The sequence below is a fragment of the Natrix helvetica genome (genome assembly GCF_964273705.1).
Source record: "Natrix helvetica genome assembly, chromosome: 3".
Taxonomy (NCBI): Eukaryota; Metazoa; Chordata; class Lepidosauria; order Squamata; family Natricidae; genus Natrix; species Natrix helvetica.
Window position 1 is genome coordinate 108606471 of NC_138549.1, and position 288358 is coordinate 108894828.

Here is a 288358-nt window from a genome sequence, read left to right on the forward strand (position 1 = left end):
CACGAGGGAAGGCCTTCGGGCCTTCCCTCACTGAAGCAGTGGGCTGGCCAGTGCGGCACGGGCGGCAGGCGGCTGGCTTCCGTGAGGGAAGGCCGAAAGCCCCCCCCTCTGCAGCCTCACCTGGCTGGCTAAGCCTGCCAGGCGACCTGCTTAGTGACAACCCTGGCCTTGTCACTCCAGTCCAGTGTCTTACCTGTCCTGCTGCCTCTCTGCCTGTCTGCTCCCTGTTGCATCCATCCATTGCATCGGAGTCGGATCCATCGCATTGGAGTGCTGCTGATTTTGCCTGCTGGTAAGTAACCTGTTTTTTTTTTTCTTTTATTTTTTAATGTATTTTAAAATAATATTTTATTTATTGTGCATAGAATTTTTAAAAATAATTTTACTTAAAAGTATAGAATATTTTAAAATGGTTTACTTCAATTTATAGTGTGTGGATTCTTTTTTTAAATTGTCTTAGACTATTTAAAAAAAGATTATATCCAAAATAAATTAAAATAAACCATTTTAAAAAATTCTATACTCAATACTTTAAAATGTATTGTGCATAGAATTGTTTTAAATCGTTTTATTATAATTTATTGTGTATGGAATATTTTTAATGGTTTCATTTTAAATTATTGTCTGTGGAATAGTTTGAAATGGTTACAGAATAAATTATTGCTGGTGGAATAATGGTTACAGTATATTATTGCTGGTACAATACCTTAAAATGGTTACAGTATAAATTATTGCTGGCGGAATACTTAACAATGGTTTTTAAGGATTTTTTTATTTATAGAATATCTTTTTAAAAAATTATTTTTAGAGCATTTTTATTTTTTAATTGTTTATAAAATATATTTACTACAAGAAATGTTATTTCTTTTTGCAAATGTTTTCTTTGTGATGCAATATGTTGCTTTTAAGTGTTCAGGCCAGGTTTATGTGTCTCAAAGTGGCTGCTTTTCTATGGGCTTTGCCAGATTTTGTGTGCTTCACCCTCGTTTAGCTAATTCTGAGGTGGTTGCTGGTTCTGTGAGCTTCCTGGCACTGTCCTTTATAATTTCCCACAATGCTTTGATGGTTTTTATTCCAGTGGCATTGTCTTTCCTGTCCTTAGGTTTAGGATGAAAAAACTGGTTTCATTTGCAGTCTTTTTTTGGCGGGGGGATTCTTATTTTTTGGTGTTTTCCTGGCACTGTCATAGTTTGTGTGGGTGTGGGTGTGTAATTTCCCATAGTTATCTGTGCATTAATAATGATCTAGTAATATTTCCTTATACATTTTAGTGACCTTTCCTTGCATAATTGGTGTTTTCTTTCATACTTTTGGATTTCTAATTTCTGTTTCTTTTAGTTAGCAATTGCTAAAACAAATCCCACGTGAAAAAGTATTCAAAATCTTCTTGATTTTAATTGTCAATTTATTTATTCCTGCACATTGTAATATTTATTCATTTTCATATCTCTGTTTTTCCACTGTTGTGCAAACACAATTTCAGCCAAGATGTTAGTCATAATGTCCCTTATATTTTCCCCATCTACTTCTATAACATTTTGAAATCTAAGATAAAAGGACATTCTCTCAAACTCTGTTTTCATTTGCTGGATATCAAGTTCCTTGTTTCCCCTCTGCACCGCTTCAAACCCCCCCCCCTCACCTCCGCCACCCCACCCTCCACAAGGTCCAGTCTCTGTGAGTTCTTGTAAATTTGGACTTGATTCTCTTTAATTTCTTCCTTCATTTCCTTTAATTCTTTCTTGATTTCTTCCTGGCCCTGTATAAGTTGCTGGAGCATTTGTTGCAAATCCATCTCTGTGCTCTTAGGTTGCATCAGTTCTGTGATCTTTGATTGTGTGGCAGGACTGGATGTTGCAGATGTCGGGGCAGAAGTAGCAAAGCCAGGTTTTCCAGGGGGTGGTCTTTTAGGAGACATAGTTTATAAAATAAAGAGATCAGTCAGTATGGAGAATGGACAGCTGGAGAAGCAGAGAAGCCAGATGAGTCCAGGAGGCAGAAGAACCAGGCAGAGGAGAGTTTCTCTAGTCAGTCTGGCAATTGAGAAAGATTTTTCCCCCAGAGAGCTCAAAAAATAACAATCCACAGGAGATTCTTCTGGGTGGCACGGAGACAAAGACCGGAAGCCTGAATTTTAAAGGTGGAGTCAGGTTTCAGAGTTCATGAAGACAACGGAAGTGTACCATCTTGCCCTGCCAGCTTTGGGCTCAGAGGCATAACAAAGTTTTAAAAAGTTCCCAAAGTTCTCAGATCATCCATAAGTTATGGAGCTAAGTTCAGTGAAAAATCACTTTTGCAAGGGTGAGGCATCATTGGTTGGCTCTCCCCCCTCCTCCTTCCCCTGGGGCTGAGAGCAGAATTGTTTCAAGCCACTTGTCCAAGGGGGGGGGGGAAATCCCCCTCCCTCCAGCCGCGCCTCCAAGGAAATCCGAAAGTTAAAGTTATAAGGTGCTGAAAAGTCCTTTAAATCCAAAAAGGGAATGAAGGGGGGAAGCGCCTCACCACACCGCCGCTGCTTCCTTCTATTGTTTCATCGTCCGATCAGCCTGTTGCGAAGACGCGAAGCGCCCTCCGAGACTGCTCACTGATGCCTAGAGCGAAGCGGGGGGCCCCCCACCAGCCGCCGCCGATGCCAGGATCCCCCGCGAAGCCGCTCCTTCGGCAGGATGCCTCTCCGGGGCGTCCTGTGCCCCCCCAAGAGTGGGGAAGCCCAACGGGGAGCCGGAGCGGGCAAAGGACTTGCCCGTCGCCGTCAGCCACCGGAACCGGAAGGTGAAGTATTCAAAATCTTCTTGATTTTAATTGTCAATTTATTTATTCCTGCACATTGTAATATTTATTCATTTTCATATCTCTGTTTTTCCACTGTTGTGCAAACACAATTCCAGTAGCTGCTAACATGTGTAAAATTAAATATATATTGTACTCCCTTTCAAATAGCCAGCAAAATATTTCTGGTTTTAATTCCATATCTTGCTTTACCATTGCTTTATAGCTACTTGGACCGACCTAAGTAGTGAACCTAATTCATATATTCCTGTATTTTGGAACTGAGAACTAAATTTCAGAAAAAGGAAATAAGGTGGTGTGCAGAATTCCGTCAAGCCAGTGAGATCCTTCCTCTGTAAGTAACTGTCTTTATTGCTGGGTGTGATCTGTGCTGGGTTCATCCTTGAGATAGTAAAAGTCTTGCTTTCTGTATTTCTCCTTTGTGCAGGTTATTGGAGCAAGGTGGTGAGGTGGTGGTGCAAAAGACGCAAAAAAGCACAGTAATTCTCCTTTTCTATTATTTTTTGTGCTTGCTTCATCCTAATGCAGTGCATGCAATTAAAGTCTTGCTTTCTGTGTCTCTCCTTTGTGCAGGTTATTGGAGCAAGGTGATGAGGTGGTGATGCAGAAGACCAGCAAGGCAGTAATCTTCCCTCTGTAAGTAGCTGTCTTTATTGTTTTGTGTGCTGGTTTCGATGCAGTGCATGCAATGAAAGAGTTCATTTCTGTGTCTCTTCTTTGTGCAGCCCATTCATTGAAGTCAGTTATACTGAAGACTGGCAAGAACAGTCATCTTCCTTCTGTAAGTAGCTCTTTTATTGTTTTTGTACTTATTTTAATCTTATTGTAGTTCATCCATTGGGGCAAAGAATTCAGTGACATCATCTTGGCCACTCCCACCCAGTCACATGGCTGGCAAGCCACTCCCACCTGGTCACATGGTCGGCAAGCCACTCCCACAAAGCAGGCCACACCCACAGAGTAGGTTCCAAAAAAATTTGAAACTCACCACTGCAGAACACCCAAAGGTAAACGGATGCATACAAAAAGATTATTCAGATGATCCTTTGGCAACATCCAGTGAGCGATTTTCAAACATGAAACAGAGAAAGATATTAAGTAAAATTGATGTTACCCCCAGGCCTTCAGGGATACAGCAAGATGAAGAGGATTCGCCTAGACAGTCACAGAGGTGGGCTTCACATGATTTAACAATCGGTTCACCTAGTGCACAACCGAAAATGTGAGCCACGCATGCGCCTTCTGTGCTTGCTTGCGGCTTCAAACGCATGGCAATTTCATGCACGCAGCTTCCAGCACACTTTCTTGGGCAGCCGCGGTGAGTAGAACAATTGAGGTGCAGAAATCAGCTGGGCTGCATGGGTGGGGTGAGCAAGCCAGAGAGTGAGATGTATAGGACGGGATAGCACCAGGGCGGATTGGCGAGCCCAGCCGGTGGTCAGAACTACCGGTACAGGCGAACCGGTTCAAACCGGGAGCAGCCCACCTCTGGACAGTCAGAATGGTTCAGGGGTGGGTTCCGGCAGGCACTACTGCCGGTTCGCTTGTGCGCACGCCACATGTGTCCATGCCATGCATCCATGCATGCTTCATGCGTGCTAAGCATGCATGCACAGTGCTATTAAAATTGTTCTATGCATGTGCAGAACTGAAAAACAAGATAGCTGCACCTATGGCGCCACCAGTGGAACCAGTTCAGGGGCATGGCAGGCCTGGGTCACTGCCAGTGACCCAGACCGCCAAACCACTACAGGTTCAGCTGAACCGGTCAGAACTGGTAGGAACCCACCATTGGAATGGTCATATATGTCTTTATAGGGAAAGGACTGAACTCAAATGTGCCACCACTATGAACAGCTTTCAGACTAAGTTTAATTTAAGGGACTATAAGAGAGAGCAGGAGGGGTCTTGAAGATGCAAATCAAGGCTAGTCCCACAGGAAGAGGCGCCACAGTGACTTAGCTATGATCTGCTCAAAATCTGCTTTTATTTCTAATGCAGAGCTGGGCTGGTATTTTTTCCAATCCCATTTGAAGCTTTTATTCTACATGTGTAGATATTTAGCACAGTAGTCATAATAATTTTTGTAACACAATAGCTATTTGTCACAATGTATACAAATACAGTAATACATTTTATACAAATACAAAACAACCATTTGTTTCAAATGGTATAGGGTCCCTGCCTGAGCAGAAGGTCTGACTAGAAGACCTCCAATGTCCTTTCCAACTGTGTTATTCTGTTAAGTACACACTTGGGATGGATCCTTAACTTTGTCAATTTATCTATGAAAAATGTATACAAATACAGTAAATATATTTTGTCACCCCAAATAATTCAAGCAATTAAAAGAATTTATGCAGTTGGGAAGAAATTATTGACCTAATTCCCTGATTTCCTAAATTATGGGGTATGTGAGAGGGAGGGGGATAAATTTTCTGAACTTTTGCAGCATAATGTTGGCAGTCTTTGATGCCAAACTATTTTTGGCTTTAAAGAATAAAACCATCAGCATTTAAATTGCTCAGAGTTCAGTCACTGTTGTTAAACTATGTATGGTTCTAGCCATTTAAGCTGATATAGCCTCATAAGACTTACATTTATTTATTTAGACAGGATCTGTCTTATCTTAAAGCAGATGATTAGAAAGTGCTCAGTATGGACTTTTACCAGGAATCAAAATTGGTGTTTGTATTGTGTTTCTTTACAATACAAAAACTCCTAAGACAACACATACTGAATTCCAGCTCTTTATCCTTGGCTGGTATTGATTACTGTAGACCTTTTGGAACAAAACAAGCTATTTGTTTGTTTATGTTACTAAGGATTCATGTTTATTTATTTTTCTTAAAAGAGCAGAACTCGCTCCATGCTTGTCTTTTGTATCCAAGAAATATCAGGAAAATTTGTATCAAGAAAAAAAAAATCACTTCCGTATTTCCTAGAGACATAAATAATCTCACATTGTAGACTCACTTGGAGACTGAGTTAATTCAGCCTCTTCTAATTGAAGTAGTGGAGTTTATGCAAGAGAAAACAATATTACTGTTTTTCAATATGTTTCTACTTAAAAGAAATGCTTTTTTTTACAATAGAGAAAGAAGAAGGGCTGCTTATATTCTATAACTGTTACACTATTGATACCTTTACAACAATATATGTAATTCAATCCTTTTAACTAGGGACTTGTCTACATTACAGGTTTAGCATTGGTCGCTGCTGTGATGAAAATAATTTGGGAACAGCTGGATTTCAGATTGGCTATTTAAAACATCTGGAGAGCAGCCACTGGAAGTTATGTTTGAGCAGTTCTACCTTTATATTTTGATGCAGAATTGTAGGCTAATATAATTCTGTGACCAGTTACCATGACTAAGATCAGATGGACATATTTCTACAGTAAAAGTAGAGAAAAAGTATTAGATTACGGGCAATCCTTCCCCAAATTTGTGAAAAACCTGTTAGGAAAAAACACTTAAAGGTAACATATTTTCTCTCCAATATTCCCAGAAAAAGCAACTACGCAAATAACATTTTCCCCAATATAAGTCAGTCCTTGAGACTTCTCAGTTTCTAGTATTCATCTCTACTAAAATGTTTTTAGAAGTATAGTAATAGAAAACCAAGTTTACTATTAAAGTTGTTTGTGAAACGCACTTCAGATAATTATTTATAGTTAATTTTATTGTGCACTGTTCTGGTATTTATACCGATGTTCAATTAACATTCTCAATAAAATATTGAGTATTATTTTCTTTTAATATATTACATTGTAAAATGAATGTATTTATTAAATTCTATTGGCCCCAAAGGTTAAGAACTGTATTTTTCCCTATTCATACTTCTGGCATACAGACGACAGGGATCAGGGGTCTTATTTGCTTCTATGCTCCTACACCACAAAATCTCTAATGCTAGGCGACCTGAGGTCAATGAGATCTAAACAGATCTTTCTTCATATCCATGTGCATGGAATTTCTGTTGAAATACACTCTACCATTCTGGAAATGTAAGACATAATGGTTTATTTTCTTTAAGCATTTAAATTAGAGACAGAAGACTGACTGACACAAATGGATCCTGTTCCATGACAATTCTTTGTAAAGAGTTTAAAACTAATTCAATCATGCAACCTATTCACACTAAGCAATATTGTAACACATATGTATATGTCTGTGTGTGTGTGTGTGTATGTGTGTGTGCTGGTATTCGAGTCTTTTCCCGGGTAAGATTGGGATTGTCTTGGCAATGTTTCGGCGAGGTCTCACTCGCCATCCTCTGGCTGGTGTTTTCGGCTTAAAGCGTGGTCAAAGCTGCCGTCTTTCTATAAATCTTGGGGGGGGGATGGAGACCCGAATACAATAAGACCAGCATACCTACACCCATGAAAATCTACGAAAACATATATATGTATATGTATACATAAACATATATATATATATATATATATATATATATATATATATATATATATATATGTGTGTGTGTGTGTGTTTTCTTAGATTTTCACGGGTATAGGTATGTTGGTCTTGTTATATTCGGTTTTTTTCCCATGTAAGATTGAGTTTGTCTTGGCAATGTTTCGGCGAGGTCCCACTCACCATCTTCAGACTGGTGTTTTCGGCTTCATGCTTGTGCAATTAAAGTGTGGTCGGAGCTGCTGTCTCTATATAAATCTTGGTGGAGGGTTGTGGAGTGCTGGCTTTGTTGTTGTAAGTGGGTTGATTGGCTGCGTAGTTGCATCCTGATAGGTAGATGGAGTTGATATTTGTAGATTGGTCGGCTGTTTCATATCATCCTGTGTGGCTGAGGTGCTGGCTGTGTGTTGGTTGTTCTTTTGTGTTGTAATGACCTGGGTGGTGCGTGGGGCTCATTTGTTGACTAGGGCTAGTTTCCAAATGTCTGGTAGGCTGAAGGTATCATCACATTTATTCATGTGGTGGGGGTGTTTTTCTATTTCGATGGCTTCCATAATTATTCTCTTGTTGAAGTGTTCTGTTTTGAAGATTAATTTGGTTCCTTCGAAATCAATTTCATGTCCTGTTGCTTTAAAGTGCTAGAAAAGGGAGGAAGTTTTTTCTCTTTTTTTCTTACTGTGTTCTTTTGTTCTGTTTTGCATGCATTTATTCTCCTGTTCATTTGTCCTATGTATATTGCAGGGCAGATTTTGCACGGTATTTCATAAACTCCTTGGTTTTCTAGCTGGATTTTGTCTTTGCGGTTTCTTAAGATGTTGACTATTTTTTGGTCAGTGTTGAAGGCTGTCTTGATATTGTGTTTGGGAGAATTTTGCTGATTTTATCTGTGGTGCCTTTGTGTAAGGGAGGAGGGCGATGCCGTTGTCCTGTTCCGTGTCTCGGTTCTTGGGGGGAGTCTCCCTTTGGATTAGGTTGGTAATTGTTTTTCTTTGGAATCCGTTGGAGATTAATATGTTTGTGAGAGTGTGCAATTCAGTTTTCGGAGGGTCTTTGTCAGCTAGGCATTTGGTTCCGTGCAGGGTGGTGATGGGATTGTGCATTTAAGTAGCGGTTGGTGTGGTTTTTTTCCAGTAGATGGTGTGTCTTAGGGAGCCACAAGTCCATCCTCCACCATGAAAGCCCACTACATGACTACTGAGCCGCTCTCTCTAATCCCAAGCGATTTCACAAGATTATTGTTGAGGGGGGAATTACTATGTATATTATCTTCAGCTGATGGAAAGGCAGGCTATAAACCCAGCAATGTAATGAACTAGTAAGGGAAATTCTTTTAATTTGCATCTCCCTTTCTTCCCCAAAGCTCTCAAGGTCTTAACAGTCAAATGTAATATAAAAACACAGAGTAGCCTCATTGTTTGAAGCCTAAGAGACACAACCTTACTACATGCTGGATAAACACATCTTTGAATATTTAGACATTGTTAAAGAAGTCATCCCTGTCCTTTTCTGGTTGAATAAGAAAAGCTTAGTGGAGAGAAAAAATAAAAGAGTTCTTTGAAGTTACGCAAACAGTTGGAACGATGACCAAAATCTGCCTAGGTGGTTTTATATATTGGATTTTTTTTCTTTGCAGGACCTCAAAGCAAAAACCAGAAAGCAATGGTTCATTTATCTCGAGATGTTAAAATGAACCCCAAGCTGATACCTCCTAGAGCTCACTTTTTTACTTCGAGCCTCCAATTTACAATATCCATCATTCCTAGCCGTCATGACTGCATCGAATAAAAACAAAAGAATTTGTCTTTGTCATTTGATTGCTAATATTAGTAGGGTATCATAGGAAGGACAAGAGAATTTTCAGGTTTGGACTGTAGCCTGCATTTTTGATCCAGGAAAATTATCCATTGTTTGAAAATACATAGCAAGCAGCCTAAAACTAAAACAGGTGTCACTCCATTGGATGCCAAAACAAGCTTGGCATACACATACGCTTGTAAACTGATGGCTTTGCAACATCAAACAATGCTGTATTTTGTTGGCTGCTCCTCCAGTCCCGGAGAAAAGCAATTTTCTTGTAGTTTCTAAATTTGTATTTATAATTATATGTGATCAGGCTGACTAGCACTGTGAACAAATGGTTGTGAAGAAAAGGTCATGAAAAATAATAAATTATAACTGAGAAAGCTCAGGCTTCTTCATATTACAGCACAATAAGATATGAACGGTTCTTTCAATGTTACCGAAAAGGGAGGGCTATTTGGAAAGTCAGGTCTATGCAGCAAACATCAATTGTTATAAGAGTTTGAAACAAGACTATAATCTTAGAAGAGGGCCAAGCAATCTTTACATCCCCAAATTACCAATATTATCTGACAAAGGCAGGCATACTTCCTCATTTCACACAAACCTTTGCAGCAAATAAATAACTTTATTAAAATACATGGAGAGGATCCATTAAGGTTAATCAAATGCTGTAATAGAAAAAAAACTATCACCATTTAAAAATTAGCAAGGAGTTTGTCTCAATTGTACTGTATCCTACGAAGTAAAGCCTCAAATAACTTTATTTAGAAATTTTCACTTATACCTTGCATTTCTTCAAGCCATACCTTATCTCTTTAAGGTACAACCACTACCTTTTTCAGAACTGTATCTGATTCTGAACAGCCCATTGCATGCCAAATGTGGATTAGTGTTAACCAGGTACATCATTAACTAATGTCAGATGACTTGAAAAACTATGGCCAACCATAGTTTGCCAGCTCACCTTCTTTGTGATCATGGGACCAAGAGAATGAGTTTCCACAGCTGAAATTGGAGGTCATTCTGGGTCTTCTTGGTTATAGACTGCTGTATTTCACCAGCCAGCAATTTGTTATGTTCGGATGATATGGCAAAGTGTGGTTAAGGTAAACTAACCTACCCAAAATCTTTACATTTCAGAGGCTTCTGAGTTCAGGCAGCATGGTAAGTCTCAGTACATCTTAGGAAGGAAAGAAGGAAGGAAGGAAGGAAGGAAGGAAGGAAGGAAGGAAGGAAGGAAGGAAGGAAGGCCTTCCATTCAAGAACTTAATGTACAATGAATAACCATAAGACAGAATTGTTGACTGTCAAAATAGATATAAACATGAGTACATTTTAATTAAGAAATAAGAAATATATCCTGACAAGTTTTCTATGCAACCATTAGGTAAAAGGTAAAGGTTCCCCTGAACACGCCTGCTAGTCATTTCCAGCTCTAGGGGACGGTGCTTATCTCCGTTTCTAATCCGCAAAGCCAGCGCTGTCCAAAGATGTCTCTGGGGTCATGGAGCCAGCATGAGTAAATGCTGACGTGCTGAGCACTGTTACCTTCCCACCAAAGGTGGTCCCTATTTTTCTACTTGCATTTTTGGGTGCTTTCGAGCTGCTAGGTTGGCAGAAGCTGGGACAAGTAACAGGAGCTCACTCTGTTACATGACTCTAGGAATTCGAACCACTGAACTGCTGACCTTCTGATCGACAAGCTCAGCGTCTTAGCCACTGAGCCATCGCGTCCCTTCATACAACCATTACCCAGCCTCAAATGCAGACCTTTGCAAGAAATCTCAGTGATATTTTCTTTCATTTTCTCCTAGGTGTGCCTACCTATTTTACCTCCTTCCTTGGGTTTCCTTCTATCAAAACATCTACAAAGAAAAATGGAATAAGGTACATGCAGAATGCTTTTTGATAGATAACCTTGGGATTTTAAATTTCCTTTATCATTGCAGGGATTTAGTGTAGCTCATACCTTCTTTAAGCACTTAAAAATCAGAAAATCAGAGGAGGTACTTGAGAGATCTATCTACAATTAAATAAAGCTTCAGACAAATAAACACGGTTCAGGCTTACATTTTCTCAGTTATTTAAATTCCTCCTGATTTTCAAATGCAAAATAAACCAAGGAACCATACATCAGTTGTGCTACCTTGAATTTCACAATAACAAGTATCCTTGCTTGTACTCCTGCAAGTGATTATTTCTTGCCATTCCTGTCTTGCTTATTAAGCAAGGATTTGGCAATATCTTTCCCCTAAAATTGTTGGCCATCCCTCCCCTACTTCTTTTAAATATCAACCAACCATTAAAATGTCAACTGCAGAGCTGAGAAATATCATGTGCTCTTATGGCTTGCATTTGCCTGGATCTGCTTGCCATTTTAGAGGGGAGAGCCAGGAGGGGCCGCACAAGACTGAAACATGCTGAACAATGTGTGTGGGCCAGTAGCCAAGTGAGTCACAAATCCTGCCACCTCTCAGTTTGGAACGTTTAGAGGAGGGGGGATTAAAACATGCACTTTACATTAAGTAATATTTCTCGGTCAGTCAATATTACTCTTTGTTTTGCTTTAATTCAAAACAGTTTTTCCCCCTTCGATTTTCAGCAGACTTCCTGGGTTGAGTTAGTTGGATCAAAGGAAAAAAAAACTTTTCCATGCAAAATAATTCATGAGAAGTTTCATGGAGCTTCGTTGTGCACCCTGGCAGGCGCTCTAGACATGGACATGTTCAACGGGCATATGCTGGTTATAGAGAGGGAGTAAGAGAGGTCTGTTCTTTATACTGGTGGATAGATTCATAACAGATCCACCCCTCCCATTCGCATTCTACTCCTCCCCTCCCCATCTTTAAACATTAAGGTTGATTGTGTGGGTTTTTATAGTATTGCATCAATATTATTAGGTTTTGTGCAGGCTTCTCTTTTAATATTGTAAGCCGCTCAGAGTTGCAAATAAATTGCAAATTATTTTACAAATAAATAAATATTGAATACACAACCCACTCCTCTCCTGAATTACCTTGTTGGATCATATAGACTGTATTCTATATGGTTCTTCTCCTCTTCCCCTTACTATTGGGCTCAAGAAAGCATCTGAAAAAAATAATGCACAATATAGTTAACCTAGAAAAGTTAGGTGTTTCCCCATTTCCCCTGTAACGGTATGTGAGAAAGACCAAGGCGAACAGAGCGAAGAGATGCTGCCTACAGTGCCAGGCCTGGAAACCATCTTTTACATTGCGCCTTCAGGCCTGCCACATTTTCTAATGTGGGAAAATGGGAGAGGGGATTGTATGGAGTATGGGAGATATATAGTCTAAATAAAATTCCTTTCTCAGAGAGTCAAGGTCATCTTGCCCTGCACCTGGACTGGTGTCACTGGGAGTCATCTCTAGTTGGAACGGTGCCTGATTGGATCATGTGATGGACATATGTGTGCTGGGTAGGGACTTGAATTTTCACCTGAGTGGGAGAAACCTGGAAACTTTCAGATTCGGGTTTTCCCATAGAGGTGCCAATATGAATATATTCTAACAAAATGGAACTTTGAGGAAACTCAAGCCTCAGAGTCTTCTTTCGTTGGGGGTGTTACTTGGGACCCTGACATACAGAACAGTCAGATAAGAGGGGACATATTCCATAGCTACATAATGGGTGAAGAAAAAGACTCAGAAGGGACCTTTCACATACATTGCATCTGTTAGCAGACAAGTATGTAGCAGACAAGTATGTATGCGCTATCAACACAGAACATGATCCCTGTCACAGGGAGTGTATTTTGTGCAAAGGAGGCAAGGGAAGTGATGGAACTGTCTTATCTGTACCCAAGCCCCCTCTTCACATTACATGCCAGCCTAAGTCTCCAATGACAGATCACGTATACTGTCTGGACACTAAATAGGTAGATACATACAGGTAGTCCTTGACTTATAACCATGTATTTAGTGCAGTGGTGGGTTGCTGCCGGTTTTACTACTGGTTTGCTTCTTGTGCGCTTTGTGCGCGTGCATGCACAATTCAATGTAAATTGTTCTTCACCCATGCGCAGAACAATTTACAGTGAACTGCGCATGCGCAGTCACTACAAAACAACATGGTGACGGCATCAGCAGCGGCGAGGGAACTGGTTCGGGGGCGTGGCAAGCCTAGGTCGCTGCCGGTTCTGTGACCCAGGGAAAAAAAGAGGGACTTTTGTGGGTGTCAGAAGAGAGAACACAACCCAGAAATTTTCAAAGAGATGTTTACTTTTATCATTTTCAAGATTATGGTTCCAGCCCTGACTAGCATTAAAAATGCCTTTTTGAATTCCATGTGATTCTGACATCTTAGGTTTTGCTAGATAGGGAAAGCTTGACTACTGTTCTAAGCTGCCTAATAAATGTAGATTAATATATTGGTCATCTGTCTGGTTTTGAATGCTATAGAAAATGTAGTTCTATCTTCCTAGTCTAGGTCTTCTGGCTCACTGCAACTCCTTCTTACACACACACACACACACACACACACACACACACACACACACACACACACTTTCCTGACATTATAGCTTCTACTCTTCCGTCATTGTTGCAAGAAACAGAAGCTCATTCCTTGTATAAACATATTGCTTAACACCAGCTGAAATAAACACATGCTTTCAAAGCCATGTATCTTGAATAAGAAGTTCCATAGTAGACTACTACTATTCTAGTTGTCCAAAATACCTGATGAGCTCCTGGATTGTTTGCCTTCAGAAAAACTTTGCTAAGAGAATACCTGAAGCGTTAAAAGGGGACTCTGAATCGGGATTTTAAAGTCTACTTCTCAGTATGAAATGATTACATTCTTCATAAACTGAAGCTGCATTTCTTCCCCTTTGAATGACTGGCATGCCATTTGAAACCAAATAAATTAGCCAGAACCTATCATCTGGCTGAATAAAGATGCATTTTGACATTTCATATATCCTTCCATAGTCTAACTAAATTAAAACCGAAAGCACTAATGTGCTGAGAGAAACACTGTTGCTTTCAAGAACTGGGAGAATAACTGATGCATGAGCTCACTGCATTAGGTGTGTTAATTAGTTCTGAGCACCAGCAAAGCCAGAAGCCAGTTTTATAATGCCAGCCTTGTCCTGCTTCATGTGACCCCCTCCCCCAAATTTTAAATTTCATATGGCAGACCTCCCTCCACTTCTTAATTAAGGCTAAGGCAGAGGGTCAAGAATTTGGCTAACCCCCAAGAGCAGCCTTCTTTACTAATTGACATACATGTAGGCCGGTTCATGTGGTTACCGTTTCACAGTTTGATCCAGGGCAACCCTTTTTAAAACTTTTTTAGTGTCTTTCTCTCTTTCCTACTCCATCTCTCAATGATTTGCATATATTGATTTGAACTTTAAAATGTTACATGATCAAAACTGTCATGGGCGATTTGCCGGCAGGAGAGGAGACCTAGGGTCTGATCAGCTTGAGTGTCCAAACCAATTATGCATCCTAAAGTGGTTCCAGTTAATAAGCACTCCACTAAGAGGCCACTTTCTTAAGGATGTTGATTCCCTCTGACAGTGTTTTTATACTGTTTGCTAGGAATCCACAAGCCAAGCTTTTCTGGTTAGCATTTTAGTAAATGCCTTAGTGCTTTTCAAAAATAAAATCCGCACATAGGTGAAATCGTGCTGGAAATGAAAATTGTTGAGCTTGGTTCTTCTGTCAAGTCCTTCCCCCCATCCTCAAAATATGTTTCTTAAACATGCCATAATATAAACTCTTGACTTATTCCAAACTTTGTTTTGATATGGGAGGTGCCTTATGATTGAATCAAGAGGAAAGGAGATATGAAATCCATATACCCATTTTTAAACACATAGATAAGATTCTTTTCAATGGTGCACTATGTTCAATTATGGTTCTAGCAAATATATCCCTAAATAATGCATGGTATTGGAGAGGGGAGTTCCCCTGGGAAAATTATTTGAACGTGAAATGAGATCTGATCTTGAAAATACAAAGGCTTAGAAACCTGAGTTATTCATATCATTTATTTTTTAAACAGTGACTGGTGATGGGGACATCTGTTGTAGTCAAGACTCTGCTGGAAGGACTCAAAAGCACACCTGCAGGCTCTTGAGGAAGAACATTCATTTCTTTTGAATATTTAAATCAGTTCTTACCCTGCTTATAAGCAACTTCTTATTGGCTTCATATGTAAGATATCTGGATTGCATACACCCATGAAAGCACATTCTAAAACCAAAACATCCCCCCCCCCATTGAAGCATTTTTTTTTTGTTGTTAGTTGCATGTCCAACCCATGGACAACGTTCCTCCAGGCCTTTCTGTCCTCCACCATCCCCTGGAGTCCATTTAAGATCGCATCTCCTGCTTCAGTGACTCCATCCAGCCACCTCATTCTCTGTTGTCCCCTTCTTCTTTTGCCCTCAATCTTTCCCAGCACTAGGCTCTTCTCCAGTGAGTCCTTCCTTCTCATTAGGTGGTCAAAGTATTTGAGTTTCTTATTTAATTCAAATGTAACGCCAAATGTTACTTCATGTATAAATTATCAAAAAAAAAATTTCCAAGCCAAATGGCCTTTATTATTAATTACAAAATGGGGTTGTGATGAACACTTCTGCTTGTTTCTTTTCCCTCAAAGTATAATGATTTTTTGAAAAAGAGAGCCAAGTGAAATCCTGGAAAACTGAGATACTCTTTAGGTTTCTTTTTCCAGTTTTGTTTCTAATCTTGCCTTCCAAATCAGCTGATACTTTGGTGCCTTGAGTGTGTTCCTCCATTCTATGTTCTAAATAGTTTTTGTGGTTACCCTGTGATCAGCTGTGGAGCGTGGGATTCCATCATGCTTATAGTTACTGGCGTCACCTATATCGATTTTACATTTTAATGGCTCATCTTTCGATTTCTTTAGCCCTTATTTTTTCCCCTTTGGTTTTACTTAAAGATTAATAACTCTCAAACTGGCAAGTTTTATTGAGATCACTAGGATTTCAATAAAAAAATTCCATCCATCCTTCAAACAAAAAACCCCAAAAGTACGGTATAAGTTTAAGGATTTGAATTTTTTTTAACATACAGCAAGATAATGGTTATTGTTGGCTTTAGAAAGTTGCATACAGATTAAAAACTCAGATGGACTTGATTTAAGATTTTGAAGGTCATTGAAAGGATCCTCTCTCATGAGAAAATCCTCTGTTTATATTCTGAGTTGATTTAAAAAAAAACATTGAAGATTACACACTAGAGGGCACTAGATGACTATTTTAAAAGAAATGTTTGACTTATGGGGAGAGTTGAACTATTTAACTTTTTACCCAGCATCATTTGGTGTAGCTGCAGGAATTGCTCTGTTTGAAATACAAAGGGACTTGATAAAGATGGGAAAGGATTTTGAGAGGAGAGAAAAAGAGAGTAGTAAGAAGGCAGAAAGAAGGAACTTTCTTTGAGGATTTTAAGGACTGTTTGGAGAAAGAAAAAAGAATACGAAATTGGTTTATTTGATCAAGATTAAAATAATGGTGTGTGTATGGGTGTACATGTAGATGTTAATGAGCATAATTAAAAGAATGCACAATAACATACAAGGAAGGACTGAATCTTTCTGAATACTTTTACCTCAATATCACATGTTAGGTTAACTCTCTCTACCTGATACCTTTACACTGTATAACGTTTTGGCTTCTGCAGAATTATCCATGCCTATGGGTATATTTACCTCTGCAGATCTTCATATAGGACTTAGGCAGGTAGATAAACCATAATGCCATAATATATAAATATATTGAGGAAAAATGTCTAGTTCTTGCTCATTTGTAGACAATAGTAGGCTATTAATGCTAGGCAAGATTTATTGGATAAGATTACTGTAGTGTATCAAGAGGTGGCTTTCAGTTTAATGTAATATCTGAACCCTGTTATTGGGTTGCAATCTGTATTTCATGCTTAGCTTTTTGTAAGAACCAAACTATGTCAGCTTGCTCAAAAAATCATGATTAAGACAAATTTAGTGTAAATTCAGCCATTTTTAAAAAAAATAAAAGCACAGGAGACCAAAACTTTTACTCAGTGCCACCAAGCAACAGAAGAATGCAAAGGACATAATTTAATCCATCTGAGAAGATGTTATAAGGAGAAAATTGATACAGGTAGTTCTCTGTTAATGAAGGTAATTGGAACAGGAATTTCTGTCACTAAGGGATGCAGTTGTAAAGCATGACATCACATGACTGCAACACTTAGCAAGGGCAATCCAGGCACTCCCCACTGCAGTTTCTAAGCAAGGATGGTGGGTCATTAAGCAACTCCCAGATAGCTTGCAAGCACACCAGCAGGCAGGTAACACACATCACATTGCACAAACATGGCAGAGCCAAGGGTGGCTGTTGCAAGGTAGGGGAGGTGCAAGCAACATAGTGAAGAAATAGCAATAGCTCTTAGAGTTATATACCGCTTTGCAGCCATCTCTAAGTGGTTTACAAAGTCAGCATATTGGCCCCCAACAATTTGAGTCCTCATTTTACTCACATTGGAAGAATAGAAGGCTGAGTCAACCTTGAGCCTGGTGAGATTTGAACTGCCAAATTGCATGCAGCCGGCAGGCAGCAGAAGTAGCCTGCAGTACTGCACTCTAACCACTGTCCCATCCTGCGACCTTCCCTGCCATCTTCTCTATTGACTTTGTTCTAGGAAACCAACAGGGAAGATTACAAATGGGGATCACCGACCACAGAGCACTACAACTGTCATAATTGTGAGCCAGTTACTAAACACCCAGATGATGATCACACAACCATAGTGGATGCTGGGACAGCCAAACTTTGAGGATCGGTTGCAAGTCTCCTTTTTCAACACAGTTGTGCCTTTGAATGGTTGTTGAGCAAATGAAGAAATGTAAGTAACTCTGATGGCTGTTGAACTTACTGATGAATGGTCAGTAAGCCAAACTATCTGCAGATGCAGAGCTGCTTTTTCTCCTGCTGTCCAAATCTCTACAATCTTTAATGATGAAATGATAGAATGATGCTAATGTTGCAAGAAAATGTTTTCCACACACTGCAACCTCGGCTCCAGGTTCCTGTGACTGTAGGAGAGACAGAGAGAATTCTATACAAACTCAACCAACAGGTACCAAGAAAAATTTAATAAAAGCCTAAGAGACAACGCTATAGTTGCCTTGAATCAACATGGTGAGGTGAAGGGAAAGTTCTGGTTAAACTAGTCTGGTAAACACAATCTCCAAAGATTTGATAAAGCCACAGAGTTGCAACAAGAACACCAGCTTTGCTTTGTTTTCAGCTGTAGGGGGGAAAAATAACTCCACTCTTGAAGGCAGCTAACTTGGTGTAATTGCTCAATACCAGAGCTCATTTCAAACTGGTGCAAAGCTTTTATATGGAGTATGCCCTTTGACTCCTATTACTAGCCTGCAGAAACTTTGGCCAAGATTTCAAGACCTACTTGATTAACTGCAAATAATACAAATGTTTTGCAGAAATAGCTCTGATTTGGACAGAAGAGGGAGACTTGTAAAACCTGACTAATCTGTGTTTTCAGTAACAGGAATCCCTAAATTGGAATAAGCTTGTCTTGTATTTCACAATATGTACAACTAGAGTAGGATTGCTTAGAATAGCTTGATCAGGAATTTGAGTAAGGTTTCTGGATTTTGTGTGTGTATGTATGAACATTGCAAAATAAAAGAAATGCTAGTGCTAAGTTAGGACTCTAAAACATGCTTAGGATTTAGTTATTCACTAGACAACCCATGCCCCATTGGATCATCATTTCAGAGATGTTTCCTTACCTAAATAGAAAAACAGATTAACCATGGGTGGAAAAAAAAACAGCGGGAGGAAGAGTGACTTACAAATTCCTGTGGACTTCTCCACTGAGTTTCCTTCTGGGAAGCTGTCAGGGAGCATCAGAAATCCTCCCTCCCTCCTTCCCAATTCTATGGTGTGCTTGGGGATGCATGAAGTAAATTTGAATATATATGGCTTGCTGGTTGGGGTCTGACATAAAAATATCTGCTACAATGATGTTGAATAATCACAGAAGGATTCTATCTATTCCTTATTGGACGTCATTGGAAAAAGTAATTGTATTGTCTGATGTTCTTCCTGAACTATTTGCCATAGGTTCATCAGTGCTGTATAAATTGAGAAGTTCATTAGGTAGAGGTTGCAGATTGCTTATCCTGACCTTTTCCTTCATACAGCAGAAATTGGCGGCTTCTCCAGGGAATAGGAATGAATGAAGATGAGGGCAGACTTGGGCCATTGCATCAACATCAGCAGAAATGAAAATGATGCATTTGGTTTCACTCTTTCTCTATTGAGGTCTTGTGGAAGGTGGGCATTGTGTTTAGAAACTCTCACAGCAATTAGTGTTTGCCACATATTCTCCAGTTGACTTTCCCTTTCCTCCGCCTTTTTATCTCTTCATTCTATACTTTTCCAGGTGACTGTAGAGACATGCAGTCCTTGTATCCTCCATTTTTTTCATATTTCCACATCCTTGCCATATCCCAACAAACTTAGGTATCATCTCGAGCGTAATGCCCCCTGAGCATGTTTGTGTGCCAGAAAAGTGGGATATAAATCAATAAAAATACCCAGGCCTTTTCTTCCTGTACCTTAAATTTGTTGCTTCTTTAAGAGCATAAGGGAGGGAACAAGGGATTGCGAGACTGACAGGGAAACTGTCATGGAATGTCCCAAATGACCATCACATGACTATAGCAGCAGCCTCTGCCAAGAAATGAAACTCATTTACTTGGTTCATTGAGAGTGATCCTATACAGGTGGTCCTTGACTTATAACCACAATTTAACTCAAAATTTCTGTTGCTGAGTGAGACAATTGCTAAGTCAGTTTTGCCCCATTTTATGAGCTTTCTTGCCACAGCTGTTAAGTGAATCACTGCAGTTGTTAAGTTAGTAACATGGATGTTAAGTGAATCTGGCTTCCCCATTGACTTTGCTTGTCAGAAGGTTGCAAAAGGGGATCACATGACCCCGGGACACTGCAACCGTCATAAATATGAGTCAATTGCCCAGCATCTGAATTTTGATCCCATGATGATGAGAATGCTGCAATGGTCGTAAGCATGGAAAATGGTCATAAATCTTTTTTTTTTCATTGGCGTTGTAACTTTGAACAATAAATGAACGGTTTTAAGTCAAGGATCCCCCTGTACTTATTTAATCTGGAATAAGCGAGCCTGTGTTACCTTGAGCTTATTTTCTGGTGTGACTGTATTCTAGGAAGATAAAGAATTTATCTTCAGTTGAACAGAAACATTGAATGTGCCCCCTCCCTTACCAGTTTCTATCCTGCCTCTGTTTCAATTTATTGGAATTTGCCTGTCTTTCTTTCTGAGTGACAGGCGACAAAGGCTAAAGGTATCTTTAAAGGTATAGTCAAAAAGAGGGCTTTTTGTATAGATATAGCTAAAGATACAGTCAAAAAGAAGGCTGTGAAAATATCTACAGAGTACAGACCCCTCACATCCTGGACATAAATTGCTTCAACTTCAGCCCTCAAAACGATGCACACCAGAACAACTAGACACAAGGACAGTTTTTCCCGAAGGCCATCATTCTACTTAACAACTAATTCTCACAACACTGTCAATTTACTAAGACTGTATTACTATTATTCTTCTCTTCCTTCCTAGTATCTATCTCTTCCCACTTATGACTATAACCAAGTTGCTTGTATCTTTCCATTTATATTGTTTTATTTGTTTACTAGTGCTATTTGATAGTTTCTTAGTAACCTATGACTATCACTAAGTGGTGTATCTTATGATTCTTGATGAATGTATATATTTTTTTCTTTTTACGTACACTAAGAGAACATGCAAAGACAAACTCCTTGTGCATCCAATTACACTTGGCCAATAAAAAATTCTATTCTATTCTGTTCTGTTCTATCTTATCCTGCCCTTGGAATGAAGATGAAATGCTACTTGAACATCAGAACACGTAAGGACGGCCTAAATCTCTCTAACCTGTAAGCCACAGATGAGATGAAGCTGTGTTCTGGGGAAAAGACATTGCTAGGGCATATTTGAGCCACACTTAGATGCATGGAGAGAAAGCCCTAAGTCTTAGTTTAAATGCAAACCTTCTCCTCACAAATGATCTTTCAAAGAGCTTCAGCGAGAGATCTTTGAAATGCCCAGGGGCGATGTGCAACATAGAAATCAGGTGCCACCCAGTGGAAGTAAAAAATGAAGCCAGTATAACCTTGGGTGATATATAAAGGGAAATCATCAGCATTCTACTCAATGGCAGCAGGTTTATCATAGTGAGGAATATCAAGGACATTAAATCTTTTTAAGCCAAAAGAGGAGGAGATAGTTTGTTATAAAGCAACAACCCAGGAGACATTTGTCTTAATTTTCTGTTAGAAACTTTTTTGTACGTTATCCATTAATGCCATCTGGTGGAAAGAGGAAACATTGCCAGATAAATTAGCAGTTTTCAGAGGGCAAAAATACGGAGCAGTGATATACTTGTATTAAATATTAACAAATGTATGATAGCATTCATTAGGGACCCTATGCACTTAGTGAATGCATGAAATATTATCCGCAGAAAGAAAGATATGTACACAACAGTGGTGGGGAGAAAATTATTAAAGGCATGTCCACATTTCCTGCTTAAGATACTCCTTTCTGGTTAATTGTTGATATACTAGAAAGTGACAAAGAACGAGATGATTGAACACATGATTGATATAATGTAAGAATTCTGTTTATGCTTATCTTTTATACGTTGTTTTCAAAAATTTTGAGATTTGGAGGGATTTCTACCACTAGCACGGGAGCTGCCAAAATTTTCTATGTACCTTTGTACCCTTTCCCCATAAATGTTTTAAAAAAACCAATAAAATCTTTAATGAAAAAAAGATACTCCTTGCTGGCTTGACTTTAATCTTGTTTAAGAAAATCCTTTATGAATTGACATTGGCTTGCAAGAGAGTCTGGCTTGCAGGCTACCATGATCTCCTCTTGGACAACTCTTCTGCTTCTCTCTCAATTTTCTGAATGAAGAAAGCAATGATCTTTTTTTAAAAAAACACTTGTAGGTAAATAGGTCTTCTTGCACATACATACTTTTATATGTGTGTGTATCTTCTCAAATGTATACAGAGGCATAAAGGGAAAGGTTCCCCTTGCACATATGTGCTAGTCGTTCCCGACTCTAGGGGGCGGTGCTCATCTCCATTTCAAAGCCGAAGAACCAGCACTGTCTGAAGACATCTCCATCATCATGTGGCTGGCATGACTAAATGCCGAAGGTGCATGGAACACTGTTACCTTCCCACCAAAGGTGGTTCCTATTTTTCTACTTGCATTTTTACAGGCTTTCGAACTGCTAGGTTGGCAGAAGCTGGGACAAGTAACAGGAACTCCGTTACGCTGAGTACACCTGTAGCATGTTAGGCGGTGCTAGGGATTCAAACTGCCAAACTGCCGACCATTCTGATCAACAAGCTCAGCGTCTTAGCCACTGAGCCACCGTGTCCCTTTAAATACACATACATACATGTAGTTAATAAAATTTATATTTTCAAGTTTAAAGCATCAAAGACTAGAAAACTTTCACTCCAGTTTTGCCCCCACCCCACCCCCAAAAAAGCAGCCCATAGGTTATTTGGGCAATTTGAAAGCTGAAGGTGGAAGGCTTTTACCTCAGATGACTGCAAAACCACAGATGTTGAGACTGCATTAATATAATAATGAAGACAACCAAAGACCGGGAAGCTTGGAAGGAAAAGCAGTAATTACCGTAACCAAAAAAAAAATGTGGAATTTATTTGTGATAAAGTGGAGGTTTTCTGGATAAGGTGGAGGTTTAGAAGATACTAGAGCTACAAGAATGGAAAGGTAATGCTAAGCATTGGCTTGGTTGAAGAGATAGTCCTCCCTCTGCAAAGGGAACTTGCCTGAGGTTAGGCTGCAGCAAAGTGCCCTACTTCAAATGGATAAGAGCACCCTAGCCAACATATGACGGGAAAATGTATCTTGAAACATGGAAATTGCTTTCAGAAAGATTGCAGGATCAATAGAGGATAATGTCTATTCCTGACCACAAGGTAAAATAGAAGTCTGGATTTACCACAAACACAGACTGTAAACAGTGATAATTATTTAAAAATAGTGAGCATTCACAAAATTTTTGTTAGAATCTAAAAATAAAAACCTTGCAATTTTAGGCTGATTAACAGCAGGATATTTATTAAATTGAGTCAGATAAATAGTCAAGTAAGTATAGCAGCGTTTAATGAATCCTTTACTGGATTAATCCAGTATAATATAATATAACTGCATAATCCATATGTAGTTACCTGCTAACATTATTGTTTAGTCATAATCCACACGGAGCTTTGGTTTAACCAGACGAGGGTTTCAAAACCTACATATTCTGTGGCCGTGGCCTATTTTGTGGGCATGGCTTGGCGGTCCTGTGACCAGGTGGGTATGGCCAGCTTGTAAAATGTGGTGAAACTCACTTAACAATGCTCTTGCTTAGCAACCAAAATGTTGGCTCAGGAACTCTAGCATTTTGCACCTGGGCGAAATCGGAACAAGGTACACCAGCCACACACCACCTCCATTGACTTTGAAGTCTTTCTCTCGCGCTGCCAAAACCCCTCGCTGCTCTTCACCTGTGGTCACCCCTTCAACCTCCCACCCATGGAGGATGCGCAGTGGTCCTCCGAGAGGAGCAGCTGAGGGGCACTTTCCCCCACCCCCAGAATAGTGCGTAGGCTGAGGAAAGGGAGAGGGGAGCTGCTGTTTTTTCCGTGGGGCAGGAGGCGAGGAGGCCTCAGGTGTCATCCAGGAACAGCCCCTCAGAGGTGTCGCTTCTCGGCCCGAAACAAAGTGGCAGCGAGGAAGGAATCTCTGGTGGCTGCAGCAGCAACAGAAGTGGCGGTGGTGGCTGAAGCACAATCCTGGGCAGTCAGTTCTGGCTCTCCCTTCCCTGAGCATGTCCCTTTGCTGCTGGTGCCACTTTTGGTGAATCCGGCTCGGTGTGGGGCTCTTGCCATCACTGAGAGCATCACTGGCAGCCACTTTTTGCCATCGCCACGAAGCCAGATTCACCAAAAGCGGTGCCAGCAGCAACGGGACATGCTTGGGAAAGGGAGAGGTGTAACTGACTACCTGGGATTGTGCTTCAGCCGCCACCACTTCTGCTGCTGCTGCAGCCACCAGAGACTCCTTAGTTGCTGCCACTTTGTTTTGGGCCGAGAAGCGACGCTGTCCCTGGATAGCATCTAAGGCTGCCTCACCTCCTTCTGCCCCATGGAAAAAACAACAGCTCCACTCTTGCCCTCCTCCCACTGACGCTACTCGGCCTGAAACATGAGGATCATGCAGGAAAACATTTTCAGGCCGAGCAGCAGCAGCGGACAGAGTGCAGACCTTTTGATCTGTGAGAAGTGGCTGCCAGCGATACTCTCAGGGTGAAGAATGTTGTGAGAGGGCTTGGCCCCCTCAGGAGCCGTGGGTATATTCTATGAACTAAAACCGATGTCCAACAAATCCTATGATCATGGCCATCCATGTCCTACAAACCAACTCACAGAGCCCCCAATTCAGCCTCTTCCCACACTGAGGGTTAACCGAATATGGTTAGTTGTCATGTTATATCCTGGCCACGGTTCCCGCCTTTATAGCAGAGCAGCAGAAGGCTCATTTCAAACAGTTTTTTTCCTTTTGCCGAAGCCCGATTTCTCTGCCGCTCGGCAGGTGACCTGGTGGGTGTCGGAAGGTGTTGGGCAAGCCACGGAAGGCACGCATGAGCAGGCATGGCCGTTCTTAGTGTTGTGGCCAATGAATGAGGCTCTTTAATCTGATTTCAACGGACTTGCCTCTGACGGTATATGAACAGCGCAGCCATTTTAAAATTGATTTTGACCGCTTTGTTGCATGGAGAGGCTTTAGCAATTGGCGGGCAGCGCAAGCTAGTTGCCGAGCCTGAGGCACGCGCGAGCAGACACGGCCGTTCCCAGCCTCAGTGGCAGGATATTCTTTCTTTCACCAGTATGGGGGCATGGCCAGGCCACTATTGCCATCAGTCCGGTCTGGTATGCCAGATTTTCACTACCTCTTCTGGCGTATGCACCGTACTGGGAGGAACCCACCTCTAGGTTTAACATATGTATGGATATTTGTTATTACTATTTTGAATATTGCTATGAAAGAAGGTCTTAGTTGAGGACATGATTATGGTGAGGCAATTATATGTACCAGGTAGTCCTCCACGTATGACTGTAATTGAGTTGATAACTCCAGTTATAAGTCAGGACAATCATAAAACAAGTCATCACATTTTCCCTGTTCCTATTTGTTATCCTAATCATTAGACCAGTATTTCTTAAGCTTGGCAACTGTAAGATATGTGGACTTCATCTCCCAGAATTCCTTAGTTCAGCATATCTCTCACTCGTCTCCTATTTGTTTCCTTATTATATATTTCTATAACTCTTCTCCTTAGTGGATAAGCATTTGCTAAATGGAAAAATAAAAACAAAAGCTGCATAAGGTTTTTTTTAATGTGTGTTTGTTTATTTTTTCTTTTTTGCAAAAAAGCATTAGGCATCCTTTGTCTGGTAACTCCTTGAATTTCATGACAATCCAAGTGGTTTGTCAAGATTCAGAAGAGGGCAGCAATGTTCCTAAGAAGAAAGCATAACTCTTCCATGACTCTCTGTTAGAAACAGAGGAAGTATTTCCTTCCTTCTTAGACAAACTGCAGCTTCACTTTTTACTCTTGTCTTTTACATCTTATGGATGGGTAGCATGGAAACAACATTTGTTGCAATGTGTAGTAATTATTGAAAAGGCAAAAAAACTAAGCACCTTACTTCAGCAATCATTTCCATAAGCCAGGACAGGTCAATTTTCTAGATGGGAAGATAGATGAAATAGACAGGTATAGATGGGGGGAAAAGGATATTTCCTGATTCAGTTCAGTCCCTTTCTGGAGAGATCTAATTTTGCCTTATTCATGAAGAGAATGAAGTCCAAGCAGGATTATTGAAATACATTGGATTGCTTTTACAGAATGTAATTGCCCCAGACCTTCAAGTATTAGGCAGTTGGCATTTGGGAGATGCAGTGGTTGCCAATCCATCTCCAAGTCCAATTAGGAGTGCTGGTTTCCATCATTAAGGCCTTACAGGTTTTGAATTCAAGTTTCTTAACAATGTCTACATATTTATCAGTTTCCCTGCACCTTGCATTTCGCACGAAAGTCCTTTCCTGTGATGCAGTGAAATGTTTTTTTTAAAAAAATATTTTTATTGTACCTTTTCCTTTATTCTACATTACGGTTTCAATTTTGCAACAGCCATATACTGGCTGTATCAAATCCTTTTTAAATATACATGACGTTGTACACCCTAATCACGGCCAATTTTCTCTTAGTCATATAGTATAGTCTCTTTTTAAATACCTAATATTGTACAACACATTGTTTCCATGGTTATAAGGTAACACTCTATATATTTATCACTCTATACATTTTAATTTACAGTTGTGTACAGTCCAATAATGATATATTCTTCTATATAGCTTTGTACACCTGTATTTGGTTCTAGTTTGTTAATCTTCTTTCATTATTAACTTTCTAACCTCTGCATCTATTATCTAGCCAGTTATACCATAAGTTCCATATTGAGTAGTATTCTGTTTTTCCTTTATCTTTAAGTTCCATCGTTAACCTGTCCACTTCGGCACACTCTAATAGTCCCTTTGGGGAGAGGGGGCGGTATAAAAGTCTAAATAAAAGTAAAGTAAAGTAAAAAGTTTCTTTATTACCATTTCATCTGCAGTTATACTTCCATTTTTCCAATTTTGTGCATATGTAATTCTAGCCGCTGTTATTACATGTAACATTAAATATATAATTCTTTTATTGTATTTCCCCGGTAGTATGCCTAATAAGAATAATTCTGGTTTTAGGTCTATTTGTTGTGATGCAGTGAAATATTGACATGATGATGCAAGTACCATTTCCAAAATTCTGGAAGCCAGGATGACCTTCTGAATTATCTGGAAAGTTCAACCAGGTCAAATGATGGCTACAGTTCTAATGTTAAGGAACTGCACATTAGGCTGACAAGGGTATATCAAAGCACATAATTGGAATTATATTCTATCCTTTGAAGAATTAGAGAGGTTCTGAATGGGATTATGCTCCCTTGAAAGAGGAGGAAAGTATACACACCATCAAAATCATCAATTTTTTTTAAAAAAAATCAGTTAAAAGGTTGAAAAATGTTTTCAAGGACCACTTTTTGTCTCATCTTGAGAATTTAATTTTCAATATTTTAAATAATTATACAGCTTACCAAAATGACACAGCTACACTTGTAATTAAGATGACTACTTCATCCTAATATAAGAATATTAGATATATAAGATAAGAATAAGCATCATTAATAGCAATTGCAATAATACCAGTCTCACTGTTAATCTTACACACCCTTATTATAGTTCGCTATTATAGCATATTTCTCCAAAGCAGCTTGGTTTGCATTTATAATAAAGTCTTGCCAATTATAGTATTTCTATTATGCTTGTTTGAAGTATGTTTCAAACCCTTGCCCAATTAGTTACTTTGCTTATGTTTTAAAATATGTACCATCCTTTATTGATGCCAGACCTGCTCAAATACAGAACCAAAAGTAAAATACACACAGTTAAAAATTTAAATTAGGCAAAACTCTGGCACATACTCATAAACAATACCAGTGCAGATAGCTGTGTTGCTTGAGAGGTGCAAATAATATCCCATCCAACTGCCAAAGATGACCATATCCTTGTCAAAGAAAGACAAGGATCTAACATTTTCCTCTCTATGTATTCTTTCTTGTACATTGTTTCCCTGATGGCACTACCATAAATAGCATTCATCTTCTAGTCCATTAATTAGAGACAGCTGCCCAGTAGGCATCACTTAGAGGGGATTCAGTACTGATCTCAGACCATTGTTAGCACTGATGGTGTTACTTAGTTTGGTAATGAAACCTCGGCAAGAACATCATCAAGCCTCAAGGACCTCACAGTGAAGCCATGCCATAATATATCTCTGTGTTGATTGTCCCTGATCCCAGAATGAGATGCATAAGGTAGCCAGTGAGGACGGCTCTCTGCTCTAGAGAGCTGTGTGTCTAAGCAAAATGACAGATTGGAAGTAGGCTCCATTTTCCAACCCATTTTGGACTGCTGCTCAAAGTGGTTGCTTTATTGTGCTGAATGGTGAGCTGGCTTTGCCCACTTTGAAACTGTTGGGATGCGGTTTACTAATACTGATGAATTAGATATTAGAATTATTATTTAGAATTAGAATGTATTTATTTATTTAGTTTGAATATATTTACTTTACTTAATTAGAATTTATTTACTTTATTTAATTTATTTAGATAGAGTTAGACTTGAGGTCGCTAAAACAAATAAGATAAAAACAAAAAAGATGATTAGGGGACTGGAGACTAAAACATATGAAGAACGGCTGCAGGAACTGGGTATGTCTAGTTTAATTAAAAGAAGGACTAGGGGAGACATGATAGCAGTGTTCCAATATCTCAGGGGTTGCCACAAAGAAGAGGGAGTCAAACTATTCTTCAAGGCACCTGAGGGTAGAACAAGAAGCAATGGGTAGAAACTAATCAAGGAGAGAAGCAACTTAGAACTGAGGACAAACTTCCTGACAGTTAAAACAATTAATCAGTGGAACAGCTTGCCTCCAGAAGTTGTGAATGCCCCAACACTGGAAGTCTTTAAGAAGATGTTGGATAGCCATTTGTCTGAAATGGTATAGGGTTTCCTGCCTAGGCAGGGGGTTGGACTAGAAGACCTCCAAGGTCCTTTCCAACTCTGCTATTGTATTGTATTGTATTGTATTGTATTGTATTGTAAATCTGAGATCATCAACTTTTAGAAAGTGTAGATAGACTGTACATAACAAATATCACAGTACAAATAGGTTGCAATTAGTGTGAATTCAAATAGCGTGATATTTGATTTTGGGCATATTACAACTTGATACCCAGGTCACATTCAAAGTGAGCCAAAATTCACTTAATGTGAGGTTAGTGCACGAGCAGTTAAGGTTAGTGCCTGCACAGCTGGTGGGTTATAGATATTACTCATTGTGTATGCAGAATGAAGAAAAGGAAAAATCCATTTGAATAAAACTCGAAGCAGAAGACCCTCATTTTGAAGAACTACAGCGGAATACAAGAAAATTAGGTGTGCTTTGGATATGGTTTTATTCTCCAGCTTGTCTTCTGTTCACTTGATTTATTTATTTTAAATATTTATGAACTCTATCTGTCTAGAAGATGGATAGGAATGGTATTTAGAAATATTTTGTTTTATTTTGCTTTCTAGAACTATGCTTGACATTGTTAAAAAAATTAAGTTGTAAGTGTATTCTTTTAATCTGTTATATTTCATTAATAAACATTTAAACATATTTTAAAATGTTTATTTCTTACTTTCATCAATTACAAAATTTCCCCTATATTTCATAGAAAGATAATTTTGAATAATGTGAATTCAAATTTCATGGGATTCATTATCATCATTTCATGGGATTCATTATCAGCACTAATCTAGACATGCCTGTACCTGTAACAGCAATACCTAAATGACATGTCAATCATATCAAGGTGCAAATAGCACAAGTATGTTATTATGACATGACCTCTAGCATAAGCATGTAAGTTGTGTCATTTGCGCCATAATATCGTCATCTCACCAGTGCCCATGTAAAAATAAGTCTTCATTTTCTGCTGGGTAAAAGGAAGCAAATGGTACATCTGATGTACATTCCATAATTCATGCATTTTGTGTGAGGACATAATGATGCACAGGGCATCATTGCAGCTTGTATGAGACAATTATGTAAATTATATTCATTTCATATGCTTTCAAGGCACCAAAGTCAACTGCATAATAGTTGCTTTACTCTTGTATAACAGTAGAGGTATAAGAAAGTTGAATAACCTTTTGAGCTATAAGAAAATTGAAAGATTGTTTAAAATGACCTTGTTCTGAGGCTGTGCATAGTTCAGCAGTTCTTGGAAGAATGCTTTTGGGAAATATTAGGTCTAATGACAACCAATAAACTGTGAGCTGGAGCTTAGAGAATATACTTCAGTTAAAAATGGAGTAAAAATCTGACTTTCTAACAACGTGCATTCAGTACTGCATTACACTTGAAGTGTAATAAATGCTACTTCTTCTTCATCACAAAACCTGACTGAATTCTTCTAGCTATTCTGAGATAAAAAGCTGGGAAGGTCTTATTATTTTTGAGGTGCGGCGAGCATGGTCACCTCATGGCTGCTGCTGTGTTGCAATATTTTCGAGGGCGGCTTATTTTCAGCGGGAGGGCTTATTTTAGCACATGCGCTCAAAAGCCCAATTGGGCTTATTATCAGGAGAGGTCTTATTTTCAGGGAAACAGGGTAGTTAGATTTCCACCATGATGGCTCTTTATATTTAGGTCTATATTAGACTTCCCAACCTAGCCTGCAGAACTGGTGTTTTCTATCCTCTGAACTAAGCAACCCCTTTTAAGAGGTTGGCTTGGTGTGACCACCTAACTGGATTGAATAAGATTATATATTTCAGCCATACTAGAATATTAAAACAGATCAATGAGCAAATACACAAAGTTTTGCAAAGGCTCCTAAACAATCACTGCTGGACATACTTCCACTATACATTCGCCCATATTTTGAAAATGACTACTATAAATTACAAATATGACCCTTTTAGAAAAAGATACACAGTTACCATGTAATAAAACCAAACATCTTCCACCAGTTGAGTTCCCTACCTGTCCATGTAGGACAGCAATCCAGCAACAAAACAGATTGCCACTGTCTTCTTCTGATGTATTTTCTAGATTTTTCAATCTTCTATGCCCCGTGGATTTTGAGATTCAAATACAGACTGCCAGGGGTGAAATCAACTTACCTTCGCTACCAGTTCACAAATGTGAGCAAGCAAGCAAACTAGCTTCACTCATACATGCCACAGGACCTCCCGTGCATGCGCAGAGCATCAAAAATGGGACATGATGGCGTCTGGGTGGGTGGGCGGAGCCTCCTGCTGCCACTTCTACCTGTTCACCCGAACTGGATAAAACTGGCTGAATTTAACCACTGCAGAATTGCCCTGTCATTTGGCTGTAGGCCTGGCATATTGTTTTAAACATCAAATTCTGGTTATTTCAGCATCACACTGTTGTCATAGTTTTTTTCAAATCACTTTAAACTTGAACTTTCTGGTTGTCTTCTCTCTTGCTGATTTTGAAGTGCTGAAAACTGAAATTCAGTCAATACCACACCCAGGTTATTCGCAAGCCTTGACACTACGAAGCGTCTAATCCCCTTGATTTCTTTTCTGCAGAAGAAGAGAAATAAAATAAATCCTAACACTAACATGCTTCCTGTAAGGATGTGCTAAACATTTTATGATCAAAATATTGCAATCCCAGTCTAGATTATTTCAACTTTATAGAATGTGTTTCAATGTTAGAATACCCTATTTGATTTTAACAGAAATTTTCTAATCTCAAAATTGCTAAAAAAAAAATGGGTTCAGGTCATTTCAACAGGTCAATTTCCCTAACCTCTGATTTTCAGTACATGTTGTGTGCGTTCACTTGATCATTAAGTAACAACAGCATTATCAACAATAGTAAACATAGTAATGGAGTTTTTATAACAGGATGAAGCTGCATAGTTACCAAATAATAATTCCTCTTATATTAAGAATCCCTTTGAGAACTGCCAAGGTGAGTGAAATTACATCATTCATTTTGCAAAAGCATGCTTTCTCCGATGCTTCTCATAGATGTAAACAACCACCGTGACTAAAATAAGAAAGAGGAGATGATTAATTCTAAACAAATTCTAAACCTCTAAGCCATAAAGACTGGAATTACCTAATTGTAATGGCATTTCCATATACTACTGTTTGCACTCCAGTAGTATAACTATAACTTATCCTCTTCACATTACACTTCAAAAGTAAATAAAATAAAACCAAGCACTCTCGTGCTTTGAGTATATTGGTACCTGTTGTGGCCCAGCAGGTGCCGTTGCCGCTGCCACCAGACTCCGAGAGTGAGGGTCCCTACGAGTCAGCTCCAGAGGAGATGGGGGACCCTGGACAGGGTTCGGACGCTGAGCAGGGATCCGAGAGTCTGGTCGGCCACCAGGAGGCGCCTGAGGCATGGAGCAGCGGTGAGAGCCAGAGGAGGGGGGCTCCCGATGCCATGCCTTGGAGCAGCGGGGAGGAGTCACGAGACAGTGAGTCAGAACTCAGCAGGGAGTTTCTGGACGTTCGTTACCACTGCGCCCATAGACGCAAGGAGCGTGGGCGTAATTATCGGCGGTAAGAGCTCTCAGCTGCTGTTTGGGAGGCTCCTTTCCAGGTTATAAAAAGGGTTGACTGTGCATACGCCCTTTGCAGCAGTCAACAGAAGACTTATGCCAGAAGTTCTAGTCTGGAATTCTAGCAAGCTGGATAGCTGCTTTTGTGTTCTGTTCTTGTGAGTTTTGTCTTGGTGGCTTGCTGCCACGGAACCTTCTGTTTGTTTGTGCAATAAACCTTGTTCCTTGTACTGTTGCGGAGTGTGTTCTGTGTGGGCAACGGAGGAAGGGGGGTCAGAACAGGTACCCAAGGAAGTAATTAGCATAATTCTTGTTAATTTCATCCCAGTAAGTCAAGGCAACATTCCTTTAAAAGATCTTCTAGATTGGCTAAAGAATTTGGTTCAATGGGATTGATGGGATCAATACTCCCGTGTAGTGCAGTGCTTCAATAATAAAAAGGAAAAACAGGCATTATTTTGTGCAATTTTGATAATATCTGGCCTGGCTGCTAGGTAATCAGACAATATACCAAATTAAGATGAGCTTGTAGCAGCACAGAATTTGAGAGTACCTCTTTGAACTGTAGCTATGTCTTTCCAGCTTTCTGTTTCTGTAACATTTATACACCCAAAGGACTTTTGTGGGAAATATTCTCAGCATCCCAAGGATAGTATAATTTGGACTCATTCAGTTGGAAACAGATGAACAAAAATGACTGAGTTAATAGCTGGTAATATTATCCAGGATGACTTTGATCTGGTTATTTCTAAGGCACTAAAACAAAACCATCTCAAAATCATCCTTGGTAACATCACTACTTGTAGTCTAAACCCTTGCATATCTTTTTGATGAAAGCCTCCTGGGAGGTGAGAAGTGGTTAGGCTAAGGCAGTGGGGTGAATATACACTTGAGCAAGTGGATACTGTCATCTGCCTTAAAGGAGGCAATGATGGCTTCCTTTCTCAAGGAACTATTGCTTGACCCCAAAACACTGGATAATTGACAACCTTCAAACTTCCATTTGAATTGTAAGGGGGGTGGGGTGGCAGATTGCTTAATATTAATGTGAAACCAATGGGGATGTATATTTATCAACATAGGACTAGAGCTCATAGTGCATAATTATAGAGCTCTTGAGTTCACTATTGTCCTTTTAGATCCAAATGTTTTTTGTCAGAATTACCATCTTTGGGCTCCAAACTTTGGATTGCCACTGGATGCAGCAGAAAGTTGTACTGTTATGCTGCTAGCTAGTTGTCATCCAGATTTTTGCATTCCCAGTGAGGTAGCCTTAAACTGTGTGGGAACTACTACCATGTGTGCTTTTCACAGATAGTGATATCCTTATTCACTCTTTCTCAACCTATGGGGATGGAGTTCTTAGAATTGCAATCAACTTGCAGTCAATACAGACTCCACTAATTTGGAGGAAAACTGGTTAGAAAAGGGTCTAAAAATTTAAGTTCATATTCATCATTAACGTATTTAATCTGGCACATCTTTTACATGGGAATACTTTGATCTGAAAGTTGCAACTGATGCAGCAATCAAGATATTTGATAGCGTGCCTGGTTCTTCACATATTACACACAGCTGAGGAAATGCTACCCGTGCTGAAATATATTGGTAACTACTGCTACTCAGATATATTCCTAAGCACACATAAAGCAAACGATAATACCTCTTTTTTAATCAGGATTTATAGCAATGTTTACAACCATGTTCAAGAATATGCATATTGTTTTGAGATAAAAATCCTGATCCAGGAAGCAGTACTAAAAATGCTTAAATAAATACAACTTTGTTATCTCTAAAGCGGGAGTTAGGAATAATATTCTAGTGGAGAACAGAAATCAGCATTATTTTTTCTTATTTTTGTGGTGTAAACTGCCCAGAATCATCAGGGAGTTAAGTGCCCTTAAATTTAGTAAGCAGAATAGAATAGAATTATTTATTCGCCAAGTGTGATTGGACACACAAGGAATTTGTCTTGGTGCATATGTTCTCAGTGTACATAAAAGATAAATTCATCAAGAATCATAAGGTACAACACTTAATGATAGTCATGGGGTACAAATGTGTAATCAAATCATATTAGGGAACAATCAATATAAATCGTAAGGATACAAGCACAAAGTTACAGTCATAAGTGGGAGGAAATGGGTGATAGGAACAACGAGAAGATTAATAGTAGTTCAGACTTAGTAAATACTTTGACAATGTTGAGGGAAATATTTGTTTAGTAGAGTGAAGGCATTTGGAGAAAAACTGTTCCCGCGTCTAGCATGCAGTGCTCTAGAGCATTTTGAGGATGGGAGTTTTAACAGTTTATGTCCAGGATGCGAGGGGTCTGTAAATATTTTCACATCCCTCTTTCTGACTCGTGCAGTATACAGGTCCTCAATGGAAGGCAGGTTGGCAGTAATTGTTTTTTCTGCAACTCTGAAGTCTGTGTCTGCCTTGTTCGGTTGCAGAACCAAAACAGACAGTTATAAGAGGTGCAGATGACAGATTCAATAATTCCCCTGTAGAACTGTATAAAATAAAATTGAACAGCTCATTCCAATCTTTTCAACACATCCTTCTGATTTCAGTTCCAAATTTTATTTTAATTATTTATTCTTTCATTCGATTTGTCACCACCCAACTCTGAACCGACCCCAGCTCTTCAATCTTGCTAATACTCTCCGCTCAAAATACTGGGCCCGTCGGATTTATTCCCAACTAAGTTTGGTGTAGCAGTTCAATTGTATTATTATTATTGTTGTTGTTGTTGTTGTTGTTGTTATTGTTATTGTTATTGTTATTATACGATTGTATCACAGCGGCCAGTTGATTCGCCGGATTTGGCATTGATTACTAGTCGGGCCCCACCCAGGGGCCTAGGACGTCGTAACGTATTTTCGTAATATACGTGCAGATCCAAGCAGTGCAGCTTTTTGCATTTGACTGATGGTGATTTTGTCAAGTTTTAACTGTTTTAAATGTAATTCCAGTGCTTTTGGAATAGCACCCAGTGTGCCGATTACCACTGGAATTACCACTGCTGGTTTGTGCCATAATCGTTGGATTTCAATTTTTAAGTCCTGGTATTTCGCGACTTTTTCATGTTCCTTCTCCTCAACCCTGCTATCACCTGGTATTGCGATGTCTATGATTGTAACCTTCTTTTTCTCAACCAGTGTGATGTCTGGTGTGTTATGCGCTAGTACTTTGTCTGTTTGTATACGAAAATCCCACAGGATCTTGACCATCTGATTTTCGGTGACTTTTTCAGGCTTATGTTCCCACCAGTTTGTTGTTGTTTTAATATTATAATTTTTGCACAAATTCCAGTGGATCATTTGTGCTACTGAATTGTGCCGCAATTTATAATCAGTCTGCGCGATTTTTTTTACAGCAGCTGAGTATGTGGTCAACAGTTTCATCAACTTCTTTGCAGAGTCTGCATTTGGCATCATCAAAGGATTTTTCGATTTTGGCCTTAATGGCATTTGTTCGGATAGCTTGTTCTTGCGCAGCCAGGATTAGTGACTCTGTTTCTTTCTTTAATGTACCTGTTGTTAACCATAACCAAGTTTTTTCACTGTCCACTTTATCTTTTATTTTTTCCAGAAATTGACCATGTAAGGCTTTAATTATTTTTTTTTATTATTATTATTATTATTATTATTATTATTATTATTATTATTATTATTATTATTATTATTATTATTATTATTATTATTATTATTATTATTATTATTATTATTATTATTATTATTATATTCGCCGATTCAAAGGACTTTCCCTAGGAACGCTGCATCATCGAAACGCTAATATTTAAGGGAAAGGGGGAGGAAAAAACACCAGTAAATATGAATCGCTTCTCCGGTATATTAACGGTATGCGTGCAGCCATCCTCTCTTGTTAATAAAAGGCTTTTTTATTCTCTCTTTAAACCTCTCGTAGTGCAAGAATCTTAAATCTACCTAAATCCCGATTTGTAACATTCCATCCCGGGCCGCCTCGGCGGTTTCCATGGCAACGAAATTCCTTTCCCACCCCTCTCGCTACGTTCCATTCAAATCCAGGCCGCAGCTCAGCCTCCCTCCTCACGTGACCAGCCTCCCGGCTTCAGTTGCCGCTTCCGGGTGGGTGTGGGCCTTACTCTCGTCCGGCCCCGAGGCGTTGAAAGCGAAGCGGGGGGGGGAGAGGAGGGGGGAGGAAAGAAGGAGGTTCCCCTCAACATGGCGGCGCGCAGAGCGGGTGGCGGCAACGGTAACGCGACCGGGAGTAGCGCTTGAACCCGAGCTGAAAGAGACGCCATGGAAAGCGAGGAAGAGCAGCACATGACTACGCTGCTTTGCATGGGGTTCTCGGATGCAGCCGCCATCCGAAGGGCCCTCCGCTTGGCCAAGAACGACATCAACGAGGCCGTGGCGCTGCTCACCAACGAGCGGCCCGGTCTGCACTATGAGCCCATGGAGGGCGGCGGAGGCGAGATCAGCGGACCGGGAGGCCCTCAGCAAAGCGGCGGTTCGCGCGGCGGAGGGGACGGCGACAGCAGCGGCGGCGGCGGTGGTGGTGGGGACGGCGGGGGCGGCACCACCGGCTTCGACCCACCCCCAGCCTACCATGAGGTGGTGGAAAACGAAGTAAGGAAGGGTCGCTGGGGTTGGGGGGCAAACGGGGAGCGAGCGGGGGACCCGGTCGGATCTATTCTGGAACAATTCGGTGACAGGCGTCCAGGCATGGCCCTTCCGCCGTGGTTCCTTGTGCGAGATAGCGGCCGCTCAGCTTTTTCCGTTTTCTCTCTCGCAGGGCTGGAAGGCTGGCAACGAGGCCTATATATCTATATATCTATATGGCATTGCTTATATATATAAGGCATTGCTCAGGAATCCCTGCTTGAGCGCCCTCAGTTTTTCAATTAGAATAGAGCCGGAAGGGACCTTGGAGGTCTTCAACTTAACAACTTAACAGTAACAGAGTTGGAAGGGACCCTGGAGGTCATCTAGTCCAACCCCCTGCTCAAGCAGGAGACCCTATAACCCATTTCAGGCACTCTTTTCTTAAAAACCTCTTTTTCTCCTTGGGGACTCCCCACTGGTCCCCCTGCCCCTGGCCATTCCTGGGATTTAAAAAGATTCCAATTTTCCAATTCCAAGGGTGGGGGGGGAAGCTCCTTTTCCCAATTCCTGCCGTCAGGATTCCCTCAATCGCAACTAAGCGCTCTGTCAAGAGGACTAAAGGGAGTATTAAACCGTTTGCTTGATTGCTCGTCTTGTTCATGTTGTCCTTGTTTGGCACGGAAGCCTTTGTAGCCTCAAGCCTAGGAAAAGAGGCTTCCGTGCAAAGTCCTGTTTGGGCTGTAATAGTGAAAGTTGATGAGTTGTGAGTTCTCTTTGTCACCCGGTCAGTGCAGACTGAAATGTAGTTTTGTGTGTGTGTTTTTTTTTTAAAAAAAGATGCTGATATTGTATGTTGTTTTTCTTTGCTGTTGTTTAACAAAGGCACTTTCCTCCAACCCTACACCTGTTAGTAATTTCAATGGCTTTGTTTTGATGTTGTAGTAATAACTTTTATTACACTGTCCTGTTTTTTTTTAAGTTGCTGGATTTTTGTTTTATAATTGGGACATAAAGGCAGAGGAATTGCGGACGCACATGGTACTGGGCTCATAAAAAAACCAAACTGAATTATTCTGGTCTGTGAGAAAAATATTATGACACCTGTAAATGTAGGTCTATATTAATACCAGCAAAACTGCCAAAAATGAGTTTGAGATATCTCATATTTCTGTCTGAAAGAATCTCGGGTGGTACAAAAATATGGATATGAGGAAGAAACCTGAAGGCGCTCATATTAAGTTAGATGTGACCAAGAAACATATTTGGATGAGATAATAAATTTGTGAATTTAATAAATGCTATAAATACCTAGAATCTTAGAACAGCAAAACAAAAATGTACTATTTGGCCTGAAGTCATATTTCTCTTTTCATTCTTTTTTGCCCAACTATAATTATTGGGATTTTGTTTAGAAAAAGCCAGATTTATCTCATGTTTTCAGAAATATATGGTCAGTTGTTACTGCTTTGTCCTAAGGGTAGTATATATCAGGATATATATTTATATATAAATGTCTTCAGGATTTACTAGCCTACTGTTTCATTTAGTTTACAATCTCCATCTTTTCAATGACTCATCATCCAAAAAATACCACTTGGTTGTCTTGGGCATTATTTTATCCTAAAACGTTCTAATGGATTTTTACATTACAGTTGCAAATCATTAAGTGAGGTGACCATAAGATTGTCTCACTTAATAGCCTCCACCTCTGCTCTCCCCAGTATGGCAAAGCAGAGGATGCCCAAGTCCTGCACAACTGATGGGGGGAGATGGGGGGCTCTGCAATGTAATTGTAATCAGTTGTAATGGCAAATTATTGTGGGGTGCTGCTGTGACTGTAAATTTGAAGCCAAGTTGCAAGTAGCTTTTGGGATTGTTCCATTGTAATTTTGGCCACTAAGCAACTGGTCGTAAGTCAAGGACTACCTTTAGTCTTCCCCCACAAACGGTGGAATGTAAAATAGCGTGTTTTTTTAATCAGGGCAGCTTGGTCTATTCAAATATGGGACAGAGCATACTGCTTCTGCTTTCACCTTTCATCCTCAATCCAGAAGCCTTCGCAGACAATTGCTTTCGCGTCAAACTATTCTTGTGTTAAATTTTATTTTTACCAACAAAGAATCTATACTAGTCTTCCTTTATTTCTTTGTCGGTAAACATAAAATTTAACATAAAATAGTAAGGTGCCATCAATTTGGACTAAACCATGGGCTACTATGGACAGTTCTCACCATTTCCCCAACAATAATCTGAAGTTCTTCCAGAGATATTCCAGATCCCATCTATCCCTTTTCTTTGTGATTTTCTCTGCCTCTTTCATGTCTTTCTAAGCATACTAATTTCCTTCATAATTTATTCTAGAGTACATGCATAAAATATGTGAGTTTTTCTTCACCTCAAGGAAGGACCCAGCCTGTTTCATTTAGAACATTTCATGGCTGTTCTTTTAGTTCATGATGCTCTAAGGAACTGTCCAAATCCATAGTTTAAAGTTATCTTCTTTTTTCTCACTTTAACTGAGTGACTGGCTTTCATGAGCATTCATTACTGCTTTCCATATGTACTTTATTTGTCATCATGATTTGGTATTATTTATAAATGTGATTTATAAATAAGTTGCCAATGGAAAAATAATTGCTGAACTGCTTTGTTCTCTGTTGTCATAGTAGTATCCTTAAGCTTGATGATCTTGTTTAAGGTTATAATTACCTTACTCTAAAATTTGTTCCCTGTTGCTCATCTATCACATTGTTTGCCTTTAGCTGCTCTTGAAGAAAACAGAACTGTCTGCCACTTTCATCTCTGTAGTCAACTGTGAGCTGTTAGTTAACATTTGTTTCAGTTGCGACAACCTCCTGCAACCCTCTGCCAGCAAAAACAGATTTTGCAAGGGCCGTACCTGGCTATTTTCACTAGCAGAGGCACCATAGACCAGTCCTTCGCTGTTTCTAGGGCAGCCCTATGGCCAGATCTAAGCATCCCTTGGGCCAGATCCAGCCCAAAGGCCTTCAGTTTGACACCCCTGTTCTATATTCTTCATGACAAAAGGCATTGTTCTAGTCCATGGGTGTCAAACTCAAGGCCTGTGGGCCGGATGCGTCAGGGACTGGCCACGCTTACCCCTGGTTTTGCGAAAGGGAAAAAAGTCATGATATGTCACTTGCCAATGACATAACGATGCGAATTTGACACCCCTGTAAAAGCAGGGTAAATATCTTTCTTACATGTTTTTGCTGCTTCCATCATCTATTGTATAACTCCCCCCTCAATATAAGTATATATGCTTATCTTTTTTCCCATTTCCAGGCCATGCTGTCTTGTTCCTTTTTGTTGAGACAAAGTTGTTAGCCCTTTGACTATTTTTTTTATGTTACTTTAAGCAGATCAATGAGGATTGCCCATGTGTCTTATCCTTTCCAATGTTTCAGATGGTCTATTGTCTGTCATATCTTACATTCCAGTGAGTTTCTAAATATACAATGTTGCGAGAAATTTTGTGAACTCTAGAATTTTGTATAACTTGCAACTGAGTGTGATCTGAGCTTTTTACTAACAGACAAGGAGATACTGGTTAAATAAACAACACACAAAACTATGTCATGTGTTTATTGACCACATTGAGTCAACATTATCTACTGCCTTTATTAGAAAAGTAAGGGAGAGAGAGAGAGAGATTAAAGCAGGTGTAAGTAATAAAAGAATTTTCTTTGCAAAATTCTGTTACCTAATCCTGTATGATTTGGTTTGCCTAGTGTAATTTTTCCAGAAATTTTAATTCCTCCATTCTAATCACCTATTTATTACATGTTACAAATATTACATGTATATCTCTTCTTGTAATTTGTCATAGAATATTTAAGTATCTCCATCATTGCAGATATTTAGCAAGGTTAGTTTTGAATGCCATTGCTAATCCATTTCTTCATATGGTCAGACCCTGAGTAGTGTCATGTAATCATCTGACCTTACCAAAGTTTATTTGTTCCTAAAATATCAACTTTAAATTGCTTAATTTCTATTTGTTGGGTTCAAGTCTTGAGTATGAGAAGCATTCGTCAATGCTTCCTACATTTCACCTTGCAATTGTTAGGGGCCTTGTAAAATGAGGCCTCTCTTGTCTGTACTGACACCATCAATGAGATTCTTGCTTGTGATTTTGGTCTGACCATATTGTCACTTCTAATTAATACTTTCACTCATTACTTCACTTTCATTCACCACATCACTCTTGCAGTAATTTTCACTACTGTCACTACTTTTACAAGTAAAACAAGCAAGAATTTAGATTTTTGCTGCATCCTAAGATGTTCTGTCCTTATCTGTGCTTCTCACATTGCCCTGTGGGTGCTTTTGGAGGCAATTCTCTAATTGCAATGTGTTCTTCCTTGCTACCGAAGTGCAATATGAATATTGTATTACTTAATACTCACTCTGTCATTTCCTTGTTATGTTTTCCTAGTTTCCTGCTCTATACTTCTTGATGTTTAGAAACAGGAACTATTAGCAAAAAGTGCAAAGGCTATATATGATATGATGACCTGGCACTGGGAAAGGAAACCTATGACTAGCAGTCACAGGTTTTGAAACTTGTCCGAGTACACAGTGATTTAAAATAGCCTGTTCAGTAAGTAGCCAGTGTGCATTTTGTTATGTCTTTTTCAGATACTTGAGGTTTTGTTGGAGCTTTATTGCTCTATTGTTAAACCCATATTTGGCACTACTTTGTACAGTCCTCAACTTAAAACCACATCTGGGACTAGAATTTCTGTTGCTGAGCAAGGCAGTTGTAAAGTGAGTTGCACCCAATTGTATAACCTTTTTTGCCATGGTTAAGTATATCATTGGAGTTGTTAAGTGAATCACATGGTTCTTAAGTGAATCTGGCCTCCCCATTGACTTTACTTGCTTGAAAACAACTGGGAAAGTAGCAAATATTGTCAAATTCATCATTGGCAACAACAACAGCAACAACAACAATAATAATAATAATAATAATAATTTCCCTTTGTGACTTCTAACAAGAAGTTTGAATGTCCAGTTCTGTTCTTTTATTGAGCAGAAGTAAAAATAAATAAAGGAATTGTATTTTGGAGAAGCAGATCTATTGAATTCCAGTAGAAAAAAAGTTTGTTATTTAAATATTTTGAAAATAATTTGGTAGTGAAACTATAGATGTAGTCCTCAACTTACAATCACAACTGAGCCCAACATTTCTGTTGTTAAGTGAGACATTTGTTAAGTGAATTTTGCCCATTTTGCGACCTTTTTTGCCACAATTGTCAAGTGAATCACCGTGATTGTTAAGTTAGTAACATGGTTGTTAAATGAGTCTGGCTTCCCTATTGACTTTGCTTGTCAGAAGGTGGCAAAAAGCGATCATATGACCTTGGAACACTGCAATTGTCATAAATATGAGTCAGTTACAAAGAATCTGAATTTTGGTCATGTTACCATGGGGATGCTGCAAAAGTTTCTCCAAAAGTGGGAGAAACACCCTAAATCGCTTTTTTCAGTGGCCATTGTAATTTTAAACAGTCACTAAATAAGTCGTGGACTATCTCTAATGAATTAGTTGGACAGCAGAAAAAAGAAGTGGAAAAAATATGCAATTTTCATAGGCTACATTAGTTGAAAACAAATTTAGGAAGTTTTCTTTTTGTAACAAATTGTTGCTTATCCTTGATGTCTACAATTCCTATGGCTGCACCAGGGGTGGGTTCCGGCAGGCACTACTGCCGGTTCACTTGTGTGCACGCTATGCACATAGGCGTGCTTGATGCGCACTGTGCATGCATGTGCAGTGCTATTAAAATTGTTCTGTGCATGTGCAGAACTGAAAAACAAGATGTCGGCGCCTATGGCACTGCCCGGAGAACCAATTCAGAAGCATGGCAGGCCTGGGTCGCTGCCGGTTCCAGTGACTCAGGCCACCAAATCACTACCGGTTTGGCTGAATAGGTCCGAACCGGTAGGAACCCACCACTGGGCTGCACCTGATACAGAAATAGACATCCTTTAGGTTATCAGAATGGACAGTCTGCCTTTACTTTTCCAGTGTGGAATGTAAGGATCAATTTTATATTTGTAGCAGTTCCTAATTATAAATGCCTTTGATATCTTTTGAGACTAGTAATATAAGACTTGTGACTAGAAAACCCAGCCTGATGGTTTGGATTCCTCTGCTTCTTTACCCATACATTGCTTTATATATACCTTATGCCAAGAAGTTTTAACTTGAACTTCCAGCATGGATCAAGAGAGAGATATAGCCCAATGTGCATGGAAGAGCATTCTATTAAACTGGAAGAAGGGAAAGGGGGTTTTGAGTTAGTGAAAATTTTCTCCACTTTTAACTTTGTGTTTTACATGAATGATTTATATATTAATTGATGTGCTGTGGCAGCAACTTTTTTACTACAGAGCTTTAAATGCTTGCTAAAGGTTACATAATAGATGAAGTCAACCCTTCTTTCAAGTCATTCTTTATTGAAAAAATTACACCAATTATTTACAATATATTTTAATTATAGATAACCTATGTACTTAATTTTCCAGCAAATTAAATTCGAGTCTGATAGATATTATTGTATACTAAGTTTACTTAGACTGGATTTGTTTATATCATTTGTGTCAACATGCAGCTACATTAAAGACACTTGCTTCTGGGCAGAAATAATATATCTTGCTTTTTTCTACTTTAGTGTTGCTTTCCTTTTATGCTTGCTTTTTCTCCCAGCTTGAATAGTTTACTTGTACTTTTAGTAAAGAGTATCTATCAAAAGTGTGTGTGAATGAATGGCTTATAACATAATGGCATATATAGTATATATTATAGAAAGATACAGTTGAACTCGCAGAAACCTCTAGGATATATTATTTCAATAAGTTCATTTATTTCAGTAATGCAACATAAAAGGTGAAACTAATATATGAGATAAGACTCGTTACATGCAAATCAAGATAGTTCAAGCCGTGATTTGTCATAATTGTGATGATTATGGCGTACAGCTCATGAAAACCACAACTCCACCATGTCAGAAAATTAGAATATTACATGCAATCAATAAAACACAGATTGTACATAGAACAATATCCTTGGTCCAAAGTCCTCTTTTCTGATGAGAGCAACTTTTGCCAAAAGCACCAAAAACTGGTTCAATGTCCACGGGATTACTGTTTCTTGATTGGCCTCTCCATTCTTCCTCCATACTCTGGGTCCTTGCTTTCCAAATGAGATGCAAAAGTTGCTCTCATCAGAAAAGAGGACTTTGGATCACTGAGCAACAGGACTTTGGACCCTTAAGACCAGGGTCAACGCAGCCGTCTACCAGGAAAGTTTGGAGCACTTCATGCTTCCTTCTGCAGACGACATTTATGGGGATGCTGACTTCATTTTCCAGATGCCCACACTACCAAAAAGACCAAAACCTGGTTCAATGACCGTGGGATTACTGTGCTTGATTGGCCAGCAAACTTGCCTGACCTGAACCCCATAGAGAATCTATGGGGCATTGCCAAGAGAAAGATGAGACACATGAAACCGAACAATGCAGAAGAGCTGAAGGCCGCTATTGAAGCATCCTGGTCTTCCATAACACCTCAGCAGTGCCACAGGCTGATAACTTCCATGCCACGCCGCATTGAGGCAGTAATTGCTGCAAAAGGGGCCCAAACCAAGTACTGAGTACATATGCATTCTTATATTTTTCAGAGGTCCGATATTGTTCTATGTACAATCCTTGTTTTATTGATTGCATGTAACATTCTAATTTTCTGAGATGGTGGATTTGGGATTTTCATGAGCTGTACGCCATAATCATCACAATTATGACAAATCACGGCTTGAACTATCTTGCTTTGCATGTAATGACTCTTATCTCTTATATTAGTTTCACCTTCTAAGTTGCATTACTGAAATAAATGAACTTTAGCACGATATTCTGATTTTTCGAGTTTCACCTGTATTTTAACATAAACCTTCATATGCCTTCCTTTTACTTTAGCCACAGTAACATCATTTTTTTTGAGATTTAGACAACTGACTCAGTATGATGTTGCAGCATTCTGTGGTCACATGATTGCCATTTATGATTTTCATTGCTGGCTTCCCACAGAGTCAACCTGGAAGCTGCCAAGAGGTTAAAACTGCAACCATGTGATGTCACGCTTGATGACATTGCAAGATTCACTTAATGATGGAGCTGTCGCCACTAAGCAGCACATCACACAACAGTATATTTTATGACCGTGTCACTAAGCAATGGAAATTCCAGTCCCAATTGCCCTTATTAACCAAGAGCAATTTATATCCCTTACAAGGCCATTATGATAACTGCCTGATTATCTATCCTTACTTACAAGCAAAACTGGGATACAGTAAGAGAAATTGCATGATAGGGAAGGTGTTTGTGACTTCATGAAAAGAGTATCTCTGAAAAATCCTTTTTGCTTTTTATTTATTTATTGGCAAAACGGTTTGACTGTACATTGGCTCCTGGTTTGTTAAGCATGATCATCTGGTTTTATAAATTATCAGTGTAACAATTATACATTACTTTTATATGTATTCTTTTTAAGTATTTTGTATTAATTGAATTAATGTTCCCCATATTCTCTTTAAGGTTTGGGTTTTTTTGCCTTTATAATTTTGAGGAAAAAATATGTATAGAAATTATGTATAATTTCTAACATATACAGATATAATTGTTTTTTGAAAAAAATATGGTTCAATTATACTACAGTATGCACATATTAGATTCAATGACAGTTGTCCCAATTTGGGGTGCATTTTCATTTTCTTGCTAGGTATAGAAATAGCAAGTAGACAGAGCAAGTGAATTCAGGTTACTGCTTATAAAGAAAGTTTTGTATTAATTAGTATATCAATTTTTTCAGTACAGAGTTGGCAGGTTGCCTTTTATATCTCCTGTTAGCTAGAACTCACGTATAGCTTTTTTTCTCAGCAGAAGAATGATGAAAATGGGAACTGCTCTGGAGAAGGTGTAGAGTTTCCTACAACAAATCTTTATGAATTGGAGAGCAGAGTATTAACAGATCACTGGTCCATACCATATAAGCGGGAAGAGTCTCTTGGCAAATGTTTAATTGCATCAACATATCTAGTAAGGCTAGGTAAGTCACCATCTTCTTTTTTAAAAAAAATCTTTAAAATGTTTCATTTTCTACTAACACTAATAAAAATAATATTCAATTGCTGTATTGCTGGTAAAAAAATACAACTTTAGTATTTTAAAATCATGGTTAATTTTCTTTCCTTTTTCCCTTTTCTTTTTTCTACTTTAGGATAGTTTACTTCTTGTTAAAATCTCTCTTTTTTCCCCTTTTACTAACATTTCTCTAACACACAATTACCGTGTGTGTGTGTGTGTGTGTAAAATGCATACATACACATGTATACTGACTAATACAAAAGAGACTAACAATAAGTAATCATGTTAAGATTAAAGCTCTTTATGTAACATAATTTGATGTGTGTGATAATGGGTTTTTTTAAATGTTATACTCAATTTTGGATGAAAATGCCAAATTTATGCTCTCAGTATTGTCATACTAAATTATAGTTAATATGGTAGGATACTTTCCCTTTTCCCAATAATCTAAGATATTTAAATAATAGAATGTTAATAATATTTAATCACATTATATAAACATCTCTATTGAAACAATGCAATCTATCAAGATTTATAACAACATAATAAAAAGGAAAAAAACCCACAAAAATCACTGTTGACGTCTTGTGTTCCATCTATGTATTAATATTTTTTTAAAAATACTTTTTGTGTGAATAGAAACAAGCATGATATTTTATATAGTGCTAGCCAGTTTAATTTTTTTTTTTTTACTTTTAACATAGCAACTTTTTAATTAAATGCTTTTTATGCTTTTTATTATTAACTAATTTAGTCTGCGAGACAGCTAGATTTTCTTTTTTAATAGTAATATTTGACATAAACATGCTTGAAATATGATTGCAGACTACAATGCAGTCTACAATGTGTGACATAAACACTGGCTAGCAACAATATTTTGCACTCTTTTGTATTTATCCAGAGGTAATAATTTTGTGCTGGTTGGGAAAATAAAGAGTGTGGCATTGGTTATCAATGGACTTTGCTGTTGTTGGTTTTTTTATTATGAAAGACCAATTCTCAAATTATGAAGTAGTTAAACTATTTCCTAGTTATTTGAGAATGATATATAGAAAGGGAGTCAAACAGATGCAGTGGGCCAATTCATATATGTTCATACATAAACTTAATAAAGTTGGGGTGATGATAAACATACTTACAAGATGTAGTTGATGAAATGTACATATCTTGGGTAGTCAAACATAATATGAAGTATGGAAACATAATTCTGCCTTTTTTGCTTAGAATTAATCAGAGAATGAACTCATATCGTAGGCAGAAGTTAGAATCCTGTTGTGCTAAAATTGTCAAACCAACCACCTGTTATGCTTTAGTAGCTCCACCTGCTAATGGATAGACCTAGCAGGTATGAAGCAGCATATTTGCCATTTAGCCCAACCTTCTGGCATAGACTGTGACATGCTACATGCAAATAAGTATTCACATCCAACACAGCTTTATCTATCTGTTATTGACTATGTTCACATAACAAACCTGAAATTTTGAGAATTTGCTCATTCAGATTCAAAGTAAGCATAGAGTTCATGATGAGGCTTCTGTTTGGCTTCTTCTGCCATCAGGAGCGGCTAAATCAAGTATGGTTCTATGGTTTGTTTAGCAGTATGAATCAACTAGTATTCTTTGTTGGTTCCTCTTCCGAATTATTAAATCAAGAACAAAACCTAGTTTTTAAAACTGACAGCCACACCATTTCTTTATGAAATACGATGCAACAATTTCTCATTTGGCTAGTATTTGTCCCCCATGGGAAACTGAACAAAATGTCAGCATATATCATCATACAGCAATCAAAATTGCTATTACAGGTAGAAGACTATACAGGTGGGATCTGATTTTACAAGTCGTGGAAATCATTGAACCTGGAGATGTGTGCTGAGTTGCCACTTAAGAATACATTAGTTCTTATGGATGCTGAGTGACCATATTTTGTTTAAAAATAGTACTACAGTAGTTGCATTCAACTGCTAAACCCAAGTTCTGTGAACATAAATTCTGTACCCCTGAAACTTAACATGTACCAATATATAGTAACTACTGGATGATATTATGACACTGCAGAACTCAAATTTCAAAGAACAGTTTTACTTATTTGTATGTATTTGACAGCATGGTGAATACTGAATACTGTATGTAGTTTGTTCAGAAATACTATAATATTTATCTGAATTGAAGGGCTGGGGGAAGTAATGTCAATAGGCAACGGTGCAACTGGATGTAAAAAAGGTAATGGATATGGGATACATTTTAAAGTTATTCCAAAGATGAACCTTTAACCCTTTTTTCAACAGCATTTTCTTCTTTATCTCTTTTCCCTTTCTTTGTCCAATTACTTTGTCCTCTTGGTTCATTAATCAATCAATCAGAATAGAGCTGGAAGGGACCTTGGAGGTCTTCTAGTCCAATCCCCTGCTCAAGCAGGAGACCCTATACCATTTCAGATAGGTGGCTGTCCACTCTGTTTTTTAAAACCTCCAATGGTGAATCACCTGAAGGCAAGCTGTTCCACTGGTTAGGACTTTTCCATTGACCTCACTGTTAGGAAGATTCCCCTTAATTCCAGGTTGCTTCTCTCCTTGATTAGTTTCCATCCATTGTTTCTTGTCTTGCCTTCTGGGGCTTTGGAAAATAAGTTGACCCCCTCTTCTTTGTGGCAGCTCCTCAAATACTTGAATACTGCTATCATGTCACCCCAGTCTTTTTGTCTAGACCAGTGGTCGGCAAGCCGCGGCTCGCGAGCCACATGTGGCTCTACACATTTTAATGTGTGCCGGGTGCCCGCTCCCCTCCCTCCTCTCGGGCACTTCAAAACAAGCGCCCCTTTCCCTTTTTTCTTTTCGACCCACAATGATTAGGGAGGATCCTGAAGTCGGGTGGGGACGAGAAGCTGCGTGCGTGATCGGCTAATTTGCTACTGCCCGCCCGGCTCCCCAGTTAGATTTTTGCTGGGAGGGGGCAGGGGAGAAGCTCCTTGGCCTCCGTCTCTTTTTCTCCCTCCTCGCTTCTTGGGGCTCCACCAATGGGGGAGCAAGGCCCGCCCAGCGCCAGGCTTTGGGCTAACACAGAGGTCTGCAAAGTTGGCTGTTTTAAGACTGGTGGACTTCAATTCTCAGAATTCTGGGAGTTGAAGTCCACAAGTCTTCAAGCTGTCAGGTTTGAAGACCCTGGGTTTTTTTTTCTAAAGGGTTAGGGGTGCAAGGGTCTTGCAACTTGACAGCTTTAAGACTTGCGTGCTTCAAATGCCAGAGTTTATTGAAACTAAAAACCGTGTACCATCCTATGTATTTTCGGTTTTAAAAATGTGGCTCTCAAAATAAATTTCAATCGTGGTTTTGGCGAGATTTGGCTCAGTTGAAAAAAAAGGTTGCCCACCGCTGGTCTAGACTGACCATACCTAGTTCTTGCAACCATTCTTCATATGATTTGTCTCCAGGCCTTTAATCATTTTAGTTGCTCTTCTTAGCACTTTTTCCAAACTCTCAACCTCTCCATTTCTCTTTTTACTTTCTCTCTCTCTCTCCCTCCCCCTCTCCCTCCCTCTCTCTCTCTCCCTCCCTCCTTCACTCCCTCCCTCCCCCCTCTCTCATGAGACAAATATTTGTACGTCTGAATAATATCTATTTCTGAGTGGTGTGTATATGAGAGAGATATAATTTTTTTGTAAATGAGATAGGGACTTATTTATAAGTGGGCAGTTTATTTTGCAAACATAACTAATTTACTTATTTTTGTCATGTTGATAGGCAGATGTACACATGTAATGATATATGCATGCATATATTGGTAGGGGCAGAACTGTGCAGAAGAAACTGGGCATGTACTGGGTTCTGGGTGTTGTTTTGTTGTTGTTTTTCTATCTACTCTTCCTCAAGTGGCTCATCTTAAATTTAGGTAAATATAATCATTGTCTTATGGTATATCATCATCTAAACTTTTCTCTCTTTTAGTAAATATTGTATATCATTATCCTGGGGTTTAACCATAAAATAAAATACCAATAAAATACATAAATTAACTCAGTGATTCAAAATTTTAGAAGTTTTGATCTGGGTTCTCTTTTAAATTGCTTTGTTATACCACCTTATTTTCTATTTCAGTTCTTTGAAATTGAAATGAATGAACTGAGCAACAATTTACATTCATTCAGATTTGGAATATGTCTGCAACAACTCAACTAGCACCAAATATATTAATATTTAAAATGCATCATTAGCACTCTGCTATGTTCTAGAAATATACCATATTTATTTCATCCATATTTCTTTATTAAATTTTAACTTTTTAGTTATTTTTCATTCTTATATTGCTTAGTCATAGAATAATTTGAATTCTAACTTCTTTTCTTTCTTTTTAAAATAAGGACTTTCGGATTCTGATGAAAACTGCAGGAGATTTATGGAGAGATGCATGCCTGAAGCTTTTAAAAAGGTAAGTGCGAAAATAAAAATCAGATTTGAATTGCTATAGCTATAATTGGAGATAGTCAAAACTGAATTGCTTTCATTCTGGCAACAGTGTTGGATGAAAAAACACCCATGTCTTTTCTAGTTTGAGGATTTATTTCTGATTTAATTTTCATTTAACTTGCGATGAATAAAAATGATGTTTTTAAGACCAGAAAAATGCAATTTAAATGTCAAAGGTAGTAAAATCACTTACAATTTCTCTTCTAGTAGTACGGTTGCTCAGTTGCTGACAATTACATGAAAGTAGCCCTGTTGCTCTATTGATTACTGGACAGCCAATGACGCATTGGGTCATTGTTTTAGAGATATATCCTTATCTAAACAGAGAAACAGACCACGATTGACAGTGGGTGAAGAGAAATCGGGAATGGGAACTGCTTCTGACTTCCTGTCAGCTTCCCCATAAAATTTCCTTGTGGGGAACTGGCAGTGACCACTGGAAATCTTCCTTCCTTCCGTCCTTTCTTCCTTCCTCCCCTCCCTCGACTCCCTGTCCCTGTCCCTGTCCCTGCCACCTTGTCTTCTTTATTTAATTTATTAAATTTGTTTGCTGTCTGTCCCTCTCTACCTTTTCCACCCTCCCTTCCCTTCCCAGCATGCAGCTGCTAGGTGGGAGAGGAAGGGGGGGATTATACAAATAGCTGGGAAGTATCAGGGAACATTGCTAACGATTACATGAGCACGGCAGTAGTACTGAAGCAGCTACGGCTTCCCAATTTCATTTCCCCTGGAGTCATGGATCATAGATTTTGAATATATTCTGTAATGTAGCCCATTTGAGATACCTTGGTTGAAAATTTTTTGAACTATGATGCATGGTTTCACCCAGTTAAAGGTCACGGCAGCGAGGGTATTGGTAGTATACAGAAAGATGTTGTGTTAACATAGACACTGCTTCTTTACAGCTGCTGACGTCAAGTGCAGTTCATAAATGGGGTACTGAAATCCACGAGGGAATCTACAATATGTTGATGTTATTAGTAGATCTGGCTGCCGAGAGAGTGAAACAAGATCCTATTCCTGTTGGACTTCTATCTGTACTTACAATGGTATTGTAACCACTACATCTCTCTGGGGCTGCTCAGACTGCAAATATTAGTGATTTACATTAAGGGCCCAAGTGAGATATCATATGAAATTGTGGTAAAGTTAACTTTTAACTGTGGTTTAATGTGATTTCTAAATTAACAGATTTGATCAACCCAAATGATACAATCAGAAATAATGGCTTCAAGTGGCTAATCCTATTACTTTGACTTATAGTAACTGGTACGCCATGATCTCTAAATTGACACCCACTTCCAAGTGTCTTGCCCACTTCCAAGACTGCACATTGGCTTTCTAAACAGTAGTCAGGATAAGTGATTGCTTGGAATCAATCAGTGCACTGACATTTGTCCTAATATATATAGCTGAATATGAATGTTTAGTTTGTTATTTAAATAAATTAGCATAGTATTTTGCCAACAGTGTTGCAGCACATGCTTAGTGCCATACAGCCCCATGTTTAGCCTAACCGGTCCAATTTTTTTTTTAAAGTTAGATTATGAAAAAAAACCTTTGTGTAGAACTGCTGTCTAACAGTACTTATATTGACACATAATGTATGCTGGTATAAAATATTTTCCTATATGCTTTTCTATGTGCAATATATTCAAGATTTTACTATTAAAAAGTTAAACATAAAAATTATACAAATAGTATGATAAAATGATCTTAAATTGTTGTAAAATGCATTAAAACTTTGGGATCTTAAAACACATATTCTGTTTATCCACTTTAATATTAATTCATTATGTTGACTGGGTTTTTGTTTTTCATCATATTCTTTTATTTTATTAAGGCTTTTAATCCTGACAATGAGTATCATTTTAAAAACCGAATGAAGATGTGCCAAAGGAACTGGACAGAGATATTTGGGGAAGGGAATCTATATGCTGTTTCTCCTATTACGGCTTTCCAAAAGGTAAATATAAAATGTATGATTATTTAATAGATAGCATTATAGGCATGAGATATGCATAACAACATTTTTATATATTTTAACAATGCAACAGGTTTTTGACAATAGATTTGCCATCTAAAAATAACAATAATTCAACATGAAGCACAGTTTTAAAAACTATTACTTTGTGTAGTATTTTTCAACAAAATAAACAATATTCATGAACTATTCCTTAAGTTATATTTAATACAGGTAGTCCTTGACTTATAGCAGTTTGTTTAGTGACCATTCAAAGTTACAATGGCAGTGAAAAAAGTGATTTATGACCATTTTTCACATGACCTTTGCAGCATTCCCATGGTTATGTGATCAAAATCAAGACATTTGGCAACTGACTTCTATTTACTGTATTTTTCAGAGTATAGGATGAACCAGAGTATAAGACGCACCAGAGTATAAGACACATCAAGGTTTTGAAGAGGCAAATTTTAAAAAAATGTAGGTAGGTAGATGGAGAGAGAAATACAGTAGGTAGATAGGGAGAGAGAGAGTAGGTAGGTAGGTAGAGAAAGGGATAGAGAGAGAGAAATACAGTAGGTAGGGAGCGAGAGTATGTGTAGTTAGGGAGAGGGATAGAGAGAGAGAAAAGAGATAGCGAGAAATACAGTATATAGGTAGGGAGAAAGAGAGTAGGTTGGTAGGTAGAGGGAGAGAGAGAGAGAAAGAGAGAGAGAGAAATACAGTAGATAGGTAGGGAGAGAGAGAGAGAGTAGGTAGGTACGTAGGTAGATAGAGGGGGAGAGAGAAATACAGTAGATAGGTAGGGAGAGAGAGAGAGAGTAGGTAGGTACGTAGGTAGATAGAGGGGGGAGAGAGAAATACAGTATATAGGTAGGGAGAAAGAGAGTAGGTTGGTAGGTAGAGGGAGAGAGAGAGAGAAAGAGAGAGAGAGAAATACAGTAGATAGGTAGGGAGAGAGAGAGAGAGTAGGTAGGTACGTAGGTAGATAGAGGGGGGAGAGAGAAATACAGTAGATAGGGAGAGAGAGTGAGTAGGTAGGTAGGTAGGTAGGTAGGGGGAGAGAGAGAGAAAAAGATAGTAGGTAGGTAGGGAGAGAGAGAGAGAGTAGGTAGATAGGTAGATGTTTCCAGGTGTATTTATCCATGTGCTGGAGAAGGAAATCGCTGACAAACTGCAGCACCTAAGACTTTGTTTCTGCTGGCACAACACTTGATCAATCTAATTCTCACCAATCACTAACTAAAGAGCTTTCCGAAAGGGGAAAAAATAGGTTTTTGCACTCTGCCATCCTCCCCAAAACAGCCGTTGTTTTTTTTTAAGGCATGAATAGCCTTGGGGGGCTTGCAGAGTGCTTCTGGGGGTGGGGGTGGGGTATAAACAAGGAAACAACAGCCCGTTTTTTGTCAAAAGAATAGCATGCACAGCCTTATGGATGCTTATAGAGTGCTGCTGGGGGCTGGAGGGGCAAAAAATGGTGCATTTTTCGCTCATTTCTGCCCTCCCCAGCCCCCAGCTCTCTAAAAGCCTCCATAATGGTATGCACTGCCATTTTGGTGAAGAGGGCGTGGCTTCGGGAGGCAAAAAATGCTGTATTCAGTGTATAAGACACCCCCAGATTTTCAGCCTCTTTTTTGAGGAAAAAAGGTGCGTCTTACACTCTGAAAAATACGGTGTGACATGATGCAGTGTCCTTGGATCATGTGATCACTTTTTGTGATCTTCTGACAAGCAAAGTCAATGGAAAATCCACATTACAACCATGTTACTAACTTAACAACTGCAGTGATTCACTTAACAATTGTGACAAGAAAGGTCATAAAATGTGTCAAAATTCACTTAGCAAAAGAAATTTTGGTCTCAATTGTGATCATAAGTTGAAGAGTACCTGTAATGACAATCATACTGCACCAATGCAATCTGTTATTATTATTTTTTTAATATGGCTGAAAAAAAATACTGTATTTTTAATATCATTAAATCAGGCTTCCAGAATGGAACTTTTTGATATATTTATAGCTTTGGATTTGTTTATATTAAATAGTATTTCCAGATTTAAAAGTAACAGTTGGTGCTTCATAGTGAGTTATTGTTATTTTTGAGATGGCAAATCCACCGTCAAATGTTGCTCTAGCCAATGATTTATTTTGAGAAAAATAAATGGTTCTAATGACAGTATTTAGCTCTTTAGGTGCCTTTTTCAGATGATTCTTGCTAAGAATCATGTTTTGCGTTTGCAGTGATTGTTAATATAAGAAGTAATTTATATTCAGAAAACAAAAATAATTAAATGGCACGGGACCTAGTTACTTGCAGGATCGCATCCTCCCACATACATCCCTGCGGCCAATACGCTCACACAGGGAGGGACTTCTCCTGGTGCCGTCCACTAGGCAATGCCAGCGGGCGACACCGAGGAGTAGGGCCTTCTCTGTGATGGGCCCAACCCTCTGGAATGACCTCCCCCCCGACATTAGAACCACTTCTGACCTCCGCTCCTTCCGGCAAAAACTGAAGACCCACCTGTTCCGATTAGCAGGCCTGGCATGATTCAACTGTCCCTCCTGGCAAATGTATTATATCTGGTTATTTTAGGGGTTTTTTAATTTACTGTATTAGTTTTTAGGGGTTTGAATTTATTTTATATCTGCTTTGTACAGTTCTTTTAACTACATTTTAACCTCCTCCATGTCAATTGTCAACTGTACATATTTAATTTTATTGTATCTTGTTATATTTTGTATGAACTGTACACCGCCCCAAGTCCCTTTCGGGAGAGGGGGCGGTCTAGAAGCATTAATTATTATTATTATTATTATTATTATTATTATTATTATTATTATTATTATTATTATTATTATTATTATTATTATTATTAAAATTCCAACATTTAAAATGTATTCTCAATTATACAGGAACCACACGGATGGCTAGTGGACTTAGTGAATAGGGTAAGTAAATAAAAATACTGTTCACTATGTATCATGTGTACCTATATAGAAGTTTAATAGCTTTAAAAAAAAGAAACAAATTCTCACTGTAGAGAGCATATAAATCAGAGTAGAAAAAAGTTATTCTAACTTTTATCCAGGATATATGGAAAGAAATTTGTAGTTATATGCCAAAAACAATCTTATACAATGAATTTATTATCTGAGATAACTTAATATGATATTCAAGTGAGATAATAGAGTTTTCAGGAAGAAAGACATTTACGGAAGCAGCACTAATATTAGTTTTCATTATTTATGAAATATATGAGTTATCTTAGTTCTACCCTCTCTTGTTGAACTGATCCAGGAAGCCCTACTGTTTTCTTACAGGGAATAGCATGTAATAAATGTTACAGTATTCTACCTTTTTGACGGTAGACTGAGATTTATTTGTACTTATTTCATGATTATTTATTTGGTGATTGAAAGTTTATTTAAATTAGTATATATATTTGGGCATGTCTATGTACTTAAGTTTTTTTTCTACTTTCTGCCAATTTGGATTTTGCTTAGTTTGCAGAATTAGGAGGATTTTCTGCAATTCAGTCTAAACTTCATTCAGAAGACATTGAACTTGGGGTAAGTTAAATGTTATTTGGTTATACTAATTGTAGTTTATTGTAGCTAATGCCTCTGAGCTTTCTGGTGTTGTAGAAATAAAGGAATACCAGTTTTGGAAAAGGCAAATATAATTGTTGTGGTATCTTTACTATATGTTCAACTCTAAGTTGCTGGTGTAAAATTCTATGGTGCATTACCAGTGAATTGTATTTGTTATTTTATCAGATATGACTATATTGGTTATTAATTAGTTTATTTTAGACATGTTTAGATGTGTTTAACATGTTTACCACGTGTCTATTTGTGAAGCATTTATGTAGGGAGTATTCTCTGTTTGTTTTTAAATATTTCTTCTTCTAGGCAGTCTCTTCATTGGTTCAGCCTTTGGGAGTTTGTGCCGAGTATCTAAATTCTTCAGTGGTACAGGTAATTAATTTTTAATAATGATGCAGCAAATAGAGTTTGGATTTTCTTTCTTCTTAATAGTAATAGGATTATTACAGTTGTGTGGGGATAAATTCAGAACTGTGTAGAGATGATTTCAGTACTTTGTCCAATATTGACATAGGTACATTTATAATGAGTGATAGCCAAAACGAGCATAAGAGGAATGGGCTGTCTCTTATATGAATGGGAAGCATTTATACACACAGATTAGGATTATAATTTACTGATTTGCTGCAGTTTGCACTATGCTGACTCCCAGCCAATTTTTCCATCTAAAAGGATGGAAATATTATAGTATGAAGACTTACAAATATATAATTTCTATCTAAGATGCTAAGTTAATATTCCTTCATTTTACAGCCCATGTTGGATCCAGTCATTCATAATATGATTAAATACGTTCAAAACATTGAAGAGAAAGACCTGAAAGACAAGGTAGTCCTGGATTTCCTAAGTATAATTCAAAATTGTCATTGTAATTGTTAACTGAATAACTTTTATGCCTGTGTTATTTGAGCTTATTCTGAAACTTCTCTGGTGATTTTTGCCTTAGTGATGTCAGTTGCTCTGTATCTGGAACATTATTATATCTTCTTTGTATTTTTTTAATCAACGTTTCTTGGTGTTGCAAATTTCCACTCTTTACCAAATTCAATGATATAATCTCTGTTGGCAAAATGTGTTCCTGTGAAATGTATGGGCTGCTCATAATTTTTCTCTTTTCACAGAAGCTAGTCAGTATTCCTGAACTCTTGTCTGCCATCAAGCTCCTCTGTATGCGATTTCAGCCTGATTTAGTAACCGTAGTAGATGATCTACGGCTAGATATCCTGTTGCGTATGTTAAAATCACCTCATTTCAGTGCAAAAATGAATTCTCTGAAAGAAGTAAGTTTATTAAGCTAAAATCTTAAAATTGACCATAACTGGGTTACTATAGAGTGCTGGGATATTAGAGTAGTCTAGTTCTAGAGAACTAGAGATTTTTAGTTCACTCAGTAGTTAAAGAAAAGCAACAGCAGTTGGACACAGCTAACTAAATTTGGCTGATTTTTTTTTTTAAAGATAAGCTGAATTAGATTTAGTTAGTATTTCAGTGGGGGATTACCAGGACTGGGAAGATGAAACAATAAGATAATGGAAAATAGCTTCCATAATTATTGGCAAAAAAAATATGTATTAACATCTCAAGTCATAGAAAGTAGAGCTCAACTCAAGGGACCAGCTGTGTTTTTGTAGGTTATAAAGGCGTAATTTGGTTATTGGTTTTAGTTACAGAGTTTTCAGATAGTAAATTGATTCCTGTGTTGAGAAAAAAATTAACTCTGTTCTTTAACCCTCTGTATTACTCTGTTTGAGGCCCAGTGATAGGACATGTGACGGTTAAATATTATTATAAAAAGTAGAATGTCCTCAAATTGAGTTTTATTCCTGATGATTCTCTGTACATGTCTGCCTACTTTTATTATTGACTATCTGAAAGTGGTTTGTTCCTTTTTCTGGAATGTTTTTCGGCTTTCCAATATAGGTCTATAGCCCTGGTATTCTCCAATAGCATTCAATCCAAATGCTGTATTAACCAGTATTCATTTAAAAAACAACCTTCAAGCACATCCCTCTTTTTCCTCTGTTTGTCTTTCTTAAAGCAGATATACAAACATTTCATTACCCAGTGAAAAACTGAATAAGAAATTTGAGCAGCCACAATTTCTTGCCCTTTCCTCTGAATGTAAAAGGAAACTCCTCATTCCAGAAGAAAGCTCGTCCTTGCAGATTGCAAAAGACATATTCAAGTCCACTTCTGTTGAAACCTGAACCCCCCAGGAACAAGTACTTTGGGCGGCTGTGGCTTCATCGACACTTTAAATCAAGTGGAGATTTTTTTTGCAGACAGCATAAGTTGCCGTCTGTCATCCTACCTGTTTCCCTGCCAGAGATTGTAGCCTTAAGCTTCTTCCTTTTATAACATTGAAGGGCCAGTGGTCTTTTCTATTTAGGGCATAAAAGGATTGTAATTTATGGAGTTATTCTATCATTGTGCAGTTTAGATATTTGTTTAAAGTTAAAAGTCTGCTGCTTTTAGGTGAAAAAGTATTTGGATGTTTCAAGACCCGGTGTGTTATCTGGAAATCAGCTTTTCAATTAGCTAAGTGTTCCTCTCCATATATTTATCTATTCTGTCCTCTGAAAAGGGTGATTGAGTTTAGAATCTGCCCTGTACATGATAGGGTACCTGCAGTGAAAAAAGCAAAACCCATTTGGGAATCTTTATGATAGGAAGTTAAAATAAAGCTACGTTATAATGCCTTGATACAGATTTGTCGTGTGATTGCACTTTAAAGTTTAAATATTGCATAGTTTTATCTGTCCTTATTTTTAGGTAACAAAACTTATTGAAGATAGCACTTTATCCAAATCGGTAAAAAATGCAATAGATACAGATCGTTTACTAAACTGGCTGGTAGAAAACTCTGTCCTGTCCATTGCATTAGAAGGTATGTATACAAATGTCTCCTGACATTCTGACTGTTCAGTTAGAAGGTTTAATCATGTTTGGGATAATTGAAAAATAACTTCTGAGAGCATAAGGTTCAGGTGCTTTTCATTTCTCCCTCTTTTAGGGTAATCATACAAATGGTAGTCCCAAAAGTGCTTTTCCAAAAGGCAACATTTTGCTTCTTACCCAAGAAGCCTGAAGAAGCTGAAATCGGAACTGAAGAAGCTTCTTGGATGAGAAGTGGTGAAATGTTTTCAAGGAAAAAAACCAAGAAAAGCCACTTGCCTTTTGGAAAAGCACTTTTGGGACATCCATGACCTGGATGATTGAGAATTTCTATAGACATGCAAATAGTATTTACATTTTTTTGCTCAGATTTACTACAATTTATTGAATTATATGAACTATGGTTAATCTTAAACTTAACCATAGTTAATTCAAGCAAGCTAATATATTAAAGTTGCATTGTTTCCTTTATTCACAGTAAAGATTAATCATTGTTTACTTGGCTCTGAGTTACATAAAAGAGAGAGACAAATCTCAAATGAAAGAGAATAATTTCCGATTATTATTTTTATTTCATTTTCCAAGGACCTCAGGGCATGTGATAGTCAGATAGTGATGCCACCAGTGAGGGACAGAGCTGAATGTTGTCCTTTTATGTAAAAGAATTGATAGGAAATAAGTGTGTGAAACCCCACAGAGGCATGTTATATATATACTTTCAATGTTTTCTATTACAAGACAAATAAACAAACATGGGACAATTGAAGATGACAGCTCTGTATCCCCAAATATGAGTTTAACAGAATTTGTACAAAATGTTCATTTACTATGCTGGTTATGCATTGAGTAAGATAGGAAAAAATGCTAGGAAGCTAATGGTCTGTTTTATTGCATCTGTTGTCTAAATTGTCTATATTTCTGTGTCTAGGTAACATAGATCAAGCACAATATTGTGATCGTATCAAGGGAATTATTGAGCTATTGGGCAGCAAGCTGTCTCTAGACGAATTGACCAAAATTTGGCGAATACAGGTGAGGACTTTTAGCTGTTATTTTAAAGTTATATCCTGTTCTTGAAAAGCTTAGAAAGAATCTTCACATCTGTGTTTTCAGGAATAGTTGCACATCAGGAAATAAGGTTTGTTTTTTAAAAAATTATGTGAGAAAAAGAATTTTAGAAAACTAGGTATTTTACAACACAAATCTACAGTACATTAGGGAAACTACAATGATATTGCATTTACCAGTAAATATACGTTTTTCTTTATTTCTGGTACTCAAATCTTTTTTGTTTAATATAGAATTTAAAAGATTTGACTACTTGTCTTATATTACCATATTCAATGTCTGTCAGTGGCAATATATAAAAACCTCAGAAATTCACTAAGCCGTCAGCTAGAAATCCTGATTCAGTTATCATTATCCATGGAGTTTAAGGATTTTATTTCTGCAGTTGACATGAAGTGATATGGCGAGAGAGATGAGTACATAGAACTGGTATATATTATGTAAACATTAGGGATGGAAATTGCCCTTTATATATTTCAGATCAAGCTGCATCAGAGAGCAAGGAGTTATTGCATGATTGCATGCAATACCCTCACAAAGCTTGGAAACAGGAGGAAACTGATTGCAAATCCAATGCATAGAATTAGCACAAAAACAATTTAGGATTGCTGGCAGTGTATCAAATGTCAAGCAGCTTGTCAGCAAACATTAATGAACTCTTAGACACCATTTCGTGGCTGATGTTGGAATTTCCAAGGGTTTTAGTGCTGAATGGCTACAATTTTCATACCTTGGAAGGAGATAGAAATTGTCCGATATAGCTAAATCTAGAGACAAACTCTTTATCAGAGACTTATGGAGCGCCTTCTTCTGGGCAAGTGGATAATATATTCTACCAAAAAAAGAATGTTACCTCCTTTGTAAATCCAGCTGCTCATATTCTTCCTGGCCCCCAAGGGAACCTACAGTGGTTATAAAAAGTCTATACGTCCTGTCCATTGAGAGGAGGATGTCTTCTGTTTTGCAGTAGCCAGGTCTCTTTAACGTGATGTGTCCTTTTTCTCCCTTCTTCCCCTAATCCCAATTCCTTTGAAGTCAGGACAACCATCAACTGTGATAGAGAACATCCACACTATTATTGCAGCAGCTGCTGTGAAGTTCAGCTCAGATCAGCTAAGTCATCTTTTTATCCTTATTCAGAAGGTAAGGTTTGTTTTGGTTTAACTCTGTTATTACAGTTTAAAACATGAAACCTCACAATCTTGGAGCATAGAACAGACCAGATGAGATGTCAAATCAGGCCTAGCCTAGTTTTACTTTTTAGCAGTCCCAATAGATTTACAAAGTTACTTATATGTCTGACAAGTTTTTCTTAAATTGAATTCGTTAGAAGAAAACTATAGCATAATTAATTACTTAATTATAAATAGGCTTTTGAATGCAATTTTCAATGTAAATAAAAACCCTTCTTCTAAATTTCCAATTCAAAGTAGGCTACTCCTTTTAGTAGTTCATATTGTGCTCTTACTTAGGTCAAATACATTTTGCTGTTAAGTGTGCTCAGCTACAGACCTCGTAAAATTTTCGATGTGTTTTTAAAAATGAGATTTGTATGAGTGGAATTAAATTAAGCATACATTTCATTTCCAGTGTCTTTATATACTCTCAGATTTGTATTTGGTTAAATTAAGTGTTGGAAAAATGTGTTGGAATATGTTTTAGTTGGTTTTGTGTTTATCTATTTCCGCCCCTCCCTGTTGTTTTTTTTTTTTTTAGAGTTGGGAATGTGAGAGTGATAGAGTACGACAGAAACTCTTAAGCTTGATAGGACGTATTGGACGGGAAGCACGTGTAGAGGCAACCACTGGAAAGGCATGTAGAACAATTTTTTAAGGGAATGCACGTGGTTATAAGCTGCTTAAAGTCACCTCTAGGCAAGATGGGTGGCATATAAATTTAAGAAATATTTCTGCAACAGGCAGTGATAACTATGTGTATTGTTCTAGGTTCTTGAAGTTCTCTGGGACTTGGCTCATCTTCCAACACTACCTAGCAGCTTGATTCAGCAGGCTTTGGAGGAGCATTTGACAATCCTTAGTGATGCATATGCAGTAAAGGAGGCAATCAAAAGAAGCTATATCATCAAATGTATAGAAGATATTAAGAAGGTTGGTTTGTCTTTAGAATTGGCTTCAGAAATTTTTAAGATACATTTTCTTATTATCATACGTTCTAGCATTTTTTAAATTAATGTGATACAAACTACAAGAATTAGTTATCCTGTTACTTACCGTATTTATTCGAATATAACGCGCAAAATTTTCTACCAAAAAAAGAAATCAAAGTGTGGGTGCGCGTTATAAACGAGGGCTGGGGTGGGGTGGCAGTGGCGGCCGGTCCATTGAGGGCGCAGGCGAATTGTAAATTGTAAATTTCCGGACTGCAGCCTCGATCCCGGCCTCAGGCGGCGGCGCGCCGTGCTCAATAGTCGCAACTCAGCTGCCTGCCGCCTTTCCCCTCCTTTGTCTCCCAGCCGGGGCGGCCCGCCGCCAAGTTGCGACTATTGCCGCCGCTGCTGCCGCCGTTCACAGGACCCGCCTCTCACCCTCTTCCTCCAGTCGGCAGGAGGAAGAGGGTGAGAGGCGGGTCCTGTGAACGGCGGCAGCAGCGGCGGCAATAGTCATGGCCGCACGTGTTCAACAACGTTTTTTTGTCAATTACAATGCTTGGTGTGAAACAAAATTTTATACCGATTTATAATCGAAAATTAGGGGGTGCGCGTTATACACGTGTGCGCGTTATACTCGAATAAATACGGTATTTAGTACATTTTGAAGGCAGTAGAGAATAAAGGCTGATTAGGTGAGGTAAATCTCATGCCTTTGTTTCAAATTTATGTTTTTTATTTGTCAAAGTTTCAATTATTGGATTATAGCAAAGAAATTTTCAGCTAAATCCAAAACTTAAGCAAATTTAAACTTTTGGTATTTAAATAATTTCGATTTTAATAGTGAAAGACTTTTAAAGATCAAGTTTAGACAATTTTGGAAGTTTGTTTATAAGTTCAAAGCGTGTTAGGTTTTTTTTTCCTGATATAAATTAATTTTAATTATTTTGAGTGTGTTTTCTGTAGAAAAAAAGAAAGAAAATTGTGTTATACATTAAATATAAACTAATAAGAATTCAAAAGAGAAATATGCTTGGCGAACTATTAGTCGAAAATATTCTATTTTAATTATTTATATAATGTAATCTATCTGATGTCTGTTGTTGCTGTAGTTTTTAGTGGGAGTATAATTATGATTATTTTATACATTTATATCTCAGCTTTCCTTTGGGAGCTCAAGGTGTGTCACACAGAGGTTTTTCTTTATTCCATCCTCAATATTTCTCAACCTGAGTGAAAAGATAGTGCTTAGCTAAAAGTCACCTTGTGAGTTTCCATTAGAGTTAGGATTGGGATTTGATCTTAGGTGTCCCAGGTCATATTCCAGCATCTTTAGTTTCTTTGCCATTCCGGCTGGTTTCTCCACTGATGCAGTAATGTTTATAATAACCGTAAGATTTAGTATAATCTAGAAATATTTCACTAAATAAAAAACATAGTTTGAGTTTAGCCAACGCATAGCCAGCTTTGAAACACTATCATAAAAGTATCATCTCTACAGAAGCGATGCAAATGATTTCAGGTACAAGGCGCTGCAAGTACTAATTCGCACTTTGTTGCTGTTACTTTTTGTTTGTTTCAACTCAGTCTCAGGAAAAATTGACTTGCTTTCACAGTGTCAGCACTTCCTATAATTTATTTTAATCTTTAAGGGTATGTCATAATATCCTCTTTTAAACTGCTTTCCTTTCTGATGACTGTAACCTTGATTTTTTTTTTCAAGCCAGGGATTGCAACCCTTTGTCTGAATATGATATAAATCCTGATTGGCACCTCATACTATACACACAAACACACACACACACACATATCCTCTGCTCTTATCAGTATCTTGCTGTTCTTTGTCATTCCCCAAATTCCCAATGAAATTTAGCATTTGCAGTTATCACCATGAGCTCTTTCATTATTCTTGCATTGTCTGATCAGTGCACAAAAGGCCCATGGTTTTGCTGGGCACACAAGAAAAAATTATTGGGATAGTGACTTTATTTATTTATAAACTGTAATTGAGTCATACAGATTACAGCCATAAGTCATGCCAGTCATTAAGTGGATCATCATGTGACTGACCTCATTTTGCATTTTTGTGGCATTCATAAAGTGAACCCCATTAAACTAGCCCATTGACTGCAATGGCTACTTTTTGTCAGAAACCAGAAATAAATATTGGGTTCTGTCAAAAAAAAACTTCATAAATTGTCACATGACTGGAGCACTGCAAACGGCCATATCGGGAGGAAGGGCCATCAGAACTTTGAATCAGGGTTACAAGTACCTTTGGGGGATCCATTGTAATTTTGAATGATCACCAAATGACTGGCTATAATTCAAGTACTATTTATAATCTGATTATAAAAATAACTTGGATAACCTCTATTGATCCCTGAATCCTGTTGTTCTCTTCTGTCATCCTACCACTGTGTTTTATTTTTGGTACAGTAACTGGATTGCTAGCTGTAGTATACTAGAACAGCAGACCAGGATCAGAACTTTGCAGGGGGTTTCAAACTGGGGCAAAGTATGTTAAGGATATCCACTTGGGTATATTTATTCTGAATCCACTTCAGTTTCAACCAGGTCCACAACTCAGTTTCAGTATCTATGACTATCTCATCAGTGTTATATACAGATTTCTAGAAGATAAGTTGAAAAAAAATTCTTTTAAATCTAGGAAAAGTAAGTATAAATTGCAAAAGTAGCCTAAGATAGGAAACAGCTATGCTATGTATCCATAAATTTTGAGTATCTAACTTGTTGATATCTTTTATTAGTCATCCCAGCACAATAATCCACAGTTTGTGTGGGTGGTACCAGCTTTACGGCAACTTCATGAGATCACACGATCATTTATTAAACAAACTTACCAAAAGCAAGATAAGGTGAGTACTGTATATTTTTCATGCGCAAATGCACAGAAAGGTAGTTAAGGTGGAAAAATAAAAATGGGAAGCCTTAAACAGTTACTATACATGTTTATCAAGTTACATATTGTCACCTTGATAAATGTTCATTGGACCTTGACAACAAAATCAGGATTAGAAATAATTTGTATGTAATATTTGAATGTACATATTATCTTTCTGGAGAGACATTATGCAACCTACTTAGCAATGACAAAACAAGCAATTAAAAGCTAAAAATCTAAAAGAGTAAAGAAAAAATTAAATCATCTATGGGCTTTTGTTTATGGAAATATCATGTAACATCCAGTGTAAAACCAGATTAAACATTTAAAAAAAATAAACCAAGAAAAGTTCATCTAGTAGTGAAACAGTATGATAAGAACAAAGATTGCTTTACTAATTATGTTATAAATAAATACAAAACTTGTGACTATGTTTTTATGAATAATTTGTGCTAGTGTCACAATAAATTGAATTATTACATTAAGCAAGATTCACTTTACATTACTGAAATTTAATGAATAAATTATGTTTATTTTAGAAATGAAGTATTTTGTTCACAGTTAAGAAAAATGAAACTGTTCAACATATATTGGAAATACTTGATAGTTTATTCCAGGAGAATGTAGGGGATAAAAACTGTATAATCTTATACCTCTATAGCATTTGTGGTCAGAGATGCATACATTCCACTTATTTAAAACCTTATTGTATATACTATGACACCTTATTTAACAGAAGGTTTTTTAAAATATTTTTGTCAAGAGCATTATTCAAGACTTGAAGAAAAACTTTGAGATAGTGAAACTGGTAACAGGAAGCTTAATAGCTTGCCACAGATTGGCTGCCTCGGTAGCAGGTGCTGGAGGCCTGTCAGGAGCAACATTGGTGGATGGCCGGTACACCTATCGGGAGGTAAGCAAACAATGGTTTATTAAACCTGAAACCATTGAGAAAAGACTTAAATACAACTGAGATCCTTAAAAAGGAAAAATATATGCACCTAAATAATGTAAAAGAGTCTCTTTAAAAAATATTCAATGTAACTCAAGTATATTATTTTTCTCTTTCTAGTACTTAGAAGCACACCTCAAATTTCTGGCATTTTTTCTTCAAGAAGCCACCCTTTATTTAGGATGGAATCGGGCTCGGGAAATCTGGGAATGCCTTGTAACGGGCCAAGATGTTTGTGAGCTAGATCGAGAGGTAAGATCCTGCAAATGGTAGGCAAGCAATTCATGTAAAAATGCAAGGTTGTTCAGAATAGTCCCTGTACTCTTGATTACCTATATTACGGCATCCAATTTTTATTCATTTGTAAGCTCAACTATGTAGCTACCCTGCTGAACTGATTCAAGTTACGAAAATAGAAACAGTTGTTTTTTTTAAAGGAAATATAAAATAAACATAAAGCTAAGCAGAATAAATATCAATAAATAAACCTTACTGGGTCTTTATGCATACACAAAACCTACTTTGAATAATAGGCATTTACTGACTAAATTCTGGCTCATGAAATAAGCAACAATGTATTTTCCTATTAAAGTAAGGAAAGTTATGAAATTATGTGTTTCTTTCACAGATGTGCTTTGAATGGTTTACAAAAGGACAGCATGACCTTGAAGGTGACGTGCAGCAGCAGCTTTTTAAAGAAAAAATTCTTAAATTGGAGTCCTATGAAATCACTATGAATGGTATGGAAGTATTTTTGCCTTTTGGGATTTCAGAATAATCCTGAACGTTTGTCAGGCACTTTGGGATAAAACTAGTGAATTTTCTGATACTGTAAATTGTGTTAGGTTCAGAGAAATCCTTAGGGAGTCGAGTAGGTAGGAAGTACTTTCCCGTTACTCCTCTATCTGCCAATCACTCTTTAAATAATACTTTTGCATTCCGGGCATGGATAATGTCATATGCAGCCCTGGAGGCTGAGAAAAGGAGATATCCAAATTGGCCAGAGATACCTACTCTAGTGGAATGCACTTACATTTCATTTCCAGGCCCTGTAACTCTCCTCATTGACCAGGGCCCCCCAAGTCTTAAAAGAGGTGTTTCAGGAGAAGAGGTGGGAAACTGATCTCCATTTCCTAGCCCTTTTTATCTTTTGTAGTTCTCTGGATTCAATCTAGTGAATGATTTTTTTAGGGGTGCGTGGAGGGGGGGGATTAAATCTAAACAATATTGACCAATTGTCAGTTTGCCTGAAAGCAGCTGTTTCATATAGCCAATATTTGTGCTGTGTACTTAAATAAAAATAGTGGGATTCCTTTACACCGTTCATTTTTAAAAACAGGTTTTGGTTTGTTTAAGACCTTTTTTGAAAATGTGAATCTTTGTGATCATCGATTAAAACGACAAGGAACTCAATTGGTAAGCACCTTTCTATAATCATATACTGTATACCATTCACATTTCACAGGCAAAATAGTATAAATGGGGGGGAAATGATGGTTAGATGCTGGTTCTTTTAGGATTAGGAGTATAGATTTGCCCTAAATTTAAATCTAAAACTAAACAATAGGGCAGATCTAAACCTTTAATCCATTATTGGTTTACTTTTATGTCAATTCACTTGAATTTTATCAATTCTGTTAACTCAACTTGGTATTTAATTTGTATATGTTGCCAGAATGCAATTGACTTATACTCAGAAACTATTTTAAAATAATAAAAATAGCTTTGCTATGTTAATATATCATATTAAACTATAATGTAGTCTGGTTTTCTCTTGGAATAAACTCAACATAAGTATCATAGAATAAATTGCAGTTTGTACCATTTACTTTCATAAAACTGTGTGCTAAGCCATTGTTGTAATTTGGCTTATAAAGATAACTGTGGTTTTGCATGATATATTACAGGAATGCATGGTGGATTTGTGGTTTCTTTGGTTTTCTAGTTAGGTTTTTATCTCCTTCCAAAGCCTTTAACTTGGTCCTTGGAAATACAAGGGAAGAGTAGCTAAGAAAGAAATTAAAAGAAAAAGAGATTGGTCAAACAAACATGGGTTGCAGTATATTAATGTTTGCTCATTTATGAGATTGAGTTTGTTATTTTTAATTTGTTCAGTGTGACCCATGACCCACAGCATATTTAAGGTGTCAGTAACACTGTTTACAAGTTTTGTAAATTTGATTATTTCAATGTTATCTGTAACATATTATCTGCTCCAAGTACTGACTTTTGTTTCTGCAGCAAGTAGAAAAACTGGAATTAATAGGAATGGATTTTATTTGGAAAATTGCAATGGAGTCACCAGATGAAGAAATAGCTAATGAAGCTATCCAGTTAATAATAAACTATAGTTACATTAATTTAAATCCACGATTGAAAAAGGTAATTTCTGAATTTATTTCATGTACAATGGGTAAAGCTGTATGATAGCAATAGAACTTAGACTTATATACCACTTTACAGTGCTTTACAGCCCTCTCTAAGCAGTTTACAGAGTTAGCATCTTGCCGCCAACAATGTGGATCCTCATTTTACCCACCTCGGAAGGGTGGAGGGATGAGTCAGCCTTGACCTTGGTGAGATTTGAACTGCCAAATTGCAGGCAGCAGAAGTAGCCTGCAGTACTGCACTCTAGTCACAGTGCCACCTTGATTCATGGTACATATATGAGGCCAGGGTTTGGGGTTTTTTTCTGTTTTCTTTACTGTTTGTTTTGTGAGAGGGAGATAAGAGGCGAAAAGATAAGGCTATATTCTGTAGCTTATTTCTGTTTCTAGCCTCAGGATGGCAGCAGTGGTTAGAATACATAATTGTAGGCTATCTCTGCCCACAGTCTGGAGTCTGAGCGTGACGGGCTCAAGGTTGACTCAACCTTCCATTTTTTTGAGGTTGGTGAAATGAGGACCCAGGTTGTTGGGGGCAATATGCTCACATTGCAAACATACTGAGAGAGTGCTATAAGGTACCAGGGGCGGTATCTAAGTGGTATTGCTAGTTTTAATCATGTAATCAGGGGATTTCATATACTTTAAGGTGTTCAGGGTATAAGTGGGCAGCACATTGCCCACCACTTCTCTAATGTTTTGGAATAAACAAATTTAAAGGAGATTTGGTCTTCCTTGATTGTCTCAATAAAAGGAAAGTTGCAAGAGAAAAGAGTTCTTAATTAGCACTCTATTAATTCTAGTGTTTATTTAAGCTTCTTGGCCTTATAAAAGGTTTCCTCTTGCAAAGTTTGTTGTTTGAAGAAAGAAGGCATTGATTAGGTATGCATTTGTCAGATACATCATTGGTAAATTTCTGAGAGTTTGGCTTGGGAGGAAGTGTTTGCTGATCCATGCTGCTTTGATCATTTTCACTAGCTCTTCCTGTGAGCTGACAAACTCCAGATGGTTTTGTCTTCTTTAGCATTTCACCCAAATCATTCCTTGGAAAATATGCTAAACTTATTGTTGATGGAGTCATTCATAGCATGTTTGCTGAATTCATAGAAAGAATTAGCAGGAATAAGCAGAGAAATATGTGCTATTTTTATATTGTTGCGTTGTGTAAATATGCCCAAAAATAACATTTAACCAGTAACATTTACAATTTTTTGATTCTTATAAATTTACTTTGGATGCCATTTTTGGAACAAAATAGAAAATTTGACCCAAGATTTCAAGTAAACTATAAACAATATATATACTGTATATTAACAGGCATTTAGCAATCTGATATGCTCCGTAACACAATGAATACAATGAACTATTAGTTGTCACATCCTAGAAGTGGGACACAAAGAAAGAAAAAAGAATGGAAATTGTTGCTCATTGTTATGCTAGCAAATTATTAGGTTAGGATGGTCTGAATTACACCAAATATAAAAATGCAAGTTTATTAAGCAATTATTTTTCTTTTTCTCAATCTTACTCATGTTTACATTTAGCAATTCATGTTTTAAAGAATGCTGTGTTCTCTATATATATTTAACTGCTTGTTCTTTATTATTTTCAGGATTCTGTGTCACTCCATAAGAAATTTATTGCTGATTGTTATTCAAGATTAGAAGTAAGGATTCACTTTCTAAAATAAATATCTCTTCTTTATTTCCTGTTTTATTTTATTCTTGTATGATTCTAAAGTCATAATCAAATGCTCCATAAAGTTCTTGAATTTTCAATAAATTGATGAGTTGTAAAAGTGGTTTCCAGACAAAATTGCTCTACCTGTTAACTACAGTGTCAATAAATATTGACACCAAAATTTAAGTATCGACTTATATCTCCTTGTTTTACCAATGTGGCCTCAGTGGTTGCCGTCATCTAACTAGCCTTGACTTTAGTTCAGCAATAATGTTTTTCATTGTAGGCAGCCAGTTCAGCTCTTGGTGGTCCAACGCTGACCCATGCTGTTACCAGAGCTACCAAAATGCTGACAGCAACTGCAATGCCAACTGTGGCAACATCAGTACAATCTCCATACAGGTAAGCTTATGCTTCCACAATACCACGTCATATGAACATGTTATCCATGTTCCTTTTCAATTCTCAGGACTTACATACAAAAGATTTAGAAATGACTTGTGGGTGTGCAAAAGATGCTTGAAGCTCAAAATGGCAATTTCATGTAAAATCAACAAAACAAAGTGTATTTTGGAGTTCTGTGCCAAACTTAGAATGAAAAGTTTTCCTGAACTAGGGACCAAACAGAGCTGTTACAATTTGTGCTATTTTTGGAGTTGCTCACCTTATGTCAGAGGTCCCCAACCTCTGATCTGTGGACCGATGCTGGCAGCAGCTGGTCTGCACAAAAAAGCAAATTTGAGGGATGCAGGCATGTGAAACCGTGTCCCCTTTGGTCTGGGGAAAAACCTTCTCTCCACAGAACTGGTCCTTGGTGCCCAAAAGTTTGGGGCTGCTGCTTTACGTGAATGGTGAGTTTTGTTTTCTAAAGAATTCCAGGAAGTAGATACTTAGCAATCCATAGAAGGCACAGATTCCAGTCATGTTTCTAGAGTTAGTTGAGGGATGAGGTGCCCTTGGAGGGGACAGTTACATACATAATCAAAGTTTAAGAACATTGTGGGGCAGAGAAAATGGACACTCTGTTCTTTGTTACAGAAATATAACAATTACAGATAATGTAATCATTTGTCTCTGTGGTTTTTTTTGCAGTCAGGTAGTGAAATGCCAGAATGATAACTATATACGTGCAGAACTGTGACTAATAGCATTGTGTGCTGCTTAATGACCGCAATAATGTTAAGGAAGGAATAACGATTAATTTTCGCATCACATAAACTCAAAGATCTGTTTAAACTATTGCTATTTGCATCTCTGGCAAACAGATTCTGTGAATAAAATAACTCTTAACAATAGCAGAAATATACTTTAACGGCTTTTGGCTTGAAGTTTCTTCCTAATGTTCAAACATCTGCATGTTTGAGCATTAGGGAAAAAAACTTCAAGCCAAAAGCCGTTAAAGTATATTTCTGCTATTGCTAATGTTATTTTATTCACAGAGTAAAATAAAATGAATTGTTTAGATTGTGCTTCATTGCTATATTCTGTTCTGTGGCAGTTTTTGAAGGCAGAAGCTACAAAAGAATCCTTAGCAGATGTTTTCATTGTTTGCTGTGTAACTTTTAAAAATAGTTAAAATGGCTAAATTGGGCACATGGCTAAATTCAGAGTTTTTCTTAATGCACTGTCCTATTAATTTTGTTGAAACGGACAAACACATATTTATTTATTTGCCATCTGCAAATAAATTAACACGTTCTCAAGCTTATGAACATGTTCCTTCTTGATACGTATTTTTATTCTATTAAAGTGGATGTCCTGCAACATATTTCTAACTTACTAATGTAATATATTTGTTACCAATATTATTCTGAAATAAAACTCATCCCAAATACAAAAAATATGGAAAACTTGTACTCTTTTCTTTTTTTTCTTCTTTTGCTATGAATCATTGGACAGACTACATACAGGAAGAGATAAATATTGTAATTGAATCTTCATGTGTGATACATTTCATTAATTGAAATTGTCTAATATATTAAAATAATTGCTTCATGTTTTCTGTATATCACTTGAGATGGGAGGGCTTTTCTACTCAATTGTAGCCCTTCTTTTCTTTTAAAATATAGTTACACTACTGTTTTTTTAGAAATAGTAATAATCAGCTCCTTATTTAATTGCTACCTTGGACCTGAACACACCTGCATGTATACCTGTATGTACTTAATACTATTTCATGGTAAGACATGTACTTATATCATATACCAGAAAACAACTTCTCTGAAAATGAAAATGTTCTGCAGAAGCTCATTCAAATCTCTGCTATTTATTCAAAGGTCATCCAAATATACATTTTTGATAATGATTACCCAATTCAAAATCAGTTCAAATATTGTTTAAAGTTATCTAAATCTCTGCTTATCTAAATCTAGGTCAACAAAACTTGTAATAATTGAGAGGCTGCTACTTCTGGCAGAACGCTATGTTATCACAATAGAGGTAAAAGAAACATACTTTTGCACAGATATTTGATTTACTGAATGCTTAGTTTGTATCTGGGAATCTATTATTTAATATCTGTTTCTATAATTGGATTCATTCTGCAGCTTAATTCAAATAAGTATGCCTTAGTCCAACTTTAAGAAATCTTGCATTGAGAATATGGGGATGGGGGTGGGGGAACAGCAAGGACAAGTGTGATTAGAAAACGGTTTTAATAGCTGCAGATTCTATACATAAAGTCAGTTGCCTGTCAAGAAAATTAAGGCAACTGACTCCTGGAATTATCAAGAATAGCTTTCAATTATCCTTTGTCATAGTTGTAAGAGTGTCATATTGGTTGCTTGTAGACCATTTTATTTAAGAGATAAATTTTCATGAGCTGAAGCTGACTTCATCAAATACATGGAATGACTTGACTAATGTGGTGTTTAAATATGTTGGGATGATGAAAGGAAGGGAGCGGGGGAGACGGTGGTTATGCTGATAGACATTTCTTAGGAAGCAGAATACAAGTACCTATCAGTAATGGGAATGTATTAAGAACCTATTGTGTATGTTGTTCTAAACTAGCTTAAAATCTCTTAATGTATACATGTATGTTCCTATGTTTTCAACTCAGTTGTTCTAACAAAGTTTCTTTGTTCCAAATTCCACTTTGAGCTATGGTGGAATGCCTTGGAAGTTTAAAATATTGCTGTCAGCTTGAGTTTATTTTGAGTCTGGATGACAGGCTAATGTCCACTAATTCTTTTGTGCAAGGTCTGGCCTGTTTTAGTTGTATGTAGAATCCAGAGAGCATTGCTGGCAGATGACTGCACATAGAAGAAGTCATGTGAAAGCAATTCTAACTTTGTGTTTAAAGCTTTGTATGAAAGGGAAATGTCTGTGTAGATGTGGGGTAAAATAGACAGTTGGGCTTGCTTGTTCCCATGTTTTTTGTCCCGGTGCTTGTAAGAATCTTCTTCAGATTGGGTATGCGAATATGGGCTTGCCACCAAAACCTATAAAAATCCAGTACGGGTTGCTGATTATTATTGGTGTGTTTGAGTAGTTGTGAATAACAACCCAGCATATTCTGTTGTTTTGCCTTTGTAGCTAGTAATTTAGTAGGATCTCCCCTGGGAATTGGTATGTTTCGATCTGCACACTGAGCTCACTGTGTGGATAGTTCAGCCTGGTTTATTTTTGAGGCAGTTGAGTATCGCTGCCTATCGTGTCAATATTAATATTAATGCAATTATAATGGAGAGCCTGGTTATAGAGAATTGATCTGTTGGTGTGTTCTGGATTGAAGTAGGATGTTTCCTTTGTAACTGAAGGTTATCGTAAATGAGGCCAGTTGGTTGTGGATCCTGCATGCTGCTGAAGTGATTTGAATAATATACAGTGGTGTGTGTGTGTGTGTGTGTACACACATATGCATACATACATACACACACACACATATATATATATACATACAGCAAATCACGCGATCATCGAACCAGTTGTTTAACCAGAAGGATCCCACCACTGATATAAATATATATTTTTCCTTCCCTCTATAGGATCTTTACTCTGTTCCTCGTACTATTCTACCTCATGGTGCCTCCTTTCACGGACATCTTCTAACTCTCAATGTCACATATGAGTCTACCAAAGATACATTTACAGTAGAGGTATGTAATTTTATACTGTGGTAATATTTGGAGGATTGCAGAATTTCCTAGTAAAAAAAAAAGAAGAAATTGATATAAAGGATAATATGTAACATGCTAAAAAACATGAGAACTTGAGAGACAGCATGGAGCATATTAATATGTACTTACACTTTTCATATGGTGATGACATATGGTTGTCAATTGAGAGTCTGAATGACAAAATTGTCTTTATTTTTACAGGCTCATAGCAATGAAACAATCGGAAGTGTCAGATGGAAAATAGCAAAATTATTGAATGCCCCTGTGGACAATATTCAGATCTTTGCCAATGAAAATTTGGTATGTTAGTTGCTTGTAAGTATATTTCGAGTTGTAATGTCTGCTAAATCTAAGGATTTTTTTTAATTATTTCAGTTAACAGTGAATAAAGATCAGAAGCTCCTTCATCAGCTAGGCTTCTCTGATGAACAATCACTTACTGTAAAAACATTGGGAAGTGGAACTCCATCAGCAAGTTCTGCCGATTCATCCAGCAGCAGTAGCAATGTCTTCAGTTCATCATACGCAATGGAACAGGTAAAGCACGAAAGACTGAAATGTGGATTTCATATTTTTCATTAAGTTGTCGTGGTACTGTCCGTCAGAGTTAGGTGTATGTCTATAGAGGTTATCAGTCATCCAAGTCATGGCTGTCTAAAGATGCTTTGAAAAAGGTAACTGTACTTTCCTGATTTTTCTTGAAGACTTCTCACTTCTCATCCAATGAGTTTCTTCAGTCCTAACTAACTGGGGAATCCATGAAGAAGTGAAGTGTCTTCAGGAAAAGTCAAGGAAATCCAGTTTCCTTTTTGAAAGCACCTTTGGGATAGGGTTATGTTGTAAGTGAAGAGATTGCATCTTCTATCTCTCCTTTTCTAGCATTGGGTTTTTTTGTGGGTTTTTTTTTTTGCAGATACCCAATGTTTATTAAATTGGTTTTCTAAAATGAATTCTGCTCACCCATGATTTGCTCTCTAATATTGTTCCCTTTACCCAGATACAAAGTATATTGATTAAATGATTACAATAATACTTTTATAGTACATGCATTTGGGCATCTTAGTCATTTGTTTCCTAGAAAATCCCAAGTTGCTCATGAAGCTTAAAAATTATCTAGAAATGTGGTGAGAGCTGATGTTCTGAAAGTGAGATGAACTTAAAGTGGAAAACCTCTTTAAGACTTAAACAAAATCTTACTAGAATTTCAGAAACGAGCGCATCCAAATTGTTTGAAATAATGTCATCTGTAAATAACAAGGAAAAATGCTAAAGTAGGAGTTGTCCCTAAAATAGTTCAAAGAGAAATATTTCATCCCAGAACTCGGATAATTCAGAACTCAGAAATGTAATGTTCTGCTAATTCTGTTGTTTTTACACACACACACAAAAAGAACAGCGATAGTTGTCCTGATTTCTTTGCAGTTCATATTAAGTGTTTACCTTGAGGAGATAACTGGAAGTTGGTGTAAAAAGTCTTATGCTAGAAAAGGAAGGAAAACTTACGTCTTTAGGCCAAGTTTTAAATTTATGCTGCTGTGCTTACAAATAAGATTGTTTAAAAGAGATGAAAGAACTCATAATATATTCTTTAATCCTTAGGAAAAATCCCTTCCTGGTGTAGTAATGGCCCTTGTATACAATGTATTTGATATGCTTTACCAGCTTGCTAACCTGGAAGAGCCGAGGTAAGTTAAGCATTGTTAATGTAGTATGGAAATATTATGGCTGCAGAGTTTAAAGAGCCAGATTCTTTAAAAGCGTGTGCAAATACACACAGACTGTCCTCCAGCAGAAACCTAAGCACATCATGTATTTTTTTAAATTCTTCAGGATTACTTTGAGAGTTCGGAGGCTTCTTTTATTGATTCCTACTGATCCAGCTATTCAGGAAGCTCTTGATCAATTAGATTCACTTGGACGAAAGGTACCAATTGCCAACCAGAATGATAAAAACTAATAATAATCAAGTTTTATTTGCTTTTTAACTTTTCATATCGAAATGAGTGAAAGGAGAACTAGAGTGCTATTAATTGTAATGATTAGCTGAAATAAGTTGAAGCCATGCAACCTATTAGTTCTTATGGAATAAAATGTAAATTGTCACTGGCTACATTAAAATGGTTTCTGATAGTTTGGATAAAATGGAATATCGATTTTGTAAAGTGGCTATTCCCTACTTGCTCAATATGAATACTTCATTTCTAGAGATTCATACAGTTTGTCTAATGTGTTTGCTGCCACTGGGACTGGAAAATAGTGCAGTGTTGGCATAGCTGTGCATTAGCTGGCAGGACTCCCCTAAAAATACAGCAGAATTTATTATCTTTAATGTACGTCTCTTTAAGTTACATGCTCATTTAATATAATCTTAATACTCCTGGATGAACTGCCTCCATAAAGCAGCAGCCAACAGGCACTGAATCCTAACTATATTCCATATACAGTTTAATTTCATGAAACTTAAGCAAAGCTTACTTTTGGGGGGTGGGAAAGCAGATTACAGGATAATCTATTTATAGACAATTAGTTTGGAGGCTCTAAAAATGCAATATATTTTGCTTAAAATGTAATGAATGTTTTTGAAACTTTGTTAGGGCTTATAAGTGCTCTATGTAAGATTGTTTTATACACAGAGAGTTATTTATAATAATTTCACAAACTATGTAAGAATACCCTTTATTTTTTCTGTGCTCCTTTTTCTCTTAGAAAACACTGCTTTCTGAAACAAATGCTCAGTCTTCAAAATCTCCTTCTCTATCTGCAAAGCACCAACACCAACCTAGTGCGGCTTCCATACTTGAAAGTCTTTTCAGGTCCTTTGCTCCAGGAATGTCTACCTTTAGGGTGCTTTATAATCTTGAGGTAAGAATGAAGCTGTGGCTAGAGATAGGTCAAAGTCACACTTATAACACATGTTTTGCCTATCTGTACAGTTCCCATTATCTTCATGTAAGGCTAGAACAGTTTCCTGTCTTAAAAGAAAAACAATGGGAAACTGTCAAGTCAATACAAAAGGTACTGAGTTAACTAGAGCAATGCTTATTTGCTAGGAGACTTCTTAATACCATAAAATAATACATTTATTCAATGGTTGCTATGATCACTAGAGCAAATTTTGCTAGATTTGCAATTATTCTTATTATTTATAGTAATTAAGGTATTTATAGTAAGTCTGGTTACTATAATGCAGTATAGATCAATTAATTTTTTAAAATGAAACTTTTCATAAACCAGGAGTAAACAATATAATGTAACAGTCGAATGCTTTGAAGTATAATTTTTCTGATCCGGCTGCCTAAAATGAATAAGAATTTAAGTCCAGCATTTCAAAAAGGCACCAATTTGCCTATTTTATATTAGTGCCATGTTTTTAGTTTAGATTATCTTTTTTACAGAGATTCAGCAAGCAAACAACTCTTTATTGTTTGCCTTGCATTGATGATACATATCACTCATCATTTTATAATTCTGTTTTTAAATTATATTTATATACTATAAGCATTAAAGTGCCTCTTAATTGTTCCTTGAAATGAGTGTTTGGTACTGAATTAAACTTAACATATTAAAAAGCTTTGTTAATATTCAAGAAGCTTTATTATTACTTGTATTGATTCACTTCCCACTCACCATTATAACCAGTGAGTGGGAAGTGAATCAAAAGGACCCTTTGAATTCAGATGATTTTTTTTAAATTGCATAATATTCTGAATAGTATTCAACAGTAGATATTGCTGCCTATTGCCAAGTAGGAAATCATGCAAAGTATTTGATGAAATAGGTTTAATTGCATGTTTCTGAAAATATGAATATTTTTAGGTATTGAGTTCCAAGCTAATGCCTACAGCAGATGATGAAATGGCAAGAAATTGTGCCAAATCGTTTTGTGAAAACTTCCTTAGAGCGGGAGGCTTGAGGTTGGTTTTTAAATATTTCAATCAGCTGAAGGGTTACCTAAGGTCAAACTGTTGAATGTTTAGTCAGTTAAATTAAATGTAACTTAATTTTGAGGCAACTGTTCCAAATATTATAGGAAGATGTGTAACTTTGTCTTACTAATTCATTTATTCATATACAATTCATACTTTCTAAATAGCTTCAAATTTACATACATGGTAGTGGTCAATTTTACTGAAAGTATTTGTCGTCTCCTTTCACTTATAGGTCTTCTGTAAATAAGCTGTCTATAGGGCTACCACCTACAACTGACTCTCAGTTTTTAATTTGGTTTTAACCTCTGCATAACTGTTATGAGGCTGATTTCAGAAAACAAATCCTATTACAAGAAAGAAAATAAAGTTGTTATTTAAAGAATTGTGTGATAATGGAACTTGTTTTCCAAAAAATGGTTTCCTGAAATTTGAAACTTTCACAGGTATCAAGGTCACTAAGGAAACCATACTAACATTGAACATATTCCTGGATATTTGGCAGTTGACCAGTATTCTGGCTTTTAAAACTATAAGGATTAGACAGAGAAGATGATGAAGATTTTCAATTATCCAGGTAGAATTATCTGGAAATTGAATCCTGCAACTAACTGGACTTCTTTTCTTCTTGATTTGAAGCATTTCACTGCCTATCTAATTAGGCTGAAGAAGCTACTTGAATAAACAGCAAAACATTTCAAACCAAAAAGAAAAGAAGTCCAGTTGCCATGACTCAACTTTCAGACATTAGACAGGGATGTTCCAAAAATGTTAACTACTGCATCTCATACACAGCTTAGCAACTGAAGTACCAGTATATCAGCCATTGTTCAGGGAAAGGAGAGGGAGGAAGGAGTATAACTTTGTGTATACAAAAAAGTAGAATTTTCAATCATTGGAAGTAGAACATTTGGGACAGTAACATAAACTTAATTCTGCCATAGTAGTATAGTGAACACATAAATCAGGAGTGTCAAAATCAAGGCCCGCGGGCCACATCCAGCCCATGGGGTGCTTAGATGTGGCCCACAGGACTGTCCTGGAAACAGTGAAGGACCGGCCCTTGGTGCCTCTGCCAGTGAAAATAGAACTCAGGAGGGCTGCCCTCCTGAGCTCCATTTTCACTTGGCACAGTTCTCAGGCCAACACAGGTTCCCCTGACATAAGTGACATCGAGCTAGCCATGTCCACCCTGACCACGTGCCCCCCCCGAGATGAAACCCAACCCTGATGCAGCCCTCAATGAAATCGAGTTTGACACCCCTGACGTAAATCATTTAGCAGACTTCTGTTTGTAAGAATTGGTGTAATTTTTCATGCAGTTAAGCAATGTTCAGTTTTCATACTATATTGCGAAAAAAATCTGTCTCATTGCTAGTTTTCTACACATTTAATTTTATTATTTAAAGAAATCAAATGGTTTTGTTTTCTAGTTTGGTAGTGAATGTCATGCAGAGAGATTCCATCCCCTCAGAAGTAGACTATGAAACCAGACAGGGAGTATATTCCATCTGTTTGCAGCTAGCAAGGTATGTGCTTGATTTGCTGAGAAATTTGTAATATACTGAATAGTTTGGTCTTAATGTTGTCAATGCTCTTCACAGTTAAAACGGCACATTTTTATGTTTAGGTTTTTGCTTGTTGGGCAAACAATGCCAACTTTATTAGATGAAGATGTAGCTAAATGTGGAGTGGAAACACTTTCATCACGCCCTTTCCGTAACGTGAGTCGGCAAACTACCAGGCAGATGTCCATTTGTGGAACTCCAGAGAAATCTTCGTATCGGCAACTGTCTGTTTCAGACAGGTCCTCCATTAGAGTAGAGGAGATCATTCCTGCCGCACGAGTCGCAATACAAGTAAGTAATACTAAAGCTCTACTAAAATAAAAGGTTCCATATTTTTTTGCGTAGAATGTTAATAGACTGATCACAACAGTGTTCTGATTTGTGATTACTTGAAGTGTCACCTTGTCTTTTTATTTCAAGCAAAAAAGAATTTCCTTTTTCTTTACAGACCATGGATGCAAGTGACTTCACATCAACAGTTGCTTGTTTCATGCGACTCTCATGGGCGGCGGCCGCAGGACGCCTTGATCTGGTGGGGAGCAGCCAGCCAATAAAAGAAAGCAGCACCTTGTTTCCTGTTGGGATTCGTAATCGGCTTAGCAGCTCAGGTACTGCCTTAGCTCAATTTAATTGAAAAAGCAGAGAGTTTGTTCTGTGTAAGTCATTTGATTCTACCAATAGCTGATTCAGTCCAAACCTGAGAGAAATGTAAGACTGAAAAGGAAGATGCTTTTATATGATCTCTCTTTTCAATCTATCGCAGGGAGCAATTGCAGTTCAGGAAGTGAAGGGGAACCAACCACTCTACATGCTGGAATCTGTGTGAGGCAGCATTCAGTATCCACCAAAGATGCACTGATTGCTGGAGAGGCTTTGTCCCTCTTGGTTACATGTCTACAACTTCGTAGCCAACAACTAGGTAAGCTTGTGGGAACCTGTTACACTTTTATATTTAATATCACTTCCATTAATAATTGTGCTACATAAAGCGGGTTCTAATACATTGTGAAGATTCAATCCAACCTTCCCAAATTTTGGTTTCGTCTTTTCCTTATTTCTATTAATGCTTACATTTTGCTGTAAGAACATGTACCCTTTTCAAAGTCTTGGGAGTTGATCAGTACATAATGTATATGATATAAATGCTATATACAGATAAATCCTCAACTTACGACCACAATTGAGCCCCAAATTTCTGTTGCTAAGATAGACGGTTTTTTCAGTGAGCTTTGTCCCATTTTACAACTTTCTTGCCAAGTTGTTAAGGGAATCACTGAAGTTGTTAAGTTAGTATAACACAACTGTTAAGTGAATCTGGCTTCTCCATTGACTTTGTTTGTCAGAAGGTTGCAAAAGATAAACACGACATTGGGACACAGCAACTGTCATAAATACATGCCAGTTGGCAAGTATCCAAATTTTGATCATGTGACCAAGGGGATGCTGCAGCAGTCATATGTGTGAAAAACAGTCATAAGTCACTTTTTTTCAGTGTCGTTATAACTTCAAATGGTCACTAAACAAATGGTTGTAAGTTAAGGACCATATTTTCTGAAATGACATATTAATGCTAATAATATAAAATTATGCAACATATTTTTAAAAAACACCTTGAAAACACAGGATATTTTTTACCTTAGGATCTTTCTACAATCTCCCTTGTGTTGCTGATTTTATCATAGACATACTACTTGGTTCACCAAGTGCTGAGGTAAGTAGCTTGCATTTCTATTTCAAAGTTTTTTCCCCCCCGGAACATTAGCAACATAAACATCTTTGACATGGACATATGTATAAGGGACAAGTGATAAATATTTGTTACTGACATAAACTACTTTTACATGATTGATACATGCTGCATATAATTCCTAGGATTAGAGAGTTGTACTTGGGCAAAGACACATATACATTACATAATTTTAAATGTTATTAATGCATGTACACAAGTTTAAAATCAAAATTATATTTGCTTCATGCAGAATGTCACTTGTCAGCATAGAGAAAATTATCCAGTGAGAAATGTATTTAATTTTAGTTCTATTTAATTTTACGGTTAGCATGGTACTATAGTGTTTTTTTTTAAAGATATCAACTGATTTCTAGTTTGCAGACCATAAGCAAGGAAGACTGTAATGATTGGGTAGTAGAACTGTCAATCAGAATTTCGAAACCAAAAAAAGGAGCTTAGTGGGGGTAGCATAACAAAAAAAAAAGTACAGTAAAAGAAAAGAGCCATAAAAGGCATTTCAGATGAATCCATGTTAAAAAGCTTAGTTTAATGTGCAGTGAGCAAAATGTGAAGCTGGTTTTGCAGATTCTAAAGCACTTCTGTTTTGAAAGGCTTGTGATCAGAATTTGCGTTTCTTTTTTCCAGATTCGTCGTGTTGCCTGTGATCAATTATATACCCTTAGTCAGACAGATACATTGGCTCATCCTGAGGTTCAGAAACCCAACCAATTTCTTTTGAGTGTCATTCTTACAGCCCAGCTGCCCCTTTGGTCACCTACCAGCATCATGAGAGGAATCAACCAGAGGTAAGCTGGAGATATGAGTTAAACAGAGTTAAACATAAGCATTTGTCTAAAATGTATACCTAAATAAAAATAACTCGGCCAGAGTTAGCAAAATACCTAAGTGCTAGAAGTGAACTGAATGTGTTCTACGCCTGTGGAAACGATGCCATTATATAGAAATTGTTGGGCCCTAATATACCCATTTCTTCATGTAAGATCTTTTTAAATGGGCAGTTGAAGAAAGTAATTTGTGATAGCCTTTTGCCAAGTTAATGTATTCTTAACTATGTGACTATATAATATGCGCAAACAAAATAGGTCAAGCTAATAATTCTGAATTTGATCCCTTCCCTTTATTCATTGTTCATTGTTGTTCATTGCCATAACACAGTTTCCTAAATAGCTTCCATTTAGTGTGGCAAAATAATTTAAATACAAAATAAAATATTAAATCTTGAAGTCAAAACAATATCAGCAAAAAATAACTGCCATGGAAAACAGACAAAAGACAGACTTTAAACTTGTTTCCCATTTAAGGAATATTATCTGTACCCATTTCAGCACACGGTGACAAAAAGGTTAGCCATCACTGGTTTAGTATATTAATATTATTGTAAATCGATTCTTGTCTTTTGCTGCTCTGTGACCATAATAAATTTCATATTCTATATTCTTAGTATAGAAGAAATTAAAAACAGGAGTGCTATTATGCCCCCCCCCCCTTTCCCCACCGAGGTCATGGAGAAAAGATGGGGTTGTATGGGGATAAGTGGATTTCAATCCTTTGACTGTTCAGAATCCTCCTCTACTGTTGAAAGAATCAAATTTAACATTTCCTGTATGGGACTGCTGATATGTTGAATAATTTAGTATTTATCAACATAATTATAGTTGGTGAATGATTTTATTGAAAATCCCAGGACATTTTTCCCCAAGGAAGACTTTTGAGAGTCTTCAATGCCAAGCCTGAGATCACTTAATTATTTCAAGGGGGAGTTGATAAGATGTAGTAACACATAAGCAGCATCTCCAGTTGTCCTAAATTAGAAGATTGCTTTATAAGCCAATCTCTACATTTCAATCTTTTTCAAATTATGATTACGTTTTTGGTTTAAAAGTGGCATTCTGTTGGACATGCAGGAATATCTGTATAAGGCATTAAAAGGAGTAGCAAATCCTAGTAGCAAATTTGTTTTTAATTAAGATTTTAAGCTATTGTGTTTTTGTAAACATAATATAGGTCAATTTTAAGTTCCCAGCTACACAAATTACAAGAAAAATGCAATTTTATTTTTTAATACAAAATGTGCATGTTTGGATCCATTAGCTCAAAGTAAAATGTGTATGAGAAAACAATGTATGTATAAAGATTTCTACAAATTATGTCATATGCTTAATTGCTTGAATTCCTTTTTTAGACACTTGTCCCAATGTACAGAGTACTTTGATCTTAGATGCCAATTATTGGACGATCTTACATGTAAGTAGTAGGAACTAAAACTGCTTTAAATAGCAAAAGAAAATGTTCTTTATCAAAAAAAAAATATAGAATTCTAGGTATACAACAACCAAAACCTTTTATTCTGAAAAAGCCAACTGAAACTATTTTATTTTTACAATTTTTTTTTGGTGAACTTTGTCTTAAACTTTCTATCATTTAGTTCAAAATCCAGTTTATATTTATCCTGAACAAGCAAAAGAATAGCAGTATCTGCTAATCCCACTTTTAAGGCTAAGGAAATAAATTATTCTGTCTTGTTGATAGAAATAATATCTTTATAGAGCTTTAATAATTAGCCAGAATAATTCTGATATTTTTTAAACTAACTATACATAAGATATACATACATACATACATACATACATACATACATACATACATACATACATACAGTTATATAAACTATATGAGTAAATACTGTATACCTTTTCAATAACTATTTATAAAATGATTTTTAAGATGTGAAATTAATGTAATAATGTAAATTGTCATATTTGATTCTGATAACAGAACCACATTTGAAGTTATATATGTATTTGCAGGTTGTACTATCTGAAAGATCTCAGTCATGTTATTTTTAAGGAGTGGAACTACATTAATTTTTAAAGTAAATGCTTACTTTATGTCACGTGCCTTAAATTAGCATTAGTGTTGATTTTAATTATGTTTCTCTTTGGACTATTTGATTATAGTGGTGTGCTTACTATTTTCCTTCTCCCCTTCCTTTATTTGGTTTTTATCTCTTAGCTTCAGAAATGGAACAATTAAAAATTAGTCCAGCTGTCATGTTGGAGGATGAAATCACTTGGTTGGATAATTTTGAACCTACTCGTGCAGCTGAGTGTGAAACCAGTGAAGCTGACAATGTATTATTAGCAGGACATTTAAGACTTATTAAAACTCTTCTCTCACTTTGTGGAGCAGAAAAGGAAATGTTAGGTAACTATTTATGTTTTAATTGTAACACAATTATTTACTCTTTTACAAAGTTGAACGTAAATACAACTTTGGTTAAAAATTATGACATTCTTCTCTCAGTATCATCTTTGTCTTTTGGAAAATACTCTTATTTCATGGAAGCTTGCAGGTAAATCTATTTTCAAAACCAGGGAGTGCTGCTGTATGGGAATTTTATTTTTTCAACACGGTGTGTAAGATGCTACAATTGTACAGTGCACTAAATCGAATACAAAGAAGTTTATTTCTATTCGGTTATTGTATCTGTGTTTGTGTCTGTGTGTATTATATTATTTAGATACATAAAGATATAAACACAATAAATGTTTTATATGAAATCTGTGCAAATGAAATTAAAATATTATTTCCAGGATAAGATACCTAGAGAACAAAGGAATGGTTTTTAGAATAGCATTCCAAGTCCCACTAGAAAAATATCAAAGTTCCTCTGTCAAAGTCAGTGGACGATTTCTGACAGAGGCTTCCCCTGCATACTTCCCCTGCCTCTGAACATTGGTAACACCCCCACCCCCACCAAGGTAGATAAGGAATCTGTGTATTCCTCTGCTATACTTAAAATGCTGACAAAAGTTTTATATTTGATCAAGAGCTAGTATTTCCTCCTATATATTCCTTCCTATTGTGCCTCTTTGGATGGATGGGTGGTTGGACTGAAATTCAAACATTGCTAATACTCAACAGTTTTTCTAACTTTAATGGAACATTTTAATATGATATAGCATATATACAGGTAGTCCTCGAATTACAACGGTTTGTTTACTGGCCATTTGAAGTTAAGACGTCACTGAAAAAAGTGACGTATGGCCGTTTTTCACACTTGCAGCATCCCTCTGGTTATGTGATCAAAATTCAGATACTTGGCAACGGACTCATATTTATGGCAGTTGCGGTATCCTGAAATCATGTGGTCCTCTTTTGTGATTTTCTGGCAAGCGAAGTTAATGGGGAAGCCAGATTTGAACCTGGAAAACTCTGACAAATACATGTTTTTTGATCACCTGTTGGTCTAGCAATATACCAATCTGTTCTATAAATGCTTTCTGCAAATACGTTAATGCTTAGCTGATAATAATAGTTTTGCTTTTTTTTACATAGGTTCATCTTTGATCAAACCATTATTAGATGACTTCCTCTTCCGAGCATCTAGGATTATCCTGAATAGTCATTCTCCTGTTGGCAGCATTGCTGTTACTCAACAAGATTTTCACCCAAAGTAAAGCATATATTAGTGTATTGGTGATAGTAAAGAATAGTGCATAGGGGATGGGGTGTATTATGTTACTTATTCAATCAGCTCTGTCCATGTGTAAATCAAAATAGGGTCTTTTCAATTTTAAATAAATATCTGCATTTCCTATCATTCACTCAGTTATCTTCATTTTGAAATTAAATAACTAAAATGAATGTCCCCAAAAAGCTTATTAAGGAGTTTCATGATATTGTCATTATAAATCAGTCCCAAGTCATTTATTAATATTTACCTACCTTAATAAATACCTTTGCTGAATGAAGTTAAGTTGGTTGTCAGTTGGTTGTCAGAAGAGAGAGCTCTCTTAGCTATGATTGCCTGCTTGCGCCTCTGCTATTCTTTGGGAACCAAGCAAAAATATTCTATGGTTTATGTAGAGAGAATGTGGAATGGATATTAAATTTCCTTGTGCTTTTGCTTTTTTAATTCTCTTGTTCTTATAATGTAATCCACCTAAAATATTTAGAATTCAATAAATTTAAAAAATGCTAAATAAATAGTATTTTCTGGATGTGTAGAGAAATAACATTTAAAGTTTTGTTTTATTCCACTTTCTCAATTTTATATCACTTTATCTGTCCAAATCTATTGCTATTTCTAAATAGTAATTTATTTTATTCCAATTTGATGATTTGCAATTATCATATATATTTCTAGATTTTGACATCTTGATCATTTCCATCAAATTTGATTTAGACAAATCACTCAAGCCCTTCATACTGAAAAAGGGCTACCAAGTCATCAATTAATGTTACCGTATTAATATTGCTATGGAATTCAATTCCTCCCCATTTCTGAGATCAAATGTGCAGAATCAAATGGTAACTGTGGCCCATGACCCAATAAAAGTTGTCCACCCTTAATTACATCTTCCACCAGATGTTACTTTATAAAGTAGAATCAAACATAACTATCTCCTTGGTCTGCATGTACAGTATAACAGCTTTAACTCATCCAGGAAATTAAATTTTAGAATTGCTTTGAACAAAAAGGCACTAAACCTCAGTTGATTCTCTTTGGAAACAGATTATGATATTTTACAAGTATTAACAGCTGAATATTGACTATGAATAATTGATTCCGGTGTTTTAGATGCAGTACGGTGAATAGTCGCTTGGCAGCATATGAGGTTCTGGTAATGTTGGCTGATAGTTCACCCTCAAATCTTCAGCTTATTACGAAAGAATTGCTTTCGATGCATCACCAACTTGATCCAGCTCTTTCCAAGGAATTTGATGTAAGTAAACTGGCTTTTTTTAGTGCAAATAGTAATAGAGGTTTACATAAATATATATTGAATAAAATCATATGGGTAAGTTCCATACTTAAAGCAAATATTTCAATCAGCAACATTAGTTCTTCGTAAATTACATCTATTTTTCTATGTTACATTTTTTTCTTCTTTCTTGCCTCTACCCTCAGTATCTCCCACCTGTAGATGGTCGATCCATTTTTGGATTTGTGGGGCTAAAAAATGGTGGAGCTACCTGTTACATGAATGCAGTTTTCCAACAACTGTATATGCAACCAGGTCTGCCTGAGGTAATATTTATTCACAGTCTTGTGAAAAATGCTTTTAGCAAGCCTGTTAACTATATACATAGAAGTTTCTCAGGAAGGAAAGAGGGTTGACATATAAAAGTTTGAGGATAAGCAGCAACTTGAAATTGGCCCATTTTAACAACTGGTTAACAAACTAGGTCTGGGATAGTCAAACATGATTTAATGCTGAGGTAAGGAAGAAAAATTAAATTTGATTCTCCAGTTGTTCAATATGAATACAGTGCAAACAGTTATCTTTTTATTTTATTTTGAGTTTTATAGGACTATAACATGAATTTGGTAAGGAATCTGTTCTGACCCCCCTCTCCACCCCTGTGAATAAACCAGAACACAGGCTTGGCTGTTTACCACTGTTTAATTACTGAGATAACAAATCCTTTGGCTGAGAGCCCAGACACTCATGTTCAATAGAGAAACCCACATAATTCAAATGAAGCAATGCAGATAGTCCAAACGAACAGACACGGCTAGAATACATAGATTTTCTTAACTACTAATTCGAACGGTTGTTTCCTGCAAATGTCCCCTCCCAACGCCTCACCTATAATCTCTTGGGAGGGACCAATCCACAACCACCTGTGCTTAATCATCTTCTGTGAGTTGCTGCTTCCGTTTCTCAGCCCTTCTCTATCTAGCATCAGGGACAAACTGCCTTTGATCCTCCCCACTGCTCCATGCCTCAGGCGCCTCCTGGTGGCCAACCAGCATCTCTGGTCCCTGCTCTGAGTCTGAACCCTGCACAGGGTCCCCCACATCGTCCAGGGCAGACTCATATGGTTCCTCGCTATCCAAGTCCATAAGCAGCTCAACCGGATCCTGCTGGGCCACAACAGGAATCTATGCAGGGTTGAAATAAGAATAGAGAGTTTTTAAGTAGGCTCTTCTAAACATTTCATTTTTAAATGCCTGTTGGATTTAGTGACCTACAATGGAAAATAAATGCCAAATTGAGAGAATTTTGAGGAAAAATAAGGGGCATTCATAAAGAATGACGATGTTCCTCCCTGAGCTGATTATGAAGGATTGCAGTAGAGATGTGAGGCATGGATTTAGTTATTGCACTTTCAATAAACACTATTCAAAATTGTTTATAAAGGCATTGCTTTCAATTGATGACAACATGGACAATCCTGATGACAATGTATTCTATCAAGTTCAATCCCTCTTTGGTCATTTAATGGAAAGCAAGCTGCAATATTACATACCGGAAAACTTCTGGAAGGTATCACTTTATGTTTTTTAAGTAGGAATCCTTTTTTCCCCTTTTTTTGTCATTATGATTTCAAATGATAATTCAGATCATAGCATTGTGAAAAAACAGTAATGTTGTGAAGGATTCATATTTTATTTTACTTAGCCCTACTTATAATCGCTCAGTGATACAGAATCTTAATGTTTGTTTTTGTTTGTCTAAATGTATTAGCTTCCCAATTGCAATAGACTCGAGTAGTATTCTTTTCTTTAGTAATATTCTCACAAGGAGAATCCAAAGTAATATTCTCAGGAGAAGATATATTTTCTTATAAAAAGAGTTGGGTAAGGATAAGAAGGCACCTTTCTCTTCCTGTTTAGATTGGCTTATTACTTAGTGCATTCTAGTGACATTTACAGATCTTGAAGCATTTAACTAAGTGGATTACATCTATATTTTATAGATCTTTAAGATGTGGAACAAGGAGCTTTATGTACGTGAACAGCAAGATGCTTATGAATTCTTCACCAGCCTCATAGATCAAATGGATGAATACCTTAAGGTGAATTACAGTTTTGGTACATCTGCATAGTAATTCACTGTCATTGTTTCAATGAATGTTCACTTAATCTGCTATTGGCCTTTCAATCTCTTACAGAAAATAGGAAGAGACCAGATCTTTAAAAACACCTTTCAGGGCATATATTCTGATCAGAAAATCTGTAAGGATTGTCCTCATAGGTAAGTGAAGATCAGATAGAGCAGATCTCTCTCTCTCTCCGCCTACTGAAAATCTATAGTTGAAGAAAGAGATCCGCTATTGTAAGCTTATGCATGGCAAACACAAAAATCACTGTTTTTATCACTCTGCCATTGGTACCAAATCTTTGGATACACTGTTTCAAAGCTGCGCTCCCAGATGACGAAGCCACGAAAGCGACTGGGGGAAGGTTCTCGTCGTTCCCCAGATGCTTTTGTGGCTTCGTCATCCGGGAGCGCCAACAACATTTCTGCCTCCGCAGCTCCCGGGCGCGGCCGGACGGATGTAGCCAGAGCGACGCCGAGGCGGTCCGGGCAGACGAAAGAGCTGCGGAGGCAGAAATGTTGTCGGCGCTCCCGAATGACGAAGCCACTAAAGCGACTGGGGAACGACGAGAACCTTCCTGCCTCTGCTGGACTTTAGTCCTGCAGAGGCAGGAAGGTTCTCGTCGTTCCCCAGTCGCTTTTGAGGACTGCGGAGCGCGAGCCGGCAGAGCACACTCAGGAAGGCGGGGAATGGGATCACGTGTGCTGGAGACTGAGGCAGCCTCAGCCTCCAGCACACGTGGTCCCATTCCCCGCCTTCCTGATGACGTCACCAGCCTCACTAGCCATAAACCTCACTGCACGTCACTGGGGGGGGATATGTATACAGAGCCTGGATCTGCATATTTCTTTTTTGGGTATGTTAATATGGAAAAAGAAAAACTAGAGAAAAAGAAAAGACCTGCCATACACAAGTGATACAATTCAGTGGTTTGCCATGCTTTTAATAAATAATAAAGGTGATTACTGAAATAGATAAAATATTTCAGCATTGGCGACATATAGGGTACAATTGTGAATTCTTAGTTTTTGTTTAAATGTCTTAATATTCTTTTTTTTATGTAGGTATGAACGAGAGGAAGCCTTTGTAGCTCTCAATTTAGGGGTCACTTCATGTCAAAGTTTAGAAATTTCACTGGATCAGTTTGTTAGAGGAGAGATCCTGGAAGGAAGTAATGCATACTACTGTGAAAAATGTAAAGAAAAGGTAATACTTCTACCTTATCTAAGAATTAAAGTCCTTTGATTTTTCGGTGGGAAGAGATACCTCTGGATTCATTAGTGCTCTGAGAAATTTTGAGTCTATCATTAGGTTTGTATGCTTCATATGTACTTGTTTTTTTTAATTCTTTATTCAACTTTTCTTCAGGGTTAAGATGACATGTATAGAGAGGTCCCTTATTTTTTTTTCCTTACAATTATCTTGAATAGTAGTGAATCATTAAGATTTCCCTCTGATTTTCAGGCTGAAAAAGAATATGAAACATTGTCATAGGACCATTTTCAACCTATAACTTCCTGTTTTCTTTGCAATCCTATATTTATATATGTATTTCTAATCACTGGAAATTCATGGAAATCAATACTTTCAATTTTTAACGAACTATTCTTTGTTGCCATGATTACTAAAAATCTTTGATTTTTCATTTCATTTTTACATTTGGTAATTAATTTTGGTTTCCTGCCAGTTGAAAATAATTATTTTATTTATACATTTTCAGTAGACATGTTAAAGACCTCAATGGATTCAATGAATTTAAGAACTGTTTCTTTAAAAATGCTGCAAAGAGAAAAGGAAATTAACACAAATATGGAACAAATTTAAAATCTATAGGGATAAAATAATAAAATTCCTATAGACAAACAGTGGACCAAAATAAGTATTTCACGGAAATTTTGGTTTATTTTTTAAGAGAACTACTGTGAAACGTACCTGCATTAAAGCTCTACCCAGTGTATTGGTGATACACCTTATGAGATTTGGATTTGATTGGGAAAGTGGACGTTCCATAAAATATGACGAACAGATCAAGGTAAGCTCATCTTGTTTATATTTGTCTAATTACGTATTTAGGGATATGTTCTTTATTTTTATGATCTTTTCTATATGGAATATATCAAATATACACATAGCCTGTCCATATTAGAATAGGTGCATGGACTAGTAATATCAAAATTTTGAAAACCCTTCTGCCGAAAGATATATGGTGGTGGTGGTGGTGTTTTTTTTTTTTTTTTTTTGAAAAAAAGTTTTATTGGTTTTTTTAAAACATTTATAGGGAAAAGGGTAAATGGAATGGTTACAGATTTTGGCAGTAGCAAGTGTGACAGAGGCCCCCTCCCTCCAATCTCATAGGTTACATCCATATATCAAGCATTAATCCATAGTCATAAAAGATCAGCATATTAATTCTAGAAAAAAAAAAATTTTCAGTCAGCTTATATTGTTATAATATATAATCTAGATATAATTTCATTATTACTTTCGGTTTGTTTATAACATTGTGGCTTTCTTATTCATTTTTGTGATCTGAGCTTTCTTGGTATTGCCCCTTCTCCCCCTGCTGGCAGAGCTCCGGCCCCTCCCGTGTCCTGTGTGACCATTGTGGTATCTTCTGTTTTTTCTAGGTTCGCTTTGTTTTTTTCCATAAAGGCCTGTGCCTCTATGGGTGTGTTAATTCTAATTCTTTTCTCCTCCCAGAATATCAGCATACCTTCAGGCATCAACCATCTAAACCACACCCCCTTCTGGTATAATTTATTCGCCAATTGCGAATAATTTTTCCTTTTCTCCCTAATTTTTTTGGGAATCTGTTTTAGAATGGTTATCTCCCTATCATGGTATGTGAGTGTTTGCCCCCTTTGCACACCCAGAATTTCATCTCTTGTGCTTTTCCTAAGGAATCTAATATGAACCTCCCTGGGCACATTGTGTGTTCTGGCATATACTGAGTTCACTCTATAAGCCAGATCTATCTCCCATTCCATCTGTTGTTTATCTTTGTGTATGTATTCAGCTAAAATATTGGTCATTATGTCCCTTATATTTTCCCCATCTGTTTCTATTACATTTTGGAATCTAAGATAGAAGGACATTCTCTCAAAATCTGTTTTCATTTGTTGGGTATCAAGTTCTTTGTTTCCCCTCTGCAAGGCCTCAACCCCCCCTCTCGCCTCCGCCACCCCACCCTCCACAACGTCCAGTCTCTGTGAGTTCTTATAGATTTGCACTTGATTTTCTTTGATTTCATCTTTCATTTCCCTTAGCTGTTTCTTAATTTCCTCTTGGCCCTGTAAAATTTGTTGGAGCATTTGTTGAAAGTCTATCTCTGTAGTCTTGGGTTGCATCAATTCTGTTATCTTTGACTGTGTGGCTGGGCTAGATGTTGCAGATGTTGGAGCAGAAGTAGCAAAACCAGGTTTTCCAGGAGGTGGTCTTTTTGGAGACATGGTTTGGAAAGCAAAGGAATCAATCACTGTAGAGACTGGGCAGCTGGAGAAGAAGAGCAGGCAGACGAGTCCAGGAGACAGAGAATCCAGACAGATGGGAATTTCTTTAGTAACTCTAGCAATAGGTGAAAGTTTTTTTTCTCCAAAGGGTTCAAGGAATCACAATCCACAAGAGATTCCTCTGGGTGGCTCGGAGACAAAGACCGGAAGCCTGAATTTTGAAGGTGGAGTCAAATTTCACAGTTCACAAAGACAACGGAAGTGTGCCATCTTGCCCTGCCAGTTTTGGGCTCAGAGGCATAGCAAACTTTTAAAAGTTCAGAAAATTCTCAGTTCACCCATAAGTTCTGGATCTAAGTCCAAGGAAAGTCACTTTTATAGGGGTGAGGCATCATTAGTTGGCTCTCCCCCTCCCTCCTTCCCCTGGGGGCGAGAGCAAAATCTTTTCAAGCCGCTTGTCCAAGGGGGGGGGAAAATCCCCCTCCCTCTAGCCGCACCTCCAGCAAAAGTCCGAAAGAAACTTTGTTTAAAAAAAGGCTGAAAAGTCCATTAATTCAAAAGAGAGGGAATGGAGAAGGGAAGCCTCTCACCACACCGCCGCTGCTTCATTCAGAAGTGTATTCTCCGATCGGCATGGGGCGAGACGCGCGCACACGGGCGCCCTCCGATACTGCTCCCCGGTGCCTAGAACGAAGCGGAGAAGCCCCCGCCAGCCGACGCCGACGCCAGGACCCTCCGCAAGCCGTTCCCTCGGCAGGACGCCTCTCCGGGGCGTCCTGTGCCCCCCCAGAAGCGGGGGAAGCCCACCGGGAGAGCGGGAGCAGGCAAAGGCTTGCCTGTCGCCGTAGCCGCCGGAACCGGAAGTCCCGGTGGTGGTGGTGTTGATGATTTAAAAATGCAATAACTGTTTTTCTATAGATACAAAATAATTGATTGTGGCTTTATTTTTAAGTTAAAATTCTTAGTTTGTCTCAAAGGGTCATTTTGAAAAAGCTAGGCAGAGTTTGGAGAAACTGAAAATGCTATGATTTTGTCCAACCAATAAAGTAATTTATTTTATCCTATCTTCATCTTGGTTTTATACATTTTGCATAATTGAAGAATATTTATTAACATGCAAACTACTTCAGGTTCAAATTTAATCTGTTTCATTTTAAACAGTTCCCGTGGATGCTGAATATGGAACCCTATACAGTTTCAGGAATGGCTCGCCAAGATTCTTCTTCAGAAGTTGGTGATAATGGACGAAATCTAGATCAGGGATGTAAAGGGTCTCCACAGAAGAAAGTGGCTCCTTCAGAAAACTACGAACTGGTTGGCGTAATTGTGCACAGCGGTCAAGCCCATGCAGGACACTACTATTCTTTTATAAAAGATAGGAGGTAGTTCGAAATAACTCTATTCACATGCATAGTAGTCAGTTGGTCATTTGCTAGATTAAAAGCAGCAAGGTCATCAGGTGTTGAATTATAATTTTTTTGGGCAAACATTTTATGTAGCACACCAAGTTTTAGAAACTTACATCCTCACTGAACTAATGCCACCAGATTGGATTAATATTTTCCTATTAACTGGTTGCCTAGGGCTGTTCATGAAGCTATAGATGTAAAGACAGGTGTGAAATACAGTGTATGTTGGTAAACTAGAATATTTGTATGTTGATGAACATTTATATTTTGCAAACTTGGCTTGACAGGAGACAGAAATATTATACAAACTCTTTTTTAGAGTGCCATTGTTATGTATGCAAAGTAACACAGCTTTAAAAAGAGTTAGTTACAGCCTTGAAGATATCACTAGATTTCTAGAAACCCCAGAAATGCAACAAACAATAAAAGTAATCTTCAGAATCCCCAGAGACTTAATAAATCTGATGAATGTTGATTGGGGATAAAGGAGTGAATGGTACTGAAAACCAGAAAAATAGCATTTAAAATATAAGTTGTGGTAAAGTTTTATTTTAATGTATTATCTGAAACATTTAAAGCACCATGTTCAAAAATGAATGTAGTCTTTTTTTTTTTCTGTAACCATAGGGGAAGTGGGAAAGGAAAATGGTATAAATTCAATGACACTGTTGTTGAAGAATTTGAACTTAACGATGAAACTTTGGAGTATGAATGTTTTGGAGGAGAGTATAGACCAAAAGTTTATGATCAATGTACGTATAAACCTACATTTTAATTATCTCTTACAAATATATTTAGCACATTTTAATCTCCTTATTAGGAACAGTCATTTGAAAAAAAAATTTAATCAAGTCTTGAAACTGACAAATGTGACTATTATATATACTTTAATTTGGTTACTGTTGTGGCCCAACAGCGACCGGCTGAGCTGTTGGTGGAATCTGACAGCGATGAACACTATGGGACTGCCTGGAGGCTGAGGAAGACTCTGGGGGGTGTTCGGAGTCAAAGCAGGGACTAGAGAGGCCTGGTGGCCACCAGGTGGTTTCTGAGTCAGGGAGCAGTGAGAAAGAACAGGGAGGCTGTCCCTGATGTATGTATGCGTAGGGCTGCGAGGAGGAGGGAGCAGCTTTGGAAAAAGGGTCACAGAAGGAAATAGGAACAGGTGGCTACTGATTCATCCCTCCCAGAGAGCTTATAGGTGGGGCGACGGGAGGGGAATTTTGCAGGAAACAACAATTTACTGATCCAGCCGTAGAGAAAGATTAGGAGACTTTCGTGAGTTCAAGCCTTGTTTCATAGAGATAGCTTTCTGGGCTCCCAGCCAAGGGGTTGCTTATCTCCCTCCTTAGTTGTGGCAGACAGCCAAGTCTGCGTCCATACATATTGTAGAGGCTTGGGACAGAACAGTTACTAATTCATTTTATCGAATAAATAAGATAAAAATAAGCACAAAAAATAGCAGATGGTTCGGGGGTTAAAAATGGAATAAACTGTATAGCCAGCTGAGCAATGTAACCTGCTATGGTTCTGCCCCCACCCCAAAAAATCTTAATAAGTATGATATGTTCATTGTGCCAAAATAATGGAACTTCAGGAATAAATTGGGGAAGGTAGATCTCTGTTTAGTCCTCTCTAGATGGGACACATAGCTATTAGAGTGTTTTTACTACAGCCACCATTATAATTACCATGAGAAACTACTTTATGAAAATGTACTTAATGTGTAGTCTTACTAAGGAAATCAGATCTCCCAGTCTGAATATTTCCTTCCTTCCCTCTTTCATTTCTTCTTCAGCAAACCCATATCCTGATGTTCGCCGTCGCTACTGGAATGCTTACATGCTCTTCTATCAACGAGTCTCTGAACAGAACTCCCCAGTCTTGCCAAAGAAAAGTCGAGTCAGTGTTGTACGTCAAGAAGCTGAGGATCTCACCTTGTAAGCTTCCATATCCTTAAATTCCAGCATTTGAGTCACGTACAGAATTTCAGTACGTCTGACTCCATAATTGAGGTTATCCTTTCCATATAGGACAAAACCTATTTAGAAGGGTATCCTTAGTCTGTGTCTTACTACACATAATCCCAGGACAAGTTGCAACATGTTTAGAGTGTGGGAAAAGCCAAGAGAAGTTTGAAAATAGATACTGAAGAATAGAAAAGGTTTCCTAATTTATAATGCTCAAACTTCTCCTTAACTATATAGCTTTTTTTCCTTAGTGAGGAAGCAAGCAAATTTTGAGTGCTATCTGAACCCATGGGTCTAACCATCAGAACCCTCAGCCAATCACAGCACTATTTTAATTTGACAGATGGCTTCCTGCCAGCTAGTGATTCCTATCATGACACGTGGTTATGTTAACTAAACTGTAACTAAGCCACAGGTGTAAATGTGGTTGACCATGTTAGTGAAGCAGTATTTTTATCCATTGCTTTAAATTTCTATCCTTTTAAAATATGTATTTCTTGTCCTATACTAACCTCAAGTAAATCATCAGTTTTATTTATGGAGTGATAAATCTTACAAAAATGTGCAGAGGTGTATTTAATATGTGAACAACGATAGGACTGAGTTCATATTTATTTACCTACACAAGCTGTACAATCAAATGTACAATGCAGGCTGAACAGTAAATTTGAAGTATGGAAACTGATAGACAATTATGTTTGTAATATTATTTTCTTCAGGTCTGCTCCATCTTCTCCAGATATTTCACCACAATCATCTCCACGGCCCCACAGACCTAGTAGTGACCGTCTGTCTATTTTGACTAAATTGGTCAAAAAAGGAGAGAAAAAAGGCTTATTTGTGGAGAAGATGCCAGTTCGAATATATCAGGTAAGCCATAATTACAGCAGCTGGATACTTAGTTTAAAAGTTAGATTTTCATGTTCATGTGCTGAAGTATAAATATATAGTAGTGTCAGTTCTGAAACAAACCACTAATAATATTTGAAATTTACATTTTGCTCATTATAAAAAATTGACCTTATTAGCTTGCTTCAATTAATTTAAAGCACATGCTTTAAGCTGCTATTTGAAGAATCCATGCCTGTTTATAGATGACATTGCTACAATTCTTTAGCAGTCCAAAGCATTTACCATTTGACAAAAGCAAGAATCTTGTGTTAATAACAAAGGAAAAGATGTAGAAGACAAGGATGGAGATAGATAGATAGATGATAGATGATAGATGGATGGATAGATGATAGATAGATAGATGATAGATAGATAGATAGATAGATAGATAGATAGATAGATAGATAGATGATAGATAGATAGATAGATAGATAGATAGATAGATAGATAGATAGATGATAGATAGATTGATTGATTGATAGATTGATAGATGATAGGTAGATGATAGATAGATAGATAGATAGATAGATAGATAGATAGATAGATAGATAGATAGATAGATAGATAGATGATAGATAGATAGATACTCATAAAGAATATCTGAAGCAAAATTGAAAGAATAATTAAGATCGGAAGCTTTATTTAGTGTAAACAAAATCTTGTTTACACCAACAGCATTTACCATAGCTTTCCATAATTTTCTGCCCTTGTGAAACATCTTATGGAGTGAAACCAATGAAGTACAGGCAGGAAAATGAAGGTCTAGTTTAATTAAGACTGAGAAGGCCAAAATATGTGTCAGAAATATGAACGTATAAAACAAAGGTTAGTGTGGGTGCATATGATGAAAGAAGGCATAGATTTATTTACATTCCTTTTTAGCATCTTGCATAATCCAATTTATTGTGAAAGAAAATGGTATGCTTATTAGGCATGTATGAAGCACTATAAAAAAGTTTTTGTAGTGAGATTTCTAATATGCTGTATATGTGTGTGTGTATATGTATGTATGTATGTATGTGTGTGTGTATCTATCTATCTATCTATATGTATGTATATGCATATGCATATATGCTGGTCTTGTTGTATTCGGGTCTTTTTCCGTGTAAGATTGAGATTGTCTTGGCAACGTTTCAGCAAGGTCTCACTCGCCATCTTCAGGCTGGGTTTTGGGCTTAAAGTATGATCGGAGCTGCCGTCTTTCTATAAATCTTGGTTGGGGGTGGGGGGTATGGAGTGCTGACTTTGTTTCAGTAAGTGGAATGATTGGTTGTTTGGTTGTATCATGATTGGTAGATTGGTGCTGATTGGTGCTGGCTGTGTGTCTATTGTTGTTTCATGTTGTAAGGCCTGGGTGGTGGGTGGGGCTTGTTTGTTGACTAGGGCTGGTTTCCAGATGTCTGGTAGGCGGGAGGTATCATCACATTTATTCATATTGTGGGGGTGTTTCTCTATTTCGATAGTTTCCATAATTATTCTCTTGTTGAAGTGTTCTGTTTTGGAGATTAACCTGGTTCCTTCAAAATTAATTTCATGTCCTGTAGCTTTAAGGTGCTGGAAAAGGGAGGAAGTTTTTTCTTTTTTTCTTACTGCATTCTTGTGTTCTGCGATGCATGCATTTATTCTCCTGTTCGTTTGTCCTATGTATGTTGCCAGACATCTGGAAACCAGCTCTAGTCAACAAACGAGCCCCACCCACCACCCAGGCCATTACAACACAAAACAACAATGCACACACAGCTAGCACCAATCAGCACCAATGTACCAATCATAATGCAACCACACAACCAATCATTCCACTTATTGAAACAAAGCCAACACTTCACACACCCCACCAAGATTTATAGAAAGACGGCAGCTCCGATCACACTTTAAGCCCAAAACCCAGCCTGAAGATGGCGAGTGAGACCTCGCTGAAACGTTGCCAAGACAATCTCAATCTTACACGGGAAAAGACCCGAATACAACAAGACTAGCATACCTACACCCATGAAAATCTACAAAAACACACACACACAAACACACACACACATATATATATATATCATCTGAATAACCTGTACTACGATAATATTTTTATTGCTCATACAGTATCATCTTTTTAAATAATTCCTTGATGCTGATTTATTACATATTGCTTTTCAGATGGTGAGAGATGAAAACCTGAAATTTATGAAGAACAGGGATGTCTACAGCAGTGACTATTTTAGTTTTGTTCTGTCATTAGCTTCATTAAATGCTGTGAGTAGTGAATTTAATATTTCAGTTATTAAGTCCATGCAATATCGGATATGCTAGCCTGTGAACTCAGTCAAGGTGGACAGGCTAGTCCCTAGAATTATGTCAGCAGGCTTTTCCAAGGTCCTTCAGAGATCTGGAGAGCTATGGTCACCTGATCTCATAGGTTATCAATATTTTGGAAAGATTGTGCCAACAGGCTTGAAAGAGGTGATTCTAGTTATTCTGGATAATTATTGTCCAATCCTAAATACTTCCTTTTGTAGGGATGATTGGTGAGACAATGGAGGGGATCAACTGTTGAGCACATTAGAAGAAATGTATTATCTAGATATTTATTTAATCGGTAGTCAAGTCCCGCCATATTGGTCATCTTTTATTAGGACCTGAACAAATAGATTTTGCCACTCCTGGACCTGCTGGATTCCCTAATAGTTTTTGAAACTATTGACTATAATATTTTTGTTAACCAATGCAAGAATTATAGAGTTCAAGTACTGTTTATTAGTGAACAGTTTCAGTCACTGGTTATGGGGAGAAAGAGGTTGGCTTGATAGCCATTTATTTCGTTGAATGGTAGCTTTGAAAGAAACTTTTATTTTTCAGTTTCTTGTTAAAAGTGGTTTTTACAATTTATAGTTCTAAACTAAAATGCAGTCTTATATAATCTAATCACTTTCTGTCTAGACAAAGTTGAAGCATATGCATTACCCATCTATGGCAAGAGTGAGTTTACAACTAGCAGTCCAATTTCTCTTCCAAACTTATCTACGAACAAAGAAAAAACTCAGGTGACATTTTATTTAAAAGTTCTTTTTCTGAAGCATACACATATACTCATTCTTTTCTGGTCATACCAATATTTGTCTGTTTGCTTCCTTTAAGGACTGATACAGAAGAATGGATTGCAACCATTGATGCTTTAGTTTCTAAAAGTTTTGATGCTTGTCAGTGGTTAGTTGAATATTTAGTTGAAGCAGAAGGACGAGAAGTTATTAAGTAAGTACTAACATAGTTGGTCAATCTGTTTGATAGATTCCATGATATTGAATTCTTCTTTCCAGTTCATGTCTTCCCCTACCTATATAGCTCCTGTTTATGTAGTTGTGAAAAAACAATGTGCAGAGATATCCCACAATAACCCTATGGTTTGTACATAACACTAGAGGCAATTATCTAGTCTCTCTACACCAGTGTTTCTCAAACTTGGCGACTTTAAGTCCTGTGGACTTCAACTCCCAGAATCCCCCAGCCAGCATAGCTGGCTGGGGAATTCTGGGAGTTGAAGTCCACAGGACTTAAAGTCGCCAAGTTTGAGAAACACTGCTCTACACCTATGAATATTAGGTTTCCCAGTAGGGGAAAAAAGCAAATATAATTTAAATTAGAGCATGAAAAATTCAGTTTGGCTTCACTTCTCAACAATGGGGTATTTTTCAGAACATTTTTGCTGGAATGCAGTGTAAGAGAAGTAAGAGTTGCTGTAGCCACAATTCTTGAAAAAACCTTAGACAGTGCCTTGTTTCATCAAGAAAAGGTCAGTAATGTGAAAAGCCACACTGCTTTTATTCATTGCATATTAGTAATTTCTATAATTTGTTAATTAGTTAACAAGAATCATATGGATTCTAATAGTTATGAATGTAATGTTTAAAGTCAGTAGATATTTTTTATGAAAACATCTGCTGTGATTCTTTTTGAAAAGCTTGTTTCGGGTCTGTCTGACTTTTAAGACTTTAAGAAAATGTCAGCTTTATTCCAAGCTTTGGAAAATACTTTTTGCTTTTATATTCATTGTAAGCTTGAATTATTAAATTGATCATTTCAAATAAGACCCTTCTTACTTCTACTTTTTTGACAGCTAAAAAGCTTGCATCAGCTAATAGAAGTGTTGTTGAGTCTATTGGACAAAGATGTCCCCGAGAACTGTAAAAATTGTGCCCAGTACTTCTTCTTGTTCAACAATTTTGTACAAAAGGTAAAAAAAAACCAAAATGATTCTACTTTTCAGGTTGCTATAATTAGATAAAAGAAGCTATATTGCAAAAAGTTTCCAGTACCGCATAGAAAAAAAAATATCTGTCCTTTGCCCAGGATGCTTTGTCTCTATAGCATACAAAGTGATAGTTTCAACTTGCTGTTCCATAAGAAAAGTAAACTGAAGTTCAAAGGTTTTTGAGAAAGTACCAGAAGGCTCTGGAAGAAGTGGATTATCATGAATACTCACTTGTGGGGTGCCACAGGGGTCGGTCCTCTCACCTCTCCTGTTTAACACATATGTGAAGCCGCTGGGCGAGATCATCCATGGTTTTGGGGTTGAGTACCACCTGTACGCTGATGATACTCAGCTGTACATTTCAACCCCAAACCACCCCAACGAGGCTGTCGAAGTGATGTCCCGGTGTTTGGAAGCCGTCGGGGTCTGGATGGGGGACAACAGACTCAAACTCAACCCCTCCAAGACTGAGTGGCTGTGGCTACCGGCACCTCGGTTCAGCCAGCTTATTCCATCGCTGGCCATAGGGGGCGAACAATTGCCCCCTGTGGAACGGGCGCGGAATTTGGGCGTCCTCCTTGATGCCCGGCTGTCAATGGATGACCATGTGGCAGCCGTGGCAAAGGGGGCATTCCACCAGGTTCGCCTGGTGCGCCAATTGCGCCCCCTACTGGACCGGGATGCCCTACGCACGGTCACTCATGCGCTGGTGACGTCCCGCCTGGACTACTGCAACGCTCTCTACATGGGGCTGCCCTTGGGACGCGCCCGGAGACTGCAGTTAGTTCAGAATGCAGCCGCGCGGGCTGTGATGGGGAGTACTAGGTACTCCCACGTAACACCTCTCCTGCGCGAGCTGCACTGGCTACCTGTGGTTTTTCGGGCGCGTTTCAAGGTCTTGATTACCATCTTTAAAGCGCTCCATGGCACAGGACCTAGTTACTTGCGGGATCTCATCCTCCCACATACATCCCTGCGGCCAATTCGCTCACACAGGGAGGGGCTTCTCCTGGTGCCGTCCACTAGGCAATGCCAGCGGGCGACACCAAGGAGTAGGGCCTTCTCTGTGATGGGCCCAACCCTCTGGAATGACCTCCCCCCCGACATCAGAACCACCACTGACCTCCGCTCCTTCCGGCAAAAATTGAAGACTCACCTGTTCCGATTAGCGGGCCTGGCATAATTACAACTGTTCCTCCTGGTAAACGTACTATTAACTGGTTATTTTAGGGGTATTGTTTTTAATTTAATTTGTTGTGTGTCTTAGGGGTTTTAAAATTATATTTATATATACTGGCTAACTGTACAGTTCTTTTAATTCTATTTTAACTCCTCCATATTTTACTGTACATATTTAATTCTTCTATTTATTGTATTTTGATATATTCTTTGCATGGACTGTATACCGCCCCGAGTCCCTTTTGGGAGAGGGGGCGGTCTAGAAGCACAGTAAATAAATAAATAAATAAATAAATAAATAAATAAATGAAGGGAAATATACGTGTCTCCAGATACTGTTGAAGGCTCCAATCTGGGTCGGTCACCGGGACCAAAGATTTAGTCTTACAAGCTTTTGGACTCATGCTGGAACCCATTCTCAGGGAACTTCTCTCTAGCAATGTGTTTGCTTTGAGCTATTCTGTGTGTGGTATTTATATGGTGGCAGTTGTGTGTGACTTTTTAGATATTAATTGGAGTGTTGATGGCTGGCTATTAAGTTGTTGGCTGTTGTTTCCTTGTGCTACCAAGCCCTCCCTCTTAATTACTTGATAAGCTGGTGGTAAATCAGCACTCCTGTTGACTGACAAGGGGCCCATTTTTCAGACTTCAAGTTTCCCGAGGATGGGCTCCAGCACAAGTCCGATTGCTCAGAAGAGTAAACCTCTGGTCCACTGATTGAACCAGATTGGAGCCTGCAGAAGTGAATTATCTTGAGTCTTTTCAATCAGGATTCAGGCCTAATTATAGTTCTGAGACAACATTGGCCGTGCTTGTTGATGACTTCTGGTGGGGTAGGGGTAGTGCATTCATCCTGGCCCTCCTTGATTTTTATGAGGCTTTCTATACTATAAACCATGATATCCTTTTGGGATGGCTCAGGGGTTGAGTGGGAGGTACCATGTTACAATGGTTCTCCTTTCTGCAGGGCCTGTTCCAGTTGGTGTTGAAAAGGAAGCAATTTATTTCTAAGCCTAAGAATTTAAAATATGTACAGTCATTAACCTCATCTTGTACTGTTGATGCTGCTTCAAATGCCACCCTTTGCTATTCTTTGCATAGTACTGTATTTTTCGGAGTATAAGACGCACCAGAGTATAAGACGCACCAAGGTTTTGAAGAGGCAATTTTTTTAAAAAAAAGGTAGATAGAGGGAGAGAGAGGGAGAGAGAGAGAGAAATACAATAGGTAGGTAGGTAGAGAGAGAGAGAGAGAGAGAGAGAGAGAGGATAGGTAGGTAGATGTTTCCAGGTGTATTTATCCATGTGCTGGAGAAGGAAACCACTAACAACCTAAGATTTGTTTCTGCTGGCACAGCACTTGATCAATGTAATTCTCATCAATCACTCTAACTAAAAAGCTTTCCTTAAGGGGGGGAAGTTTTTGCACTCTGCAAACCTCCCCAAAACGTTTTTGCAAAAACGGGCCCTTTTTTTTACAAATAAAAGGCTTGAATAGCTTTAGGGGGGCTTGCAAAGTGCTGGGGGGGGGGGCAAAAAAGAGCAAAACCCGGCCCGTTTTTCACGAAAATGGGGCCATTTTCAGTCCAAAAAATTGCATGCATAGCCTTATGGAGGCTTATAGAGTGCTGTTGGGGGCTGGGGGGAAAAACAACGGCCCATATTTTGCTCATTTCTGCCCTCCCCAGCCCCCAGGAGCTCTCTGAAAGCCTTCAGAAGGCTATGCACGGCCATTTTGGTGAAGGGGGCAGGGCTTCGGGAGACAAAAAAATGCTGTATTCAATGTATAAGACGCACCCAGATTTTCAGCCTCTTTTTTGAGGAAAAAAGGTGCGTCTTATACTCTGAAAAAATATGGTAGTTCACAGAACAATATAAGAAGTAGATTTTAGTTACAGGTGTTATGCTATAATTACCTCTTAATTGTTATGTTATAGTTTTGGCAGATCAATCATGTCTTATTATTGAGCTAATGGGGGGAAAAACCCAAAGGAAAAAAGCAGAGTAAAAATGCCCAGGTAGTTTGATGCAAAAGAGCCATTTGAAGTCTGTAGATCAATATACCGGTAGTTGAATGTAATCAAATAAGTTTTTAGAAGCATTTCAGAGTAAATGCTTAATCAATTATTAAATATTTAAAATATTTAACCTCTTTTTTGCGATCTCTCCATGTTTTCTAGTACATAACCATATGTTTTTCCTGTCTTCTACAGCAGGGTATAAGAGCCTGTGACCTCCTCCTCAGGCATGGTGCCTTGAGTCATATGATCAATTTCCTTCTTGGTCCCAACCGGCAGAATAACCAGGTATGAGCGTAGGGATAATATTTCAGTCTCTGAGCAGAGTATGTGCTTTAGTCTAGTTCAGAAGCTTAGTAGTAAACTTAATTGTTGGGACTTTGAGAAGACCCCTTCACCCTGCAGGCTTTGCCACAGTCACTGCTGCTTTTGAATGCAGGAAGACTTCAAGAAATGCAATCATATTATTTTTCCCCAAGGGCGCCCTGCAATTACAGCTTCTGGTCATTTGGAAATAGCCCCTATGTAGAAAAGTATGAGAACTGTTTGGCCTAAATTACCTATAACTGCCAATTATGGGACCGTCAGATAAATGTGATTGAGCATAGTTAAACTTGAATAACTCTGAATTTCTACTTCTTGAAGTACCCTATATGCCTATGAATGGGATTTTCAATTGGGTGTTGACAGTTTAAGGGAATACATAGCTTAGATGCTGTTTGTGCTAGAAAGTATAATCTGTCTGCCCTCCAACCTGCCCATTCTTTTGGAGCTACTTGGAGGTTCAGGATGGTGTAGCTTATGTTCTTATTGAATAGATAACAACATCTTCTTATTTTGGCTGTGGTAACTTTTTCATCAAATCACTCTGAAAGCATGCTGTTTCCATTCAGCCTGGCTGAATCAGTCTTCATGCCTTTATGCATGAAAAGATACATTAAATGAACTATGAGGGCTTATACGATGTTTGGTATGTACTTAACAAAACAGAATCGCAGATGGAGTTCCGCACAAGCCCGGGAATTTGGCTTCCTCCATAATACTGTGGCATTGCTTGTCTTGAATTCAGATGTCTCCTCACAGAGGAATGTAGGTAAGTCTTCCCAGTTTTTCCTCGATGACGCTGGCTAGATGACCCTGTGTTGCTGCAGTATGATCATTTTAAATTTATTATTTATTATCAGTTGATTTTCAGGACCAAGTGTAGTTTTATATTTGTACTTCCTTTACAGCTCCTGGTTTGTTTGCCCTGCATTCACCCCTTAGCATTACTACTTCAGGGCCACTTTTGGCCCTTCATGAAGAAGTAGAAGGTTTGATATTCCTATCTGAGGGGAAGCCTTATTTAATGGAGGTAAGCGGCTATTTTACATCTATTTTATGATGAGTTAAATATAATACAAAACTAAGACTTTAATCAAGGTGGTCTAGAATCCAATCCCACCACTGTTTAGAAATGATGTTACTGCAACTACAACCCAAATAGTGAAGAGATACCAAATAAATATGTAATGAAATGCATACCAAATTATACAGTCAACTGCTTTTTTATATAATAATGATAATCCGCTCCTCTTCTCCCAAAGGTGATGCACGCTTTAAGGGAGCTAACTGGATCACTCTCAGTCCTTATCGAGATGGTGGTCTACTGCTGCTTTTGCAATGAGCACTTTTCCCTTACCATGTTGCATTTCATCAAGGTAAATTTTCGTTATACATTTTCAAGACATGAATTGTTCTGGAACTGATATCCAGCGCCTGTAGCACCGATTTAAGAATATGCACCCTGCTATAGAAATTTTGCTTTCCATTGTGTGATCTCTTGACAACTGATTCCTTCTGCATCTAAGGACTGATTCACACTTTAGTTTTCAATGCTATTACTTTAAGGAATTACAATATGTCTATGATTCCTTATTCTTATTACCCTTATATTCCACTAGTATACAGTATATCTCCATAGCTTGTGTGCTTGAAAATGTTTTTTTCCTCAAAATTTCCATTTTTACATAAACCACTCTTGCTAGCTATTATTCAGTATCCCACACAAGTGTTTTTCAGGAAAAAAATCCATTAAAAAACCCTGTCAAAATGAGTTGCAATGTCTTATTGAAAAGTACAGCATTGCTTTCTAAATATTTTCTAAAATATTCACAAAAATATTTATAAACCTTTTACAGTATACAGTCTTACAATGAATGTTTCTAAAATACAAATAAATACTGGTGTACCTTATGCTTGCCTGAATGTATACTTTTGGCTTGCAGAATCAACTGGAGACAGCTCCACCTCATGAGCTGAAGAATATTTTCCATCTCTTACATGAGCTATTGGTAAGTAATAAGATAAAAAGTAAAATCTCCCTCATGTTAAGCTTGTCTCTGTTCTTTTGACTTTATTCTCAGCACTTTAAAATATACATAAAAATGGCCCCGCCCCCAATATATCTACATATTAGCACCTTATTTGTAAGCGCCATATGTTTTAGTGACTTAAATTATACTTTGGTACATACAGTATGTAGCTGTGAATAATGTCAAAATTTTGCCTATTTTTATTATCTGGCTTCACATAGCATTCTGCTTAAGTCAAAAAGTTTCTATTCTATTCTAATTGCTTTCAATAGAAGCTGTGCACCACAAGCCTCAGTACAACTGATTAAAAGTGATTTTAAAAAGTTATTTTATCATGCCTCTTGTTTAAGTAGACTTGAAATGTTGGATTTAGATTCAGCGTAGCTTAGCCTAACCATCTCTGTTGTTTCACAGATTATTGAAGATCCTTTACAAATAGAGCGGGTCAAATTTGCATTTGAGACTGAAAATGGATTGCTGGGTTAGTACCGCTGTATAGAATTAGTAACTGAGTTTCAGAGAAACGTGCAATGAATCTCAAAAAGATAACAGTATTTTTAAATACTACGAAACTTTAGTTATGCAGGGGCTTCTGTTGTAGACATTGTAAGAGGAAAGCCATGTTATTCTTCGAGATGGATAAAATCAGGAGACTGGCAACAGCTTTTCTAATTCTTTTATAAATTTCTAATAACATTTGTTAGTTGGAAAAAGTGCAGCAGACTCCTGATACTTGGATTTAACTTGACTTTAATTACTTGGGAAAATAATTTGAAATGAAGAAAAGTTTTACAAGTTTCTGTATGCCTAGAAGAATTGTTTTGAAGGTATTCAGAAAAAGAATTTAGAAATAAAATATATAATTCAAGAATATTCTGTGAGATGAAGCCATATAAGTATGACTTATGCATAAAGTAAATAAACTCCTTAAGAGCCATTTCTCTCCTTATGATAGCAACTTGATTCGTATGCAGTATTTTGGGGCATTTGAGCAACTTAAATAGATGATATTGGCGAAATAAAAGATTATAAATTCAGGCTATGTTGCAGATTTAAAATATCCGCAACTTGCTTGCTAAAGCTTATTTTGCTGTATATTAATCTGTAAAGAGAGTTCCTTTGTGAGTAAAAGATAATGAGCCATAGCCTAAATTCAGACATTGCCAAGCTGATTAAAAAGCAGTTTAGTTTGGCATGATATCTAAATGTAAAATCATATCAAATGGCAGGATCTGCAGCAGTTAATGCACCATGAAATGGAGTTTAACTGTGAACATACAAAGATAAGTTGAAGTAAAATGGAAGGTGTAAAAGAGCTGTAAACTGTGCTTGACACATTAGCATTGAGACTGTGTTTATAATCTGTTTGCTCAAGATAGTGACTACTTTTATAAGTTGTTATTGTTTTCATACCCTCTCTTAACAGCTCTGATGCATCACAGTAACCACGTGGACAGTAGTCGTTGCTATCAGTGTGTCAAATTCTTAGTCACACTTGCTCAAAAGTAAGTATGGAGTAAAAGTGAAGAACGGTGCTATTCATGCCAGGTTATTCGTTCTTAATATACTAGGATGTGGATGACGTTTTAAATATCTTTTGTATCAAACTCAAAGCCAGATTCCAAAGTTGGAGAGTTCTGGCCATAGAACACAATGGGACTTCACCCCCATTCCTCTGTAGTCTAGACAGTGGAAATATTAGCATTGCCAAAGTAACTGCTACTGACTAGCCAACATATAGATATATTGGTGAAAGAGACAATGTTAACAAACCATTAAAAATAGTTGGTGAGAAAATATTCTCATAGGAATGCCTTGGGATGAGAAAAAAAAACATGAAGAAACACTGTAAATCTCAACAGAAAAAGGCTCACAGAGAGGACAAATAGGGTTGTACATAGTCATATGTTTATGTGAAGATACAACTACTGCTAATATTCTTTTGAAATATTGTATCCTCCCTGCTTTGTATTGGCTACAAAGTCAATGTCGAGAATTATTTCGATATGACCAGAAAGAGAACCTCTTGTAAATTGGAATAATTTAAAGAGAAGAGGGAACATAATCCGTTAATATCTCAGATACATAATTTTCATAATTTCTCTTTCTTAAAGATGCCCTGTTGCTAAAGATTACTTTAAGGAGAATTCTCATCATTGGAGTTGGGCTGTTCAGTGGCTTCAAATGAAGGTAATACTTCTTATACATGTATGTATGTATGTATGTATAATGTAAATCAATAAGTGCTATTCACCATGGTTAGAAGTTTCTTCAATGGGTCAGTGGTAAGGAAGAGGGAGCAGGAAATTTTTGTTCTTGGAACTGAATTCCTTTTGAAATCCAATCCAGTAATAATTTGCTGTATGGTTTGCACTCATTGTTGCTTTCACGTTTTCACATTTTTCTAGATGTCTGAACACTACTGGGCTCCACAAAGTAATATATCCAATGAAACCTCAACTGCCAAAACCTTTCAGCGCACTATTTCTGCACAGGTAAGTAAAGTTTATTGCATTTTTGTTTCTTTTACTTTAAAAGTGGCAGTTGCTTTTTTTAAATACCCAGATGAAACAAAAGGATTTTGCTATGTAAGAGCTTTCTTGTTCTTTATAGAAGTTGGCATACTAATTACTGTATATTTTGGGGGATATGTATACATAGAAAATAATTCAGAGGAGCTATTTCAGAAGGCAGGAAGACACCAAATACTTTAAAGTAGTTTTAAAGTTTAGAGTATTTTAAAGCAGCTGTATCTTTAATGAGAATCATTAAAGCATCCACCTCTTTCGAGATGGGGGGGACGACGACTCAGAGAAGACTGAAAAAAGGCACTGGGCTTTTTCTTATTTTTGCAATTGAAGCATATATTCTAAACCATTGTCTGAAACATGTATAGTGATAAATAGATATTAAGGCTATTATGTGGTAATATTATAAGTCCGTCCCCCCCCCCCCCCGACTTCCAAAATTGCATCTAAACACACCACCTTAGCTTTTAATTTTCACTCTCTTCCTTTAGGACACACTAGCATATGCCACAGCCTTGCTGAATGAAAAAGATCAATCAGGAAGCAGTAATGGATCTGAGACCAGTCCAGGCAATGAGAATGGAGGCAGACATCTACAACAGGTACGTAGTAGGATGGTTTTTGTTTAATCTATGACATATTGACAAAACCAAGCAGCCTGTCAAACATCTAGCAAAGAACCTGTATAGAGACATGGGAAATATCTTACTCCAACTTTTAAAAATCAGTCTGTTGTAGGAATTATGTATTACGTGATGAGACTGAGAAGTGTGTATGTGATTACTAACTCATCCCATAATATCCTATAATACAAAGAAAGAGTTTTCATATATACAACAGTCATAATACTAAGTATACTTCTATAGATCTACTCACCCACTTCATAAAAAAAGACTTAAATTACCTCAACCAACATAAGACAGGGACAGTCTCTGGCCAGAAACAGTGGAGGGAGAAATGGAAAGATTGAAAACCTGAAGAACCATAAATACATCAGACACAAACTGGAATAATAGGATAAAACTCCATGAATTTAGGAAAACAAAAGAGGACTGTGCAAGAACAAAAAGAAGAAACACAACAAATTTCAGTTTCCCTCCCTCCAAATGAACTAAACAGATATCAATAGAATACAAGATGTCAATCAGAACATTTAACGATTCTGATAATTGTTCTGTAGCCATTCCAAGGATCTTGGTTGAGTGTAATACCTTCAATTAATGCTAAGATTCTATTTGAAGGGATGATCGAAATCAAACTCTTTGAATTAATTCATTCATCTGAAGCTTCACATAGTCCTAATAATAGCTTACGTGATGTGCTTTGTTTTTAAGGCCCTATTGCCTTCAGTGGCAGGCCAGCGCTAAAGGAAATGGTGAACATGGGCAATATTCAAACATTATGTAGCAGGTAAAATGTCACAATATAGTCATAGCAAGATTATATTATACATTGCACTGTATTTATACTCCATCTGTCCTCTGATAGTTCATGGTAGTGCTGATCTAATTTATATTGCATTTATTTCTAAACTAACCTTTGATGTAGTCAAAGTTTTGAAAGTATTTCCTTAGATGAAATTAACACTTCAAACCTTGAAATATTCAAATGAAAGCTCTATCAATAGCAACTTCATTTGTTTGTTGAACAACATATGACAATATAGATTTGGCAACAGGAAGACTTGTGTACATCTGCGTTCTCCTCATTTTCACCACCAACCGATATTAAAAGAGAGTTATCTCTGATTCTGGATATATTCTAACATCATCATGACATGGAGCCATTGATAGCTTTGTCTTCCATGAATTTGTTTTAAGTGCCATATGTTGAGGGATGTTGCTTTTTAATACAGCAAATTCCATACATGCATCCGTTTTAGTGCTTCTAATCATGGTGTGTTATCCTAGCCTAATACAGGTAGTCCTCGTTTAACAACTGCAATTGGAACCGGCAACCCTGTTGCTATGTGTCAAGATCATTCAGTGAAACTTCATGCGACCACCCCTGACTTACAATATCAGTTCCACTTTGGTCATTAAGCATATCACCCATGGTTGTTAAGCACATGACTGAAGCTTCATGCCTGCCTTTTTCTCCATGAACTTTTGTCGGTCTGAAGTTGGCTGTGAAAGTCGCAAACGATGATCACGTGACTGCAGAACGCTCTGACCATTGTAAATGCACGCCAGTGGCCAGGCACCCAAATCGCTATCCCATGAACACAGGGACGCTGCAAGCTTTGTGCTATTGTAAGGTTGAACAATTGCTTAACAGGGCAGTTATTAACCGAGGACTATCTCTATTTCACATTCAGTTCATCTGCTCCTTTTGTGAAAAATATAGGGTTAATTTCTGGTTTCCAAAAGGCAGTTGCTAAATGATGCACAGGGCATCATATTTGACACCTTCCTACAATAACTATTCGTTCAGTTTAAACAACCGCATAACCTTTCTAATTCTTTTGTATTTTTTAAAAGGGATCAGTATCTCCCATGATGATTGGTGAACCTAAAAGTGACCTTGAAGATGTGGATACTTAATTGATGGCTGCAAGCTGAAGGAGAAAAAGCTCCTCTGAAGTGGGGAATACCCAGTACTTTCATGATATGGCTGGAATCCTTTTGTTTTCACTTTTAGAGGAATCTGAAGTAAATGCTTTCAAAAGATCAATAGGTACTTTGTAATGAGTTAAAAGTATTCTTCAGTTGAGAAGTTCCAGCATTAGGCTATGAAAGTCTCCCTGCATCTGCTATGGTTCTTATAGATGCTAGTTTAGGTATGAGTAAAACACAACAAAACAAAAACCCTGTCAAGATTCCACCCATTTAAGAACAGTTATCAAGTAATTGAAACTTTTATGTGAACATTTAATGAGTGAATGTAAAACTTTTGCTTTTCTGTGATGCTGCAAAAAAAAAGAAAAAAAAAGACTTGGGTTTTTATACAGAAGAAAAAATCAGATTGCCTTTACATATAAATGGCAAATTTTTAATCTTTTTTTTTATTGAATAGGAATATTCAAAATTATGTAAAAAATGTGTGATTTACACTTGGCATTGTAAAATATTAGTTAAGAATAAATTTACACAAGGACTTTTGTATTTAATATGTCTCTAGGTAATTTGTATAGTGCTTTACATAAAGGGTTGTTTTTAAGAGAGCCCTTTTATTGTAAGGATGATTATTCCTTATGGAATGGTTTTGGTACAAGTTAGTCTGGAATCGGTAATCTTTTTTCCTGATGCTGTGTGCTTAAAGGGTAAGAGCAATAAAAGAGCTTTGTTTATTCCAAGAATACAATTATGGCATCAGTAGAACTTTTTAGAAAATGATGAGTACATTTAACAAAAAAGCACTTTAAGACAGAATTTTATTGCTGTTTGCCTCCTGAAATCATCCTTCTACTTGGAGACATATTGAATAAACCGTTGTGTTAATAATGTGATCTGCAATCATTTGCTTATATTTCTAAACTGAAAAAGTAGAAATTGGCTTTACATGATTACTTGAGTAAAGTAGGGACATTTCAATTTTTTAAAAAAATTAACACAGGCAAAGGATTGCAAGCTGTTTTGCTTAGCTAGGCAGCACTTGAAATACAACAAGTGTAATTCTTTCATAACTGGAAACAAAAACTGAATATGAGTATGCTTTTGTTCACCACGTGAAATGCAGTTAAATAATCTCTTAAACTACTCTCAACACTTTTTCCCACACCAATGTTGAATCCCAGGGGGTTTTTTTTCAGCTTTTTCTTCATTTGCTTTTCCTTTTGCTTTTGTTCAAGGATTTCTGCCTTAATTTATACAAAATATACCATGCACATGAACTGGGGGGAAATGCTCAGAGTGCCTGGACAATTTGCCAAGTCAAAGGCACAAGCAGCCAAAAAGTGCCTCTTTTTTTTCCTTTTATTACTGTTACAAAAACTGAACTGGCACATAAATTACTTCACTGTTGTGCGCTAGTTGTGAATATAACAGGTCATTTCACTGTTGCTGGAAAAAGGCCGCACATCTTCCAGTTGAAATTCTCTGCCATACGGGTGAGTCAGAGAAGTACTGTTAAAAATGACTCTTCAGCTGAATGAATGTCTTCTCTGAAGGTGGTACTTTCAGTGAAGTTAGCAGAAACTCAGATATTTTATTAAGCCTTCAAACATTTTAATACAATGTTTAAAATTTAGAATAAATAATGTTCCTATTCCATCCTGACTCTGTCCCCCTATCTTCCATTTAATTTAAATGAAAGTGAGTTAGAGAGCTGATCTGAATGGGAAAGCATCGGTCCAAAATCATTTAAATTTGCATAGTTTCCTATGGAAAAGGGGGTCTTATCCCAAGTTGAAGCAGGGCATTTATTTTCAGAATCACAGGGTGATCTGCTTCACCACTATACTTTCTAAAACCACAGCAAACTCTTTTCTGCTTTACTCCCAGCTTGTAGAGAGTTAATGGCTATGGTTTCAAATATAATATTTGGTCAATTATTTGGCTTCCAGCTTTATCACTTCAATCGGCTGAAGACTTTGTTTTAAAGGAACTAATTTGCCGTGCAAATTGTCACACGTTTTATGTTGCGATCTCTTTTACTGCTATCTTTTTGGATGAAAAATGCATTTTATACATAATGTTCTATAGGATTGGGGCAATTACAATTCTGTTGCATCTTCTCATTGTGTACAATTGTGTTTAATTAGTTCCCAAGGCAGTGAAAAATGGAAGGGAGAGGCAGTTTCCCTGAGAGAAAAAAAATCCTGTTCAATGGAATAAAGGTTATCTATACCTCTCACCAAAAAGAAAAGGATGCCTGATTATTAAGTTAAAGAACAGAGCCTAGAGGTGAGGTCTGTGAGTTTGATCCTAGGTAGCAGATTTTCCTCTCTGGGCACAAAGAGAAACTATCTGGTGCAAACTCCACATAGGTGTCAGTGTTTTACAGCACTTTCTGAGCAGTTTACCAATGTCAGCATATTGCCCCCAACAGTCTGGATCCTCATTTTACCAACCTCAGAAGGATAGAAGGCTGAATCAACCTTGAGCCCATCAGAATCGAACTCCTGGCTGTGGGCTGAATTAGCATGGAATACTGCCTTCTAATCACTGTACCACCAGAACCGTATCAGTATGCTATTTTACACTGAAAGACGTGAGGGTATTTAAGGATATTTTTCATACCTATCTTTACATAATCTGGTAATTTATATATCTCATATTTTGTTCTGCCATATGTTTGACAATGGGTATCACGTATGAGTTTGAATCTCTAATGAAAAAAACCAAGATATGATACAAATTAGATTTCTTTTTTCCTTTCCCCTTTCCTTAAATATATAATTGTAGAAAAATGCAGAGGAGGGGTTTAGTACAGTTTCATAAATGCAACCACATTAAAACTGTATGAAACTTTATTTCAAAAAGAAATTGCTTTATAAAATGTTATATAAAACATAATAAATAGAGTCCAGATAAAAATGTAAAATCCACAGCACAAAACATCTTCTCAAGCAATTACTTTGTAGATGATACATTTGAGTAATAACTCCAAAACAACATATAAAGAGTCACATGCAGTTTACTCTATTCATGATTTGGTGTTCTTTTTGTCTTTCTAAAGCAGAAATGCAACAGGCTCCACTACACATTTACTTTGAACTAAACTTGCATTTAAGTTTACATTTAAAGAAACATGTATATGGCCCCTTAGTTAAAAATATTTTTCCCCTTAATTGAACATACACGTGGTTAAAGACTCAATTATATAGGCAATGAAACATTTGATAAGAGGGGAAAAGATTTACATGACACTAATAGCCTACTTTGAAAAGCCAATTTCAAATACCAAATACTTTGTTAGGAAACTACACTGTTTGGTGAAAGTTACCCAGCGTTTACTTGGTTTCATGGTTGGCTTAAGGCAGGGGTGTCCAAACTTGAGAACTTTAAGACTTGTGGACTTCAACTCCCAGAATTCCCCAGCCAGCCATGCTGGCTGGGGAATTCTGGGAATTGAAGTCCACAAGTCTTAAAGTTCCCAAGTTTGGACACCCCTGGCTTAAGGCCTCTCATGCAGGAGTCCTAAGTCTTCAGTGCTTTGAAAAGCTTCAGGTTTGCTTGTATAAAACTATTCTAACATTGATCCAGTAACCTTCCTGGAGCCCACTTATTATTTTTTTCAGCTACAGTTTCCAATATTTTTCAGAATAATAATCATAAGAGGATGGAGCTGAAAATTATGCTTCAGTGATATCTAGGAGACTAATAATTCTCTACATTGATCCAGTCTCCTTGGAGAAAACTGCTCTCATTTTTGCAGAGCTTCCTCTGTATTTGTAGATACAGAAGCTAACACAGTTCATTTACAATAATTTTAATATGTTAAGTATTACAATTAAGGTAATTGTTTTCTGTGTGAAATAAAAGAAGAGAAACGTCTGCTTTTCAAAAGTTAGTATAAGGATACAATAGGATAAAATCCTACTTCAGACCAACTACAACTCATTAAGCGGTTTTATATAATGGCACTGGAGAATGACGGAAAACAGTAATGTGTACAATCTAGATCAGATCTCCCCTGCCAGGTGTCAAACTTGTGATGGACGTCACGTGACAAATTGCAAGTTTTTCCCCTCTTCGCTAAACCGTTGCTGGGCATGGCCAGCACACGATGCACCCAGGCCACGGGCCAAAAGTTTGACCCCTCTGATCTAGATCCTAGGCTGTTTCAGGTTGAGAGTACAACAACCATAGAAGAAGAAGTGAGCAGAATCAGGAGAAACACTTCCCAACTCAAATTGTATTTGAACGCTAGCATACCTTACTTTATTGTATTTTGCTTTATTCAACTTTGCATATACTGAATTTTTTTAGTAAATTGAAGGCTTATGACAACCCTGCGTCAAACAAATCCACTGGCACCATTTTTCCAAGAGCATTTGCTCATTAGTAATAAAGAACCTTAATTAAGGTATGTACATAGTTTTTTTAGACATATTACTATTTTACCCAGAGTGCAAACCTAACTTTTATATGCAGTCAGAAACCCCCTCCCTCCCCCTTCCCAATAAAAAATGTGTGACTCAACTTCATTGTAATATTTGCTGATCTGAAACCCAACCTGCAATGTCTGGCAGATATGCTTGTTTCTTTTTAAAGCATTAAATAGTTAAATGGTTACGTAACAGTTTAACTACAAAGGATCTTCTATTAATTGCATGGGGCCTTTAGAAGGAAGGGTTAATACAGCCCATGGTTTGCCTATGTTTGCCGCAAAATATTACCATACAACTTGTTATATAAAAATATTTTAAAAAGCAGGATATAATGTTAATTGGTATGCTTTGCAATTAATCTGCTATCCTGGGCTGATCCATAATGTTAATACTTTCACCTTTTACAATTTTAAGCACCACTCATATATACACTTACGTTTCTGGTTATAATTCAACCAATGAAAGGTTGGGGCCAAGCTAAAGAATTACACAGAAACTGTTACCTTCTTCATCCTTCTGCCTGCTCCTCCCCTAGTCATCTACGCAACTATAAGCAAAATGCTAACGGATAGTTGACAAAATAGATATTCTAAAAAACCTGGAAATCACCAATTGCAACTAAAAAGGTGTTGAAAAATCATGTATAATGATTGGTGAAAGACATTTTACAAATGCAGTTTAACTGATATTACCGAGACATCAAAGACACCCATCTCTTGAAAACAACAATGGGAATGTTGCTAGAGGGACAATATTTTGCACAATTGCAGCATCTGAAATTGTTGTGCTAAGGCTATCACAAGCAATCCCAAACTGTATTGGAGTCCTGCTCTACAAACTACCGTGTTTGCTAGTGTGACCATATATGGCAATTGTCAAAATTTGTGGGTCCTTGGATAGGTGGAGGCTGGAAAAGGTAGAATTGTCACTTGTTACTGGAACTTTGCTTCTCATCCTCTAAGAGCCTTTTTCTACAACAGATGGCAACTGCAGTTGCTCCTTTGCTTTCTGGACGGCTGATTACAATGCAGGTGTTGTCCATTGAATATGCCCCAAGAGTGTTGGAGCTATGTGACTGGGCATTACATCCTGTTAGAGTCCAACCATCGTCACAGGTCTCCATCACCTAAGAAAAAGGAATTAGAGGGTTTTTTAATCAATATATGGTTGTACGCTCTGGGAGTACGCTCTGCCGGCAACCAGCCCACAACCATACAGTGTATGCCCAGAGTGGCCACTGACGGAAGACTTTGTTTGGAAGCCACTGAAAAAGCCAAGCTAGGATGGCGGCAGCGGAGGTGCCCTGGCTCTGCAGGGAGAGCTGGCCCAGGGCATTGTGAGGCTGGGAGGCGTGCGAGCGGGAGTGGAACAGCTGCTTACACAACCCATCCTCTCCAGCCATGCAGAGCGCCATTCACTGGCATTTTGAAAGCGCCAAGCTGCAGGAGCTGGGCGGCGGCGATCAGGTGCTCACACAGCTTGGCAATACCCCTAGGTCAGTGAATGGCACTGTGTCCGGCTGGAAAGGGGGTTTGCCAGGTGGCTGCTCGTGAGCGTGGTCGCTTCATGGCTGCTGTGTTGCGCTGCAGCAACAGCGCAACCCAGCCGTTTGCCCCAGAGGCTGTGCCCGGTTCTTTGGGAGCCCACTTGCAAGAGAGCAGCTGCCCGGCAACCCCCCTTTCCAGCTGGGCATAGCGCGGCTCACCAACTAATGGTATCCCGAAGACACCAAGCAACACGATCACCTTTGACACACACACACTGGTTCCCACAGCTTGGCACCTTCGGGATACCACTAGGTTGGTGAGCGGCGCTCTGCCTGGCCAGAGAGGGGGTTGCCCAGGGGGCTTATTTGCGGGGGAGGGCTTATAATTTTGCCCACCAGAAAAATGTGGCATGGCCTTATTATCAGGACGTGTCATATTTTCGGGGAAACACTGTATTAGATAACCTCCTACAGTATTGAACATGAATGAGGCACTAGTTCTCTTGTTCCTTCTCTAGAAGCTCCTTTTATAGCAGATCTTTATAGCAAATTATTACTGGACTATCTGTGACAGAATCCACAAAACTCATAAACCAGGTCAGGTAAAGAACAAGAAAATCCATGTACACACGTGTTAACTTTAATTAATGCTAATGTTGATTAGTTTTGATTTTGGCTGCTGGAAGTTAACATTTTGCAGAAGCCCAGCCCGTTTGATTAATTTATGGGACAATCTGTAGCAGCCTTTCCCCACCTACTCAATGGCCGTGCAAGGGATTGCACAGAATCATTTTCATCTTCAATTCATAAGCACTTGCACTTCTTAGGAACAAGTTACCATAGTTAGACTGAGAGATGCCATCAAGAATGATATATGCATACCTTTGTTGAGTATTCCAGGGGAGGATGTCCCTGAACTCTGCACTCAAGGCTGGGTGCATGGCAGCAGGAAGCATGCACCATTGCTTCTCCTTGTCCTACACAGTGGGCCTGGCTACTGTCTGCCTGGTGTACAGCATTGATGCCGCCACTGAGATCTCCAGTCAGAGAATGGGTGCTGCAGCCTGCCAATGTAGATCATATTAGGGCATTTTGTAAAAGATTCACCTGAAGTATATACATGGCTATCAATATTAGCTAACAGTGCTGGAGGGTTTTTTTTGTGCACAAGATTAGAAAATAAATGGCAGTACATCTCTCAGTCTTTGTATTCTCACATGCAAAAAGCAAAAAACCTTAGGAAAGGGAAAATAGAGCTACCAACTTTGGTTTTTAATTTTTGCAAAATGCTCAAATAATTTTCTAACATTTTCACATTGGATCAGATGGGAAATGCCAGGCATTATAGCACAAGAACAAAGTAGAACCCGGAAAATCTGTATCAAAGAGTTTTAGGTGGTCATTTAAGGTGGCAAATGTTAGAAGATAGTGAGAAGCAGGAATTGTATCTATCTCCAGCTGATGGCGCAGGAGGGTCTATGAGTGGGTTGTTCAATCCTTATTTGCCCAAGAGACTGAGTCAGAATTTAAGCCACACCTCCAGCTTCCTCTGCTGATACCCAATTCCGACTCAGTCTTGCCCGAAAAGAGATGTAAAAAACCTTTGCTGTTAGTGAAAATTGGTTTTCTTTCCTAGAATAGTTTGAAATTTTTTTTCTTTTAATTAATTTGATGTCTATACTGGATGGAAGGTGTTTGAACTTGGCTCACAAGTTCTTTCTTCCACCTGCTTGTGCTAGAGTAGCTAATTGTATGGGCTAGATCCTGCTGGATGTCCCAGGTTCCTCGCAGGCAAGCTCCAGCTCGGCCGGCCATCGGAGTCCATTGCGGCTCCGTTTAAATTGCTTCCGATTACTGACTCATGAGTGGGCCAGGGAGGTTACCCTGCGTTGTCGCTGGCTCTCAGGGGCTGCAGCGGGCGGACATCGAGCCTGCAAGTACGAGGAGCGTGTGTGCAGCACGCCAACGTTCCCACATAGCTGCAAATGGTCCAGAACGACAGGAGGGCGCAATCGGTGCTGGCTGTGAATTGCAGAGGGCTGCGCGGCCAACCGGATGATCTCGGGGCCGTTTGCTCACCCGCACCATTGGTTTTGTCTGGAGGCTTCTCCCTCGTGAGTATGGGGCCTTGGGGGTGGCCATTTTTGGGAGAGCTTCTTGGGCGGTGGCCATCTTGGAAAGGTCCTTGTGGCGGTGGCTATTTTGTTAGTGGCCATTTTGTTGAACCTCCAGGGGGGGGTCACATGGTCGGTAGCCATTTTGTTTCCCTTTTTCTCTGCCACGAGGCTCATTGCGACTGCAGGTTACAGTGAGGTCAGTCGCAGATTAACAACAGGAGTTTTTTGCTATGTTGGTTGCTGAACTGGTCAGGTGCGGCTTTGGGCAGAGCGTTTGCTACAAGACCATGGCTGATTCCCGCGGTGAAAGTAGCTCTGGGGCGACTTCTGCAGCTCCTTCAAAGAGCTCCAAGAAAAGAAAGGGTTCCCCACAGGATCCTCCTCCACTGGTGAAGCAAGCTCCCTCCAGGCAAGGGGGTGCAGGGGATGGGGAGAAGACCAAGCAGGGAGGCGGAGATAAGGCCCCTTTGCCCTTGGTAAGGTCCACACACACCCATCTGAGGCGGCTCCACTTTCTCCATCCCCTTCCCCTTCAGGGATCTCTGGTTTCCCAAGGGCCAGTTTGATCTCACCCCCACTCTCGGAGGTGGAGGATGAGGAAGGCGAGTACCATCCGCCTACATGCATTATGCCTGTTCCTGACCCAAGGCATAGGAATCAGCTGGCACCCAGGCCTGGGCCTAGTCATGACATTGGTGATTTTGAGGACTTACCTGATAACATTCAATCTCTTATTCATTGAGTCATTGCACATGGCGTAGCCCTCCAGGGTCGCCCTTCTGACCAGGCGGCCGCAGAGCTAATGGAGGTCATCCAGGATCCAGTAGCTCGATCAGATAGGATGCAGAGAGAGGTCTTACCCTGACCACAAACGCAAGCCTTTATGGCTGGGGGGCATTGTTGGGGACACAGTGTCCTCTTCTACTATTGGACACTGGTTGCGAGCTTGTATTGCCAGAGCTTATGAGGCGAAGGGAAAGCCAGTGTCCCATGGGATAACTGCTCATTCAACTAGGAGTGCGGCCACCACAGCCACGTGGAACACTCAGGCTCCGATCGGAGACGTTTGTAGAGTTGCAACGTGGGTTTCCCCCTCACCTTTCATTAAGCACTATAGATTGGATGCGTTCGCATCTGCTGAGGCATCATTTGGGCGTAGGGTGCTGCAAGGAGTACATTGCGCCCTCGGGTACCACGAACCAGTGAGTTCCCGCCCTAGGGACTGCCGCTTTGGTATGTCCCACTCCTGGACCCTCCTGCGCCATCAGCTGGAGAAGGAACGTTGGTCCTACCTGAACGTTCTTCTCAGCGTGGCGCAGGACGGTCCAGGTCCCACCCTAGTTATTGTTTTTGGTTAGGCCTGGGTCCCTGGGGGCTACTAGTGCTGTGGGCAGGGCCTGTTCTTTCGTTTCTCTAGTTGGAGCTGCGCCTCGTCGGAATTGGATATCAGCAGAGGAAGCTGGAGGCGTGACTTAAATTCTGACTCAGTCTCTTGAGCAAATAAGGATTGAACAACCCACTCTGCCCTGCGCCACGCTGAGAAGAATGTTCAGGTAGGACCAACGTTCCTTTCCTTCTGTTGTGTTGCTAAAAGCTGGTCTCTTCAAGTAACATACCATTAGTCACCCGATCTTATAAGTCTTTAGTATCTTATGCATAGAAGACCTATTTTAGCCCAAATCCTATTTGCTTCAACTTATACATAATATCTCTATATCAAAAATGTTGCTTCTTTAGTTACTATCAAGAGAGCTGTCATTGCATACCTGTCAAAACATGGCTATCTTGGATGCAGCTAACACTTTTCATAGCTGTGCCCTCTGTGGTCTGTGAATGGCTATTAACCTGGCAGTCAGCCTTGGGCCAAATGCAACACCTGGCTATAGCATAGACACCTTGGCCTCGAAATCTGTTATGAGCCACACACTCCTTCTTGCCTCCAATATCCTAGTATTTGGGAGAGGGAAAAAAGTGAGAATAAGATACCAAGAATGGCATCAAATTTGATTTCCATATCTGGCTCAGATACAGATCTGCGTATACAACTAATTAAAATTAAATAACAAACGACACCATCTTACCTCAATGTGCTCCCCCCTCCGCTTGCCATTCTTTGATAAACTTGAGCAGCTGAACATGTCTTCATTGCTGTTGCATCGGGCAACAGCTGTTGCTGCACTGGTTGAGTCAGACAAGGAAGACCACACAGAGCGACAGTACAGTTGTTCCTCTGAAAGAGAGTGGCTAGTGGTCACCACTAAGGACTAGCAGAATCCCCATTTGTTTAGGACTATCTCCAGGCTGTAGTTCAACCACTTGGAAAGATCCTATCTTTGGAAAACACATTGCGCTAACACATATAGTTAACTGAATAAGCCATAATTGGCCATAAACCAGAGGTGCTGAAGTTTGAAATATGTCTTGTTTGTGCTTGCATTATTTTAACCTTGAAAACCCCAAAATAAAGACAGGAATTAAGAGGGCTAAGACCCCCTCCCCAATATTTTCCTGAGAGTTCCCCAACCCACTGCCATTCTCATGAAGATAAAAAAGGGAGGGAGGAGGGCACACATTCAGATTTGCAAGGTTCTGTTGCTAAAGCTCTTCTAATAAAACTAGCTTAGAACTGCCCGGTGTCTGTTTCATAGTTTAGTGTACCTGGTGACATTACTATACCACAGACATGTCCTCTGTGATCTCCAAGGAGGGACTGATGGCAAAAGTTGAAAAGATTAGTCATTCTTGCCATAAAACAAGAATTATAAATTGCAAAAGTTGGATTCACATGACACTTAAAGCCAATATTAAACAAATCACATTAAAGTTGAGTGCAGTTCATGAATAAAACAAAATTGGCTATTTGGAGGAATTGGATTGGATTAGATTAGATTAGATATCTGCCTATCAGCAAATATGCTTACATTTTGGTTATTAATTTGCTTAAGTTACAAATGTTGATTCAATTTAAGAGTAAAATAGATTTTAAAAGATTAATAGTTTAAAAAACTAGCGAAAGATATGTCACTTAATATACTGATTTTTAAGAGAGAGTAGGGCCAAATATATAGTGCAACACAATTTGGACTTAATAAATATACGATCATTGCAGTAAAGAAAGTAAATTAATTAATTCACAAGATACTCAACTTTTAAGTAAAAAAGCATCAAAGGTCTAGCACCTAAGTGAGTTTATAAATATCTGGGAATTTTGGAAACATCAGATAGTTTGTACAACAAAGAGAAAAATATTATAAGCTCAAATTAGTACAAATGATTAAAGAAAATCCTAAAATCTCACCTAATTGGTGGAATCAAACAATTCATGTGCAATATCAATAATTAGATTTATTACAGGAATTTTGAACCTTGTTCATCTTGACCAGCAAATCAGAAAATTGATGCCTATAAATAATGCTTTATATCCTCATATTGCTATTGACAGATTGTTTTTTCTCCAAGAAAGACTTGGAGGGCTAACACCGATTAAAGGTAAAATAAAGAATGAAAATAAAGCTTAATGATTACATGAAGACAATAACAAAGCTTTATTGAATTAATCTCACAAAGAAAGGCTATTTGGGGAAATGGAATCTCAGTGACTATAAAAAGCAACAGCTTGAAATGAAGTTAGAAAATTGGAAAAGCAAAGCAATATCTTCCTTGAAAGATATTGAAGGAAAATTAGACAACAGTAAAACATGAAAATGGCTTAAGAATAAAGTATTTTAAAAAGGAAGTGTTGTAAGAGGAATGCTTTTTATTGCTCAAGAACAAGCATTAAGTACAAATGTTATCAAAACAAAAGTAGAAAAGATCAGTTTAGATAGTAAATGCTGGTTGTGCCAAGGAAGAAACCACTGACCATATAATAACTGGATACTGAAAGCTAATTACAAAAAAGGCATAGTGGAATTGGGAAGATATCACTGGCATTTTGGTTGAGAGTACAAATTCACCTTCAATTAAGAATTGCTGGAAACATAAAATTGCAAATAACATCACTGAAAGTCACAGGGCAAAAAAATTATGGTATTTAAAATTCAGACTGATCAACTCTTTGAACATAATGCACACCCTATTACTATCTTTGTAAGGAATCATTTTTGGTTTATTAAATGTAATCATTCCGCTGTAACTCTGAAGACAAGAAATTAGAAAAAATGCTGAGATTTGCAAATGTAGATTGCAAAAATTTGGAGCAAATTAACAATAGTATCATTTATTGGAGTAGCAGGTGAAATATCATAAGCACTTGGAAATATTTTGGATTATCTAAATTTAGAACAATTTAGAACAGACCGATCACAACCAATAGTACGGTTGGGCTCCTTCTCATACACAGACGTTATCTTTACCATATCCAAGTCCATGGGCAGACTTCAAATCATGAAGAAGGTGCTATGACACATGATTAGTGGAATAAGAATAACGAGCTGTCACTAAAGTCTCACCTGCAACAATTTTGGAGGGAAGCCCAGCCACTCTGTTTGGTGTTAACAGCCTCTGGTCTTCTGGAAACCAAGCCTCGTTCATAAGGTTTTTGACAGAAAAGTGGATCAGTTTCTGCCTCAGCTCGGAGATGGACAGGGCAGGATTGGCATTTAAGATCATGGCTGCAATTCCTAGGACAACAAACAAGCCCTGTATTTATCCGTCAAAAACACACATGAAGATGGATTAGGTTATGTATTTAACAGAACAGAATAGCAGAGTCAGAAGGGACCTTGGAGGCTTTCTAGTTCAACCCCCTTCCAGTGTTGGAGGATTCACAACTTCTGGAGGCAAGTTGTTCCACTGATTAATTGTTCTATCAGGAAATTTATCCTTAATTCTAGGTTGCTGCTCTCTTTAATTAGTTTCCATCCATTGCTTCTTGTCTTGCCTTCAGGAGCTTTGGAGAAGTTCTACATTTTATATTTGTATAATTGCCTCAAAATGCTTTATGCTTGTATGGTTTTTTTTTACAGGAAGTCCAATTGATACTAATTATTTGCTTGGCAAAATCTGAGGCCACTTAATACAAATGCAGACTTTCTCTCGCACTTTCCCTTCAAGAAAATTATTCTCCAGTCCTCCTGCCTGAATCAGGGAAGATTTCTATATGTGTGTGCAAATGAATAATATAAGCATGAACCAACTATGCTCTTCAAATTCTAATCTGAATTAATGCCCCAGTAACATTTACATGTACTTATTTATTTATTTATTTATTTATTTAGATTTCTAAACCGCCCCCTCTCCCAAAAAGGGACTCAAAGTTATACCAATCTTAATGGCTTGAAAGGTTACACATGATGCCTTTGGTTTTCAAGGTTTTGGTCCATTTCACCCCTGCATTTCTGCTTCGTGGTTAAAGCAAATGAATGGAAAAATAAATGTCCGTTTTGATTTAAAACACCAGGAACTTTCAGTCAAATAATTTTCTCTCCTGTTTCTGAATGTGATTGAAAACGTGAATATGGTATTAGAGAGAGACAGACAGACAGACAGACAGACACATATCAACAAAAAGTACCTGTTCCATATTCAATTAAAAGTTACTTTAAATCCTAAATATCAATTCAGTTTCCCATAAGTCAGCTTCATCAGAAACGTAAACATTTCTTCTGGAAACCAATGGAATCTAAAAAGAACTAAACTTGCTTATCTTGATAATGGAATGCATACAAAATTATTTAGCTGCCTCTTCTAGAACAAGACAAGGGTAAATGCAGTCAAAAATCTACCACTTCTTTAAGCAATCCACTGATGGCATAAAACATAGATGCAATGAAAATGTCCAAATTGTGCCAGTTTAATTTGTACCACTGGTGAGTGTTGCAAAGGTAGGAATACTGGTTGCTTTGTTTTTGTAGCCCCTGGAGCTGATACAAACCACTGTGTCATCCTTTGCTCACTTTAAATACTAAAAATAGTGTCTTTTAAGACCTGATAGGCTTAATACTTCAATTTTCCCTTCCCTAACCCCACATGCAAATAAACAAATTCTGCTCTTTTTTTCCCACTGATATCAATGCATTTCCACCATGCACTGTTCTATAGATTTGAATTTTACAAACCTGAGAGTATATTTGGAATGGGGGAAAAATTTAAGGCTTTTTTCCCCATTATTGAAAATCTTGTCATGCTTGCCTCAAAGTCACTTAACAGGACATGCATTATTGATAGTTCACCTTGAAAAAACCTCATTATAATAAACAAGATGTCAGCCTTGCAGGACATCTTTTTCTCTGGATCTTCAGGGCTGCCCCACTTAGTGCTGTGGGAAACTGGGAGGGAGAATTGCATGGAGTTGCAGGGATATCTAGCCATAATAACATTCCTGTCTCCGAAGTGAGGCGTGGGAGGAGTCACATATGGGTATTAACACAGCCCTTTTGCCCTGGAGGCTGAGGTAAATCTTGAGGCCACACCTCCGTACCTCCTCTGACCTCCCAGATTAACCTCAGCCTTCGGCCCAGAAGGAGTGTTTTTCCTGACTCTCCCTCACTTCGAAGACTTCAAGGTTTTTTCCCACAGGAATTTTTTCCTTTTTTCCTTTTTTATTCCTTTTTACCTTCGGATCTGCTCCTCTCTCCACCCGTGCTCAGCGCTGCTGGCAGGCAAGCCTCGCCGCATACCAACGCGGCCCCCAAGCGGCCGGACGGCCACGTAAAGGGGGAAGTAGCCGCTGCGCCACGAGGTCCGCGGGGACGTCTGCAGGACCTCCAGGAGACCTCCGCAAGGGCGCCAGCGATCGAGGAACCGGCCAGGGCCTTCCTCCAACGTTCCCGAGCCTCTGAGGAGATTGATTGGACCATGTGATGGACATGTGGGTGCAGGGGAAGGGACTTGGGCTTTCTTTTGGGTGGAGAAAACCTGGAAGCTTTCCGATTTGGGTTTTCCCAGATGTGCCAATATGACACCTCTAATAAAATGGAACTTTGAGGAACTTCTACCCTTGGAGTCTTCTTGCGTTGGGGTGTTACTTGGAACCCTGACACAAGAACTAAACAACTTGCTGAACTCTTCATATTTCTGTCATACAATATTACCTGCGACATGGGCAGCTGCTTGGGATGTCCCACTCTGCGATGTGAAGCAGGTGCTGCAGTCACTAGAGGCACTAATGATATCATCTCCAGGAGCAAACACATCTACACAACGTCCAAAGTTGGTTCCCAAAGTCCCCATAGATGCAGGCTGGTCTTGGGCATTGGTTGCTCCAACTGTAATAACCTATGGTAAGAACAGCATCTTGTCAGAGCCAACTGGAGAAACAGAATTTGGAAAAAGCTCCTGACTGAAATTCTGTAGTCAAATATTGAGCATGGGATCTTCTGCGGGAAAAGTATGTTGACATCATGAAATTAAAACGCCTCCCTTAAAAAAAAAATCACAGAGTCAAACTCCCACGTGAGTACTATCTAAGCCTGATCTTACTGGTTCTTCATTGCCTTGATACTAAGCTTGGACAACTTCACACAATGCAAATATTTGTATTACACAATGGCTATTTTTGTTTATGGCAGGGCTCACAGGCCAGATCTGGCCCACGGGGTGCTTAGATCTGGCCACAGGGTCGCCATGGAAACAGCAAAAGACCAGTCCACAGTACCTCTGCCAGCGAAAGTGGAGCTTGAGGGGGCTGCTGTCAGAGGAATGCAGGAGGCCATTGCAGCTGATAATGGGGCCCAGGAAAGCTGCATGCAGCCCCCTCGAGCTCAGTTTTCACTGGCAGAGGACTGCTAGAGGCCATTACACTGAAAATGGAGCTTAGGCGCCTGTTTTTGCTGGCAGAGTGCTCGGGCCCCCACAGGGACCATCAACATGAGTGACATCTAGCTTGCCATGCCCACCCTGGCCATGGCCACCCCAGCCCCCAAACACAATGGGCGTGGGTGAAGCTTCACAATCTTCCTCAACTTTCCATTTGCTAAATGAGTTGGGACATCATTGTGACAACTGAAGAACACTGCGTTTAAAGCAGTGAGGTAACTGGTGGGTCTTGATGAGCCGAACTGGAGATTTATTAGTGCAGAGATGAGCAACTATGGCAACTTTATAACCTGGGGACTTCAACTTCCAGATGTCCTGGCTCAGGAATTCTGAGAATTGAAGTCCACAGTCGTAAAGTTGTCATAGTTGCTCACCCCTGTGTTAGAAGGATTACAAACCATTTCTGGATCATTTTTCCATACGTTTGGGGTTGAAAGGAAAACCTTGTTGTCTACTTACTTCTGGTTCTGATGCTGGGGAGTATAGGCAAGCATCATCTTTGTAGTTGCCTGCTGCAGCTATCATAACTACTCCCATCTGCACCATTTGACGACAAGCAGCATTCAGGATGGGGCTATAGGTGCCAGCCAAGGGTAGCAAAACAACCAGGGGGCTGTAGGGCTGGACAGCCAGGGTCTTTGCAATGAATTCCAGCCCTGTAGGGCAAAGGTAAAGGGCAAAGGATTAGCACCATTGCATTTCTTTTATCTAATGCAGGAGTGTCCAAGTCTTAAAGTTCCCAAGTTTGGGCACGCCTGATCTAATGGAAGCTCCAAATTTTAAAGACACAAACAGGAAGAACATTCTGGCTTTTTTTTAAAAAAAATACTTTTTAGGATTGAGATGCAGGGGGAAAACAGAAAAACCACCTAAAACTGAAAAATAATTAATTTTCCCACCTTTTAAATTAGTAAAAATAAATAGAATTCTGTATCTTAAACCTTAACCAGATATATGCATGCATTTATGAAAAGATAAAGAATAAGCACAATTTAATTTTTGAAATTTTGAACTTAATTGTGTTCAGAGTTTAATAATTTTAATATCAGTCTACAGTATTTTCCCCTTTCCTCTGACCTTTAACCACAATGCCAAGCAAAGAATTTTGATAAACTCAAAATCTTACAATTATTTTAAAAGCTTGCTTGACTCAACGAAAGTATTAAAGGCATTAACCCTATCTAACTGAACAGGATTCCTAGTGACCACATGGATAAATGCATGCAGTTTTTGGAGGGATACAAATACAGAAGTTGTTAGATCAGGTAATGGAAAGGCACACACAGGCTAACGGTAACACCAGTTCTTTATTAAGTCAGTAGCAACTATGTACAATCCAGAGAAGGTTGAGTCTGATAGCAGCCCTTTTATAGGGAGCTGTCAGACCCTTCGACCAATGAGATTAAACCTCTGTTCCCGCCAGAACAGAGGACCTTGGTGGAAACCATTATAGCTGATGCTAGTATCTAACACCCTTTCCCTCATAGATGGAGTAATCCGACTGGTTACGTAGTCACGCAGGTAGGCGGGTTTTTGGGTAGCTATGCCTGACCTGCGCAGTTCAGTCGGAGGGTATTCTTTGGACAGGTCGGACGGACCTGTTTGCTCCACAGCTCCGCTTGGTGGAAGCTCCTGGAACCTTTCAAAGGCTGGGGCTGGAGCTTCTAGAGCCGGTTCGCTTGGAGCTTGCTGCGGGCCTGCAACACAACCAGATAAGTTCCCCGGTACCCTCGAGCTTGAGCTGCCTGTGGATGGAGTGAGTTCTTGCTCCGTTTGGCTAACTCATGCAGGAGTTACCTCTGGTTGTCTTAAGAGTGGAGTTGGAGAGGTGGCCCCAGAGTTGGTCAACGTGCCTTCTCCAATTCCAACCGTCCTCAAGCTCTAGGCGGTAAGAACGAGGGCCAGTGATGCCTATCACTGTGGCAGGAACCCACAGAGTTCCCCCGGCATAGTTGTGGGCATAAACTGAATCCCCTACGCTAAAATTCCTAATTTTGCTTGTGGAGTCTGGAGGCGATGCGGCAGAATAGTTTGGGTGTAGCCGATCTAAGTGGGACCTTAACCGGCGACCCAAGAGAAGCTCGGAGGGGCTTCTCCCTGTAGTGGCCCTGGGTGTAATGTGCTGAATTAGCAAATAGTGGTCAACCCGTGTTTGCCAATCTCCCGGGCCCATCCTAGAGATCTTTTGCAGCTCTCACCATTCTCTCCGCCTGACCATTGGAGGCCAGATGGAATGGCGCGACCAGGGCATGCCTGATTCCCTGTGCTGCTAAGAAGGTCTCGAATTGCATGGCCGTGAATTGGGGCCCGTTGTCAGAGACCAAGACGTCGGGCAGGCCGTGCGTGGAGAAAAGTCTCCGTAGTACCTTTGTGACCACTTCTGCCATAGTGGAGGTCATCAGGACTACCTCTAGCCATTTCGAGTAGGCGTCCACAACTACGAGGAAAGTCTGGCCATGAACTGGGCCAGCAAAATCAATGTGCACCCTAGACCACGGTGCTTGAGGTCGCTCCCACTCCTTAGCGGGCGCCTCTGGGGGAGCTGGTCTGGACTCCTGGCACGGTGTGCAGGTAGCCACCCATTCTTCGATCTCCGTGTCCATGTTAGGCCACCACACGTAACTCCTGGCCAAAGACTTCATCCTGACAATTCCAGGATGCCCTACGTGTAAAGCCTCTAATACTGCAATGTGCAGTTTGGGTGGAACAACAACCCAGTCCCCCCACAGCAAACAGCCATTTACAACAGATAATTCATCACGCTTGCAAAAGTACATTTTGAAATCAGACCCAACAGGCCCCTTGGGCCACCCCCTCCACACCCAGTTCAAAATTTATTTGATGGTGGAGTCCTTTGCAGAGTGGCGGGCAACGTCACTGGACGAGGCAGGACCAGTCACAAGGCAGTCAATGAGGAGGACTGGCGTCTCGGGGGTAGTGTCGGCAAGAAGTTCTGGTAGCAGGCAGCGGCTCAAAGCGTCGGCGTGCCCCAAAGTGGCACCTGGTCGATGGACGAGGCGGTAGGAGTAGGTCATCCGCGGTGATAATGACACAGGAGTAGGTCGGTCCCCAGCCAGCAAGCCCAGCAGCAGTTTATGGTCCGTAATTAGTTTGAAATCACGGCCGTATAGGTACTCATGGAAGCTCTTTACTCTGGCCACTGCAGTCAAAGCCTCACGGTCCAGCTGGCTGTAGTTTCGCTCGGCAGCAGAAAAGGTCCTAGAGTAAAAGGCTATGGGAGCCTCGGTTCCGTTGGGCATGCAATGGCTGAGGACAGCTCCGACACAAAACGTGGAAGCATCGCTGGTCAGCACCAATGGCAGGGTCTGGCTGTACTGCACCAGGAATGTGTCTGCTGAGAGGTCTTTTTACCGCGGCAAGTGCAGCAATCTCGGCTCTGCCCCAGGACCACTTCGCGTTCTTTGCCAGGAGACGATGTAAGAGCTCAGCAACGGTGGCTTTCTGTTTAAGAAAGACGCTGTAGAAATTAAGGAGCCCGAGGAACACCTGCAGTTTGGTTTGATTGCGAGGTGTAGGGGCGTCCTGAATCGCTTTAATTTTTTTCGTGATCAGGTGAATCCCAGAGCCGTCGATTAGGTACCCTAAGAATTCAACCCTTGGCACGTTAATTTGGCATTTTTTTTTGAGACAGAGGCCCTTGTCTCTAATTCTAGCCAAAACAGTTCGTAAACGTTTGAAAAGTTGCGCCTCATTTGCAGCCGATACCAAGATGTCGTCAAAATAGGGGACGACTCCTGGAATCCCCTGCAAAAGCCATTCCGTGATGCTTTGGAACAGTCCAGGGGCGATACTAACTCCAAATTGCAGACAGTGACATTTGAATGCACCCCTGTGCATCACAGTGGTTTGGGTCTCCGCCGTAGCACCATCTGCAGACAATTGTTGGTATGCCTGCACCATGTCCAATTTAGCGAATACTTTGCCGGGGCCTAGAGAATGTAGTAGGTGCTGTACAATGGGTACAGGGTAAGCGCTTTGTTGTAGCGCTTTATTGATTGTGCATTTATAGTCCGTGCAGATGCAGACAGACCCGTCAGATTTGACAGGTGTCACTATAGAGGTCTCCCAGCGTGCATGATCAGCCAGCTCTAGGATTCCCTGGCCTACGAGCTTGTCAATTTCCAGATCAATTGTGGGGCGAAGAGCGAAAGGTACTCTCCTTGGTTTTAGCCTTATTGGGGCTATGTTGGGGTCCAAATTAAAAGAGATTGGAGTCCCCACATATTTACCCAGACCGGTGCCGAAGACGTCCTCGAACTCCTTAAACAGCTTGGGAGCGTAGTGAGTCCTCAGTGTCTGCTGGAGCACGGACCAAGCGACCGATTGTAGCGGTGTTGGTTCTGACAGGTCTTTGGCAGTTTCGAATACTTCCCGTCCACAGTAACCGAGGAACATGTTCTTCTTGTGGCCTTCAGAAAGGCCCATGAGGTCGTTGACTTTGAGGAAGCAGTCGAACCTCAGCATATACAAATCCCAGTGCTCGGTGACTGGGTCATACAGAGTCGGTGGGGCATGCATAGCCATTTTGTGTTCTGAGGACGTTTTGAGTTTGCTGCTGAAAAATGGCTGCTCAAAGTCGCGCTGAGCTCCGGGCTGGATTTACTTGCTGGATTGCTCCGCTCTTTTTGGTTCGCCTAGTTGCCTTCCAATCCCATCCTCTTCGCCAGTGTTAGATCGAGTAATGAAAAGGCGCACACAGGCTAACAGTAACAACAGCTCTTAATTAAGTCTGTAGCAACTATGTACAAACCAGCGAAGGTTGAGTCTGACAGCAGCCCTTTTATAGGGAGCTGTCAGACCCTTCGACCAATGAGATTAAACCTCTGTTCCTGCTGGAACACAGGACCTTGGTGGAAACCATTATAGCTGATGCTAGTATCTAAGAGAAGTAGATTGAATTGCTTTCTTTTTGGGGTCTTTTTCCAAAAACCATCAAATTATTTATAATGTTTGCAATAAACATACCAAGTCTTTCACATAATATTTTGGCCTGTAATTTCACCTCTTAAAAAATGCAATACTGGCCCCCTCTGGATAACCATAGGTTTTTTCATTTGTGTAGGCCAGAGCTATAAACTATGATGTGGAGTGAGGAAATGTCAGCCTAAATTTGAATCAGACCTGAGTCTTCTGAATTTTGTACTACTGTTTGCAACTCATGGATGGATGGATGGATAGATATAGATTAGATTTAGATTTATAGATATATAGATTTAGATTTAGATATAGATTTAGATTTAGACAAAACGGATATTAAAAAAAAATATAGAAATGTATTATCTAACATTCTTTCCAAAAATACATAGCAAATAAAATTGAGAGAAATGCTAATAACAACCTATGACAAATTTGCAGAGTCTTATAAAAATGAGAGAATGAATTTAATTTTAGAAATGATTGAACCCCCACTTGTTACTCACCAATCAGTGTGCCGCTTAAAGTGCCTTTTCCTTGGCAGTTGAGCACCCGCAGACTGCGGACATTGGCCCCTTTGGCAACTCCAGCATCCCGTCCATTCACCACACCTGCCATGTGGGTCCCATGGCTATCACATTTACTGGCCTTCCATGAAGCATAACAACAAAGTTTTGCATTTATTGCAAGTCCAAACACACGTAGTAGTAATAATAAGATGTAGGCATCAAATAGCTCTCAAGGCAACGCGCAACTTGAAACATTAAAAGCGAATTGGCGCTTTAATTATAGGTAGTCATGAAAAAGATTTTAAGGCTCATCAATTGGGCATTCTCACCCAATGTGTCAATCTCCAAGTGGAACAAGCTCTTCTGCATTCTCAATGGAGAACGAGATGGCAAACAACAGATGGTTTCAAAGTCTTGGGTAGGAAAGGAGACAGCTACAGGTAGTCCTCAACCTACAATCACAATTGAGTCCAAGGTTTTTGTAAGTGAAACATTTCCAAAGTGAATTGTGTCCCATTTTACGATGTTTCTTTACACCGTTGTTAAGTGAATCACTCCAGTTATTAAGTTAGTGACACAGTTCTTAATTGAATCTGACTTCCCCATTGACTTTGCTTGTGATCAAAGGTGATCACGTAACCCCTGGACACTGCAACCCTCATAAATATGAATTGTTGCCATGCACCTGAATTTTCATCATGTGACCATGGGGATGTGCAATGGCCATAAGTGTGAAAAATGGTCTTAAGCCAGCTTTTTCAGTGCTGTTGTAATTTTGAATGGTCACTAAATGAATTGTTGTAAGTCAAGGACTACCTATATAGCCAACTCTAGCCATCACCCATTTCCCAAATGATTCGCTTGTACCAGCATATTCTAATGAAGGGATAACACTCATCATAGATGCAATTAGAAGCACTGGATCCAGGGAGGCCCCATCATAGATACTTGATCCAACATCTTTCCATTACATTTCTTACTGCTGGTTGGGTTTTAACTCTATAACTATAAAAGTAGAACCTAGCCAAACCTTATGAACCAGATGTTCCAGAATGTGATGGAATATAGTGAGGAGAAGGATCTCCAGGAGGGAGGGGGACATTCCAGGTAAGAAGTAACTCAGTCCAGATGTTATGTGTGAGAGAAAGAGGCCCTTCCCTAATAGTTCACAGACTATTCTGAAGAAACAAGATAGTACAATCCTCAGTCTAGCAAGGTTTTGTTTATAGGTGTGAAGCAATATAGAACTCAGCCTGGAGAGAGGACAGCTGACATCGCGACGGCACAACGTGCGATCTTGGTGCTCCGAGATCGCAGTCGAATTTCTTCCGCTGAACAGTCCATTTGGACCTAAACCGTCCCGCAGAGAGGGTGATTGAGAAGGGGACCTCCTGCTGATCTCAGGGACACCGCAAAGTCCCTGAAAGATCCAGGAATAGCCCTTTTTTTCTGGCGACAGAAACACAGCTAATGAAGCTGCTGAAGTTGGGACAGCTTCAGAACGGGAAGAAAGCGGAAAGAGAAAGTGTGTCGAATTAGTAAGGAAATTTAATTATTAGATAAAGAGACTACCCAAGAAAAAAAATTAAGTTAAATTAAGATTGAAGACAGAAGACTGTAGGCGTCGAAATTGATCTGCATTGAACTTAGTGCGTTATCCAGTTTCTATTTTTTTTTTCACGGATGGAACTTTTGCAGGGGTTCCCTATTTTTTAAACTGAATGGATTAATTCTTCTTATTTTTTCACTTTTGCTTATACCTATGGATTAAAATTCTCATTTTTTTTATAATGCTTGATTGGATTGTTTTTGATCTCCATTTAAGGGTTTTTTTCTTTCTTAAGCTTAGAATATAAAGAAGATAATAAGGATTATAAAGAGGGTTGTAACAACAGGAGGAAAAGCAGTTAAGCTGCCACTTAGAGGCTGGAGGCTGGATACATTGTTTTTTCTTCTTTCTCTTTGATCACTTGAGATTCAAGATTCTTTCAGTTTGTTTATTGACAGTGATAGTAGGAAGAGCAGAAGTTGTTTATACATATGCCTTTTGGAAGTTCTATCACCAGCTATTGGAGGGAAGACAACATTTTGACTTGAAAGATAATAAATGAACCTGTTTGAAGTTTATTAAAATAGCCTTGAACCCTATAGTGGCAGTGTCTGCAAAATTGAAAGAATGGCCCAGCAGGAAAAAGAAACTGTAAAATTGCAAATGATTGTGTTTGGAATTCAAAATCTATTAGTTGTGACAGAGAGAATTGAAAAGAGATTGGAGAATATGGAATACAAAACAGAAAAATCTAATGGAGAAACTGAGGATGTTTACCAAATGAAGAAAGTGGAGGACAGAGTTCAAAAGATGGAAGAAAAAAATGAGCAAAGAGATAAGAAAACTGTGGATACTGACAACAAAGTGAGCGTGGTTGGTAATGGCAAGAGCGGAATATGGAAAGGGGAGATAGATGGATTGGAACTCTACCCCAGACTTCAAAGCACAAAAGAGAGAAAAATTGACGGAGATAAGGAGAGAAATCTTGACAGAAGCACTAGCAATAACCAAAGATAAGCTAATGGAAAGAACAGATGTTGGGTTTCAAGCTTTTATGAGATACAAAAGGAATAATATGTTGTCAAGAGAAGTTTATACAAGATTTATTAAGAAAGTAACTAGAACATTAATGCTACAAATGGCAAGCGATATAAGACCGTACTACTACTGGAAAGATACAGATTGATGCAATGAAAATGTATAATAAAAAATTAAGCTAAATTAGTTTACTAGTAGTATGTATAAAATGAAGCAACAATAGCTATAGTTAAATAATGATTAATAATGATAACAATACATATAGATATATTAGTTTGATAATATGAAATGTTATATAAACAACACATGGAGATTATGAGAGGAGGTTTAAAAGTTTTATCTAGAATATGTTATAAAGATGTATTGTGATTGGATGATCTTAGGATGACTTAATGAAATGTTATCATATAATCCTATTCTAGATTTTGAATATTATATATAAAAGGATGTAAAAACAATTATAGCCAAGTTAAGGTTGAGAAATAATAATTGTTATATACATGAATATAGGTGAATTTAAAATATGCGATTTGATATGAAAAGCAGATGGTGACTATGGAAGAGATGCATGGAAATACTGTAACCAACTGACACACAATTTCTACAATTTATAATGGAATGTATTTTTTATTTTTATGTTTGTTTGTCCTTGTTCAAAAACAAATAAAAATTGTTTTTTTTTTAAAAAAAAGAACTCAACCTGGAAGAATTGCCACGTGTTATTCTTGGTTTTGGGCTGAAATTACCATTTCCAGAATCTCTTGCCAACAGAAAGGAAAGTATCTACCTGGCGGTGAAAGCGAGTGCCATCTTCTTCAGGGACATTCTCAAACTCAGTCACAAATATTTTGCCTTCTATTTCCCGATGGCTGGTCTGGACACCAGTATCTAGCAGATAAACCTCAACCAGTTCACCAGCATCTATAGAGAGAATCAATGATACCAGAAGGATGTGTCCAAGATACTTATTGAGGTAGTTAAATACATTTCTTATTTTGTTTGTCAATATTCAGGAAGATCAATCCTGATTGTGGCAAATTCCATAATCAAATTATTCAGCCAAATATTGCAACATTGCAAGGGTAGTCTTCATTTGAATTTCTTTTGTGCTTTAGCAATGGAAGGAAAATAGTTAAATAGTGTGATTCTATGTCAGAAAGTCAGACTTTAAAATCTGGGTACTAGAAGGTGAACTGTGGACTGCTGTGAATATATGGACATAGTAACTGCATCATAGTTTGTCATTCTGAAGTTAGTTTGTTTTTTAAATAGCTGGGAATGAGAAGGTGTTGCTGGGACTACAGCATGAACTATTTTGACTCTGTCTTCAGCATACTTCTACTGGCAATTGGTGTAAGATCCCCATTGACATCAACATGAGCTTGTCTCCAACCATGAATATCAGGAACAGGGAAGGAAAATGCAATCCTAATAAAAACTATATCCATAGTAACAGATGAGTCTTCCTGCTTTCCTCTCATAATATATTCCCAATCCAACCCAACCCAACTTCTAAGAACTCTTTTAAGATATCCAAAATAGAGCCAAAAGGTCTCCAATCTCATGTAGGTGCTAATCTTTTTAAGCTGAAATACTCTCACTCCAAATAAGGTTTTTGTTTACTTTTTAAAAGATGTTTCATATCTATCTATCTATCATCTATCATCTATCTATCTATCTATCTATCTATCTATCTATCTATCTATCTATCTATCTATCTCCTGGAAGAGATTACAATGGATCAACGATTCTGGACTGGGAGAACATCAGAAATTGCCTCTGAACAGAAACAACTGTCCATTCACTCTGATGGAAACAAGTGGATTACTGTAGTTCTGTAATCCCTAATGAAGAATAAACTCAACTTGACCCATGTTCCATGGCAGAATTTGTATCCCATTCATACAATTCTTGTTGGAATAAATGTCCATTGCTTTTGACAGAGGGTCCCTGCCTGCTTCTGAAAAAAAAATGAGGAAAAGATGGAAGTGGTAGCTTACTGGGGGGATTATACTCATTCAGAGTGTCCTGTTCTGGGACAATCCGGCCAAGATTCCAAGGAATGCTTTGAGCAAACACGTAAGAGTCTTCTTCTATGTAATCCACATGTGGGAGTTTCAAAGCCTGTACAAAAAGAACCAGAGGAAAGTATTGCAGCACACGCAACAGGACCACCGTATATTTTTTTTTGCAAAAAATTATATAAATTATGCAAAAGAAGCATCTTAGGCATCTGTTTCACCACACTATAACACAACTTGTCTCAGATAGGTTGATTCTTGGAGAGCCATCTCACATACAGTACCAGTAAATGGTAAATAATTCTGCTATACATTTTGCAATACGTGTTTCAATCCAGCAGGTAAAGCTGTTTGACATTGCAAGAACCACACAAGAATGTAAAGGACGAATCTGAGAATTGAGCCTTCATTCACCCAATCCATGCTGGCTCAGGAATTCTGGAGTTGAAGTACATAAGTGATAAAGGAGCCACCGTTGCCCAGCCCTGATCCAATCTATATAATATATACCTATAAATATGCTCTATGTTCTATACTCTATACTGGAGGTTTACAATGCAGGTCATATGCCTCCCGGCCCCTCTGGAGGGCCAAATACCTTACTTACTTACACACACATGCACACGCACACATACACACAGAGAGACAGACAGAGATGACATGCAGATAGATATCTGGCCACAAGCATAGTGCACCATAAGAACAATATATTTTCAATGTTCTGGCTTTAGAATGCAGAAGCAAAAAAATGTAAGGATTAAGGGTAGAATGCTAAATTGAATAGAATGGGTAGTTAGAAAAAAGTAAAATATTTCCAGTAATTCCTGGGAATAAAACAAACAACACCAAATACTTTGTATTATAGAAAAATCTTTATTTTGAAGTACTTTTTTGTAGTCAAATTGTTTTGGCCAGGTTCTCTTCTGGTTTTACATATAATCTCCCCCAAAAGGATTCACAAAACTCTCTGAGGGTCACTTAATTATTATTTTATATATTGATCAGTTTAAAGGTATTGGCCACACACCTCCAATGGCTTTTCACTTTCCTTTTCTGATTAATCTTAACTTTCAACATCCCTTTTCCCCTTTACCTTCCTTTCCACGTGGAATTAAATGCCTTGTAGGTCTTAAAAATCTAATGAAATGAGAAAATGTCTGTTTCGAGTGATGGGAGTTGTAATCCAGAAGTTTAAGGTTTGGCTCTATATACCATTGTCTCCACATGGAGAAAGTTGCTTCGCGGAGGCTTCCATCCAAGAATAGAAAATCTCAGCAAAAATTGCCTTCCCCAATGAATCATTTATTTCACTTAAAAAGTTTTCCCCAAGAAGGTGCCTCTGAGTGGGCTGGATTTCAATTCTCAAAATTGCCAGCCAATCAGACCAAGTTAGGGAAGGCCATTCTCAAATGTGGTACATGAGTGCATCGACTTCAGGCCACTGTGTTATTGCACAAGCCTTCTGATCACGTTTGTGTACGAAGCAACCTGGCACCCAGGGAAGCATTAACCAAACATCCCTCCTCACCCTGCTTGCTGGGTCTTGCACCATTATCGGAAACTTTTGAAATGTTTGCACAGAGTCAGCTATTGCTTTAAAAGTTCCCTGATTTTCAAGCTGCAAACCAAAGAGCAAAGGTCTTGCAAAACGCCTCTCCTACCCATTTCTGTGGGAATAAATGGGAACAGGAAAGATTCACCACCGAGATTGCGAAGTGGCTACATAGGACATGGATGCTGGCAGGAATTATGTGGCCTAAGTGGAACTGTGTCTATCATTAGGCAAGTAAGTCACTCCTAAAAACAAGTCCCCTCAACAAATCTGTTCTGACCTAAGCTTCCCAAAAAAGCCAGAGGCAGAATCCTGGTCCCAAGAAAACCCCTTTTATTAAACAAATGCGAATTTCTCTCATTCACATTCAGCAAGGCCTGGCAAAATCTTTCCAGGAATATTTATAACTACAGATCTTATCTAACTTGGAAAGCTGCCATGTAAATGTTTTCCAAATGAGGTGCTATGCAAGGAAAGACTGGGCATAGTCTCTGAGATTCACGGACAGATCTACACACTCCTGAAACAAATCTAACAACCGAACGAACAAATGGTTTCCTGCAAAAGCCCAACCCCCTTTCGCTCCTCTTTTATTTCCTATGGGAAGGGCCAATCATCTTCCACCTGCGACTTTACTCCCAAGTCTACCCTGATTCCTGAGTTGTTCTTCTGAAAGCTCTGCGCATGTGCACACTGGGAACAGGCTCTAGCTGTTCCTCTGCCTCACTGAATCTAGCTCTGTAGGCACCTGATCACAGCCAGACAGCCTTGGCCCCATCTCTGTCGCCAAGGCAGAGCCCTCATCTGAGCCTTCCCCAGCCTCCAGGACTGGCCCATGTTTCTCCCCAACCTCCTCACTGTCCGACTCTGCTACCAGCTTCGCTGGCAGGCCACAACAGATACAGCCTCATGGTAGAATAATCCAGCAAGATTTGTCTCAACCAAACATAGGTCCACTATGCATGTTACCTGTCCTTAACCTTTATATCAGGGGTGTCCAAACTTGGGAACTTTAAGACTTGTGGACTTCAACTCCCAGAATTCCCCAGCCAGCCGCTGGGGAATTCTGGGAGTTGAAGTCCACAAGTCTTAAAGTTCCCAAGTTTGGACACCCCTGCTTTATATAAACGCATAAGTTACATATACACTTCCATTTTTGCAAACATGGCTTCAGGCTACAAAGATATGGTAACTATTGACATCTTTCCTTTATCCATCATGGGTCTGTGAACATTCAGAAAATGAGAGGCATTATCACTATACAAAACAATTTATCAAAACATACTGGTGCACAACCTGAAAAATAACTACTTTGCAATGTTTTTCTATAGAAAAAAAACCCTTTTGAGAAATGCAAAGGAAATAATCAGAAATCAATGACTACATAATATAAAGAAACAAAGACTGGACACTATACCATTCAAAATGGTGAGATGAAAATTTGTAGCTGACGTTCTCAGTGAACTATCTGTGTAAAGTATGTGTTTACATGCCCTGGGTGTGATCGTAGATAAGAATAATCTCACGGCAGCCTTTGAGAATTCTAAAACTAGTATGTCAACAATGCCAACTCAGAGTGGGCTCTGGTTCTTAAGGCAAAGTAAGTATGCATTATGATCATAGCTTAAGCAAATTGCCAAAATACAACTCACTTCCAAGTAAGATTTTAAATAGGCTGGAATGCTATTATATTGAATAACTGCATGTATGTTGATTTTTTGCTGAACAAAATACTGAGTTTTGTCACTGCTGAAAATAAAAATAATTCAGAGAAGGTTACCTCCCACGGCAAGTAGCAACACCTAGCCAACCTTTACTAACCTACGGTTCAGTACTTGAATGGGAGACTCCTAAGAAATACCATGATTGGGAAGAAGGTAACAATTATTATTGCCAAGGAAATGATGTGGGCTTGTCTACACAGTCACTCAAAGTCACTTCAAGAGAATCTTTGGTTAAGATTAGCACAGGTTGCTTGTTTCTATTGATGAGGATGGGTTGGTTAAATATAAATAAAGCCTGTGTTTATGACATGCTTCCCCTTAGTGTGATGCCTTCCACATGTATTCAACATTATCTCAAGCCAGCAATCATCAGCAAGTCCACCAAAAAAAAGATGATTGATTGATTGATTGATAGATAGACAGACAGACAGACAGACAGACAGACAGACAGACAGACAGACAGACCTGGAAGTCTTCTGTAAATATAGTAAAATTAATTCTTCGCAATGAAGACTTGCATTAGACCTCCACAAATGAACAAATTCTGATTTAGAATCTGGTGGAACAAAGCATCTAATTACTAATATAAAGATATTCCTCCCATGTAGAAAAATATTATTTTGATTAAATAACATAGATAACATATTTTTAATTTATTGCAAACACTCCCAGTAAATGGATTAAATCACAATATTGCCAGGTTCCTTTTTTATAGATTCAGTTGCTATTGAGAAAGTTCTGTTAATAACTAAGAAGACATAGTTGATAGCAGGAGTCTCTGCAGGGTATGGTCACAAAAGTCAAGATGGCTGCCATGATAGCTTGCTCAAAGCCCTGCCCACTGTATATAGGTAGTCCTCAACACGTGTCTGTAATTGAGCCTGGAGTTAGTCATAAATCATGCCAGTTATTGACCAGGCGAACACATTTGTGCACAATCCTAAAAATGAACACCACTGTCGCTAAGCAAATCTATTGTCTGCAAGGGGAGATTTTTCCCAGAGTCTGCAGAGGAAAGTGTAGAGCCAAATATCGGTCAGGATGGGGGCTCTGAGAATGCTAGCCTGACGGAGCAGCCTCGGCTGGGTCCATCGGACCAGCGATAAGGCCGAGGCTGTGGGAGGTGAGCTGCAGCGAGTTGGCCAGGAGGCTCCACATGAGGATCGGAAGCAGCTGCAGCCCCTTAGCAAAGAGGAGGAGGTGCAATCCACACCTCCTCCTGGTCCAGGGACACGTAGAAGAAAGAGGAGACAGGCATTAACATGGTCAGCTAGACTATTTCTCATGAAAGGGGCTGCACCAGTGTTGCCTACTTAACACCGCCCTGCGGACTTGAGTGTTGCTGGAGCAACATGTCCAGTTCTGTGCCTCATGTGCCCGTGCCTTGTCTCCTGGCTTATTTGACTCCTGGCCTGCTTTCCTGGACTTTGGAAATTGGCCCATTGGAATTGGTTGCTTTTCAAGGACCTGTTTTAGAGGTTTGAATAAACACCTATAGAACTCTTACCATATCAGTTTCCAGCAAACAAAATCCTAAATCACATTGCAAATAGCCATAAATGTTGTTTTGGGTTGCTCAGCACCCAAAATACAATCACATGACTGGGTTTCCTTTGGAACTTCAAATCTGGGTCATAAATAACTTATGATGACCAGTCATTAAGGGAGGATTGTGTGTATGTACACCACCCATTTTTTATGTATAGACTCCCACGTTTCAATGGCATATTAGCACATGGACAATCAAGTTAGATCTGAACTTACCATATGCAACACATCGCTGCTCATCTTGACAACAAAGCCCTGGATTAGCTCCTCAAAGATATGCAGGATTTTGGTCATGTAGCCATGCTTGGCTGCTCTGGCCTGCAAACGCTTGGCAGTTTGTAGGGCTTGGGATTTAAGGGATTCCTCCTTGAGCACCACAATATAATGTCCAGATAAGCGCCATGACTCCTGGGTTTAGACAAGAAGAAGAGAACGGGTCAGAGGGCAACCAAAGCTTGGGTGAAACAAAAATCTCTGTTGGTAAAATGCAGTAATCAAGTGGGGTGCATTGATTTAAAAATACTCTTCCAAAAAGGTTGAATTTCAAGTCCCATAATCCATTGGTTGGTCATTTTAGGGGAAGGATTCTGGAAGTTGAAGTACACTTCAGTTGTACCAGTTATAACTAGAGATTTATAAAGAAAAGTGACAGTTTACTCCCTCTGTGAACAAAATCACTGGTAAATTACATGGACTGGGTCAGTTCCACTCCTGAATGAATGAAATAGCCAGAAAAGTCATTCTAGAGCAGGGGTCCCCAACCCCTGATCTGTGGGCCAGCACCAGTCCGTGGCATGCCAGAAACCAGGCCACACAAACAAGGGAAGCCCCATCTGTGGGATAAAGGCAGCACATGACCCCCCCCCCACACACACACACTGGGGACCACTGTTCTAGAGAAATTGTTTCTTTTCCTGAATTTCTATGCAATGTAATCTCACTAAGCAACACTATTACACTCCATACGCATTTTTATCAAACGATGGTAAAGAAGAAACCCGGGATTTCATATTCATATCCATATCCATGAATCAAGATTAGTATTTCAAATCCCACTCTATCCCTAATTATGCCCTAGATATTGTATATTTGCTTATCTGCTGATTCATTGGAGGAATGCCTCAATTTCTTATTGCCTTCAAATAACACATTCGACAACTGCTATCCTGGTTTAACATTCCTTCTGTCTAATTATGGACTCCTTTAATTGGTTTTGTTTATGAAAATAGAGTTGTTACAAACTTCGAAGAAACTCAAGGGAGAAAAATCAAATAATACTGCTTTGGCACTGCTGATGGGAGAAGAAACAAGTATTTGGCAATTTACAAATCACTCCACCCATGTCAACTGAAGAGACAAGTCTTGGATGAGGCTGGGGTAGAGATGGGTTTTTGCTTTGACTAGACTGGCTTGACTAGACTATAGCCATCAGTCAAAACTCATTCTGCTTTTGTACAAGTGTTTTTCATGTGGATTTGCCCATCAGCTGATAATTGGGAAGGTTTTAGATCCAGTGTAGTGCTCTTGCAAAAGATCACTAAACCTCTGTTCAAAAGGAGCAGAACAGGAGTTTCATGCTATTCCAGAAGAGCTCTAAAGTGATGCTTAAAAGCAGTTCAAGCAACAACTAACAAATAGCAACTGTGCCAGGGAGCATCAAAGAGACAGCACCCTCTTCCACCCCACCTCACAACTCCACCCTAACACGGTTGATTAGATGCTGTTCAAACTGGTTCTGGTCTCAAAGGTAGGACTCAGCTCAAGAAACCTGGCAGATACAGAAAGGGAGCCCGCTTAAAAATATAACTCTCCTACAGTCCAAAAAAAAAAGGCCCTCCAATCCCCTGATTTCCCTTTGAAATAATGTTTGTTTAACCTGGCAGATTTTGCACAATTTATGGTTCCTTTAGGGTTGGAATAAGGGGATAATACTTTTATACCCTATCACAAAGGACCACTTAACCCCCATGGGTCAGAGGCAAGATGAAGACCAAAAAAAAGTCACTGTCAGGTGTATTTGTGCCATTGTTTGGTGTAAAAGAGAAAATGCCCTCCGTCTCAAAGAGATAAAATACCTGTGAATCTAGAAACCCCATTGTGACTTGCTTGCCTGCCCTTTTCAGTTAATATCCCTGATCCAATATTGAACTAGAACTCTAGGATCCTGTAAAGCATCCGCTAAAAAGTTTTGTGTGTGTCTTACAGCAATTAAGCAACTTAGTCTCCATCACGCATCATTATTTTACCATCCTTCTCTGCTGGCTGGTGCAACCAGTGCATAGGAATCAAATACTCAGAATAAATACATTCCAAACAAACAAAGAAGGTTCAGAGGTGCCTTAAGACAAATCAAGTGAACATAATGCTGTGTGGTTGATACATGTTCCTCTGCTCAAATGACTGCACCTCCTAGATCCAGCAGCTTAACTTACATGCATGAGTTCCTTTTTAATTAAGAATTGCCCATCAATTCTTAAGAAAACACAAGGACTTTTTCAGGAATTTGGGGTTTTTGAAGCAGGATGCTACAGGCATGCACTTGTTGGAAAACAACGAGGAAGTAATAGTTACTCACTCTCCAACCCTTGCCCACAATTCTTGGCAAGGAAAGTTTATGGGAGTGTTACTGCATCACATCAACTGGGGAGAGCTGCCTTAGGTCACACACAGTCAAAATGATTGATGACTGGCCAATTTTCTAAAATGAAAGTTTTTCTTGCTGCACAGAACATCACATTACAGTACTGTTGTGCTTTATTCTAAAAACCATCCAAGGGAGCTTTATTGTTTCATAAAGCATAATGGCAAAGTAGTTTATATTATTTCTTCACCTGCAACTTATTAGTATGATCATCCAACCTTTTCTATGTCAGAATAGAGTTGAACAGGGTTAAGAAGATGCTATGCTGTAAATCACTGGTGAGTCACCAATTATAGTTACAACATATCCAAGCAATTTTTTAATAGAAAAAAATAAAACGATCTGGTGTCACTCTCCCCCCGCATTGCTAGTTTTAGGCATAAGTTACACTTGGGATGGGGAAGGCTGAAGGAGCCTATCAAAATTTCAGATTTTTTAAATTTAGTTTATTATAATTTTATATCTGAGAGTCTCCAAATTAAACTTCCTGTATGGCATTCATGATCCTCATGGATTAATTAATTAAGATAGTTTTTGTTTATGTATTCCTACGTTTCTATGCAGACAGCGCCTTTCTCCATCCCATCATAGCTTTGTAATGCATCTTCATAGCATTTCTGCCATATTGCACAGCCTTATTCCGTTACTTCTACATTTTCCCATAACTGTCTTAGGGCCTCTAGACTTGATTTTAGACTTGTCCAAATCAAGCCCTGCCTGTCATTTTCTCACAGTGTGAGCCTTTCACGGCAGATGAGACAAGGACGACAGATTATGAATGGTAATGCTACTTTATTACAAGATTATGGTAATGAATCTTGTAAGTTTGAATGTGCTTCTCTCCCTCTTCCTTTATCTTCATGAGAACTAAGGTCATGCCTGAGATGTTTACTTAGATTACATTTCTGCTCTGGACTCAGATGTTTTTCTCTGAGCATAGCCTGGATTGTGCTTCTCCTCCTCCTGTTTCTCAAGGTTATTCCTGTAAGGGATTACTAAAAGCACAAGGGAAAGTGTGTGCCATCCGACTCATCAACCCCATCATTTCAATTCTCATCATGCCTTCCATCAGACGTCCAAATATGCCACAGAATGCCCCAGGTAAGGGAGAACCCCAAGTCCACATGGAGTAACCCAAGGTTCAAACGGAAGGAAAAATAAACAAGAGGGCACCAGCCATGGCACTCTTGTTAGTCTTGTCCTAGTGACCCCTTCCTGGGAGGCTGTTTAAAATACCAGGTCCTTGTTCTGGAGCAAGCTAAGCAGACTGCAGTGAAAGATTGTCCAGAGTCATATGCTTTGTGACTAGATGAATCCAGGCTCACCTTGCGTGGCATTTATAGTGGGGCAGTTTCAAGGCAAAGAAACAGAGCTTCCAATACTTCTCTTTTGGAACTGACAGCTGTACATAAAGAAATCCCAAATCAGCAGAATCAGGAGATTTCAGAAGGATTGCAGTATTAACAACTGCCCCACATCTCCCTTCTCCCTTCCCTTTTTATTTTCTTTTTGACATTTAAGGAGGGCAAATTCATACAATTCCACAATCGTAACCCACTTCACCTACACTACAGTAGCCTAACCTCCCTAGAAGATCCTGTACCTCCACTGGGCGTATTCCGAGGGAAGCGATCGTAACGGGACAGCTTGAGATCATCAGATCGTTGCCCCAGGCAGGTGCATTTCCTCATTAAGCAGCGTCCCCTCCTGTGGCATCAGTGTTTGGACCCGACGGTATAAACCGCGGAGGGTCCCAAACCAACCCGGCGAGATTCTTCGCGTCCGCACGAAGCGGCGCTTAAGCTGCCTTGCCCGGGCGAGCGATGCGATCGCTACACCAATCGCAACCGGTAGCAGCGCCGCTTCTTTCCAAACCGTCACCAGGACTTTACCGGGAACGTGCATCCTGCCAGTCGCGGGGACAAAGGGGGAAAAGCCCTAACTCCGAGGTGGGGAGCTCCACCCGCGTCTCGGTCCCCCTTCCTTTTCGCCTCCCCTCCCGCCTCACCTTATTGCTCCGGTAGAAAGCTGCGGGGGAGCTTCGGTGCCGGGCGAATTCGGACAGGTTCTCCTCCTCGAAAGCAAAGGAGCGCATCAGGTCTTCGCCTTCGTCCGCCTCGTAGTGAGCGGCAGCCGCCGGCGCTGACCAAGCGAGCGCGCCGACGAGCAGCAGCAACCGCGAAGCGCGCCAAAAGCCGCGGCTGCCCATCGCGGCGCGCTTTGCAAAGCGAGCCTTGGAGAGCGCGGGAAACCCGCAACGTCGGCCTAGAGCCAAGTCGAAGGAGAATTCCCACGCCGAGAAGAGCCAAGAAAAGGGCGCCAGCAGAGCCAGCAGGACGGAAAGCGAGCCTGGTTTTGGACCTGGACCGCGCGACCGACTTGGGTTTATAAACTGCCCTTCGCTTTGCGAGTCACTGAGGAATAGTAAACGCTAACTGACCATCCCAGCGAGTGCGCACACTCACAGGCGCAGCAACTCCGCTTGCTTTTGCTTTCCCTCCCCCTGGGCCAGATGTTCGCGTGCTCCTCTAAACCTTTGGGGCGGGGATGTGCCGGATCACGCCACCGTTTTCCCATCGGACCATCCTATCTTGTTAAACATTAATTGGAGTTTTTTCTCATCCATTGAGATTAAGTTTCTGCCCCTTTTTTGTTTGTTTTCCTGGCGTCATATTACAAGGATCTTTATATTTAAAAAAAAAAAATCCCAACGAGACAAATGCCCGTATTTCTATGCCTGAACACGATGAGAAAATTATGCCTGGAAGCAAAGGAGGAAAAAAAAAACCGCCTCTTCTGCAGAAAGTACTTGAGAACATTTTGTTTGCTTCCAACAGGCATCGCGGTTTTGGTGAACCTTACAACTTGTTGTTAAACTCGCGCCGAGGCTAAAAGTCACCGTTGCGTTCAGTAAATATTTGACCCACAGTCAAAGTTGAGGTCCGTCAGTTTTACCGATGACCAGCAGCAAATGATTCCATATTCTGGACCAGAATTCTTTTTTTTTTTTTTTTTGCCTTGCCGAACTGGGCTGAGACCTTTCTGCAGGTAACAAAAAGCTTTATTCCTCAGCTCTGTGGGTCTTTTGCAGGACACTATTTTAACTTGTGTAATTCATCATCGAAATATACTTCCCTTTGAATTCTTATCTTAAACAAGGAGATAAACTCAGTGACCTAAATGTTCCCATCTAAATTTGCAGATAGCTCAAATCTTCACAGCTTTAAATGGAATCCTTTAAAGGCATCTATAAAAAAAATAAACTAATGAGTGACTTCCTAAGGTACACAAAATATCCCCATAACACTGCTAGGCAGGTTTTTAAGAATAGAGTGGACAGTCATTTGCCTGAAATGGTATAGGGTCAACAGGGGGCTGGACTAGAAGACCTCCCTTTCAGATCTATTCTGACTGATTGACTTAAAAGTGGTTTTTAATATTTTTTTAAACCATCTGTTGGAAGAAACGTCCATCTGGGTTCAGTTCCAATTGGGGAAAAAGACACTGGATTCATGGAAGTTGCTTGGAAAGAAGGTTTATTGATGAACAGTATGGCTTGAGATGCTGGGCAAAAAAGGGCAGAGAGAGATAAGTGCCTGAGTTTTATGCCCTCTTTGGGCTTTTGAGTTAAGGTCTATTCAATTTAAAGTTACTTGAATTAACATTTTCAGAAAGTAGGCTGGTTGCTCCCCTCTGTGGCATTGCATTGCACATCACTCCGTCTTATCTCCTATGCTCCTTAATAAGTACATCAACCCACTCAGATGTGGTCATTTGGGTATTTGGAAGGTTTTGTCACCAATACACAGATACTGCATTGTTCTTATTTCTCTAACATCCCTGATGTTCAGTTGATGCTGGGCTTGGATTGTCTTTGAAAACAAATTTAGGTTTAATCCAGATTACCTGCAATCACTCTACTGGTTGGCTCTAACCTCAGAGCAGATGGTGTGTGTGTAAACGGAACCTTTTCTGAAGAGTTTTTCACTTCACCAGAAATGTTAGGTAAATAATTTGAGCACGGAACTATTATTGTTGTGATTTGGCAAAACAGTCCAAATTCAAGTTTGTCCCCAATATCTGAAGCCTTCTTAATGGGGTCCGTAAAAATCAAGGTTTTATTGAACCAAAAGATGGCTGCAATTATTGCTCTAGCAATCTGTCAGATTAGCATGAGTCCTAAAATGGTGCAGGAATTTTAACTAAGAAACTGGGATTTACAATTTGCATAGACTCCATAAGATATATGGATTTATATATTTTTTTCTCAAACTATATCCAAATATGATGAAGTAAATATTTTTATGTAGAGAGGCAGATTAGTCTAGTGGTTAGGGCATTAGACCAGGGATGTCCAAACTTGGGAACTTTAAGCATAGCTGGCTGGGGAATTCTGGGAGTTGAAGTCCACAAGTCTTAAAGTTCCCAAGTTTGGACACCCCTGCATTAGACTAAGAACAGAAAACCTAAGCTCAAGTCCTACCTTATTTTGGGCTAATTACTTCCTCAGCCCTAGGAAGAAGGCAATGGCAAATCACTTCTAAAGATGTTGACTAGGAAACTGATGGACATATCCATTAGTAGGAGTCAAGACTGATGTAAGACATGCAAAAAAAATGCAGCTAACTGATTTCAGTAGCTATAAATCAGTGGCTTTAACACCTGGCTCATTGAGAATTTGGGCTAAGATTAATGTACCCAAAATGAAGCCCATTAAAACCAATTTATACTTTTAAGAGGGATTTAAATTTAATTCATATTAGACACTTTACACACTAAAATGAATTACTGAGGGTTTTTTATGACAAATCAGGTTACCTTTAAATTAAAGGCATCCTGGTTTATTATATAAAAAAAATCTCGAGTCATTTGATTCTAACCAAATGTTATAATCATATTTTAGCGTTCTTATCCAGCTGGTCTTTCAGATAATTTCTGGGCCCAGTTTTGAGTCCTGAAAAGTTATGAAAGAAGCCTCAGGGCTTAATGAGTTGCACCACTTGAGCTCTAACACTATCAATGGAAGCACTTTTGGGAATTTCGAATCTCGGAGCATGCAGAAGCAAGGTCAGCAAAGAAAGATCAATGCCTATTAATTAAATACTAGCAAGAGAGTGACCATAAACAATAAACATATATTTTTCCCCTTATGCTGTTTCATTATATCCAGGACAGCAGTGAAATTCTGGACAAGTATTTTATAGTGCTAGAGAAAATTGGCAGGAAATAAAGTCCAATGGCAGGAACTAAGTGGAAAGCTTTGGTTGGAAAATCTGTTCTGTGGTCTTCTTAGAATGTTTGAAGCCCACTTTAAAAAAAAACACCCACATGTTCTGTAGCCTTTAATTTTATGATTTTAGGTTTTATGAGTGACTGCTTTGGTGTTGGATACCAAGAGCTTCTTAAAGCTGATCCTGTGTGATTTGTTCCAAGCAGTTATGCTCTGCAGGAAGAATAAGGCAACATATCTTCGCATAATCCCTGACCTCCGGTCCTTCCGACGCGCCCTAAAAAGTTGGCTTTTCCAGCAAGCCGGCCTAGCCTGTTAATTTTATCTCATTTTTTAAATGTATTGTCCTATAAATTGAGTTTGATTTTTTGGATATGTATTTAATTTTTTTAACTTTCGGGATGTGTGTTTTTTAATGTTGTACGCCGCCCTGAGTCCTTTGGGAGAAGGGCGGCATATAAATCCAATAAAACAAGCAAACAAACAAACAAAGAAAAGAGAAGAAGGAAAGGAAAAATAAGAGATTTGTTAAATGTTCACAGCACGGAGGGAAAGGATGACCACTAGAACTGTGACAATCATGTAATACAGTACTTTATGAAACAGCCAAAATACTTCCAAATTCCTGTCCAGATGTTGAAATAATGAATCTTGTTGAAGAACCATGGTTTTGAGGGTCATACAGAATGAAACAAAATACCTTAACTCTGGACATATTGAAGGATATTTTTGAATAGTGGACCCAGAAGTTAATTTTAAGAGGGTCTGCCTCCATAGATCAGTATTTAAAAGTGTTGTGGAAGAAGAACAAGTTTTACTGGACAAAACTAGAATTCATCTGAACTTGGATTTTAAAATGACAAGCTACAAGAATAACATGGAAAAAGATAATACATTGGATATACAAACAAAACCAGCATACCCTAATAATTAATATACATATATAAATAATAAACTAAAAGAGTGCCCTTAATTAACTTTCCTGTATTGTATTTACAAAACAAGCTTGTTAAAAGTGTTAAATAATTTGTGAAAAGGGACAAAGAAAAAATGAAAACAAGTTCTAGGACATTGTTTGGAAGAATTAAAAGTTCAATATTGTTAAAGATAAAAAGAATATAAAGTTGGCTTATTTGATCAAGATTAAAATAGATTCATTGCTGAGTCCTTAATGGACTTTTGTTGACCAAGATTGAATGACAAGACATTAGGGATTTGTTTATAGATAACATGGGATATGGGGATCATATCACATCTCTTATCCATAGAAGGTAAAAAGAACTACTAAAATTGTGTATATTTGTGATGTAGGTAGGAAGTAACTTCTTCAATTACATCTTTTCCTTACTACATTCTTATTTTCCCATTTCTCTTTCTCTTTTTTAGTTTTTATTAGTTTTTAACTTTTACTTATAATCTTTAATAAAATTACTATTAAAAAGGAAATTGCAAAACTGGATGGGAGATTGCATAGAACAGAACCAGGTAGGATGCATAATGGTTTTTCCTGTCATGATTCTTCTAGAGCTCAAACAACCTGCTTACTTTTTTTAATTTGTTTGTTTGTGTGTGTTTGTTTAGCATACGGATACTACAATTCTAAAACAGAGTAGTAATTTGGCTGCTTAAGACTGCTAGCCCTGTTCAATTCATGCCCATGTGCTTTCCAAGAAGTGTCACAAGAGTTGATTTAGCTATGCACCAGAAATAAGGATGAACACCATCCTTCAGCATCATCTGGAATACTTCCTTCCACCGAAGTTGCCTCCCAAACAGGCATCTCAACCAGGAAGGTCCAACACTGGCAGGATTCTAACCATCCACATGAAGCACCAGCTCGTTTCCCCACCAAAATGGTACCTATTTATCTACTCACATATAAATAACAGACTAAGTGGGCAGAAGCTGAGGCAAGTGACAGAAGCTCACCCCATCATGAAGTGCTAAGACTTGTACCGCTGGATCAAAGACCATCTCGAGGATTATTATGCCATTGAGCCAAAGCACCTCATGACATGGTGAATAGTAAGGATACAATTGGCATACATATAAGGAGAATTTGGATCTTCTCTTTCTTTTCATTTGAAATCATTATTTCAAAGTAAAATGGGGGAGGGAGCAAGTAACAGTTGCCTTCCAATTTTGCCACTCATGGTCAATTTCACTCAGTCCTTCTTTGGCTTGGTGCCCCCTAAAACATTGGCACTTACTCTGTACTAAAGGCACATACTGAAGCCAGGATGTTGGCAGAATCCTGGATTCTCGTGAGCTGTTCCAGATTTCCATGCTCTTCACCATGGAGAAGAGCGCCTGCATAGCATAAAGTGTAGCAGAATGCAGGATCTTGTGAGAAAAAGGTGAAAAACTCCTTGACTGCAGTCTGCGTATATCTATTGCTTATTCTGGGTCACCAATATTGGCGGAGCCAGAAGAGTTAATGGACTGGCAAGTCCAATCTCATTTCCTGAGCAGAAGGCAGTGTTGTGCTGGGCTCCACATAGCAATAGGTCTCCTTGCCAGAAGAGAAAAGCAAGTAATTGGGGACAAAGTGAAATTCTACAACCTGACTTTTGCTTCCAAAAAGACGAATGCCGGTTGCTTCTACTCCTAAAGAAAGAAAATAGGATGCTTTCATATCGTAACAGAAATAAACTACTATAGGATGCTTTAAAAAAAAAAACCAACTAGATGGGCACAATATGCTACCCATCAGTGCTTGAGCCATCAAGAAAGCATGCTGGCATTCTCTGCCTTTATAATCAAGCCCTACTCTGCTATTACAGGAAGGCCATCAATTGGTGCTATCTTCACTGTTTTAGTTTAAGGATGATGTGATGGTCAATTCCTTCCATTCATTTGTCTTCTCCTTGAATGTCCCATTCTACTATGAAAATGACCACCATCCTCTAAGGTGGGGTGGATGGAATTGAGCAAATGTGTGCAGCAGGGCGGAACAGCAGGTTAAACCATCTATTGAGTTCCCAAGTAACAGGTTGCCTGTTGACCCCACAGTTGGATACTTCTGAACTTGGTTCTAACCCTTTTCAGAAAAAGTGCTAAACCTGTGTCCCAAAATAGCGTTTTTGACAAGTCAAAGTGTTGGACCAATAATGATATGATTACCATACTGCCTGGATCAATGGATAATGTACCTCCACATATCAGTATGACACCATATTGGAGAAAACTGCCTTTTGGACATAAGGAAGAAAAGAATTTTCTTCTCAGATTTCTCAAGGAAAAAAAATAGCATTTATGAGATAAGATCAATTTGTTGCAGTTTGGCTAAAGGAGCAATAAGCAGCAGGAGAATAAATAAAGGAAAATACACAATCAAGTTGTCCAACATTGTTATTGCTATTAAAAGGCTGCTGCTACTTAATGTCTGTATATGATCCGGTGTCCGGGTTAAGACTATCAAATGTGGGGTAAAATAATCTGAAAAACTGTTAGATTGCAGCCAATATTCCATTTATTGTGCCTCTTTTGTGCCCTCTAGTGTTTTATGGATTTTTTTTTCCAAATATGATAGCTCTAGTTCTAATTTGAGATCATTTATGAACATATGTGTGTTAATACCACTTTATAATGCCTTGGTAAGACCACACTTGGAATACTGCATTCAGTTCTGGTCACCACGATGTAAAAAAGATGTGGAGACTCTAGAAAGAGTGCAGAGAAGAGCAACAAAGATGATTAGGGGACTGGAGACTAAAACATATGAAGAACGGTTACAGGAACTGGGTATGTCTAGCTTAAGAGAAAGAAGGACTAGGGGAGACATGATAGCAGTGTTCCAATATCTCAGGGGTTGCCACAAAGAAGAGGGAGTCAAGCTATTCTCCAAGGCACCTGAGGACAGAACAAGAAGCAATGGGTGGAAACTAATCAAGGAGAGAAGCAACTTAGAACTGAGGAGAAACTTCCTGACAGTTAGAACAATTAATCAGTGCAACAGCTTGCCTCCTGAAGTTGTGAATGCCCCAACACTGGAAGTCTTTAAGAAGACGTTGGATAGTCATTTGTCTGAAACGGTATAGGGTTTCCTGCCTAGGCAGGGGGTTGGACTAGAAGACCTCCAAGGTCCCTTCCAACTCTACTATTGTATTATTGTATATCAATAATAGCCAGATTTCCACACAGTGCAAAGTTACAAAGAATGGTGTCATCTAAAGTTAACCATGAATGGTCCAGAATGGTGCAGACTAGTTCTGGATGAAGAGACGAGAACCGTGTTTCTCAACTCAGCAACTTGAAGATGTGTGGACCAGAGGTGGGTTGCTACCGGTTCACACCAGTTCAGGTGAACAGGTAGTGGAAATTGTGACTGGGTCACCAAACCGGTAGGAACAGCAGGCTCGCCATGCCCCCAAACCGGTTCCTCATTCGCCACGCAAAGTTTTTTTTGACATTTTTAATGTTCTGCGCATGCACAGACCTATGCGTATACACACGCACCGAACCCGCAGTAATGCCATCAGAAACCCACCCCTGGTGTGGACCTCAACTCCCAGAATTCCCCAGCCAGCATAGAGTTGAAGTCCACACATCTTAAAAGTAACTAAAGTTGAGAAACACTGGGGTAGAGGTTTAGTAAGTACAAGCAGAATTTTAAAAATTCCTGATTCTGTCTCTGTGTTACTGTACCAGGGGTGGGTTCCTGCCAGTTCTAACCTCTTCTATAGAAGAGGTTCCACAAATCTACCGTGCCTCTTAGAACTGGTTCCAGCTCCCTCCCCCTGCCCGTCCGCACCACGCTTGCCCCGCCCGCCGCTCACTGATTGGCTGGTTCACCAATCGCCCCGCCCGTCTCAAAGAGTCCTATCTAACCTTAAAGTCTTAAAGCTGTCAAGTTTGAACACTCCTGGGGGTTTTTTTCTAAAGGGTTAGGGGTGCAAGGGTCTTGTAACTTGACAGCTTTAAGACTTGCACACTTCAATGCCAGAGTTCCTGAGCCAACATGACTGGAGGAGGAATTCTGGGAGTTGAAGTCCACAAGTCTTAAAGCTGTCAAATTTGAAAACCCCTGGGTTTTTTTTTTTCTAAAGGGTTAGGGGTGCAAGGGTCTTGTAACTCGACAGCTTTAAGACTTGCGTGCTTCAAATGCCAGAGTTTCTGAGCCAACATTTTGGTTGCTAAGCAAGAGCGTTGCTAAGTGAGTTTCACCACATTTTACAAGTTGGCCATGCCCACCTAGTCACATGACTGCCAAGCCACTCCCACCCGGTTACATGGCTGGCAAGCCACTGTCACAAAGCAGGCCACACATACAAAAGAGGTTCTAAAAAATGTTGAAACCCACCACTGTATTGTACTATAGCCTGCGCTATGCTATGCTATGCTATGCTCATAACATAACATACTACAATGGTCCCCAACCTTTGTGACTTGGTGGCCCGGTGGGGGAGGGGAAACTGGACTGCACGAGTGGCAGGCCAATGCGTGTGCACGGCTTGATTTGCGCGAGTGGTGGGTGTGCGTGCATATGCAGCTCCAGTTGCACAAGTGGAGCTGCACACATGTGTGCAGAAGGGCCAGCCCACCCTAACACAAGTCTAGCTGTATGCATGCTGGCCCGCCATCACTTTCCAAGGAGTAGTTACATATAATGTAGAGTAGTTACATATAATGTAGGAAACTATCTGGGATGGGTTTGACCCTGTGACCCCCGAAGGCATGGACAGGATTATGGGGAGACTCAGTGCTGCCACTTGTGTGCTGGACCCGTGTCCCTGTTGGTTAGTTTTGGCTTCCCAGGAGGTGACACGAAGCTGGCTCCAGGCGATTACCAACGCTTCATTGAGAGAGGGGTTCTTTCCCACCGCCTTGAAGGAGACGGTGGTGAGGCCCCTCCTCAAGAAGCCTTCCCTGGACCCAGCTTCTTTAGCCAACTATTGTCCGGTCTCCAACCTTCGCTTTGTAGCGAAGGTTGTCAAGAGTGTGGTAGCACGTCAGCTTCCCCAGTACCTGGATGAAGCTGTCTACCTGGATCCGTTTCAGTCGGGTTTCAGGCCCGGGTACAGCACGGAGACGGCATTGGTCGCGTTGGTCGATGATCTCTGGCAGGCCCGGGACAGGGGCTGTTCCTCTGTCCTGGTCCTATTAGACCTCTCGGCGGCTTTCAATACCATCGACCATGGTATCCTACTGCGACGACGGGGTTGGGAGTGGGGGGCACCGTTTTACGGTGGTTCTCCTCCTACCTGTCAGATTGGTCGCAGTTTGTGTTGACTGGAGGGCAGAGATCGACCCCCAGGCGCGTCACTTGTGGGGTGCCCCAGGGGTCGGTTCTCTCACCCCTCCTGTTCAACATATACATGAAACCGCTGGGTGAGATCATCCATGGTTTTGGGGTACGGTATCATCAATATGCTGATGATACCCAACTTTTCATCTCTACCCCAAACCACCCAAACGATGCCCTCGACATGATGTCCCGATGCCTGGAGGCTGTGCGGATCTGGATGGGGAGGAACAGACTCAAGCTCAATCCCTCCAAGACTGAGTGGCTGTGGTTCCCGTCATCCCGATTTGTACATCTTGTTCCATCTTTGACGATAGGGGGAGAAATTTTAGCCCCCTCAGAAAAGGCTCGCAATCTGGGAGTCCTCCTGGATACGCGGCTTAGTTTAGAAGAACACCTGACGGCCGTGACCAGGGGGGCCTTTTACCAGGTTCGCCTGGTACGCCAGTTGCGCCCCTTCCTGGATCGGGATGTTCTGTGCACAGTCACTCATGCCCTCGTCCTTTCTCGCTTGGACTACTGCAATGCTCTCTACATGGGGCTGCCCTTGAAGAGCACCCGGAGGCTTCAGCTGGTCCAGAATGCGGCCGCGCGGGTTGTCATGGGGGTACCTAGGTGCTCCCATGTCACACCCCTTTTAGACGGCCTGCACTGGTTGCCGGTTGTTTTCCGGGTGCGATTCAAGGTATTAATTATGACCTTTAAAGCGCTCCATGGCTTAGGCCCAGGGTACCTGCGAGACCACCTACTGCCACCAGTAGCCTCCCACCGTCCAGTACGATCCCACAGAGTTGGCCTCCTCAGGGTGCTGTCGGCCAAGCAGTGTCGGCTGGTGACCCCCAGGGGGAGAGCCTTCTCTGTGGGGGCGCCTTCCCTCTGGAATGAGCTGCCCCCGGAGCTCCGCATAATCCCTGACCTCCGGTCCTTCCGACGCGCCCTAAAAAGTTGGCTTTTCCAGCAAGCCGGCCTGGCCTGTTAATGTTAATTTTAATTTTAATTTATTTTAAATGTATTGTTTCTTTTTTAAAAAAAATCGGTTTGGTCTTTTTGGAAATGGGTTTAATCTTTTTTTAACTTTTGTGATGTGTGTTTTTAATGTTGTACGCCACCCTGAGTCCTTTTGGAGAAGGGCGGCATATAAATCCAAATAAACCTAAACCTAAACCTAAACCATAATATGTAAGAATACGTTTGGCAAAATACTAATAACCATAGCCAGCCGTCACCCCTTGGGATTAGGCCAAAGAAATGCATCATCAATATCCAACCAAGATACTGGTTCCAAATAGGCCACAGCCTGATAGTGGGCTTTAGCCTGGGGGCTGGGGACCCCTGCCATACTATACCATACCAATTGATTGAGTGAGGGGCATCAAGTTGTTTTCAATTCCTAGCGGATGGATGGATGGAGACAAAAATAGTATAGATACAACAGTACAGGTAATCCTGGCTTAATGAAATGTCCTCCTCGTCTCCAAAATGGGGGAATGGGGTGGAAGTCATAGAAAACTGTACACAGGGACATCATTTATATAATATCTGATTCTCTCTGCTCTGAAAGTTTAAGGGAAGGTGGACAGTATACCATTCTGAAGGATACCCAATGGAGTGTGGGTGTACATTTTTCCACTAGAGGGCAGACTGGCCCAACTGAAGGACCCAGTTTTGGTTCCAAGATAGGGAATGTAAATAACCAAGAACCAGATTTAATCAGAATAGGCTTGATGAAATTGCTGAGAAGATCATGACTCATTCTTATCTTACTGATTTCAACAGATTTATTTTAAATATGATTTTATTCAACCTATTGTATTTTGGTTTTTTAGTGCCTCATCCTTGTCTTTTCCTGGGTAGAGATGCTTTAAAATATACTGTATGTATGTATGTATGTATGTATGTATGTATGTATGTATGTATGTATGTATGTATGTATGCAATTTTTACAACTTAATAATCTTTCCCAGTGTGTTAAGTTAGATTCCTACAGGAACCTAAGTCATCATCTCACTGTTTTCTTGTGGATTGGCATGTAACAGAAATCCAGCTGCAAATCTTATAAACAATGATGGATGAAGCGCATTTAATTAATTATGGTTTATTCAGTGACTATAGTTAAATGAATGGTGGCTTGATATTTTAATTAATGTGTGATTTAGTTTACAGAGTTCCACTCCATAGCCATCACTCCTTAAGAGAATGAATACAGGAAGTCCTCAATTTATGACCGCAGTTGGGACAGGAACATCTGTTGCTAAGCAAGACAAATAGTCGATGAGTTGTTCCCAATTTTTCAACCCTTTTTGGCATGGTCATTAAGTAAATCACTACGTAGTTGTTAAGTGAATCATGCAATTATTAAGCAAGTCCATCTTCTTCCATTGACTTTGCTTATCAGAAAACGTCTGGGAAGGTTGCAAATGATGATAATGTAGGGATGCTACAACTGTTGCAAGTACATGCCAGTTTCCAAGCATCTGAATTTTGATCATGTGACCACAGGGACTCTGTGGCCGTTATAAGTGTGAGGATTGGTTGTAAATCACCTTTTTCGGTACTCTTGTACCTTTGGTCATTAAATGAATAGTTGTAAGTCAAAGACTGCTGTATACTCAACCTTTGTAGTTTTCCTTCTGTTTTTCTTTGTGAAAGGGGAAAGCAAAAATATGGGATGAATTCATTTGTAGATGACTCTGGAATAAAGAACATGGGTGTTATTTAGGGGAAACACTTAGCCTTTTCCCTGCCTTTCTGACAGAAACTTTTTCCCATGTCTGATAGCCCTCAGGTGTGAGGTTGCAATGTAGGCTAAGGATTCAATGCTTCTCTTCCCTTCCCTTTTTTCCTACTCTCTCTGTGCTCAGCTACATTTCCAAGACTGCTGTTTGCAGGAGGAGGGTCAAAAAAGTCAAGATGGCAGCCTTGACCATCTGACGGAAGCCCGCTTATCTCATACAGTATGCATGCGCAATGCACATTTTAAAAAGGGCAAGGACTTCAATGGCAGCCACCATCTTGACTTTTTTGCCATAGTGATACACTCCCTGGATACTTCTGTTACCAAGGCCTGTTGCATCTGATTTGGCTAGGGCACAAAAGGTAAACCAGGGGTGTCAAACTGGCGGCCCGCAGGCCAGATGCATCATACGCAGGCCACGCCCACCATGGCTCCGCAAAGGGGGAAAAAGTCACGTGATGCAGTCAAGTTTGACACTCGTGAGGTGAAATCATCAGGGGCTCCGGTGCTCTCTGAGAGTGATGATTTTCTTGTAGATGTTTCATTACCCAACTATGTATCATCAGTGCCTCTGACCAAGATCAGAGAGCATCAGAGACCCCACAGTTCAACCCTCAACTATTTATTTATTTATTTATTTTATTTGATTTCTAGACCGCCCCCTCTCCCCGAAGGGACTCGGGGCGGTGTACAGGTACCAAATTAAAAACCATACAAATAATCATAAATATAGTTAAAATTGAATTAACCTTTAAACCCCTGTACACATTTATAAAAATTAAAAACTTAGCCTCAGACCAACCCGTGAAATTTAAAAATACAGACTGAGGTGGGAGAGCTGGAATTAGGCCAAGCCGGCTAGATTAAACTACCAATAGCATCTTCTATAGGTACAATCAATAGATCCATTTTGCAATTCAGATCAAACATCCTAATTTCACATTATAAAATGCACTCCCTTCTTGGCCTATAAGTATCCTACTGCCAAATGAATCCTTTTCCCAGATAAAAGGTAAAAGATTTTTTTTCACTATTTCTTTTTGCTCTGCGGTGCTGGGAACCTCACTCCTGCAAGGCCATTTCCCCCATAGCCAAAATCCCATCTGCCTTGGCAGCCCCTACTCTCACATTCCCCAACCTAACACCCTCCAGTTCTGTGTGGGGACTGCAGCTCCCAAAATTCCCAGCCATTCCAGCCTTCACTTGCTACTTAGAGTAATGATTTGCTCAGGAGTTGTTTTTTTCACTGCAAATGTTCCTGATTTTAATTTCTACTCAGGTGAGCTATTTCTGTAATGTAACTAATTGGCTTGGCTCCTTCCCCCCTAGGTCAAGGTTATTTCCAAGGCTGTTGATCGTTGCCTCAGCCTTGTCTACAAATAGGAAGCTTACAACTTGGGCATTTAAAAAATAAAAAACCTATGTTTTAATTTCATGCAGGAATGTCCTTCTTCCTATAATACTTAACCCCTATGGATATCCAGGATTTGAGCTACTTCACTGGAAGCCCATGAGCCACATGATTTTATAGGAAGGGACATGCTTATATACATGTACTAACCAGTGGTGGTATTCAGCCAGTTCGGACCAGTGTGGGCGAACCGGTAGTGGCAACCTGCCGCCCACCCGCCCTAGTGTTCTATTTAGCCACGTTTTCTAAGCCCCGCACATGTGTGGAAGCCGTTTTCCATGTGTGGCGAACTGGTGGTAAAATTATGTGAAACCCACCTCTGGTACTAAGCCATGGGTTGTTGAATCAGTGGCAATTTTTGACATTCACACAATACGCTAAAGCCAAACCACCTTCCCGTCACAACAGGTGAATGCAGCCATTAGGCCAGAATGAATTCTTCTTTTACTATTTATCAAGTGAACTTCACCTCTGTCTGGTATGCTTAGAAAATAGACCGAGTTCTGCTCAATGTGGGAGTCTCTGTGAGGGACATACATGCAGTGCACATTAAAAAGTGGTGGGGATTATGATATGCATTCCCCCCCTGGGATCATTGGACAGTTTTGTTTAGTTCAACCAAGATTAAGGTGGTAAATGTTTTGAGACAGTATGTAAATATCCCATCGGGCTCTGTTAGATTGGCAAGTATGATAGCCAGAGAAGCGTCAGAGTAAAGAAAGATGCATGATAGAAAAATAAATAAGCAGATACATACATCAACAACTGTAGCAGTGATATCCTCTGTCACCATGGGGTAAGTTCAAAAACACTCACAAAATAAACAGAAATAAATTTTCGAGCAGCTTTAGATAAAAAGGACAAAAAAAAAAAGAACCTTCTTTTGTAGGGAAAGACAATGCAAGAAAATGCAAGCCCACAATTTTTCCTAAAGCAAATCCTTCTACATAAAAATGTGGGTTGGCAAATTTTATTCAGGTCAGTAGCCTTCTCTTGCTAACTTCTTATGGCCAGACAAAACTGCTCCTGGACCAGTCCATTAGCAGATGCACGTCGGCAGTGAACAAGGCTACCATCCAACCAAAAGGGCCCTGGCCATACACTGCTAACCATAGATCACTAATCAGAGGTGGGATTGAAAAATTTAAGCAACCGGTCCTTTGCCCGGTTGTTGGGTGGGCGTGACCATGATGGACGTGGCCTACTTGGCCTTCTACACCACAGCGGGAGGGGGCGTTTTTGCCCTCCTCAGGCTCTGGAGGTTTTCCTCGAGCCTCTGAGAGGGCAAAAATGGTCGTCCCTGGGCTCCAGAGGCCAAAAATGGGCCAGTTTCCGGACTTCCAGGAGGCCCATTTTTCACTCTCCCCAGGCTCCGGAGGCTTTCCTCAAGCCTCCGGGAGTGTGAAAATTTCCTCCTGCAGGCTCCAGAAGCTAGAAACAGGCCCATTTTCTGCCCTCCCAGAGCCTCCACTCAGGCACTTACCTGGCATCCAAAACGGGCCGCATGGAGACTCCTGGGAGGGGCAGAGCAGGGTGGGTGGGGCCAGCCAGCCCTTTCAATTCACTGGTTCAGTGAATCAGATGTAAAATTAGCATCCTGTTCACCCGAACCGACTGAATCCCACTAATCCTTTTCTATAAGCACCAAGTGGATATCAAATAGACATTTGGTGGATCATAACTATTGTGTTTGGTCTTGGGGGCTACAGAAAAGTTCACACCGATTTTATTAGCATTAACAAATGGTTGGTGAGTTCCTTATTTGGAGTGTCATCCAGGAGAGATCTGAAGAAAGTGCAGTTCCCATTTTTTTTTTTAAAAAAGCTAAGCACTGTTAAAAAAAACTGCAAAAAAGTTTTGCCATGTGATTGTTATTTTAATACAGAAAATTTTGAAAATGGAGATAAAAATGAAACCAGAACTTTTACTTTTGGACTAATGGAAAAAGAATTGGAGAAAAAAATTGGAACTTTGTTATTACATATGTTGACAACAGGAAGATTACTGTATGCACAAAAATGGAAGGACACTTTGATTCCTACTATGGATGAATGGTTGCAGAAGTTGATAGAGTTGGCTGAAATGGCAAATTTGACTTCTTTGATTAAAGAAAATAACATAAATAACTGTTGTTTTCACATGGAGACTGCTTCTGAACTTTGTTCTTGATGTGGAAAAGAATGAAACTTTGATTTTGGGTTTTACCAAGTAGATTGATAGATCTTTACAGAAATGGCTTGTTCATATTATTATGAAAAAGCAATTTATGATTTGATGTTAATGCCTTATTTTATTGTAACAGAGAGAGTTGGAAGTCACTGCTTCTTCTTCTTTTCCTTTTTCTTTCTTTCTTATCTTTCCTCACTTCTCTTCCCCCTTTTTCCCCCTTCTGCTTTTCTATTTACTTTTGTATTTTGTATTTTATAATATTTTATAACTCAAAAAAAATGTTAAACTGAGTAAAACCTCTGTACTATGATAGAGAGCAAAGAAACCAGTTCAAAGGTGTTTTGAAAATTGCTAATCAGAGTAAACACGACAGGATCCCTTTTCTTTTTCCTAAGAGTTTATGTTCTCTGAGTACAATGTTTAGGAAACATTCATTTTTCCACCTTTCACTTCTTCCGTCACTGGCAAACCTCCCTTGCGGTTGTCTAAGCAACACTGCTTATGACTTTGCTTCTTTTTTCTATATGAATTCCTCCATAAAGGAGCATAGGATCAAACCCAGGCACAGCTCCAAGCTCTGAAGGTCATTGTGCAACTTTTACTGACTTTATGTCAAGAGGATAAATATTAAAAAGCATCCAATGCCCAGAGAATATGGGGAAAAAAGATGAATAATATGATAAGACTATTTTTAACAAGCTGCTGAAAACATACAACTCCAGTATTCTACCAAGTACGCAGGCATCTACTGTATTTTTAATTTTAATTCAAGGTCACTTGAATTCCAACTTCCACCAGATTATTAACTGGGTGTCCTGGCGCCATATTGGCATCTCTTTCCTGATATTCACCCCAATAATGTGGAGGATGAACTGTTTCCTAGAAATAAACAAACACGAGTTGTTGTTCTATTAGGTGAAGTTATTTGCTAAATATCTTGTCTGAAGGATTGGCAGTATCTATGTAAAGAAGAGATAGCAGAGGGGAGATATGATAGCTATCTTCAAATATTAGAAGATCTGTCAGAAGGTGGTGTTGATTTATTCACCAGAACTCCAAGTTAGGACAAAAAACAGCGAATGGATGTTTTACAGATGGATAACCAAATATAAAAAGCCATGAGAACTATTAAGCAATAACATAGACTGCTTAGGAAACTTATGAGTGGCTCCAACTCTGGACATTTTCAATCAAATATTTGGCATTCATTTGGGAGGATATGATATTCCTGCCTTGGGCAGGGAGGACGGATTAGAAGATCTCCACACTTTTTCCCATCCCTATGATTCTATGACATAAATCTACCTAACTCTTTGTTGATTATTCCCTTGGTTAGAATCTATCGGTGGAAGTTGTAATTCTTATTCTCCCTTGCAAGCCTGATGGTCCCTTCACCGTTTTAGAGGATGCTTGATACATCTTTTCAGGAGCATATTGCAGCTTCAGGAGAGGGTAGAGTTGACATTTCCTAATTGAAACAGTTCCATCCAAGGAAAGCTAACTTTGATTCCACTTACGTATCTATGAAATAATTTTTGTATGCCATTTGGATTCCAAAGTCTTCAACATTTGATATCACATTGTGGGGCAATAGAAGTAGAAACTGTCTGCTGATTCCAGCCATACAGTCATCTTATCCCCTTGCCAAATCCCGCTCACAGTCCTTATTTAGAAGAAACCAAAAGATGAGACAAAAAATTCATCAATTGAAGGGAAGACCACAATGGCCACGCCTTAAATTATTGCCACTATAAAGGAAATGATCAGAGATGCGGATCACGAGTCTCAAGCCTCAAACGAGGGGGGAGAGCTTGGTCAGAACTGTCAGAATGGATAAAAGTTTTTTCAAAAGAGCTGGAAGATATGAAAAATATCCATGAATAAGAACATCTGAGCAAAAATGCTTTGGTGCATTTGATAAAGCTTACGTGCGCTTGAAGCATAGCTTTGAAGGACATTTTGGGGTCATTAACTAGGCATTTCTGTTTAATATAAACAAGGCATCTCAAGCTTCTGTTGACATGGTGAACAGCTACATTACCTTTGTCAGTCCAACTTATACTAAAGGTTCTTCAGCTAAGCATTCAAAGTTGATGTCATGTGTCTGGCCGTAATTACTTCCCACTTGTGCTACTGCAGTGCACTCACCATAAAACTTCCTTTGCAAAATGTTTGGAAACCACAGCCAATCTAATTCAGAAAGCTATAGGCAGGTACAATACAAGCAACCTAATACTGCTTAGACAATTTGCTGTGGCTATTTCTTCTTATAACCCAAAACGTCCTTCAAGGCTGTGCTTGAAGCTCACGTAAGCTTTATCAAATGCACCAAAGTTGTCCATGTGCAATTCAAAACTCAGAATTTTCCTGCCAGAATTGTCACTGCTGAAAACTCAGGGTGACAAAGCCACACCTGGAGGTTATTAAAGTTAACAAAAGATGTTCTACAAGGCTGAAGTTAGAAATGTGAATTGTCCCATAGATGTTTGCTGTGGCCCAGGTTAGAACAGACACATTTGGAAGGAAGATGAAAGGGGCCTTCTAGATTAATCTTGTGGTTGAGACCTACATTATATACCCTCTGATCTACCTACCTAGCCTCTTGCAGGCATGTTACAGGGGTAAAATCCAACAGGTTCTGGCAGGTTCTGGAGAACCAGTAGCAAAAGGTTTGAGTAGTTCGGCGAACCAATAGCGGAAATTTTGAGTAGCTCGGAGAACCGACAAATGCCACCCCTGGCTTTCCCCAGATTGGGGAGGGAATGGAAATTTTGCAGTATCCTACCCCTGCCACACCCACCAAGCCACACCACGCCCACCAAGCCATGCCCACAGAACCAGTAGTAAAAAAAATTGAATTTCACCACTGGCGTGTTAGCTTGTATTTGCAAATCATTCTGTCATTCTGACTCTGGGTAGCAAAGTAAATCAAACATAAAACTAAATAATATGTTAATATGGTAAAACATAGTCTCTTCAAGTCACCCAAGATAAAAGGCATGCTTAAACAGGGTGGTCTTTAAAGCCTTGTGAAATGCAAAGAAGGACAGGTCCAAAGGTACGTTGGGGAAGTAAAGAGTAAAAGGATTGAAACGGAAATGGACTGGTCAGATAACAAGAAAAACTGATGGCAGGTGGACTAAGGCAGTCATAGAAGAGATCCCACTTGATAAAAAGCATCCACGAAAGAGACCTAAAAGAAAGTAGAGCAATGACATGACCAAGTATTGCAAGCTCAACTGGCAAAGGAAAGCTCAGGAACATACTGGTTGGAAAAATACGGAAGAGGCCTTCATCCTGCGGTGGATAGACAATGGCTAGAATGATGATGATGATTCCAAAATGGCTACAACTACAGGTAGTCCTCGATTTATAATGGTTCACTGTGACCAAAGTTACAATAGCATTGGAAAAAGTGACTTATGACCATTTTTCAGACTAACGACCATTGCAGATCTCCCATGGTCACATGATCAAAATTCAGCCACTTGGCAACTGACTCATATTTCTGACCATTGCAGACTCCCGGCGTCATGTGATCGCTTTTTGCGACCTTGTGACAAGCAAAGTCAATGGGAAAACCAGATTCACATAGCAACTGTATTACTAACTTAACGACTGCCGTGATCACTTAGCAACTGTGACAAGAAAGGTCGTAAAATGGGGCAAAATTGTGATCGTAAGGCAAGGACTACCTTTATAAAGGTCTGCCCCCATGGTCCACACCACCTCAAAAGGGGTGGGGCTTTCAGCAGACCTTCTTTAGTCTTGTAGATACGTTGATATGTTTTTGTTGTCTAATCTTAACACTTCAAATCTTGTTTTCAATTTAAAGGCCAGGTTTTAGTTTTAAAATTTTACCAATTAAGTAATAAACTAATATATTCTAAGGGAAGTGGACCAAAAAAATACCTCATAGCAGTTGATCATCACTATGTTATCACAATGGAAATATCCCTTTTTTAAAAACCATAAGAGGATAATATGGATGTTAGATATTAGCATAAACCGCTGTAAGTCTCCACTCAGGTCCGCCACTAGGGCGGGAACTAGGGGTTGTTCTGATTGGACGGGAGGTGTACCCGATCCCTATAAAAGGGGAGCTTCTAGACCCCAAGTTAAGCTGGATCACTACTACTACTAAATAAAGAGCTGTTGTTGTCACTATCGTCTGAAATCTGTCTCTCGTTGCCCGAATCTAACATTGGCGACGAAGTTGGGATTGAGAGACAGATAGGACGAAGAAGCTACCTCCAGAATCTACGGACCCAATCCAGCCCCGGAATTCGGCAGAAATTCCGGCAGCCATCTCAGCGCGGCAAATTCAAACGCAGACAAGATGTCGATGCACGCTCCACCAACTCCATACGATCCAATCGCTGAGCATTGGGAATCCTACATGCTGAGATTCGAATGCTTCCTCGAGGCAAACGATCTCACGGGAGTACCGGACTCTTGGAAAAAGAATATGTTCCTGAGCTACTGTGGACAAGAAGTTTTCGAGACGGCCAGGGACCTCTCTGAGCCAACCCCCATCCACGCGGTAACATGGACGGCGCTACAACAGATGCTGCAAACACATTACGCGCCAAAACCTTCCCGCCACGTTCGCCGCCAGGAATACAACACGAGGAACCAGAAGGCGGGAGAATCCAACAACCAGTACGTTGCAGCACTTCGGAAAGCAGCAACGCATTGCGAGTTCAGGGATCTGGACGAGCAAATCCTGGCACGCCTCATATGCGGGTTAAAAGACATTTCATTACAGAAACGATTGTTGGCCAAACCCAACCTAAGCCTGCAAATTGCACTAGACAAGGCAAGAGCTTCCGAATCAGCGGACAGATCTTCCGAAACAATACAACGCGGGTACAGCGCGATCCAGACCGGAGCCAGACATGCCAGAGTTCATTATGAGGCCGCCGATCAAGAGACCGAGGACAGCGAATTCGAAGACAGTCATCGAATGCGGAGCAGTCACACAAGACCGGCGGGAAAACCCGAATTCCGTTTGCCACCATGTGCAAGCTGCGGAGGGAACCACCCCCGGTCTACCTGCCGTTTCAGAAACGTTGTTTGCTCGCATTGCGACAAACTGGGGCACATCGCACGAGTGTGCCGGAGCGAAGTCCCTGCCACACAATGGCAGCCTCCTATGTACCGCCGACAGAAGCCCAACCCAGGGGCTTGGCGGAAAAACAAAGGGCGCCCAGAGAGAGAACCGAGGGAGTCAGCCGAGAGAGAATACACACAAAGAGCTGAAAGGGCGTATTACCAGAGAGCCGAGAGAGAGTATTCCCAGGATGCCGAGAGAGAGTATACCCAGAGAGAACCAATGCGAACCTATCTCACAACAATAGGTCAGGTCCACACCAAGCGGCCTAAAAAGCTGAAAATCACTGTCCTCCTGGAGGACTCCCCTTGCGAGCTTGAAGTCGACACGGGATCGTCACTGACGATCATTTCATGGCCGGCCATGAAAAAAGCAATTCCGAGCCTTAAGAAGCGCCAACTGCAAACACCAGACATCCTGCTACGAGACTACCAGGGGAACAGGGTCCCCATCGTGGGTCAAGGCACGTTTCGGGTCCAGTTCAAAGACATCATAGCCCAGCTGCCCGTGACCGTCGCCAGCGCGCCATTACAGAGCCTCCTGGGACTGGATTGGTTTGAAGCCCTGGAGCTAGAAGTCACCGGAATCAACACCATGGAAGACAGCAGCGCTGAACAGATTTTTAAGGAGTTCGAGGATGTGTTCAGCTCTGGCCTTGGTAAGTATGTGGGAAAGCCAATATCATTCAATCTAGATCCAAAGGTGGCGCCAATCCGACTCAAACCTAGAAGAGTGCCTTTTGCACTCCGCCCCAAGATTGACAAAGAGATAGATAAGCTCGTAGAGCAAGGGATCCTTGAACCGGTGGATCACGCGCGCTGGGAAACCCCCATTGTGACCCCAGTTAAACCAGACGGGTCAGTCCGCATCTGCGCGGACTATAAATGCACAATTAATGTTGCCCTACAACAGAACGCGTATCCTGTGCCCATAGTCCAACACCTATTGCATTCGTTGGGGCCAGGAAAGATATTTGCAAAGTTAGACATGGCACAAGCGTATCAGCAGCTGCCTGTGGATAGCGCCACGGCGGAGGCCCAAACTATAGTGACGCACAGGGGTGCTTTCAAATGCAACCGGTTACAATTCGGCGTAAGCATCGCTCCAGGTCTGTTCCAAAGCGTCATGGAACGGCTTTTGCAGGGCATACCAGGAGTCATCCCATATTTTGACGACATCTTGGTATTGGCTGCAAACGAGGAGCAACTATTAAAACGTGTTAGAACTGTTCTGGCCAGAATGAGAGAAAAGGGTCTCCGCCTAAAAAAGGAAAAATGCCAAATTAACGTGCCTAGTGTAGAATTCCTGGGGTATAGAATCGATGGGCTGGGTATACACCCAACATTGAAGAAAATTAAGGCGATCCAGGACGCCCCCACACCACGAAATCAGACCGAGTTGCAGGCATTCCTCAGACTTCTTAACTTCTACAGCGTTTTTCTAAGACAGAAAGCTACCGTCGCTGAGCCGCTACACCGACTCCTAGCCAAGAACGCGAAATGGACCTGGGGACGTTCCGAGGCGGCCGCCTTCACCGCAGTCAAGCACCTACTCACGACCGACTCGCTACTCATCCAATACAGCCAAACTCTACCACTGGTATTGACCTGCGATGCATCACCTTTCGGCGTCGGCGCAGTACTCAGCCACAGAATGCCAAACGGAAACGAAGGACCCATAGCGTTCTACTCAAGGACTTTATCATCGGCTGAACGAAACTATAGCCAAATGGACAGGGAAGCGTTAGCCACTGTGGCTGGAGTCAAACGTTTCCACGAGTATCTCTACGGCCGCGATTTCGAACTTATCACAGACCACAAACCATTGCTGGGTCTTTTGGCGGGAAACAGCCCCACACCGGTCTCACTCTCCCCGCGCATGACCAGGTGGACTGTTTTCCTGGCTGCGTATTCCTACAAGTTGATACATCGACCGGGTTCCACATTAGGGCACGCAGACGCACTCAGCCGTTGCCCACTACCAGAACTGTTAACAGACTCCACTCCCGAAATACCGGTTCTCTTGATTGACTGTTTGGACTCTGGACCAGTTTCTTCTGTGGACATTGCTAGGTTTTCTGCTAAGGACAATGTAATCAGACAGGTACAAACTTGGGTATGGAGGGGGTGGCCCAAAGGGAATGTGGGACCCGAATTCAAACTGTTTTGGTCTAAGCGCGACGAACTGTCAGTTTTACAAGGTTGTTTATTGTGGGGGGATTGAGTTGTTGTACCATACGCACTACGGAGAAATGTATTGGAGGCTTTACATGTTGGGCATCCAGGGATCGTAAGGATGAAAGCGTTAGCTAGGAGTTACGTTTGGTGGCCTAACATGGACAAAGAGATAGAGGAATGGATAGCCACTTGCGATCTGTGCCAAGAATCCAGACCAGCCCCCCCTGAAGCGCCCGCCACGGAATGGGACAAACCAAAAGCACCCTGGTCACAAATACACATTGATTTCGCAGGGCCAGTCCAAGGGCAAATGTTTCTAATAGTTGTGGATGCATACTCCAAATGGTTGGAAGTAGTCCTAATGACTTCAATCACAGCAGAGGCAGTCATTAAGGTACTACGGCGACTTTTCGCCACTCACGGCCTGCCCGACCTCCTGGTCTCCGACAACAGGCCCCAATTCACGGCCATGCAATTCGAAACATACTTAGCGAGTCAGGGAATTCGGCATGCCCTTGTCGCGCCATTCCATCCGGCATTGAATGGACAGGTGGAGAGAATGGTGCGATCTGCAAAAGAGGCCCTCGCTAGGATGGGCCCAGGTGATTGGCAAACACGAATTGACCATTACTTACTAATCCAACACATTACCCCTAGTGCCACGACCGGAAGGAGCCCCGCTGAACTCCTCATGGGTCGCCGATTACAGTCTCACCTGGACCGACTTCACCCAAACTACTCTGCCACATCGCCCCCAGACTCCACAAGCAAAATTCGGAACTGGTATCACGGGTCCTCGATCATACTTGTTGGAACTAGAGGACGGGAGGAACTGGAAGAGGCACATAGACCAACTCCGAGGTCGCCTAGCGCACTCCAACCTACGATCAGCAAATGAAAACTTCATTCCGTCGGAAAATCCGCCAGTACATCAACCCGAATATCCGAGCACAGAGGATTTCAGCACCACGGAGCCTGGGGTGGACCCTGAGATCAACGATAGAGCGGAACAGCCTCCGAGCGAGGAGAACCGACCATCCCCTGCCAGCGAAGCAGAACAGGAGGAACACGCCGATCTCACGCCCGCTCCAACTCAACCTGAGATCCGTCGGTCCACCCGAGTAAGGCAGAAACCGGCATACCTACAGGACTTTGTCACGAACCGAAACACTCCATCTAAGAGGGGAGGGGTGTTAGATATTAGCATAAACCGCTGTAAGTCTCCACTCAGGTCCGCCACTAGGGCGGGAACTAGGGGTTGTTCTGATTGGACAGGAGGTGTACCCGATCCCTATAAAAGGGGAGCTTCTAGACCCCAAGTTAAGCTGGATCACTACTACTACTAAAACAGCTAAGAGCTGTTGTTGTCACTATCGTCTGAAGTCTGTCTCTCGTTGCCCAAATCTAACAATGGATATCTTGGTTGGATATTGATCATGTATTTCTTTGCCCTAATCCCAAGGGGTGACGGCTAGCTATGGTTATTAGCGGTTTTGCCAAAAGTATCCTTACATATTATATGTAATTTGGAAACTGATGGTCCTCATTAAGCCCTATTTAATGCCCATATTAATTGGCAAAATCCGCATTTATAGCAGAGAATACACTTGATAACCCACAGTTGTTAAAAGCTGAAAAAGCTCACATGACTAAATCCTGAGGGAGAAATAGGATAATGTGGCCGTATATATTCAGCTTGAAGATATTCCATTTGTTTTGAGAAGTATCACTTTTTGTGTGTGCAGCAAGATTTGTGTTTTTGTCTTGTGGACTGGCATTCAGAAGGATGAGGAAATTGTTAAGAATTAATTCAGAAATAGATCAGTCTAGTCAGTTACTAAGTCTTTTCATTCTAAATACAAGTTGCTAGCGAAATACTTCTCAGCGGGACAGCTTTCCTAATATTGATATTGCATAAGACCAAAGCTTGAGGCGGCCTAGTTAGAAATGGATAAAGTGAGCATCAAGTCCTTCTGCCACAATTTGTCAAATTTTGAACTGCCATAGTCCCGCAGCTGCCCTGAAGCGCTGCTTCTTTTCTATGTAGAAACAGCCGACAGACTGATATAAATCACTCCAGATTTTCCACCACAACAAACTGATCTTCAATAGCCATGAGGCAGGAACTGAACCATGAAGGCATAGCTCCATAGCAAAGGTGCAGAGAACGCAGCAGGGCCCTTCTGTCCAGCAATGGCTCACACACATCTGCTGCTCACTTGAGATCACGATGAGCAATGAAGCATGAGCAAGCAAGCTGCTTGGACATTGACACAGAAGCGTTTTTTAACCTCCAGTTTTAACCTCCAATTTTTATACATTGCAACTAAAATCAACAGGTTGCCGTTTAGGAAAAATGTTTGGAAAAAATCTGCACGCAACTATTGTGTCACGTCCATAATTCATACCAGTGAGTTGATGGACAAATGGCCTCTTGTGCAGAGATACAATGCCATCCTTTTAAATATCCAAAGTGATAGGTAGCAGTTGTCTTTTCCCACAAAAATCAAGGGATGTTAAGTGCATTTCTTGAATTCATGCTTACTGAAAAAGTAGCCTTAGAAGGAAATTGGGCTGAAGCAAGGCCTAAAATCATCTAAAATTTGTCTAGCAGTAACATTCAAATTTAAATGGGTTTATGATTTACAAACACTCTAGTGAACGCGTAGCAAAAAGGAGTTGATAAAGGTATTTATTTACTTATTTATTACATGTATATGACAATTTATATGAAATAATGAAAGCACGCTTATGTTACATCTTTTGTAATTTAGAGTACAATTGTACATTGAGAATACTATTTCATACTTTCAAAAAAAAAAAAAACAGCAAAAGACAGTCAACCATGAATACTCTTGCTAAACTTTTAGGTACTGGCTACATTAGGCTATTGAGGGAAAGTCATGCTTCAGATGCCAAGAAAGATGCAGCTGCTTTTAGGAGTTGCAGCCAAGGGTTGTGCTTAGGTTCATGCATTATCAAACACTTTTTGGAAACAAAATCTGAAGAACTACACAACCATTTTATGCCTCTGCAGCAAAAGCATACCACCTAAACAGAGGAGGTATTCAGCAGGTTCTGGATAACTGGTAGCAGAAATTTTGAGTAGTTCAGAGAACCAGTAAATACCATCTCTGACTGGCCCCGCCCCAATCTATTCTCTGCCTCCCAAGTCCCAGCTGATTGGGAGGAAATGGGGATTTTGCAGTAACCTTCCCTGGAGTGTGGAGGGAATGGTCATTTTACCGTATCCTTCCCCTGGAGTGGGGTGGGAATGGACATTTTACAGTATCATTCCCCTGTAGTGGGGTGGGAATGGACATTTTACCGTATCCTTCCCCTGGAGTGGGGTGGGAATGGACATTTTACAATATCCTTCCCCTGCCACGCCCACCAAGCCACGCCACGTCCACCAAGCCACGCCCACAGAACCAGTAGTAAAAAAAATTCAAGCCCACCACTGCATCTAAGCCTACAGGATTTCATGCAACCCTTGAAAATATTCTGTGCAACCTTCTCCAGACAACAGAAACGATGACTGAACATGAAAATTAATATTATGTGTAAATTAAATAATATAAAATGTAGCTTTGTGTCCAGCTTTAGATTATGTAGTGAAGATCCTGATGTCCTTGACCTAGAAGAAATGCAGAACTTGCCAAATAGGAGAGTTCCTACTTTGTATCACTATTTCCATCACACTTCTTAGAATATTAAGAACTTCTTAATAAGATTTGGTTTCCTTCAGAAGGAAGTCACTGGAAACATATGTTATTTAATGCACGAGTTTATTTTCAAACACATGAACTTAATTGGAGGCATACATAAACTTTTCAGGAGTCTAATGCAGATTACGGTGAGTAGTAGTTCTGATGGAGTAGAGTTCTCATAATGTGCAGCCAACACCAGAATGAAAAAGTTGCATTCCAAAACATCTGAAGAAATATGCTACTGCAGATGAGGGGGAAAGAGTCTGTTATAATCAATAAAAATGATAAAGGGACTTGATAGTCTCTGTAGCTGGTTTATTTATCCCAGGGATGTCCAAACTTGGGAACTTTAAGACTTGTGGACTTCAACTCCCAGAATTCCCCAGCCAGCATAGCATAGCTGGCTGGGGAATTCTGGGAGTTGAAGTCCACAAGTCTTAAAGTTCCCAAGTTTGGACACCCCTGATTTATCCCATAAAATAATCAAAACTGAGGCTTTCGCTTATGAAAGGAGGCATAGCCCGCTTGACAAATTTTAGAAATGAATATTTCTGGGAATTTTTTCAAAAGGCACTTCTGTTTTACTTAATAGGTTTCAAAACAGTTTGTCATATCTGCACATCTTTGTTTAGCACTTGGCACATTTTCCACATTTCAAAAATCTCCAGAGACAACAAAAAAAGAGCTTACTAAGGCACCTAATATAACAGTGGATTGGATAAGGCTGGATGGTTCACAGGTTAGGAAAGCTTGATGGTCTGATCCCCTTCTTTTATGATACTCTAAAGAAGGGGTGGCCCTTTTATGACGTGGACTTCAACTTGCAGGATTCCTAAGCATGGCTGGTTCAGGAATTCTGGGAGTTGAAGTCCACAAATCATAAAAGGGCCATCGTTCCCAACCCCTGCTCTAAAGCAATGCATCTCAAGCTCAGCAACTAGAATCCTAGTTGCATCCTAGAATTGTCCAGCCAGCAGGCCGGAAGTTGGACGTCTTAAGGCAGGGGTGTCCAAACTTGGGAACTTTAAGACTTGTGGACTTCAACTCCCAGAATTCTGGGAGTTGAAGTCCACAAGTCTTAAAGCTCCCAAGTTTGGACACCCCTGCCTTAAGGTCACTGAGGTTAAGGCCCTAAAATAAACATGTATTAAACTTATATATACTCTCCCTAGACACAGAGGCACATACATACCACGTTGTTCTTGGATTTGGAATAGATGTTTTTTTCCACTCCGCCTTGCTTCTTTTTACTATTTCTTACTCTGACCTTTATTATTATTATTTCCACATCTTTTTCTTTTCCATCCCACAGCAAAAATAAACCTTGGATTTGACTGAATTATCACTTTTCCATCCCCCTTCACGCTCCCTGGATTTGAAAGGTAAAAATGTTGAAACTTCTATACTTTCTCATCTGGGGGTGGGCGGGGGAGGACTTATGGCTTTGGTTCAGCAACAGCAACCACAGAAGGAAAGGTGTCTCTTGGATCCTCTTGGATCCCATAGTATAAATCGTCCTCTTCTGCCTGCTGTAAGGCTCTGCTGCATTCCAGACGACCAGGACCTGCTGTTCCCACAATGCCATCCCCTGCTGTAGGAGGAAGAGAGCAATGGCTCTGGCTTGGGGCCACGGTATTTTCATTGCTTTGCCCCTGACCTTCTACTGCCAGGGAATCAATCAAGGCAAAATCTTCATAAGAAGGAAGCTTGAATTGGAGCTGGCTTCCTGTTAGAGGCACAGGATTTGGGGCATCTTTCCATCTCTGTAAAAATGGGCTGTTGGAAGTGGAGTCCAGGGAAGAAGAGTCCACTTCCTCTTGAAGAGATGCTAATGGTGCAGCCTTTGGAAACCTCTTAGATGGGCTGGAAGAAGAAGAAGGAAAAGGAGGAGGAGGAGGAGAAAAGGATTCAATGAAGGACATTCCTTCTAAGGCTGTTTGCAGAACTGTTTTGGGTTTCAACTGAGAAGTTTACAGTAAATGAAGCAATGTGGATGTTAAACCTGCACCAGGTTATCAGTCCCGAGTGACTAATTTCCTTGTTATGAATTTGGTTTCCAGGGCTAGATTTTATTACTGACCAACCCAGTCTAACATCAGCATCTTAATAAAAGAATGGGAGGAAAACTAAACTGTACTAGGCAATATATTGACTATATTGGCTTTTAAAGATGGAAACCGGACTGCTCCTATTTTATTCAACCACCTTTTTTTTTTTAGAAATGTCCTTTAACTAAGGATCAGAACATGATTTGATAATTCATCCGTTTTACACAATATAAATTAGCACTGCCACATCTCAGCTACATAAATCTGGACAACCCCTACATTGTAGTTAAAGAGTTAAGGGTTTCTGTATCGCCTTGCTTCCATCTACAAGTCTTTTAGATTTTTGCACTCCAAATCCAATTGTCCTAATATAAGCTAATTCAGGGACAGTTCATATATGTTACTCACCAGTTCAGTCCTGTTGTGGCATCTCTGTTGGGGCTCTCGTTACTCTCTGAGGGCCTGTGTACCTCTGCTTTGGCATGTATATAAGGCTGGAGATGTCTTCCTGTCCTGACCAGTGGCACTGGGACGGGCAAAGTTCCCAAGCATTCTGCAGAACTGTTTGTCTGGATCTGTTCATAAGTCGGCAGGCTTTTCTCATATATGTCAGCTTCTTTCTGGCTTGTGTATTGGGTTTGCAAACTGTGGATAAATTAGGATAAAATTCATTTCCATCCATCCACGAATTTATTTTCAAGATCATTAATCCCTGGACATAAAGATGGCCCTCACTCCTAATAGTATTAACATGACTTTGATCTTTGTGAGATCCTACGGAGAATATTGTCCCAAAGAAATAACATCATGCATTGATGGGGATATTGGAATCATAATAATTTATTCTATTGTGTTTTATCTCTCCACAAGAAACTGACCAGACAGAACTGAAACTAACAAGAAGTGATGTACTGATTGAGATTGGACTACAAATAGGGCATACAAGGTTTTATTCTACTGTCCGCCATAGAACTCACTGGTTATCTTTGGCCAGTTCAGAGGTGGTATTCAGCAGGTTCTGACCAGTTCTGGAGAATAGTAGCGGAAATTTTGAGTAGTTCGGAGAACCGGCTCTGACTGGCCCCACCCCCATCTATTCTCTGCCTCCCGATTCCCAGCTGATCAGGAAGAAATGGGGATTTTGCAGTAACCTTTCCCTGGAGTGGGGAGTGAATGGGGATTTTGCAGTATCCTTCCCCTGCCATGCCCATCAAGCCATGCCAACCACGTCACACCCACTAAGCCATACCTGCAGAACCAGTAGTAAAAAAGTTTGAATCCCACCACTGGGCCAGTTGGTCTTTCATAGACCAACATAATCCATTGGATGGTTACCGTAGACACAAATCTGAGGAAAAGGTGCTACATTGCTGGTTTAGGTTTGTGGAAGAAAGACACAATATCTAATCTAACAAATAAGGAAGGAAGAAAAGATGAACAGCTAAAATTAATTAGAGCATTGGCAACTGAACAAGAGGAAGATATAGAAGGAGGTATCTTGTGCCCTCGAAGGACTGGTGTTTAAAAAAGGAATGATTATTTTTTCAAACTGAGACATACAGGAAAGGAATAATCTGTTGAAATCATTATCACATTTTTTTTCTTCCACATTTATGAGGTATGTGCTTGCTTCTCCCTTTGTTAGCAGAGCAGGTTATCTGGGCGTATCAGTGCTTACCAAGGAATTCTAGAAGTTGATGTCCACAAGTCATAAAAGGGCCCAGATAGCTCTTAAATCAGGGGATGCCCTCAAATGAAGCTAAGAGGGGGCTGCTCCAAGTTCAGTAGGCTAGAGGGTCACTCTAATGTCCTTGAGATATGCCCCCTTGCCAGTGGTGTGCTCAGGGGAGAGCCATAATACACCACCTTTGTACATGTGTTGATTTCATACACCCATAGAAAGGAATAGGATTTCAATAAGACATTTGTGAATTCTACGTGGACTTTTTTGCCTCTCTCCCTGAAGATGCCCTCTGGCTCTTCCCATTGAATGAAAAGTTGTTCCTTGAAGAAGATGTTGACCAGTTTGAATATTTTGAGTCAATATTGTGCAGTTCAGTACAGGCCACGTTTTCCCAGTTGGAATCTGAACCCTTGTTAATTCGGTGAGCTGTGCTAGCACCAAGAGTGAACCAAACATAAACTGCGGTGCATCTTTGCTAGAGTTAGAATGGCTGCACCAAAGGGGATACTGTTCTCTAGCTCATAACTCGGCAAGCAACCATGTTTTATGAAAAGCCTTCTTTGTTAAGAGGCCTTAATTAAGAAAGACTGACTTAAACTAATTCACAGCAAATGACATCCAGATCTTAAATCAGGAAAACAATTCTTAACAAAGTTCATAAAAATGAACGTGGCCCTAGTTTCTGCCATCCTTTCCAATGTTGAGGAATACCAATTTCAGAAAAGTGACTCTTCTGTATGACTTGGATGGAGACTTCCAAGTGTTATAGTTTTCTCTATGGGACTTATACTTTTCTATGGGATTTATAATGTTCTCTTTGGGAATCTTCTCAACGGGGTGTATAATCTTTCTTAGCCTTAACACGTTAGAGACACATGAAGGCAAAAGATCTTTTGTTCTAATGCCAAGTTTACTCACCTTATATCCTGAACATTTACCAGGGCTAGTTAAATACTAAGAGGAAGCTGAATGTTAGAACCTCAAGATTATTCTTTAGTTTCTAGCAGGTGGAAATCTAATGTAATTTCATGAGTTTGTTTTAAAGGAGTAATAGTTTTTGAGGTGCCCTTCATTTTTTCACAGATGGTAATGGTGAGTTTAATTTTTTTTTTAAGTCAACAGATATAATATTTAATGCCATTTGCTGTCCCATGCCAGTGTTTCTTATCCTTGACCTTGTTCTCCTGAGGAACATAGCCTCTAGCATCTACTGGCTAGCACTCTAATTAAAATGTAGATTGCACATTATTGAGTTGAAGCCTGATGTTTTGCCTTCTTCATAAGCATACCTTTTCTTCTCGGGAATCTTATTTTCAATTGATGATGAGGCAGCCAACTTCTTCACAAGGAACTTTTCAGACTCTGAGTTCTTTATAAGAAACTTCTCGGACTCCGAGTCAATGGAAACAACTCTGATCTAGAGGAAAAGTTAGAGAAAATGTCTCTATTGATCCATTTGTGTTTTGTGTAAATATGCAAATAGCAGTATAATTTCACTAGGTATCACTTCAACAAGCCTTAGAAATTTGCATTGTTGAGTACGTGTAAAGGACTATACAATTGCAGAAAGCCAATTCAATCTCCTATTGTACAAGTCTTCTGCCCAGCTTCTCTTTAGTTATTTATTACATTATTACATTACTATTACATTTATTACATTATTAGATGGAGGCGTGCTTAGATGCTGCGGCTTTGAGCTCCTGGTAACCAATTTTGTTGTATTTATTTTGTACAATGACAATAAAGAGTATACTTACTTATACTTCACTTCCTTTCTAGGGAGGCAATAATGTGATAAGCAAATAATGTGATAAGCAAATAATGTAATAAGCAACATGATGTCCACAATAATATAATTGTGTCCATAATAATGTAATTGTTCCCACCATAATGCCATTCACAATATGGTGCCCATGGAACAAATGTGGCACTAGGCACCTTCCTTGGTGCCAATCTTGTTTACTCTCCCACCTGATTTTTAAAAATAGTTTATTTCAATAAAAATAATAACAGGAAGTTGGAGTGTACCAGTCTCTTTGTAGGAATGCTTTTGGGTCCCATCAGATCTGAATAATCCTGTTCCCACAACACCCTTAATTGAGCCAATGGAAAGTAACATTGTTGGGACACCATAAACGAATTAACTGACCTAATCAAATAACCAGCAGGCAGTTAAATTTTATCTCAATCATTCAAAGGATTAAACTAACTCCATCCAACCAGTTGTATAATTCCTAAATGAATACCTAAACCCATTGTCAATTTCTTCCCAACAAAAAGAGCTAGGGAGAAAAAGCAGCTGAAAAGCAAATAGAAATTTGAGATTGAATTCAGAATATAGAAACCTGGTCCCACATAACCCATGCCAATCTGCTCCTCCTGCTACCTATCTAGGGCCTTGCCAATGAAGAAGTAGGCTAGTTATGTTCATGTAGCCATGTCAATAGCCTCCTGATCCAAGACTCATGAGATGTCAAGCTCTTTCTGGAGAAAAGAGATGATTGTCAGCCCATATAACCATTATACTGCCTTAGGATTCCTAATTTTGCTCCATGTGTACCTGCCCTGAGAATGAAGATATAAGTAAAAATTAGAGTTGCAGGAATTGCCATACATTCTCCATCTAGTTTGAGTTCAAAGGAAAAGAGCAAGTTCAAGGGTCAGAAATGATATTGAGAAAGGTTCCATCACTACCAGCCATTGGCCACAGAAGAGTTTTAATTAGTTTGTATTTGTCAACATTTCCTTCCTTCCTTCTTTCCTTCCAGTTTCAATCAGATTAACAGATTCACACATGTACAACACACATTTCGTTGGCAAAATCAACATTATGCAGAATTTCAATCTCAATAATAGTTAATTAGATAGCTCATCCTGAACAATTCTCTACACCTAATCTCTAGCTATCTCTTCAATTACGTAACGGTTAAACACAGCTTTGAATTGTCTATGGAGATTCTCCATCATCTAGGTCATGGTTGTCTCAATGGTGCTTTTTCAAGAGGCAACTGGACTTTCTGTTTTTTTCTTTGAAGATGTTTCGCTTCTCATCCAAGAAGCTTCTTCAGCTCGGATCTAAAGAAGCGTCTTGGATGAGAAGTAAAACGTCTACAAAGAAAAACCAGAAAGCCCAGTTGCCTCTTGGAAAAAGCACCATTGGAACAGCTTCCTTTTGTGAAATGGCAGGCTGGAAATGCAATACCATATGTATAGAGTTTTGTTATCGTTGTTGTTAAGGAATACATCCAGAAACATCAGTCCAATTTTAGATATCCAGGCAATAGATTTAAATTATCACTCCCAACAGAAAACAATATCTTACATTTATTTTTAAAGAAAAAAAAGAGATGGGGTGGGAGGGGAGAAGAAAGAGAAAGAAGAAAGACAGAGAGAGAAAGTAAGAAAAAAGGAAGGAAGGAAGGAAGGAATGGAGGGGAGAAGAAAGAGAAAGAGAGAAGAAAGACAGAGAGAGAAAGTAAGAAAAAAGGAAGGGAGGGAGGGAGGGAGGGGAGAAGAAAGAGAGAAGAAAGACAGAGAAAGTAAGAAAAAAGGAAGGAAGGAATGGAGGGGAGAAGAAAGAGAAAGAGAGAAGAAAGACAGAGAGAAAGTAAGAAAAAAGGAAGGAAGGAAGGGAGGGAGGGAGGGGAGAAGAAAGAAAGAGAGAAGGAAGACAGAGAGAGAAAGTAAGAAAAAAGGAAGGAAGGAAGGGGAAAGAAAGAGAAAGAGAGAAGAAAGACAGAGAGAAAGTAAGAAAAAAGGAAGGGAGGGAGGGAGGGGAGAAGAAAGAAAGAGAGAAGGAAGACAGAGAAAGAAAGTAAGAAAAAAGGAAGGAAGGAAGGGGAAAGAAAGAGAAAGAGAGAAGGAAGACAGAGAGAGAAAGTAAGAAAAAAGGAAGGAAGGAAGGGGAAAGAAAGAGAAAGAGAGAAGACACAGAGAGAAAGTAAGAAAAAAGGAAGGGAGGGGAGAAGAAAGAAAGAGAGAAGGAAGACAGAGAGAGAAAGTAAGAAAAAAGGAAGGAAGGGGAAAGAAAGAGAAAGAAGAAAGACAGAGAGAGAAAGTAAGAAAAAAGGAAGGGAGGAAGGAAGGAAAAAGAAAGAAAGAAAGAAAGAAAGAAAGAGGAAGGAAGGAATTAACTATTTAGGCATTTTTTAAACAGATATGCTACCTACCTTTGGGTAGCACTGACACATGCTCCAGATGATGCCCACAGCAATGACCAAGACTCCCAGGGTGCAGAAAGTAATATAGATTTGTGGTTTCTCCACACTCATTATGAACATGCCAATCATGACCAGAAAGAATCCCAGGACAATAAATCCATAGCGAAATGTTTTTTCTTCAGCCATTGCAACCTCTACCATTCAGAAAGCAAAATTGACATCAAGCTAATCTAACATAGACAGACTCATTCATAAAAGGAGGTTGAACTGGAATCTGGAAATGGGAGGGAGGGAGGGAGGCAATCCAGGGTAGCCTTTCACCTGTCCATGACTCAGACAACCCACAGGTACCTCTTCCAGAGGCAACAAGGGGGACAAGTGTCAGCTCCACCTTCAGACTAGTCCTGCCCTGATCGCAGCCAGCCAATTTTAAATGGGTTTGTAATGAATGCAAACAAGATATTTAAATTCACATTTGACTAACTCTGCCTTGGGGGGAACTTTACTATAACCTTCCTCCTAGCTACAGACAGCGCAAAAGCTGCCAATGATTTGCCAAGGGAGTGTGGAGAGAAAGTTAGAGGTTCTAGGCTCCAATCAGAGTTGAAGCTAAGGGTCTGACTGGTGAATTAGGGAGCAGGTAGACAGCCAAAGGAGTGCTTTTTCCACCATGCTTCAATACTTTACTCAAATTAAAATATAGCTTCTCTCAAGTAATACGTCTTTCTTTGTGTGTATGTAATTAACCTGGTTTATTTATTGAAAACATTTCTTAAACATCCTTTGTCCGGGGATTATTATTTCATATGGCGTAGCAAATGCAGCATGGTGTATAAAATTGGCAGAAACAACATATAAAAATATAAACCACCAAAGCAGTGAATTGTTTTAAAAACACACAATACGAGCAATGAGGAAAATTATGTATAAAATTAAATTATGTTACCCCAGTGACTAATATACAAAAATATTAATAAAACCATTGACGCAAGCTAATAAATGAAGTATTCTGGAAATTTTTCAAGCTTTGGAGAATGAAATTGTCATATTAAGAAAGGCAAATGACAAGAAAGTTGGTGAATTATTTACTTTCTTAATTAGTGAGAAGAGTCATATTTGGATGGGAATCCTCAGCTATAGCCATGCTCTTTTCCCAGGAAAAAAAAATACTCAACCGAACTGCACTACATCAATGTGAATAAATATGATTGATATGTTTAATATAATTATAATCATCCCTCAGTTTCCACATTCCTTCATTAAACAGTATTTTTAAAAACTCCAGTCTCAATAAAGGTAAAGGTTCCCTTCGCATATGTGTGCTAGTCGTTCCTGACTCTAGGGGGCAGTGCTCATCTCCATTTCAAAGCCAAAGAGCCAGCGCTGACCAAAGACGTCTTCGTGGTCATGTGGCCAGCATGACGAAACATCGAAGGCACATGGAATGCTGTTAACCTTCCCTATTTTTCTACTTGCATCTTTTACGTGCTTTTGAATTGCTAGGTTGGCAGAAGCTGGGACAAGTATCAGGAGCTCACTCTACGCGGTGCTAGGGATTCGAACTGCCGAACTGCCGACCTTTCTGATCGACAAGCTCAGAGTCTTAGCCACTGAGCCACCGCATCCTATCCAGTCTCAACAGTTACAATCTAAATTGTAATCCAAGAGTATATTTTCCCATTATCCCAAACACGCTTAGTCTTCTGGGTTTACTCTTAATTCATCTGAAGATTTTCCATAATTAATCTTTTTTCAGAAGGATCTTCAAACATTTCATCCTGAATTTGCCATGCCATCATTCAGCCTTTCTTTTCCCAACTGCTAGTGAAACCACAATTTGTATTATATATATATTTAATGTACTAATCAAGCTTGCGATTACAGCAAGTATCCTTTTTTTTCTGGTCTTCTTTCCTCTAATGGATAACAATATTTCAATCATCGCACTTTATTTTCTTCCCTATCACTGAAGTCTTTAAAAGCATTTCAGATTTACAGTAGAGACACAAATATTTGGGGAGTAGGTTGCCATCTAGTGGGGCTTTCAACATGCAAGTAGGAAAGTAACTCACTGGAAATTTGCTTGTCGGTGCTTGATTTTGATGTCAATTTGTTTCTTTATGAAGAATGGGTGATTGAGGACTCGAAATGTTGTCCCCCGGACCTTTTTTATTCTCATTTTTCTTGCATTTTGCACAGAACCTTTTTTTCAATTACTTAGCCAGCAGTCAAATTCGACCTGGTTCCATCTCAGTTTACTATTCAAAATTTGGTACCTAGAATGGTGGATTTAATTGGTACTGTAGGAAGTTAGCACCCACCCCGCTCCTAGAAGAATGAAATATTCTAGGAAATATTAAAAAGGCAGAATATTATACTTTCCTGGATGGGAAAAGGAGAAACATGTTTTATAGACAAATCAGCTCCCTTCAGTTCCAGGGTGATGGAAATAAGACATGGCACTCAGGACCTGATAGGATTAGTCCTCTACCCATCTCACCACATGGCACCTGGGAATATTACATCATCCAGCAAGGCTCAACCAAGCCTGGGACTCAGGACAGCCTACAGGGTTGCCCCTGCATGGCCCCATGGGAGTCTGACAGCCAATGGGATACATTTCTTACACAGGAACAGGAAGCTCTAAGGTAGGGCCCAACAGAGGGTATCAATCTCAATCTCTCTCCCCCCCCTCTCTCCCTCCCTCATGTGCTTTTTTGCCCAAGACCTCAAACCATGTGGTCCTGTCCACCATTAAAATCTTCTTTCCAAGCAACTTCCGGTGTCTTTTTCCTCACTTGGAAGCGAACCCAGATGGACATTTCTTCCAAGATTACCTTGTCCCCAGTGGAAATACTTTCTTCTCAAACAAGAAGAGCTTGAGTCTCTATTTCTTGAGAGATAATCAGCATCTAAATGAGATTGAACTCCAAAGAGAAACCATGGATATCCTAATGCAGGGGTGTCCAAACTTGGGAAGCTTAAGACTTGTGGACTTCAACTTCCAGAATTCCCCAGCCAGCATGCTGACTGGGGAATTCTGGGAGTTGAAGTCCACAAGTCTTAAGCTTCCCAAGTTTGGACATCCCTGTCCTAATGAATATTCATTGGATTCAGTCCCGTCTTGATTGGCTATCCCACTCATGAGAAGGATCCTTCTATTTATATCAAAGATGCTAAGATACAACAAGGATTCCAGTTTGGAAGAATCAGGCTGGCAATCATCATTTAGACCTTTTTCTACTGCCTAAACTGAAGCACCTCTGCTGCATTCTCAGAATGCATCTGAATATTCCTGAAAGCAGAACCTGGGTACAGGTAGTTCTCAACTTACAACAGTTCATTAGTGACCAAAGCTACAATGGCATTTTAAAAAGTAACTTATGGCCATTTTTCACACTTATGATGGTTGCAGCATCCCAAGGTCATATGATCAAAATTCAGAGGCTTGGCAGCTAGTTCATATTTATGACGGTTGCAATATCCCGGCATCACGTGATCCCCTTCTGTGACTTTCTTACAAAGTCAATGCCGGAGCAATCATGTTACAACTGCAGTGATTCACTTAACAATTGTGAAAAGAGGGGTCATAAAATGGGGCAATATTCACTTAACAAATGTTTCCCTTAGCAACAGAAATGTTGGGCTCAGTTATGGACATAAATTGAGGACTACCTGTCATAATTAATGAAATGGTTTATAGAGTCAGTTAGCATTTAGGTGACTCTCTTCTATCAGGCAAAGAATCAAAGACCACATGCTTTGCGTACGTGTGCATGAGAAATGAAATAGAAAAAAGCTCAACTTAAAACTCCTAGACTAGAATAGGGGTGTTAACCTCAAGGTCCAGGAGCCAGAGCTGGCCCATGGGGTGCTTAGATCTGGCCCATGGGGGCCCCCTGGAAACAGTGAAGGACTGGCCCGCGGTGCCTCTGCCAGCAAAAACTCAGTTTTCACTGGCAGAGGGTTGCAGGAGGCCATTGCAGCTGAAAACAGACTTTGAGAGTCCATTTTCTCTGGCAGAGCACTTGGGCCGCCACAGGCGCCCCCGACATGAGTTATGTTGAGCTGGCCACACCCACTCCGGGCCCCTGGGTCAAACACAATCCTGATGCGGCCTCAATGAAATCGAGTTTGAGCCCCCTGGATTAGAAGAAGGCAGAATTATAGACCAAGAGGGAACCCACAGTGAATCCTTAACTTTCTATGTACAATCTACTATCCCATTATGGTCAGTGGATTATGAATTGCTGACGAATCCATGCCTTTGGACTTGGACCTCTTATATCCAGAAGGATGCCCAGCCATCCAAAGCAGCTTTTGAAGAGTCACATGGAGTTTCTAGAAAAAGGAGAACCAAAAATGTTCTCCTGCACACTTTCCGTAGCATAACAATGAACAGCCCATTATTTATCCCCCTTTATCCACTCCCCTGATATTGTGCCATGAAAATTGGAAAATAAAATGGTCAAATGTTAGTTGTGCAGGTTTTGAGGAGAATTTTAAGAAGGATTGTGGGGATGGCAGTTAAAGAGGCAAAAGAAAATTAACCAAGCATTAATCTTGTTCCTAATTTAATGAAAAGGATTAGGGGATGACATGATAGCAGTGTTCCAATATCTCAGGGGTTGCCCCAAAGAAGAGGGAGTCAAGCTATTCTGCAAAACACCTGTGGATAGGACAAGAAGCAATGGATGGAAACTAATTAAGGAGAGAAGAAACCTAGAACTAAGGAGAAATTTCCTGACAGAACAATTAATCAGTGGAATGAATTGCTTCCAGAAGTTGTGGGTACTCCAATACTGGTGTTTTTAAAGAAGAGATTGGACAACCATTTGTCCGAAACGGTTTCCTACCTCAGCAATGAGTTGAAGACCTCCAAGGTGTTTTTCAATTCGTTGTTGTTGTTGCTGCTGCTGTTGTTGTTACTACTACTTCAGAGCCCATGGTTCTTGATATGCCATATCCTGCCTAAGATTCTGTACAACCACTTCAATGGCTTCTCCATTTTGTCTAACTAAATGTGTGCATGCACATAGATGATCGTGGATGTCATCACCTGGCAAAGTGACAGTTCAAATGGTTTGGCCAACCTTAGTATAGGATGGATGGACTCCAGTGCTCCACTTTGCTGATGATGGTCCTGATCACTCCTGTTACTAATGTAATTAAAGAATGTGCCACTTTCATTCAAGGCAAATTAGGAGGCTCACATCTGACAGAAGAACGAAACGGAGTCAGGAGTCGTGAACTGAAAGGAACTAACCTACATGTAAACTCTTCTGAGCTTGTTTATGATCCAGCTATTGATCCTATCAGGTTTTCAAGAACCATCCACATGTGTGAGATTCCTTTCACAAGGAAACGAGCTCCTTTCAAGATTCATATACTCCAGCATCTCTTGGGCCACAGTGGTAAATTAGATAAATCCACTAAATTTGCAATGATGCTTTTTCACAATTTCAATCAGGATCTAATATACATGGTTACAAAAACAGATTAGCTTAAAAAACAAATAATCCCTATATTAGTGATGGGATGTAAACAATTTTACTACCTGTTCTGTGGGCGTGGCTTGGTGGGCATGGCCTGGCTTGGTGGACCTGGCAGGGGAAGGATACTGTAAAATCTCCATTCCCTCCCACTCCAGGGAAAGGTTACTGCAAAATCCCCATTCCCTCCCAATCAGCTGGGACTCAGGAGGCATTTTATGGATGGAGGAGGGGCCAGTAAGAGCTGGTATTTACTGGTTCTCTGAACTACTCAAAATTTCTGCTACTGGTTCTCCAGAACTGGTCAGTACCTGCTGAATACCACCTCAGACCTATATCCATAAAAGAATGGAGGTACCCTTCCAATAGGATGGAGTTGTAGCCTCTCGGCAGCCAGCCGCTCCAGCAGCCAAATCAGAAGAGTCTGGGTCAGCATCAAAGCAACCTGGGGCTCCAAGGGAGAAGAGAGAATGGAACTGGCAGAGAGAGAGAGGCAGAGGCAGAACCTGGGCCATCTGTCAGCCCTCAGATGGAGAGTCAACAGTCCCCTGGTCTGGAGGTGGTTGATGAAGAAGAAGAGGAACATCTGAGTCCAGTGCCTGATGCGCGGCTGCGCAGAAGGCAAAGAAGGGGAGAGCAGTGGAAAGCCAATCCTGGGGAAGGAAGAGCCACCGCTGCTAACGAGGCTCCACCCTAGCTCTGGGGATAAAAGGCAGGGGGTGGAGTTGAATAGGTACGGCAGGCAACTATTCATCTTCCGGCTGGATGGACTTGTTAGCCTGCGAGATAAACTTTTTTCCAGGGCTGCCGGTATTCCTAATAAAGGAATCTTTTGAGTTCATGTCAGTGGGTTTCTCATGTTTGGGGAGCTGGGTCAGGACAGATGGATTCCTTGTATTCAGCATTGGTACTTTCCAGCAATGTAGAGCCAAAAGTCACTTTTATCTACAATCGTTGCAGTATCAATTAGAAGTGATTGCATTGCATAGTATTACATTGTATTGAATTGCACTGTTTTGCAACGCATTACATTGTACTCCAATTGCTGTCTAATTTATTTTGTTTACTTATTAAATGTATTGATAGTAATGTAGTCCAATACAGTTGAGAGATGTCAAACTGAGGTTCTAAAACACAAGATCTCCTTAAAAAGCCAAATTTCCTTCCCATTATCATGGATTTGCAGCATAGCTAAACCTAATTAACATGTTTAAAATGGAAATGCCCCCCTCCCCGTATCCATTTTTGTAGAGCAAGCATCATGTAACGTAGCCCACAACAGATCTATTATATAAAGATAAATACATACAAATAAAAGGAAAACTGACCAGGATAATAATATGCTGTTAATATTTTGAAAAGAAAAATCAAGTTAGCAATTAAAGGAGGTGGCATATAGCCAGTAATAATGGCTATTATTTTCCTTAGAAAATAATTTTTCCTTTTTTAAAAAATGTGATGTGCTCCCAGCATTTGTATTTAGAAACACATAATCTGTGTATTGTAACTATTACTATTGCTAATTTAATTTGTGGACCGTAAAATTTAATTTATAAATGAAACCGTTTTAAAAAACTGAAATACTTCCTTTGACTCGCCATCTTTCGCATAGTGTCCTCAGCATTTTGTTTTTCTTCCTTGCCCTGCATCCATGCCTTTAGACAACATGACAATGGGCAGAAAGCACATCAATTATATGTCTCTTGACACACCAGGAGATAAAATGACTGGAGGTTAAAAAAAAAAAAAAGGCACAGCAGTAGAACTATTAGAAACTTGGTGACTCTTTGTTCGTGAGGTCAAATGGACTTTGAAGAGCCGTTGTGGCATAGTGGTTAGAGTGCAGTACTGCAAGCTACTTCTGCTGACTGCTGACTGCCAGCAGTTTGGCTGTTCCAAGTCCCACCGGCTCAAGGTTGACTCAGCCTTGCATCCTTCTGAGGTCGGTAAAATGAGGACCCAGATTATTGGGGGCAATATGCTGACTCTGTAAACCGCTTAAGAGAGGGCTGTAAAAGCACTGTGAAGCAGTATATAAGTCTAAGTGCTGTTGTTATTTCCACTGAAGGCCATAGTGCTGTGCCCACTTATCTCTGCCCACTTATCTCTAGGTAAACATGCACAGATTGCCCTGAACACCATGGGGGAAGAGGATGAAACGAATCAATTTTAAGATAATCCCGTCCTGTATATAACTAATTTTAGAGAAGAATATTTCCTTTTAACCAATAAAAGGGTGCAACCCAGCTAAAAATATCAGAGACTTAATTGCATTCTTGATGCTGCCACCAGATCCATTGTCTAACACCCACATAACCTATTCTTTAGCTTGAAGAAAGAATTGATCAAACATGTGACAGTGCATATCTTCTAGGATTCTTTTTGTTGCAGGAGAAGATGGGGAGGGATAGCTCCTCGCCTTCTTCTGAAAGAGGAACAGATGGAACACAATCTACTTTGGAGGAACAGGTATGGAGGAGCGGAATCTAATCTGAGGCCCAGCAAGACAGAGGGGTCAGTTTTCCTGTCCTAATTTTAAGCCCGCAAAGATTTTAAAAAATGCATTTTCTAAACCTGTAAATAAACATTTTAATTAAAGGAAGACATAGTAAGTCATCCATCCCTCTTTAAGAAGAAAAAAGTACCCATTTACTGGTAGTCCTCGACTTATGACTTCCATTGGGACTAGAACTTCTGTTCCTGGGCGATGTGTCATTAAGCGAGTCACACCTGATTTCATGACTCTTTTTGCGGATGTCATTAAGTGAATCTGGCTTTCTCCATTGACTTTGCTTGTCAGGAGACACTAGGAAAGGATGCAAAGGGTGAACAAGTGACCTTGGGATGCTGCAATAGCTGTAAATACATGCCAGTCGCCATGTGTCCAAATTTTGATCACATGCTGTGGAGGACACTGCAGCAGTCACAAGTGAAAGGAGCATTCGTAAGTCACTTTTTTTCTGCACTGCCATAACTTTGAACAGTCATTAAATAAATGGTTGCAAGTCAAGGACTACAATACCTATACAGAATGAATGATTCTTCTACAAGTTCTGATCCTATGCATCTGGCAGGAGCCAGAACCACACAAATTAAGCACATGAAATTTTTCAGGACCAAAGGTTGGTGGAGACCCTTAAATTCCTCTATTTTGGACTTCTTTTTAAAGCATTCCCACCGGCTCAAGGTTGACTCAGCCTCCCATCTTTCCGAGGTTGGTAAAATGAGGACCCAGATTGTTGGGGGTAATAGGCTGACTTTGTAAACCGCTTAGAGAGGGCTGTAAAGCAACGTAAAGCGGTATATAAGTCTAAGTGCTACTTGCTATCATACCACTGAATTTTGTCGGGTCACAGAAAAGTTGGCACTCTTCTGCATTTCTTGAGGTATCAAAGACAAGCGGAGAAAAAATATGTGTTCTAACCATTTGCTTTTCCACCAATCTTCTCAGCAGATTCAATTTTAAAGTATGCCGTCTACAAAATACCTCACATGTATCATTTCTCCCCACATTTTTTTTCTTCCGTTCAAACAAGTCGGATTCTCAGAGATTGCCCTCACAAGTCCTTCAGGTTTTCTTGGCGAGGTTTTTCAGAAGTGGTTTGCCAATGTCTCATTTCTAAAGTCGCTGAGAAGAAGCCATTAACCCAGTGGTTCTCAATCTTTTTGGGCCATACCCCACCTAAGCATCTCTAAAATCCTGATGCCCCCCCACCATCCCCGTGACATATAATTCTTACTTTACTGGAAAAGTGAACTCTACCCAGGTGGAGGAAGCCTAAAAGGCCATTAACTTGGTTTAAACAAGATTCAAATTGCCCCCATTAAAAATCAAAGTGCCCCCCTGTGGGGCGTACGTTGGGAACCACTGGACTAACCTAAAGTCACCTAGCTGGCTCTGTGCTTACAATGGGACTAAAACTCACAGTCTTCCGATGTCTAACCTGATGCCTTAACCACTACACTAAACTGGGTCTCCCCAATCCCTAGCAATGCATTTTAACTTGACTTTTTAAAGTTATATCATTTGGTTGCTCTAATAGCAACAGGCACTATTCTTTAGATTTACAACAGGCTAAAACAATCAATAACAGCCCATCACTCCCGTGTACCTTTAATTCTTATATGCAAATGAAAGCCTCAGCAGCTTAAGGTTTCATTAATATTAATCATTAGTTCATGATGATTAATATTATTATAAGATTGTGTCCTTAAGCCAGAGATAGGAAATATGGCCAGAAGATGATGGTTGATTACATCATGCTGGCTTTTAGCCTTACAATCATTGTTCGAATCTATCCTTTGGCATGTTCATCTGAGACTATTTGCAGTTGTCATTTGCAAATTATTTAAAGTTAAATGATTATTATAGCAGAACTAAAGCAATTAATTCTGAAAAAAGCCAAAAAAAAAAAAGCCTCATGCCACCCCAAAGATGACATTTTTACTTTTGCTCACAAACGTTAATTAAAACGAGAACATTAATTACTCATATGAAATAAGATATTTGTACACAGTGTTAGGAAATATTCCAAATACTATATGGCTGAAAGCTTTCTTCTAGTTTCGTAAACTGGTAACAAGACTTGAGGGGGGAAATGGGCAGCTGTGAATTCAAGAGATTAGAAATGAAAATATTTCCCCCCCCCTAATCAGTTATGTTAAACAATGAGCAAAGAAATAATTCAGGTTAAGCTTATGGCTATTTTGGAAGGAATAAAATCTGTTTTTGGGGTAAGTTTGACTACCTCATTTGAAAATGAGGAGTCCTGTCTCTCAAACTGCTGTTCTGTGAAAATCTCCTGCATTACAGGTAGTCCTCGACTTACAACCACAATTGAGCCCAACAATTCTGTTGTTAAAGGAGGCATTTGTTAAGTATGCTTTGCCCCATTTTATGACCTTTCTTGCCACAGTTGTTAAGGGAATCACTGTGGTTGATTAAGTAAGTAACACGTTTGTTGGGTGAGTCAGGCTCCCCCATTGATTTTGCTTGTCGAGAGTTGTAAAAGATGATCACATGGCCTTGGGACACAGCAACGGTCATCAGTGTGAACCAGTTGCCAAGCATCTGAATTTTGATTGCATGATCATGGGGATGCTACAAAGTCGTAAATGTGAAAAATCATCATGTCACTTTTTTCAGTGCTATTGTAACTTTGAACGGTTTACTAAATGAACTGTTGTAAGTTGAGGACTACCTGGACTATGTTTTCAGAGAAAGTCAGGATTCTTAATTATTTTCTTTGATATATCGAGTTTCACCAAGGCACTAGTTGAGACCATAACCTCCCTTGTATATAAGCAGCAATGAAATCATTTAATGCCCTGTTATCACACCAGAATAAACAAGTGACTCAGTCTTAATATTTCCACCTCGCCATCCAGAAAACAAAACACTCGGATGATAAGTTATTCATTTGCATGTTGGATCCTCACTGAGTTCAGATTTAGAGGCAGATTCAGTAGCACGACTGGACATATTTTCAGCTGAAAAGAGTTAAGGGAGACATTCGTGTCCTCCTTCCCACCTCCGTGTGTCACATTATATGTGATTATTCCTCATCTTGATTTGTTAATTGTGAGGCGCTAAATAGGCTACAACCAATGCTATGGAAAAAAAAACCCACTTCCTAACACTTTTAAAGTAAATTTCAAAAGCAACATTTCTATGCCTTGTTCAGAGTTTCTGGCATTTACCAAGCTTTTATTCTTGTTTTTGGATATCTGGGTCATTTTACCAAACACAAAAGAATGGAAGGCTAGTTCAACCTTGAGCCGGTTTGGATTGAATTCCTGACTCTGGGCAGTTAGAATTAGTCAGTTCCATCCCAAGGTTTTCTGCTATGCTGTTTCCAACATCGGCAGCTGATGCCCCTCCGTGAGGCTGTCCTGCCTACTTTTTGGCCAGGACTTGTCAGTGGTATCTTGCCCACATTGCAACTTTGAGGAGGAATCCCTCAGCTAGGTATAGAAGCTCCTTAATGAGTGTTCCAACTCCCTTCCAACTCTTATTCTGTTAAAATAAAAATCCCATAGAGAAATTTGACTAAGTGAAATAAAACTAATCACATTCTGGCTTGTCAACCCAACCAACCAATAAGATTGAATTCTGTGCTTGTAAAGCATAATGTACCTTCAGTCTAATTATGTCATGCTACAACTCAATTCAATGTACAATCATATTCTCTTGGAGCAAAAAACAACAAAGAGTTAGGGGGCATTTTAAGGACTAATGACTTTATTATAACAGAAATTGCTATGGACCACAGTGTCTTTGTTATATTTTATTAGCCTATACAAAATGGACAACTATATGAACCTGCAAAGCAATAGCTATAGTAATAAAATATAAACTAGTTAGTTATGTGTGTAGTTATGATTCCATTGGATCATATGATGTGGTAAACGGCAATAAGGATCCACTGAAAATCCAACAACCTTAACAAGGTTAGTATTTATTATAAGCCATGAAATTCACACAGTCACGGTTTTTTAAAAAAGTGCATGTACAGTAGGTAGGCCTCAAGGTTGTATATGTATAAGAATGGCTAAGATGGATGCAACTTTCTTCCCCCTGAAGTCATTAATGAAACATTAATGAATATTTTTGTCCTGTTTGAAACCTAGAACTTGGATCTCAGAAGATTTCTTAGGTTCCTGGTTCTCCATCTTTCATATATGAAGTTCTACCAATCCTTCCATCAAAGAACCTGAGCCTCGCCAAGTTAGAAATAAGAAGCCTATTTTTTATTTACTGTTAAGTTTTAAGGTCATATGAAAAGCAGTAATGTTGTCGAAAACAATGTTTACTGCTACAGTTATAAGGGACAGCTAATTTGGGTTGATTTAGTGAGAGAATCGTTTCTTAAACACACATCAGGGTATACATTAGAGATTGTTAACTAACCCAAAATATTATTTTGTTTTCTAACTTTTCGGAGACATTTCCAATTCTCAGTTCCAGAATAGACACTGCTAATTTGCTTAGTTCTCCACGTTCAGCCAACCTGACTTTTTCTTGCCCACCTTCTCTTCTCTTTCTCTGGGGTCTTTCCCAATTGTGAAATAAATTATGTCCCATTTGCAGGTTTTTCCTGCTTGAACATCACTACAATCCACATCTTTTTATGCCATATTCCCATGATGCTACTTTCATCTCATTCCCAATTCATAAGTGAGACAGATTTAAATCTCCTTGAGCTATATCAGTATTAAACTAGTATTTCCCCACTTCTCTAGCACTGTCAAAAGTGGACTCAAGAGATACGGGTTTTGACCCTAAGAAAGGGAAGTCACAGCTAATACGAATGGAAGAGGAAGTGCCCGACACAGGATATGGAACCGCAGTGAGGTCAACCAGTGTCATGCTGGCATAGTTTTATGTTGGCTCAAAGATGGAGAGCACCAGTTCAGCAATGGGGAAAAGTCCTTAGACCTCTTCAGTGGTACCACCAATAGGATATGCAACAGTGACTGAGTTACATTGTACCAAACAATTAGATTTAATAGAAATGAAACATTGTCCAAGGCAATGTTTTATTAAAAAGCCAATACAACATTGTCCCCGGCAACTTAATATAAGTGAAAGCCAATAAGAGCATGTGTTCTTGTAAAGGATCTCAGAGGTGGTTGTCAGGCCTGCAGCCATCTTTTCTTTTAGATCACTGACCTGCCACACTTTGTATTATTCTACTATGCATTTTCTATTGTGGAAAAATGGGAGGAGGGATTGTAAGGAATTAGATGCTCTGTAGCCATAACAAAATTCTTTCTAGAAAGTCAAGGTCATCCTTTGTCTTTGCACCTCTGAACCTACCCGGAACTGGATGGGTAGAACTGCCAGCATGGCAGTGGAAGATTGGACCATGTGATGGACTTGTGGGTGTGGGGGCAAGATCTCGAACTTTCAACTGGGTGGGGGAAGCTTTCAGATTCGGGTTTTCCCAGATGTGACAACATGGCCCTCTTAATAAATTGGAACTTTGAGCAATACTTTGCCTTGGAGTCTGATTTACATTTGGATGCTATTTGGAACCCTGACAGGGGTTATGTGAGAAAGCATGTGTTATATGGCAGATTTTTTTAAAATTATTTTTTCCCTTCTACAGCACCTTACAGTCATTATAACAATATTGTTATGTCATCATATCTGTACATGCATATTATATTTCGCTTCTATATTTACACACCTTTATACACACTTCTATATATATTTATATATATATATATATATTGTTTTTGGCTTAATTATTTTTATTCTTGTTTTGCAGCCATTTGTACCAATAGTTCCAAATTTCATAATATTACGACTCTTCTTTATCTTTTAATTTCAGTGTTAATTTGTCCATCTCTGCAGAATCCAAAGTTTTTTTTATCACTAATTCATCCGAGGGGGATATTATTTTGTTTCCAGCATTGGGCAAATGCTATTCTAGCTGTAGTTAGCAGATGTGTTAATATGTACTTAATTTTCTTTGTATATTTCCCTTTGATTATTCCCAGCAGAAAGATTTCGGGTTTGTATTTTATCTGTTTTCCTATAATTTCTTGTATCCATTTCCAAATTTTTGTCCAATATTTTTGTGTTTCCGGGCAGGTCCACTATATGTGATTTAAAAAGTATACTTTTTTACACTTCCAACAGCTCGGCTTCATGTTTGGGTACATTTTAGCCAATCTTGTTGGTGATAGATGCCAACGATAAAACATTTTGTACATATTTTCTTTAAGGGCTGCTGATGGTGTTAGTTTATAATTTGTGTTCCAAATTCTTTCCCAATCCACTAGATCTATGTTGTAACCAAAGTTTTTGGCCCACGCTATCATGCGTACACATGAGAAAGCATGTGTTATAAATGGGTGAGTCAGCTGTAAGAGAATGTTCATTGTTTAAAAATCATTTCTTTATCTGATTATAATTTTCCAGTGCAACCTCTGGCCACAAATCCTTCCAATTCAGATTTTTTTTTGCTGCTACTTCAAATATTCAGAAAGCAGTTATATCCAGCTATGCCCCATTGTGCACAAAAAGTTGAGCTGATCATCAATTGATAATAGATTTTATTAAGAACATTTTTATTTTTTCAATAACCATTAACCCAGAACCTGGTTACCTGAATTTGTTGCAAACTTTCCTTCTAGGCCTGTTCATGAGCATCTTTCAAGTAGTTTTCCCCAAGTCAATTGTGTTATATTTAGTTCATATTTTGGATGCACCTTCAAAGAATCTGGACATCCATGTGGTTTACTGGATACATATTAATCACATACTACAAAACAATGTTGAGACTGTTCTTGGATCATTTAGCAAAAGCTCCTACAAAATATATATATGATATATATCAGTCATTTTATCCCAATGTGCCACAATTAATGAAAGGAAAACAAATATCTACAGCAATCCAGAAATTCCTACACAGTGCTATAAAAGATGCCTGGATCATCCATCACTCAAGCCTATGCTCTCATAGCTTGGGGGTGGAGTGTCACAGACAATGATAGCTTCATCTCGTGATGCTAAGCTTGGCTTGGGTGGTATGTTCCGAAACAAAACCCCGTCAGAGGAACTGCGTCTTCGGCTGCCCTGCTCTTTGTGATTTTCATCCACCACCTGATATAAGGGCAGCCGAATCTCCTTTGAAATCTGAGACTGCATGTCGCTGGAGGCATTTTCAGCCGGCTGACAATTCAAAGCCTCCTCATAAGTGGGAATACTGGTGGCCTCCCAGGTGCTGAAACAGAATCAAGACCACAAAGAAAGTCAGTTGTGGTGGGTGTGTCCTAAAATCCAATATTCCATTCTAAAATAAGGTTTAAACAAAGAAGAGCATGAGCACTGCTATCTGTTCTAGAGGAACTAGAAATTTAGAGGGGGGGGGGAAACTATCCACTTGTCCCATAAAGAATATAGATAGACAGACAGACAGACAGACACAGACAGACAGACAGGGATGGATGGATGGAGATTAGATAGATGATAAAGATAGATAGATAGATAGATAGATAGATAGATAGATAGACAGACAGACAGACAGACAGACAGACAGACAGACAGACAGACAGACAGACAGACATGGATGGATGGATGGATGGATGGATGGATATTAGATGACAGATAGATAGATAGATAGATAGATAGATAGATAGATAGATAGATAGATAGATAGATAGATAGATAGATAGATAGATAGATAGATAGATAGATGGGCAAGCAGGCAGGCAGGCAGGCATGGAGATTAGATAGATAAGAGTGAGAGAGTGAGAGAGAAGGAGGAAGGAAGGGAGAAATGATAGATGATAAGAGATATATTCAAATAGCTCTGAAATTGTGCTTATATATCTCTGGAGCTAAGTCATGCTGAGCATAAGGAAATTTCCTTTAGGTTTATAACGATGAATGAATCTGCCAGTTTTGCAAAATCCTAAATTCAAATCTTTTACATCTAAAGTTCTTCCTCTGCCACATTGTGAAAAAAAAATGCAGATACTATATTAGTAAAATCTTATTGTTAATGAAATTCTCATCCTCCGGCACTATGACTTCCATAAGTCATAGTAATCTGTCCTTATCACCAGCAGGAGAAACAAAATTGAGTCTTCATTACAAGTTGCAGTTGAAAGAGGAGTTTACAAATGTTGACAACCTCAGTACAATATATATTTAAAAAAGGAAGAATAGACAGGGAAACAAACCCAGTCTGGCAGAAGTGTTATCTAGTCAGGTCAATCTGACTCATAACAATCAACACATCACAGCCAAGCCCTAAACTCCCATTTTTTTCCTGCTCCACCCACACAGCATGGTTATCCAAACAAAATAGGGAAAAAACCCAGAGTGGATTTAGCAGGAATTGGATTTTCTATGCCCAATCAAAATCATACTTCTACCAGGATCACTTTCCAAGCTTTTAAGACAGAGTGAGGAAAATATGAAAGTAGACAAAAATGTTTTCACCCTGTACCAGCAGAAACCATAATGCCTTTAAACTGGGGGTGCCCCAAAACCTTTACCCACTAGAAATATTATATCAGAAAACAGAGATTGAATGTGACAGTTTGAGGTTGTCTTACCCATTCAACCTCTGAAAGCAAGGCAAGAAGCAGATCGTGCTACAAATTCCTTCAGTGTTAGTGTAGTATTCATACACAATGGATCCTCAAGCTTTTTCCACATTCTTAACAAACACTCTGTATTAAAACTCCAAGGTATGACCACTGATTAATCTTTACTGCATGGGCCATAAAACAGACCCATTTTTTTCTATTGTATTTTACTAAACAACATGGTTTGTGTACAGATAAAACTTTCACATAACCTTTGCTCATCGCATTTCCTCTTTTTCACGGGGGGGAAAATGATTTAGAAATGGAAATAACTACAAACAGGGAGTGTCGAAATCATCATGAAACCAGATTAGTCAGGCAGACACTGCTCTATCTAGACTAAAAGGAAGAAAGGGGTGCAAGTGAATCAAATTTCTTTGTGAGAAACAAAATTCTAACAATTCAGCCATCTTGAGTTTCACAATCATATTTAAAATGAGTTAATAATACAGTACTGTTATGGTGTTACTGTTCGGTTTTGCAGAGGTTGATACACTAAAACAAAGTGTCTCAATATGATATCCTTCTGAAATTTGGACTATCCTTATTGTGTCCAAACAATTGCTGTGCTGGCTGAATATTTTGAAGTGGTGGTCTAGCTGTCTAGCTATCCTTATTTTGTCTCCAAAGCTAAGCAGGGTTGGGGCTGGTTAAAAGTTGGTAGAAGGGTATATTGGCTAGACTATGAATTTGAAAAACATCCCAGAAAGTAATGGTAAACTACTTCTATATTGACAATTCCATCAAGTTACTAAAGTCAAGCTTAACTTGAAGAAATTTACAACCATGTGCAACACATTTATAAGTCATGAAACTGAGGTAGACTATAATGGAGACATTCTTTTGGCAGCAGTCATGGCTCAACAAGCATGACCTTTGGTTGAGAAAGGCCTAATGGTCTGCAAGAGTTAATGTGGTGCTGGACTACCCCAAGATAAAAGTCTTGAAAGCAACACCTGTTACAGAAAGCCATTTGATTAGACGGCTTCTGTCAAATTAACCTTCTATCTCTCTCTTCTCTTGTATGAAGCTTCTCTTGAAGTAACACTTCCTGACAATTATTTGCTGGGCAAGTTGAAGGACTACATTGATTTCTCAGGTATGGCTACAAAGATCTTGCTAACCTGCATGTCTGCTTTTCAAGAGGTTCGACTGTGGAGTACTGAAGGTCGCTGGAAAAATGGTACTGGTAGTGGCGGGAAATTATTCCAGCATTGGCTGACCAAAGGAGTCCAAACAGAAGAAGAAGCCCACCAATTCCACAACAGAAGAAGCTGATTGATCTGAGTACAGGACTGGAAGAGGAAGCTCTGGTCATAAGTTCCGTTTCTCCTTGAGGTGTGACTTTGGGGTCACTGCTGGGTGCAGTGACCCCCATTTCACCGTCGCTCCACCAAGCAAAGCACAGTGTTCCCGTCACCAGCAGGATAGCTCCAGCGATGGTTACTCCATGACGCAAAGAAGCTATTGCCATGTTAAAGACTGAGCCCTGTAGAGATTATAAAATACTTTACAAGGAATAGGTCCTGGTGTCAACACTCAGACTGGAAAAGAAGCAAGAAAATGAGTGGTGAGTAGATACAAGCAGACTGCAAGATAAATAAAACAAAAGCACAAACTTTAGATTCAAAGAGAATCAATTAAGGTTTATTATTTGCCTTTTAAAACAGTCCAAAGCTTTCTTAATGGAAGAAAAAAAAATCAAATGCCATTTTGTGGCTATTTTCAATAAAAGCTTCCTGGGAGGCAAATTTACAGCTTTTGCTTTTGAGATCAATCAAATGGATTGTTTGTTTGTTTGTTTGTTTGTTTGTTTATTGGATTTATATGCCGCCCTTCTCCCAAAGAACTCAGGACGGCGTACAACATTAAAAAAAAACACATATTACAAAAGTTAAAAAGGAAATTAGATAGAGTATCCAAAAACAAACCCAATTAATATAATATAACAATAACATTTTAAACATTTGATTAAAATTAACAATTAAATCAATCATTTATTTTATTTTGTTCAGGCCAGTCCGGCTTGCTGGAAAAGCCAACTTTTTAGGGCATGTCGGAAGGACCTGAGGTCGGGGATTATGCGAAGCTCCAGGGGCAGCTCATTCCAGAGGGAAGGCGCTCCCACAGAGAAGGCTCTCCCCCTGGGGGTTGCTAGCCGACACTGTCTGGCCGACGGCACCGTGAGGAGGCCAACTCTGTGGGATCGCACTGGATGGTGGGAGGCTACTGGTGGCAGTAGGTGGTCTCGCAGGTACCCTGGGCCTAAGCCATGGAGCGCTTTAAAGGTCATAATTAGTAGCTTGAATCGCACCCGGAAAACAACCGGCAACCAGTGCAGGCCAACTAAAAGGGGTGCAACATGGGAGCACCTAGGTACCCCCATGATAACCTGCGCAGCCGCATTTTGGAACAGTTGAAGCGGGTGCTCCAGGTGCTCTTCAAGGGCAGCCCCATGTAGAGAGCGTTGGATTTATAAATCTCTCTACAATTTACAGCAAATTCATATTCATTTATATGCATTTTTTACAGGGAAATTAGATGAAGTCACAAAATTTGAAGAAATCAATAAAGAGGATCCCCACTGTCTTACATACCTATATTTATATCTTGATCCAAACAACACTAGGTAATCCCATTTTTACAGGACTTCATCACAGAGTCATTTTAAACCTTTCATTCAACTTTGCTTATTCAGAGTGAAATACCGAGATGGTATTCAGTTCAACTGTAAGCTCAGCTAAAATCTGACATTCATCTTAATGTGGTATTCCCTTGCCATATGATTTTTGCATTCAGATGAAAAGATTACACAAAAATTCCTTTTGTAGTTAAAAAAAAAGATATAAAGGGTAATCTCTGCATTCTAAGCAATTCTGGAGGAGATTCAGATTTGAGAAGGCAATCAATGTCATATAATCATACATAAGAAAAGTTATGTTATACTTTTTAATGCATAATTTCATTATCTCACACACACACACACACAAACACACACACACACGTCAATTCCTATCATATCTCAAATTATACCATGACCAAGGAGAGGAACTCACATTTATCTTGTTCTATGAGGTAAAGTAAATGGAATCTTGTTGGGATTAATATTTTTCTTATCAAGCACCTGTTGATATTTTTGGGGGTATACAGATGGCATTGTTTTCATTACATATGCTACATGACATACAACCATTAATATGCAAGTATATGTTAGTAGATAAAACCTTGTGCTTTGGTAGCTTTTGGGTGTGGAAGCCCCTGTTCTGTGGCTGTTCTCCTTTTTCTATGTTTGGTTTCAGTATTGATGGGACAGAGAAGTCATACCAGAGGTGGGTTCCTACCGGTTCGGACTGGTTCAGCCGAACTGGTAGTGGTTTGGTGGCCTGGGTCGCTGCAACCGACAGCGACCCAGGCCTTCCACGCCCCCCCCCAACGGTTCTCCTACCGGGCTATCTTGATTTTCAGTTCTGTCCATGCACATTTTTTGCGCACACGGAACCAGCAGTAATGCTGGAAGCAATCCATCCCTGGGTCATACCCTTGGCGCCTCATTTGTATGATGCCCCAGAGCTCTACCTACATCTTACTCCTACTGAGCATTTCTACTTTAATTTCCTGCAAATGTTCTACTGTCACTCTGGTTTTTTTCTATTACTTCCGTTTCTCCACTCCATTCTTTCCAAATTCAACTCTTGACACTACCAAGAAATTGATTTATGAATCTCTCACTGCATATTTTACTAATCATCTCATATTTTACAATAAGCAACACTCTCGTATGCTTTCAGATTTATATACATTCCTTTGCTAGGTAACTGCAGGAAAAGACAATCTGGGTTTACTGAATAAATCTCTGGTCCCAGTGACCGACCCAGATTGAATCTTGCAACATTATCCTGGGACATCCACATCTGCCTTTATTCATGAAAAGACAAGCTTTGACATTCCACAGAATTTAAAAGCTTGAATTATTCAGGATTTTTAAACTCTGGAAAACTTTTATAAGGATGGAATTAGCACTTTTGTCCTCATTTCTACACTCATTTACAGAGACGATACAAGACATAATTTTCAAAGGTCAAAGAGGGCGTAATCAAACCCGATCTATCAACGGGTTTCCATTCTTGGAAAGAACTGCCCCCATCCAATGACCAATAATTTGCAGTTCGAGGAAGATTTTATATTTTGTACATTTACGGCTGCTAGCAGAGTAGCTAAATGTTGGAATGAATTCACTCAAGATGCACCCCTACATCTATGTGCAATGTGAGCACTGTAATTATATGGGGGAGCTACTAACAGTGCAAAAAGGCTTGGTGTGAATCAGATGTTAATCATCATACATGTGGTTTCAAGTGAAATAAAAGGGCAAAATGAAATAAAGAAAAATACTGGTAGTGTTTCAAAAACTAGCTCATTTTAACTATTCATATCAGTGGATTCCATTAGCATGAAAAACAGAACGGATTCCATTAGCATGAAAAACAGAACAGAAGAGAAGGAAATATATGTATTTATTCGCTTAGACATAATCTTTGACCATAAATAGAGGTAGGTGCTTATTTATTGTCAAAACCTAGCAAAGAGAATGGCTGTGAGAATCTCTCCACTCTGCATTCACAAACAAATGCAAAAAGTATAGATCACTAGCTTTATGGTGCGGAATTCGGAAGCCATGCACTCCAATAATTCTGCATAAACTGAGCAGTGCACAGGAAACATGTCATTCAGGAACAAGATTCAACTCCTATATGTTAGTCCCAAAGTTCAATTTCTGGACCTGTCCTTACTACCTTTTTAAATTAAAAGGAGGCCTCACTTATTGACCACACGTTCAGCAATTATTTAAAGTTGTAAAAACATTTACTTATGACCAATCCTCAAAATTCTGGCTTTGCGACTGTCTTGCACTTCCAGTGGATACAGTGGGATCACAATTGCATTATTGTCATTTACTGTTTTTCCTGCTGGCTTGTCACAAGCAAAGTCAATGGGGAAGCCAGCAGGAAATTCCAAAGTCACTCTGGTAAGTCACCCATTCTTTCCTGTGCTCACACGCCATCAAACCCTCCATCCCGTGGTCTTCCTGCACTTGTGCCCCACCTGCTTCCAAGGACCCCACCCCACTCCAATGGTATCCTTGTGCTCCTTACCTGGGTCTCCCGTTGCTTTCGACTTAACAACCCATGCATCTTGTGGCTAATGGGAGTGCCAGGATTGTTTTTGCTAAGCAACACAGTCATGTGATATTGCATTTTACTACCGCATCGCTTAATGATGACAATCACTGGTCCCAATTGCCATCACAACCTGAGGACTATTACAATGGATTTTCTGATGCTTTTTTCTCAACCTTAAAACTTTCTGCCATCCGTTTATCAAATGTCTCTTTCTGGCTTGAGAATCAGGGGTTCTCATTTCACCTGCTTCTAAAATACATTTTCTAAAACAACTTTCCTGTTGCTGTGTTGGTATTATATTTCCCAGAATGACAAAAATCCATGATGATGCAGAGGGATTGAAATCTAGAAAACCAACATTCGTTAAATCTATGACAAGCAAAATTGCATTTCATTTTAACTGGGCTATGGATAACTGAATTATGAGGCACTGAAAGAAATCTTGCATGATCTTATCCTTATCTAATGAAAAGATATTGTAAAATCAGGTTTTATTAATATAGTGACATTAGGTATATTAAAGCTGCAGATAGGATGATGATGGAAGTTAATGAATCCAGTATGTTGTTTCAATTCTAGATATGGATCTCTAAACAATGAATCTCGAGTCAAGGAAAATGAAGCTACTGGACAGCTTGTCCTCTGCTGAAGGACAAAATATATACCAGTGATTGCTAAACTTTTCTGGACCGAGTGCCCAAAGCATGCACAAAACCCCAAAATGCAATACGCATGTGGGTGGCCCACAGCCCTCCATGCATGCATGCACCCCCCGCACGCGCCCCACTGCCATGCATGTGTGCATGGCCCCTGCACACACACATACCTGCAGGAATGCCCTCCTGCACGTGCCCCCATGCATGTGTGCATGCCCCCTGATTGTGCCCCAGCCCCCGCGCATGTGTGGCAGACACCCAAAGACCAGCTGGCTGGCGGGAGACACGTGTGCATATGTGGCAGAGCTAAACTGGCCCGACGGCTCATGTACCATCAGAGGGCTCTGTGTGCCTCCTCTGGCACAGGTGCCATAGATTCGCCATCACAGATATATACCCTTAAGCCAAAAAAAAAAAAAAAGCATCTATCAGCCAATTATACCTAGGGAAACAAAAGCAGAGTTCACCTCATCCGCATTAAAGTCTTTTCCTCTCTATTTACTTTAGTTCCCAGGAAAACCTGGTGGCACAGACTCTTACTTCGATTAAATCCATTTGGATCTCTAAAGTTGCAATTATCCTTGGTAACATGTTCAACTTGGATGGAAAAGAGGGATAACATTAGAGCTTTTAGCTTTGAAAGTGGCACAGGTCACCTTGTGTCCTCAAGATATTTGGAAAGCATTTGTGACCCAATGGTTAGGAACTGTACAAGTAGTACTTTGAGGAAAAGAAGCATATGGCCAAAGCTACATGACCCCAGCTTTATAAATTGCTGTAAGAATTCATTCTATTGAAATAATTTGTACTGATTTTAAAGGAATGTCATGTTGTAATTCTGTCAACTCCTTCTAAAGCCTTTAGATTAGAAGGATTTGCATTATACAGGATTGCATTAAGACAGACTACCTCATCTGAACAGTACCAATTAATTAATGTTAATTTAAATAGTCTGTTTCTGGTAAATTGGATTACGGGATCAGGCTTCTTGCATCTCAACACTTTCATGAAGTATCTCTCAACATCTTGGATAATCCGGATCAAACTTTCAAAGCTGAGGGTATTGTCACTGCTTCCTCTTCAGCCCTTTTAACCAACTAAAGAGAGGGAACGTTCGTAGATTAAGGCAGGAACAGATTACCATTTTGCATGGGAGATGTTCAATTTTTTAAAAAATTAAGTGGGAAGTAACTAGTGACAATATTGTGAAGGGTGGTGGCAATATTTTTCAGTCAAATTTTTCTGAAGTGGCATGATGCAAAATAGGTTTGTTAAGCTTCAGTTGGATCAATTTTGCATTTTAAGGCTAAAGATAAACTCTTGTAAAATCAAACTGCTCCAAATGATAAATTTTGTAGCCAAATTTTGGTGGGGCAAACTGGAAATGATCTAGGAGCCACAAAACAGTCTCTAGATCCGTGATGGCGAACCTATGGCACGCATGCCGCAGGTAGCACGCGGGGCCACATCTGCCGGCACACTAGCCATCAGCTCCAGCGTGCTGGCCAGTTGATTTTCGGTCTCCCGGAGGGCCGTGGAGGCTGTTTTCACCCTCCCCGGGCTTCAGGAAAGCCTCTGGAGCCTGAGGAGAGCACAAAACGGCCCTATGGGCCAACCAGAAGTTTGAAAAACAGGCCCAACAGGCCAACCGGAAGTTTGGTTGGCCTATTGGGCTTGTGTTTCGCCCTCCCCAGGCTCTGGAAGCTTTCCTGGAGCCTGGGAAGGGCGAAAATGGCCTCCCTCCCGGCCCCCTGGAGGAAATACCAAGCTGTTTGGAGCCGAGCAGTGCGGCGCTTGGGGGGGGAGCATGGGGGAGTTGTGTGCATGTGCGCATTTGGGGGGTGCTTTGCATTATGGGTGCCAGCACACACGTGCCCTTGCACACGTGCCTTCGCATTTCTGTCACCCAGCAACAAAAAGGTTTGCCATCACTGCTCTAGATTGTCCATTGGTGCAGTACAGCCTCCCCCAATTTGGTGCTTCCAGACATCAAAATTCAAATAATCTTAAACTAGCAGGGCTAATGGTCAAAGATAATGAGAGAGAAAGTTTTACCACATCTGAGGAAACCTGAATGGGGAAATACTCCCAATCACAGGCTTGCCAATTGTCCTTTATTTCTATGAAAGACAATGTAAATTGTTTTTTTTTTAAGTTCTACCATTGTCTCATAAAGAGCTGGTGGTTGGTGGTTCCTAAGAGGGCCATCTCACACAGACTTTCTCAAAGCAAGACCTGTTACACTCCTTGTCATTTAGGAAGCATAAACAAGACAGAATCCTAAAACTTTGCAATGTGAAGTCTCTCATTCAAACTTAAACTCACTAGGCAGATAAGAGACTAATCAGGCAATGTTGAGCTGTACTGGAAAAAGTCTAAATTGGCTGAAAGCATTTTCTTCTTTGTTTATATCTTCGCAAGGTCCCAAACTCTGATGATAAAAAGTTAGTTTGGCCTTCGCATAAAGGCAAGGCCTCGGATGAAGTAAAGAGCAATTTGTCCTTGTGAATGGAAGGGCCAGAGATAATAAACCCAGTGTAGCTGAAAGTGGAGAGTTTCTTTGCAGTTCAGCCAAGAACAGTTTGATATATAATATATAATATAATATTATATATATATATATATATATATATATATATATATATATATATATATATATATATATATATATATATATATATATATATATATATATATATATATATATATATATATATATATATATGTATATATGCCATGTGAAACAACCCAGCAAACATTCTCCAGTTCAGCGTTTCAGGATGATTTTTGTGGGGGAGGTTAATAGCTGAACACATGTTCTGTCGCTTACAAAATAATAAGAGAGTGACAGTTTTATAGGAGGAAAGAAAGAAAGAAAAAAAGATTTTTTCCCTCCCTGGCAAAAAAAATAGCTGCAACAGCAACATCCCCAACCCACACAGCTAGGAAAGGAGGAGCCACAGATACAGTGGGTCCCTTCACTGTGAATTGCTAAATTCTGTGCAAATTTGCTCGGGATTAAAACATTTCTAAGCATCAGCCACAGTCCAATGTACTTAGATTGCGTTTTAAGTATCCCAACGGACCTTCTCATCATAAAGAGCCTTTTGAAATATATTTAACAAATTAAATCTTTAAATGGGACCTGTTGGAAATAAAGCAAATTTGTTAAGGGTGAGACAACCTTAGGACAAATATCTGCTTTTGGAAGTCGGACACAGTATTTGCGAGTCCCACAAAAGGGTCTGCTTTAGGAATTTAGAATAAAGCGATTGATCCTTCACTTTTTTCCTTACAGCAAAATTAATATTCTACCCCTAAAGTTGGGAAGATTAAAGACTGGATTCTCAGTTCAACACATAAACTTTAAATAATGTTAGATGTACGTATTTTCCGAGCTGGTTGGTTAACTTGTGTGCGATCAACTTCTATGAAATCGGAGCTCTTTGCAACAAAAAAGGCAACGTAATCAAAGCAATGAAATAATACCTAGCTATCACAATGCTTCCCCTACTCATTCCTAAAAGGTTTTGAAGAACTCTGTCCAACAGGCTTTTTCCAAATATTTAAAGCATGTGCAATCCAAACTTTTTCAGGTAAGCTATTCTATAAGAAGGATATCCGCAGAGAAACCCTAGCTCTGGGCCAGGAGTCGGCCACTTTAAATACTCAAAGAGCCATTTGGACCCATTTCCCACAGAAAAGAAAACACCGGGAGCCACAAAGGTCCTAACCGGAAGCCCCCTATTCAATTCTGGAGCTGACCAGAAGTCCGGTTCCTCCATCATAGAGTCTCCTCCTAGGGTGGCGTCCTTTTTTCTCTACCTGTCCTAACTGAAAGCCCAATCAATTGTGAAGCCAACTAGAAAACCCGCCCCTTGCCATAGAGTCTCCTCCTGGCACGCCATGCTTTCCCCCCGCCCCCCCCCCAATCGAAAGGTCCCCTCAAAATTGTGGCACCGACCGGCGACAGGGAGCCGTATTAGAGGGATGGAAGAGCCACATGTGGCTCCAGAGCCGAGGGTTGCTGACCCCTGCTCTGGGCCAACACACCTTCCATTCACAACTGTTGGACATCTTCAGCTTTTCTGTTTACAGCACTGCTTTTATGGTCAAATTTAAGTTTCCTGAATTGCACTTGGAAGCAAGACAATGTAGCACCTGCAACACCCATGTGCTGTGGCTCTTACCTGTCAGCATGCAGGCTGTTGCATTCAGCATCAACTGGTCTTCGAAGGACACCCTGTATAAAAGTCATTATTAGTGCAATCAATTTAGATGGGGATGGGGGTGTGAGTCATTTTTGGACCTCCAGCTAGTAGGCATCCAATAGCCATGAGTCCCGGAAAACTCCCAAGCTGAAGATCTGTTGTTATTGTAGATTGAATTTGATAATATGCGCTCAAGAATAAGCCCTATTGAACATAATAGGGTCATTTGATTACACAATACAGCTACATTGTTTAAAACAGCAATTTAAAAATGAATCAGTAAGCTTAAACACTGTCAGCAGGTTGCCTTGAAAGGTGTGTGTGTGTGTGTGTGTGTGTGTGTGTGTGTGTGTGTGTGTGTGTGTACACATGTGCATTCAAGTCATGACTCCTGGCAACCATCTGGACAAATCCACACAATTTTCTTAGCAACATTCTCAGAAGTGGCTTGCCCAAAGTGGCTTTTTCCTAGGGCTGAGAAAAAAGTGGCCCAAAGTGGCTTTATTCCTTAGACTCACAATTTCCTGGTTTCTAGCCTGGTGTCTTAAACCATTACAACCAACTGGCTCTCTTGCTCAGAAACTAGCTCTTTAAAATTTGGGATTTGCCGATCAGATTGATAGGTGTTTATAGAAATGGCTGGTTTACATTACTATGAAAAAGCAAAAAGTTGCGGTTTGATGTTAATGCTTTATTTCACTGCAACAGAGGGAGTCGGACATGGGTGGGTGCTGGCTGCCACTGCAGTTCGCTCAGGAATGCGCCACATACTCACTTTGCGTGCACGCGCTTGATATGTACTGTGCGTGCACGCGCAGTGCAACAAAAATTGCTCTCAGCATGCGCAGAAGGCAAAAACAAGATGGCGGTGCCTACAGTCCTGCCAAGAGAACCGCTTCCAGGGCGTGGCAGGCCTGGGTCGCTGCCAGTTCCAGCAACCCAAGTTACTGGTAGCAACTCACCTCTGGAGTCGGAAGTCAATGCCTTTTTTTCCCCTTTTTCCCAGCCCTTCCTCACTTCTCTTTCCCCTCTTTCCCCTCACTGTCTTCCTATTTACTTTTGTATTTTGCACCTTATCTTATAACCTAATGAAACATTTAGAAAGAAAAAAGAAACCAGCTCTTTAAAATGGATTTTTTCAGAAACATGATTGGAATACTTTTAAAACCCAGAATTTGAATTCACAATGTTGCATTTGCTACTTGGGGAGGGGTGTGTGTGTGATATGGCAAGCTAAACAGGGATAGTGCTGACAGGACACTCAATGCACTTACTTTCCCCATCAATTGAGACTTTAGTTGCAAAAATGCATGGATGCTGCATGAGGGTGAACCAGGCCATTAATGTGGCAATGCAGCAGCCGTCTGCTGAACATCACTGGAACATGGCAGGTCATTATCATAAATACTTGCTATCTGTACTATACAATACAATAGTAGAGTTGGAAGGGACCTTGGAGGTCTTCTAGTCCAAACCCCTGCCTAGGCAGGAAACCCTATACTGTTTCAGACAAATGGCTATCCAACATCTTCTTAAAGACTTCCAGTGTTGGGGCATTCACAACTTTTGGAGGCAAGCTGTTCCACTGATTAATTGTTCTGTCAGGAAGTTTCTCCCCAGTTCTAAGTTGCTTCTCTCCTTGATTAGTTTCCACCCATTGCTTCTTGTTCTACCCTCAGGTGCTTTGGAGAATAGTTTGACTCCCTCTTCTTTGTGGCAACCCCTGAGATATTGGAACACTGCTATCATATCTCCCCTAGTCCTTCTTTCTCTTAAGCTAAACATACCAAGTTCCTGCAACCGTTCTTCATATGTTTTAGTCTCCAGTCCCCTAATCATCTTTGTTGCTCTTCTCTGCACTCTCTCCAGAGTCTCCACATCTTTTCTACATCGTGGCGACCAGAACTGAATGCAGTATTCCAAGTGTGGCCTCACCAAGGCATTATAAAGTGGTATTAACACTTCATGTGATCTTGATTCTATCTCTCTGTTGATGCAGCCTAGAACTGTGTTGGCTTTTTTGGCAGCTGCTGCACACTGCTGGCTCATATTTAAATGGTTGTCCACTAGGATTCCAAGATCCCTCTCACAGTTACAACTACTGAGCAAGATACCACCTATTCTGTACCTATGCATTTCATTTTTGTTGCCTAAATGTAGAACCTTACTCTTTTCACCATTGAATTTCATTTTATTAGATAGTGTCCAATGTTCAAGCTTGTCACTATTGTTCATTTTTCTCCTATCCTGGTATCAAGACCCTGCTTTCTTAAAGGGATTCAATAGCATTAAATGACTCTTTCTCTGACCTCATCACCCAGTCCCAACACAATTTCTATATCAGATTGGCAATCCACAGTCTACCTGCAGTCTCATTTACAATCATGGAATGTATTTGTTAATAAATTCCATTTATACAGCAGCCTATCTCATAAAACTAAAACTGTTCTGGGGAGTGTATTACAATCACTTAAAGCAGCAATATATATATAAAAACAATTATTATAAAAAGTATAGAAGTCATTTTTTGAAAGCACTTTAAAAATTCTAAAAATATACAAAGCACATGGAGAGAATAAGAAGTTCAACTACTGTAGAGTCACCTAACATTCTGAATCTACAATAGCTGATCAGATCCACAGAGAAAATATGAGGCGTTAGTTTGGTCTAATGGTGAGGCAACAGGCTAGAAAACAAGAGACAGTGAGTTCAAGTCCCATCTTAGCCATGAAAGCAAGCTAGGTGACTTTGGGCCAGTCATTCTCTCTCAGCCCAACCCACCTCACAAAGTTGTTGTGGGAAAATAGCAGGAAGAATATATAATAAAGGCAGGATGCAAATAAATAAACAAACCACAGACAAGACTGATGGGCATAAGCTTTCATCTATTCTTGCTTTGTAACAATTGATATTTAAGGCACACAATCTTTGATTCTGGAGGTTAAATGCAGTCAGGAAAACTAGTATAGCTACCAAGAACCCTCCCTTCCATAAATTACGGTAGTCTAGACTCCTTTTAAAACTGTTAGAATTAATAACTATCACTTCACACATGGCAAGTCAACTGAACAATCTGCAACGGATGAGACTCACCCTGGGAAAATCACCTTTATGATCGTGCTATCTCCTCTACTATCTATGTGTTGGATTAATCCAGAAAAGGACCTTTTTATGAAAGCCACAAAAGCACCCTTTGTCATTATTAAACATGCATGTCATAAACAACTATGTACTAGCAGCTGTTAAATTATTCAAGGCTAAAATACTGGGCTCCATGTACATGGAGCCCAGTTAGGTTTTTATAAGGATGCTTTTAAGATAGAAGCTACCTAACCAAAATTGAAAAGACTATATATTATGAGTCTCTTAGTCCACCTTAACCAGATAGCGGGATCTCCTTTGGAGCCCACCTAAGATTTTATCTTAAAGAACATCATTGGTTCATTTTACTTGATCAGACAGGTGTGAATCTTCACCTGGTTTTCTGAAGTTTTTCTTTTCTGGCATTAGTTTGTCTCACTCTTGATAAATTATAGTTGGCCTTTTGCTGAGGATCTGAGGCTTAAATCTCCAAGCAGATCTCCCACTTCCATTACCCCATAATAGCCACACTCCCCTGTTCCATTCCCAGATCCCTTTTTATCTTTTCCCATAATTCACATAGGTGATTGGCCAAATCATAAAATTACATGTAACTGCAATTAACTTGTATTATATATATGTGATTAAGGAGACTACCCTTGTATATGTTCTGATACAGAAGTAATATCTGTTTCACATGTACATATTGTACTATACAATAAATGGATGTTAGAGCTCATAATACCGTCACATCCATCGTTTTTCTCCTAAACACACAGACTTCAGCTATTTCTAATAAAGTCACTAACTTTTTAACAATAGCCATGGCCTTCATGAATCATCTGATGCCCTAGACTGTTAATTGCTTCTGGCCTTTCTGTACAAATTCTATTTAAAAAAAAAAAAATTGTATGTCACTGTTTTATATTTGATGTATTGTAATATCCTCTTCTTTGAAATTTTAGTTTCGGACCATGAATAAATGATGAAACTACGTGCTGTGTAAAGAAGGGGTGTTCTTCCTTTTTAGTCCTGGATCTCTCTGCATTTAGCTTGTGTGCAGAAACAGGCTAAAATTCCAGCTCTTGGTAGAAGACCTTGCAAATGGTTATAACTGAACTGGGACCCCTCTCCTGCAGGTCGCAAAGCAAATGACTAGCAGTTTCAATGCCTAGCATTTGTTCATATCCATGCAAATCACTGAATCTCAGAAAGCAGTATTGTAAGCCCAGCTCACAGCTGCGTGAGACTTTTTAATTCATACGTTGCTGTATTCTGATGAGAACAACTCAGTTTCTATCTGAGCATTGATAGATTTTAGCAGCAGTAGTTTCTCCCCATAAAACTCTTCCTCCCTCTGCCAATTCTATAGAGAGAGACATTTATAGCTTTCTCAGGGTCGGAGTGCCCCAAAAGAACATGTTCAAAGCCTCTAAATATGGTTTACATACTCTCTTTATCTTGATTTAGTTATACTTTTTGTTACCTGCCAACTGTTGAAAGCTGGTGATAATTTCACATGTCTTTTCTTTGATATAGAAATTTTGAATGGGTTAAATTGCCACCTGAATATTATGCCCACAAAGAAAGATCCTTAAACCTCAGGAAAAATGTCATTTTAGGAAGAAACCTGAAGAATGAGAGTTATGTTCGGCTTTTATGAACACTTCCAGGAAAGTCTAATCACAGCTGTCGGAAATAAACAAGTGATAGGTAATAGTAAGATGTCAGATTGTCTTAACTTGCATTTTACATCTGTCCAATCTCAGAAGGGAAATGAAAACCCTAGCTGGCCTTCAGGGTACCTCTAGTTGAAGAAGGAAGTAACAGCTCAAGCTAGACAAGGAGAGGGTAAAAGAACCCTTAAATGGTATCATTGATCTAGGTCTCCATGGCCAGATGAGCTATATCCTAGGGTAATGAAGAAACTAGCAGATGTGACCGAACAGAACCACGAACAAGATGCCTGAAGACCAAAGGAGGGCAAATGATCTTCCTATCTTCAAAAAAGGAAAAACAGAAGACCAGCTTGACGTTGACGCTGGGCAAGGTCCTTGAGCAAACATGTTTTTGAGCACTTGAGTAGCAATGACAACTTGACATTTGACAAAACCTCTTATGACATCCTCATTAATAACACTGTAATATATAGGTTAGGGACGCGGTGGCCCAGTGGCTAAGATGATCAGAAGATCAACAGTTCAGCGGTTCGAATCCCTAGCACCACGTAATGGAGTGAGCTCTCGTTACTTGCCTCAGCTTCTGCCAACTTACAGAACCTAGTTCGAAAGCACGTAAAAAATGCAAGTAGAAAAATAGGGACCACTTTGGTAGGAAGGTAACAGCGCTCCGTGCGCCTTCGGCGTTTAGTCACGCCGGCCACATGACCATGGAGACATCTTCAGACAGCGCTGGCTCTTAAGCTTAGAAACAGAGATGAGCACCGCCCCTAGAACTGGAAACAACTAGCATGCATGTGTGTGGGAACCTTTATCTAATATATAAGTTAGTTCAGGGGTCTCCAACCTTCAGACTGCAGATCCTCAGCCTTTTAGAAACTGGGCCAGGCAACTGAATGAAGCTTCATCTGCATTTTCACAGGATCTAGGTAGTGTGTGAACCACCCTCCCTCCAATTCATGGAAAAATTGTTTTCCATGGAACCGGTCCCTAATGCTCAAAAGGTTGGGGACCACTGGGTTAGATGATACAACCATTATATGTATTCATAAGTGGCTGAATGATACCACTCAACCCAAAGAGTATTCATACATGGTTCCATATCAGCTTGAAGATTTGCATCAAATACAGTGCCATGAAGTTCTGTCCCGGGCCTCCGACTGTTCAATATTACTGTTCAATAGCACCTTGTAGGCCTCCCAAACCCTCTGCATGTCCATTTTTGTGAAGGGGGCAGGATTTCAGGAGGCCAAAAATGCTGTATTCAGTGTATAAGATGCACCCAGATTTTCACCCTCTTTTTTTGGGGGGGGGGGGAGGGATGAGGTGCATCTTATACTCTGAAAAATATGGAGTTTGAAACAGACAAGAATGAATTTAAGAGGTGAAAATGCAAAGTCCTACATGTGGGGAGAAGAGATGAAAAGCACATACATACAGGATGGAGATCTGGCTTGGGAGTAGTTCATGTGAACAGAATCTAGATGTTCTAACAAATTATAAACTAAACATGAGCCAACAAGTGCGATGCAGCTGAGAAAGGTATTGCTATTTGGGAGTATTAACAGGAGGAACACAGTGTCTTGCTTACAGCGCAGATCTGCCCCATATTACTCCACCTTGGGCAGGTCTCTATGTTAGGTTGATGAGAGAGCACTGGGTCCAGTTTTGGGAACTGCAATCTACAAAGGAAAGGACATCAACAAAGTATGTAGATTTCAGCTGCATGTTCAGATCATAGCCATCAAGAAGGTGATTGGACTGAAAAGCAAGCCCTATGACAGTTAAAGGAACAGAGCGTGTTCCTTTAAAGATTTAGGGGAATTTCAGTAGCCCCCTTTGGATATCCAAAGAGTTATCAAACAGAAGAGGGTTTGCTCTGGAAGGCAGGACTAGAGCCAATGGTTTGAAACTGCACAGAAACAGACCCAAGAGTAATTTCCCCACTGAAAAACTCTTCTAAGTTGCCTTGCGAAATGATCCATTCCTTTCCCTGAAGATCTTCGGACGGAGACTGGATAGCCATTTACCTGAAATGCCTTAGCACAGGGGTGTCCAAACTTGGGAACTTTAAGACTTGTGGACTTCAACTCCCAGAATTCCCCAGCTAGCCTGGCTGGCAAATTCTGGGAGTTGAAGTCCACAAGTCTTAAAAGTTCCCAAGTTTGGACACCCCTGATTTAGCCGGTCCTTCATCAAGTAGGGAGCCAGACTAGATGACCTGAGATCCCTTCCAGTTCTACGACTGTATGGAAGTTTGTGCAAAACAGGCAAAAATATAAAGTTCTTTGTGCAGCTCTGCATGCTAAGTAAGCTTCCACCATTTCATTTTAGGATACAATCTGCTCTTAGCAAAAACAGCTGTGGGGTACAGAAGATCCAAAATTACTATTGGTAGGGAAATGGAGGCAAGAACACAAGAAGTAGTAGCCGAACAGCTTCAGGTTCCTTGGGATTACCACGCTTCCTGCTAACAGCATTACCCACAACTGAGCAAAAAGATGGTTCGAAGACTCAGCTCATCCTTATGACTCATTTTCAAACCCTGTAAACGGGATGCCTGAATCTAAACCACCTTTCTATAAATAAACCTGTGGGTAAATCTCATTCTTTTCCCGTATAAAATGTAGGAAGGCAAGCAAGAGAAGGAAAGTTTTCCAATGCACAGGGATAAATAAGGAAAAGGGGGATATAAGGTCAATATCATTTTCCATCATCATATTCATCAATCCGTCCTTTTTATAGGCCCCTTAGAAAAACGGGCAGGCTCCTTGGAAGCAGTTCGATTCCAGAACACCAACTGGGTCCGACCTCTTAGATAGTTAGGTTATTTTAAAACTAGTTAGGTTATTTTAAAACTCTTAAAAAATCAGCTTTAAAAGGGGGGGGGGTTGAAGGGAAAACTCCTAACAGGCATTCTTTTCTCCGCTGTGTTATTAGCGGCAAACTGTCTTAATTCAAGCCAAGAAGACATACTGCAGTTCGTGAACAGCCCCGGTCAGCACGTAGCGCCCTTGCTTAGACGCGCTCCCGCAGAAGCGACCAACCTTGCGCCCACCCGTCCACTCGGCTTGCGGCGACCCCCCCCCCCCCGGGATGTTCTTACGACTCTGGCGCAGCTTCAGGTGTTCCCCATCTACTTTAAGCGGCGGTCCTCGCAGAACGGACGCAGCCACCCGCGGAGAGGTTTCGGCGACGATGCCAGGGAGAAAGCGGACTTGCAAGCGCGGCTTCTCGCCAGTTCTGCCTGTCCCCGTCGCTAACTTTGCAAACTGCAACAGCGCCCTCCAGCGGAAAAACCCGGGATTCCTCCCCCCCCCCAGTTGGAATTGGAGTGAATGGGTGGGGGGGAGGACATCCCGGCGCATAAATTCTGCGCTGATGCTTTCTGAACCCTGGCAATTTTTTAGATGTGTGGACTTCAATTCCCAGAATTCCCCAGCCACCCGGAGAGCTCTGGGAGTTGGAAGTCCAGACATTTTAAAAATTCGCCAGTTAAAGAAACACTTGCGCTATACTGATGATGGAAAATGAACGCATATTAATACTCTTCTGTTCCACATCCTGGGCAAAAAGGAGGGGAACGGGGTGGGGGAAGCGCTGCATTTCAGCATATTGAAGTGGGGCAGAAATCTGAGTGGCGCCCTCTAACGTTAGAGAGAGCCTGGCATGGAGAGTAGGATGGTTTTAGAATGTGTGCCCTGTCCCTTTAAGAGAAAAGTGCAAAGCATCTCAATAGTTGATAGCAACTCATTACAACTCTTTTCTGTAGTTTTGGGATCTATGGGAGGAGAGAGGACATAAATGACATATTTGGGGTTTTGAGCACATTTAAAGGCCATTTTCTCAAAATAGCTTCCACAAAAGTCATGACTTGTCCTAAATATCCATTTATTAAAAAATAAATTGTTTCTCAGATCTGGCAACTTTTAAGACTTCAAGTCCCAGAATCCCCCAACCAGCATTGGTGGCTGCGAAATTCTGGGAATTTAAATCCATGCATCTTAAAGCTGCCAAGTATGCTAATCTGTGAAATAAGTAGACAAAGATGCTTGCTGCCGTCCCTTTTAGTTGCTCAAGATGTTGTCTTCCAATGTAGCCTTCCTTTAGCATTTTTTTCTGAACAAACCCAAGCAACACTTATCCACCATCCGCTTATTATTAACATTTTTCACACAGTAATGCAAATCCACGCAAGAGCCAGGAGCACTTTTAACATGAATGTGATGCTTGAAGTTGGTCCTTGGTTTCATAGCATTTAATCCATTTAATTAAATAATTTATTATAAAATCAGGTGAGGAACAGAGCCATACCAGAATGGACAGAGGTTTGCCACTATTTTGGAGGAGGAGGGAGGAGAGAAGGAGGACGAGGACGAGGAAGAGGAGGAGAATTGTTGCTGTTATTTTACAGACAGATCATCACTTGTAACACAACACGCCAGATATCACGGTTGTACAATTTATTGACATCGCGGTACCAGGAGATGCCAGAGTCGAAGAAAAAGAACTGGAAAAAATCATGAAATACCGCGGCCTGGCCATCGAAACTACCTGGTTATGGATGAAACATGTAACAGTGATACCCATTGTCATCGGGGCACTTGGCACCATGTCCAAGAATTTTATAAAATACATCAGGAAATTGCAGCTTCCTGCAATAATAACCAGCGCAATCGCAAAAAAAAAACCCTGTGCTACTCGGAACATCATAGATCTTAAGAAGATATTTGGTTGATACCTAGGACAATGGCAGCAACCCCTATCAACCATTAGCACCAGTCAATGGTATTTGTGATGAGTTTTTGAATGTTCAGTTGCCTGAGTTTCATGTTTAATGAATAAAAGAGATGATGATGATGATATAATAATAACAACAACAACATCTGGATCTGGAGTCATACATTTCAACAACCCACCAAATTATCATTTGAAGAATCTCCAAGGAAGTCATGCAGCTATTCATATCCAATTACTTGAAACATCTGACTCTAACCAAATTCTTTCTTTTATGACCATTTCTGCTATGTACCAATTTGTATTAAGACGCAAATGCCACACAGTAACATAGACTGCATGTCTTCTACGCCAGGCAGTCATGACTATAGACACCTTTGTCCTGCTGATTTCGTGGCTGGATAAGGAAAACCAGATGAAAAAGCCCCCCAGCATTTATATTCGGCTTGATTTTAATTTTGATACAGGCTTCCCAAGTTGCATATGTCCTCACCTCAAGCAAATCTGGCATCTTTTAGAGCTCTCCGCCAAAGCAAAGATTAATTTTTATTATCTCTGTGTTGCTGAGAAAAGAGCCAGAAGATTAAGGGAAGCATAATTCAATAACAGAACTCTATTAAAAAATGCCATACATACAAAAGAAACGAGAGAAAGTTTTCAAAAGGAAAAAAATACCCTCTGCTTATTTTTAATACCAAGAAAGCTGTTTCTTCTTTATACTCTCCATTATATTCATCCATCTGAACAATTCATAATTCAGTCATAAGGCATGGTTCCATCTGATTTTTGTAAGCAGAATCCAAGGAAGAGGTCTGCTTGGCAGCCAAAGACTAATCTTCACAGCATCTGTGGCAGAAAGAAAATGAGGGAAGAGTGGTGGTTGAATTAAGTACAGTGGTGACAAAATAGGCAGGACTATGAGGACAAATTTTAGAATTCCAGGTTTTGGCATAAAGGAGTGCTTGAGGTTTTTACTATGGTAGGTGGCAGCAACTATCTGGATCTGTCTGGTCTTAAAAAACTAAACATTATTGCATCTGGTTAATACTTAGGTGTAAGACTATCAGAAATCCATGGTGGCGCAGTGGTTAGAATGCAGTATTACAGGCTAACTCTGCCCAAAGTCTGGAGTTCGATCCTGACCAACTCAGGAAAAACTGACAAACTCAACCTTCCATCCTTCTGAGGTCAGTAAAATGATGACCTAGAGAGTGATGTAAATCACCATGAGATGATATATAAGTCTTAGTGCTATTGCCATTGTAGGCCTCAATGGGAAACTGCAAATCTATTTAGAAAAAAGATAGTGGCAAACTTTTTCCTCACTATGGTTGAGATATACTTCTACAATTACTACTACTACTACTAATAATAATGAATTTAATTCCCATAATTCACACGCTGACCAACTCCCAGAGACTCTGGGCAGTTTACAAATTGTTTACATTTAAAAACAAGGAAACCAAAAAGAGCAAAGATGTCAGAGATGATAAACCTAGATGAGAACAAAGAAAAAATGGAAAAAGGAGCTTCTATCTCACTTGCCAAAGGCCTGAGCAAAACATCAACAGAGAGAAGGCCATTCAAATCTGGAGTAGAGTGAGAGGGTTTGGGTGGGGAGAACCTCATTCCAGAGGGCAGGTACCCAGACAGTGAACGTGCACATCTGGGTTCCTCTCAAATTTATTTATCAGATTTATAGAGCAACCCAACTCACATATATGACTCTGAGTACTGTACAATAAAACAATCACGTAAACAATTATAAAACAATATCATACAACAGTTGAAAAAGTTGTTATCAAGGAGAATGGCCCAACATCCTACCTCACGGGCTTTCTACTTCCCTGAGATCTCCTGTTGAAAGACCCAGGATTTAATTGAAGGATCCTGAAATCTACCAACTCTGCCTGATTATATCAGTTCTATGAGCGTATCCATGAAATCATCAGGTGCGTAAATGTATTTGAGTGAGTCTTTCAAGGATTTTCCTATATTCACAGGCTGCTAAGATTATGCTAGGGCTTATAATTTAACAAGTGTCTCAAAATGCTAGCAAAGCAAGTTTCTCAGTTTTTAGCCATAGTAATAAGCATTTATAAGGGATGCAGTGGCTCAGTGGTTAAGAGGCCGAGCTTGTCAATTAGAAAGGTCGGCAGTTTGGTGGTTCGAACCCCTAGTGCCATGTAATGGAGTGAGCGCCCGTTACTTGTCCCAGCTTCTGCCAACCTAGTAGTTCAAAAGCACATAAAAATGCAAGTAGAGAGGGGGGGGGGGGCTTGACGTCGCAATGACACAACATGCAGTCTTGGGGCTCCAGGATTGCTGTTGATATATCTGTTTCTGGACGGTCCTTTTGGACCTAAACTGTTCTGAAGGAACAATGATAGAGAAGAGCATGTCCTGCTGATCTCAGGGACATCGCAAAGCCCCTGATTGATCCAGGAGAAAGCTCTTTTTGCCAGCTACAAGAGAAGCAACCAAAATGGCTGCCAAAGTTTGGAACAAGCCTCTGAAACAGAAGCAGTACAGGAGTGTGTCAAATTGGTGAGAAAAATTTTTGTTATTAGAGAAGGGAAAACCCAAAATAATTAAAATTTAAAATAAAATTGAAGACAGAATGAAAACAAGCGGCGAATCATCTCTGGTCTAAGACGATCGTGTTATCTTTTCTACCTTAACTTTGTTTTCTATGGACTCTTTAGAAATGCCTCTTACTTTTAAACTGGACATGTCTCTCTTTTTTTCCTTCTTCCTCTATACTTTCTCCATTTTTTGTATTTGTGGATTAAAAGCTTTTTCTCTCATAAGGCTGAGACGCGGCGTAATTTTTACAGGTTTTTTTTTCTCTTGGACAGAGAGGCAGAAACAGATGGAAAAGAGGTAGCACTGCCATCTAGTGGCTAGAGGCTTGGCAATATCTGACAAAGCTATAAGCTTTGTTTACTGAAAGGCACAGTGGAAAACGTTTTGTTGATACAGGTGTTCCTTTGAAGGAAAGAGAAAGCTTTGATTTGAAAAACCCCACTGAATTTGTTTGACCTAAAAAGTCTCAGAAATGGCACAACGTGAAGAAGAAAAGGCACTAACTTTGCAAAGAATTTTCTTAGAAATTCAAAAAGTTTTAATAATTACAGAGAGAATTGAAAAGAGATTTGAAATTATAGATCAAAATACAAAAAGTATTGGGACAGCGATGAAGTTTGAGGACAGAACTGAAAAAATAACAGAAACATATGAAAGTGATAAGAAAATTGTTGACACTGACAGCAAACTGAGAGTGGAGGGAAATGACAGGTGTGAAAAACGGAAAGGAGAAATTGATGAACCGGATCTTCATTTCGGATGTCAAAAAATAGATGAAGAAAGGAGAAAAAAATTGGCAGAAATAATGAGAGTAATCTTGGCAAAAGCACTAATGATAACAAAAGTGAAGCTGATAAACAGAGCAGATAAAGGGTTTAGAATTCTTATAACAAGAAGTTCTTAAGAGAAGTCCACATAAGACTTATCAAGAAAACATTTAGAATGCAGACTTTACAAATGGCAAGAGATATTGGACTACACTATCTCTGGAAGGATACAGGATGATGAAATGAAATGTCACAATAAATTTTAGTTAAATGTAGTTAAATTTTGAGTGCTATGTACAACGTAAGAATAGCTATAGTCAAATAAATGATTAATAATGATAACAAAGCATTTATATAATGTATACTGGATTGATAATATGAAATTTTATACAATACTGTAAGTGAGGATATGGAGATGATGCTGAAAAGCCTTTTTACAAAGTTAAACAATTTTATATAGAATAGAATATAAAGATGTAATATCATTGGATGATTTCAGGGGTAATGTAATAAAATGTCATAATATAAATTTACTTTAAATTTAATATGCTTTAAGTTGAAAGATGTAATAATAGCTAGGCTTAATGGATGTTTAATAATTATATCAATTTGTATGCAAGTATATTAGATTGATGATATTACAAATAGGGAAAAACATGGAATTGATGATTTTGAAAAGCCTTTTTGTAAAAGATAAACAATTCTATATAGAATAGATTAGAAAGACGTAATATTATTGGATGATTTCAGGATAATGTAATAAAATGTTATAATATAAATTTACTTCAAATTTAATATGCCTTATGTTGAAAGGATGTAATAATAGCTGGGCTTAATGGATGTTTAATAATTATAACAATTTGTATACATGTATATTAGATTGATGATACTAATAATGGGGAAAATATGGAATTGGAAATTATTAGAGAATGTTATCAATGCTAAAATGATTGAATGACTTAGAATAGGAGGAAGCATAATAACAATGTATACAAAGATATCTTGATTGTCAATATGTGAATGTTGATAAAATTTATGTGAGGACCACGGAAAGGACACAGAAAGACTTTGTAACCAATCGACACACTGTGTGTAATTGAAGAGGCTTTTATGTTATATGTGTTGTGCGTTTGTGTTTGTCTGAAAATAAAAATTTTATTTAAAAAAAATGCAAGCAGAAAAATAGGAACTACCTTTGGTGGGAAGGTAACAGCGTTCCGTGCACCTTCAGCGCTTATTCATGTCGGCCACATGACCACGGAGATGTTTTCGGACAGCGCTGGCTCTTCAGCTTTGAAACGGAGATGAGTACTGCCCCCTAGAGTCGTGAACAACTAGCACATATGTGTGAGGGTGTTATGTCCTCAACTTGTGACTGGTTTTAGGTCCTTGACTTACGACCGGCTGCAAGTCCTCAACATACGACTGACAGCCCGGCAACCAAGGGTTCGCGCCTATTAGCTAAGATGCGCCGGGCTGGAAGTGGGCTTTTGCTGTTGTGCTATTGGCTGCTCTACTTGACAGCTCTCGAATAAATAGCTGTCAAGCAGGGCAGGGTGCTGAACTTGTACATATTTGCTCTTGCTAGCGTTCTGTTCAATAACAGCTGTTCTAGTTCACCTCAGCAGTCTGTCGCCTCATCTGTCAACCCAGTCTTTAATGCTGGAGATAAAGGTGGGATTCTGAGGGACAACCCACTCGAACAGCTATGGAAGAAGAGGGATTTTTTTTTTCCTCCTCTCCTCACACTTTCTCCTCAGCGCTGCTACTTGGCTATGGCTTTGCTCCCTCACTTCGCGCCATTCGGTTCTACTACAGAATTGTGGGCAGGTTTCCTCGAGAGGTTCAAATGCTTCCTGATCGCCAACAACTACCATCAGCTCCCTGAGGAGAGAAAGTTTTTTTCTCAGCTCTTGTGGTTCGAATATGTTTACCATCGCTAGAGCTCTAGCCTCGCTGCTTGCAGTCCACACCTTATCGTGGGATGCCTTGATTTCAAAACAAAAAAAACACTATACACCTACACCATCACGCATAGCCCGCTGCTGTCTTCTGCCAATGCGTCCAGAAGAACACAGAGACTGTCAGCCAGTTCCTGCAATCACTTAGAACAATGACCATCCAATGCAAGTTCACAGACCTGGATGACTTGCTGCTTGAACAATTTGTTTGCGTGGTGCGCGGCATCCCCCTCAAGCGGAGGTTGCTGGCCCGCTTGGATATAACTTTGCAGATGGCTGTGGACAAAGCCAGGGCCGCAGAACTTTCTGACACGTCCACAGCCGAAATCCAAAGAGGCCAGCAACTGGTTGCGCCACCTCTGAGAACCTGCCTCATTGACGAGCTGACCCCTCTAGATGACCTCAAGGAGGACCAGGTTGATCGCCTCAGGACGCAACCCAGACGGATGGCCGCTCCTGCCTTGGTGCGCCCTCAGGCTGGTGGCTGCTTGGGTTGCGGCGACACCCATGCTTGCGCCACCTGTCCTTTTAAAACAGTGATCTGTCACCGCTGCAATTAAAAGGGCCACCTTGCCCATGTTTGCCACGTCACCTTGCCACCTGCACCCCCAGCTGACTACCGCCCCACTGCAGGACGCCAACAACCCCAACAACCACCTCCCAGAGACGATTGCTTCGCCGTCTCTAAGAAGCAAGGCCTCCCTGCCAACTCGGTCAGGAAGGCTTCAGCTGACTCGAAGAAGATCACCATCTCACTTCTCATCGAAGGGCTCAGTGTACGATGGAAGTGGTCTCTGGCTCTTCCAGGTCCCTTCTATCGTGGAGCACCCTGACCAGCCTGTGTCCCGCCATCACCTGGAACCAGCTGACCCCTGCGGACACCAAGCTCAAAGATTACGAGGGGATTGAAATTCAAACCCTGGGTTGGCTAACTATGTGGGTGGACTATGGGAATTTTCATGGCAGGCAGGCTTCCCATTTTAGTTGTAGGGAAGCCGCTGCTGGCTCTCTTGGGCCTGGATTGGTTCCCTTCCCTGGGGCTGTTGCTTACAGGAGTCCACCAGACGTCCCATATGCCTGACTCTGTCGAAAACGTCATCAATGAATTCGCTGATGTCTTCGACGGAACCCTAGGTAAATATAAGGGTTCCCCCATCTCCCTCAACTTAGACCCCCAGGTTGCCGCTATCAGACTCAAGGCCCACAGGGTGCCATTTGTCTTGAGGCCCAAAGTTGATGCGGAGCTCGACAAACTCTTGGTGCAGGGCATCATTGAACCCGTCAACCACTCCACATGGGAGACCCCAATTGTGATCCCCATTAAGGCCAATGGGTCCATCATTATCTGCACTGACTATAAGTCAACATCAACAAGGGCCTCCAGGCAAACCCATATCCGGTTCCTGTGGTGCAGCACTTGCTCCATTCCTTGGGGCAGGGCTGCATCTTTGCGAAACTGAATATGGCTCAGGCCTATCAGCAGCTCCCAGTGGATGACAAGGCTGCTGCCGCCCAGACCATCAACACTCACCGAGAGGCTTTCCACTGCCGCAGGTTGCAATTTGGCGTCTCCGTTGCCCTGGAAATCTTCCAGAGCCTGATGAAGCGATTGCTCCATGGACTCCCTGCCATTGTTCCCTACTTCGATGACATCCTGATCGCTGCCAGTAGTAGATCAGGACTCATTGAAGTCCTCAGGAAGGTTCTCAACTGTTTTAGGAGCAGGGGCTTGAAATTAAAGCACAGCAAATGTTCTTTTGCCATGCCCCAGGTGGAGTTCCTGGGCTTTCTTGTGGACGCCCAGGGAATCCACCCCATCCCTTCTAAGCTTGAGGCCATAAGGAACACCCCCACTCCTACCTCCAAGGCGGAACTGCAGCATTCCTCAGCCTTTTAAACTTTTACGTTTATACTCACAAGGCATCACTAGCCGAGCCGCTCCATCGATTGCTCAACTGATCGGCGGCCTGGTGATGGGGTAGCCACCAGATGCATGCACTCACGGCTGTCAAAGCCATGCTTACGTCAGCGGCTGTCCTAGTCCAATACAGTGACAGGTTGCCACTGACGTTGGCATGTGATGCCTCCCCCTACGGTGTGGGGGCTGTTCTGAGCCATGTCCTTCCCAATGGCTCAGAAGCCCCCATAGCTTTTTATTCCCGGACACTCTCCTCCACTGAGAGGAGCTACAGCCAGATCCACAAGCTCTGGCTGCAGTGTCCGGGATTAAAAAGTTTCACGAGTATCTCTACCAACGGTATTTTACCTTACTTACCAAACACAAGCCTCTCCTTGGGCTTCTGGCCGGTGACTACCCCACCCATTCTCTCCCCATGCATGTCTAGGTGGACGGAGTTCCTGGCAGCGTATTTCTATATGCTGCAGTACCGTCCAGGGAAGCAGCTGGGCCATGCCGCTGCCCTCTCCCAACCACTGAACCGGACCTCCTCCTGGCCTCTTCCGGCCTGTCCATCGAGATGCTGGACCTGCCCCTATCAGCCTCCAATGTGGCGTACCACTCTTTAGCAGACCCCACTCTCTCCTAGGCTTTCACTTGGGTGCAGAGGGCTGGCCTTTAGGCAAGGTGGCCGAGGAATTCTGCCCCTTCAAGACCCGCCAGCTGGAGCTCTCCCTCCAGGGCAGATGCTTACTCTGGGGGAACAGGGTGGTCGTTCCCCCCTCCTTACGGACCCAGGTCTTGGACTGCCTCCATTTGGGCCACCTTGGCATACCTCAAATGAAGGCTTTGGTGGCCCAAGATGGACGAGGCCATCAAGGCCTGGGTCGGCCACTGTTTTCCTTGCCAGGAATCCCGGCCAGCGCCACCAGCTGCGCCTGTTAGGGACTGGGAGTTACCCCAGGGGCCGTGGTCCAGGGTCCACATTGACTTCACGGGTCCCTTCCACAGCCAGAACTTCCTGGTGGTGGTGGATGCCTACTCTAAATGGGTAGAGCTCCTACTTATGGCAACCACCACCACCAAGGCCACTATCTGGGGGCTATGGCGCATATTCAAAGCCATGCTTACGTCAGCGGCTGTCCTAGTCCAATACAGTGACAGGTTGCCGCTGACGTTGGCATGTGATGCCTCCCCCTACGGTGTGGGGGCTGTCCTGAGCCATGTCCTTCCCAATGGCTCAGAAGCCTCCATAGCTTTTTATTCCCGGATACTCTCCTCCACTGAAAGGAACTACAGCCAGATCCACAAGCTCTGGCTGCGGTGTCCGGGTTTAAAAAGTTTCACGAGTATCTCTACGGATCCCTTGATAAATACACGCCAGTTGCAAAGCGCCCAACTTTTGATCACACAATCTTGGGGATGCTGCAACAATCATCAGTGCGAGGACCAGTTTTAAGTCCGATTTTCCGTAAAACTGCAATTTTAAACAATCATGAAACCAATGAATATTTATTGTATATGTGAAAATAAGAATAGTATAAGAATAGTATACCCCTTAAACATTAACACAAACCTTTTTGCATGAAAGAAAATCCTATTTTTTAACAACTAGAAATACTAATGAAAAGAGTGGCAGTTTTACAAAAAAAATTCAAATATCTGGCAAATCACTTTGATTTCGCAGACTACTGGGAGAGTCTTGGGGAACTCCTAGGGGCACACTTTAAAAACCCACAGAATTCCAGGCAACATGCCAAAAGTCAATGCGTGCCTTGAAAGGTATCCCTGCCATACTATTGTACCCTGCTCAAATCCTTTAAATGTGGCGGAGTAGAGTCTAAGAGCTCTGCCAACTGCCTCTGCCCATTCACTCAAGGTAACATGCTGATCCATTTGGTTTTATTTTGCCTACTAATGAATTCGCTATGTCCAAACGCTGCAAACGCCTGATTTGTTCAGCCCTGCATGTAATATGGCAAATACCCAGATCCTGCAGATGGTTTGCCTCGTGCCTTGACATCATGCCAGGGGGACAGAGGAGACCCGGAGAGCATTCCAGGCAATGTGCCACAAATCAACGCGTGGCTTGAAATGGACCCCCACGGTGCTTGTGCCAATGCCTGGCTGCTCTTCCATGCAAGCATGCCAGTGGCATTTTCAAGCTTATAGAAACGGCTGATTGCCCAGCGTTATTTTCTAAACTCATTTCATGGGGAAGAAACTGGTTATAATTAATGATACAGAGCAGGTGAAGAGCTATAAGCATACAAGGATAGCATCTTTTGCAAGGAGGAAACTGTCCGTGAATAACGTCATGAAGCCTGCATTTTTATTTCCTCCCCCAATAACCCCACCCCATCAGCATTTATGGCTACTCAGAAGCAGCCAAACTACTTATAAAGATCAATTCATTTATGTTCCCTTTCCTGGAGCGTAGGTTTAAATCCGCGCTCCCAGCCGAGAGGAAAAAGCAAGTTTCTCTTCTTAGCTCGGGGCAAAATCAGATTGGATCCTGCCACTAAATCCTTTTACCCGATTTTTCTCAACAAACATGACATCCTGTTGGATCTGGCCCTGAAGAAACACCTGGGGAAATCTCCCCATGCTCAAAGGTTACGTTCCATTTGGATCTCTCTCAAGGGTTGAGCCCTTCTTCCGGCCAAAACACGTTTTGCAAATCCGTTCCGAGGACGCGGACGACAAAGAGTCCCTTCTTCGCGCTAACTCACGCTCGTGCCGTTCCGAAAGCCCGATCTCCAGTTTTGGGTCCCCCCACCCTCCCACCTCGTCCCTTCTAGCGGCCCTGGCTTGCCTCGGCCAATCCCACCGCTCGGCGCCTGATCCGATCCAAACGGCGGTTTCTCATTGGTTGACCGGTATCCCTCTCCTCACCGGTCAACCAACCCGAAGAGAGATGCTCGGGAGAGCGGTGTGGGGTGGGCTTGACGGGGAGGTGGCTTGCCGGCGTTCTAAAAGATTACTGCCGGTGGGCGCGATCCGTGGATTTCGAGTGATCCGTTCAGCTAAGGGGACCTCGCATCGGGGGTGCAGACCGAGAAGAAAGCGGGAGTCCAAAGACCACTAGGGATAGACTTTTAGGGGTTTTTGAGTGGAAGGTAACGTGATGGTTGGAAGTGGGCGAGGGAAGCATCTTATTCCGACCTTATGAATGCACTTTTGGGATTCCTTGAGCGCCGCATATAAAGAGGGGACACGGGCTACGCATTAGTAGCCAGAGAGAGAGAGAGAGAGAGAGAGGAGGAGGAGGAGGAGGAGCAGCAGCAGCAGCAGCAGCAGCAGCAGCAGCAGAATAGTAGAAGAATCTGGAGGTCTCCTTAAAAAGGTGCAGTTTTGGATTGCAAGACCCAAGGAAGCGGCTGGAGAAAGGTGGGGCCGAGAGGAGGACGCAGGTTGTTGCAAGTCGCGACTATAATACGTGAAAGGGCCACGAGGCTCTTGAAGCCCGGGTTAAAGAGAGGCGGGATTGGCGAACTCCCTGAGGAGAGGTTGAGTGAAGGATGGGGCCCCTGCTGTCTCTAGGCATCGGGCTTCTGCTGTTCTTGCTCTGGGCTCGCTATAGGGGCATCGAATACGTGCTGGTCCACCACCGCTGGATCTTCGTCTGCCTCTTCCTGTTGCCCCTTTCTGTCCTTTTCGACATTTACTACCAGCTCCGCGCTTGGGTTGTGCAGAAGCTGCACTGTGCTCCACGGCAGCACGACCTGCGCGTTCGGAACATCCAGAAACAGGTAAGGATCCAGAGGAACTACTTGAGTTGGGGGCGGAAAAAGTTTTTCTTTCTCTCTTTCAAATCCAGGAGGCGATTTCTTCAGTGACCTTAAATGAGCCTGAGGGGGTTCCTGTATGGCTCTCCAGTTAAGAGAGAGAAAATGCGGCGAACGTGACTTTAAATACGAGTTCCTCTCGCAGTTCCCTCATTGCATTGTCTGGCTCGCTTGAACTATTCAGCCAAAACGAATCTGGGTGGACGAGAAATTCTCTTCTTTTTGCGGGTTTCCTTTATTTTGATTTTAACTGATCAACGTTAAAAAAAGAAAACCTTGTCGATAAGGAAAGGAATCATTCAGGTGCGCTTGACTTTTTATTTTCTATAATGTGCTTTTTATTTTTTTCCATTGGCAGTTCAGCAGTTTTAGCAATGCGGTGCCTGAGTTGGAAGAGCAGGGAAAGATGCTTGAAGCCAATGCTAATTGGCCTCGTTGCTTGTTTGTACTATGTTACCGAAGCCAAATCTATTTTCTTCTTGACACTGGTCGGCTTGGTAAATCGTACAATGCAACCCACTCCAGTTTATAACTTTTTTTGGGGGGGGAGGGGGAGATTATAGTAGTTGGTTGAAACTGCAGGGAACAGAGGGGATATTCCACTTGGGACTGATATGGAGGAGGGCGTAATCTTTGTAGTTCTTGCAATAGATGCCCAGAACATGCTATCATTGCGAGCCCACTCACTTGGCTATGCTTTGATGCATTCACCTGCATGGAGTTTCACGTTGCCTATGGCTACCAGGCTAAGTGCATCCATGAGGAAACAGGCAGGTAATGATAAAATTGATCTATGCAGGGTTTCCACTGATTAGTCATGCCTGGCGTTATTTGTTATTTTCTCTAATGCCTTGATGGAAATGGTAATTCCACATGTCCGCTTATAGCAACATTCAGCCCTGCTTTTTCTCTTCGATTATTCTAGGATTGGAGGATTGAATTAGGATTCATTAACAGTATGGAATCTTTTCTGACAAGAGCAGTGGAAGAGACCTTCACCAGTGGTTTCTCATGGTGTTTAATGGCTCTTTTTAAAAATTGGGGATGCCAAAGACTGGATCTAGAATTTTCTGTACGTGGACTCTGCCGTCTGTAGGGACTCTGTGTTACTTTCACCCTACAAAATAAGGATGCTTTTACAAGTTCAAGCCTATTCACAGGCTAATAAAATGATACTACAGTCTATATTGAAAATGCCAGCAGATTTTATTTTAGGGTTTCAATGCCTTACAAATTGTTCACTGAGTTTTATATCATACTAGCTGAATACCTGCACTTCGCAACAAAACTATGTGATCAGGTTATGCAGGAGGAATTCGGACCACAATCCGTTGGCTCAGTGGTGGTTGGTGATTGAAACACATAAGGAAATATCACTCCCACCGCCTTGAGTCCAGAAGCAGTTCCATAGGTGGAAGGAGTAGACATTTTGGTGAGGTATCGACCTTTAGTACTGTAAGGAGCCCCAGACCGCCCCTGAGTGAAGGAGTGGAACGCCTGCCAGTTTGAACTGAGGTAACGGAATGTGAGACTTCTTTTCAGGTGGGGAGGGGAAGTAGAATGTCTAACTCCTTAGCATCAGAGCGTGTTAATATAAGACAACTGGCAGTTGGAACAGAGTTCTTTTAAGGTGGGGAGGGGGAGTAGAACTCTAGCATCAAAGCGTGTTAATTACTGTATAAGAAATACTAATGATCTGATGGTCATTTCAAAAACTCCTTTTTTAGTAAGCACCTAGAAGCCAAGAGGAACGTAAGTACCAAATTTCAAGTTTATAGACTTTATGGTTTTGGAGATTTTGTGATGAGTGGTATTTGCCTTTTATACATGTATAGATATGCAGGCAATATGATTATATGTGATACCTTTATCATGAACAAGTGTTAAGTCAAATACAAAAGTATGATGTCAGCCCTCAGGCTGCCATCCAGGGGGACCCTGTCCATCACCATGCCCACCATGCAACGCTGCCATGTTGATGTTGCCTCTCTGATGTCGATTGAGCCTGTAGCTGCATGTGGCTCTTCTACCCAGGTGCAACTGCCTCCTCTGATGTAACTCTTCTACTCTGGTGCAACTGCCTACTCTGATGTAACTCTTCTACTCGGATGCAGCTAACCAGGAAAGAGGCTATGATGACACTGAGTGGGTGTGGCTGGAGGTGTGGGTCATGCTGATTGGTGATGGTGGGTGGATGTCATCTGGGTGGAGTTGTGGGTGGAGCTGGATGGGGTAATGGTATATATATGGGTGATGGTGTTAACTTGGTTAGAACTGACTTTTCTGTCACGTCCTGGCGTTCACATTGCATACCAAGAGATTCAGTTTGTTTGGTGAAAAACTTTTATCTCTATCTAACAAACTACGTGATAACCAGCACCAAATGACAATGATACAAAGGTAATCAAATCCAAGTCAATTCTAACCAAGCTAACACCATCACCCATATATATATATATATATATATATATATATATATATATATATATATATATATATATATATATATATATATATATATATATACCATTACCCCACCCAGCTTCACCCACCATCACCAATCACCATGACCCACACCTCCAGCCACACCCCCACTCAGTGTCATCATAGCCTCTTTCCTGGTTAGCCGCATCCGAACAAAGAGTTACATCAGAGGAGGCAGTTGCACCCGGGTAGAAGAGTCACATGCAGCTACAGGCTCAATTGACATCAGAGAGGCAACATCAAGGTGGCAGCATTGCATGGTGGGCATGGTGATGGACAGGGTCCCCCTGGATGGCAGCCTGAGGGCTGACATATGCTCTATCATTTCATTAGGCTTAAAAAGGCATTTTGCAGGCTTGCATGCAAGAGCAAATAATTACTTCAGAGTAGGCTTTCATGTCATGTCCTGACATCTCATGCCTCTAACGTGTGATGGCATGAAACACTATCTGCATGTTCTTGATATTTACCATATTACATGCAGTGCTTTTGCTGTGGTTGGCAAAGCAAAACCAGATCAATGATTTTATCTAGAAATGAATGAGCAAAGAAAACTATTAATATGACATTAAGTTTAAAGGTTCAAGCATTATTACAAATGCAATAAATGGATAGTGTGTTAAAAATTTGTACATTGGAAAAGATTGGCTTGTATATTGAAGTCAATGAAAAGCAACTATATAATTGGCTGAGGAAGAATTTATAGGCTTTTCATTATCTGCTTTTTGCAATGTGGAACTGGTTGCTGACAACTTATATAGACAGTCAAATCGATCTTATACAGCATACCACTGCTGGAGTTCTCAAAACTAGGATAGAAACAATTTCAAACAACTTGGATCCGCACTAGGATGTCACAAACTACAACTTCCAGGTGCAGTCTAACTGGGTACCTGGGGATACTGTGAATCATTGAATAAAGTTAATTTAACAAATGTTTATGGGGGTGTATCCAATTGCTGAAACATTTTGAGATGGGAAGTCCTTTTGTACATCTCTCTTGGAAATGTGCCATTAGTTGGCTAGGCTATTTAAGACCCATCCCAAAGATTGTGATTTAGCACAGTTTTGTCAGATTGTTTTAAGTAGAAGGCTGAAATGTAGCACTGTCCTCCAAATGAGCTTTTAAACATAATCAGCTTGGCAGCAGAGAGCAGATAAGTTACAGAGAGGGAGAATGGCAGGGTATGGAAGGAGTACTGGATTTTGAGTCAGATTGAAGGAGGGATGTGAGCAAGAGGGAAAGCTGTTCCTCTGCAGAAGGTAAACCTTATTGAAAGTATTTGGGTTTACTCTGCTTCTTCTTTGGAAGTCTAATGAAGACTCAGAGCGGAAGATCTGTGGATTGCTGAAGCGGTTTTGTAAAACTATGTAGAATAGAATGTGCCAGTTGCCTTCCTGTATCTCCACTGCCACACCAAGTAGGTTTATAACATTCCTTTTCTAGCTTTGTAGCTTTGCAGGGTATTTAGGATCCCTCTGTTAATGTACTGCAGTTTGCAGATGTTGTAACAGTCATTGGCCTGATTCAAGATGGTGATGAGTTTGCATACAGATGGGAGGTTGAACAACTGACCCTGTGGTGCAACTGGAGCAATCTGGAGCTGAACACAGTTAAAAATGTAGAGATGATAGTGGATTTTAGGATAGTGGATTCTACCTATCTCCTATAATATTAGACAACACAGTATCAGCAGTAGACACATTCAAGTTTCTGGGTTCTATATTCCCGGAGGACTTGAAATGGACACCTAACATTGGAACCATAATTAAAAAGGCACAATAAAGAATGTTCTTCCTACGATCAACTCAGAAAGTTTAGACTGCACAAGGAGCTGCTGATACAGTTCAACAGAGGAATTCTGGAGTCTGTCATTTTTATCTCTACTGTATAACTCTTTGGTTTGGTGTAGCAACCAAACAGGACAGGCACAGACTTCAACAGATAGTTAGGACTGCAGAAAAAAACAATTGCAACCAGCCTGTCTTCCATTGAGGACCTGTATACTGCACAAGTCAGAAAGAGGGCTGAGAAAATACCTACATACCTTTTACATTATAGGCATAAACTGTTTCAACTCCTCTCCGCAGAACATTGCTACAGGGCATTGCATGCTAAAACAACTAAACACAGAGAGTTTTCTCCCATGCCATCATTGCTAAACACCTAATTTCCACAGCACTGTCTCATCTCTAAGGATAATTACCCATGTAATAGGGTGGTATTATTAGTATTAGTATTATTATGTTTCTCATCTTTCCTACCACCTTCTCCTATTGATATCTTCTTATTATATTATTTCATTGTTTGTATGAACACTGAGAGCTTATGCACTGGAAGTAAATTCCTTCACACGTCACACTTGGCCAATGAAGAATGTTATTCTATTTCTGAGGAGAACATGCTATTAATCTGATGCTATACAAATGGGAGGTTAAGGCTGCAAATTAGGTTGACTGAACTTAGTCAACCTAATTTAAGGCATCAATTGTGTTCCAGGCTTAATTGTTAGGAGACTGTTAGCAGCAGCTGGCAAGTATTTTGCTGCTTGTTAAAATTGGTGAAAGGGGTACATTATACCACTATCTCATTTTATTTTTATTCCTCCCCTATAATAATAGGCTATCATTTCACATCCGTGGGTATATGGTGTAACTTCTTGTTCTCCATCAATTCCTTAAGAAAGAAGATACTGTTGTAGTCCCCAAACTTTATAGCTTTGCAGACTGGTGGCAACGCGGGGGAAGAGGGAATGGTTCTGCTCGCACAAATTGAGCTTCACATGTGAGTGAGTGTGCCTGCCTCTGGCACAAGTGGAGCTGCGTGCACTCGTCTGCCATTTTCACAGCCCAGGGGTTGGGGACCCCTATTGTAGTAGCCTCTTCCAACAATGTGTCTTTCCTGTTTGCCAAAAGAATTCTTTCACTAATTGTCATAAGACTTCAAAATACTTTAGAAACATCTTTAGCTCTCTGAGGCCTGGTGATACATCCAGTGTTGAAGGACTTCCAGTAAAATAGGCAACTGTGTGTGTGAGAGAGAGAGAGAGGGAGGGGAGGGAGAGGGAGGGAGGGAATGTTCCATACCTCAGGAGCCACAACAGAACCTCCTGGGACCCACTAAATGTAACTTGCTGGCAGATGGTACCTCAACATGCCTTCTCTGCCCGATCTAATGGGGCAGGTTAATGTAATCAGGGAAGGGCCATCCCTTAGGTATGCTAGTCCAATGACAGGAAGGGCCTTAAAGATCAAAAACAGCACTTTGAATTGGACTTGGGAGAATGCCACTGCTAGAGCAGAGATGTAATATATGCTCTTCTAGGAATTGAAAGGTCCAAATACTCTTTTAAGGTCAATCCTGTGTGGAGAGCATTACACTAATCCAAAGTAGAGGTGACTAGAGTATGAGTGACTGTGAGATACTCCACCCAGCCTCCCAAAGGTTCCATGGGCCCCTTTACCTATGTGACAACCAAAATAGAATCTTGGGACATCAATCTAGACATAATATGGTTAGAGAAGTACTGCCACTTCATCACACTTACCACCACAAGGTAGGCTTTAATAGCAGCTCTAACCCATGTTTGGTCAAGTTCATCCTTGGTTGAGCACCAGGGAGACTCTAGAGCAGAAATTTCCAATCTTGGCAATTTTAAGACATGTAAACTTCAATTACAGAATTGCTGGCTGGGAAATTCTGGGAATTGAAGTCCAGATGTCTTAAAGTTGCCAAGATTGGCAACCCCTGCTCTAAGCATCCCTCATTTCATCTCCCTCATTTCAGTAAACCATGACAGGATCCCTTGTGTGTGTGTGTGTGTGTGTGTCTGTCTGTCTGTCTGTATATGTGAATCTTTCAATATTTATTTTTCTGATACTGAATTTGAAAAAGGTAAACTACATCTATTAGAAGGATGAAATATGGGAACAATCCATAATTTACTATTTAGGTATATCATATTTTGCTGCTCGTTTCCAAATCCAATCGCCTTAAGTAAAGCTTTTCATTTAAATTTTACTTGAGGACTTATTTTAGATGTTGATACTCCAGAAAGAATGCAGAGAAGAGCAACAAAGATGATTAGGGCACTGGAGGCTAAAACATATGAAGACCACTTGCAGGAATTGGGTATGTCTAGTTTAATGAAAATAAGAACTGGGGGGGGTGGGGGGGTCATGATAGCAGTTTTCCAATATGGTAATGGGCTGCCACAAAGAAGAGGAGGTCAATCTATTCTCCAAAGCACCTGAAGGCAGGGCTGGAAGCAATGGATGGAAAGTAAACAAGGAGAGAACCAACCTAGAACTAAGGATAAATTTCCTGATAGTTAGAATAATTAATTAGTGGAACAGCTTGCCTCCAGAAGTTGTGGGTGCTGCAACACTGGAAGTTTTTAAGAAGATACTGGATTTGTCTGAAATGGTACAGGGTTGCCTGCCATAGCAGGGGTTGGACTAGACTAGAAGATTTCAAAGGTTCCTTCCCAACTCTGTTGCTGTTATTTTGCGATTCTTACTCTTAATCTAAAATTAATTAATAAAAAAGGCAATATTGTTCACTAAAGGTGCTAAAAGAAGCCAATGTACATTATTTAACACCTTTCCTGCCTGAATTTCAGTACTAGAGGAGTTTTCCCGTGACTTTGCAAAGCTGGTGGAATGCCTATCTTTTCAACTGGTGATGATTTTTAAGAAAATTTATTTTATTTATAGAATGTATCTAGCTGCCCACTCCCTTTCAGTTACTCTAAGCAGCTTACAATTTTTTTTTAAAAAAAATCAAATATAAAAAGAGTAAAAACAATTTGTACCTGGGAGTTAACCATTTTATTTATTTATATTCAATTTATATAGCCGTCTATCTCATATTCATAACTGTGGGTGGCTTACAATTAAAACAAACAGTATCAAAAATAATCAAACAGTCATACAAACAATATGAAACATTAAAACAATTAAAAACCATACAATAAAGTCACCAGAAAAACACAACGACTCAAAAACAGTAGGGTGTTTTTATGGGCTCTGTACCTGTGGTCTGGATGTGGACATCAGCTTCCTCCCACACATGTAATATTTGCTAACTGATTTATGTTTATGTCCTCTCATCACACCCCTTGGATATTGCATCAAATGAATGCAATCACGTTTGTGGTGTTGTTCAGAATCTCAGTGCTTACTATTCTCCATGCAAGAAGTTTTCAAATTCTGATACAAACTTCTGAAGTCTCGACTCCAAATCTCACAGAATTTAATGTTGTATTGTCTTCCTTTGCAGCACCTAAAGGATCAGTGGTTTTATTTATTTATTTATAATATTTTTATTGTTTTATATCACATATTCCATTTCCTTTTCTACATTGAACAGTGTGTTTTCTAGGTATCCAAAGTGGTAAAGTATAAACATATAGGCGTTAATATCAATCGTTATTGAAAAGTATACTATCTTCCATTATGATATCAATTATATAACCATCCATTTCTATATTGAACAGCGTATTCTCTAGGTGTCCAGAGTTTTAAACTATAAACATCATAATAATCATGTACATGCAATAATATCAATAGTTATTGAAAAGTATAGTATCTTCCATTATGATATCAATTATATAACCATAAAATATTTACTAATAATTTTTTCTCTCATGTAGTTTCTATTTCACGTAAATCCACTCATCTAACCTCTGTGTCTGTCAGCTAATCATTTGTAGAAAAGTTCCTATGTCACAAAATATTCAGAATCTTCTTTTTCTTTGATTTTTAGAGTTAACCTATTCATTTCTACGCATTCGAGAATTTCTTTTATTATGTTATCATCTGTAAGGTGTTTCTACCTGGAAACATCTACCTACCTACCTACCTACTCTCTCTTCCTACCTACGTACTGTATTACTCTCTTTCTTTCTCTCTATCCCTCTACCTATCTACCTACTCTCTCCCTAACTACTGTATTTCTCTCTCTCTCCCCCATCTACCTACGTACCTACCTACTCTCTCTCTCTACCTATCTACTGTATTTCTCTCCCCCCCCATCTACCTACGTACCTACCTACTCTCTCTTTCCCTACCTACCCACTGTATTTCTCTCTCTCTATCACTCTACCTACTACCTACTTTTTTAAAAAAATTGCCTCTTCAAACGCTTGGTGCGTCTTATACTCTGAAAAATAGGGTAACTATACTGGCACTTTCAAGTAGTGTTGCTCTTTGATTTTGGTCCATACTTGCAGTAATGGATTTCTAATGTAATGCCTCTGGAAATAGCTATGCATCTTACCCTTCTCATAGCATAAGAAGGCATGCCATCCCAATTGCAGATCATGACCTTCCACTGCTAAAAGCCTTATATTTCTCAAATTAACCCACTCTTTCACCCACGTATGTGCTGATGCTTGGTAGTATAGTTCCCAATTCGGAAGGTCAAAACCACTTCTACTTTTAACATCTTGTAGCATTTTTAGTTTCATTCTCACTTTTTTTCCTTGCCATACAAATTTTAATATCATCTTATGTAGTTCTTGAAAATATTTTTCCCCAGTTTTATTGGGATTGTCTGAAACAGGTACAATAATCAGAACATTCATCTTAATTGCAGCTATTCTGCCCAATAGGGACAATTGTGGGTTTCTTCAATTTTCCAAATCTATTTTAATTTATGCTTTCAGTTTGTCAAAGTTATCTTCTTTGAGAGATACACATTTTGCTGTTAATTGTACCCCTAAATATTTAACTTTCTTTACAATTTGCGTGTTCATCTTTATGTAAATTTTGTTTATCTGTAAAGTTTTTAACCAATATTTTCATTTTCTCTTTATTTATTTTCAAACCTGCAACTGCCCCATATTCTTCTATCTTTGTAATTAATTTAGGTCCTGTTTGCTGTGGGCAAAGACCTGTAACTTATATTCCTCCTCCTTAATTCTCATACCTTTTATTTCACTATCTTGTCTAACATTTTGGCTTAATATCTCTAAGGTTAATATAAATAATAGTGGGGATAGGGGGCAACCTTGCCTTGTGCCTTACAAAAAAATGAATATAAAAAGAGTAAAAACAATTTGTACCTGGGAGTTGTTAACCTATTTATTTATTTATTTATATTCAATTTTTATAGCCGTCTATCTCATATTTATAACTCTGGGTGGCTTACAATTAAAACAAACAGTATCAAAAATAATCAAACAATCATACAAGCAATATGAAACATTAAAACAATTAAAAACCATACAATAAAGTCACCAGAAGAACACGACGACTCAAGAACAGGAGGGTGTTTTTATGGGCTCTGTACTAACCACCTGTGGTCTGGGTGTAGACATCAGCATTCCTCCCAAACATGTCATATTTGCTAACTGGTTTCTGGTTATGTCCTCTCATCACACCCCTTGGATATTGCATCAAATGAATGCAATCATATTTGGGGTGTTGTCCAAAATCTCAATTACTATTCTCCATGCAAGAAGTCTTCAAATCCTAATACAAACTTTGAGGGACCAGCAATGAAGTCTCACCTCCAAATCTCATAGAATTTAATGTTGTATGTCTTCCTTTGCAGCACGTATAAAATCAGTGGTTTTAAATGAACTAGCCAACCTGAGACAATTTCCTTGTTTTCTCACAAATTTCACTAACTTGGAAAAACTCGTCCTCTGGATTTAAAACATGTTTAGTTGTAATAGATTCAGAGGCTGTTCTTTTGAAACAGATCAGTCAATTAGTCCGTTCCATAGAGAGGCATGCAGTCATGGGGCCGGTTAGTTCCCTGAAGCCCCCAACCGTGTCTATTTAATTCTGGATTTTAATTATTTCTTCTTGTTAGCTGCTTTATGATAATATTTATATATAGCTTTTCTGTTTTTAAATATCTATTTGTACACGGCTCAGAATCACTCTAGGAGGAAAATGGACAGTCTTTAAAGATGTTTAATAAAGATGTTAAATAAAGATGCATAAAGATTCAACAAAGATGATTAGGGGACTGCAGGCTAAAACAGAGGAAGGAACTGGGTATGTCTAGTTTAATGAAAAGAAGGACTAGGGGAGACATGATAGCAGTATTCCAATATCTCAGGGGTTGCCACAAAGAAGAGGGAGTCAAGCTATTCTCCAAGGCACCTGAGAGTAGAATAAGAAGCAATGGGTGGAAACTAACCAAGGAGAGAAGCAATTTAGAACTGAGGAGAAATTTCCTGACAGTTAGAACAATTAACCAATGGAACAACTTGCCTCCAAAAGTTTTAAGTGCTCCAACACTAAGAAGATGTTGGATAACCATTTGTCTGAAGTGGTATAGGGTTTCCTGCCTATGCAGGGGGTTGGACCAGAAGACCTCCAAGGTCCCTTCCAACTCTGTTATTGTAACATTTTATTTATTTATATAATATAATATTACTACTTAAAGATTGGAAGATAATGCTAGGATTAATTACCCAAAACACATGAGGTGTAGAAGATAATTTAAATTAAATCATATGCTTCTCCCCAGGCTTTTTTTCAGGGAGGGGACGACAAGTGATAACAAAAGACATTTCTTTATTCATTCTTGATTCGTGATTCAGCATTGTATGCCACTTGAGTTCCCATGGATCTAAAAACAAACAAAACAAAAAAGACAAAAGCTGATTCATATGACACTTCAGACACAAAAAAACAACTATCAGCAACCAAAACCAGAATGAGGGAAAGTGAAAGAATGAGCTTCTTCGAAGTTGACTGTACAGCGCAACTATTTTAACTTAGCTATGCTAAGCTTAGCAACTGGATTTTCAAGTTAGCTGAAATTCAGGTTTCTCCAGCATAGAGGTGGGAGTTTTTTGTGGGGGGGAACCATAATTATTTATGTCCATGTTTCAAGGCAAAGGGAATGGTTATAATTAACGATAGAATGAAATATTCGCTGTGACAAAACAGGTTTTATGGGGGGGGGGATCCATACAAAGTATCCTGGAATCCAACTTTCGTTAGCATGAAGCTTGGAGTCCAAAGTTTGGCCTTCATTGCCAAAATAGGCTGAGGTGGAGAGGTGGGCGGAGAAATCCTCCTGCCCTTCTTTCTTGCTTTTCGGAAATGCTCGAGTCAACCGCGTGGGCGGTCTCCGCTTCGGCTCGCCCGAGTCTCTTGCGCCGTGGGCTAGTCCAAACTCGGTGCTGCGTCTGATTCAAACGCGCTTTCCCATAGATTGGATAGAATTCCCGCTCCTTGAAACAGCTTTGCAGCCAAACGGGGAATGAGGCGGGCGGAAAAGACTGGCGCCCTGCCGGCGTTCTTAATACACACACACAGTTTTGGAGTGTGGCTGGAGAAGGGGAGGGGAGACGGTCTGTCTCCTCTTGACAGGTGTTTGGAGGCGCGGCTCGATTGCAAGACGGGGCGTGGGGAGATCGGTACCCATTGTCAAAGTGACTCCTGATCGCGTGAAGGGGCGGCAGACAATCTGGGTGACCACACCCTGGTGCGATCTTGCAGCCCGCATTAAGATAGCTGAAGATGAGAACGCGCGCAGAGGTCCTTTCCTCTAGAGATTGGCCTGCTGCTTTGGGTTCATTGCAGGAGCATGGAATTCGTGGCAGTCCGTTTTCCTGCGCTTCTCTGTTGGATCTTTCTGTCTCTTTGGATGTCTACCAGCATCTCCACACCTGGGTGGTGCAAAAGCTGCAGGAATGCTCCCCAAAAGCATGACTTGCGGAGTTCTGAACATATAAAATCAAGTTGGGATGAGCAAAACTATCGGGGTGGGTGGGAAGAGTTTTTAAAGTCTAAAATCTCAAAATGGCATTTATTCTGCGATAGTGAGTTTGAAGGTGTTTCTGTATCTGGTAATCTGGTATTTCTGTTAGGAAAAAAACAAACGCTTGACGAAGGAGGATGCTTTGTTATATCCCCCCCTCTGGATATTTACAGTTGATACATTTGAATTGTGCAAACACTCCCAGAATGGTTTGCATCATTGCAATTATATATTTTGTTATTTTCACTTTTTTAAATAGTAAAACACAGAAACAACACTAGAAGACGAATAGAAATAATTTTGAAAATAACATATTGTCATCATGCAGTTAATTTTGTTTTTTTTCTTTAAAACACCCTCAATAAATAATAGTAAATAACCCCCTCCCATCCCCACCCCGCCAAAAAGAGATCCCTAAAACTATTGACATTGCAGTTATATTGGCTTGCTTGGGAGAAGAATTAGTAGTGCTACATTGCATATTATTGTAATAAAACAGCTTAGTGAGGCTGTGAGGTTCAAATGTCATATCTAAACAAGGAAAAACAAGAATAATAATAAAAGAAAGTTCATACATGGGTGAGCATTATCTTTGTTCCTTGGATCTGTATCCTTTTTGAACTCTTTAAATTTGACGTGCGGACTTAGGGCTCTGCCAACTTACTTTGCTAATTCATGTTGGATAATGTGCTGATTTTGTTTTATTGTGGACCCTGCAAATCAGTGCTTATGCTGGGCCCTGCATATAACATGGGAAAATACCCTTATGGTTTGCCTTGTGGCATAAAGCATTCCAGAAGGGGGGGGGGATTCTGGCAGTGAGCAACAAATAATGTGACTTACCTTTACTGGTTGAATATTATTTCCCTTCCCCCAGCACAACCAACCAGGGGTTAAGTGGTAGCAGGAGACAAAAAAGCCAATTTTCCAGCAACCTGAAAGATTAGAACACGATAGTGGAACTGTGCGCAATCCATGGGTATCTGGGAATTGTTTGACTATGCAAGAAAGGGAAACAGAGCATAAATAAAGGTGAAATAGTATGGGAAAGTAGTCATAGAAGCAGTCAGGAATGGGGCATGCCAGCTGTGAGTGTGTTTATATTAAAGTACAACACATGAAACAATCGTGTTGCCTTTGGGAGAAGCTGTGGGATTTCTGTTCTTACAAATACATTTTGTGGAAAACTAAACTCTAAAAGTGATGGTGGAGACAAGAACTCAGCAGTGGCCAAATGGAGCATGATAGGAAAGTCCACTACTCCAGTTTTTTTTTTAAAGCTCTCCATTGCATGACATAAAGGGCAACTAAAAATAGGCAGGCAGGGAGAGAACGTTACAAATGAGCTGGATGTCCAAATGTCCTCTTATCTCACTGCCCAGTTTTTCTGGGAAATAGGTTTGGGAGACTCATACAGTGTTTGAAGACGGTTTGGGGCTTTCTCTTGTTGTTCCTTCTTTGGACCCAACTGAAAGGTAGAGTCTGTTTTCCAATGTTGTTATATTTGTACACTCTCCATCTTACAAGGATTACTGACTATGTTCATTCCTAAAGAGCTATAATTCAGGCAGCATCTGCATGGCAAGTTAAAAAAAAGGCAAAATGGTGAGCAAGACAATGAAATTACATTTTTGGTGTTAGACATCTGTTAGACAGCCTGTTCATTAACTAAAGAAGAATATTATAGCTTCTGATATGGTAAAGCTTTAAATTTAAGCTTAGGGATATTTACTTGAATGTTATACCAAACAAAACATTGATTTTCAATCCTCCCCCCCCCCCCCAATTCAGATACTCGATATGAATGAAGCTCAAATCTGCTGTTATTTCTCATAACAATTTATTTTTATTTATTTTTCATTTTATTTACAAACACCACATTTACACAATACAATACGAACAGGAGCTTCCTGTTCTTTCTAATAGCAATTGCCAATCGATATCGCTCACCTTATATTGTTTCCCCTTCTATTATATTTCATTTGTATTTCACCATTCTTAACTCTCTTATCTTACTCCTCTGTCTGCTATATTGGCTGATTACCTCGAGTAAGTTTAAACCACTTGGATACATATATATGTGTTAATTCTCCTTAACTACTATTTTTGGGCTTTGTTGTCTTCCTTCATTGATCCTTGTTCCTTTGTAAGAAAGAAACTGTCTCACTCCCTTTTTCATTTCACTCTTCTCTGTTAGTTCTCCGTTCATCAGAACTTTGGCTGTCTGACTGTTATAAAGTATTTTATATATAAAATATATTTTATAGACAAATATATTTGTCTATATTTCAGCTCCATTTTTTCCATCTTCTGATCTGTTTGTTCTATTTTTGTTTCAATGTTCTGGATTTTCTGTTCATTGATTGCTAAGGCATTCTGTATCCTTTCAATTTTGTCATCCACGTTTTTGATATTTCCTTTTTCATTTCTTCATGATTCCTCCTTGTCTCTTCATGATTTGAAGCCGTCACTTCTTGGTTTTTCGTCAATGTCTCTTGTATCATCTGGAGCATCAATTGCATACTCTGCATTGTTGGTCCCATTGTTCCTGCCATCGTTCCGCCTTTCTCCAGCCCCAATGCCCTCTCAATTGATCTTTGATTTGAGGGGGAGGGTGTTGCTGAAGTCGGATTGGGTGTTGTTTTTTTCACTAACTTTACTGAAGTTGCCATTCTTGTCCCCCTATTTATCCTTGCCCACAATTGCATATAAATTCTACTTTACTTACTTTATCAGCAATATCAATGGTATCAATAATTATATATCTCAATATTTAACAATAATTAACCTTCCTTAATATCACGTTTCAATATCTAAACATTCCTATGTATTATTCTATTCTGTTTTTGATCCTTAATTATTATATATCATAGAGTTGTATATCACACTGTTCTCTTATACAAATAGATGTCTCTCAATTTTATCAGTTATACAGGTACTCAATTCTAGTAATTTCTCTCTAGATATATACTCCACCTTATGTCACCATTGGTTTTTTTGCATCAGACTTCATGGTTCAAATTTATAATCCACTAGGTGTCACCCTCTCCTCAGTATCACTGTTAATGTCAATCAGTTAATACAATAAGTCCAGCGGGAAAGGCAAAATAAAGGTGGGTGGGTAAAGAAGCCCTCTAACCGTTCCAAAACATTCCTGTTGTCCATACCGGGTTTTCGTTCTCACTGTGACCACTTTCGTTCAAGTTATTCACGCTGTCAATCCAACTCATCGTCTCTGCTCTCACTACTTTTCGGCAAAAATCTGAACTGCAAAAACAGTCTCCACCCCAGAGCCTCTTTCTTTCCAGCTCAGCCTCTCTGCCAATTTCGCGTCGTCCTCCTTTTCTTTGGATTGTCAATAATAATAACAGACGTCTCGATATCAACTGCTTTCTCTCTCTGCTTCCTTCTTATGCGGGCGCCATCACTCCGGTCCTGACCAAGTGGCAGGATAGACCTCGTCCGTTTAGTGGGTTTCTCCTACCCACTGGGGGATTTGCCTTATCACCCCAGCGTCTTCAGAGTTTCCCCCTTAATTTGCCAGTCCCTTCAGGATCCACAGTGCTCAGAAATGAGCTCAAACGAAGAAGTTAGAGTTAGAGGTTATGAGAACTCCCATTCCTCAGCTCCAAGCATGATGACATCACCACAGGAAGTCTAATAACAATTTATTATTTAGTTTATTGTTTCTTGGTTCTCTATAAGAGTCACTGTTATTTAAAATCTGAGATAATTCAATAATATTCAACATTAAAGTGGAACAAATTTATATTAATTATACCTCGGTACTGACATAAGATTCTAGTGCTTTGGACTCCTTTAGCTCTTATTCTGGTCTTGATTTTTAGCTAATAAACAATGCATGTTTAGTTGTCATTCACCTAACATGTTTCTCCTGAAAACTTTATATATTGTAAGGAAGCAGTCAGAACTAAGTTTCCTATTTGCAAGCTATTTGCTAACAACTAAAATTGGGAGTAATTTTCTTAATAATACATGAGGTTGATGTCAGTTTATTGCTTTAGGCTACATTGACTGATAGTGCCACCCCTGAACTGTGCAAAGATTTACATTTTTAGAATGATTTGGAAGGAGAGACAGTTTTGGCACCCCCCGAGTTTTGGTGTCCAAAGCTAATACCTATTTGGTCTTAGTTTCAAGCTGTCCCTGTACAAGGAAATGATTCCTTTTTCTTTCTCGTAGGTTCGAGAATGGAAAGCAGAAGGCCAAAAAACATATATGTGCACAGGCCGTCCTGGCTGGCTTACCATGTCTCTTCGTATTGGGAAGTACAAGAAGACTCTAAAGAACATCACAATCAACTTGATGGATATTTTAGATGTAGACACTGAGCGACAGGTATTTTGGGGATTTTCCAGTTGAGATTGCTTTTGAGCTGAGGAAACCTAGTCAATATGCTTGCTATGGGATTGTCATTGTTTTCTTCCAGGATGTTTTTTTCCCAGCACTGCAATTACTTCCAGCTCTGGACTTCTGGTGGTCTCTGTTTTCTAGCTTTATAATAATCCTTCTTAAGATGCAATGACCAAACTGTAGATGATCTCTTAAGTGTGGTATGATCCTAATTTTCATAAGGGCACTTGCTATAGTCACTAGTTGTATTTTCAAATTCCTTCCTAATGATTCCAAGAATAGAATCTGCCTTTTTAATATAATAGATACACAGTGAGTTGACATTTTTCATCATGCTGATCACTGTGATCTTAGGATCGTATTCCTGATCAATCACTTCCAGTTCAGATCCTATTACTATATAGGTTGTTGTTGTTCAAATGCAATCGGATGGGTGTTATCTAAGCCATAAAATGTGTTCTGTTGTAGGTTGTTCGGGTGGAACCTTTGGTCTCAATGGGGCAATTAACAGCACACCTGAATCGTATGGGCTGGACTATTCCAGTGGTACCAGAACTTGATGATCTTACAGTAGGTGAGAAGCCTTGGAACATGGAAATAAGGACTATTCCTTTTATTAAACTCAGTCATAATTTCACATACGAGAATGTTAAGCATAAGAAGTTCTATGCCTATATGGTTTCTTTTGTTTTACTTGCTGTAGATTCTCTTGTTCTGAAGTACTGTTCTGTAAAGTTTAGTGTGTATTTCATCTCATACTTAATTATGGTCTCTTGCATAGGTGGTCTGCTCATGGGAACTGGCATTGAATCTTCCTCTCATATCTATGGGTTATTTCAGCATATCTGTGTGGCCTGCGAGCTTGTTCTTGCCGATGGCAGCCATGTGAGATGTACCCCGGTAAGAAATTATATTCCTTTGTCATGATTTAAGAAGTTATGCCAGCTCTGTTTTGAGTTGCTGCTTAGTGTGGTGTGTGCTTTTTACAGGACGAGAATTCAGATCTGTTTTATGCAGTGCCTTGGTCCTGTGGCACATTGGGATTTCTGGTTGCAGCAGAAATAAAAATGATCCCATCTAAGAACTATGTGAAATTACATTATGAGCCCGTGAGAGGACTGAAAGCCATCTGCAAGAGATTTGCTGAAGAATCAGAAAAGAAAGAAAATCATTTTGTAGAGGGCATTGTGTATTCTTTGGAAGAGGCTGTCATAATGACTGGAGTTTTGACCAATGAAGCTGAACAAGAAAAGGTAACCTAACTTTATTATCCTTGTCATGTGAAAAGGGACACTGGAGACAGAATGACAAAATTGTATTTTATCTGTAGAAAAAGCAAGTTGTTTCTTGTAAAAACTAGACAGTTCGTTTATACTGTCAGTGCGTATTTATGTATTGTAAAGACTATGTCTCCCCCTAGAGCTGTGTTTCTCAAATTTGGCAACTTTAAGATGTATGGACTTCAATTTCTAGAATTCCCCAGTCACTATGGCTAGCTAGGAAGTCTACACATCTTGAAGTTGCCAAGTTTGAAAAACATTGCCCTAAAATTGTTTTCTATTGTTCCATGCAGAATAATAATTTTAAAAGTCCTATAGGACTGGCGCATGGCTTTTAAAACTGTCTGTGAAATAACTAGATCTAATGTCTCCAGCAAGTCAACATCTATGCTGACAGGGGGACAATTGAAGTCAGAAATCAAGTTAGAAAACCTAACAAATGAATTAAAACATTCTTAGCTCTTTGAAAATTAAAATTACGATATTTGTTAAAAACAGTTGAATTGCAATTGCAATATGGGAGGAAAGGTTTGACATGATGATTAGAAGGCCTTTTCATCATCCTTTGATGTCTGCATTCTTGTGAGTGAGGTACATTTAGTGTAACTGTCCCGTATTGGCATACACAATAATCATCATTTGTAGAAATGATACAATACCAATATTAATCCTATACAATCATGTATTCAATGTGGTGTCAAACAGAATGCATTGTGGTTTTGGTGCATTATGTCAATAATAGAAAGTTGCCTTAGTCTTAAAACACATCTTCACTTAAACTGTAACTTTGTAAGGCTATTATCATTCAGCAGAATTACATTTTCGTTATCTCCCTGTTCTTTCCATTAAGGTCAATAGAATTGGGACGTACTACAAGCCATGGTTTTTTAAGCATGTGGAGAATTATTTGAAAGCTAATATCACAGGAACAGAATATATTCCAGCAAGAGATTATTATCATAGGCATACAAGGAGCATTTTCTGGGAGCTCCAGGTAAGGATCTACTTGTAACTTATTACACTGTGGATACTTGAGATCAGCTTTTCTGTCAGAGTATCCTATGGATAGTTTCTGTCTTAATTATTAATTCACTCTGCAGATGTATATGGCCACCCATCTTAATCAATTAACTCTGGGTGGCTGGCAAGATTTAAGAAACAACAACATGCACTATATATAAAAACAGTAAAAATAAAAGCACTGGAAGAGATATGTTTTTCAGAAGTCTGAAATGAGTTTTGGAAAAGAGCTAGGTGAAGCAGCATTGTCTTCATTTCATTCTCACCCAAGTGAGGTGGCCAAGCTGCTTTGCAAACAAGTTCTTTGTTTGAAGCAAAATGCCCATTTGAAGCTTGAACCCTTAATACCTAATGCCTCTCTTTTCCCTCTTCCAAGACAACAGGCAAACCTAAACTAGACACCATGTGTAAAATGTTAGTTGGCTAATTTGTTTGGTCATTCAAGCCAGTAAATAGTTCATGGCCAAAAGGATAGAGAGGAAGAATTAGTATCTATGATAGTGGATTTAATAGTCCTTGTGTAGATAAGATCTATTATTTTTTCTTAGCATTCTCATTTCATCCAGATCTGCTGTTAATCAAGAATCTGGGATATCGGTTCATGACGATTTTTAAAACAAATGTTGGCATTCTTTTTAAAGGGCTGGTTCTTATACCACCCAATTAGCTCTTAAAGCTTTTCCTTAAATCTTCTTATTCCAATCCCGTACAATCTTGACAAATGTATAAATTGATCATTCAGATTTCTAAAGTCACTAATCAGCAATAGCAGAGTAGCAGATAGAAATAGACACAGAGACGTAAAACAAGTACAAATGGGGAAAAAGACATGGTTTCCTGATAGAACAAAAGATGAATGAATAAGGGAGAGCACACCTCACCCTACTCAGTAACTAGAGACAGAGCCAGGCCTTCAAACCACATTCAGTCATGGAGAATTTATTTAAAATACTGACTAAAGTTGCTGATGTATGTAATTATACTGATTAAATCTTTCCTTTCCTTATTATTAGCATTGTTTCTCTTACAGGACATCATCCCATTTGGCAATCATCCAATTTTTCGCTATCTCTTTGGCTGGATGGTTCCTCCTAAAATCTCCCTTTTAAAATTGACTCAAGGCGAATCCATGAGAAAGCTCTATGAGCAGCACCACGTGATACAAGACATGATGATCCCCATGAAGAGTCTTGAACAATGTATTCAAACCTTCCACAGTGTCATTAAAGTAAGACCAACTTTCCTAAATCCAAGACGGGTCATGGGAGCAGGAATAAGATTGGTTTCTTACTTAGGGATGTAACCCTAGGCTTGGCTTGGAAATGTATATATAAGCTATGATTGTAACAAATGTATCTGTTACTTTACATGCTAAAGAGATGTAATTGATTTGTTACCTCAAGCAGCCATAAGAGGAAGCCAGGTTGACTGTTAGCTCTCTGTTTGTTAGGCGCTGATCGGTATATTGTGAGGTACTGTGGTTTGCTACTGTTAGCTGTTTTTGTGTGCTAGACTGACTATTTGATAATTGAACGACTGAACCGTGTATGACTTTGGACTGTTAACTGGACTCTGAATACCTCTATATTTCCAATTAGTACACTATTATATTTTATACTATTCAGTGTCCCTGTATGCTGGTTTGTGCGTGTTCGTCCATACCACTCTCATTACGCTTCTCTGCACACTCGCTCTCCTAACGGGGAGCTTACTTATTTCTGTAAAACCCAAAAATAAATAATGCTTAGAGTAACCTCTGGTATTAGTGGCAGGATTCAGAAAGCACCAAAGTAGTTTCCATAAAATGAATAAAATAGAATAGCAATAGCATTTTGACTTATATATTGCTTCACAGTGCTTTGGCGCCATCTCTAAGCGGTTTACAGCATTTTGCCCCAACAATCTGGGTCCTCATTTTATCAACCTCGGAAGGAAGTCTGAGTCAACCTTGAGTTGGTCAGGATCGAACTCCAGACATTGAGCAATAATGCCTGTAATAAAGCATTCTAACCACTGTGCTACCATGCATCTTTTCCTCTTGATTTCCCTAGGTTTATCCCCTATGGCTGTGTCCATTCATCTTGCCTCACAATCCTGGAATGATTCATCCAAAAGGAGATGAAGAGGAACTCTATGTAGATGTGGGGGCCTATGGGATGCCCCAGACAAAACACTTCGAAGCCATGGCATCCACCAGACAATTAGAAAAATTTGTGAGGGACGTTCATGGGTAAGGATCTAAACCTTGGGAAAAGAGTTGTTTCTAGTATGAGTACGAGTATGAGAGCTCTCTAGCAATTGAATTCTTAGTTACCCATGATTGCACCCCATTATCTTGCTATTCTGTACAGTAGTTCGACTTTGGTTCTACAGCACAATCGCTGTGACATGCAACTGAATGAAAGGCTTGGTTGGTTTGCTAGAACAAAACATGAACTAAAGGCTGACCGAGTGGCTTGCCCCGTTTTGCAGGCAAAGGTTATTGTTGCCTTCCAATGCAACAGCTGTAAGGTCCTTCTCATTTCCTTTAGTTTTCAGGTGTTATACGCAGACTGTGTCCAAATGAAGTCAGAGATGCTGACAGAAACTTGTAGTTTTGTAAATAAACATATTTAACAACTATATTTGCCGCAGACAAGATAGTCATGAACATCACTAAAACATGAGGCAAATTGTCAGGTAAATCACAGAACAGCGTACAGAGCAGACAGAAGAAAAAGGTGGGGGAAAGGGGGAATTCCCCCTTTACACCCAGCAACCAATCATAATGTAGATTGCCTCATGCAGGAGCGCGCTTTCTCCAACCAATCAATTACAACTGTGTATTCTGGCCTATTATACCCTTTACTGTTCCAGCTATTAAATTAAACATCTTAATTGTCACCTTCGCAAGAACTCTTAACATCTTTCTCATTTCCTTTAGTTTTCAGATGTTATATGCAGACTGCTATATGACCCGCGAAGAATTCTGGGAAATGTTTGATGGCTCCTTATATCACAAACTGAGACAAGAGCTTCAGTGTAACAAGGCTTATCCTGAAGTGTATGATAAAGTCTGCAAAGCCGCAAGACATTAAGTCCAACTGGTCCATGAAGCAACTGGGAAAATTTGGGTCTAAATAAAAACTATTTCTTCTCCTCTTTTCCAAAAAAATCCCTTGTTGCTACTTCAGAGACTCCATTTTAAATGTGAAATTTAGAAGAAATACTTCTGCGTTTGTATGAAAATATAATTGGTAGTATTTGTCTTAAAAACGTGTATGCTTCTTTATCTTCTTTCTAGGAATTTCCATTTTTGACCACTGTGGTTTAATGATAGCTTAGGTATAGATTGATATATTTAGTAGAAGGGGAATAGAAAAATCAGAACCTTAAAATAGAAGAATAACATATAGAAAAAAATGAGTGGGAGATGTATGCAAGGTCTGCTAATACAGATGTACCATAGGCTCTTTCTGAGAGTTGTGCCAAATAAAACTGCCTTTCTAATATCACAGTTGCCTATATCAGATAGGTTTCTTTGCCCAGGGTTGAAAAGTCATAATTTGCAATAAAGTCATAATTATAACCTATCTGAACACTTTGAATACTATGGATTGGAGACTATTTGTTTTTGAATTAGTGTATGTTCTTCACAATTCCCTCTCTCTTCTCATTTTGTTGACATTTTTTCTTTGACAGTTTTCATTAATTTTATGTGCTGCAGGAAAAAAATACTGTTACAGACATGTCCCTAGGAAGAAGACAAAAACTTTTTAAAAGTTTTTCTCCCCTTGTTTATAAATGTTACCGGGTTGGGTTTTTTTTTTTTTTTTTTTTTTGCCTTCCAGTAATCTGTCTCTTGGATTATGAATGCTGACTCAATGGTTTCATAATGTATTTCTCCAAAGTACAAGTTTGTACTTCTGTTTTAATAGTAAAGAGGGCTATCAGTAATCTGATATAAATAGCAAAGGTATTCTATTCATTGTCATGTCTACCTATTTTATGTTTATTTTGTTCATGAAATTCATGGTAAAGGTAATCCTTGACTTACAACCTCAATTAAGTGCAAGATTTCTCTTGCTAAGCAAGACAGTTGTTAAGTGGCTGGTCCCCCATTTCTTAGCACAGTTGTTAAGTGAATCACCGCAGTTGTTAAGAACATGGTTGTTAAGTGAATCTTACTTCCCCATTGACTTTGCTTCTCAGAAGGTTGCAAAAGAGCCCCGGGACACTGCAACCATCGATATGAACTAGTTGCCAAGCATCTGACTTTTGATCCCAAGAGCATGAGGATGCTGCAATGGTTGTAAGTGTGAAAACTCTCATAAGCCACTTTTTTCAGTGCAGTTGTAACTTTGAACAGTCATTAAACAAACTGTTGCAAGTCAAGGATTACCTGTGAGTGGTGGTGAAGATTTATATGATAGATGGTTAATTATTAATAGCATCATAGAAGAAGTATTCCTCCCCCATTCCTCTTTCCATTGTTACTGTTATAGGATTTGTCATATTTTTCTTCTACTCAGATTGTTTAGTGCCTTAAATCACCTGAAAGAAACTGGATTGTTTTAGGCCTTCTTATTTTCAGGAATACAGTAGATGTGAGAAATGCTTGAAAAAACTACTTGGAGGGTGGATCACTTTAATCTCTTCCCACCTAACACTTAACATTACTGGTAAAGACAGTGTTGCTGAGAGCTTTCACCATCAGACACGCTACTGATATATCAATTTTTATAATTATCTGGATGTTGTTGATAATCGAAACACTTGAAACAAAACTGCATGGAATAGATAATAGTATTCTGAGTTTTTGTCCCATTTTGTGTCCTGCACTTTGGAATACTTCCAATTCATATTTCAGATTGAGATAGCTTATGCTCAAACCTTTTTGCATATCCTTCCTCTGCTTTTTGACTAGATTGACAATAGATAAGCTAGAAAAGTATCTCCTGCATAAATGTATTCCTATAATTCAATATTACAGCAAATAGGTGATTGGCTAGTCCTAAGAACAGTTGATGATTACACGATTTTAAAGGGTTTTTATTTGAGTTTTGTGTATGTTTTAATGTCATCAATATTAACCAAAATTGGATCCAAGGACTAAGATATGCACATTTCTAACAAAGAAATAATTATTTGTACTTAGGGTAATACTTTGATGTTACCTATAATATCTTAACATCTGAACTATCTATGAGTTTTAAACAGTTGTTGGAGAGATTGGTTTGGACTGAACCAGTAAGATCAGAGATTTCCAAACCTGGCAACTTTAAGACATGTGGACTTCAATTCCCAGAATTTGTCAGCTATGCTAGTTGATGGATTCTGAGAGTTGAAGTCCACAAGCCTTAAAGTTGCCAGGTTTGGAGACCCCTGTTTTAGACTAATCCAGAAATAGCTCATATCCATGTTGAAATCTAAACATTCCTTGAGAGAAAAACTTGGTTACAACTTTTCTAGTGCCTTCCCAGACGTCTGAGAACCATTCCCATACGGTGGAACTTGTTAATATCTGCATAACGACAGCAGAGCATCAGGCATAAGTTCAGTGCGGAAGCAAATCATAAATTAGACTGGGCTCAATATTTGTGTGTAATTTCTGGAACGTGCCTCAGGTTATACACAGTATGATAAGTAAAGTGGTACCTTGGTATTCATGAATAATTGGTTCTAGGAGGTGTGATGAGTACCAAAAACAATGCGTACTAAATAAATTTCAATCATAAGGAATAATGTAATGAATCACATGTCAGTTGATGTTGACATGTTCTAGCTTGTGCATTGAGTATTAAACAATGAATACCAGGACAAAATTTTCACCTCAAACGTGTTGAATACAAATTCAACTAGTTTCAAAGCAGTTGAGTATCAAGGTATTACTGTATCTGCAAGTTTGATTTTTGTTGCAACATTCCTAGCACACTATTCCAATCATGCAGGTAAATATAATAACAGCATCAGTATACTTTGTTTTGCAATTGTCAGTGATGTTGTACTGCTGCACTTGGGCAGAACTTGTACTATTTCCTTATAATTACAACTATAGTGTGCCTGAATAAAATTGTGTTGACAGTATTTTTTTCCCGTTATTATACTTCTAATACAGGGATGAAATCAACTTAACTTCGCTACTGATTTGCAAATGTGAGTGTGCACGCTCGCTTCACTCGCATGTATCATCTCTGTGCATTCGCAGGACCTTCTGCGCAGGTGCAGAGTGTCAAAAACGATGTGATGACGTCTGGGTGGGTGAGCGGAGCCTCCTGCCGCCACCGCTACTCGTTCGCCCAAACCAGATAGAACCAGCTGACTTGCACCACTGATCTAAAATCATAAGTCATTTGGTGCAGTGGGATTCATAGGTATGTCTGGATCTGCTATCATTGCTGTTAGTTAATATTTAAATTAGGAAAAAGTTGATTTCTTATCCTTGATTTTAAAAAAATCTATTGATTTTCCTGTAGATATGGCAGGAGGGGCTACAGCTGGATTTAGTCACAGCATGATTGGTCCAGAGACTGAGGGAATTTTCTTAAGTATCCTTCCTTACCTATTGGCTCCCAGTTTCCTTCAGTCTTTGGTCTAAGCACTAGCTGTGGCTCCAGTGAGGTACTTTATTGAAATTTGTATTTCTAATTTGGTTGATTGGATATTCTAAATTCTCTAAAATTTCGACTGCTGGCCATAGAGACTGATCTGTCAGCCTCATAAGGGGATAGGAGTGCCCTGGTGTCCTACCCTTGGGCCTGGAGGGGGGCTTGCCCAGTCCCTGGGCATGCAGGGCTGGCAGGCTCCTAGTTCAGTCGAAGGCTCCTGCGGGTGGCGATTGATTAGCACGCTACCTTTGGCTCGTTCTTCTTTCATAATTTGCCGATTGCAAGCCTTGCTGCGGCTTTAACATCTCGCTGCAGCTTTGAGGTCCTAATCACATTAAAAGGGCTCAGCGCTGCCTCCAGAGCTGGGGTGACCTCGTGGGTGGTGGCCATTTTGTACGGCAGCAGTCTGCATCGTGGCATTGATTGAGGCCAGCAGGCGTCTTTGCCTATGGCCTACATCGCAGCCATTAATCGAGGCCGGTAGGCGTCTTCTCCGTACAACTGCCTGCAGCGCGGCCATAAATTGAGGCTGGCAGGCTTGCCGCAGCTTAATCCAGGCACAGACCACATGAGTGAGGCATGGCCTCGACAGCCCCTGAACCAGTGCAGGCCAGGGAGAAATGGCAGAGGAAGGCCAGAGCAGACTCAGGACCTGGGCAGCGGCCTCCTGATCTGCAGCTGACCAGCGCCCTTCCAGAGCGGCTGCAAGGGACGAGTCAAGGGGACAGAAGGCCTTAGAGAAACAGGTGGCCAGGGTGGAGAGCCTTGCACAAGTTGTTAGGCCTGAATCCCCTTGTAAATCCAGATTTCCAATTGGGCCCAGCTCTCACCATTCTGGCTCGCCCCCAGGGGTTTCAGCCCTTCTTCCCCTTCCATCTCCCCTGCAAGACCTCACAGGCAGGTTACTTCTCCTTCACCTCCCGTCTCACCAAGATCGTATAGGGAGGGGGGAGTGATCCGGGGGAAGGGGGATCTCTGGACTACCTCCTGGCCTCACAACTTGCCCCCTGGGGGCCCCCATCCCGGGGTCCTTCCGATGAGGACCTAGAGGACCTTGAGCTTCTGCCTGAAAGCATCAGGAGGTTCATTTCCTCCGCTATCTGTAAGGGCATTGCCTCAGGCCTTTTCCAATGGGAACGATCATCTCAAGGGGTGGCAAGACCTCATTCTGGCTCCAGGCACCCCAGATCTCCATCCTCCTCTCAGAGACAGGATCCCCCCTTCCCCTTCAGTGGTTAGTGAGGGCTCAGTTCTAGGGGAGGTTGCTCATCCAGACCTGGAGTTCTCGGAAGATGAGGACTCTGTTCTTCCTGATACACACACACAGCATTTCCAGGCCTCTTTCCTCCCCCGGCCTTCAAACTTCTTCTACATGAGGCTAAAAAGACTACCCAGATTAGTACGGGGGGTTCCTCCAGTGTCCCAACACAGGGATCCCAACCTGGCTATGTTTATTAATCCCAATACGGATAAGGAGGAAGTCCCAGCCCCTCCTCTATTCCTAGAGGTGGTTAAGAACCAGTGGGCTCGACCTTCCTCCTTGCCTAACCCTGGGAGTAATGATTGGCGCTTCTACAATATGGAGCAGGCCTTCTCCCAGGCCCTACAATTGCCAAAAGTAGACACCCCCATTGCCCTTTTTGCTAATGCATCTACTGTAGTCTCAGGGGATGTGGCCGACAAGCTAAAGCCCGAGGACAAGCGCGCAGAACGTACTCTCCGTAAGAATTTCAACTCTTCGGCCTGGGCCATTACGTCAGCTGCTGCATCATCTTACTTTAATTGCATGGCTGCTATGTGGCTTCGCCAATTACAGGACCGCATTCCAATCCAAGATGAGCGTCTTCAAGACCTCACCAAAATTATCTCGGCCACCCAGTTTTTGGCAGACGCCACTCTAGATTCCATCAAGTTTGCATCAAGGGCCTTGTCCACCTCAGTAACATCAAGGTGCCTCTTGTGGCTTCGCAATTGGCAAATGGACAACAAGTCCAAACGGAATTCGGCAGTGGCCCCTTTCACCAGCTCCAATCTCTTTGGGGCTTCGCTCGACCTGATCCTTGTGGAAAACAAGGACAAGAAGAAGGTCCTTTCCTCTAACACCAAGAAGCCGGAGTCCCATCTGGCTTCTTACCGAATACCTTCTTTCCAGCCTCCTGACCATGACTATCGCCAGCAGCAATATGCCCCCTATAGATATGACAGACAGAGTCACCGTCCTTTTTATCAGGATGGGGTAGATATCAGTGTCAGTCTAAACGGCCCTTTCGCGGAAGGGGCGGCCGCCTCTTCCTCAGAGGGAAATGACTCCAATCCGGGTCAGCCCATAGGCAGCTGCTTTGCGTCCTTCGCGGATCAGTGGGACCAGATAACATCGGATGCTGGGTCAGGTCAACCATCAGGGACGGCCTTCTGGAATTCCTCTCCCTTCCCCCGACGCTCTTCAGTACCTTCCCTCCGTCCAGGGATCTGGAACGCCGCTGCCTGATGAGTCTGGCCATCCAACATCTGCTGGACATTCGGGCCGTAGAACTGGTTCCGCCAGAGGAGTATGGGTTGGGTCTATACTCCAAACTCTTTGTTTTCCTAAAGAGCTCAGGGGGATGGAGAGCAATCTTGGACCTGAAGTGTCTCAATTCTTTCCTGGTCTATCAGCGCTTCAAAATGTCATCTCTCAGGTCCATTCTCCTGGGGATCCAGCGGGGCGATTTCATGGCATCTGTAGATTTGATGGAAGCGTATCTACACATCCCGATCATACCAGCCCATCACAGATTCCTTCGCTTCTCCCACGAGGAGCACCACTTCTAATACAGGGCTCTTCCATTCGGCCTAACCTCTGCCCCCTGCACATTGACGAAGGTCCTGGCAGCATTAGTGGCTCACCTGTGATCCCTCCTGGTGAGACTCCATTGCTATCTTGACGACATGCTCGTTCTGGCCCAATCCCGCACGCATGCAATTCACGACTTGAACCTGACCATCCGGACGTTACAGTCCATGGGATTTTCCATCAACTTCCCCAAGAGCCATCTCTCTCCCTCGACAAAGATCCTTCATCTGGGCACAGTGATAGACTCTGTTGCAGGACTTGTCTAACAAGTCTTCAATCCTTGGCACGACACGTCTGCGCAAGTCGGTCAGTTTCCATCCTGACCTTGGCCCGCTTGCTGGGTAAGATGGGGTCGTGCATAGGGATAGTTCCCTGGGCCCGTCTCCATTCTCGGACTCTTCAATGGATGCTCATTCCTTACCAACGCCACCGCATGGGCAATTCTCTGTGTTCTGTCACCCTGTCACCGAGGCTTCGCTGGTCCCTGAGGTGGTGGTTGTCCCCGGCCTTGCGTCGCAGATCCGAGTTTTGGGAACCAGATTACATCTCGATCACGACAGACGTGAGCCTTTACGGCTGAGGGGACTTGATGGAAACCAGGCTGGCGCAGGGTCGTTGGACAAACTCAGACCTGCGCCACAATATAAATTGGCTGGAGCTGAAGGCAGCTTGCCTGGCCCTCCTTCACTTTCGGGACTCAATTGCCAATCAACAAGTGCTCCTCCTGACGGACAATGTCGCCACACAGGCCCACATAAATCGTCAGGGGAGGGGACTCATTCCAAGTGTCTCTAGCTGAAAGCTCAGAAACTTGGACTTGGGCGGAAAAGAACCTGGCGTCAATAACATCAGAGCACATCTTGAGCATAGCCAACCATCAGGCCGACTGGCTGAGTCGGGCAACAGTCGACCATGGCGAGTGGCAGCTAATCCCAGAACTATTCCACAGAATTTACCACCGCTTCGGCAACCCATTGGTGGACTTGTTCGCGAGCCTGACCAATGCTCAACTGCCCCGGTTCTTCTCCCGCTTCCCAGCACACAACACTGAAAGGACAGACGCCCTCAGAAGTCCATGGCACCCGGGCCTTCTTTATGCCTTTCCCCCTCTCCCTCTAATCCAGGGGACCCTGAGGAAGGTAGTGATAGAGAGGGCACACATCATCCTGGTGGCCCCTTATTGGCCGAGATGGCTTTGGCTTGTGGACCTCATCCAACTGTCCGTATCTGCCCCGTGGAGGATTCCTCAGGAGGAGATCGCCCTGTGCCAGGGGGTCCTATTCCATCCGGAGCCCCAATGTTTCCAACTGACCGCCTGGCACTTGAGCGGTGCCTCCTGAGGGACGCTAACCTGTCAGCCAAGGTCATTTCCACCATTGAGGCTTCCAGGCACTCGTCGACCACACAGATTTATAATTCAACGTGGTCAACATTCGTCTCCTGGTGCGAAAGGTTTGATCTAACTCCGACCAATGCTCGGTTGCCCAAGTCCTTGAGTTCCTACAACACAGCCTAGACCAAGGTCTTTCTCATAACACCTTACCGAGACAGGTGGCTGTCCTCTCCTCCGTTCTGGCGGGGGATGGCCGATTTTCCTTGGCCCAGGTCCCACTAGTCAAATGGTTTCTAAAAGGGGCGGCAAACCTGTACCCTCCTCCAGTGCATAGGTTTTCAATGTGGGATTTCTCCCTAGTCCTTAGAGCTCTCACAGGGCCCCCCTTTGAACTATTGAGGACAGTATACCTCAGGTATTTAACTCTAAAGGTGACCTTTCTTGTCGCTGTTACTTCGGCTCGACGTATATCTGAGTTAGGCGCCTTGTCGTCCAAGGAGGACCTATGCCAATTCCACCAAGACAGGGTCGTCCTGCGACTAGACCCAACATTTCTCCCGAAGGTCAATTCCCTTTTTCACAGATCGCAGGAGATCATCCTCCCTAATTTCTGTCCCTCTCCCTCCCATGAGAGGGAACTTCTTTGGCACAGGCTTGATGTCCGCCGCGTTTTGCACATTTATCTCAGGCGCACATCCTCCTTTTGTCGATCAGAGGCCCCCTCCTTTCCTTTCAGCCCAGCACCCTGGGGGCTAGGGTCTCTTCTGCTACTATAGGCAGATGGTTAAGACAGGCCATCATGGTGGCCTATGAAGCCTTAGGTCATGTTCCGCCTCAGGGAATTATGGCCTACTCCACTCGGAGTGCAGCTACCATGCCCGCGTGGGCCACTAAGGCCCCTCTAGAGGACATCTGTAGGGCGGCCATTTGGGCCTCTCCAACGCCCTTTATTCGAAACTATCGATTAGAGTTTTGCTTCAGCGGATGCGTCCTTCAGCTGTCAGGTCCTCTAACAGGTGGTGACCTCCCCTCCCCAGGGGTCTACATCCCACCCTGGGACTTAGCTTGGGTATATCCCAGCTGTAGCCCCTCCTGCCGTATCTACAGGAAAAAGAACGTTGGTCCTTACCTGAATGTTTCTTTTCTGTAGAAAGGAGGGAGGGCTACATCCCGCCCTAGTGTACTTCCCCCCCCCCAGTTTTTCTGTTGTCTCTAATTCAATCATTAGTATCCTGCCCTCTTCATCAGAGTAGACTTCTTTGGAATTTATTTTTTCCTTTATATAGGTTGCTATCCCTCTTTTTTTAATCTGCTAGTGCTATGTATAATTTCCCTACTTTTTTGTTTTCCAGTAAGTTCTTATGTTCCCTTTTAATATGCACTTCCTTACAGGTTATATCTACCTTCAGTTTCTTAAGTTTATTAAACATCTGCACTCTTTTTTGGTGCGTTCAGTCCATTCAAGTTTTTTGAAATAATTGTTATTTCCTGGTCCATCTTTAGATGGGGTGTTTTTGTTGCTTCTGGTTTGTATCTGACTTTTCCCTCTCGCGCCCTCCTTTTCTGCTCTTTCTCTCTTTCTTGCCTCTGTTCTTCTTTCCTGTTTCTTTCCTTGTCTTCTGATGTTTCTTCCTCTTGACTTCTACTTTCTAGGTCCTCTTTACTTCCTTGTTCTTCTTCCCCTGTGCAGTATTTCTCATAGAATTCCTGCACTTCTTCTATATTCTCTATCTTATACCTTTTTCCTTCCCAAGACACCAGTACCCCTTCTGGTACCAACCATCTGTACATTATTCTGTTTTTATTTAACTGATTCGTTAAAAATTGGTATTGTCTACGTTGTTCACGAATTCTCCGTGGAATCTGTTTAAGCATGATCAACTCTTTTCCCTGGTATGTAATCGTCCCTTCTCTGGTTTTTTTGTATACTTCATCTCTAGTTGGTTTTTTTGGCAAATCTTATATGCACTTCTCTCGGGAGCCTATGTCTTCTGGCATAATTAGTATGCACACGGTAAGCTTCATCGATATCCCCTCTCAACTCTTGTTCTTTTCTCTGTAGAATTTCGGTGAAGATTTCGATCATTTTTCCTTTCAGGTTTTCCTCCTTCTCTTCCGGTATGTTTTGGAATCTTAAATAGAATGAAATTATTTCATTTTCAAGTCGGATTATTGATAACTCTACTTCTTTATTAACTTGTCTATATTCCAGCTCCATTTTTTCCATCTTCTGATCTGTTTGTTTTATTTTTGTTTTGATGTTCTGGATTTTCTGTTCGTTGATTGCTAAGGCATTCTGTATCCTTTCAATTTTGTCATCCACTGTTTTAATATTTCCTTTCAATTCTCCCATTTCATTTTTCATTTCTTCATGATTCCTCCTTGTCTCTTCATGATTTGTAGCCATCATTTCTTGGTTTTTCATCAGTGTCTCTTGTATCATCTGGAGCATCAATTGCATACTCTGCATTGTTGGTGCTGGTCCCGTTGCTCCTGCCATTGTTCCGCCTTTCTCCAGCCCCAATGCGCTCTCAATTGATCTTTGATTTGAGGAGGGGGGTGTTGCCGAGATCATATTGGGTGTGGTTTTCCTGAAGTTGCCATTCTTATCCCCCTATTTATCCTTGTCCACACTTGCATATAAATTCTACTTTATCAGCAATATCAATAGTATCAATAATTATATATCTCAATATTTAGCAATAATTAACCTCCCTTAATATCACATTTCAATATCTAAACATTCCTATGTATTATTCCATTCTGTTTTTGATCCTTAATTATTATATATCCTAGAGTTATATATCACACAGTTACCTTATACCAATAGATGTCTCCCAATTGTATCAATTATATAGGTATTCAATTCTATAATTAGTTTCTCTCTATACATATATATCAGTTATTTCATTGTTAGCTTTCTTACATCAGATTTCACGGTTCAGATTTTGATCCACTAGGTGTCACCCTCTCTTCTGTATCCCTGTTATTGTCAATCAGTTAATACAACAAGTCCAGCAACAAAGGAAAATGGGGGGGGGGGTAACGAAGCCCTCTAATCGTTCCAAAAGAGCAAGAAGAAAAAAGTCAACAAGTCAACAACCAACCCGAATGTTAAACAATCCTTCTGTGCTTTACACGTCTTCTCAGTAGTTACTATGTCCTACTCCTGTTGTCCATGCCGGGTTTTCATTCTCCCTCTGGCCACTTTAGTTCAAGTTATTTACGCGTCAATTCCAACTCAGTAATTCTGCTCTCAGCTTTTTGGCAAAAATCTGAAAAATCTCCTTCCCAGAGCCTCCTTTCCAGCTCACCCTCTCTGCCAATTTCGCGTTGTCCTCCTCTTCTTTGGGTTGTCAATAATAGTAACAGATGTCTCGATTTCAACTACTTTTTCTCTCTGCTTCCTTCTTATGCGGCCGCCATCGCTCCGGTCCTGACCAAGTGGCAGGATAGATCCTCATCCGTTTAGTAGGTTTCTCCTACCACTGGGAGGATTTGCCTTATCACCCCAGCGTCTTCAGAGTTTCCCTCTTAATCTGCTGGTCCCTCCAGGATCCACAGCGCTCAAAAATGAGCCCAAACAAAGAAGTTAGAGTTAGAGGTTAGGATAACTCCCGTTCCTCAACTCCAAGCACAATGACGTCACCACAGGAAGTCCCGCCCTAGTGTTCTAGTTAGTTGGGGTGAGGGGCGGTCGCGTGTATGTGTGTGCACTGCTCTTTTTTCCTTACATATTATTTTGCAGCTTTTTCCATTCGACCTCGCAGAAACTGGGAGCCAATAGGGAAGGAAGGATACTTAAGAAAATTCCCTCAGTCTCTGGACCAATCAGGCTGTGACTAAACCCAGCTGTAGCCCCTCCTGCCTTTCTACAGAAAAGAAACATTCAGGTAAGGACCAACGTTCTTTTAAGGCATAGTCCTAGGTAGAAATATATGAGATTAGGATGCCAACACTAATTATTTGTGCTGTCAGAAATACTAATTAGTGGACTTTCTCTGGCTGTCACCATCTTACTCCAAACTACATTATTTTCAAGTTTGGATTCTCAAAAAATATTTAACTATATTGAGAATAGAAATGTGCTTGGTTCCCAAAGATGCTTCAGTAGACTCTTAATTTTATTTCTACTCTATACCAAATATAAGTAATCCGAGCCCAAAATTTCTGTTCCTAAGTTGTTAAGTAAACTTTGACCCATTTCATGACCTTTCTTGCCACAATTGTTAAGTGAATCTGGCTTCCCCATTGACTTTGCTTCTCAGAAGGTCGCAAAAGGGGATCACATGACCTTGAAAGGCTGCAACAGACATAAGTCTTTTTTTTTCAGTGCCATTACAATTTCGGTCATTAAACGAACTCTTGTAAATCAATGACTCTCTGTATTACTTAATATTTTAAGTGTCTGTGGGTTAAATAACAAAGTGCCACAGATATCATTCAATATTAAGTTCCCAAGCAATGTTGTTCAATCTTAGCAACTTTAAGATGTGTGGACTTCAACTCCCAGAATTCTCTAGCTAGCGAACTTCAGGGCGAAGCATGAGAACAAAGGAAGGGTACATTCAAAAAGTACAGACGTTTATTGGGAATTAATGTTTTTAGTATAATTATCTATGCTAATATAAACTCTCCTGAATCACCCGTGACCATGAAAAAACCCACTCCACTTTCCCAATTACTATTTGAGGAGGGCAGATGCAATAGAATAAAGCAAAATACACATTTTCTTTGTCATGGGCTGCAATCCAGAACAAAACCAAAATGTTATGCAATGCACTTAAGTTTACTATATTTATAAACAGTTCTTTTATAACTGGCTCAGAGGGGTGTAATAAAAATCTAATAAAGCAACAGTAAAAACAATATGAAACTGTCTAGAGAGGTTGTGAGTGCGGGAGCAGCTTGTGGCTCTGGAGTCTTGAGCATGTAATATGAGATAAAGCTATCACTATTGGAACATGGGTATGTTTCAGCCAAGACAAGAGGTTTTGATTTGCTTTTTAGGTGTGCATTTGAGTGAATAGCATTGGCATCTGTTCACACCAGTCATTGCACAGAGCGTTCAGACAATGTCCTTGAATCATTAATCCATTTTTATAATCCTTTGTTCTCAAATGAGGATCATTCTAGGCAAAAAGGAGTCCTAAATTCCATTAGAGTAACTACTTTTTAGCCAATTATTCCTTGGGACTCTGAGGGAGAGCTTTAGTTGAGGTGGCACTCGTTGCTTGCTCTTCTGCTCAAACCTCAGTTGCGAACATCCATAGAGGGCCTTTATCTATTTACACATATCTTTGAATCAGTGGTAGGTTGCTGTGGGTACGGCTCAGTACAGCCGTACCGGTAGTGGCCAGGAGCAGCTGAGAGCTTACCAGTACAGTAGTTTATTTGGCCCACCCGCCCGCCCGTGCTCTATAGGTTGTTTTTATGCCAGAAGGCACACTGGGCATGCGCGCACAGCATGTGGTGCCTGTGCGCACCCCTACAAACAGCTGGGTGTCACGGGCGGTGGATTGCGCATGTGCGCACAGCGCACATCACACGCCTGCAGGATACACTTTAGGCTTGTGCACAGACAGACCGCGATCAGCATACCCATAGCAACGGTAAGAGCAACCCACCACTGCTTTGAATCAATTCTGGAATGGATACATCACCAGCTTGTGCCTACCTCCATGATAAAACTGCCTTTGCTGTTTTTCAGCTAGAACAAGAGTCAAGCTCACTTTCTTAATGTGTATAGATGTCGGAGCAATCCTGATCTCAGACCGGACCAACCAGCCCTTGTGTGCCGAAGGAGAGAAGATTGCCTGCCTTCCCCATTTTAAAAATAAAATTGGGAGTAGAGGAAGTAGTTATTTTCATGTAAATAGAGCTTAGGGAAGCCCTGTGTTTTCATAATGGCTGTTCAATGGATATGAACTGATAAATTCAAGAAACACAAGAAAAAATATAACAGCTTGCCAATAATGCTAGAAATCATGTATACAACATGAATATGACATTATTTTTAAATTACTGGAGAGCAGTAATTTCTCTCCACTGGAAACAGCCCATGATTTGATCTTTTCCTATATAACTTTTTTAATTCTTGAAAGCTATGGATTCTAATGAGACCCTATTGTTAAAAATTAAATATTGAACTGCAGTTGTTTCCTTATTGCATTACAAACTTTACTTGATCTGCACTCTTTTACCAGAATCCAGTAAAAAGCAAACAAACCCTGATACAACTGTGGCCTGTGAGAATTAGAATTTGAAACAATAGCCCTCCTTTTTAATTCAATAAAAGACAACACTTTTCAAGTAGTTGCTAAATGAATACCAAGCATTTTAAGTTTCTAGCAATTTTAATATAGTATTGACATAATTATGGCAGCACACTGATTTTAAAAGAGAAATCTACAGTTGCAAAATTCTAACAAAAACCTTGATTTTTTTAAAAAAAAGGTGAAAGTGAGTGCCCAAATTTCCAAGAGCTTTTTAGTCAAGAATAAGAGATTCCTCAGTGTATCTTTTTAGTTTTTACGTCCTGCAGTTAGGCTGACCAAGCTGTGTAAGCGTACAACTCATACATGATTATTTAAGAGTATTTTTTCCCCCAGATGCAACAATTTCTTAGGCAGAGTTTGGGTTGCTCTGGCGACCTTTATTAACAGGAGTTATCCTCTCCCTGTGGAAAAAAAATCAATAAATTGTTTACATATTCTATCCTTTATCAAAGCCAAGGTTGAGAACACATGTTCATCCAGATGTCACTGAATTAGCATCCCTAACAATTGGACATACTGATTAAAGACTGTTGGAAGCTCTAATTAAGGAACAACTGGAGAACCATGGGTTTCTCTTCCTCTGAAGAAGTTAGAGCTGAAGATAAGCATCCCAATAAACTTAATGACCTCTTCTAATGACTTCAGTTTATAAGTGAACAGAGCTTTGACTTTGCTCAATGTATAGGATGGCTAGTCTAATCCAGTGGTGGGTTTCCGGTTTTTTTACTACTGGTTTGCTTGCTCACTCGCGCAATGTTTCTGTAGATGCGCAGAAGCATCTGGGTGGGTGGGCGGAGCCTCCTGCCACCGCCACTACTGGTTTGTCCGATCTAGGCCGAACCGCCAGAAACCAACCTCTGGTCTAATCACAAAAAGAAGAAACATTGGATGCAAGGCAGGGGTGGGTTGCGGCAGAGACTACTGCTGGTCTTATTTTTGGGGAAACAGGATACATACAAAACAATTAGATAACAAGGTCAGGCATGCAAATTAAAAATAAAAATCCCAAAACTGATGGAAGTTTGGGGATTTTTAAAAAATGATTTGTCATTCTTATCATGTTTCACTTACTGTAAACACTTGTCCCTTTCCAAGTTACTAAGATAACGTTGTGTTTCATTCATATAAAGGGAATGGTATCTCAACTTCTTTGAATATTTCTCATGTTTTGTGGTATCATAGCGCCCAACACCAACAGGATTCTGTAAAATAGAGCATTGGGGATATAGTGAGTGCTTAAATCTTCCTGGTTGCCCACTTCAAAGCAAGGCCATGGCAAATTGCTCCTATATTGTTGTCAAAAAACCCACATGGATTTCTCTGTGAAGTTGAAGGAGAGGGACGAAGAATTCTAGGGGCCAGCTAATGAAACAAACAAAATTTTAAAAAGTTATGATATTTATGTACTTACGTACCAAGCACATCTAAGTTATATTAAAGTAATCAAAATATCTTTACAATCGCCATGGCATGTCACAACGTTTGAGCACTCCTAATGTTTGGAAATTGAAAGTTGAAAAATTTGATACGCCCCACTAGCTATGGAATTAAGCTACTTGGAAGATTACCTTGGAATGATCACCAAAGGAAAGAAGTGACTAAGGCAGCCCAGTCAACACTCAACAGCATAAAACAAAGCTGGAGAAGCAACAAGACTAGGTTGGAAAACTGTACAAAAATGTATCCTTCTTACCACACTATGATTTTCACAGGGTGGTAAGTACTCCTTTGCACTCTGAAATCCTGAGCAGCTGAGCTTCACCCGAATAAAAATTTGCTTCGGATGAAGTATTTTGCATCCTTCAGTACAAATTACCTTTCATTTATTGCAGAGGTACTGCAGAGGTGGTTTCCAATCATGTGTTGTTAGTTCTTGCTATGTCTGCAGCCATGCCACGTTGAGAATGCAATTTGTACTGAATGTTCAGCTAGAATGCTTTGTGTTGAAAATGATGACAATTCTCCAACCGATGTCCATAGTGTGAAAACATATCTCAATTATTCCATGATTGCATTTTATTACCTTAACAGTATATTTATAGATAAAATTGCTAAAACTGAATTTGGTGGAATCTCAAAAGTTATCATGAATTGGTTACACAAATGGAAGGGGAAAGAATTAATTAATTCAATAAACAAACAAACCAATAAACACTTGCTGTGTCTCAAATGCATTTGATATCAGTATAAATCTTAACTTTGACCAATCCCTTAAAGTTGATCAAAAGATCCAACAAGTTATATCCATACTCTTGAAGGATATAGGATTATGACCTGTTTGTTCCAATTCATATAATAGAAGCTAGTTGGTCTTTGTGCAGAGAATGTTGGAAGATACATACTATTTTATCTGATCTAAATCTATAATGATGATGAGGATATCCATTCAGTTGAGTCCAACTCTTGGCGATTCAATAAGCCAGATCTCTCCACATCTTCTAATCTTGCACTATTTCTTTCAGTTTTTCTATGCCCTGACTGATGTCAGCTTTGATGGTCTCCAGCCACCATGTTTTTCGATGGCCTGGTTTCCTTTTACTGCTAACTCATGCAAACATAACTGCTTTCTCCAGTGAATTCTCCTACATGACATGACCAGTGAGATGGAGTTTTATGGTTTTGTCTTCTAGTGACACGTCTGATATTATGTGCTCCCGTTCTGCTTGTTAGTCACATTTGCTAGCCAAGAAATGCACAATGTAAATATATATTTATGTTGAGAATATTGTATGGATACTACAGTGGTATTCTTGTAAGGAGAAACTTCTGGCTCTTCTTAAAGAGAACAGTGAGATTAACTATATAATTATACAGAGACCTCTTAGAATAACCATATCTTGGCTTTATATCAAAGAATGATGGGTTTGATTCTTTTTTGGAAGAATAGGGAAGTTAAGCTACTATAGATCAGCTATCAATGTTTCATCCAAGACCTACTCCATAGTTGTTTTAAACCACATGAGTTGGATCATCTGCTTCAACATTGTTTGCCCTGAGCCCAGCAGTTCTTTAGTGATAGAACTGAGCTTGTATTTTTGCCAGAGTGATCTTTGTTATTTAGCTATTCCTCTGAGGAGAAATTGTGGCACAATAGCAATAGCAGACTTATATACCACTTTATATACTGTTTATAGTGCTTTTACATCCCCATCTAAGCAGTTTACAGAGTCAGCATATTGCCCCCAACAATTTGGGTCCTCCTTTTACCCAGCTCAGAAGGATAGGATAGGCTAGAATAGAATTGGAGGTCTTCTAGTCCAACCCTCTGCTTAGGCAGGAAACCCTTCACCACTTCAGACAAATGGTTATCCAACATCTTCTTTAAAACTTCCAGTATTGGAGCATTCACAATTTCTGAAGGCAAGTTGTTCCACTAATTGTCCTGTCAGGAAATTTCTCCTCAGTTCTAAGTTGCTTCTCTCCTTGATTAGTTTCCACCCATTGCTTCTTGTTCTACCCTCAGGTGCCTTGGAGAATAGTTTGACTCCCTCTTTTTTGTGGCAGCCCCTGAGATATTGGAACACTGCTATCATGTCTCCCCTAGTCCTTCTTTCATTAAGCTAGACATACCAAATTCCTGCAAACGTTCTTCGTATGTTTTGGCCTCCAGTCCCCTAATCATCTTTGTTGCTCTTCTCTGCACTCTTTCTAGAGTCTCCACATCTTTTTTGCATCATGGCGACCAAAACTGAATGCAGTATTCCAAGCGTGGCTTTACCAAGGCATTATAAAGTGGTATTAGGAAGACTGAGTCAACCTTGAGCCTGGTGAGATTTGAACTGCCAAATTGCAGGCAGCTGGCAGTCAGCAGAAGTAGCCTGCAGTACTGGACTGCACCACCGTGGCTCATAAATAGCATTATTTCATGTAGCACACCATATATGCAGACAATTATGCACTGAATTGGAGGAAAACTGTTCCAGTCACTTAGCATATCTAGCCTGAATCTTTGTTTAGACAGGCAGATACTTTCTTAAGTCTTGTCCTGGATTCACAAATGAAAATGGGGATTCTATTTTTGTCAACTTCAGCCACTTGAGCCTAAACTGCTGATGAGCCCAGCTTAGTGGGGAAGTTAGACTTTTTCTAAATGAAACTTTTCCTAGCTGCTTGAGTGCTTCTAATGTCACCGTAGTAGCTCAGATAAATGCAAATGACAAAAGAAAAGGCATAAGGAAAACAAATACATATATCACTAGCACATCCTTTGGCACACCAGAATTTTAAAAGGATTCGATCGATGGGCAAAGGAAATATCACACTCTTAAGCTACTAAGAAATTGCCTTAAATCCAATACAGAGGAAATAACAGTTGAACTACTGGATACTCATTATTTCTCTCCCAGGGACATCTGCAGAAGAGTGGCATCCCAAACAAAACTCAAGATGATGGTTATAACCATGCCCTGCAAATCCCATCTCTTTTGCAACGCATGGTAAACCCAGTTGTGGTTGTCATCTGACTTTCTTGTCTTTCTAGTTCCCTGCTCCCTTCCCTAAATGACATTGTGCTGGCTGTGTCTTGTTCCAACGATGCTTTTTCCAAAAGGCAACTGGACTTTCTTGGGTTTTTTCTCTTTTGAGAAAAACGTTTTGCTTCTCATCTAAGAAGCTTCTTCTATTCTGAACTGAAAAACTGAAGAAGCTTCTTCAATGAGAAGTGAAATGTTTTCAAAAGCAAAAAAAAAAAAAAACCCCACAAGAAAAGTCAGTTGCTTTTTGGAAAAAGCACCTTTGGGACAATTACAGGTAGTCCTTGACTTACAACCACAACTGGGGCCAAAATTTTGTGTTGCTAAGCAGGGTATTTGTTAAGTAAGTTTTGCCCCTATCTTACAACCTTTCTTGCCACGATTGTTAAGTGAATCGCTGCAGTTGTTAAGTTAGTAACACTGTTGTTAAGTGAATCTGGCATCCCCAATTGACTTTGCTTTGTCAGAAGGTCACAAAAGGCGATCATGTGACCCGGGACACTGCAACCGTCATAAATATGAGTCAGCTGCCAAGCATTTTAATTTTGATCAGGTGCATCATGGGAGAGACTGCAAGTTTCGTAAGTGTGAAAAATTTAATGTCACTCATTTACAACAGTAAATGAACTGTTGTAAGTCAAGGACCATCTGTATGACCTGGATGATTGAGAAGCTCCATAGATACTGGGTGTCTTGGACAGAGTGTCAGGGCTGCAATGACAAAAGGAGTCATACTCATGTTTCTCCCTTACCGTAATTCCAAAACAGAGACGATATGCTCTTCGATCAAATCTTTTTGTACCAATCCAGAACGGTGGTTGGTTTTTATATTCTATTCTCTTAATGGGCTTTATGTCATAGGAGCCTGGTCCTGTTTGGAACTAGGAAAAAGAACAGGCAATTATTTTCTGTGATTGACTGGTATTACTATATGTTCAGCATCTTCATTAAACACGCATGACAGAAAAGCGTCCCAGAGAAGATTTGCTTGCCAGTTCGCCCCATTCTTCTTCTTTCCACAGCTGCCTAGTAAATATAACTCTGGGTGTCCTTTAATGTTTTCTGCTTAGAGAAACTATTTTGATACTTTGAAAAGAAGAAAAAAGAGAAATACGTACATTCTTTAAAAAACAAACAAATTGTACATCGTTTTGTTCCCATCCACATTGGTAATGGCAGAAGAAATTCAACACTGGATTGCTGCTGAAGAAGCCAAGGAAAGTAACCTACTTGTTCACGTTGAAACATGCCAATTTTGGACCAGAAGATCCTTTCAGTTGGGTATTCAGGATCCCGTGAAAATTTACTAAAAACACCATGCTTCTTTTTCTCCCTTGTCTCCAGTTCATCCAGGAAGGATTTGACATTGCAACCAGACAGCTCAGACGTTTTTTTCTGCCATGATTAAATAAGAGGAAATATTGCTTTAGAAATGAGAAGAAGCAGGTGAGTAGGTGGAGCTTCCTGCGGCCGCTACTACTGATTCGCCCTCTCCGGGCTGAACTGGGAGCAACCCACCTCTGGTGTGCATCCAAGACAAAACTGCATCAAATTTAAAAAAACTCCTTTCAAAGGAATGTGTCTATTATGGGAAAATATAATATAGATAACAACTCCCAGTGTAATCGGAATCCTGTAAGAAATTTCTCCCTAGTCACAAATGACGAGGCTCAAATTACCCTGTTTTGGATATATTGTGTAAAAAGTCTAACTCTCTAGAGAAGGCTCTAATGCTGGAAAAAAATTGAAGGAAAGAGAAAATGATGACCAGCAACAAGGTGGATGGATTCAGTTATGGTGGCGATGGGGGCACCTAAAGGACCAAGTTAGGGACCGACCTCCATGGAGAACATTTATCTATGTGGTCATAAGAGTCAACATCAACTTAATGGCACATAATCAAATACATTAATCTATGACATATAATGGTAGTTTTTGTAGAATCTATGGTTTCAGTGTTCAGATAACTTATTTATAGGACCAAAGCTTTTCATATATTTAGAATTATTTTAAATTAAGTTGGAATCAACCCAATTGAACAACTGCAAAATCAAGACTTTTGGTAGACTAAGTCTACCAAAGCCCACTGATCTAAACTAAGTACCAGAAATGAAACCACTGCTGCTGCTGCTGCTGCTGCTGCTGCTGCTGCTGCTGCTGCTGCTGCTGCTGCTGCTATTATTATTAGTATTATTATGTGGTTAATCTTTGGTGAGATTCACAGCCTTTGGGGCTGGTTGGTAGCCTAACAGCTCTAGTCCTAACCAAGGACCTAGGAACTGTTAAGGTAATGTCGGAAGATATAAGTTGTTCCATGTAGGGTGGTTTTTTGTAGAGTCAGAATGTTCAAGTCAGGTAAATTTAGAATTTTCAAATAGCGAAGTTAAAACTTTTGTCAAGTTTTAACTGTTTTAAATGTAATTCCAGTGCTTTTGGAATAGCTCCCAGTGTGCCGATTACCATTGGAATTACCACTGCTGGTTTGTGCCATAATCGTTGAATTTCAATTTTTAGGTCCTGGTATTTCGCGATTTTTTTCATGTTCCTTCTCGTAGATCCTGCTATCACCTGGTATTGCGATGCCTATGATTGTAACATTATTTTTCTCAACCAGTGTGATGTCTGGTGTGTTATGCGCCAGTATTTTGTCATTATTATTATTATTATTATTATTATTATTATTATTATTATTATTATTATTATTATTATTATTATTATTATTATTATTATATACTTTATTAATTAAACATGAAACTCAGCCAACTGAACATTCAAAAATGCAAATTACAAATACCAGTGACTGGTGCTAATGGTTGATATGGTTTGCTGCCAGCATCCAAGATATCAACCAAGTACCTTCTTAAAATATAAGATGTTCTGAGTAGCGCAGTTTTTTGCAGTTCTGCTGGTGTTATTGCAGGAAGCTGCAATTTGTTGATGTATCTTGTAAAATTCTTGGACATGGTGCCAAGTGCCCCGATGACAATGGGTATCACTGTTACATGCTTCATCCATAGCCATGTAGTTTCGATGGCCAGGTCGCGATATTTCATTATTTTTTCTAGTTCTTTTTCTTCAATTCTGGCATCTCCAGGAACAGTGATATCAATTAACTGTACACTTTGGCCCTCTACAACCGTGATATCTGGCGTGTTGTCAGTGGCGTAGCGTGGGTTGTCAGCACCCGGGGCAAGGCAAGTAATTTGCGCCCCCTAACCCGTGGCAACCCACGCTACGCCACTGGACTCAGGACATGAAGGGAGCTCTGAAGCAGCCGTCCTCCTTAGCAAAGCTCGCAGCGCCCTCTATAGGCTCAAAGCAGAATCATTTTCTTCCCTCGGTTCTGGGAAAATAGGAAAAGGAAAGCCGCCCGAGGTCTTCACTTGCTCTAATTTAAACGTATCGCGTTATTAACGTCCCTCGCCCTGCCCAGCAGTCTTCAAGAGACCCAGATCTGCAGAAGAAAACTTTGGCCCTCTTTCGTGCTCTCGACCCCGGGGAAGACCTGCTCGCATCTCTTTTGTATTAAACGTGGGAAGCGTTCCTCGGCTTCATTCAATTCAAATTCAGCCTTGAAATACATGCAAGTCAACAGCAAAGAGCTGCGAGTGCGACCGCGCCCCCCAGATGTTGCGCCCGGTGCGGCCGGGCCCCCCTGCACCCCCCACGCTACGCCACTGCGTGTTGTGCTCCAAATGATGATCCGTTTGTATTCGAAAGTCCCACAAGATCTTCACCTTCTCATTTTCAATAACTTTTTCCACTTTATGTTCCCATGACTTTCTGGTTACAGGTAAATCATATTTTTTACATAATGACCAGTGGATTAATTTAGCAACTCGGTCATGTCTAGCTTTGTACTCAGTTTGTGCAATTTTGCTGCTTTCACATGTTAAATGTGAAATAGTTTCAACTTTGTTATTGTAAAGTCGGCAGTTTGGGTTGTCAGTGGATTTTTCATGGCATTAGTTTGTAGTGCTTGTTCTTGAGCAGCCAGTATTAAACCTTCCATTTCTTTCTTGATAGTTCCCATCTTAAGCCATATCCATGTCAAGTTGTCATCACATTTTCCTTCAATGTTTTTCAAGTGCTATCTATCCAAAGCTTTGGTTTTCCATCTATTTAATCTGTCATCCAGCTGTTTTTCCTTATATTCTACCTTCGTTTCTGTTGTTTTTATGCTGTTCTCCATTTCACAGCCTGTAGCAATTTTTCTGTACTTTGGTTCACAGAATCATTCAAACTTCGTTTTTCTTCTTCTACAGTTTGATGGATTTGCAATAGCCCCCTGCCCCCTATTTTTCTTGGCAGGTACAACCTGTCAATGTCACTTCATGGATGTAAAGCGTGGTACATATTCAAACGTTTGCGTGTTTTCCGGTCCAGGTTTTCCAGTTCAGCCAGAGTCCAGTTGATGATTCCAGCTGAGTAGCATATCACTGGAACTGCCCATGTATTAATGGCTTTAATTATGTTTCCAGCATTCAGCTTTGATTTTAATATTTTGCGGACCCTCCTGATGTATTCCTTTTGCATTGACTCTTTGACTTTTCCATTTAAGTTGTTATCTGCTTCCAATATGCCTAGGTACTTATAACCATCATCCTTTGCTAATGCTTTCACTATATTTCTATTTCCCAGTTCTATTCCTTCTGTTTTTTCCATTTCTCCATTTTCAAGCCCTAAGTTCATTTTGATGTCACTGCTGAACAGTTGAACTATGTTGTGTATTGATTTAAGTTCAGTAGGGTTTTTCGCATACATTTTTAAGTTATCCATGTATAGTAGATGGTTTATTATTATTATTATTATTATCTATATGTTTACTGCCATATAGTCACTTCATACTATCTACAGTGCTGAGTATTTTGTTCTCATTCTAGAATGTGAGTAATATTGTGGATCTACTTTAACTGCTGTCTACAAAATTTTCCCCATGACTCAACTAAACTGCTTTTCTGCCCTCTGTGTGCCATCAGAAATGATTGTTCCAATTGCCACTTCCAATTTATTCATGGAAGAAGTCCTTGGTGCTCTCTGAGCTTGGTTGTTTTCTTGCAGATGTTGCATCTGATGAAACTAATGAAACACTTGCAAGAAAACGGCCAAGCTCAGAGGGCACCAAGGACCCATCATTTCAACCCTGAGCTACAGATATTCTTCTTTATATGTAATTTATTCTGTTTTGGTTTCAGCCAAAGGATGATGTAGTCACTTCCAGTGGTGGGATTCAAATAATTTAACAACTGGTTCTCCCTCCTAATGATTTCTTTCAACAACCAGTTCAACAAACTGCTCAGAAAGTTAACAAGCGGTTATCCTGAAGAGGTGTGAACTGGCTGAATCCCCACCACTGGTCATTTCCTATGCCATGAAGCCTGTTCTCCACCATCACCTCTTAACATCACCACCTCTCGGGAAAAGTTAGTTCTAATCTATCATAGAACTACTACTACAAACCAGACTTAAACCAAATAGATGAAAGATGTCTGTGTGTGATCTGGTTATCTTCATTTGACTTCAGCTTTTGCTCATGCTTCGCTTGAATATAAATTTACTACTGCTCTGGAAGAGTGCTAAACCAGGGATCAAAAGCAGCCTAGCTTGACGCAAGCGTGATGGTAAGGATTTCCCAAGTCACTTCTTTTTCTGCTGCTTCACCACACTTGTCAGCTGTCGTTCAGGTTCCTTTGAAGCACAGTTTTAGCACCCCTCCAGAGCAGTAATAAACCCATTATTAAACATGCTGTTTTCTGATCTTCCTTTTTCTGAAAATGGCCTTAAATTCAGCGTTGTCTTCCTGTCAGGGAAACACAGTGTGATATTTTCACTGAAATATTCAGTTTTCTGAATCCAAACTTCCTTAAAGGATTCACTCCAGTGTTGAAGTTGTCTCAGTCAAATTGTAGCCTTCCCCAATTTGGTGTCTTCCCAAATCTTTATCTACAGCTTTGATCACCCATAGGCAACATGAACAATGGCTATAATGGATCAAAGTGTTAATCTAATAAATCTGATGAGCATTCAGTTGGGTAAGTCTACATATCACTAACCAAACTGTGGAGAACTCTTTGCAAGCAGAAAAGAGAGAACACATACATCACCAGCAAAATGTCCAGAAACCATAGGCTTTGATCTGTTGCCGGTGAAGGTTTCATAGGGACCTCGAATACTGACCACCCGTTTCAACATCTCATCCATACTATTTTTGATATTGTAAGTACCAGGTCCCAAACCGCTTCCCTAAAATCAACCAGGAGAAAAAGTATCAGACAGAGACACATGAAAGCAGCTACCTTTAAGCAGGTGAACATTGATTCCTATCTAGAAGTACATATATGGTTGCAAAGCTATTTGTAACCCATTAAGAAAAGTTTATTCAATTTTGCTCCAGTAGCATGGAGGAGTTTTTGAGTAGTTTGGTTTTGCAGCTGTCATTGGATGCTTTGGCTTCAAATGATTTATGCTTTTCCCATTCAGGGCCTCAGGTGAGATGAGCTTCAGGGGGATACAAGCAAAAATAATTTTAAAAAATGTTGCCAAAGCACAGTTGGACCATAGAGAGGTGTAGAAGGGGAAAGGTTCATACTCCATATTCAACAAATGAATTATTGAGTTGTTGCTTCTATGGGAGTATTAGTCACATATAGCAGTGAGGTGGAAATTCAAGAGGATATACTTGCCGCATGGATCAAGGTGAATTGTTTAGGAGTTTTACTATCCATTATTCCTAAATCAGTGACTGGGGTTTGTTCCCTTTCTTGTAGTTTGACATAAGGATTTCCATAGGTGCCAGGGCCAGGATAACATTCCTAAGAGTATCAAGAAAAAGAGAGAGGGAGGGAGGAGGAGAGGGAGAGGGAGGGTGGGAGGGAGAGAGAGAGAGAGAGAGAGAGAGAGAGAGAGAGAGAGAGAGAGAGAGAGAGAGCTTTATATATATATATGTCCAAGGTTGACTATCATTATTTAATTTAATATGACCTTGTTGTTGTTAGTTGCGAAGTCGTGTCCGACCCATCACGACCCCAAGGACAACGTTCCTCCAGGCCTTCCTATCCTCTACCATCCTCTTGGAGTCCATTTAAGCTCACGCCTACTGCTTTGGTGACTCCATCCAGCCACCTCATTCTAATATGACCTAATGAGATCTATATAACATTAGCAGCCATTCTTTAGGTAAATTTTCCCTCCTTTTCATGCTGAAGTCTTCTCAGGGAAACAAAGTCCTATGTTATAGTGGAAAGAGATGCATATGGTTATGTTTTTTAAAAGATTTTTTTTTTATTTTAATTAAACAAAAACACACCAAAAAAATCATCCTTCATTACATCTTGTAGAAAGTGTGTCGATTGGTTACAGATAACTTTTCTGCATTTCTTCCACAGTCATTACTTGTAGTTCATATTAGATTATACACTTTAAATCATAAATCTTTGTATATCTTACTATCAATGTACCACAATTCTCATTTGAGTACAATTATTTAAACGTGCTTTTGCCTCAAATTATTCATACTTAAAAACACAACCACATAATGGCATTCGTTAGCTATTTCAAAAATCCTCCAATAACATTTCACTTTTATGACATATTCTGAGTAAAAGTCAATTAATAAAGTTTCTAAGTCTTTCCCCCCCCCCTTCTCCCCCATTCGCTGTTTAGAATTTATATCCGTTGCTTTTACCAATACCAGAGCATGTATATATTATTAAACAGTATCCACTGACATTTCCTTGTTGTTATTATAATTGGCTAAAAATTATTTACTATTTATATCCCAACTTTCCAGAAACAAAACAGTCTTATCTCTCTTGCCAATTGTGGTGTCAGTCTTCTTTTTATCTCCTTTATAAGGTTTTTACAGATTTATCTCCACACTTTGTTGCTTGAAAGATCTCTCAGGTAATCTCGTTGCCTTCCAGTTATTATTAAAGTTAGCTTGTTTTTGGGTGTCAATCGTGCTTCTGAAAAAGTTTATCTTCTTAAATCCATCATCATTACCCTTTTTTCCTCTTCTGTATCTTGAAATCTGGGGTAGAGCTACACTTCATCGAAATCCCTCTTCCATGTTCCCTTCGTTCCACTTTCACCCACATTTGATCCATTAATAAATTCATCTGTTGTCTTGTCTTTGTCTTCTATGTCTTCATTCTCCCCTTTAATTTTTGGGGCTCCAACCCCTTTATCTTTTGCTGTGAGGAATACTAATTTTTCCAACTTCTTCTCAATTCTCCCATATCCTTCCAATAAATTTTGAATTCCAGTCAAAATATTTTGAAATTTTAAGGTTTCCTCATCTGAATATTGATCCATGTTTCCAAAAAAGGAAAAGGAAAAGGAAAAAAACCTAATAGCCACTGCTACTCTAGTCTTCCAGGCCTCTTTTATTTTTTAATTTTAGGTTGACTTAAGCACAAGTTCTTTTGTGCTCTTCAAAAGAAAAGGGTTCTGTTTTTTTTCTTCCCCTTTCTCTCCCCTGCCAAAATAGTTCTCAAAAGCACCTGCAAAAACAATTCGTGCCCCTGGCTCTTTATCAGTTTGTGTAAACAAATTGCAAATCCTTCAGCTGCAAAGTCAGTAAGATCAAAGAGAAAAAAATAAGAGATACTTTGTTTCAAAAAATCCAGCCTCTGGCTTCCAAGTGGCAGTGTTGCTACTTTTCACTTTCTAATATTTATCTCTGGCTTATAGGGAACAAAGTTCTTTAATAAAATTTAATAACAAGTAATAGGAAGAATTGTTAAAATAAAAGGGAAGGTTTTAGTCCAGAAGTCAAAAAATAAAGTAACAAAGAACAGAAGAAAAAAATTAGTCTGTTCATTTTAAGAGTAGAAACGAAAAATGTTGCGAGCACTTCAATCCACAAAATATAGTTACCAAAAAAAAAAACTTTCCAAAGCAATCTAGTATAAGTTAATTTCGCAGTTTAATTCTTTGCTTGAGGATTTAAATTGGCTTTTTAAAAAAAAGTTTCTTTGGGCAATCTTCCCCAAAATAGAAAAAAAATATCTCACCAGATGGACTCACTTTCTCTTCTCACTTCCTTCCTTCTGGAGCCGTCCTGATTTCATCAGCCTGGGGCTGCCTGTTTACCGTCGTCTTGAAGAACTTCCCTTGGGTCAATCAGGGACTTTGTGGTGTCCCTGAGACCAGCAAGGCTTTGTCTTCCTGGCCACAGTCTCTACGGGACGGTTTAGGTCCAACTGTACCGTCCAGCGACAAAAGTGTCAACGGCAGTCTCAGAGTATCGAGACCACATGTTGTGTCATCGTGACATTGGCTCCTCCCACCCATATGGTTATGTTGGGGAAAGGATGCAGAAGCAGGAGCAGACTTGTTTCCTGGTGCTCCCCTGGATAAGATGTGTGGCTGAAAGATTACTGATATGCAAAAAATTATTTCTAAAAGTTCAAAGAAATTTCCTAACAAAAATGGCTATTTATGCTGGAAGACACATGCTCAGGAAATAGTTGCCTGAAATTCTTAAGTCAAGGACTATATGCTTTTGTTGGAATTCTGATCAAAGGGTATTTTAGATATCCCACAAAAGCTCTTTCTCACTATATGGCCTTCCACACAATACAGACAAATGTTTCTTAGCTGATCCAGATTTGGGAGAAATTACTGAATTAATACCTCTTTGAATCCTTATGGCAGGGGAACATAAGCAAAATTTCATTACATCAATAGCTCCTTTTCCATTGAACAAGCAGATAACAGTTTGGGTTAAATCACTACTATTGTAGTATAACTACTACTTGGCAGAGGTTTTCTGCACTGCCAGGTCTTGGGGATGAGTTCGGCCATGAAGAAGGCTGTTTTTCAACCATTTTATAGTTTCAACAGTTATTCTCAGAGGAGTGTCTGAATGAGGGTTGATAACTATCTAACTGAGTTGATAACTATACAACCGAGTTGATTCAATTTTATAATTTCGTCACCAGGGAAGCACAGTTGACCTCTACTCTTCTACATCTTTATGACACTAAGCTGAAATTATTTCTACTAAATGGAGTGGCAAGGAAGTGATATTTTTTCCCCAAAGATTCACGGTAGCATCCATGCAATCAAAATCCACCTTTTATACATAAAGATACATAATGCTGATACATGTACAAAAGGGCCAGGGCTTCATTCTCATCATTGCAACTGCTGGTTTGATCTACTTTATTGTTCTCCTGCACACCGCAGATGCCATTTGGCATAGTTATTCCAACAGTCACTGTACACCCTTGAGTAAGCCCAAAGGAGAGATTACTGAATCAGCCAAGAGATTGAGGGAGGACAATGCAGGCTGAATGAGAGAAGAAACTCTTTCCAGGCAAATAGCTCAGATCTATAGAAAGAGTGATCTGTCCCTTGATCAGCAGTCTTTTTGATGGGGAAAACATAGTAGTGGGGGGAAAAGAGAGGAGGGATCAAGCTAAAAACAACAAAGGATTACTCATACACCTTTGCTTTCTTCTAGCCATCATTGTCACAATCATTATCACATTAGTAGGCAAAATACCTGAGTCTAGTCAATACATTGACTAACTAGACCCAAAATAAATCACCAGGTACCCTCCAGAATTTTTACCAACAACTATCCTGACCATAAACCATGCTTGCTGGTGCTTATAGGTAGTTATAATTTAAACCAGCAAGGTACTAGGTTCTATGTTGTAATCATGAGTACTAGACCACAATGCAGTGTAACTTCCAATTGTAGAGAGAAACTTCAGCTTCCAATACTCAACATACATATTCTTACATTACAGTAACTCATCTGAGTTCTGCTTCTTCTCCCACTGTTGCACTGGAGAGTCCTGGTGAAATTTCCCAATGCATTGTCTTCTAAATTGTTGGATGTGACTGGGTTTATATGGTTTGTACTAGATATATTTGAATCAAATATATTATGTGAACCCAACTTGTTTTTGGTTCCGTCTGCAGTGTAAACTCAAAAAATAAGATTAATTGTGTAAAACCTGGACCAAATAACATGAAGAAATATATCCCTTAAATATAGGCAACAATCTGATGCTGAGATGTATAGAATCTTATTTTCCTACCATGCAGATTTTATAGATGCAAAGTTCCATTATGAAAATAAAATAATCTTCAACTGGCTTTAAAATAATCTTATTTTTAGACCTGTGCCACAGCAAGAACCAATGAAAAAGATACATATTCAGCAAATTAAAATATTTTATAAACATGGATTATTGGTTGTTTTGTTCTGTTTGGTTTGAAATTGCTGTTCTTCATTTAGGATCCCACTCCCCTCCCCCCCAATTATAATGAAGTATTCTAGATCTCATACCATCTCTCCATGTTTAATTAGCAATGTCCAGAACTATTTCTTTCTCAATGATTGTGTTTCACAAAGAAACTGTAGTTCAGTTTAACCCACTAACCATCATTCAAATGTGCAGAACTACATACACCTTAATCAAATGGCTGTGCTAAGGGTAATAGAATATATGAATATATGAATCATTCTATCCTAATAATAATGAGTGATAATTCAACAAACCTAGTTTATTTTTTAATGTTCTTCAAATTATTAGTTACAGCAAAAATAAAAAACTAGATCATACCCTCATGAAGTCTTTAAATCTTACTGCTCCAGTATCACAAATTCCTCTAATACTGTGTGGCTTACTTTCCATGAGCTGCAGAAAATCTCTGTGATTGTAAGTCCCAGGTCCCAGTTTTCTTTTCTTGGAGAAAAATAAACATAAGAACATAGTTGAGAAAATGGATGCTACCAACTGTTAGGAAGGCTGGAGGGAGGGAGAGGAAGAGAGAGATATACACGTATACATATTGCATGTGAACATATTTTTGTACCCTAGCATTCTGGCTTACAATTATAGTTTTATTATTCCTAAGAACAGTGGGAAATTTTGGTTAGGGTGAGTGTTGAATCTTGTCTCCTCTGCTCTATAATAACATGTTCCTCAATGCCCAGATGATCAACTGGACAGTGAATGTGTTTGCCAGGGATCTGTGGGTCAAAAAAAACATTAGATTGTTTTTATGAGTTGTAGGGATTATATCCGGCATGCAAAAATTGGAATGTTCACTAACTGAAAGAAAAAGAATATCAAAAACTGTCTCTAGCCCAGGATGTAGATCATAGATAATTTCATATAATGCAGAATTTTACATAAATTAGAAGATTTTGAGCAAAGGTTGCAAAAAATGTTGGAGGAAAGTAATAAAATTATTCACAACACCTATATGTTTCTGAGAATAATTGCACACCATTGTACAAGTTACCTTCTGAGACCCTTTAACTTAATATTTACCACTGTTGAGTGGACCACATGAGAGAATACTGTTACAAAGAAATGGGATGGACAGACAGATGGATGGAATTCATTGTTCTGAATTCTAGTGTTGCTGAGAAGGATGTATCATCACTGGGTTACAGTGTGGTGATCCTAAAGGGGAAGCCTTGCTGTAATTCTAAAAAAGCAACAACCTTGGGATTGAATACTATTAAGATGGATAGTCCCCTTCATGGTTCACTTGTCTGATAAAACAGGCTCTACAGTTCCAAAGATATTTCTACCTATGTTCAAGGAAATGTGTGGAAACCCATACCATACTACAAGTCTACCAGGTCTCTGATAATTTTTACTCCCTGATAATAAAGAAATGAATTTTCAAAAATCATTTTCTGCATCTAGTGGTCAATCTTACATTTGCAGACAGACCCGGTAGCCTTAATATCAATGAGCTGGAGCCTGAAAATGAGGCATACATGAGGAATTTACGAACTGGAGCCACAACAAACCTTGCTCATTTTGAGATCTTATTGATTCCATGAATGCTTGGAAAAGTCTATTATCAGCACTCAGTGCCATGGACCTAAATAGATCCACTCACCCGAGCTTTCTCCTGCTGGCACATTTCTTTAAATTGAAAATGTGGCATTTCAGTGAGTCTAGCCGCTTCCTGAGCCTTGGCCCAACTAGAGCTTGATGCTCTCTTCTTTAAGGCAGTGGAGCTGAAGCTTCCATCATCGATCACGTAGGTGCCCGGTCCTAATTTTCGGCACTAAAAAAAGGATGAAGATAATATTGGTCTCTCATTCATTGATACAGTGGGAAAAATAGACTAACTGGAACTAGATCAGGCACGAAGTACTACAATTCAGCTCTCCACAACTATGTGCCATCCAGATCAGAGGTGGTATTCATCAGGTTCTGACCAGTTCTGGAGAACCGGTAGTGGAAATTTTGAGGAGTTCCCAAAGATAAAGAGAGGGAGAGGAGAAACCTTTTCAGACTTGCAAGATTCGGCTACTACAACCTTGTAATAAAAGTATCGTAAGTATGCATTACTTTGATTTCAAATCTGGTCAATTCTGAATGGCTGACATTAAACAAAAACCAGACATATTAATAACCTAACCCAGGGATGTCAAACTCAATTTCATTGAGGGCCACATCAGGGCTGTGGTTGACCTTGGGGGGCTGGGTGGGCAAGGTGGACTGGCAAGTGTGGCTAACTATGTGGGCGTGGCTAGCTTGATGCCACTCCCCAAACTGCTGGCATGTTTCCTCTTCACATTGGATAGACCAGGCCAAAGCTTCACTGGCCTAATCTTTCCTCTTGGCATTGGGTAGACTGGGCCAAAGCTACTCTGGCCTGATCTTTCCTCTTCACATTGGGTAGACCAGGATAGCCCTGCAGGTTGAATCCAACCACATCGCATGCCAGATGCAGCCCCTGGTCCTTGTGTTTGACATCCCTGACCCAGTGGTGAAATCTATGGTTCTGTGGCAGTGGTGAGTTACAGATCCCGTTCCAATTGGAACAGTTGGAACAGGCCCGACGTCATCCACATGGACACGCGCGGCGCACACACACATGAGCCTGGCACGTGCATGCGTCATATCTGCCTATGACACCTCCGCAAGCTTCAGCAACGCTCCAGCTCCCCGGCGGAGCATCTCACAGGTGCCATACACGCCATGCACGTGCGTGGAAGTGCCGAAGGCTTAAAGGACAGGTAAGGAGCTCGGGCGGGCGGGCGGGCCCTCTGGAGCACCGTACCAGAACGGTACCTGGTGCTCTGGGCAGGCTCCAGTACACCCGTACCAGGGTGTACTGCTTGCAACCCACCACTGTTCTGTGGGCATGGCTTGGGGGGGGGTCTGGGGTGGGCGTGGCCAATTTATTTCATTTTTAAAGCATTTTTTTCTTCTCGTTTGGGTGAATAGGCAGGAAAAAAATGCTTTGAAAAGTGGGGGGGAAAGTTTCTGCCAATCGCCCGGATCAGCTGGGAGCCGCGTAATTGTGGAAAGCTTTTTTTCACTTTTAAAAGCATTTTGTTCCTTCCTATTCGCCCGAACCGGCAGGAAAAAAATGCTTTAAAAAGCAGGAATAAAGCTACCCACAATCATGCGGCTCACAGCTGAGCCACCCGATCCTCAGAAGCTTTTTTTTACTACCGATTCGCAGAACCAGGGACAATCATCCCTAATGGTTTGGCCAAACCGGGTCGAACCGGGAGAATTTCACCCCTGCCCTGACCTAACCTGACATTTCTCTCCAGTTGTTAGCTGATACATCCATTCTGGTCTCTCTGTGTGATTTCTGCAAAACATGACTGCGTCTTTTGTATTCCAAGCAATTAATAGCTAGTCATCATGCTCCAAATTTTTGGAAATACAAAATGAAAAACAATGTATGTTAATGGAAGGAGCAATAAAGCATTGTAGAGAAGAATTTCTGGGATAGGGATGAGATCTTTACATATAACCGTGTGTCAGGAGATAAAAAAGGATATCAGAATGCATGACACTGGAGAGTAGTGATGATTATTTTTGTAGCTTTCCCACATCTTTTTTTCCAACATTTCTGTGAATCGGAAAGTTCCAGAGAATTATACAGGAGAAAAGTTTTAAAATATTTGTTTTGGTTTCAAAAATATCTTTTTGATTGCGAAAACTGTATGGTCTTGTTCAACCACATAGATAGGAAACTGGGAAAATAGTTGTACTTTGTGGATGTGAGACACATTAAGAAATATACTCACCAAATCTGAACAGACACTCTTACAGTATGGGGCCTGGAGGTAAGTATTGGGCTTCTTGCAATTTGGATAAATGGCTGATACATCAAATCTAACCAAGAAAAAAACACATTCAAAATATAATACAGTCAGAAGAATAATATCCCAAAGATAAAAATATTTTTCTTTTGCCTTTGGTAATATTTTAGCCACAAAAAACTATCCAGTCACTGTGATAAAATAAGGAAGCAGGACCCAAGTACTATGTCATGTCCCTTTGCAGTCAGCTTCTAATCTTGCCAGTCATTTGAGGTGAGTACAGACCAGTGATGGATTGCTAACCGGTTACTACCGGTTCGCTCGTGCTCAAATGCACATTCGCAACACTTCTGCGCATGCACAGAAGCATCCGGATGGGTGGGCGGAGCCTCCCACCACCGCCACTACTGGTTCGGCTGAACCGGGCCGAACCGGAAGCAACCCACCTCTGGTACAGAGGAGACTGTAGGAGACTCCAAAATTAGAACGGGATGAAGAACTTGCATGCTGGTAATGATCCCAACCAGCATAGCCAATGGTTAGTGGTGCAACTTGGTGTACAAGGACTTCTGCACCAAACCCAGACCAATTTTAGAAATCTATTATATGGAAATTCTAATATTCCTATATGTGGTTGCTCATGAGGTGATTCTGATCTACAGAATTTGAACACAGGGCTTTATCTAATTACCTCTGCTTGACAGAACTGATTCCTCTTTTTTTTTTAATATGCTTATTTCAAATCTGCTCTACAGCAGCAGTAACCTACACAGCAGATCTGAGAACGTATAAACATGGGGCTACAGCAAGAAAGAGAGAAAGGAATATGTCATTGTACAAGTGGAAATAATTTCATCGGATATAATTCATAGTAGTTTACATTAAAATCTATATTAAAATCCAAGTGCTTGTACAGAAGGTTTCATCAACATGACACTCTCCAAACATGTGAGAAAAAAAATGACCTCCTGGCTTGTGGTAATGAGTTGTATAGGTGAAGACATCTGAAGATGAGCTAAGGAAGACTACTTAATTAGTATAAAAAACATCTATGCTGTATGGTTTTTAAGACAAGGAAATAGGAAAACTATTTTGAATAAACAGTTTGAAAAAATATTATGTTCTTTTCCATTTACCTATTATGTTGTGAAACATTTGTGATTTTGAGACACAGTATTTAAATTGTAGTATGAAGCATTTTATTAATAAATCCTGAAAATCTAAGATCTAATGGGTATCCTATGCTGCATAACTCAGGGGTGTCAAACTCACTTTTCTAAGAGCTGAGGTGGCGCAGTGGTTAGAGTGCAGTACTGCAGGCTACTTCAGCTGACTGGTAGCTGCAGTTTGACAGTTCAACTGTCACTGACTCAAGGTTGACTCAGCCTTCCATTCTTCTGAGGTGAGTGGAAGTTAAAAACCCATCCCTTTCCCAGAAAAATGAAATATCCTAGGAAATATTGAAAAGACAGAATATTTCCCCAGATGTGAAAAGGAAGAAACATGTTTTAAAGAGAGAATAGCTCCCTGCAGCTTCCTGTCCCCAGCCCCTTTGTCAATGGGCCATTAAGATGGCCAAGCCAGTCCCTTTACATAATAAAGAGTTCTCCCTTTCAACTCCAGGGGGATGGGATTAAGGCATGATAATATTGGCCCTTTACCCAACTCACCACAGGGCATCTGTAAACTCAACCAAACCTGGATTCAAAATGTAGCCTAAACAGTTGCCCCTGCATGGCCCCATGAGAGTCTGACAACCAATCAGAATACATTTCTTACATAGGAACAGGAAACAGAGGTGGGACTGAACAGGTTATAAAAAGCCTAGCAAGCCCCTCCCTTGACCCTTCTCTTCTTCTCCACTAACATTGAAGCATGTCATCACCTTTTCTGTTCAGGATTCAAGCCATGTGGTCCTGTTCACCATTAAACCATCTTTCCAAGCAGCCTCCATGTCTCCAGTGTCTTTTTCCCCACTTGGAGCTGAACCCAGAAGGATATTTCTTTCAACAATTGGCACCCCATAGATGGGACTCCAAGCTAGCCTAACCAATGGATATGACCCAGGTAAGCCTCCCATGCCGGCACAGATCCCATTGAGTCTGTGGGTGGACTTTACCTTGACCATAGCCATTTGGATCTAGGTTTTAAAGGGGTTTTGAGTTTGAGCTCAAAGGCTGCCTGGAAAAAAGGTGAGTACCACTAAATTTTAATTTAGGGCAGAGGTCCTCCCCGGATCACCTTTTTGGATCTGGAAATCCTTAGCAGAATTCCCTACAAGGAAAGGGGCCAAATACTTCGTTGAGGGAATCGAAGTACTTCCCAGAATTTTTCCCGGAAACTGTGGCAAATGGGCTTTGCTGAAAGATAATACAGGAAAACAAATTTGGCTACATAAAGGTACTTAAAAGAAATAGGAAAATGTTGGGGTTTCTTTTTTTTCTCTTGTCTGTTTGTCTCTTTCTCTATCTTCTATGCAACCATGTGGTTTGTTTGTTAAGATTTGTGCCTTCCCTAATTTAACAGATTTGTGCTGGGAATGACTAGGGTGTGTAAACCTGAGAGTTCTCTTTTTTCCCCTCCTATTTTCTCCTTGTCCTTGTGTAAATGTGTGTCTAAGTCTTTGTGCACCCTTGTGGTAATTGTAACTATAAAATGTCTCCAATCCAAAAAGACGAGAATTTTAAATTGTTCAATGAAAGAAAAGAGTATACTGGCAGAAATTGCCTTTGCTCCATTTGTTAGACCCAGAAAACTGAATGAAGTGGGGAGGAGTCTTTACTTTTTGTTTGTTTGGCCAACAAAAACAGAGTAAAGAGAAGTATTTTTTCTTCCTTCCTTCCCTGTACCTTAAAGTAACAACCCAGGGAATGTTTTAAGTTCATTTACAAGAAAAGTTTCATCCTTGCATTTATTGTGTGTTTAAATGATTTTACTTGTTCATCTCTTTCCTGAAGCATGTGAATCCAGACCCCATTTCTCATTGTGATATCCCCATAATGTTACGTTTATCTGTTTAGTAACTGATGGTTTTATTTTTCAAACTCCGCCTGCAAGCTATCTATCTACCCCCCCCCCATGCTTCCCCTTACCTCTAATCCTCCAACAATGCCCTTTCTGTGGGGGAGGGGACTTTGTTCTCATGTCTTTCAGCCCTGTACTCTGATTGTACTCTGCAAGGGGACTAGATATTTTTTTTTCCTTCTGGGGGGAGGAGGGGAGTGTTGCCTTGTGTGTGCACGTAGGAAATGAAGGAAATTCCTACTAGAGATTTGCCTTCGACCTGAGTAAAAACCCTCTGCACATCCATCCAGCCAACCTACTCTATTGGTCCTAAGGTAGGAACCTGGCCTCCAGAAGGCAGTTTTGATTTAGATTTTGTCAACAAATTGCTGATTTCTGGCCACCATCAGATGAACTGAAGAGAAGCTCTACCTGAGTTTCTTCTCCAATCTCCTTTGTTGCCCAGGCATTAACAAAGTATGTGGGCTAACTCCCAGACCCCCTTTTAAAATTTGTCTCCTTGTCACTTAAAGAAAAAAAGGGGGGGGAGCTTCCCAAACTGATTGAGGAGTCCACAGGGATACATTAAAAAGCTGTTGCAGCAATAATAGTTGTCTTTAAAAAGAAAAGTAGAGCTCAAGAGCCCCACCCAGATGCAAACGATGTGTTAATGAAAATCTCCATACATCTTGGTCTTTAAAAATATGGCAGCGCTTGCTGGGAGATCAAGATAGAAGAGTTTGGATCTTTAAAAATTAGCC

General features: G+C 39.9%; 6 protein-coding genes across 8 annotated transcripts in view; 2 read left to right on the forward strand and 4 right to left on the reverse strand.

Moving 5' to 3' along the window:
* Window positions 1–36606: 36606 nt before the first annotated feature.
* On the forward strand, window positions 36607–114133 carry USP24 (ubiquitin specific peptidase 24). Of its 3 annotated transcripts, XM_081949605.1 has the most exons (68): window positions 36607–37058; window positions 45998–46166; window positions 50562–50629; window positions 51573–51716; window positions 52511–52633; window positions 55546–55581; window positions 56137–56202; window positions 56545–56610; window positions 56992–57066; window positions 57360–57518; window positions 59011–59125; window positions 60062–60165; window positions 61237–61344; window positions 61918–62013; window positions 62148–62309; window positions 65080–65187; window positions 65977–66126; window positions 66286–66417; window positions 66794–66905; window positions 67505–67581; window positions 68407–68547; window positions 70162–70215; window positions 70516–70631; window positions 72602–72668; window positions 74219–74329; window positions 74552–74650; window positions 74726–74887; window positions 75950–76035; window positions 76181–76274; window positions 77057–77212; window positions 78167–78264; window positions 79710–79805; window positions 79907–80135; window positions 80293–80452; window positions 80608–80763; window positions 81485–81555; window positions 82219–82379; window positions 83777–83838; window positions 84607–84798; window positions 85933–86050; window positions 87179–87323; window positions 87509–87628; window positions 88746–88871; window positions 89305–89403; window positions 89500–89582; window positions 90492–90633; window positions 91340–91459; window positions 94038–94258; window positions 94913–95037; window positions 96084–96225; window positions 96975–97125; window positions 99292–99387; window positions 100072–100175; window positions 100270–100383; window positions 100825–100921; window positions 101246–101362; window positions 104772–104864; window positions 105567–105669; window positions 105809–105930; window positions 106163–106276; window positions 106844–106909; window positions 107345–107411; window positions 108357–108435; window positions 109045–109120; window positions 109339–109425; window positions 109950–110060; window positions 110793–110868; window positions 111939–114133. In XM_081949605.1, exons 1-67 carry the CDS (start codon window positions 36729–36731, stop codon window positions 110823–110825), a joined length of 7782 nt encoding a protein of 2593 aa, XP_081805731.1. In that variant the 5' UTR covers window positions 36607–36728; the 3' UTR covers window positions 110826–110868; window positions 111939–114133. The 3 variants fall into 3 exon arrangements, with proteins under 3 accessions (XP_081805731.1, XP_081805729.1, XP_081805730.1); XM_081949603.1 differs by lacking the exon at window positions 110793–110868; XM_081949604.1 differs by lacking the exon at window positions 110793–110868 and having other exon boundaries at window positions 46001–46166.
* A 717-nt stretch (window positions 114134–114850) lies between these two features.
* PCSK9 (proprotein convertase subtilisin/kexin type 9) lies at window positions 114851–148427 on the reverse strand. Its single transcript, XM_081949606.1, has 12 exons — window positions 147339–148427; window positions 142906–143097; window positions 137845–137968; window positions 136632–136765; window positions 133255–133396; window positions 128273–128469; window positions 127090–127273; window positions 124507–124677; window positions 122137–122285; window positions 121822–122002; window positions 118821–119002; window positions 114851–117578 (listed from the first exon to the last, which is right to left on the reverse strand). The coding sequence occupies exons 1-12, from the start codon at window positions 147537–147539 to the stop codon at window positions 117378–117380; spliced, it is 2058 nt and encodes a 685-aa protein (XP_081805732.1). The 5' UTR covers window positions 147540–148427; the 3' UTR covers window positions 114851–117377.
* Window positions 148428–175231: 26804 nt separating this feature from the next.
* Window positions 175232–216851, reverse strand: BSND (barttin CLCNK type accessory subunit beta). The gene is made up of 5 exons (XM_081946897.1): window positions 216522–216851; window positions 182020–182204; window positions 179140–179267; window positions 176575–176811; window positions 175232–175981 (listed from the first exon to the last, which is right to left on the reverse strand). Exons 1-5 carry the CDS (start codon window positions 216781–216783, stop codon window positions 175555–175557), a joined length of 1239 nt encoding a protein of 412 aa, XP_081803023.1. The 5' UTR covers window positions 216784–216851; the 3' UTR covers window positions 175232–175554.
* On the reverse strand, window positions 196609–216409 carry TMEM61 (transmembrane protein 61). The gene is made up of 3 exons (XM_081946910.1): window positions 216392–216409; window positions 199733–200152; window positions 196609–197236 (listed from the first exon to the last, which is right to left on the reverse strand). Exons 2-3 carry the CDS (start codon window positions 200080–200082, stop codon window positions 196945–196947), a joined length of 642 nt encoding a protein of 213 aa, XP_081803036.1. The 5' UTR covers window positions 200083–200152; window positions 216392–216409; the 3' UTR covers window positions 196609–196944.
* An 11476-nt stretch (window positions 216852–228327) lies between the features above and the next one.
* On the forward strand, window positions 228328–254105 carry DHCR24 (24-dehydrocholesterol reductase). Its single transcript, XM_081947239.1, has 9 exons — window positions 228328–229115; window positions 245569–245724; window positions 246208–246313; window positions 246521–246639; window positions 246729–246992; window positions 247870–248013; window positions 249070–249267; window positions 250091–250269; window positions 250963–254105. The coding sequence occupies exons 1-9, from the start codon at window positions 228885–228887 to the stop codon at window positions 251114–251116; spliced, it is 1551 nt and encodes a 516-aa protein (XP_081803365.1). The 5' UTR covers window positions 228328–228884; the 3' UTR covers window positions 251117–254105.
* Window positions 254106–265215: 11110 nt separating this feature from the next.
* The window catches only part of CIMAP2 (ciliary microtubule associated protein 2), a 28430-nt gene continuing 5287 nt past the window's right edge, over window positions 265216–288358 (reverse strand). Inside the window, exons 2-10 of the mRNA XM_081946905.1 lie at window positions 284580–284667; window positions 282422–282592; window positions 281125–281247; window positions 276226–276354; window positions 275642–275785; window positions 270773–270937; window positions 270295–270423; window positions 266142–266272; window positions 265216–265471 (exon numbers count right to left, since the gene is read on the reverse strand). Of these exons, the coding sequence (XP_081803031.1) occupies window positions 265417–265471; window positions 266142–266272; window positions 270295–270423; window positions 270773–270937; window positions 275642–275785; window positions 276226–276354; window positions 281125–281247; window positions 282422–282592; window positions 284580–284667 (1135 nt within the window). The 3' untranslated portion in view covers window positions 265216–265416. The remainder of the gene's footprint in view (window positions 265472–266141; window positions 266273–270294; window positions 270424–270772; window positions 270938–275641; window positions 275786–276225; window positions 276355–281124; window positions 281248–282421; window positions 282593–284579; window positions 284668–288358) is intronic.

Excerpts from the sequence above, each read along its gene's own strand:
- USP24 (XM_081949603.1), top strand. The coding sequence starts at position 36,729 with ATGGAAAGCGAGGAAGAGCAGCACATGACTACGCTGCTTTGCATGGGG. Across the intron at positions 74,651-74,725 it reads TCTTTGCCAATGAAAATTTG|TTAACAGTGAATAAAGATCA; the intron begins GTATGTTAGTTG and ends TAATTATTTCAG. Across the intron at positions 95,038-96,083 it reads ACCAAAAGTTTATGATCAAT|CAAACCCATATCCTGATGTT; the intron begins GTACGTATAAAC and ends TTTCTTCTTCAG.
- PCSK9 (XM_081949606.1), bottom strand. The coding sequence starts at position 147,539 with ATGGGCAGCCGCGGCTTTTGGCGCGCTTCGCGGTTGCTGCTGCTCGTC. Across the intron at positions 143,098-147,338 it reads CTTTCTACCGGAGCAATAAG|GAGTCATGGCGCTTATCTGG; the intron begins GTGAGGCGGGAG and ends GTCTAAACCCAG. Across the intron at positions 128,470-133,254 it reads TTTAAGCGGCACACTGATTG|GGCTGGAATTCATTGCAAAG; the intron begins GTGAGTAACAAG and ends TTTGCCCTACAG.
- TMEM61 (XM_081946910.1), bottom strand. The coding sequence starts at position 200,082 with ATGGCAATAGCTTCTTTGCGTCATGGAGTAACCATCGCTGGAGCTATC. Across the intron at positions 197,237-199,732 it reads CTTGAAAAGCAGACATGCAG|CACCTGGGAGGCCACCAGTA; the intron begins GTTAGCAAGATC and ends ATTCTGTTTCAG.
- BSND (XM_081946897.1), bottom strand. The coding sequence starts at position 216,783 with ATGCGCCGGGATGTCCTCCCCCCCACCCATTCACTCCAATTCCAACTG. Across the intron at positions 176,812-179,139 it reads AAGATTCCCGAGAAGAAAAG|TTTGCAAACCCAATACACAA; the intron begins GTATGCTTATGA and ends ATTTATCCACAG. Across the intron at positions 175,982-176,574 it reads GCCACAACAGGACTGAACTG|CCCATCTAAGAGGTTTCCAA; the intron begins GTGAGTAACATA and ends TTCTTCTTCCAG.
- DHCR24 (XM_081947239.1), top strand. The coding sequence starts at position 228,885 with ATGGGGCCCCTGCTGTCTCTAGGCATCGGGCTTCTGCTGTTCTTGCTC. Across the intron at positions 246,640-246,728 it reads GCCATGTGAGATGTACCCCG|GACGAGAATTCAGATCTGTT; the intron begins GTAAGAAATTAT and ends TGCTTTTTACAG. Across the intron at positions 250,270-250,962 it reads TTTGTGAGGGACGTTCATGG|TTTTCAGATGTTATATGCAG; the intron begins GTAAGGATCTAA and ends CATTTCCTTTAG.